The sequence below is a fragment of the Mauremys reevesii genome, linkage group 5 (assembly GCF_016161935.1).
Source record: "Mauremys reevesii isolate NIE-2019 linkage group 5, ASM1616193v1, whole genome shotgun sequence".
NCBI classification, from domain to species: Eukaryota; Metazoa; Chordata; order Testudines; family Geoemydidae; genus Mauremys; species Mauremys reevesii.
In genome coordinates, this window is record NC_052627.1 from 118,931,738 (window position 1) to 119,137,504 (window position 205,767).

The 205,767-nt window shown below is 41.3% G+C and overlaps 4 protein-coding genes across 24 annotated transcripts in view; 2 read left to right on the plus strand and 2 right to left on the minus strand.

The window, feature by feature from the left end:
* Positions 1 to 2,178: 2,178 nt before the first annotated feature.
* On the minus strand, positions 2,179 to 81,323 carry GRK4 (G protein-coupled receptor kinase 4). 4 transcript variants are annotated; one of them, XM_039539906.1, is made up of 16 exons: positions 81,199 to 81,323; positions 57,590 to 57,685; positions 55,050 to 55,162; positions 45,763 to 45,840; positions 42,330 to 42,430; positions 38,353 to 38,445; positions 37,139 to 37,202; positions 36,608 to 36,748; positions 27,155 to 27,345; positions 17,957 to 17,994; positions 15,759 to 15,848; positions 14,222 to 14,430; positions 13,086 to 13,223; positions 12,190 to 12,327; positions 10,623 to 10,754; positions 2,179 to 8,888 (listed from the first exon to the last, which is right to left on the minus strand). In XM_039539906.1, exons 2-16 carry the CDS (start codon positions 57,639 to 57,641, stop codon positions 8,835 to 8,837), a joined length of 1,632 nt encoding a protein of 543 aa, XP_039395840.1. In that variant the 5' UTR covers positions 57,642 to 57,685; positions 81,199 to 81,323; the 3' UTR covers positions 2,179 to 8,834. The 4 variants fall into 4 exon arrangements, with proteins under 4 accessions (XP_039395840.1, XP_039395839.1, XP_039395837.1 ...); XM_039539905.1 differs by having other exon boundaries at positions 81,148 to 81,258; XM_039539903.1 differs by lacking the exon at positions 81,199 to 81,323 and adding an exon at positions 80,687 to 80,989.
* On the plus strand, positions 81,268 to 124,686 carry NOP14 (NOP14 nucleolar protein). Its single transcript, XM_039539902.1, has 18 exons — positions 81,268 to 81,785; positions 87,383 to 87,517; positions 89,060 to 89,201; positions 91,302 to 91,447; positions 93,180 to 93,317; positions 94,702 to 94,824; positions 96,162 to 96,293; positions 98,888 to 99,191; positions 102,130 to 102,260; positions 102,541 to 102,626; positions 104,468 to 104,603; positions 106,293 to 106,394; positions 116,104 to 116,257; positions 117,873 to 118,032; positions 120,512 to 120,659; positions 122,338 to 122,456; positions 123,804 to 123,959; positions 124,373 to 124,686. The coding sequence occupies exons 1-18, from the start codon at positions 81,588 to 81,590 to the stop codon at positions 124,470 to 124,472; spliced, it is 2,610 nt and encodes an 869-aa protein (XP_039395836.1). The 5' UTR covers positions 81,268 to 81,587; the 3' UTR covers positions 124,473 to 124,686.
* A 10,589-nt stretch (positions 124,687 to 135,275) lies between these two features.
* Positions 135,276 to 166,553, plus strand: MFSD10 (major facilitator superfamily domain containing 10). Of its 2 annotated transcripts, XM_039541705.1 has the most exons (13): positions 135,276 to 135,474; positions 141,129 to 141,321; positions 142,887 to 142,983; positions 145,116 to 145,219; positions 146,769 to 146,927; positions 148,158 to 148,346; positions 151,230 to 151,338; positions 153,043 to 153,154; positions 154,708 to 154,816; positions 156,434 to 156,524; positions 158,176 to 158,223; positions 161,535 to 161,624; positions 165,629 to 166,553. In XM_039541705.1, exons 1-13 carry the CDS (start codon positions 135,461 to 135,463, stop codon positions 165,733 to 165,735), a joined length of 1,422 nt encoding a protein of 473 aa, XP_039397639.1. In that variant the 5' UTR covers positions 135,276 to 135,460; the 3' UTR covers positions 165,736 to 166,553. The 2 variants fall into 2 exon arrangements, with proteins under 2 accessions (XP_039397639.1, XP_039397640.1); XM_039541706.1 differs by lacking the exon at positions 135,276 to 135,474 and having other exon boundaries at positions 141,186 to 141,321; positions 145,148 to 145,219.
* A 3,249-nt stretch (positions 166,554 to 169,802) lies between these two features.
* ADD1 (adducin 1) overlaps positions 169,803 to 205,767 on the minus strand; it is a 125,086-nt gene continuing 89,121 nt past the window's right edge. For 5 of the 17 annotated variants that reach the window (XM_039540033.1, XM_039540031.1, XM_039540035.1 and 2 more), the window contains 7 exons: positions 203,765 to 203,866; positions 196,755 to 196,844; positions 195,788 to 195,880; positions 186,454 to 186,610; positions 183,703 to 184,089; positions 182,745 to 182,840; positions 169,803 to 172,400 (listed from right to left, as the gene is read on the minus strand). In XM_039540033.1, coding sequence (XP_039395967.1) covers positions 172,042 to 172,400; positions 182,745 to 182,840; positions 183,703 to 184,089; positions 186,454 to 186,610; positions 195,788 to 195,880; positions 196,755 to 196,844; positions 203,765 to 203,866 — 1,284 coding nt within the window. In that variant the 3' untranslated portion in view covers positions 169,803 to 172,041. Of the gene's footprint in view, positions 172,401 to 181,934; positions 181,970 to 182,744; positions 182,841 to 183,702; positions 184,090 to 186,453; positions 186,611 to 195,787; positions 195,881 to 196,754; positions 196,845 to 203,764; positions 203,867 to 205,767 lie in introns of those variants that run through there. The other 12 variants (XM_039540036.1, XM_039540034.1, XM_039540040.1 and 9 more) reach the window with 7 other exon arrangements.

The following is a 205,767-nucleotide window of genomic DNA, read 5'->3' on the forward strand; positions in this document are numbered from 1 at the left end:
CTGCCAGCACCAGCCCGTACACAGCCCATGTTAAAGCGCTTTAACGTCACTGCCCCTCCCCCCCCGGCCACCGATGGGGGGGGAGGACAAAAGGGGCAGCTGCCCTGGGGCCTGGCGATTTAAAAGGGCCCAGAGCTCCCAGCTGCTGCTTCCACGGCAGCAGCTGGAGCCCTGGGTGGCACAGGCCAGGCAGCGTGGAAGGGCTGGCTGTGGGAGACCAACACCCAGCCCTGCCCCTTCTGCCTGAGGCCCCGCCCCTTCTGGGGGCCCAGAGCCAGGCCCCTGTACCGGTAAGTATTTTATCTTACTTTCACCCATCCTTTAACCTTGTCTTTGTTAAGCTAAATAGATTGAGCTCTTTGAGGCTATTATAAGGCATGTTTTCTAATCCTTTAATCATTCCTGCGGCTCTTCTCTGAAGTTTGTGACAATCTTGAATGAAGAAACCTTACTTTTTTCAATTAAGTGTTCACCAACTTATTGCTCTGACAGGCTTGGCTTTAATTGTTTACTGTATTTCACTAAAACAGAAAATATTTTGTGATGGTTGAAACACTGTGTAATTTATTGTACGGCTATGACATTAACAAAATACTAGTTTCATTGTAAAGTTGTATGTAATCCTTAAAACTTAATTGAGTTTATTTAAGAATTAAAGAAAAAAGGTTCCAAATCATGCCAAAATCTTCACCTTTTCCTTCAAAGAAAAAGGTGTCTTTCCTAGTATTCCTTTAACATAATCCCAGCATGTATAGAGAAAGTCATTTCCAGAACATATGGACCATTGTGAATTTTGTACCTAGAAAGTGATGAAAACATGAGTTTGGCTGGAATATAATACATGCTATGTAATGATTACGTATACCACTCAATATATACAAAGTGTAAATTAAAATAGCATGATTTCCTATAATTAATTTAAATCAGATTTGTAAAACTAAATGTGAAATTTAGGTTAAAATGTATAATGTACTAAATTATAAATGCAGGGGCAGGGGGGAAATGTTCTATTGGTAGAGAAACACATCTGAAATATACAAGACTGCTATAGACAAAAATAAAAAAAAATAATGAAAAGTAACACTTAAGTAGGTATGTAACTTCACTCACATGAATATTCCCATTGACTTCAATGGAACTATCCATGTGCTTAAAGTTAAGCATATAAAGAAGTGTTTGCAGCATCAGGTGGTAAAGTTGTATTTTCATGGGGGAAAAAGCTTCTCAAAGAGTATGTCTACACCACAAATTAAGGTATGATTGTAGCACAGGAAGTCATGTTAGCTTTGATCTAGCTAGCATAGTGAAGATGTGATGGCACAGATTTTTCTGAACAGGCTAGCAACCCAAGTTCATACACAGGGTCACTGGCCAGCTTTTACTGGGGTGGCTAGCCGACACTGAAGTATGTGCCACCATGTTTTCAATACTATTGTTATCCCCACTAGCTAGATTAAAGGTACAAGTATGCCTACTTGCATTATAATCACACCTTAATTTGCAGTTTAGCCACACCCACCGTGACATAAAAAATTTGTCACTTCAGACCAACACTGCATAATTTTTAACAAAAAAGTTATTTACACTTTCAATCTATTAACAAAATTATTAACATGCTTATACATTGGCCAAATTTTTCAAAATTAGGCTTCTATGCCCATATTTCCAAGAGCACATAAATAATTTGGGAGCAAGATGTATCCCACTGACTTCAAACTATAAACCCTGCTGGAGCAGCAAAGCAAGTTTGAAGAATTTTGGCTTTCTTGACTTGGGGAAGTTCAATATATTGGGTGATATTGGTTGTAAATATAGCAACGGCTATTTGCTTATCCGTTTTGTGTTTGAGTATGTAGTATTATCACAGTAAGGCTTTTTTTTTTCTTTTTTTTTAGTATAAATGAGCATTTTAAGTGTGAAATTTCCTCAGTAAAAAAAAAAAGTCTATGTAAAATCTGAAATTCTACTAACAATTGGAAACCAAACAAGTACACAACACTCACTTTCTTCCCAATTTGATATCTTAAATTGCTAAAGAACTACCAATATGTAAATAAAAATCTAATTATATTAATATTGATTTAAATAAAAATTGATTTAAAATTATTATTTTATCCACCCTGCTTCCCATGGAAGACTCATTACATAGACCGAAAGACGAGACTGCAGAACATATGATCTATTTGTGGCAGTGTTTTGCTTTTATTTCAGTAATAAAAAATGCTTGATAGAACATAAAGCTGCTGATACAAGAACACTTTAGTGGTTGGAAGACACTTTTATAACTTATGTTGCTCACATTTAGCAATGAAAATGGTTATACTTTGAACAATAATTCTGATATATTGACATCATTATACAAAGAAGAAAGGCGAGCTACCTACACGTGCTCAAAAATTAGTAAATTTCTCCATGTGGACAATACAATAAATATGGACATTGTGCAGACATTCATAAGAGATAACATTACCATCAGAAAGCATCCAGATCATTCAAGTCAGATAGAACTAGAATTCAGTTTAATGCTGCTTCTATTAATGTATTAGAAGAAGCTGTTGTGCTGATAGGTCAACTGTGTAACGAAAGAAAGTTACTCGAGTTTTTCTGGAAACAAATGAATACAGCTCTTCAAACAGTTGCTCACTTAATATTAAGTTCATGTTACAGAACTAAAACAAAGATCTAATGTCTCTGTTGACATGTTTCTAGAATCGTGTGAACAGTACTTTTTGATTTCATTATTGACACAATGAGAAATTTCTCTACACTGTGCAAAGTTGGATTCAGCATTTATAATACAGTCACAACAAATACCACATTGGAACCAATTGGCAAAGTTTAATTAGTTTCATCCTTTAAGAATCACCATCAGTATGTATTATTTTCTGGAAAGTCTATGCCTGGTTTCTCAAAGTAGTCAAATTTTCCACTGAACTAAAGCAATTCTCTTTCATATATGGGAATAGGGCTGCATAACTAAAGCTTATAACTAACTTGAGGAAAATACGCAGCATTCACCAATAGATACTACATTATGTTACCTGAGATACCACAATTTTTTCATATACTGTGGTGCAGTAATTTTAAGTGCTGACTTTTTAAATGGAGACTTTTATATAGGTATTGTGAACACAGACATATAGTGCTATATCATCAACTAACAACAAAGAAGCAGAAGAACTCTTTATAGAAACAAAAACAGCCTGAGACATAAAGACTCTATTTTGTTGGTCACAGGATAGGATAATGAAAACTTTTGAGTTACTAGCATATTATTTCACTGCTTTGAAAATACAAGCTAAATATGTATATTTATGTATGGACATTAAGAAATTAAGGACATACAGGGACAAACACTAGAGAACACAAAACAAAGACAAAGGCAGGGGCGGCTCTAGATATTTCGCCGCCCCAAGCACGGCGGCATGCCGCAGGGGGCGCTCTTCCAGTCGCTGGTCCCGCAGCTCCGGTGGACCTCCCGCAGTCCACCGGAGCCCTGCCTGCCACCCTCCCAGCGACCGGCAGAGTGCCCCCCGCGGCATGCTGCCCCAAGCACGTGCTTGGCGTGCTGGGGCCTGGAGCCGCCCCTGGACAAAGGGAACTGATTATGTTCTCACACTAGTGTAACTCTGCTGAAATCAATTACACAATATAAGAGCACAATCAGGCCCAATATTTTAGATCCATAGCTTGCCATTATTATAGCCTTGTGAGTAACACAGGGGTTTTGAATCTGATCTCATGTATACCAGCTTTACATGGAAGTAACTCACTCATTGACTACAATGGAATTACTCCTAATCTACAACAGTGTAAGATTGGAATTTGCTTTGGCTTTTGTACAACTTCACGGTAAAAGCTAAAGGGACATGTTCATATACACAAACAGAACTCTTCAGTCCTTCCCTCCTTTATTTGTCACGAAGTTCTACATACTGCATGAGCTATGAATCAAGGCAAAGTTCACAGCAAAAAATTGTAATTTACCACACCATGAATATTCTGCCTTCAGTGCTTTTCAAAATTTACCTCCAAGAAGTGTTAAAACAAGCGATTCAATGAGAACATTAATCAATATTACTACCTCATGATAACAGAGGAAGGTGATAATATCAATGTACCATATGTAAATGGGTTACATTTATACTTATGGTTTGTGGCTTTCTAATTCATGAATGGAATCACATTAGGCAATGTCTGTTCACTAGTATTTGGTCATGTTTTATGTCTTAGTTACTTTTACTATCATAGATGTTTGCAATGGTGACAGTTTAGTTTACTGATTCCTTATATAAAGTGCTGAGGCTAGTGCTCTGCCATGGTGAATGACACAAAAGTCAGACTGCTCACTGAATAAGAGGCAAAAAGACAAATTCACGTATTTTGTCATAAAATATCAATTTAAACTCACTGAAACGTGACTTAGGCCCTAATCTTGGCAACACTTATGCATACGTTTAACTTTACTACTTTGAGCAGTCCCAATGGGGAAACTCGGAGTAATGAAGCTTAGCATAAGTGTTTATAGAAACAGGACATAAAAGGAAAACTAGAACCATTTTCCCTTGCTTGCCCACTACAGCCCCAACCCTGCTCCGACTGACGTCATCAATAAAACTTCTTCTGACTTAAATAGCACAAGATCAGTCCCTCAGTGGACAGAAAGTAGCATGGGAAGATGGGCAGGCAAGAGACTCTAAATGCTGCCTTTATGGCACAATTTGCTTGTCTCCGCAAAGGCAGCAAAGACAGCAGCACTGTACAGATCCCTCTATAGTACTGGATTTCCATCTGTCTCTATCTCCCTTTGCAGATTAAGTTTTAAATTTGATGACTCAAAGTTCTTAGTAAAATTGATTCAACTGTTCGTTGTTACATCCACCTATCCACAACCCAAAGTCTCAGAAATCATGGATATAATGTTAAAAATCTATGACTCCCTCATGGCAAAAAATGCAGCCTTCACTATAGGCGAAATTCATTAGTACGATCGTGCCATTGTATGCCACTCTGGTGATGCAAAGCAGCTGCAAACCCAATTTAAGTGGTCAGTTACACCATATTTTCAGCTGCTTTGTATTGCTTGAATGGCATAAAGTAGCCAGAATGCACTAGTGAATTTGGCCCTATAAATACATATTTTAAAATGTACTTTGCAAACAATAAGAGTGCAATAACGCACAAGTTAAACAAATTTAATGAATGTTCAAATAAATTTAATTTACTGCTTTGGCAAGTGAAAGAGATGTTCATTTGGAAAGCTATGAAAATTTGACAATTTCTCTGACAAGACACAGCAGGCTTTGGGGTAAGGAAAAAAAGATGCTACTTCTCACTTCAGATAAAATGAGATATAGCATCTTCCATCCACAATTCTCACAAGCATTACAATGTTAGACCTCAACATTCCTTTACAGTAGATAGCATGCACATTTTAGAGATGTTCATACACATTAGTGATTTGCTAAAGGTCAGATGCTGACATAGCTAGGAATAAAACCCAGGAATCTTTACAGCTAGACCCTTGGTCAATACATTAGACTTTAGATAAAACTCCCATTTATAAAAACAATATGCTGTTGCTTGTAAAGAATGCCCCTTTACCAGTGGCCTAAAATTTCGACAGGTGGCAAAGGTTTAAACAATTGAGATTAAAAACTAAATTTTCCTTGTTTGCCCATATCTGAACAATATTTCCTTTTTTGAGCAAATTTACAGTACGTATGTGTTGGTCCATATGAAGAATTAAGAATGAGCACATCAATGGGTGGGAGTGCAGTAGGAAGTAGCAGTAACTTTTATCTGATTGAGATGTTAAAAACTAGAACAGGACAGGACAGTCAATTTTTTTTTGCAAGGTTACTTGTAAACATAGCCTCTCTCTGAGGGAGGCCCAAGACTGGACAGGGCATCCTCCCAGCCAACTGGGGTCATGAATTGTCAGTCCGAGTAAGGAACTGCAATCTTTTTTTTCTTAATTGGTGGAACTGAGAGAACAGAAATATGGTTTAGGTTACAATTGCCCTAATTTTGTAACTTTGTTCATACAGATACTTTTTTAGTTACACCACAAGGTCCAAATTCTGCAGGGTGCATGAGCACAGGTCCCACTGAAGTCAATAGAAGCCTTGCATGCATCTTGCATTGTTTTCCATACTTAGGTGAGTAATGACTAAGAACTCCGATTATTGAGAAGGGTTGATATCACTTGCTATTTATTGTGAATTATTTATAAGAAGTCACTGTTGTACTTTCTGCAAATCTTTCAGTTCTCTAACATTTTTAGCACTCATTTCCTTAGCTGCTGTCCTGTGTTATGGAAATAGAACTTTCTGTTTAGATTAGATAGAATAAGGGTGTTATAATAGTTGATTTCCTAATTAAGGTATTGTCTATATAAAAAAAGAGAATATCCTTGACATGCATGGCAAATATAAATATACTAATTTCTTTAATCTGTTTAAAGCTGATACCTGTGGTCTCATCATTTAAAACCACTCAGGCTGGGGCCATGGTATTCTTGCCCAAATTGCTCTAAGCTGCTATTAAGTCCATATGTCACTCCATATGTCCACTGTTGTTACTGTTACCTTTGTATCACTATACTAAACACCAGATGTTGTAACATAAAATTTATATTAATCAAATTAGAGAAGCAATATCACTGTTCTCTATCTGGTAAATGTCCCAAATTCTCCAGTGGTTATGCCCTTACTCCTATACCTCTAGCCTCTCTGTCTCCCTCTGCTTTTTCTATCCAACCTCCCATCCCCTGGCTCCTGTCCCCCCTCCTCCTCTGCTTTGCCAAGCCTCTGGTTCCTGCAACCCCCTAGCATTCTTTCTTGCCCCCATTTCCCACTTCTGTGCATTCCAATGCAGCCATTTCCTCCTTCTCCATACTACCTGGGTGCCAGCAATTGGAATATTGAGAGCACAGGAGAGTCTCCCCGATCTCAGTTCACATGCCCATGGGTTACAACTACCTCCCACAGCCAGGAGCAGCATTTGCAGGAAAAGTCCTGTTCTGAGCCTTGGGTTGAAGCATGCTCAGTTGCTCTGTGCAAATGGCATAAATGCAGTGCAATTGTCACACAGGAGCTGTGAGGGGAATGGAGCATGCTCAATACAGTGGAATCTTCAGAAAAATTTAGCTGTCAAGCAAGTCTCTGCGCATGCACAAACTTCAAAGGCTTATCACTTGGTCAAATTTGGAGAGGTTTTTCTGGGGATGGCAAAGGCACACCCCTGACTCTGGGGTAAACTCCCCTGCCCAAATTTCAAGTTCCTGATCCAACGTGTGGAAGCACTACAGCCTCTTAATTAAATAGTTGTAAGAATATTATTAACATTGGCAAAATGTGTTGTTTGGACTTTAATATAATCTTAGAAACAATTTTAGTAGGTAGGTAGAAAGAGTCAGGCAGACATCTGGATGGATAGCTTCAGCCAAGAAGGTTAAAATTTGGCAAAGTTATAAGGAATAAAAAACTGGGTCTTATAATGGGAAGTCTTGAGCAATCATTTCTACAGGCAGCAGTACCAGTTCCACCTTTAAGAAAGAATATCAGTGAGGCTTGGGGTTTAGGGAATTATTCTTTTTTTGATGTGTTTAAGAGTTCCTACAGAAAGATTCTTAATTATTAGTTTTATTTTTACTCAGTAGTCATGATCACAGTCAATACTGTAACCAAAATGTAAGAATCTACAATAGCAGTAAGCAAGGAGTTATTGTGTGGTAGATCAGATCATACCATTTTTCAAGATTCCAACTTACCAATCCTTGCTATAAATGAAAGCCTATATAGCATGGAGTTGGCTAACAATCTCAGGGGAAAAAGTTCTGTCCACAGTGCCTAAGGAAATCCTGTTAGCAATAACCATGAAACATTCAAAACATAGTCAAGTTGTATAGCTGGCAAGGTTCTGATTCCAGTGTAGACAAAGGCCTTACTCAAATAAGCTATAGCTAGAGTGGGGAAGCGGAAAGCTATGGACTAAAAGCATAAATTACTACTTCTAAAAAATCTGGAATTCCTGTTGTGTTCACTCCTGACAAAGATATGAATAGAAAGGCAATTATTCTAAAAACATACAGAGAAACCATTTATCTTTCTGATAAATGGGGGAGAATATATATACTTAGTCAGAAATCTATTACTGTCTCCTGATATCAACATTTGGAGAAATTAAGTTTGTTTCAAAAATAAGGCATTACATATTACACACAATATACAAACCAAGAACAACTAGTCTTTAAATCCAAACTTGTAAAAAGTATTTTACAGAAACTGGTCACAGTGCACTGAACTCATTCCTTCTTTTCCTAGCAGTTTCATTTTAAATGACTTGGGAACTACATTAGAGTGCAATCTGACAGCAAACAGAAATGAAGTGCTATTAACACCAGAAATATTAATACTAATCAGTATAACAGTTAGTCTACTGTTGAGAACAAACCTAAATAATATTCTGAGGAATAAGAAACATAGTGCCTTTCAGTGGAGTTGCCAGGAACAACAACAACCACCCCCAAAGCCAAGTAACATCCATATCACAGATAGCGTAAGTTTCTGTACTTTAAAACCCTTAAGTATTTCCAGCTTCATACTAAAATACATAATATATCACACATACATGCTTACACTTAAGTGGCACTCATGGCTTTTGTACAATAAAGATTTAGTGAAAATATACATCTTAACACTTAAAACTAAGTACAAATATACAATATCTGTAAGCCCATACATAATTTTTTACATTTATAATACACTTTACATAGATAAAAACATTCAGAGTTCACTCATCCTTTTATTTTTTGGCTACAATTCTCTGATTTAGAGTCTAGAGAACTCCTCTTCATCATCAATATAACCAGATTTAAAACAGACCTGAGAAAGAGACAAGACAAAATGGCTGCATTTAGTTAAATAAGTAGCACAGCTGGTGTTTTGTGGCTTGTGTTTTTTTTTTAAATAAAGTCCATACATATTCTTTTATAGAGTTCATATAATATTTCTACTAAATAAGTAGTTTTGTGGATATCAAAAGGAAGCAGCAGCAGCCGCCTCAAACCATTGTCACTTCATCTAACCTTATTTTAATTCTTTCCTTGTGAAGTCAGTAACAGAAGACAAGATTTATAGACAGTATTTCATAGCCAATTGAAGGACCTCAACCCATAAAATATTTGCAAACATTCTTCATCAATACAAAGCCCAGTTTTTGAGGACACCTTAGGCAGAAGAAAAATTATAATCAGCAATACAAGTGCAAAGCAAAACTGTGGTCAAAAGACCAACATTTTGACTGCAGCCATGCTAGCCTAGGAACTATTGGTACATTTGCAAATTATTTTTCATTCTCCAGCTGGGATAGCACAGTGCCTGCAAAAGCTGAAAACAGTATTTTGTTATGTAGCCTCCTGTACATCAGCCAGAGATAACTGTACTGGATCAATCAGTAACAAAACGTCATATTACTGTATAAATTAACCTACATATTTTGGTTCTATGTTTCAAGGCCTTAGTGAATTTCCTGATACTCGGACAGTGTAGGGATTAAAATATTTCTTCTTTTATATTTCTCAAACGAATAATTGAATGACCACATTAAATATAAACAGTTTCAAATCAAAATAATGCAGATGTCTAGTTTTCCCTCAGTGTAGATCTCGAGCTCTCAATAACTTAAATGGGAATCATTCATAGGCATCCAAAGAAGACTAGATTCCTGAATAATGTATAGGCTGGTAACACATAATTCCGATGTTAACAACAAACTGGAAATTTTCTTATAGGTATAGATCAAATATATTTTCTAAAAATGTTACTCTGTTGTTTTTCCTTGTTTAAAAAGAGTCTTTTTTATTGTAATCAAAAGGTCAGTTCACACCAACATTCAAATGCCCAATCGATGACAAAAATGTTTAATGTGCTATTATAATGCACAGCTATAATGTGGATGCTTCATGATTTGTTCCTAGCAATTTAAAATAACTAAATCTCTGTTGAAAGCCAACATTATTTCTATGGTTCTTTACTGGGATGAACTCATCCTTCCCAAAATAATTTCACTCTGAATTTGTATGTGCAGAGCAAACAAAATGTATATGCTGGTCTGCATGTGGAACACACTAGTAAACAGCCTATTTTGGTCAAATATATATGCAAGTAGATTATATTAAAACAACCTATATTTCTCGTGTCTTTTATGGTAAATATTTTGGGGTGCGATTCCAAAAGATTGCTCAATTTTAAGATATTTATTAAACATTAGGTCTTAGAAGTGGAGTCAACTTGCTCATTAGGGAACTCATGTATATCTACACCATTTCCCAAACAACAATAACTTATCTCAAAATATACACCCCCCCCTAAAATATCCTGATGTTTGTCTCCTATCATTTCTTCTTCAGGGTCACTGTCCATTCAGTGATCAATCAGACATCTACATTTAGTCCAATCTACAGTTTTGATGATTTCTTTCCATTATAAGCCTTTTTTATAAATAGTGAGAGACTGTCATTTGATAAACATTTTAAATTAATTTAAAAAGCAAAGGCAAAAAGGTATTATATATTTGTATCGTATAAGAAAAAACAAAAAGCCATAGGCAGTACTTACCCCTCTCATGAGGAGTCTGTGAAAGAAGCCTCTCTTTGGTCTAGGAGTATCTTTACTCATATCTAGGTCTGGTGACAAAGTGACATCAGTTTCATACATATTGAGCTCTTGAAAGCATTCTGTTTCAATCATCTACATGGAAAGAGAAGAAGAGATACAAATGAAAAACTCAGTCATATAAAGACCCCCAGACATTATTCCAGTTCATGCAAGAGGCATAACTGGATTCTTTGCTGAACCAGGGCCACATAGAAGATACAAAATAGCTTTAACCACCTTTGGGCAACCTAAAAGGTATTTTATTTTATAATTAGCTACTCTCAGTCCCGGAAAGAGAACACAGCTGACAAGGATCAGCAGGACACAGCTGCTTCTCTAGCCACACCCTCTCTATTGCACACGCTGGTCCACTAGATTTATGGCTGCTTTGTGACAGCGATCAGGCAAAAAAGCAGACACAGCATAGCCATAAATCTGGGCCCTTATGTGAAGAAACTATGACCAGCTTTCTATAATTCTTGCTTGAACCATAACATAAAAGCACTCATATAAGCATGCCCCACATCCCCGTGCCCCAACACACACACACACACACACTTTGCGGCTGAATTTCCATTGCCCAAACTGCAACATGCACAACTTCTTGAACTGGATTTAATCCATGCCAGATACATAAACATAGATATCTCTTTCTCCCATCTTCTGTTTCAGGGCAGCCTAACCTGGAGTAGGTGAAGCTGGATATGCAATCTCATTAATTACAATCACCAGCCACATTGGTAGGGGGAATTAACTCTATACATAGTCCTAAATGAATTCATTCATTAGTCAGTTTGGAATACTTATTTAGGAAGCAATATCTAGTAATGTTTGACTAAAGTAATAACAGCTTGTTCTGAAAACCTAGAGCAAGGAGAGTCCACAGAGTTCTGCACTGTGGCTCCTGGCTGCTCTCAGCATGAATACACAAGTATGATGTATTTGAGACCCCTGTAATAACAGCTAACGTTGAGTAAATTTATTTTTTTGTACTTTGAATGGCACTCCTTCAGGTCCCACTGCTTTGAATGATAATACACTGCTACCTTGATATAGCGTCACCCGATATAACACAAATTTGGATATAACGTGGGGGAGCGGAGCTGCGCACTCCGGTGGATCAAAGCAAGTTCAATATAATGCAGTTTCACCTATAACGCGGTAAGATTTTTGGCTCCCAAGGACAGCATTATATCGAGGTAGAGGTGTATTAGAAATCTTTCAGAAACAGGATAAAAACCAAGAAGTGTGTGCACTGTAGCGGATGCTATTGTTTTCTGGGCAGCATTCACTAAAGCATAGAGTGGTGCGGCTTCCATCTGTTCAATTTTATGCAAGTTAAGTATGGTCCTTGGGCTCCTATCAAATCGTCAATGGGGCTGTTAGTTGGGAACATTCTGGAGCAAATGCCTGAAGTAAAAAGGAAGTTTCATCATAAAGCCTGGTTAAGGAAGTTAAACAGTTTTGTATCTTTTAATGTTCATTATTGTTACACTAACATAAACAGGACTTGTTCAAAGTACAGTACCTCATTTTGCCAAGGGATTGAGACGCAACCTGTAACAAATTTGGAATAGAAGTCATCATCTGTAGTATCCAGGTTCACTCCTTTTACTGTGGAGAATTGCTCTATATCCAAGACATCCTTACAATACACCGCACGTGGCTGCAATATGAAACAACGATTGCTTCTTTGAGAGAATTTTTAATTTTCAGAGAAAATTGGGCAATTAAAAAAAATACATCTTAGGTTCACATTGTTGCCTATTCACTATTTATTTACCTGAACAGCAAAAGGATACTACTACACTCTCTAAACTAGTACTGCTTAACAAGTGGTATGAGACCTGTAGGGAGTCATGAAATGCATGCAACCCAGAGCAGCAAAATAATGGTCACTAGGACCCAGAGGAAGCCCTGACAGAGAAAGGAAGTACTATAGCAGCCTGCTTCCTCTTACCTCCTGAGGCTGTGGCAGTTGACTCCTGCTCTGCCTCCTAACTCCCCAGGAACTTTCTCAGTTCCCAACTTTCATTTGTCATGGCAGGGGAAGTAGTGATTTAAAGAGCTGGGGAACCAACTTCACAGCCCCTGGGAGATGTACTTGGACATGGGTCTCAAAACCCTTTACAAAAGGAAGTACCATATAAACAGCTAAATATCATCATTAGACAACACTGAATTACATTTGCATTGTGTTGCCCATTTAAATAGTTTTGTCAGGACTATCTGGAGATAGGGCTCTGTCTTTGCACAAAATTCAGGTCAATCATCTACAAATAATGCCACCTCCCTATTCAACCCCTTTTGCAGATAATAACTAGCTTCTGCACCCTTCCTATTTTCCAGTGCAAATTGATTTAATTAGCATAGAAGTATATAGTGTTTATTTAAGTACTAGACACATCTGTCTCGTCTACTTACATCTGGTAAAAATGGAGGTTCTAACATGTTTGCTTCCAGTCTCTTGAAGTTAATATTCTTGAAAATGGGATGCTGCTTTACAGCAGCAGCCCCATCTCCAGTGCACCCCAATCTTTCCTTTGGATCTTTGGCAAGTAACTGCACAGAAATAGTAAATATATCACTGAATTAGTCTTTTATACATGCCCTTTTAAAAATTATCTTTACAGTATTTTTCAATAGAAAAATATATATAGGGGTTTTTTTTTGGCTCCTTTGCTTACTGAGATCTGCAACTGAATGCTGTACCAAAATGTTAACTTTTAAAGAACTGGAAATCTGAAATATGTGGCTTAAGAGCATTAAAGTATTTTCATTAGACCAGTTTAAATTACAAACATTCTGCTTTTTAATTATTGTAGGTTCTACCCATAGTTTAATGAGCTGCTAAGTTATCTCTATGTTTATATACTTGGTGATCATATATGCTTTGCCACATATCTTGCTTTCCTCAAATGCAGATCTAAAATTGTTTTAGTATCTTAGTAACTCTAGACAAGATATTTTTGTAAATCAACCATAAGAAACATATATATTATAAATATTTTTCTAAAAAAACTCTTCAACTGTGTAAATGCATGTTATCTACCAAATTTAACTGGATTTTACTTCAGTCAATAAAGGTAAAAAAAAAAAATCAAGCTATCCTATTACATGGTCTTTTTCTTTACACAAAAGAGAACTAATATGCTGCTTTTCTACCACATCTTTCCCATATTAAATCCCAGTTTTTTTCTGTTGAGATGGCTTAACTATGCCCTTGGTTATGCTACGTTCAAACTGTGGTTTAGCTTGAGGATATGGACTACGACATCTATAAAGTACACCATTTTGTAAGATACAATGCAACAAACATGATGAAGAGAAGTCCTCAGTTCCTAAGTCTGACAACAACAGCATGGAACTGTTTATGGACTTCTATCATATCAATAGTTGAATCACAAAAAGAGATGAAAACAACCTATGCAGGTCACCTAAGCCATGTCACCTGAATTATGAAAAATTTCCAACAAAATAAAGACACTAAAATTTAAAATTTCAGCTCTTTAAAGAGTGTTAGAAATTTAATTTCCAAACCTCTACGTCTCTTCACCCACCATCCTGCAAATGGATTTTGCCTCTTCTGAGAATTTGTCCGAGTACACTTCCTGGTCTTCCTTCACTCTTCGGTCTATCTCATTCAGTTTGACCTTTTCCTTACGCTTCCTGAATGGTGATTGTCCCTGAATCATTTCATAAATTAGGCAGCCAAGACCCCACCAGTCAGGGCTGAATGTATAGCTTTCATTGTTGAGGATTTCTGGAGCTACCAAAAATAAAAAAATAGAAAGATTCATGTGTTTTAATTTTTTTCCATTATTTGATCAGTAAAACAAATCCACTAAGCTAACACTGCACTCTCCTAAAAACAGACTGTACAGCAATAGTGGATGTCAAGAGTTACAGAAAGTCCTCATTCCCATATTAAGGACTCTTTTGCTCAGCTAACTGTAGGTCCTTAATTGATTCTTTTCTATATCAATATGATCCTTAAGCCATTTTTAAAATGAAGGTAAAATTTTCACAAGCTAAGCACCTAAGTGACTTAGGAGTCCAAGCCACATTTTCAAAAGTGACTTGTGCATTTAGGAGCTCAGAGTCAAACAATGTCAATGAGATTTAGGTGTTCTTGAAAATTTTACCCAGAGTAATTAACTTTCTGAGATGGCGACATCTAAAATTTAATTTTGTAATTTTATCAAACATGACCTTGTGAAGCTGGCAGACCAGGTACCAACTCATGCCAAGGTCTCTAGGCCTCATTGAATACTTAAAAATGCATCGCTGGAAACCACTCTTGCTTACTTGTGTGTTAGCATTATCAAAATAAATATTAGAGTTATAACAATGTGTTTAGACTTTATGGAATGCTTGTGGGATACTGCATGTATTAATCCTACTTATATCTATATCTCATGTTATAAGGTAATATTTAAACATTTTCTCTGTAACTATAAAAATGTTAGGAGACAAGCATTACCATGTGTGAAATATTAATTTACCCCAAGAGGTGTTATTTCCTGGCCAACTGAAAGGACTACTGACAGGGACGGCTCTAGCTTTTTTGCTGCCCCAAGCACAGCAGCCTTCAGCGGCATGCCTGCGGAGGTCCCCGGTCCCGCGGATTCGTCAGCTTGCCCGCGGGAGGTCTGCCAGTCCCACAGCTTCAGCATACCTGCCGCCGAATTGCTGCCGAATCCACAGACCTCCCGCAGGCAAGCCACAGAAGGCTGCCTGACTGCCGCCCTCGCAGGGACCAGCAGGGCGCCCCCGCGGCTTGCCGCCCCAGGCACACGCTTGGAGCACTGGTGCCTGGAGCTGCCGCTGATTACTGAGTCCAAATGGGCCACTGCAGAACAAAGACTTTGTCTATTGTTCTCCCCACCCACCATGAAGAGGTTATGTGCAGGAGCACTTATCCTATCAGCTTGGATTCGGAGTGGGGGGGAGGGGAAGAAATGGATAAAAATCCCTGACAAGGAGAAACTGGATTTTTTATGGTGTCTGGATTCTGTATTCTAGAGTCACCTATACTTAAGCAAGTGTAATAGACCTCACTAGTATGGTTTAGCTAGCTACAGGCATTTTACATACCCATATATCCAACTGTTCCAACCCGCCCTCGGACTGTTTCTCCTTCTGGGATCTGCACAGCTAATCCAAGATCTGAAATCCTGATGTGTCCTGTTTACATTGAAATTAATTACACAAATTGAACAAGGAATGAAGTATTAGCATTTTCAAATATATGGGATTTCTATAGTATCCGTCACCCTCCATCCCACCAAATCACTTATTAGGCCTAAGACATTGCCTACACCGACAGAAGGGCTTCTCCCATGGGCACAGGTAGTGTATCTCCCTGAGAGGCGGTATTTAGTTCAACCGAAGAATTCTTCAGTCTACCTAGCGCTGGTCTATAAAGGGGGTTAGGTTAGTATGGCTACATCTCTGAGGGGTATGGATTTTTCACACCCCTGACAGACTTAGTTATCCTGAAGCAAATTCCACACCCCTGAGAGACATAGCCATAAGCTCTTTAATCAATTTAATCAAAAAATACCTTTGTGTGGTCTTATCCTTCCATTTTACAAATTGGAAAAAATGAGGCACAGAACTGATATGCTCAAGTTCACACAAGAACTTTGTGGCTGAGCATGGTACAGAATACTTCCCCTGAAAACATGACTGTAGGCTGAATAGGCTTTATGAGTTTCCATTTCAACTCCTATGTTTATTCAGCAGCCACAGGAACAGCAATATAGTATCATATTTAAGTCTTTATTATACTGTAATAAGCTTCTTGACTTCTTAGTAGAACATTGGAGCTTGCTCCATTTAATTCTTTACATGAGAAAGATTATGCAAAATTATTAGTTTCCTCTCAAAGACACTGTAATAAGTAGAACAAAGTAGAAAGCAGAATATCCATCCCACAGGAAATTCTGATATTTCAACATTTGTTTCACATACTAAATCAAAATGTTTCAAAGAACAAGTTCCAAATAAATTTTTTTTGAAAGTGTAAAATTAAATTAAATTAAATATTTTCAAGTCAGTTCAACATTAAACTGCATCAGCCAATAGTTCTGCAATGCCTCAAGGAGTTGTAATTCAGATGTGTCGTGCCCTTATTCCTCTGCATAGGCCAGGCTCCCTAATCAGATTACGTCTACTATGATACACTACACTCATTTAAACTCCCATAAGGCACCATGTTGCTTGGTGAGAGGGGAGACCCCAGTGCATCAGTGGAGAGAGTCCACCCAGGGAGCCCATTCTATAGGGAAAAATGGGAGCAACACAAATTACCCAAACTACAACTTTCATGAGGTACTGTGTCACCACAGGCAGTTACAATTTAATGTTGAACTGATTCAAAATTAAATATTTTGATTCAGTTCAACAAACCAAAATATTTTGATTTGGGTTGGATCTATTCTCAACAAACTAATTGATTTTTATACTGTGGGGAAAAAAATCAAAATAATCAGGCAAAAATCTAAATTTTCCCATGCAAAAAAAAAAATCAGTTCGGTAGAAACTGTATTTTCCATTGGAAAAATCATTTAAATGGAAAATTTCCAACCAGCTTTAGTAATAAGATAAAAAAACAACACCACATTTTGATAGCTTTTAGGACAGGGGCAGTGTCTTCATACATGTTTGTACAGTGCCTCGAATAGTAGGGCAATCTCAGTGGGGTCTCTAAGCATAACTGTAGTATGAATATTACATAATTTTGCATAGAGCATTTAGAAGCAACTGATAAAAATGAAGAATATCAAATATAAATTAGCACACAAGTGGAAGATCCTAGACACAAACTAGACTTTTCACAAAAAATTCTTGTAAATGGGAAGACAGTGATAAAAATAGATTTTACATAAATGATGATGCCCCATTTTGTAATTGTCTCAGACTAAGTCTTTTACTCTTGGGGGAATTCTGTACTACTGTGCATGCCTGTATGAATTCTTGTTTGCAGAATTCAGGTAAAATTGTCTTCCAGTCAACCCCGTGAAGACCTCAAATAGCCACATTAGATCCAGTGCTAAAAGCTGTCTGAAAGAATCAAGGAATGAAATTGCAGTGTGTTCTATTACTTTTGGTAAAGCAAGAGCAGCCAATCTTTTTTCCACTCATATAACCACACTTGCATGCTAATATTTTATTAATTATGTTTCTAGTATTGTAGCAAAATTGCTAAATCACCTTAAATATCTTTGCACTTATTCAGAATACATGTATACATTTTTAGTGTACGTGCCAAAAAATTTATGTTTATTTACCACAGTCATCAAGGAGAATATTTTCAGGCTTCAAGTCTCTACAAAGCAAACAAAACAAAAGCCAGTTATCTAAAAGGGAAAATTATAGCCACTATCAAGTGTGGGTTTTGCAGAAACCACAAAATTGCTTTCCTTAGAAAAGCGTGACTTAAGTGTGAAGAGACTATAAGAATCTCAAGTTTGCAACTTTATCATTTATAATACATATTTAAACAACAACCTGATGAACTATAGATTAAGAAGTTTTACAGTAGAAATTGTCAAACTGATCTCCTTCTCTCCCTGCAGAAGACTGATGAATCCATAACAAAATTTCCCTGGAAAATGTTGACTTCGGGGGATGGGGGAAATCTAAACCCATACACAAAGATTTTAGGAATTTATGTAGTTCTCTTTTAAACCCTGTTATAGTTCTAGCCTTCACAACCTCCTCAGGCAAGGAGTTCCACAGGTTGACTGTGTGCTGTGTGAAGAAGAACTTCCTTTTATTTGTTTTAAACCTGCTGCCCATTAATTTCATTTGGTGGCCCCTAGTTCTCATATTATGGGAACAAGTAAATAACTTTTCCTTATTCACTTTCTCCACACTACCCATGATTTTATATATTTCTATCATATCCACCCTAGTCTCCTCTTTTCCAAGCTGAAAAGTCCTAGCCTCTTTAATCTCTCCTCATATGGGACCCGTTCCAAACTCCTAATCATTTTAGTTGCCCTTCTCTGAACCTTTTCTAGTGCCAGTATATCTTTCTTGAGATGAGGAGATCACATCTATACACAGTATTCAAGATCTGGGAGTACCATGGATTTATATAAGGGCAATAAGATATTCTCCATCTTATTCTCTATCCCTTTTTTAATGATTCCTAACATCCTGTTTGTTTTTTTGACTGCTACTGCACACTGAGTGGCTGTCTTCAGAGAACTATCCACGATGACTCCAAGATCTCTTTCCTGATTAGTTGTAGCTAAATTAGCCCCCATCATATTGTATGTATATTTGGGGTTATTTTTTCCAGTGTGCATTACTTTACACATTTATCTACATTACATTTCATTTGTCATTTTGTTGCCCAATCACTTAGTTTTGTGAGATCTTTTTGAAGTTCTTTACAGTCTGGTCTTAACTATCTTGAGTAGTTTAGTATCGTCTGCAAATTTTGCCACCTCACTGTTTACACCTTTCTCCAAATCATTTATGAATAAGTTGAATAGGATTGGTCCTAGAACTGACCCTTGGGGAACACCACTAGTTACCCCTCTCCATTCTGAAAATTGGTGTTTTCTACATTTTCAAATATACTATTTATGAGATCAACAAAATGGTGTAATCAGTGCAATATTTTTCTCCAAGCAAATGAAGATTCAAAACAAACACGTGGCAAAGGATTAAAACTATGTGATTTAAAACCATGGTTTTCAGCCTATGGTCCGTGGACACCTAGGGTTCCACAGACGATGTCTAAGGCATCCGTTAAAGGTAACGGTGAAAATAAAGTTTCAAATTCCAGAAAAGACATTCCATTTTTCTGATCAATCAAAAGTATGTGAATACCCCCTGTCAAAACCCAGAAGTGTTGTCCTTACCATAGAAGCCCACAGTTTAATGCCTTTTCTCACACTGTGTCAAATGCCATGCCTAGCACATGCAACATTTATAATTATATTTGGTTCAGTCAGTTTTAAGTCTAAGACTTCTGTGGTAGAGGCCCGTGCACCACGGGTTGAATTTCCAAAGGGGTCCTCAATTTGGAATTTTTTTAGAGGTCCGCAAATGAAAAAAGGGTTGAAAACCAGGGATTTAAGAGACTACAAAGATAATGGTAGTCAGAAGGTAGTGATTTGGAAGATAGTGATCTGTTTCACATAGAGGAAGTAAGAATATTTTAAAAGACTGCATAAATTTTAAGCTGAAAAATCAAATCTACTTTAAGAATTCAGACCTGTTTGGGTAAACTATGGCATGTAAATTCTAAACACAATACTCTCTCCCTAATTGGGACAACTCCCAGGGAACTGATTAAAACCTAACCATACTTAATAGCAATGACTGTTGCTTAATGGGGACAGTAATTAATATCTGGCCTGATTTTGATAGCCATTAGCTCAAGAACTACTGGAGTTACAATCCAGCAGTTAAATGGTGCCTAAGATGAGTTTCCAGGCCTGGTGGTTTGCAACATATTGGACTTTGGAACTGTCAATGGTCCCTTGGCCTGATGGTGCTTTTTCTTCTTATGCTGCTGTTATTTGAGGCAGCAGCTTTTTCTTTCTGCAGTGGCAACAGTCACCATCCTTGCTGGAAACTCAGACCCCAATCCTGCATTGTGATCCCTAAGTATGTAACACTGTACTTGAATGGACCACAATACAGGATCAGGGCCACGGTAGGCAACTTTAACATTGGGAATGGAGGCATCATGACTGGACTTTTTTCTGAAGCCAGGGAAACGTGAGAAGATTGAGAAAGGCATTGTTCTAAAACTGGATTTAAAAAAAATAAATATTAGAAATTAGACAAGGGCTGGTTCTGTGGCCATCATGTTCTACATGGAAGCACACATATAAAAACTCAAACCATCATAAGACTACACAGAAACCCAGCTGCACCTTAATGTTTGAGAAGTGTATTAAAATCCCTGGATGAAAGGTGATGTAAGTACAGAATATTGTTAATATTCATGCTTAATGAGGGCACATTTCAGTGATTTAGTGATATGCAAAATGCAAAGAACAGACAGAACTCGCATGAGACACATGATAAGGATATAAGCATCACTAAAAGCAGTTTTCATTCCCTCCTTTGCTGTAATACATGTACAGAGTGATCCCATGTCCTGGAAAACCAGGAATGTCCTTGTTTTCAGGGCCTGTGCATGTATGTTTTTCAAAACAGTGTTCTGTCCCAGTTTTTGTAACCCCTTAAAGACTCTGGCCAGCTGCAGGAGCTGCTAGCCAGCAAGGCTGGACACTAGGTTATCAAGTGCAGGGACCAGCTACCAACAGGCTGGTCACATACTGCCATGTTTCCTTCCTCTTCCATGAGCATGACAGACAGATACTCTTGAAAACCTAGACTCTGAGGTCTAGTGCAGCTTCCTGGTCTTGTTTACAAAAGCTCTCTCCCCGCTCCTTCCCAGGCACATAATCCTACTTCAAAGATGCTCATAACCCTACTATGCTACACCAGGAAAGGGACAGTAGGAGAGAAAGGGAGGAAAGTTGTAACCCTCTCTTCCATAAGATCCAGATAAAACAAAACATTTTGTTCAACCCAAAACATTTCAATTTTCACCATTTAACATATTTTGTTTTAAAATATAAAGTTATTTGGAAATTGAATACAATAAATTGAAGTGTTCATTTGGAAATTTTGAAATGAAAACAACTGGATTAAATCAACACAAATTTGCTGTGTTTCAGTGTTACTGAATCTGCCTTTTTTTTGCCAAAAACAAACATGACTTTCAGTAAAAAAAAATTCATTCTGTCATTGGTGATGAGCAAGGTGTCCTAATAAAGAAAATTATATTGGTTCAAGTTAATTCTGCTACTTTAGAGATTAAGAAACTAACAGAACACCACAATGTTTTCAGCTCCTCCTGAAGGAATTGCAATAGCAACTGAAGTTAAAATCATTCCCAGAGGCGTGTAGACATTGACTCTGGACAAACAACAATGAAATTTTGGCACTGCAAGTTGCTGTATGGGTCTGAGAGCAATTTTGGTTAAGCAAAATGTGTTAAGATCAGTTCAGTTTTCTTCCATTGCACACTATAGGCCCATCTACACCGAGGAACTCAATTTTAAGAGTGTTGAGCACTCTCTCTGAACTCCATTTAAAGTGAACAGAAGCTACAAGAGTTCACATGCTTTGGAAAGTCAGGCCTGAGATAATTATACTAGATAAACAGCAATAAAACCAGTCTGGACTATAACATAACATTACTATTATTCGTATTATTGGAGTGCCTAGGAGTCCCAGTCATGGATCAGGCCCCATTGTGCTAGGCACTGGAGGAACACAGAACAAAATGTCAATCCCTGTCCCAAAGAGATTACAGTTTTGATCCTGTTCCAGTTTTCAAGATCAGTTCTTGAAAAGTTTTTAAAGTGAAAAATGTTGCAGTTTTATTGTGTGTTAAGAATGGAGCTGAAGTTAATAGTTAATGGCCACCACAATGCTTTCCAAGTAGCTAAAGGTGGTGCATACTGTTTAATAAATCTATTGATGAACATTCCTCCTGTCCCAATCAAGTACAAGCCATCACTTGGAAATTCTTGTGATAGATTATTTCAATAAAGTGGACACAGTCCACTATGTAAAAAGAGGATAATTTTTTTTCAATTTAGGTATGTATTCCTAAACAAGGCAATGCTACTGATTTCAATTTGATTCATTTCAGGGATTACTCACTTGTAGAGAGTGGCAATACACAAGAAGATTCAAGCTCTCTCAAATGGTCAGCATAATGCTAGATGACAAATGAGTGAAGTAAAATATTTATGAATTAATGGTCCAGTTCTACAAGGTGTTGAGCATCCTGAAATACCAATTAAATCCATGGCAGTTGAGGGTACTCAATTTCTTTCAGGGTCAAGATCATGGTTTGTAAAGAGTTGTGGGATCTTTAAGGCAGAAAAAAGCATTAAGAAAGAAATAATTGTATGAAATTGGACTACTGATGTCTTTGTGTATAATAATCAATGTAAGCAGAAGATTTTAAGTTCAAATATGTAAGAAAGTTGTGTCACCATTCAAACTTTCCCTCTGAACTTGGCCTAAGGAAAATGAAAGCCTCTTTCAAAACATGTTGGAGTTACGTCAACATAATGATAATCCAACAGATCTACTCTCAGATATTATTCAAAAAGCTTTAAAAGCTAACAGGAATAGAGAACCTTCTGTGCTGGAAGAAAGTGTAGAGAGGTAGAGCATGTTAATTATTGCAGTTAGAGAAGAAAACAAATTTGTAAAAAACAAACTGGACTCAACTGAAAACCAAATCAAGTTGCATTAGGATGATTATGGATTTGTCCACCAAATCCTATGTGGAGGAAGTCAAATTATCTGTATAAATTTCTTTAAACTGACTGCCTTAAGTTTTAGGCTTCACCATTTCCACATAGATACATTCCTATTAAGAAATCAGAAAGCTCAAGAATTAACACAGGATTTTAATCATCACAAAATGCAAGTGACTTATGTTCTGAACATAACTGTGTAAACTGATTTTTTCTACATGATTTCTATAATCAGATATTACAATTACTATATTCCTGATTCTATAAAGAAAACCATTTGAAAACACTAATTAATTAACATTTTTTAGTGGCAGGTTCTTCCCTGACAGGTACAATATATCAAAACAAAAAACCTCTTTCTGCTTTAGATGAAACTGACCATTTTATATTGAAGAGGGAGAGAGAGATTTGACAGAGTCCACATAGCAGCCATAAAATCATCCAGATATTTTCTAGTTTTATTCCTCAGGGATCACTTGAATCTCAGACCTTATTTCCAAATGCCTACTCTGTTGGCCATTTACATATTAGGCAGGGACTGCTTTACAAAGGTCTTACATTGTGCTGCATAGATGGTATAAGTATTAGGGCTAAACATAAGTCTTTTTCCTGAATGTGTGCAAATTATCCAATATATGTATGTGTACTTATCTCTGCTCATTGGTCCTCTTATGTATGAAGAAATGCAGAAAGCAATAACAGAATAGTTTTGGTTTCTGACCGGGATGTAACTTTATCCTGGGTTATTTGCAGTGATATTCTGGAGGTACTGCACAAGAATGAAATCGTTGTTGAATTTCAGACAGCTTTGTGAGACTGATGTCTCTAAGAAGCACTTAGTTCATCAATTTGTATCTCATCATTTATTAAATTGCATAAGGAGAGGGCTCAGACTCAAGCAAGAACATACAAGATTCTAGAATTTTAACAGAAAATAAAAAACTGGAATCCAACAAGCAGGTAGGGCTTAATCTCTTTTAGGTTATTTTAATATTTAACAAACTAGGTTCAAACAAGTCTCCACAGCTTTTTATTTAGCCCTAATTTAAAGGATCCAGCCACAGGCCTTGTTGAGGTGGCAGCACTACAGAAATGCGTTTGGCAGTCTCAGCCTAGTTCGCTTCTTATGGTAATCTCAGAAATCACTACACAATTTGGCACAATTAACAGTGCCCGATCTATGACTCAAAGAGTGCTGCAGATTAGGATTAATATGTACCTGCAGATTTGGGTGGAAAGGACATCAGAACGGCCTTACTGGGTCAGGCCATTACTTCATCTAGTTTAGTATCCTCCTTTCTGACAGCTGCCAGTAATAAAAGCTTCAGAGGGAATGAACAGAATAGGGCAATTTATAGAGTGATCTCTGTCTTTCAGTCCCAGATTCTGGCAGTTAAAGATGTAGGAACATCCAGAGCAGGGGTTGCATCCCTGACCATCTTGGCTAAATGCCATTGATGGACCTTTCTTTTTCAACTCTGTTATACTTTTGGCCTTCGCAACTTGCCCAGCAATGAGTTCCATGGGTTGCCTGTGCATTGTGTGAAGTACTTCATTTTGTTTCTTTTAAATCTGCTGTCTATTAATTTTATTAGGTGACCCCGATTCTTGTGTTATGTTATTCACTTTCTCCACATCATTGATGATTTTATGTACCTCTACCATATCCCCCTTAGTCATCTCTTTTCTAAACTAAATATAAAATCATAGAATATCAGGGTTGAAAGGCACCTCAGGAGGTCATCTAGTCCAACCCCTGCTCAAAGCAGGGCCAATCCCCAACTAAATCATCAACAGTCCAAGTCTTTATCTCTCCTCATATGGAAGTTGATCCATACTCCTAATAATTTTTGTTGCCTTTCTCTGTACTTTTTCCATTTCTAATGTATCTTTGAGATGAGGTGACCAGAACTGTATGTAATATTCAAGGTATGGGCATACCATGGATTTATATAGTGGCATTATGATATTTTCAGTCTTATTATCTATCCCTTTCCTAATGGTTCCTAACATTCTGTTTGCTTTTTTGACTACTGCAGCACATAGAGCAGATGTTTTCAGAGAGCTATCCACAATGACTTCAAGATCCCTTTCTTGAGCAGTAACAATTTATACCCCATCGCTTTGTATATATAGTTGGGATTATGTTTTCCAATGTGCATTACTTTGCATTTATCAACATTGAATTTCATCTGCCATTTTGTTGCCCAGTCACCCAGTTTTGTGAGATCTTATTGTAACTCTTAGTTCACTCAAAGCTGACCAATCTTGAGTAATTTGGTATCATCTGCAAATTTGCCACCTCACTGTTTATCCCCTTTTCCAGAGCATTTATGAATATGTTGAACAGCCCTGGTCTCAGTACAGATCCTTGGGGCATCCTGCTATTTACCAATCTCCATTGTGAAAACTGACCATTTATTCCTTCATTTTACCAAACATTTGTTTTAACCCTAACTTTTAATCAGTTACTGATCCATGAGAGAAACTTTCCTTTTATCCATGATTGCTTATTTTGCTTAAGAGCCTTTGATGTGGGACCTTGTCAAAGGCCTTCTGAAAGTCCAATTACACTACATCAACTGGATCACCCTGACCACATGTTTATTGATACCCTGAAAGAATTCTAGTAAACTTGTGAGGCATGATTTCTCTTTACATGCCTCTTCCCCAAAATATCACATTAATATGTGTCTGATAATTATGTTCCTTACTATCATTTCAACCAATTTGTCTGGCAATGAGGTTAGGTTTACCAGCCTGTAATTGCCAGGATTGTGTCTCAACCCTTTTTAAAAAAATCAGTGTTACATTAGTTACCCTCCAGTCATCTGGTACAGAAAGCCAATTTAAGTAATAGGGTACGTACCACAGTCAGTAGTTCTTCGATTACATACATGAGTTCCTTCAGAACTCTTCGGAGAATACAATTTGGCCTGGTGACTTATTACCATTTAATGTAAAACTTGCTCAGCAACTAGTGAAAGCTACTGCAACTGTCATCCACTTCTATAAACGCTCATTTCACTCAAACCATTTAAAAAAGGAAAAGGGATCAAATGCTGTTTATGAATAATTGGCATATTGCTTCTTAATTAACTGAGAAACACACTAATACAGATATAGACAGTAGAAAAGCCTGTTCATTATTGTTATGATTAACTACTAACCCAGTATGGAAGAAACATCAATAGTTATATACTATTAAAGAAAGGTTTCAGAGTAGCAGCTGTGTTAGTCTGTATCCGCAAAATTGAAGTACTTTCAGATTAAAAGATTAAGAGAAGAAGGATGATTTTGTATTGAAGCCACAAGTCTGAAAGACCTGGACTTTATCTCTGACTTTGCCATTGATTTCCTGTAATACCTTGGGCAAGTAATTTGACCTTTGCATGTCAATGTCTTCCCCTTTCCCAACATTTTATCTGTGAGGAAAAGAGCCCCAATTTTTTATAATTTTATGCACACACTCACAAGCCCAGGTTATACTAGGTGCTTTATAGAACAAATAAAGAGGCAAGATCCTTTACCCAAAGTGTTTACAATTGAGTTGATCCTCACTCATTTCAGCACATTTAATGTACAGTAGAGGTTAATGACAGACGCAGACCATAGCAATAAAGTCACATGGTTATTCAGTTATGCTATGTGCACATCTTGATGGTTCAGTTAATTTAATAACAAAATTCTTGCGGGAGACAGAGCCTGGGCTAGGGAGGCTGCCATAGATTATGAGACATATATTTCAGATGGGTGCCATAGCAAGGGGCCTTCCCTCATTGTACAGCATTCCCCACCAGTGAATTTGTACTTGCAGGGATCTCCTCTCTTCACATCTGAATATTGCTATGCCCCTGACACTCAACATTTTCCAGGGAGAATTCTTCTGTTATTTTATAGTCAACCATGGATTGATGCTTATTTTAAGTGTATACAGACTTTTTGGATAAGAATTTTAACAGAACAGGGACTAGGAAACAGCATTTCCAATATACAGTGAGAAGAAAAAAAAAAAGCCGCACAATTCAATGGAACGAATAGATCATTAGCACACAGAAATAGGTATACAAAATAACCTAACAGCTTTGAAGCAAGAAAAGTCAATTTAATCCTATATGCAAACATGCAGAGTTGACAAGTTTCAAGGTATGCATTACTGCAGTTAATACTTACCTGTAAACAATTCTCTCTCTGTGTAAGTCCTCTAAGCCGCAGCAGAGCTCTGCAGCATAGAAAACAGCCCTTTCTTCATCAAAGCCAGGATTTCCCATGTTGTAAATGTGAAACTTCAAATCGCCTCCATTCATAATGGTTAATACTAAACATAGGGCATCTTTAGTCTCATAGGTGTAGGATAAACTAACCTAAAGACAAAAAATACTTGTTGGTTCATTCATGACCCCCAGTTTCATCCCTTCTTTCTAATTCAACCAGTAGATAGTACTTTTATAATCAGCCAATTAAGCAATAGGTAACTCTGCTAAAGTTATGTTTTGGATAACCAGCCATTTTAATTTCCCAGAGAGTACGGGGAAAACCCACAAACAATCACCATTGTTAACTTTGGGGCAAAACAGTCCAAACTGATTATCAGCCAAGACCAAGACCACAGTATGATGAAAACTTGTACAGGAAAATGGCTTATGCCCCCTGGAACACCATCCAGATATTGGATCTCTTATTGGCTGTGCCCTTCCGTTTTCAGTCCATATGGATGAAGATAATAACTAGTACACAGAGTACCTTTCCATGAACACTCAGAAATGCGTAATCACTGTTTGTAAAAAGTGAGACTTAGAGAAGCACACAGAGAGGCTGTAAATTGCCAAGTCAGACAGTCAATGACACACCAAGACAAATAACCTAGAATGCCCAACTTCAAGTCCCTAACTCTAGCCACTAAAATAGTCATTTCCTTTCTTGATAACAGCACTCTCTAACAGTGAAATGAAGAGCTGCATGAAGCCAAGCACAGTATCTCCTCTCATTGGTTGGCTGGAGGCACAGTATTCAGAATGAGGCATCAGCAGGGCAGACAGAGAAGTGAAAAAGCCATAGGGGGAGGAGGAGACAAACAAAATAAAAATACGAAGTGGAAAAAAGCTGCATCAGAACAGCCACAGGAGTCTGTATAGCATCCTGCATACAAAATACATCTCAAAATGTTTGATTAAAATTCAATACAAACAGAAACACAGACCATACATTGTCCAAGAAGTGAAGTATGGACAGTATGGTAAATAAAAGTGAAACACTCAGTTATAAAGCCAATACCCAGACACTTAAGGTATGTCTACACTGCAATTAAAAACCTGCAGCACATGGGGGTTGCGCTGCAGGGCTGTTTCATTGCAGTGTAGACTTACGGGTTCAGGCTGGAGCCCAGGCTCTAGGACCATGAAAGGTGGGAAGAGTCCTAGAGCCTGGGCTCCAACCTGAACACAGAAGTCTACGCTACAATGAAACTGCCCTGCAGCTCGAGCCCTGCCAGCCTGAGTCACCTGGCACAGGCCAGTTGCAGGTGTCTAACTGCAGTGTAGACATACCCTAAGAGCCACAAACAAGAAGAAATTATGTGCTTTCAGAGATCTTTCAAGACATAAAAAGTTGATGAGATGAAGAAATATAGGGATGCTGTTCCAAACCACAGAGCTGAAGAAGGAAGCCTAGTACCTGTGGCAGGATTGTGTGAAAAGAGGTAGGACTAGAGAGACACCTTGTGGCTATTTATAGACTAGAATTCTTGCTGAGGCAGTATTCAAGTTAACTGGCAATTAAATGACTTAACACCACAAACGTCTATTCTAGGAAACGAAACATTGTGGCTTACCCTAGAATTCAGTGGGTCTTAATTAGAATTTACGAAGGTGTTAAGCAACTTGAGTTAACTGGCAGTTGATTAACTTGCAGTAAAATCTCTAGCCTAGACATATCCTGTATGTGAAGCAAAACTGGAAATATTTAAAAATGCAGAAGGCAGTTTTAAACTGGATCCTATTCAATGTACCCGGGCAATGGCAATTTTCCTATCAAAACTGTCTCATTCATATTCCTCATCCTATACAATGTGCTATACAATGGCCTGGTCTACACTGGGGGAAAAGGGGGGCGTAATCGATCTAAGTTACACAACTTCAGCTACGTAAATAATCTAGCTGAAGCCGATGTACTTAGATCGACTTACCGTGGTGTCTTCACCACGGTGAGTCGACTGCTGCCGCTCCCCCGTTGACTCTGCCTGCACCTCTCGCCGAGCTGGAGTACAGGAGTCAACGGCAGAGTGCTCGGGGATCGATTTATCGCGTCTAGACTAGATGCGATAAAATCGACCCCTGCTGGATCAATCACTGTCTGCCGATCCGGCGGCTAGTGTAGACATACCCAATGTGTTGATGTCTGTGCATGTTTGGGGAACTCAGCTATTCCTTATTTCCTTAAGGTGCAGCAAGACAGAAGATTGTTTTGCACATAAAGCAAATAAACTTTGAGATATCTTCCTACACAAAATCTTGGGCAATAAGGTGACTGGCTAACAGAGGTACAGATGGTTAGGCTGATGCATCTATGCAACAGAAAAACTAGGTTAGAACCAAGTTGCAGCCTGATAATCCCATTCCAGCCCTGACTGTATGTAGGGTTGACACGTGATACACCCACAGTATTAGAAATAGTGTGTCAAATAGGGGCAAAAGTCAAATGCAGTCAGTCGTGTTATAACCTTTTATCTGCAATGTAGACAGGTCTTTAAGGTGCTCTGCTATTCCCACTAGACAAATGCAACTCCCAAGTGAAATGAAGTCTGAACTACCCTCTAGGTAGGGAGATTCAATATTACATATTTTATTTCTCAGAGACAGACAGAATGATGGCCACCCTTATCAATTTTTCAGCAGATTCTATATTGACAAATTATGTGATGCATGAGTTAGTCCTTAACGCTAACTGGCCTTCATTTTTTAATTTGACCATTTTTGCTTTGAAAACTAGCTATATGCTCATTACCATGAACAGATGGGATTAGCATTGGTCACAGAACCGGAAGAGAGTCAATATTATTAATAGATTAAAGCCAGAGGGAACATTATGATTATCTAGTCTGCTCTCTGGCATAAAAAAAACCATCATAGAATTTTTCTCTGTGATTCCTGTATCAAACCCAATAACATCTGTTTGAGAAAGAGCATATATTTTAGAAAGACATTTATTCCTATCAAAAGATGGAGAATCTATCACACCCCTAGGCAAATTGTTCAAACAGTAAATTATGCTCACTTAAAAATGTGCACCTTATTTCTAGTCTGAAGTTGTCTAGCTTCAGTTTCCAACCATTATATTATACCTGGTCTACTAAATTAAAGAGCAATTGTCCAGTGTCCAATTAGCTGATAAACCAGAGGGGATTTAAGAGAAGGTCTCCTGTAAAGAAGCTTGGGGCTCCTAAAGTCTGATACAGTGGGGAAACAACCCCCTCCTTTCCCGAGCCTCCCTTAACTTTCATATGAGGGGCAGGCAACAGGGTCCCAGCAATGGCCTGGGACCAGATTGGGAAAGGGGAGTCCCAAATACATGGAAATAGAGGAAAGAATGAAGACCTGAACTGTATTCATAGATTCATAGCTTCTAGGACTGGAAGGGACCTCGAGAGGTCATCGAGTCCAGTCCCCTGCCCTCATGGCAGGACCAATACTGTCTAGACCATCCCTGATAGACATTTATCTAATCTAATTTTAAATATCTCCAGAGATGGAGATTCCACAACCTCTCTAGGCAATTTATTCCAGTGTTTAACCACCCTGACAGTTAGGAACTTTTTCCTAACGTCCAACCTAAACCTCCCTTGCTGCAGTTTAAGCCCATTGCTTCTTGTTCTATCCTTAGAGGCTAAGATGAACAAGTTTTCTCCCTCCTCCTTATGACACCCTTTTAGATGCCTGAAAACTGCTATCATGTCCCCTCTCAGTCTTCTCTTTTCTAAACTAAACAAACCCAATTCTTTCAGCCTTTCTTCATAGGTCATGTTCTCTACACCTTTAATCATTATTGTTGCTCTTCTCTGGACCGTCTCCAATTTCTCCACATCTTTCTTGAAATGTGGTGCCCAGAACTGGACACAATACTCCAGTTGAGGCCTAACCAGCGCAGAGTAGAGCGGGAGAGTGACTTCTTGTGTCTTGCTCACAACACACCTGTTAATGCATCCCAGAATCATGTTTGCTTTTTTTTGCAACAGCAACGCACTGTTGACTCATATTTAGCTTGTGGTCCACTATAACCCCTAGATTCCTTTCTGCTGTACTCCTTCCTAGACAGTCTCTTTCCATTCTGTATGTGTGAAAAGTGATTGTTCCTTCCTAAGTGGAGCACTTTGCATTTGTCTTTATTAAACTTCATCCTGTTTACCTCAGACCATTTCTCCAATTTGTCCAGATCATTTTGAATTATGAATCTATCCTCCAAAGCAGAATGATTTGTTGCTGGGTAATCCCAGATAAGTTAATATCACCAGCTGCCACCTAATTAAGCTACATCCATTGCATACTCATCCTGAGCATCCAGGATAAAGAGGAAGTTGTCTTCCTAAAGAAAGTTCAAAATAGTACAAATGCAAAACAAGATTTAAATCAATGAATTAAAATAAGGTTTCTTGCTTTCTAATTAAAATCATGATTAAAATTGATGATTTAAAATCAAAGTGATTTAAATCAATCTACCCTGCCTGTAATGGTCTCAGTCATGCCACATAACATGGTAATATTGCCTCCCTATTTCAACTTGATATATCCCTACCTAGAGATCCAAGGATCACATCTGCTCTTTTAGCAACCACATCACACAAGGAGAGTTAGAGTAAGATTACTTTTATTCTTTTGAAGTGATGTTACACAATTGGAATCTCCATCATTGGAGATTTTTAAGAGCAGGTTAGACAAACACCTCTCAGGGATGGTCATGACTTTGGAAAGTCATGGAAGATGGGAGAAATTCCAGAAGACTGGAAAAGGGCAAATCTAATGCCAATCTATAAAAAGGGAACATAAGGACAACCCGGGGAATTACAGACCAGTCACCTTAATTTCTGTATCCGGGAAGATAATGGAACAAATAGTTAAGCAATCAATTTGCAAACATCTAGAAGATAATAAGGTGATAAGTAACAGTCAGCATGGATTTGTCGAGAACAAATCATGTCAAACCAACCTGATAGCTTTCTTTGACAGGGTAACAAGCCTTGTGGATGTGGGGGAAAGCGGTAGATGTGGTATATCTTGACTTTAGTAAAGCTTTTGATAATGTCCCACATGACCGTCTCATAAACAAACTAGGGAAATGCAACCTCGATGGAGCTACTATAAGGTGGGTGCATTACTCTCTATGAATGGTTTTCCAACCAGTTGTTATCAGTGGTTCACAGTCATGCTGGAAGGGCATAATGAGTGGGGTCCTGCAGGGATCAGTTCTGGGTCTGTTTCTATTCAATATCTTCATCAACAATTTAGATAATGGCATAGAGAATACTTATAAAGTTTGCAGACAATACCAAGCTTGGAGGAGTTGCAAGTGCTTTGGAGAAGAGGATTATAATTCAAAATGATCTTAAGTAAATAGGAGAAAATTCAATAAGGACAAATGCAAAGTACTCCATTTAGGAAAGAACAATCAGTTGCACACATACAAAATGGGAAATGACTGTGTAGGAAGGAGTGCTGCAGAAAGGGATCTGGGAGTCATAGTGGACCACAAGCTGGGTCAACAGTGTAACAAAACAGTGTAACAAAACAGTGCAACAACACTGTTGCAAAAAAAGCGAACATCATTCTGGGATGTATTAGCAGGAGTGTTGTAAGTAAGACACAAGAAGTAATTCTTCCACTCTACTCCACACTGATTAGGCCTCAACTGGAGTATTGTGTCCCATTCTGGGCAACACATTTCAGGAAAGATGTGTACAAATTGGAGAAGAGAAACAAAAATGATTAAAGGTCTAGAGAACATGACCTATGAAGAAAGGCTGAAAGAATTGGGTTTGTTTAGTCTGGAAAAGAGAAGACTGAGAGGGGACATAACAGTTTTCAAGTACATTAAAAGTTGTTACAAGGAGGGAGAAAAATTGTTCTTAACCGATAAGGATAGGACAAGAAGCAATGAGCTTAAATTGTAGTAAGGGAGGTTCAGGTTGGACATTAGGAAAAACTTCTTTACTGACAGGGTGGCTGAGCACTGGAATAAATTGCCTAGGGAAGTTGTGGAATCTCCATCACTGGAGATTTTAAGAGCAGGTTAGACAAACACCTGTCAGGGATGGTCTAGATAATACTTAGTCCTGCCATGAGTGCAGAGGTCTGGACTAGATGACCTCTTGAGGTCTCTTCCAGTCCTATGATTATACGAATTAAAGTCACATTAGCATTTTAAAACTTTTATACAGGGAAGAGTGTTACTGTATAGGTAGATGTAGCAAGATCAAATAAAGTTTCAGTTTTAATATCCAATGCAGCCTTATAACTTATACTTCTGGGAAAATGACTGTGGATTGTGAGCTTTGTCACAGGTGGAAAAATATTATCCTTTATAAAAGAATCTATTTATGCACGGCTTAAGATGCTAATGAGATTTCTCTGGACAGCATGGTTTCCCTTCTTTAAGATACCAGAATTCTATGTTTGTTTAGAATAATGTATAAAAGCAAAAACTTAGAAGCTCAAGCGCTTTAGAACTCTCTCTGAAACGTAAAACAAAATACATCTGTTAATGGATTTTAACTAGACATTTACCTATAGCTAATCTTTAAACAATAGCAGTTCACTGATAAAGATAGATGATCCTAGCTGGAAAAACAGTTTTCTTAACATATGTATTCCTTGAGTATTTTAGACCATCACATCTGTTGTTTAGTGATCAGGGCTGTGAGTTGGTCATAATTTATTGGGAAATGTCATGATGAAAGAGTTGAGACATGGAAATGATGTTGAGTTAAAAATCATCAGCACTTATACTTTTTATTTTATACCCAACATAGCTTTTCAATCCACCTCCCTTTCAACTTTATTGCATAGGCAGTAGCAATTTCGATGTCAGAAAGTTCTCATAGAGCAACTACTTTTCATGATTCTCCTAGCATGTATATGGCATTATTGTGATGAATGTGACTGAAATATCTACAGATATAAGAAACAAATATCACAGAATCAGAGGATCATAGACGTTAAGGTCAGACGGGACCATTATGATCATCTAGTCTGACCTCCTGCACAATGCAAGCCACAGAATCTCACTCACCCACTCCTGTATCAAACCTGTGTCTGAGCCATTGGAGTCCTCAAATCATGGTTTAAAGACTTCAAGGTGCAGAGAATCTTCCAGAAAGTGACCCGTGCCCCATGCTGCAGAGGAAGGCAAAAAACCCCAGGGCTTCTGCCAGTCTGCTCTGGAGCAAAATTCCTTCCCGACCCCAGATATGGCGATCAGCTAAACCCTGAGCATGTGGGCAAGACTCACCAGTCAGACACCCAGAAAAGAATTCTCTGTATTAACTCAGATCCCACCCCATCTAACATCCCATGCTTACCCTGCTCCTGCCCTGAAGGGCTTAAAACAGCCCTGGGAGAAGATTGTGGCTGGGAGCTACTAAGCTGGGCTGATTAGGGAAAGTAGGCTCAGCTGTGGCCATGCCCCAATCAGGCCCAGCTGGCCCCTAAAAGAGGCTGTGAGCCAGACACCCAGTCTCTCTCTAGCTGTAGAGTGAGATGGGCCTGGCTGCAGGGAGCTAGAGACAGGGTACCTGAGTGAAGCAGGGCTCAGGAAAGGCTGAGGTGCTGGGGAGCTCCAGCCTGGAAAGCCCCAGGCTGTGGCCTAGCACAAGGCCAACAAGTACTGGGGGTTGCAGAGGGCAGCCCAGGGGTAGGCCAAGGCAGCAGGTCCAAACCCAACCTTGCCAGTGATGAGTAGGCTGATATACTGCAGTCTGCCCCAGGGCGTGGGGCTAGACAATGACTGGCAGTAGCCATATACTGAGGCAAAGTGGGGATAGAGGGTGGAGGTTCCCCGAGGAGGGGAGACCCTGAGAGAAAGGGGGTTACTGCCAGGGGGCAGCACCCCAGGTAAAAGGGCACCGGGTCCAGGGAGGGACACGGGGGCCAGAGGACAGGCGGATCACCAGCCTGCAGAGGGTGCTTCGGGGCTGAATCAAGCTAATTCCCAGGAGTCACCAGCAGGAGGCGCCGCAGGGGTGAGTCCGCTCCTCTACATAGTCAAAGATGAATTAATTGCCAAAATTAGGCTACCCCATTATACCATCCCCTCCATAAACTTATCAAGCTTAGGGCTTGGCTACACTTACAAATTTGCAGCGCTGCAGCAGGGTGTGAAAACACACCCTCTCCAGCGCTGCAAATTGCGGCGCTGCAAAGCGCCAGTGTGGTCAAAGCCCCAGCGCTGGGAGCACGGCTCCCAGCGCTGTCCGTTATTCCCCACAGGGAGGTGGAGTACGGACAGCGCTGGGAGAGCTCTCTCCCAGCGCTGGCGCTTTGACTACACTTAGCGCTTCAAAGCGCTGCCGCGGCAGCGCTTTGAAGTGCTAAGTGTAGCCACAGCCTTAGTCTTGAAACCAGGTATGTCTTTTGCCCCCACTACTCCCCTTGGAAGGCTGTTGCAGAACTTCACTCCTCTGTTGGTTAGAAACCTTTGTCTAATTTCAAGTCTAAACTTCCTGATAGCCAGTTTATATCCATTTGTTCCTGTGTCCAGCTTGGTACTGAGCTTAAATAATTCCTCTCCCTCCCTGGTATTTATTCCTCTGATATATTTATAGAGAGCAATCATATCTACATTTAAAAACATCAGAAAAATAGGTGATCTTATAGACCTTCGGGGAATTATTGTTCTCACTAGTCTACTATATTGTACCACCACTGTGTTGTCATTGACCTCCTGGTTCCCATGAAGTCCATGGTTGAACTCTGCAGCTCTCCATTATTACCTCTCAATATTCATCCACTTACCATACGATTCACCCAAGAAGTTAAAAGTTGGGTATTTTTGTTGGGGAAAAAACTGATATAATGGAAACCATGATTCCAATGTAAGTCAAAATAAAGGTCCAACCTCCCAAGGAGCTGATATGCATTGAAGTTAGCCCTACTGTAAATACACTTTAATTTAAATGAATATTTCCTCTCATGAAAGTAGGAGGTAGAAGAAGCAAGTATAGATTTGGGGAGAGATGTGGGACAATAAGACTAAGAAGAACATTACTAAATTGAGTGGCCATATTAGCAACCATTGGCTGCAGCAAAACTAGGATCACATTCATCATTCAGATCAGTCTAGCCCCCTTTTAAACAAGGAGAAATTTACCAGAATGATATACATTAACATAAGACAAAGCACCTTGATCATAGACTAGACAAAACTGATAGGCCAGAGATAACACACACATCCCATGCAGACCTAAAATGTACAGGGTAACATTGCAAAGATAAAGGTGTAACTGAACTATTAAGCACAGTTGAGCCGATTTTAATAATGAAATTATTATGCTGCCCAGCTGCCACTGGAAGAGACAGGAATAAAGAAAGGCCCATGGGAGACAAACTTGTATATTGCACAAGGCCAGAAATATATACTTACTACAAATCTACTGTTCACTTTTTCTAAAATTCTTTTTTCATTTAATGCCATCGATTCTCCTTTTCTCTTCTTTATTCTCTTTTTTTCTAGCTTTTTACAAGCATACATTTTTCCTGTTGCCCGCACTTGGCAAGCGCATACCTAATTGAAAGAGGAAAGATATGTCAGATGTACCAGGTTTTACACTGGAACAAAAACAGTTCTCTCTTTTCTAACCCCCTTGGGAGCCCTGAAGACAAGTAAAATACAGGAGAACCAATTAAAACTGTTTAATGGGTGGACACACTGGGTTGTTTGGTTTTGGGGTTTTTTTTTGTAACAGTGGAAAAGAATTGTTACACAAACCAACTGTCTTGTTAGATGCAAGTGTTTAAAAGTAAAAATGCTGCCTTTTCAATTTAGATCAATTGTAATTCACCAATTTACCAATCAAATCTGTTATTTATTCAAGGAACGAAGAGTGTAAGTTACCTTTTCCCCATGTTCCCTTTAAGGAGTTGCAAACACAAGTAGAGATCTCACAGTACTCACCTCCCCAAATCCTCCTTTGCCTAGTACTCGGTAATGTCTAAATGTGTTCTTGGTTACTGGTTGCCTAATAGACAGAATGGAATAATTACTGGTCTAATTTCCAATTATATTTTTTATTTTTCTTTCAGAGCCCTGTTTGTTTCTGTTTCTTTCCTCTTGTCCTATATAACTTCCATGACCACCAGACTACACAATGCCTTTCCTTCACCTGAGTGGATGAAAGGATTAGTATACAAACTGAATACCAAAGGAAAGGTGCTTTTGTTCATGTCCACTGGCTCCCCCTTGTGGGCAGCAAGCAGTCGCTACAAGCAGAATGAACAAAAAATTAGGGTCTATGCCACCGCCATGCATGTTGGTTGTTCTTCTCATGCATGGTTTGTGAAGAGACAATGTTTCAAGCTGGGATTTTCAAGTGTTCACCACTGACTCAATTCTTTTCCCACTGAAGCCAGTACAAGTTTTACCACCTTGCTTGTTCTATGTTTCAGAAGTATTTGGTCTAGAGGTCTGAATATAAGTTTCCTAGTTTTCCTCTTGCACCTACCTCTAGCTTGCTTAAACAAAAGATTTTTCCACTAATAGAAGCCTACAGTGAAAATCATGGTTAGGAAACTAGGAGCCTAAAGGAGCAGGCTTGATTGTCAAGAGTACTGAACATCCAGCAACTGCCACCGACCTCCATGGAGCTTCTAGGTGACAGCTCTTCTGAAAAAATCAGGCCACTTATTTAATGGCTTAAAATATGGATTTAGGACCCTTAACATAGGCCCCTATTTTAAAAATCTTGGTCTCTATGGTTGGGCAAGTCACTTAACCTGTGCCTCAGTTAACCCACCTATAAAACCAGTTAATTACCTTACCATACAGTGGGCTTAATGATTAATATAATTGTATTATAATAGCACTCAAGGCCCCAATCAAGTTCAGAACCCCATTGGGAGCTATGCACTATACAAACACACAGAAAGATTTTTAAGTTTAGAGTAGTTAAATGTAAAATGCTTTGAGGTCATTAAACAGATGCTTTCATTATTAATACACATCTACCACAGCTCCACTTGTTTGACATCTCATCAGCCCATTTCATCTTGTCTTTTAGACTGTACGTTCTTTGAGGCAGGGAATGTCATTTACTATATTTGTACAATGGGGCCCCATGTTGGATGGCTTATGTACTACTGCAGTAAGTGTTAAATATAAAAATACCTTACCTTTCCAACCATTTCCACTGTAAAAAACGAGAGAAATAGATGCTTTTTTGATAAGTCTCAAAAGGTGCTCCACTTAAATAATCCTGGACAACCCTGCAAAAACAATCCACGTTTATGCTGGTAGACTGGCGCTATCAGGGATGAGAAGCTAACCACTTCATTAGACACCAATTTAGATGTATCAATTAATCTGTCAGGAGATGGAGTGAACATATTACTGCACTACACAATGAGTTTATCATACTGCACTACACAATGAGTTTACTGTGCCTGCCTCAGAAAGAGTGAGCAGCTAGTACAATTCCGTTGAGAACTGCGCCTGTAGGGTCACTAGTGAGTGCAGAAGTAACATATCGTGCTTATTTTAGCGGGTTGGAAGTTTTAAAATAATTCTTGAGGAATTAGAGCTCAAAATGACTAACCCACCAACAGAGCTAATTTTAAGGTGGCATGGGAGGTGAGACATCCCCCGCATAAGCATGGCCTGTTTGGGGATTGCATGTAGAGGTCTGCACTCCCTTCCCCTGTCGATCATAAGGAGATCCAATTTTGGGACAAGAGGTGAGGGTTTCAGGTGTGGAGACAAAAACAGAAGCACTTCTCAGCAGCTTTCCAAGGACAGCCTGATCAGAGGATGTGGCTCACCTTGAGAGCTGGTATCACTGTCCTATCATGAGTATAGATGCAGCCATTTAAAAAGATATCTGTACATCAACAGCATGGTACTATTGAAAGAGGGATAAGATGGCAATTTAACTAGATCAAAAATCCTTGAAGTGCTCCTACTTCGCTTTTATTTTTTACTCACAAGCATTCCTTTCCCAGAAAGTCTCCATCACCTATACCTTTCCCAGAGATAGCATCAACATAAAGTTACTTTGGCTGCAGTTTCTAACCTCTGCCCATAATTGCTTTTAGAAGCATTACTGAACAGTGCAATCTCCAGCTTCCCAACTACTCCTAAAATCTTGGTATCTGTGTAGTCAGGGGAATGAGTTATCAGACCCAGCTCAGCAGGATACTATGCATCAGCTGCTATTTTACAACTGGAATAATTGACTGTTACAGTTTCACTTACACAAAAACATCTCAACCAACTGGGACATAGTCTATCAGGGTACATTACAACTGCCAAAAAACTTCATAGTAAAGTTAGACCGCTGAAGACTCACAAGACAACTGACAAACACATTTTAAATCAGAGTTATAAGCAGCACAGTTAACAAGACCTTTGAATTCCCAGATGCAGATCAATGACACAAACAGAATAAAAATATTTTGTGCCTTGAGATGAAAAAACTCTTTAAAGCACAGACTCTGGTTTGACATAGTTAACCTGTTCAAAACAAGTACACTTAAAGGACTAATTGTTAATAGTTTATACATGGATTTAAGGCAAAATTCTCCTTTTAAGATCAGTTTGGCACATTACAGAGAGACAGTGTCTTTAAAATGTGATTGAGTACTCGATGATTTTTCCTGAATTCTTTTTAAGAATAATCCAGCTAGACAGTGGGTGTGTTGAGAATGTTACTTATTAATACTAGACAATCATTTCAGATGGGTTTTATCAAAACTGTTAAAGTGGTTTTGGAATACAAGTTCCATTGCTAAGGTGACAGGGTTGTGATGCACAATTTTGCATCCACATCTTTCATTTACAGAATGCATGTAATTGTGCCCACTGAAATAAATGCCTTGTTTGGCGGGGAAAAAATAAAAGCCTCTCTGTGTCTATGCAGAGCAGACAGGGCCTCATTTTTAAAAGACCAATACAAAGTAATTGCCTAGCATACAAATTATCTGCCTCAGAAGAATATAGAGGTGAGCGGACCCTTTCCCGGGATTTGAACTTCAATCATTAAAACCACCCTTCCAAACCTGATGGTTAGGCCTGTACACCACTTCCCTCAAACTAAGCAACAAAATGCAAGACAAGATAAAAAATGGGAAGACCTCATCCTGCTGAACACAGACATTCACTGGAAGTCCAAAAAAAAGGAGGTAATCTGTTTAACTTTTTAGTAGTGTGTATTCTGTGCATCTTTTATCTCTTATTCTCAAATTATGCATAGTATTTAGTTTTCAATTGATGAGGCGGTGACCCAAGCTGTGACTCAAATGTTGCAGGCTTTTCGGCAGACATGATCAAGCATGCCTAGAAGAACCAGTAATATTAGAAGTGTAAGCGCTCTAGAAGACTGAACATTTGTAAATATGTACCATCCTTTTGAGAAGAGTCCTTTGCCTGGTGTAGTTATCTGAAATTTATGATTTTACACTTTCCTTTTTATAAAAAGGAAAAATACTTTCTCTCCTTTACTGAAGTAAAAAAATAGGCTCCTACAAACGAGAGGGGGGAAAAACAATGAAACTATACATAAAGTAAAATTGGAATAAAGAGAAATATTTCTCTAATTTATTTCAGCTAGAAAAATCTTAGTTCTTACCATTAATAATGGGTACAAAAAAAATTCAGGAAGTAGTGTGATTTTTTTCTTAATCTGATGTTTTTTAAATGCAGTAAATCAGAATATTTCCCTATCAACTTCATTGGTTCACAAGAACAAAAGAATTAAGAGAAATGGAAAGGCAGGTTAACAAAACCATGCAGGCAGACTCTGCTGCCCATGAACAGCCCTAAAGACTTCAGTTGGACATTGTTCAACCAGAATGCTCTGCCTCCATAGATCACTTTGAAGAACAGGAGCCTTTATCCCTTCCCACCTTTTCCACAAATATATGGGATTCATACAGCTAAAATCCAGAAAGTTAGTTATTCATCCCCTGAAGTTCAAAGAAATTTGTCCTAAACCACATTTAAATGCTTAGGATTTTTTTATTTTAAATGATGAGTACTCCATGCCCTCCGAACTCCCCTTCCACCAGCAACTCAGATCCCCAGTCATGATGCACAGTGAGGAGGCCTTCAATCCTCATCAAGTGTGTCTGCAAAAGGAACATTTGCCTAGGTGAAGGTCTTCTAGCTTCCACCAGCCAATTTATTCTGATATGCTACTTTGTTTCAGTAGAGGTATAAGTTGCCACCATCTCTCAGAGGCAGTCACTAGTGGGTTCTTAAGAAGCAGTAGTTTTTACTGTCCTTGAAGTGACAATCTCAGCTTCCAGAATCATACCTTGTCCTATTTGTCTGCTATCTTGAGATCAGAGCGCTTCAAGGACAACATAATGCCTCTTGAGCTAGCAATGTAATTAGTGTTGCCATCTGTCCTGAAAATTGTATGACTGTCCTGCTGTGTAAGCATTAGGCCTGCAATCCTTTTATAAACAGGCTGCTCCAATAAACGATTTCCTAGCACAGTCTAAAAACAAGACAAGGAAACTATCCTCAACACATCTCTGTACATCTAAAATCCTGACCTGTAAGAGGAAGACGAAAAATATACAGTTCTCTCATACTCAGTTTTTTGAACTTGTGAAAATACTTGCCTGATAACGTGTAGTGCGCTATCTACTAAGTCAGTATGGAGGCTCCAAAAAATCATTTAAAATAACAGAGGGGATTTAACTGTTTTTAAATGCAAATTTCATCAATTTTAAAAGTGGAATCATTACTAAATCCTCTATAAATACTAAAAGGGGGCTGCAAACAATAACAGTTGCAGAACTTCCTGAAACCAAAAAAACCTAGTTTTAGCTTGATAAACATGTTTTTGGTCTGTATGTATTCTGCTCTTGTATTGTATTAGTGTCCCAGATTCTTCTGTCTTTGGACACATTTTCCCAACTCCTACTAAAGTCAAAGGCACAATAATAATGTCACTTCTGTTACAGCACAGAAGTAACTCTAAGAACAACGTGAGTGCTGAATACACTACACAGGAAAACAAAGAGCACTAGATTCTTAGTTGTGTCCTCACCAGAATTTCATCTGATAGTGTCCCTTTAAACTTTCCCTGTAACCTCCCTGGAAATACAAATTTTCAGTATACTTTTAGCCAACATTCATCACGTACCTAGTGCAGTCATTAAAAAGATCTTTGCAAGGGTTCTGTTCCAGTCTTGTTTTACATTCATTCACTGTATCTTGAGGTATTTCCGGTAAGTGGGCTGCAGACTTTACATGATACAAACCAAAAACAATAATAAAAACAATTAGTAATCTAACAAATATAAAGAATCATAAAAATGTAGGGCTGTAAGAGACCCTCAAGAGGTCAACTAGTCCATCCACCTGCACCCAGGCAGGATCAAGTATATACAGTATATGAGAGGTCTTTGTCCAACCTGTTCTTAAAACCCTTCAGTGATGGGGATTCCACAATCTCCCTTGGTAACCTAGTCCAGTAGGTAATTAGCCTTTATAATGAGAGTTTTTCCTGATATCTAACCTAATATCTCCTTTGCTTCAGATTAAGCCCATTACTTCTTGGCCTATCTCCAGTGGACATGGAGAACAATGGATCACCATCCTCTTTATAACAGGCCTTACAATACTTGAAGGCTTATCAGGTTCCCCCCCCGCCCAATCAGTCTTCTTTCCTTAAGACTAAAGCATGCCCAGTTTTTTTAAACCTTTCCTCATAGGCCTGTTTTTAATAATATCATTTTTGTTGCTCTGGCCTATCTCCAATTTGTCCACATCTTTCCTAAAGTTTGGGACCCAAAACTGGACACAGTACTCCAGTGAAGGTCTCACTAGTGCTGAGGACAGCCAGGACAGTTACCGCCCATGTCTTACATATGACACTCCTATGATATTGTTTGTTTGTTTTCTTTTTCTCCCCCCTCCCTCTTCCCCCCAGCTGCATCACATTGTTGGCTCATGTTTTATTTGTAATACACTATACTCCCCAGATCTTTTTCAGTAGTACTACAGTAAAAGCTGTTTAATCTGGCATGTTGAGGAAATGGTGCCAGTAAGTGAAAAATGCCAGTTAACAAAAAGAGGGAGAGTGTTTGGGTGTGGGAGGGGGTGCAGAGCTGGAGCACCCCCATTCTTTGCAGTTCATCCTAATTGAGTGACTTCAGTTGGCTCCCTTTGGAATCCAGTCACATCGGTTTAGAGAGCTTTCTGGTTGGTGAAGTGTCAGATAAAACAGCTTTTACTGTACTACCTAGCCAATTATTCCCCATTTTCTATCTGTGCATTTGATTTTTGTTTCCTAAGGCTATGTCTCTATTTACAACAGTGTATAGAGTACATACACTGCATGCCCTTGAGCACAGGTACAAATAGCAGTGTAGAAAGTGAGGCACTGCTTAGACGATTTGAGTACAAACATGATGCCAGAGCAGTATGGTCTTTCAACCAATTTTGAGCCCACCTTATAGTTATTTCATCCAGACCTCATTTCCCCAGTTTGCTTATGAGTATGTCATGTTGGACTGTGTCAAAGTGTGATATAAAAATCAATATATATGTCAGGTTTGTTTGGCATGATTTGTTCTTGACAAATTCATGTTGGCTATTACTTATCCTCTATGTATTAAAAATTAAACAATCATTTTGTAGGTAATTTGTTCAATTCCTGGAAAGATAGTGGAAGTTAAGTTGACTGGCCCATAATTCCCCAAGTTCTCTTGTTCCCCTTTTTAAAAATATGTGCTTTGTTTGCCTTTCTCCAGTCCTCCGGACCTCACCCATCCTCCACATGTTCTCAAAGATAATTGCTAACAGTTACAAGACCGCTGCAATTGGTTTCCCAAGTACCCTAGAGTGAACTTCATCATGCCCTGCCAACTTGACTACATCTAAATATTCTTTAACTTTATCTTTCCCTAATCTGGCTGGTTTTCTTCCCCTTTGATGTTAATATTGTGTTATGCATCTGGTCACAATTAACCTTTTAGAGAAGACTGAAGCAAAATAGGCATTAAAACACCTCAGTCTTCCTGACAAGCAGAGGACCTACACTTTCCTTCATCTTTCTACCACTCCTAATGTATTTAAAGAACCTCTTATTGGCTTTTTATATCCCTTGCCAGGAGCAACTCATTTTGTGCCTTAGTTTTTCTGAATTTTGTCTCTTCACGCTTATGCTATTTTTTCTATATTACTTATCAGTTTGCCCATATTTCTACTTTTGTAGGATCATTTTTTACTTTCAGGTCATTAAAGAGCTCCTGATGCAGCCATATTGGCTTCTAACTATTCTTCCTATCTTTTCTTTGCATCGGGATAGATTGCAGTTCTTCCTTTAATATTCTCTCTTTGAGAAACTGCCAGCTTTCCTGATCTACTTTATCCCTTAGATTTTCTTCCCATGGGACCTTACCTATCAGTGCTCTGAGTTTGTTAAAGTATGTTTTCTGAAGTCCATTGTGCTTATTCTGCTGTTCTCACTCCTTCCTCTCCTTAGAGTTCATTAAATCTATCATTTCATGATCATTGTCAACCAAATTGCCTTTCACCTTCAGATTCACAACAAATTCTGCTCTCTTCATCAGAGGAAGTTTTCTAACTGGTTTAAAAAACAAATAACTTCAGCTAAACACATTTTAAAACCAGTTCGGGATATGATGGTTAGGTGGCTTAAGAGTCCTGACCAGTTTTCACTGGTTTTTAAAGACCATGCCAGCTGTTAAATAAGCTTCCAGAGAAGATGAGACTAATCCAGAGCCTGAGCATTTTTAGGACACCCACAAAATCCATATCTTCCTCAAGATAAAGCTTCCTCAACATAACCAGAACAATTGGAGGGGAGAAGGAGAAAAAAGAGGATGGAAGTTATATCCCTGGCAGAACTTCTGACAGACAGAATAGGGAGAAGAACAAAGACTCCTTGAATTCTACCAGGGACATCTCTAGGCAGACCTAATTTACCAGGGCAGTAATCAGATATTAATAAACTCAGTAAGAGCTGTGGGTGCTCAGCATCTTCTGAAAAATCAACTCCTGTTTTTCTCAAGCTGGGGAGCCTGAAACACTTTTGAAAATTTAAACCTAATTTCTCAAGTCCACACATGTCAGCTGCAAAGCCAGATCTGGAACTCAAGAGTTCCTTGCATTCCGATGATTCTCATGTCTCTAAACCACACAACTTTAAAGTAATATGCTAAAACAGCAATTTAGCTACTTTTTGACAGTTAGATGTCAATAGGTTTTAACCCATCTCACAACATTCTGCTTGCCCAGCACTAGTAATTTAAAAAAAAAATTACCATAGATAAAAGTTAAATGTCATAGTGCTAATGAAAAAATAATGGTAGAGAGCAGTCAAGCTTTGTGCTTGAGTTAATGAAGTTTCACAATAATCTTGAAAGGAAGGGCTCGTCCACATTCCAGAATGACTTGCAAAATTTTATTAGAGTTTCTCATTTTGAGAGCAATTTACTTAGTATTTTGAAAACTAAAACACCATCTGAAATTGTTGCTGTTTTGAGCTCTAATTTGGTCAGCTCTTACAATGCAGTTTGACAAAGTATTTTGCAACAGGATATACTTACCCCGTTAGCGAAGTATGTGTCTAAAACTTTCAGACCACAATCTTTACGCTTTTCATCTGAAGACACTTCATACTTGGCCTAGGGAAAAGGAATGAAAATTAAATTAGATCCGTTGTTATCTCATATTGCAATAGTAACTGTGATGCAATGTGATTTCTATCACAAATATTGGGAGGCATCTCACCTATGGATTATAAACTGTTCTCATCTATGGCGTTCAAGAATTTAGGGATTTTTTAGGATGCATACCGAAACAGATAATTATCCACACCATCTTAAAAAAAAAAGTTAAGTATGCCAAAACTGTACCTCTCCTAAGACATATTGAAACTGGAGATTTGATTTGTAAAATCCCAGAAACAGGGCCGGCTCCAGGCACCAGCTTATAAAGCAGGTGCTTGGGGCAGCCACTCCGGAGTGGGGCGGCACTTTCAGCTATTCGGCGGAGGGTCCCTCACTCCTGCTCGGAGCGAAGGACCTCCCGCTGAATTGCCGCAGATCGCGATCGCGGCTTTTTTTTTTTTTTTTTTGGCTGCTTGGGGCAGCAAAACCCCTGGAGCCGGCCCTGCCCAGAAGCTATGCCTTAGAAGTATGCATAATTACACTGAAATTATATTTCACATAATAGGAAGCATTAACACAGCAGGATGATGTGCCTAATCTTAGGCTGGTTAGTCTGACATCACTTCTAGGCAAAATAATGGAAAAGCTGATATGAGATTCAATTAAGAAAGACTTAAAGGATGGGACTATAATCAACACCAGTCAACACTGTTTTATGGATAATAGGTTTTCAACCTGATTTCACTTTTTGAGATTACAAATTTGGTTGATAAAAGGTAACTGCATACAGATAATAGACTATGTATGGCATTTGACTTAGTACTACACAAAAACATTCTGACTGAAAATTAGCACTATACAATATCAACCAAGCACATGTTAAATGGAATAAAAACTGGCTAAGTGATGGATCTAAAAAGGTAGTCATCAACCTAATTGAATGGAGGTGTTTCTAGTGAGATTCTGCAAGATTGGTCCTAGGCCCAACATTTTTTATCAGCAACCAAGAAGCAAACATAAGAATCACTGCCAATAAAATGTGTGGTTGACACAAAGATTGGTGGAGTGGTATTAGCTAGGACAAGGCAATCATACAGAGTAATCAGGATTGCATGGTAAACTAGGTCCATTCAAACAAAGTGTATTGTAAAACAGACAAATGCAAGATCACACACATAGGAACAAAAAAAATGTAGGACAAAACTACAGAATGGTTCATTCTATTCTGGAAAACAATAACTCTGATTACACTGGTCTACAATTTTTGAGAAGTCGTCTGCTTCAGAGATAAAATGTGCTATTATGTATTTTGATGTGCTGAATTCAAATATGACAATTAAAACAACTGATTGGCTACTGTTTCTAAGATATTTAAGTTTTTACATTTGATGTCTATGTATATTGTGTAGATAGTAGAGTTTTAATCATAAATTGTAAACCTAGGTCTTTTCATGTGTTTATGGTTGCTTTACATGATAATATTTCACCTGTCCTGTTTATGTAACACTTTAAAAATCAGCAAAAGGGTTAACTAAAATTTATTATGAAACAAAAGGCAAAAAACTATTATGTACATAGTTTAGTCCTATTCAGTGTCTACTCGATGCTTCTTGGCTTGTCTCTTGTATTCATTAAATGGAGCATCTCTTGTCACTGTCCAGCAATAGTCTGCAAGCATTGATGGGCTCCATTTGCCCTGATAGTGTTTCTCCATTGTTGCAATGTCCTGGTGAAATCGCTCGCCGTGCTCGTCGCTCACTGCTCTGCAGTTCGGTGGAAAAAAAATCTAGATGAGAGTGCAAAAAATGTATCTTTAGTGACATGTTGCAACCAAGGCTTTTGTATGCCTTGAGGAGGTTTTCCACCAACAACCTGTAGTTGTCTGCATTCTTGTTGCCGAGAAAATTTATTGCCATTAACTGGAAGGCTTTCCATGCCATCTTTTCCTTGCCACGCAGTGCATGGTCAAATGCATCATCTCGAAAAAATTCACAAATCTGAGGACCAACAAAGACACCTTCCTTTATCTTAGCTTCACTTAACCTTGGAAATTTTCCACGGAAGTACTTGAAAGCTGCTTGTGTTTTGTCAATGGCCTTGACAAAGTTCTTCATCAGACCCAGCTTGATGTGTAAGGGTGGTAACAAAATCTTCCTTGATTCAACAAGTGGCGGATGCTGAACACTTTTCCTTCCAGGCTCCAATGACTGTCGGAGTGGCCAATCTTTCTTGATGTAGTGGGAATCTCTTGCACGACTATCCCATTCACAGAGAAAACAGCAGTACTTTGTGTATCCAGTCTGCAGACCAAGCAAGAGAGCAACAATCTTCAAATCGCCACAAAGCTGCTACTGATGTTGGTCATAGTTTATGCACCTCAAAAGTTGTTTCATGTTGTCATAGGTTTCCTTCATATGGACTGCATGACCAACTGCGCTTTTGTGATGCAAAAGTCACTTTACCACAAACATAGCAGAAGTTATCTGCACTGTTCACACAAGTACGAGGCATCTCTGCTCACTTTGGCTAAACAGAAATGTGTCCCTTTGCAAAATCAAACACTGACAAATAAAAGAGCACAACACTGTATGATTTCCAGAGCTGATATAGGGCAATTTGTTCAGCAGAGTGATGTAAGCTTCGTTATGATTGCATCATCCATGACTTCAAGGAATAACACGATGCAATTCATATCATGTATGATGCAATACCAGCTTCAGATTGCATCATTCATTGTTTTGCCTAAAAAGCAAGTACTGTCCAAACCCAGTCATAGATTTATTCATAGATCCAGTCAAAGATGTATTAGTAATTTCTGGTTTAAACTGAGATCCCTTCCCTTTATAACTCACTTATCCTCCGCCATTCCCAAGTCAAGGGTCGTATATACTGACCCAATAGCATATCTTGAAAACTAGAGCCAATCAACAATTTTAAGCATCATTTTCATTCTCAGTGACCCAGAATTAGTAAAGTTTGACTACATTTATTTCAGAAGCATTTTGGCTGTAGAGCAGTGTTACGGGTCACAATGGACAAGCAACTGAACATGAGCTCCCAGAGCGATGCTGTGGCAAAAAGAGCTAAGGCAATCCTTGGATGTATAAACAGGAGAATAATGAGTAGGTATAGAGAGGTGACTTTACCTCTGTATACAGCACTGAGGACACAGATACTGGAATAATGCATGCAGGTCTGGTGTCCCCATTTTTAAAAGGATGGGGAAAAATTAGAGAGAGTGCAGAAAAGAGCCACAAAATTGATTCAGGGGCTAGAGAAAATGTCTTACACATTGAGAAATTTAAGCTCCCAATCTGTTCAGTTTATCAAAAAGAAGAGGAGAAGTGACTTCATTACAATACCTTCCTGGGGAGAAATTATCAGGTAATAAAGGAGTCTTTAATCTAGCAGAGAAAAGCCTAACAAAAACCAGTAGCTGAAAGTTGATGCCAGATACTAGGCACAATTTTATAAAAAATGAGTATGATTTCTCATTGGAACCAACTACCAAGGAAACTTGTAGATTCCCCTTCTTTTGATGTCTGCAAATCTAGACTGGATATCTTTCTGGAAGGTATGCTTTAGTCAAACAAGTTACTGGAGTAACTTGGAGAAATGTAATGGCATGTGATACACAGAAGGTCAGACTAGAGGAGCTAATGGTCCTTTTTGACATTTAAACCCCTCCTCCTCCAAATTATGAATACAGAGCTTCATCAGTTCAAAGATAACTGTACAGTACAAACGTAACTGTTATCACTCCCCTGTGAGACAAGAAGGTATTATCCCTACCGAATACACACACAGACTGCTCAAGATAAAAGTAAAAGGGACACAACAGGAATCTTGTTAAACTGACTCATGATAGAGAAACAAGGTGAGTGAGGTAGTATCTTTTATTGGACCAACTTCTTGTCTCTCTCACCAACAAAAGTTGGTCCAGTAAAAGAGACTACCTGACCCACCTCGTCTCTTTAATATCTTGGGACTGATATGGCTACAACAATAGAGAATTCAGATTTCTGATACAGCACCCACTAAATAGTAGACCTTGAATTTAAAAACAAATTAATATCTAAATAAATGTCTTTGAAATAATTTTCTCCTCTCCTGTTGACATTTATGAGGGTCTATTCAGCAAAAAAGAAACAGTGAATGAGTGAGGGAAACATCAAGACTACATATAAAATGCCGTTAAAAGCACAAGGTAAAACATGGAAAGAAAAAATTGCTAACAATATAGTTACTGAAAGCTTAGATGTTAATAACTACAGCAGGTACATTTTCAAACAAGTGTTATTTCATGTTCAATGGTATCTCTAAGGGTCACATTTTCAAAGGGAGTTTGAATTGTGTGTACTTAACTTGAAATATCTAGGGGGTTCATTTTCAGAAGTACTAATACCTATAACATCAAATGAAGTCAATGTGTACAGGCACTACACTTCTCTGGAATGAATAAATATCAGGCTCTTCAGTGTCTCAAGTTGAGCACCCAAATATAAAGACAACCAAAATTAGAAGCTATTTTTGAAATTTTGGTTCTAAATGACTTATCTAAAGTCACAGTCAGCGGCACAGCTAGGACTGGAAATCCAGACTTCCTAGAATCCAGTCCCATGATCAACCTAGTAAATTATCCTCAAGACATAGTTTTTCTGCTTGAACATTTTGATCTTGATCACTTCAAAAAAATTCAACCATTAAACAATTAAGTCAGTACTTTTGCTATCATGAAATTAAAGTAATACCTATAGTGGAAATACAAATTCTGCAGCAATGATTGATCAACTGCAGCAGCCCATTGGGTGTCTTAACATTTTTATACTATGTCAAAGAAGTTAGTCATCTAATATAAACTTTTAGCCTTATGGTTTTATTTCCACTAATCAGGGGACAAGCATTTCATCTAATTTAGAGGAAGTTAAAGAACACTTGCTTCAATGTAATCTAATTTCAAATATTCTATGTAACAAAAAAATTGAGAAGGAAGTTTGAGTCACTACCTCAAAGTGCAATTTCTTCACACTTTAGTAACCCCCACTCCAGATATTGGAATGGATTTATGGTAAGATGAGGACTGTTTTTGAGGTCACTAAAACCTATTCAATCATTTTCTCAACTCTTCCTTTTCTAAAGCCATTCAACTGCCATAGGTGCTGGAACTACGGATGCGGGGGGGTGCTGTAGCGCCCCCTGGCTTGAAGTGGTTTCCATTATATGCAGGGTTTACAGTTTGGTTCAATGGCTCTCAACATCTCCACTATAAAAACTGTCCCAGCACCCTTGCAACTGCCTGAAGATTTTTCAGACTATTATCCATCTTAAAACTAACAATACATAACTATGTAGCATGGCTTAACTCTACCTTGAACTTGCCATTTCAGACTCTCAACATCTTTATGTTGTAGAAATCAAGTTGTCCCTAGGATAACAACAGAAAATACACTAAATTGAGAGATGCACTAGGCTCGTAGAATTGTTTTTTTTACGGATCCTCCTTCCCTGACTCTATACTGTATTTCTGTGTCTCAAATATAGTTCCTGCCTGAATATGTGGAAAAATTTAAATCCTATGCTGAACTGCATATGCTGAAAAACTTTGAAACAGCTTGTGTTCTCAGGACTCTGTGTAATTATGATAGGCCAAAGGAGAAAGTTTATAGAAAATTAGGTCATTATTTGACTACAAGAAAACTGGCTTGTTCACTTCACACCATTACTTTTGTCTGTTTTAAGAACTTGAGTTAGCTGGCTGAAGCTCAATCCAGAAAAGAAAGAGGGGATCCTGGTTGGTTGAGGACCTATCTGGAAGAGATGGCAGATATTATAACTGACCCCTTTAACTAAGAGGGTATGCCTGCCCTTAGACTGTAAGATTGACAACTTGGGGTTATATTAGATCCTGGGATGCTTCTGGTTTTATCTGGCAACAGCAATTCTCAAGGAAGCTTCCTCTCCAAAACTTTTCAATTGGGGGGAAAAAAATGCAAACTCTCTCCTCAGATCTGAGGCTCACAACAGCAATTTATGCCTTTGTGAGATCCAGGCTAATTTAATAGGAACAATATATACAAAGCTATACAAATATACTTTGAGGCCACTCAGAAGATACAGCTAGTGCTGAAAATGGCTGGTGCTTAATTAGCAGCATGGGTCTCCCATGAAGGATGACATGCGTGGCAAAGACAACATTGCCTTAGTGTTAGTTTCTAGGAATTGGTTTTGTTCCTGTTATCTTAGGTATATCTATACTACAAAGTTAGGTCAAAATAAACTGCCTTGAATCGATGTGTCTACACTTAAAATTTGTCTCCCATTGATGTAAGTTCTCTATTACATAGACATAGTAACACCACCTCCCCATGCAGCACTGAGTCATGGTCAACCTATTGAGGTCAACACAGCCCAAATGCAGACACTGCATTACCTATGTCAACCCTAGCAGTCCTCCAGCAGCTTTCCTACAACGCTCGACACTGACCACTCTAGTCACAGTTGTGAACTCCACTGTGCAGGGGACACGGAGACTGAAAGTCCAACTCACCCTCTTTAAAAGCCTGCACATTTTTGAAATGCCCTTTCCTGATTGTCCATCTTGATTAACACAACTGGCAGCTCTCCATTGTTATGTGCAACTGCCTGTCTGACTATGCCCGCTACATGCTCCAGATGCGCTCCAGCCTGGAGTAGACTGGAGATATTGGCTCTCGGCCTGTGGGGAGAAAAGGCTGTCGCAGGCATAGCTATGGATCAGATATAGAAACATGTACAACTATGAGCAGATTGCACATGGGATGTAGGAGAAGGGGTAAGACAGCAATCAGCAGCAGTGCCATGTGAATGCAAAGGAACTATAGCAGGCATATCAGGAGGCCAACAATTGATCTGGTGCCAAGCTGCAGACCTGCCACATTTACAAAGAACTGCATGCCATACTTAGAAACCTCCCGCACTGCCCCACACACCCCTCTGGATACCTCCGAGGAGTCTGAGTCACAAGCCCCTGGCACGAACAGCAAGGAGGAGATAAAGGAGGAGGATGTGGGACATGTGACCAAGGGGGGTGAGGACCCAGCTATGCCCCGAGCCAAGGTCTGTTTGAGACTCCACCACAGTCCAGTCAGTCCCAGCAGTTGAACATAGGTGAGCCCAATGCAAGGGAAGAAACCTCAGGAAAACATGTAAATTTATTTCCCGTTAGTGATAGTGCCCCCCAATTTATCAGGAAACAGCTACTGATTTTTTGTTAATTTACTCATACTAGAAGAGGCAGAGTAGCGATCTACTTTTCACTCCCTTGTAGAGTTAAGCAGAGGGGGCATAAGGAGCAGTTTCATTATGTACACAGGGATGGCCATTGAAGCCTCCTGAGATATCTTGATGAAACTTTCATGGTGGTACACTGCAATCCTCTCCCAAAGGTTTCTAGGGATGGCACCCTTCTTTCTTTCTCCTCAGCAGGACACTTTTCCACACCGGTTGGAGAACTTTGGCTTGCACCATTACAATAAGTAGGTAATAGCATACAGGCCCCAGGTGGCTCCAGGATGTCAGCAGCAGCTGTGTTCTCTGTGCCTTTGTTACCCTCAGGAGTGAGATATCAGCTAAAATTACCACTGCCTGTGTAAAATGGTGCCAGTTTTCAGTGCCATTGCCCTGTACTCAGTTTCATGCAACTGAGCAATTCCCACCTCACTTCCCTCACCTGTGGCAGGCCATGCTCACCATGGCTGGCGCTATTAGTGGCATCATGCACAAGCACTCCAAAGTAGAAGTGTCAATAAGCATGTCTTGTTTAAACCTTTAGGGGAACAAGGGAAGGGAGTTCTGAAACTTAACTTTTGTTTTCTGTAGCAACTATACTGACAATGATACCTCTGCGTGTTTTATCCATAGCTGCTGCCATTGCAGCCTTGAGGTGTTTCCCCTCCACACCTGTGGAATGCCTGAACCAGATAAGGAGAAGAAAGAAGAGGACTTGGGAAGACATAGTCGGTGAGATTCTGCAAGTCAGTGATGCATCAGATCATGACCAGAGGGCCCGGAGGATGAATACTGCAGATCCATATGGGATCAGGGGCTACATTCCTACCCCTGCCATGGTGAGCTGAACACTGGGCTACCTAACCATGGTGCATTGCACTGTGCATCAACACAAATCATTCCTGGGGAGTACATGCAGTACCAATGCAAGAAGCCAAGTACACATGCGCACAAGCAACATACTAACTGTGAAAGCTTTATGTCAAGGTAACGGGTTGGCAAAAATTTGTAGTGTAGACATACCCTTAGGCCAGTGGTTCTTAACCTTTACTGCAGCCTGCACCCCTTTGGTTCTCAAAATATGTTCTCGCACCCCTTAAACCTAGATATATTTTTTGTTTGAATATTACAGTAATCATTAAATGTATAATGTTAATAAATACATAGGTTTGATGAAACAAAATAGTTGTACTTATGTGCCTGTGCTTAATTTGTGTTTTTGATGATTTACCTTCTAAAAAAAACTGGCATGTCTCCCACCCCCAGAAAGGGCATCTTACACCCAGGAGTGCGTGCACCGCAGGTTAAGAACCACTGCCTTAGGCTATGTCTACACATACAGCTGTGCAATTGTAGTGCTACACTGTAGACACGACAGCATTCTCCTATCACAGTTAATCCATCTTCCTGAGAGGCAGTAGCTAGGTCACCGGAAGAATTCTTCCATTGACCTAGCACTGTCTATGCTGGGGATTAGGTCAGCAAAAATATGTCTCTCAGAGGTGTGGACTTTTCACACTCCTTAGAGAAGCATATGTCAATGTAAGTTTTCAGTGTAAACCAGCTCTTAGAGAGCACCTAACTAAACTGATATCAAGTGAGATACTGAAACCTAGATCTATACATAAGCAGGAAGAGCATTTTCAGTGAACTAAGGTTTCCCCCTATGGAGCCCAAATTTATTGACCTCTAAGGCACACTACAAGACGTACAAATTTACTCCAGATTTTGTCAGAAGTTGTAGCCCTTAAGGGCATTGAATTTCTTTTGCTGAGCTCTCTTTAGTTGACACTGAATCAGTTTTGCTACATTTTAATAGTTGTGGTATTAGTATGCATTTGGAGCTAAAGAATGTGGCAGGCACATTTTATAAAACTTTAAAATAGGCTATTTGCGCCAGTTCCTAATTCCTCAGAAGAACAAGGCTGGAGAACTTCTAGGAGGAGTCTACTACTTACCACTGCATCCAGGAATTCAATGCATGTCTTCAAATCTGGCCTAGTGTCACAGAACTGTCTGAAGAGAAGTCTCCCTATTGGCTGCTTGTCACAGAGCTGGTTATAGTTTTTTTCTGGGAAAAAGAAGAGATTAAACAGATGAAATCATTACAAGCCAGAGTGCCGTTCCTCACACCCCTTACTATACCAATTTAAGACTGCAACAGAAAAATCAACATTTAGAGCAAGAGTTCTCAAACTGGGGGTTGGGACCCCTCAGGGGGTCAATGAGGTTATTACTGGGGGGTTACGAGATGTCAGCCTCCACCCCAAACCGCGCTTTGTCTCCAGCATTTATAATGGTGTTATAAATTAAAAACACTTTGTAATATATTTATATAAGGGGGGAGGTAGCACTCAGAGCCTTGCTATGTAAAAGGGGTCACCAGTACAAAAGTTTGAGAAACACTGATTCAGAGCATTTATATTGCAGATTCCCATTCAGATAGGACCACCAAGATTTCATGCAATCATTAACATGTCAAAGGAGCAGGGCTAAACCAGCTGTAAAGGTCACAAAGGAAAGTGACAGAGACTTGCTTACCACCACTGCTGCCTCCAACATCCCACCCCACACATACACAAAACTTTTATATTAAATACATAGAATCATAGAATCTCAGGGTTGGAAGGGACCTCAGGAGGTCATCTAGTCCAACCCCCTGCTCAAAGCAGGACCAAACCCAACTAAATCATCCCAGCCAGGACTTTGTCAAGCCTGACCTTAAAAACCTCTAAGGAAGGAGATTCCACTACCTCCCTAGGTAACCCATTCCAGTTCTTCACCACCCTACTAGTGAAAAAGTTTTTCCTAATGCCCAACCTAAACCTCCCCCTCTGCAACTTGAGACCATTACTCCTTGTTCTGTCATCTGCTACCACTGAGAACAGTCTAGATCCATCCTCTTTGGAACCCCCTTTCAGGTAGCTGAAAGCAGCTATCAAATCCCCCCTCACTCTTCTCTTCTGCAGACTAAATAACCCCAGTTCCCTCAGCCTCTCCTCATAAGTCATGTGCTCCAGCCCCCTAATCATTTTTGTTGCCCTCCGCTGGACTCTCTCCAATTTGTCCACACCAAATTAGCTGCTAATTGCTAATATATTAAGGAAAAACACTTGCTAAGGTCCTGCATATTACATAGTGGAGTGCCGGCCCCAATGCAAACAAAAGCAAGCTGATTCTGTAGACCTTACTAACATGAAGAGTCTCATTACCATAAAATCAGCTTCCCTATTTGAATTCCGCTATAATCATTTGACCAAAATACCTGTGGTCCATATATTCAACATCAGACAGGGTTAGTAAAATATTAATTATTTGTATTGTTGTAGCAGCTAGAAACCCTAGCCATGGACCAGGGCCCCGTTGTGCAAGGTGCTGTACAATCAGTGAACAGAAAGACTATCTCTGTCAAAATAGTCTTACACGCTAAGTAATGCTTGGAGGAAAGTGTAAAAATCCTCATAAAGAACTATTATGCAATAACAAGTTCATCGGAAAGCTTCTTCCTAAACCAAGCAGTTGGCCAACATCCTGGAACAAATATGAAATCAACATCTTTACCCTTCCTTCAGACAGTATGCACATTAATGATGCACATTAAGGAAAAGGGTGTGTTTTTTTAAAATAGGTGTGTCCAAGGACAACTGGATCTTGAATTTGGGAGCCTGCCAAGGTGGGTTTGGGATGTTTTTCTGGTGGGCAAGGGAATAAAGGCCAAAAGAGAGAAAAGGGGGGCAGGGAGGACAAGAGAGAGAAAGAGAGGGAGAGAGAGAGACCAAAAGCGGAACAAGAAAAAAAAATGTGGATTACAGTATTAAACAGTATAGTCAAATTTTGGGGGTTGGGAAATAAAGCTGATAGTTCCTGTTTGTCTTACAGATGCCAAAGCTGATTAAGAAGTTTTATCTTGGTAGTTTTATTTGCAACATCTCTGTCCAAAGTAAGAATTAATGCACTTTCATGGTAGCTTGGTGCTTACACAGAAGCTTTCTGGTTCAAAAGGTTTCCCACTGAAAGGGGTTTACATTTTGATTTCAGTTCTTCCGAGCTAATTTAAAACGGCTTTAAAAACAAACAAAAGAACTATCCAATTTGAGGCAATTATAGATCATTGCTTCACAAAGGCATGTTATCACAGTCACAGCAGTATACCCAGATTTCCTTGAACAGGCCACTCTAACATTGTTGCTAGTAACTTGTTAGCATCTGCAATTTTAAACAGTCTGATGAGGATGCTTAGTTTTTGAGACCCAAACCAGAACATAATGATGTCTTTAAATCACAAGTTAATGAGATTTCAGGAGCAGTTTTCTTGGACACAATCAACAGTAGCTGTGATGATTGCTTTCCCCTCAGGAATTCTCAATTAAATTAGAGGACTTGAGGTAGGATTACAAACTAGCAAACTATCTAGTCAGAAGCAAGAAGAAATACCTTCACTGGATAATGGCATACTCCCACAAGAAATTAGACTTGCGTATTATACACACACACCTACCGATTGAATGTCTAAGGTCTTCACAATAACTGAGATGTGGTAACCTTAGCATCTCCTTCCATTTCTTACTGCGTCCATTCCGTTTGCCACACCCTCCTAAAAGGAAAACAAAGCCCTATGTAAACAAGAGTAGTCTACAAGTCAATCCAATGTTACAATATGCTCTCTCTCCTCTGAGAGCATATATTGTAGCCTTAGGTCATTCTCATTTCTACAGAGAGGTGCCAGGTATTTTGCAAGTGGACTGGACTATTTTTTCCTGCAAGCAAGGGAATCTAAACAAGCAAATGTGAGTCTCCTAACAATTCCCTCATTGTCTTTAATATCTCTTGTGTATTCCAATTTTCTACCATGTGCAAAAATGTTTAGCCTCCAGGCACTTTGTACTTCCATGCAGAACATCATCCTTTCGAACCCATAATTCAAATTAACTCTTAAAATTAGACATAGGATTGTGACCCATCCACAAGATCAGAAAAACTTTCATCTATCCAGATGTGCATATTTTATAAGAAAATTCACAGCTTTGGAGAATCTGAAAATATCTAGGTATATTCAAGTAGGTTTAGGATAGGCCAGAAGTCTATAGTAAATTTCCTTCCTTTATTAGCATTACAATTTCAGTATCATATTAACAAGTGTGTTTCTATCATTAATCTTTAAAGAAAATAAATACAATCCCACATGTATATTGTGATGCCATACAGAGTTCAATCAATATCTTGAAGGTTCAGTTTCAAAGGGTTCTCAAATGCATCTGGCTTCCTTTACCTCCCAAATGGTTTTTATTTTAAAAAAGCAAAAAAGTGACAGAACCAAGAAACAACGCAAGACTGAAGTCAAGATATCATGACCATTACAGTTAAGGAATTAAGCACTTGAAACTCAGGTTTTACAGCAATGTTAAAAAAACAAATTGTACATAAATAGCCTTTTCTATTCTATTTTCCATGTAAGAATAAGCATTAATACACCTCTACCCCGATATAACGCTGTCCTCAGAAGCCAAAAAAATCTTACCGAGTTATAGGTGAAACCGTGTTATATCGAACTTGCTTTGATCCACCAGAGTGTGCAGCCCTGACCACCCAGAGCACTGCTTTACCACATTATATCCGAATTCGTGTTATATCGGGTCGCGTTATATCGGGGTAGAGGTGTACTACCACTATTATGACAGCACGTAGGGGCCCAAATCATGGACCAGAACCTCGCTGACCACTGTACAAATACATACTGTATGTTTTATGGTACAGACTACATAATATACAGGACAATCAACATGACAGAATTAATCGCTGTAGAAACTGAACCTTTTGAAGGCTATCAACTTTGATGTTATATCAAGAGTATTTTTTCACATTTCATAACTACAGACAGGATTTCGTTATTAATTATCTCATGAAGGTATATTTAATTCACTTATTGTAAGATGAAGGTAACAATATAAGAGACTTTAACCTCTCTACACTTATCAGACCTTAAGAGCTCTATTTTCTTAACACAGTGAAGATGTGTATATGTATACATTTTGTGGAGAGGCTAAGTGATCAATAGATATGATCATTTTAAAAGAGATTGTTATGAAATGTATCAGTCTAAGCATATCAAAATATTTCAGTTATGTAAACTTCATGCTTCACAGAGGTTTTTAAAAGCATTTAATTTTACATACTGAACCAATACAAACATGTATCTGCATGACAGACCGGAAGCAGACAATGAGACATTTTCGAAGCCCTACTCTTTAGCAATGAAAATATCTCAGGATATTGTTAACCACACTTGGGAGGGGACAGGAAGGGTACTTGTGCACAACATGGTTACAGGATGCATGAGATTTACCTCAGTGTTCTGTTTTTCTCTAGCTCTACCCAGCCTCAAAATTCACCACAAAGGTGCAATATTACAATATCTTCACAACCAACAATCCCAGTTTAGGAGGATATCTTCAATGCTCCAGTAAAAAAAAGTTTAACATGTCTGTCTGTGTGTGTAGTCTGATCTTTCAAAGAGACCCATCTCTGGTGGGATAAGTGGGGGGCCTGTGAATCCAGGAGAGGTCAACTTTGAAGAAAAAAATGCCAAGTCGGGCAAGACTATGTATGGTAATATGCCTAGGAACCCTAACAGGCATGTGCTAGATTCCCAAATGCCCCATTGGTCTTGGGTCCTGCTGAACTAGGTCGTTGTTGGCATTCTATTGTTACTTTTCTAAAGTGGGGCTGACAAGACAAAGACACTGCAATTGCAGCTTTGAACAGGCAATGTTGTATAAGGTATCAAACAACCCAGTTAGCGTGTTTGATGGCACACTATAGCAGATGGGGAGGACACATGCTTTGTGACTGCAACATTTTGTTGCAGAAAACTTCTGATCTAGGATGTATGCTAAATAAAGCTTCTAAAGACACAGAAAAAGTAAGAAACACCAATAAGACCACTGCACTGATCACCGTAGTTCAGGCCTCAATCAGGGCCGGCTCCAAGCACCAGCTTATCAAGCAGGTGCTTGGGTGGCAACTCCAGAGCAGGGCGGCACTTTCAGGTATTCGGCGGCAATTCGGCGGGGGGTCCCTCACTGCCGCTTGGAGCGAAGGACCTCCCGCTGAATTGTCGCAGATTGCGATTGCGGCTTTTTTTTTTCTTTTTTTTTGGCTGCTTGGGGCGGCAAAACCCCTGCAGTCGGCCCTGGCCTCAATACTGGTAAATAATCAAGAATGCCTACTGGTACTTTGCCCCAAATATTATGAGATATTTATAAGTCCTTTGTTCCTCAGTTTACAAAAAGGAATTTTTAAAGATCACAATCCAGTCACATTCATCCTCTTATATAAAGTTGAACATCTTGTTCATGATATACTACAGTCAACAGCTTATTTTATTCACTGCAACCAGCCTGGTTCTTTCTATGTGCATCTGGTTCCTATTATAATTAGGAACATATCTACAATATGCATGCAAAGAACAAATCAGGCTATCCAATACTGAGAAGACTGCATGCATCATTAGAGGATCCAGCAAGGTTTTTTGGTTTTGTTTTTTTAAAACCACACTCTTAAATACGTTGTTTCTGTTAAAAATTGTGCAGGAGGGCAATTTGCTTTTCAGCTAGACTCATCTTATGGTGCATCTTGTTACATTTCTGTAGCTATTCAAAACCTGCTATAACTGAGGCTGTAATGATTATGCTCTGTGACAATATCTATTGATTCCAGAGCTCCTGCTCTGAAATCTCACTGAGAGGTGTTTCAGATAAATTCTTATAGAAAGACCAGTGCTGTGCTTTGCCAAACAGAAATGATGAAACTGACAGGTTCTGAACTCTCTGCTTTATGACTGAGCAACAGGCTTCAAATGTAAGAGAGCCTGAACACATGAAGGCAAGCAACTGAATACTGACAAAATGCAGAAGTACTTATATACAAAGTCTAAATACTAAAATGGGCGACCTAGAATGCCTGGCATTAAATGAGAATATTGATATAATAGACATTAAGGAAACTTGGTGGAATGAGGATACTTAATGGTGCAAGGTAATACCAGGATACAAAATACACAGGAATGACAGAGTGGCACCATATGTGAAAGAAAGCAGAGTCAAATAAGTAAAACATCTTCAGTGAATCCAACAGTACTATAGAATTTCTATAGATAGAAATTCCATGCTTGAACAATAAGAGTATAGCAGTAGGAATATACTACTGAAGACCTGACCAGTATGCTGACAGACTGTGAAATGCTCAAGATTATTATTGCATTTTCTGCCTTTGTAGCCACTCTGATGGAGGATTTCAAAATAACCCCATATTGACTGGGTATGTGTCATCTCAGGATAGAATGCAGAAATAAAGTTTCTAGACACCATAAGTGACAGCTCCTTGGAGCAGCTTTGCCTGCAACCCACAAGGAGAGAGGCCATTCTTGATCTAGTCCTAAGTGTAGCACAGGATCTGGTACAAGAGGTGACTATGATTGCTATTACCAAGCAGTTCACCTGTAGTGTAATTTTATTTAACATCTTTGTAGGGGCAAAAAATGCCAAAGAAGCCCAGCACAGTAGCATTTAACTTCAAAAAGGAAGCTAGTTAAATGGAAATGAAAAGGAACAGTCACAAGGATGAAATGCCTGCAAACGGTATAGAGATGATTTAAAAATACTTTAGAGACTCAAATGAAATGAAACTGCATTGATCTTCATGACTAAGGATATGAGGGAGATTCCCAAACCTGAGCCATTCTTTTTAGCTGACAAATCTGAGAAACTGTCCCAGACAGAAGTGTCATTAGAGGAGGTTTTGGAAAAAAATGAGAAACTAAACAGTAATAAGTCATCAGGACCAGATGGGAGTTTTGAAGGAACTCAAATGTGAAACTGAAGAACTACTAACTGTAGTCTGTAACCCATCATTTAAATCAGCTTCTGCACCAAAATGAGTGAAGGATAGCTAATGTGATGCCAATTTTTTAAAAGGGCTCCAGAGGTGATCCCAGCAATTACAGACCAGTAAGCCTGACTTCAGGATTGGGCAAACTGGTTGAACTATAGTAAAGAACAAAATTGTCAGACACATAGATGAAAATAATTTGTTGGGGAAGAGTCAACATGGTTTTTGTAAAGGGAAATCATGCCTCAGCAATCTACTAGAGTTCTTTGAGGGGGTTAGTCAACATGCATTTGGACAAGGGTCATCCAGTGGCTATAGTGTACATAGATTTTCAGAAAGCCTTTAAAAGGTCCCTTACCAAAGGCTCATAAGCAAAGTAAGCTGTCATGGGTTAAGAGGGAAGGTCCTTTCATGGATTGGTAACTGGTTAAAAGATAGGCAACAAAGGGTAGGAACAAATGGTCAGTTTTCAGAAAGGAGAGAGGCAAATAGTGGTGTCCCCTTGGGCTCTGTATTGGGACCAGTCTTATTTAACATATTCATAAATGATCTGGAAAAAGGGGTAAACAGTGAGGTGGCAAAATTTGTAGATGATACAAAACAACTCATGATAGTTAAGTCCCAGGCAGACTGTGAAGAGCTCATAGACTCATAGACTTTAAGGTCAGAAGGGACCATTATGATCATCTAGTCTGACCTCCTGCACAAAGCAGGCCACAGAATCTTACCCATCCACTTCTATAACAAACCCCTAACCTATGTCTGAGTTATTGAAGTCTTCAAATTGTGGTTTGAAGACCTCAAGCTGCAGAGAATCCTCCAGCAAGTGACTCATGCCCCATGCTGCAGAGGAAGGCGAAAAACCTCCAGGGCCTCTGCCAATCTGCCCCGGAGGAAAATTCCTTCCCGATCCCAAATATGGCGATCAGTTAAACCCTGAGCATGTGGGCAAGACTCACCCGCCAGCACCCAGGAAAGAATTCTCTGCAGTAACTCTGGTCCCATCCCATCTAACATCCCATCACAGACCACTGGGCATACTTACCTGCTGATAATCAAAGATCAATTGCCAAAATTAGGCTATCCCATCATACCATCCCTTCCATAAACTTATCAAGCTTAGTCTTAAAGCCAGATATGTCAAAAGGATCTCTCAAAGCTAAGTGACTGGGCAACAAAATGGCAGATGAAATTAAATGTTGATAAATGCAAAGAAATGCACATTGGAAAACAAAATCCCAACTATACATATGAAATGGGGTCTAAATTTGCTGTTACCACTCAAGAAAGAGATCTTGGAGTCATTGTGGATAGTTCTCTGAAAACATCCACTCTGTGCATCGGCAGTCAACAAAGCAAACAGAATGTTGGGAATCATTAGGAAAGGGATAGATAAGACAGAAAATATCATGTTGCCTCTATATAAATCCATGGTATGCCCATAACTTGAATAACGCGTGAAGATGTGGTTGCCTCATCTCAAAAATATATATATTGGAATTGGAAAAGGTTCAGAAAAGGGCAACAAAAATGATCAGGGGTATGGAACAGCTGCCGTATGAGGAGAGATTAATAAGACTTGGACTTTTCAGCTTGGAAAAGAGACAACTAAGGTGGGGGATATGATTGAGGTCTATAAAATCATGACTGGTGTGAAGAAAGTAAATAAGGAAGTGTTATTTACTCCTTCTCATAACATAAGAACTAGGGGTCACCAAATGAAATTAATTGGCAGCAGGTTTAAAACAAACAAAAGGAAGTATTTTTTCCACACAACACACAGTCAACTTGTGGAACTCTTTGCCAGAAGATATTGCGAAGGCCAAGACTATAACAGGGTTCAAAAAAGAACTAGATAAATTCATGGAGGATAAGTCCATCAGTGGCTATTAGCCAAGATGGTCAGAGATAGTATCCATAGCCTGTTTGCCAGAAGCAGGGAATGAGCAACAGGGAATGGATCACTTGATGATTACCTGTTCTGTTCATTCCGTCTGGAGCACCTGGCATTGGCCAGTGTCAAAAGACAGGATACCAGACTAGATAGACCTTTTGGTCTGACCCAGTATGGCCGTTCTTACGTATGCCCTAATGCAGGGGTCGGCAACCTTTCAGAAGTGGTGTGCTGAGTCTTTATTTATTCACTCTAATTTAAGGTTTTGCGTGCCAGTAATACATTTTAATGTTTTTAGAAGGTCTCTTTCTATAAGTCTATAATATATAACTAAACTGTTGTTGTATATAAAGTAAATAAGGTTTTTAAAATGTTTAAGAAGCTTCATTTAAAATTAAATTAAAATGCAGAGCCCCCTGACCGGTGGCCAGGACCCGGGCAGTGTGAGTGCCACTGAAAATCAGCTCGTGTGCCGCCTTCGGTGGCACACGAGCCATAGGTTCCCTACCCCTGCCCTAATGAAACAAAAACCAGAAAAACCACACACACCCACACAGACAGAGTCAGAGGACAAAAAAAAAAAGCCATAATGGTAAAACAGAGTAAAGAGATGGTTAGAAGCAAAAAGGCATCCTTTAAAAATTGGAAGTCAAATCCTAGTGAGGAAAATAGAGACGATCATAAACTCTAGCAAGTCAAGTGTAAAAAGTATAAAAAGGCAGACCAAGAAAGAATATGAAGACCAATTAGCTAAGGACACAAAAGCTAACAGCAAAACTTTTTAAATACATCAGAAATAGGAAGTGGAGAAAATGAATAAGGAAGTGTTAAGAGGAATTCACGGAGGATAGGTCCATCAATGGCTATTAACCAAGATGGTCAGGGACGCAACCCCACACTCTGTGTGTCCCTAAACCTCCAACTGCTACAAGGTGAGACTGGATGACGGGAATTTTTCACTCAATAGTTGCCCTGTTCTTTTCATTGCCTCAGAAGCATCTGGCATTGGCCACTCTCATAAGACAGGATACTGGGCTATATGGACCATTGCTTTGACCCAGTATGTCCGTTCTTATGTTCTGATGAGCCACTAGTTTAGCCTCCTTCAGATATATCTATGGGCTAGATAGGTCTCCAATGGCAAGTGATACATCTTCATATGAAGGGGGGAGAAAGAGGGGAGGGAAAACAGTTGTGAGACTGACACTATGGTTATGACTGAAGAGGCACTTTAATAAGAACATGTTTTCAAGCACTTACAAAGAGTTTCCCAAAAAACATTACACCATGGGATGAAATTTCTCATGTTTACATAAGAACGGCCGTACTGGCTCAGACCAAAGGTCCATCTAGCCCAGTATCCTGTCTACTGACAGTGGCCAATGCCAGGTGCCCCAGAGGGAGTGAACCTAACAGGTAATGATCAAGTGATCTCTCTCCTGCCATCCATCTCCATCCTCTGACAAACAGAGTCGAGGGACACCATTCCTTACCCATCGTGGCTAATAGCCATTAATGGACTTCACCTCCATTAATTTATCCAGTTCTCTTTTAAACGCTGTTATAGTCCTAGCCTTCACAACCTCCTCAGGTAAGGAGTTCCACAAGTTGACTGTGCGCTGTGTGAAGAAGAACTTCCTTTTATTTGTTTAAACCATTTATTTTCCGTGTAAAGAGGCAGCGTTTTTCTTCTAGGAAAGTTCAGTGAGATTCCATTAGATCAGGAGTGGGCCAACTTTTTGGCCCAAGGGCCACATCTGGGTATGGAAATTGTATGGTGGGCCATGAATGCTCACAAAATTGGGGGCTGGGGTGCGGGAAGGGGTGAGAGCTCCATCTGGGGGTGCAGGCTCTGGGTGGGGCCAGAAATGAGGAGTTCAGGGTGCGGGAGGGGGCTCCAGGCTGGGGCAGGGGTTGGGGTGCGGGAGGGTGGGGCTGCGGATGAAGGGTTGTGGGTGCAGGAAGTTGCTTCGAGCTGGGACCGAGGGCATTTGAGGGGATCAGGGCTTGGACAGGGGGCATGGGGTGCAGGCTCCAGGCGGTGCTTAACTCAAGCAGCTCCCAGAAGCAGTGGCATGTCCCCCCTCTAGCTCCTACACAGAGGCGTGGCCAGGCAGCTTTGCGCGCTGCCCTGTCCGCGGGCGCCACCCCTGCAGCTCCCATTGGCCATGGTTCCCGGCCAATGGGAGCTGCATGGGCGGCGCTTGGGGTGGGGGCAGCATGCAGATCCCCTTGACTGCCCCCCTACACATAGGAGCCAGAGGGGGGACATGCCACTGCTTCTGGGAGCATATTTTTCAAAGTAGCAGATGATTTTCCTCTACATAGTCAGCCAGAATGTGGTCACATTACTATCCACATTAATGTGCATTTATTTCAGTGATTACACTACTCCTGGTCTTTCTGGTGAGGGGCAGAAGAAGAGAAATTGGTCTCTACTATATGATCAAAGTCTTTATTAGCAAAGTAATGGTAAGATGCTCCTAAATAAATCCATAAGATCTATGCAATAAGATCCAGTGGTTAGAGCACTAGAAGACTGGGCAAGTCATGACATCTTTTTGTGCCTTAGTTTAACCACCTCTATATTGCAGATAAAGATCCTATCCGCCTTTGCAAAATACTTTGAACTCTATGGTTGAAGAGCACTCAGGAAGTGCAATACTATAGGTTCATGTTTGCTTCCACACAAATACTTGCAGGACTAACTCCAAAAGCCAAACAATCAGATAACATTAGATGAGAAAGCCAAGTCAGCCCCACCCAGCAGAATTCTGAAAGCACACAACTGTATCGGAAACACACTACATGCCTTTATCGGAATATGTGATCAAAGGGTTGGTCTTCATCATTTTGTTTTTTATTTTTGGAAAAGAAAAAAAAAAGTTCAGTGACAGGAGATATAAGGAGAACACAGATACAGAGTTGCAATTCCCCTCCATCAGCCATAAACTCGATGAACAGGCACAAACCCAACGGTATATAGTAATATACAGTATCATTTATGCACAAGGGGTCTAAATCAGGGTTTCTTAAACTGGGGTGACCACTGGTGTAGGGAAAGCCCCTGGCAGGCCAGGCCGGTTTGTTTACCTGCCCCATCTGCGGGTCCGGCCGATCGTGACTCCCACTAGCCACAGATCGCTGCTCCGGGCCAATGGGAGCTGCTGGAAGCGGTGGCCAGTATGCCCCTCGACCCGTGCTGCTTCCAGCAGTCCCCATTGGCCCGGAGCAGCGATCCATGGCCAGTGGGAGCCGTGATCGGACGGACCTGCAGACAGGGCAGGTAAATAAACCGGCCTGGCCCCCCAGGGGCTTTCCCTACACAAGCGGCGACCCCAGTTTGAGAAACCCTGGTCTAAATAAAGCTGAGGGAATCACAATTTTTAATTTTCTGACAATTCTGTGTTTACATTTTTAATCATAACATATCAATATAAGGGGACTTCTTCCTTTATTCTTTCTATTATTTAATTGAGTTGGTGCAAAGAATCAGATTATATTATATTAGAGCATGTACAGTAACTCAGTAGTCTTTAAATCGTTAGACATTTTATGCAGAAGCAGAATACACTGTACAGGGCTTAGAAAAAAAAAGTCAAATATCTAAACTATCTAGGACTCAAAGAGAAGCTATTTCTTGCCCTGACCCCCATAACTCTTTGCGGCCTTCAATTACATCATGCTGCTTCGAAGTAGAAGCAACCAAGATTTCTACCAGGATCCTGTTGCTGCACCCTTCTTGGAGGCTTTTATATTAGCCTTTGGTTTGTAGCCATCTGATAAATTGGAAGCTCCATACGCCTTCTAGTTGCTCGCAAGTCAAAGGAACTTTCCTTCTTCATTACTCTACCCCATCACACAAGCCTCCTCTCAGCAGGCTGTGCGGAATGGTTGAGTAGAGACATCCCCTTAGAAGTTGCTTGGAGGCTTTAAGAGGGAAGGGGAAGGAGCAAGAAAGACATAAAATTCTCTCCCTCTTCCAATAGTTTCATATTTATCAGACCCCCACAAACCAGAAGCTGATAGGAAAGGATCCCCCAAAAGAGTCTGGGGCTGTATCCTGGCAGAAATCACAGCAACCTCCCCTTATATTTCATGTCTACATTTGGCTGGTAAGATTGGTCTTCTGACCAAGTGGAATCTGGTAAATTTTTCCATTCATGTGTATTTATTTTTTCAAGCACTTTGTGTCATTCTGAATGAGGTGACCCGTACACATATACAAAATATAAGATCCATGGGACCTGTTTTAGAGGTTATGCTGACCAACAAACATCCACTACTTCCAACTTACTATCATCAAACATTGTGCTCCATCCAGCATTGTACTTCCCTAGCCAATCATCAGCCCTGCCTACATGATACAACTGCTCCTCTAGATCAGTGGTTTTCAAACTGCAGGTCATGATGCAGTATTGGGTTGTGGAATGTAAGGCACTGGGTCGTGGTGGCTCTGCTAAGCACTGCCGACCAGGCCAATGGGAGCTGGGATGTGCCTGCGGGCATGAGCTGCACAGAGCCGCTTGTGCGCCTCCGCCTAGGAGCTGGATCTGCTACCGGCTGCTTCCAAGGTGCAGCATGGTCCACGGTGCCAGGACAGGCAGGAAGCCTGCCTTAGCACCCCTGCTGTGCCGCTGACTAGGAGCCACCTGAGGTAAGCCTGTGCCCTAACCCTGCACCCCAATCCCCTGCCCCAGCCCTGAGTCCCTTCCTGCACCCCAAACCCCTCATCCCCATCCCCACCCAGAGCATGCACCCCCACCCCAGAGTCCTGACCCCCTCCTACAACCCAATTCCCTGCCCAAGCCCTGAGCCCCCCCAAACCCAGAGCCCCTTCCTGCACCCCAAGCCCCTTATCCCCAGCCCAGAGCCCCCAAACCCAGAGCCCCTCCTACACCCCAAGCCCCTCTTCCCCAGCCCCACAGCCCTCACCCCTGCACCCCAACCCTTTGCCCCAGCCCTGAGCCCCTTCCACACCCCAAACCCCTCATCCCCAGTTCTGTTGGATCACAGGCATCAACAATTTTCTTGAACTGGGTCACCAGAAAAAAAAGTTTGAAAACCACTGCTTTAGATTAACATTAGTTTACTCATCTCACACATCACTTCCTTATTATCCCCTCAGAACGGAGAAAAAGCTACTTCTCCCAACAATCCCTTACAAGGACAGAAAGAAGAGAGTGAAATTGCTTTTTCAAACTGATCAAAACTTTCTAACATCTTTTATCTCAGAATATTCAAAAGGTATTCATCTGCCTTGACCAGAACATTTCTGTAGGCTGTGAAGCTATAGAGATAATCCACAGTATGACCAAGACCACAATTTAAGACAGACATACAGTGCAGAATTATTTTGTTTGTAGATGTCAAGTTTGAGACTATTTGAATGTTAAGAACAGCAAGAAACTGGCAGATGTACCAGTCCCACCTGTATAAGCAAAATGTGTGCTAGACGCAGAATATGTTAAAAGCAATAATGAAACCAACACCAAAGAAACAGATGCAGGGAAGGCAAGTTAATTTCTCTCTTCCTATTTCACATTACTCAGTATGGTCTTTGATGAACTGACAGGATGGAATAGTTGTGTGAATCGGATACGTCCTTACAAAAGCCAGAAGGAAAAAAAAATCAGGAAGTGACCCTTTTAGGCTCAAACTTTTTGGGACAGCCTGTAGAAAAACTGCTGTATTTTGATCTTCTTTGTTTAAAAAAATAAAAAGATCTAGAAAGAATTTCAGATCTGGATGTTAGCGACTTAGTGCATTAGATTTTTAAAATAATTCATATAACATTATGTGCACATTTGTGCGGCTAGTTTATGTGCACAATAACTCACAAAACCCACAGCTGAAGCCATTAGAACAAGTAATTAGTCCTTTATATCGACTGAATGTCCAATCTCAGTGAACAGTTAGAAATGCTAATGCATAAACATTTTAGTTTGTGCAACCAGTATCCATAACCTACAAGTCTCCCATATTCCCTCAAGCCTGCTCATCCAGTAAATTTACCTCAGTTTAAACTAGGTTTAGCTAATCTGACCTAGAATTTAGTATTGTTATTTTTCAATAGAATATAAACTAATGTAACTGTAGACCACATTCTATTGTAAAGCATCCAGTAGAGATATTTAATTAACAGGATGAAGTGGAACAAAACAGACATAACTTCAACTTTATATACATAATCCCAATTATTTTAAAAAAGTGTTTTAACATCCCAGATCTGATTCTTACTTATGGTCTCAGGCATTTATAATCATTTATATTATGCTAGCATTGCAGGCCCCAAGCAGGCTTAGAGCCAGTAATGTAGAGCAGTGGCTCTCAACCTTTCTAGGCTACTGTACCCCTTTCAGGAGTCTGATGTGTCTTGCATACCCCAAGTTTCACCTCACTTAAGAACTACTTGCTTAAAAAAAAATCAAACATAAAAATACAAAAGTGTCACAGCACACTATTACTGAAAAATTGCTTATTTCCTCATTTTTACCATATATTTATAAAATAAATCAATTGGAATATAAATATTGTACTTACATTTCAGTGTATAGTATATAGAACAGTATAAACAAGTATGAAATTTTAGTTTATAGTAACTTCACTAGTGCTTTTTATGCAGCCTGTTGTAAAACTAGGCAAATATCTAGATGAATGATTGTACCCCCGGAAGGCCTCTGCAAACCCCTGGTTAAAGACCACTGATTTAGAGAATAAGGTAGTATCTCTTTAAATAGATTGGGAGACCTCTAGCGTGCTCACTGTGCTATATGTTTCAGAGAACGCCCAGAGCAGCAATGTGCATAGATAACTAGGCCTTGTATATCGTGTATATTTAGTAAACATATTTATTTGGACCCCACCATGCCCACATCATTTCTTCTTACTCTTTTTGTCATAAAAAAGGGCAAAAGTCAAGACAGCCCCATTGTGCATAGTGCTATACAAACACAGGAAGACAGATTCTCTGCCACAAAGAACTTAAAGTCTATTTTAAAACAAGATGCAAATGAGTACAACAAGCTATTATTATTAGATGCTCTTATGCCTTGTGACACAAAGCAACCCAGTCTTTGCGCCTCCTTCTGTCTAATGCCACGTTTCTTACTCAGTTATAGACAGCTCCATCTTATTCAATGGTTTTCTTATACATCATCTGTTGTCCTTTCCCTGGCTATCTCTAGTGGAAGATGGGGGAGGCAATCAAGTACTTGTCTAGGAAGACAGTTTTCTGACATTTGTACATGTCCAAACCACTTCAGCTTCTTTCTTGAATCATCTCTACAGTCTAATGGCCAGTCCTTTATAACACATCAGTATTGGTTACTTTATCCCACCAGCTGACACCAAATTTTCTTCACAAGCATCTCAGATAGAATGCATTAAGTTTTCTGTTGTGGGTTTCCTAGCATTTGCCAAGTTTCAGAAATATAACAATGTGGGTATCACAATAGCTTGCTCTTGTAAATTGTGAGTCAACTTGTTCCCATTCTTGTACAGCTTGTGTTGCCTTTTTGTTGAGGAGTACTCTAACCTCCTCCATGAGAGTATAATCTTCCTGAATAGAGTACTGAGATACCATCTGAAAGGAGTCTTCCACACCCAGCCCATCTCACAATTATTTCTGTAACTGACACATATATATTTTTTTAAATACGTGTGTATGTGTCGGTTATGGAAATAACCCTGAGATGAGCAGGCTGTGGAAGACACCTTTCAGATGGTATCTCAGTACTCTATTCAAGAAGATTATACTCTCATAGAAGAAGTTATATATATAAAACATGGACATGTAATATATATATGGAGAGGAAGTTTGCCTGACTCACAACCATGGGACAACAGGTCCTTATTCAATATATTCAGAGCAGCCCATGTTATGTATGGGGTACCCTCATCTGTCACCTGAGGGATGCACTTGGTAGCTTAGGATGCCCCAAACTATAGAGGGAAAGGGAAAAGGTAGCAGTATTTACAAAAGCTAAAAATGTCTTTTTTAAATGAAAGCTTAGATTCTGCAGAAACTGATGACATTTACCACTGATGAGTGGATTTTCAAGACCTGTATGTTTTTATAATACAGATGATCAGAGAGTATGGATCTTTATTTACAGTACCTAAAAGCACAAGTTTGTGTATACCCCAGTATCACTTGCCCACATGCTCTCAAGAAATAATCTGAAAGGTTTTGTTCATGTTTCTGTCAGTTACAGAGGCTTAGAAGAAACCATCCCCACTGGAACTTGTTTCCTACTTGCAAGGTCTAGTAGTGTGTACATGTCAGAAGATGTCTGCCCAGGTATCACTGTGATGGTGGCTTTATGGAAATATGCTTATGAATGTATATATGACATAACTGGAATATGTTTTATGCTACATATGGCATGTAACATATCTCTATAAAGGTTATGATCTACTGAATCTACTAATCCTATTTATATGCATGTATCATTTTTGTGTTCAAAGTTATGAATATTAGCTGTGTACTTGCTTTATTTTTAAGTAGCCTTTGTAAAGCATTTGGTCAGCTTCTTGAGAAAGGAATGTGCAAATTAAGTGCCAAATCAAGAAGCAGTTAAGGGACAATGGATCTTGGAAGGCTCCAGTCCACATAAGAAGTCTACATGAGGGTGTTCAAGGTAGCATGTGAGCAATGGCTGCTGCCTGTAAAAACTGAGTCATGCATGGACATGTAACTTGCCCAGGTGACTCCAAAACTCCATCTTGGAGCTAGACTTTACATAGGAGAGAGGAGGGGGTCCCCACCCACAAGATAAATCTCTTTAAGCCCGTGGGAGACTCCTCCATTTTGTCTTCAACTGGCTAAAGAGAGAGCCTCTCCACCCCCAAGGAACAAAGGACAGTAACTACAGGGGGTGTGAGTGATTGCTGGACCCAGACTAGAAGGAGACTAGCCTGTAAAAGGGAGCTTACTGAAATTCCTCTGAAGGTGAGGTTTTATCTGTATTCAGTTTTCTTAGACATGGACTTGCGTGTTCTATTTTATTTTGCTTGGTAATTCACTTTGTTCTGTCTGTTACTACTCGGAACCACTTAAATCCTACTTTCTGTATTTAATCAAATCACTTTTTATTTATTAACTCAGAGTATGTATGAATACCAGGGCGGGGGACACAGCTGTGCATATCTCTCCATCAGTGTTATAGAGGCGAACAATTTATGAGTTTACCCTGTGTAAGCTTTATACAGGGTAAAATGGATTTATTTGGGGTTTGGACCCTATTGGGAGTTGGGCATCTGAGTGTTAAAGACAGGAACACTTCTTCAGTTGCTTTCAGCTAAATCTGCAGCTTTGGGGCATGTGGTTCAGACCCTGGGTCTGTGTTGGAGCAGAGTTTGGCTCAACAAGACAGGGTGCTGGAGTCTCAAGCTGGCAGGGAAGGCAGGGGTAGAAGTAGTCTTGGCACATCAGTTGGCAGTTCCCAAGGGGGTTTCTGTGATCCAACCCGTCACAATCACCACCTATAGTATTTCAAGATAATAAGAAATACCTGCTTACCTGAGGCAAAATCCTGCTTGCCTTAAAAACAGGAGTAATCCAATTGACTTCAAAGACACTCTTTGCATGGGAGATAAAATGTATACTCTGAGGCAGGGGAGGGAGGAAGGTAATGTTATTTAGTCTTCAGAAATAGAGCACTTAAACTGGTAGAATTCCAACATAAAAACAAGAAAATGCACAGCCTTTAACCTCTTCCTACATTAATACTTTCCTAACAATTGGCCTGATGTTCAGTCAGACTTAGAGCTGGTCAATACTTAGATTGACCAGCTATGTTGTTCAAGATGGGTGTGAAAAATTCACATTTCTGAATGACATAGTTAAGCCAACTAGGTCTTCCATCAACCTAGCTACTGCCTCTTGGGGAGGTGAATAACCTCCCATCGGCGAAGGTAATGTCTACACTGAAGCGCTACAGCTGCAACACTGCTGCCAGGCCGGTGAGTTATATGGGCCCATGGTGCCTGTGCCCCAGGAATATTCAGGGCCCAGGGGCATGACTCCACTAATGTTTGGGGCCAGGTCTCCTCCCCAGCCCTGCCTGCCGTCCCCACCTGCCTCCCCTGGAGCATCTCCTGGCCCTGCCTGCTGCCCCCGGGCAATTTAAAAGGGCCAGGGGGCCCCCAGCCACTGCCACCACCACTAGCGGCACAGTAGGGCTAAGGCAGCTTCCTGCCCACCCTCGCTGCACGCCACTCCCAGAAGTGGCCAGCAAGTCCCTGCAGTCACGGGAGGGGTGTATGTCTCGGTGTGCTGCCCCTGCCCCAAGTGCTGACTCCGCAGCTTCCATTGGCAGGGAATTGCAGTCAATGGGAGCTGCGGGGGCAGTGCCTACAGGAAGTGGCATGCAGAGATCCCCCGCCCCCCTCTCCTAGGAGCTGCTGCCAGAAGGGTGTGCAGATCCCTTTTGGGAGCTGCCCAAGGTAAGTGCCACCCCCCTCACCCTCTCCCACACCCCAACCCCCTGCCCCAGCCAAGAGCCCGTACCCCAAACTCCCTCCCACACCCAAACTCCCTCCCAAAGCCTGCACCCCACACCGCCTCCAGCACCCCAACTCCATGCCCCAGCCCAGAGCTCACACCTAAACTCCCTCCCAGAGCCTTAGGCAGGTGGGGGGGGGGGAAGAGGGGAGAGGGCAGGACTTGACCTGTTCTGGGAACCACCAAAAATTATACAAACCTGCTGCCCCTGGCTGCTGCTTCTGTGCCACTGTAGTGTTTCAAGTGTAGACAACACCTTAGACATCTAAATTTTCTTTATACTGCTTTGGCTGTATAAACTGAGTGTAAATGGGCCCAATGCATTTAAGAGGTGCTTCCTCTGGAGCATTTATACACCAGATTACTTTAAGCAATGAAAAAAAGGAGCAAGATAAAGCAAGATAAAGATATACATTAGTGTTATGAAGGAAAGCAATTTATCACAAGCTACACTACATTTCTTTTTATTTGCCTTATAGAAGATTGAAATGAATATGAGGCCTACATATTTATATTAAAAAATGTAGCAAGCTAGTGAATGATGCATAAAACTAACAAATTATTGATACAAAACAGTAACAGAACAAGAACTAAATGGCTTTTCTGAACTCTTACAAAATTATTTCAGAATAATCAGTTCATATTTGATAAATTATTCCTCCCCCCCATGGATTTCCTCTTCATGTTTTCCAGGAAACCTAATATTACATCCGAAGAAGTGGGTATTCACCCACGAAAGCTCATGCTGCAAAACGTCTGTTAGTCTATAAGGTGCCACAGGATTCTTTGCTAATATTACATGAAACATTTTTCCTAGAAAAAGCAAGTGTAAGTATAAGTATTAATTTCCCCACTTTATTGTAAACATAGAAGTAATCCAAATATTTTTTTCTTTTAAATATAAAAATCCATGCACAGGAAAGTTATGTATAAAAATGTACAATTTTTTCATGCAGTTACAAGCATTCTGGCTTTTCTCTCATAGCTCCCATAATTGCTTTTACACTTGTACAGCCTTTTACCTCAGTTGCTTATATAGTACATAATGTAGTGCCCACTGCATTCAAAGCAGCTTTCCAGCTTTCTTTAGAATGTCTCTCTTTGCAATAATAGCTCATCGCTTCTGCAAACAAGGGTTTTTTTCAGATGAAACTTTCCATACTTGAGCTATCTTGAATTCCTCTCCCCCTGCCTCCCCGCCCGCCACACCTATCTTAAAAAATAAATAAATAAACCCCTAAATATCTTAAGTGTTATTTCCATTTCTTCTGAGGATTTTTTAATTATTCTTTTTTATTATTATTTTTTAATTATTCTTAGGGGGGGAGGGGAAGAAGGGGGGAAGGAAAGAGGTCTCCTTACCCTGATAGCTCAGTGGTTTGAGCATTAGCTTGCTAAACCCAGGGTTGTGAGCTCAATCCTTAAGGGGGCCACTTAGGGATCTAGGGCAAAGTCAGTACTTGGTCCTGCTAGTGAAGGTAGGGGGCTGGACTCGATGGCCTTTCGAGGTCCCTTCCAGTTCTAGGAAATTGGTATATCTCCAATTATTATTTATTTATCCCAGTTTGATTTTTAAAATAAATAAATAAAAGCATCACTAACCTAGATATAAGCCAGGCAGATTTCTACAAGAATGTGAGGTAGGACCAAGGAGTAATAGGAAGTCCTGTCTTTGAACATAATGGCCAGACATACAAGATGAGCTATTGCCTAGCTGCTAAGTTATGTAAAAAGACATTAAAAACTACAGTGAATATTTCCCCATACAAGGAATTGCTGTAGTTGCTACACGGATGGTATGTGATGTTGTTCCAAGGTACTAGTTCTCAATGAGAAGTATATAGGACAAATTTAGAGTTTCTAGACTCAGCTGTTTTTGGATATAATGTGAAAACATGAAGGTGCTAGAGGGAAAATTGGACTAATGGATTAATAAAGACTGGCATCATTGTGAAGCAAATTGAAATATAAATTTAGCGACACAAGTAAAGGCATATTATGCAAAGATCTTAGGAGACAATCAAAGTCTTTGGCTATTCAATGACTGGGCTAATTGAGAGTTTAACTAAAATTCAGTTAATTTGATTTTATATTTTAAATTATTCCTTCTGATTCATTAAAGCAAACCATACTTTAAGCAGCAAGTGTTTCCATACCCACACATCTCTTCTAGATTGTCAACATAGCAGCAGAAACACTTTACACTTATTTGGCAAACAGTTGGCAGTACTTTTGTACTATCAACTGCCAACATCATTAGGGCCAACCAAACAAAAAAGAGGAAAAGAACTGGGAAGTTATTTTGTTTGAAGTCATTCTTAGAGATTACCAGATCTGATAGTTTCAAGCCAGCACGAAGCATGGTCTAGTGATCTGATTTAGCATCTAAGGCTACGTCTATGCAGGGGCGGCTCTAGGCACCAGCAAACCAAGCTGTTGCCTAGGGCGGCCAAATCCAGGGGGCGGCAGGCTGGGCCGGTGGACCTGCCGCAGTCATGCCTGCGGGAGGTCCACCGGAGCCGCGGACGACCGGACCTGCCGCAGGCATGACTGCGGAGGGGGGCTCGTCCCGCAGCTCGGCTGGACCTCCCGGAGGCATGACTGCGGCAGCTCAAGCGGAGCCGCCGGACGCGAACCGTCCGCAGCCGTGCCCGCGGGAGGTTCGCTGTTCCCGCGGCTCGGTGGAGCTCCCGCAGTCATGCCTGCGGAGGTCCGCTGTCCCGGGCCCGTGGACCTGCCACGGGAGCTCAACCGGAGCCGCGGGAAGAGGGGACCCGCCGCGGGACCGAGGAAGGGCGGCGCAGCACACCGCGCTGCCTGGGGCAGCCTATTTTCTAGAGCTGCCCCTGCGTCTATGCTATGGACCCTACAGCGGCACAGCTGTACCGCTGCAGCTGCACTGCTGTAGGGTCTCCTGTGTAGCCGCTCTATGGGGGCGGGAGAGATCGTTCCCACCAGCATTACTGAACCATCCCTAACAAGCAGCGGTAGCTATATCAGCAGGAGATGCTCTCTCACTGATATAATGATGTCCACACCAGCGCTTTTGCGGATGAAACTTGTGTCAGTCAGGGGTGTGTGTTTTTTTCCAAATCCTTGACTAACAAAAGTGCTAGTGTAAACAACGCCTGAGAGTCAGGAACTCCTCAATTTTAACGAACGCTTTGAAGTAGACCTTTTCTATGGATCTGAGCAAGGCACGCAACATCTCTGTTTCAATTTCCTTATCTGTGAAATGCAGTTAACAGCCATCTACCTCAGAAGGATGTGAAGGATTAGTGTCTGTAAAGTGCTTTTAAGATTAATATTTTGCCTACCCCCATCTGTGTCATGAGAAAGTCTCGATTAGAAGAGCTGTGTAGTCCATAATTGAGAACATAGTCCTTTTTCCTCTGTCATGGCTTTGGGAAGTGGAAATGGGTTTAACTTTTCACAAGAGCACAGTAGAGTAGGAAAAATAATTAGCAAATTCAAGTGAAATATTTATGCTCTAATAGAAGTAATGTAACCTGCTCCTATCGAACCTCATGCAATTTCCCCATTTCATAGGATGAATTATTGATGTACTCCAACATTATCTGCAAGATCCTTGGACCTATGCCGCTTCACACCAACTGAGGATTTGACCCTTTATGTAAGGAGCAGCAACTATGCACTTCTCTAGTCTCTCCTGCCCCTTCATACCATGCAATGAGAGATGAGAAAAATGGCAGCAGGGAAGGAGAGGCTGTCTCAGAGATCTGGATGGTCTTTGCCTCACCTGTCCAGCTCTCTTCAAGTGAAGATTTACTTTATTTCTTATGCATCCATCACCACAGCATATGAGTCAGTTTCATGCACTCACAGCCCTCACACCAACTCAGGATAAAGGGGACAGCAACTAAGCTGATGTGGGGTGTTCCTAATCAGGGCCGGCTCTACCATTTTTGCCACCCCACAAAAAAAAAAAAAAAAAAAAGGCTGCCGGACTGTGCCGCCCCAAGAATGGACAGAATGCCGCCCCAGGCACATGCTTCCTCCGCTGGTGCCCGGAGACGGCCCTGTTCCTGGTTAAAGTAGTGAAAGATCTTTCCAGGACCAATGAGTGCACTCCACATGTGGCAAAAACATTACTGTTTGAGCAGCACTTTGAAAAATGCAAGACACATCAGGATGCCTCCAGGATAGAGACCTAAAACACTGAAGATAAGACACTCCTTACTGATCAAGGGATCAGGATTCCAAGCCAAAATAGATAGATATGAGCAAGTACAACATAAGGGGGAAAGGGAGAAAAATAGAAACAATGTTTATGCACTGTCATTACTACTCGCAATACATTTAATCTTGAGTACGACTGGTCATATCAACCTAGCTGCTGTCAAGCTATACATCTGAGGCTTCAATAAAGACTGGGAGTGGATGGGTCATTACACAAAGTAAAAACTATTTCCCCATGCTAATTTTTCCCCTACTATTACTCACACCTTCTTGTCAAATGTTTGAAATGGGCTATCCTGATTATCACTACAAAAGGTTTTTTTCTCCTGATGATAATAGCCCACCTTAATTGATTAGTCTCATTAGAGTTGGTATGGCAACACTCATTTTTTCATGTTCTCTGTTTATATACATCTTCCTACTGTATTTTCCACTACATGCATCTGATGAAGTGGGTTTTAGCCCATGAAAGCTTATGCCCAAATAAATTTGTTAGTCTCTAAGGTGCCACAAGTATTCCTCGATCTTTTTGCTTATACATCTGAGAGTACAGTAAAAACTCTCTTTTGGTCAGTCATACCCTCGTAATTTATTTTATATATAGTGGAATCTAAACTAAGGAGGCAACCCTATGTTAAGCAGCCACTTGAAAGTATTTCCAGTTACCACTCTATCCTTAGTGGGACCTGGCTCCAAGCTCTACTATGCCCATGTGGTGCCCACACTCTCCCCATTTCTTAGATCATTCCAATGCAAACTCCAAACCCAGGCTGCAACACCACAGATGTATATTGTCAGTGGAACTAAATCACTCATCTAGGCTGAGGCAGTCTTTTTAACTAACATTGGGAGATGTATCAACATTGTGATCATTATTCTACTTTCTAAGCCCAATTTCAAAGCTGAAGACTGGTTTGTTTGTTTTTGGTTTTTTTTTTTTTTGGTTCAGGCAGCTTAAGACAGATTTCACCGGATACACATACAGTATACATGCCAAACCTATTCAGAGTGGGAGTGACTTGCAAAACTTATAGGGCCAGATTCCTCCACCCTTACTCACTTTGAGTCATCCCACTGAAATCAGTGGAACTACTCAGTAAGCTACCCAATGCAATTAAAAGTAGGAAGATCAGGTCCAAAGAGAAGAACAGTGGAGCTCAGAGCAAGGATCTGCTAAGAGCAAAGGGTAGTATGAAAGCTTTTATGCAGCCACTTATGCAAGTCTGGGGAGGCTTTCATGTAGCCACTTATGCAACTGTGCATTCAGAAAAAAAAAACTATTTGAGAGAACAAGATTTCAGACTTATTTAAAATATGGTTGCTCATTGGAGAAGCCCTCTCAAAGTTAGGAGACTCTCTGCAGTTATACAGTCAGACACTTTCATACCAAGCAATGTAAAACACTCAACCTGAAACTGCAGACGGCATTCATCAGGTACTTTTTACGTTGCCAGGGATTTTGAGGACAAGGCAAACGTTTCTTAAAGTTTTTGACAAAGTTAGAGCCTATTTCAGTTGAACAGGGAGTGTCCTCCTGCTAGTAACCCACCTTCCCATAATCACTTTTTGAGTTAAAGAATACGGTTAAAATATCTCTCGGAAACATCTGGCAAAGTCATTTGCACCCAGGGAAGTGGGAGAGCAAAGAAACATTAAAAACTGTTTACAATTAATCCTAAACAAGGGAGCTTTGGCAGGCGCCTTTATTATATGGCTGTTTACACCCTACCTTGGCGAAGTTGAGGAACAAGCTCTCCTCTCCGCTCACGACGCTCCCTAGCTCTGACAGCGACCCGCGTCACCCCCACATCTTACCTTCACCCCCCTTATCCACTCGCTGGTTCCTTTCCCCACCCTCATTTCCATGCCATTGCTCCTCGCCCAGCCCCCCTTTAAAACTCCTCCGCTCCCTGTCCCCTTCCAGTGTCCCCTTCCCCAAACCCTCTCGCCCCCTCCCCTAGCACTGCCGCCTCCCTCTCTTCTCACCCTAAGTCCTCCCCCCTTGCCCCAGTCGTTTCCCAGCGCCCCCTCCTCCCCCAGCACCCCGTCCCCTCAGAGCCCCTCCCCGGCACGCACACATCCCTTCTTCGCCCCCTCCCTGCGCTCACCTTCCCTGGCTTTCAGCAGCACCGTGTTGGCCACGATGTTCTCGATCTCCATGATCAGGGCTCCAACCAAGTCCCCTGTCCCCTCAGAACCACCACCTCCTTCGCCCCCTCCTCCTGCCCCGCCACCGCCGGGACACCCGGGCTCCACTCATCCGCCCCGAGGGCTAGTGCTGGGCTCTCCTCTCCCCCATCACCCGCTCCTCACTCACTCACTCACCGCCCCCTCCCGCCTGTGCCCAGGGGGGCGGAGAACGGGGACGGGCGGGGCGGGGCCTGCCCACACTGGGCCGGACTATGCCGCACTCCCCCGCCTCTCGCCCCTTACAGCTCCGCCCCGAAGACTACAGCTCCCAGCAGGCAACGCGCTCCCCCGGCCCGGCGGCCTCTTGCGTCAAAGCTGGCTCATTGGTAGCTAAGAGTAGTAAGCACGCGCGCTCGGTGGGGTGTTCCTCGCCTCTCACCCGCAAGGGTGGAGTATTGCATGCCGGGATATATAGTCATGTAGTTCATACCGCTCCGATCTCTTCTCCTACAAGCCTAGCCGCTACTACCACTAAGTCTCGCGGGATGTCGAGGTCACCTCTCGCGAGAAGTGTGGCCGCGTTGCTGCTTAGCTTGCTCTGTAGGTAATGTGAGCGGTAGTCAGTAGAGACGCTGGACAGGCTGATTAGGGACTCTGGTCGCGCCTTTATGTCTCACGATACTTAGAAGCTCTCGCGCGAGGTGGTGCGTTCAGAGTGCGGGGGGCTGCTTGGGGCAGTTTAAGGTCGCCCCCCGTCGCCATTTTGTTTAGCGTGGCTCGCTCCACAGGCTCATTCCCTCTACCTCAGGAGCCTGTACAAGACCGTAGTCCTGGTTCTTTATGCTGCTGAGTGAGTATTGACCCCAGCCACACACGACAATGGGGAAGCCAACTAAGCAGAGGAGAAAGGGCCAAGTGGCTGCCAGGGCCAAGGGCCCAAGTGGGGCAGGGACAGCGTTGGTCAAGAACAACCCTTTCGAGGTGAAGGTCAACAAGCAGAAGTTTAATATCTTGGGGAGGAGAACCAAACACGACGTGGGGCTGCCGGGTGTCTCGCGGTCCAAGGCTGTCAAGAAGGTAAGGCTGGGGGGAGGGCACTCAAATGAGGACAAGGTGTGGATCCCACCACTCTGGAGCAAGCCCTTGCTGCCAGATGGGGGCAGTGGTGGTGCACACCCACAGACTGTGCAAATGATGGTACACAAACTGTTTGAACACAGGATTCTATAGCAGGGGTCGGCAACCTTTCATAAGTGGTGTGCCGAGTCTTCATTTATTCACTCTAATGTAAGGTTTCGCGTGCCAGTAATACATTTTAACATTTTTAGGTTTCTTTCTATAAGTCTATAATATATAACTAAACTATTGTTGTATGTAAAGTAAATAAGGTTTTAAAAATGTTTAAGAAGCTTCATTTTAAAATTAAATTAATAAATTAAGTGTGAGTGACACTGAAAATCAGTGCGCGTGCCATAGGTTGCTTTCCTCTGTTCTATGGCATGGCTCAGAGAGGTTGATGGCACAAACCTCACCAGGGCTGCCCTTATGTCATGTTGGGGTAAGCCCCATTCTCAAACTCTATAGCCCTGGAATAGAGTATAGGCCAGTGAGTAGGGATTTTTTTCCAGCCTTTGTTATTTACTTGCCCTGTGACTTTTGGTAAGCCACTTTATTCTTCTACTTGTTGATGGTGGTGGTAACAATGAACATTTGTATTGCAGTATTGTCTAAGGGGCCCGGAGAGGACTGGAGCCCCATTTTAGTTAGTGCTGTATAAATGTTGATAAACCATCCCTACTCTGGAAAATTGTCAAGCAAAAAGATTGCTCTATGCCTTGATTTCTCTGACTTGAAAATGACATTTACCTCACTCAAGGATTGTGAGACTTAATGTTATAAAGCCTTTTGGGACCCCCAGATGAAAAATACTATAGTCTAAAGAACTATGCATCCTATATATTCACATCTTGAATGCTAGGTGTGGATCTGGTGTCCCTCCCGTCACCCCCAACCCATCTGAAAAAAGGATATTTGGAATTGGAAAACGTACAGAGAAAAATGATTAGAGGGTATGGAACAGCTTCCGTATGAGGAGAGAGTAAAGAGACTGGGACTGTTCAGCTTGGAAGAGATGACTAGGGGGGATATGATAAAGGTCTATAAAATCTTGACTGGTGTGGAGAAAGTGAATAAGGAATTTTATTCCTTCACAAACACAAGAAATTGGCAGCATTCAGATTAATAGGTGGCAGGTTTAAAACAAACAGAAGTTCTTCACACAATGCACAGTCAACCTGTGGAACTTCATGCCAGGGGATGTTGTGAAGGCCAAAACTATAACAGGGTTCACAAAGAATGACATGAGTTCCTGGAGGATAAGTCTGTCAATGGCTATTAGCCAGGATGGGCAGAGATGCAACACAATGCACTGAGCGTCCCTAGCCTCTTCCAGAAGCTGGGAGTGAACGACGAGATGGATCACTTGATGATTGCTTGTTTTGTTCATTCCTGCTGAAGAACCTGGCATTAGCCACTGTCTGAAGACAGGATACTGGGCAAGATGGACCATTGGTCTGACCCAGTATGGCCGTTCTTAACTACAGAAACCTTTTTTGTGATTATTATGTTGATCCAAGCTACACTGGTCGAACTGGTGTTGTGGAGTAGACAAAGTAAGGCTACAATGTGATGATGCCTCAAAATGCCCCTTTAAGGGTGTTCATGAATGTCTCTGTGTGTGCTATATGTCCCACACCCTAAGACCATCTCTAAAACTGGCTCCTACGCTGTTAGTGACTGTCCCTGCTGTTGATATCAAGGTCAGAGCTCTGTCTTCAGGATGTAGTGACTTATTAATCGCTGAAAACTACAGACACGTTAGCTGAATGGTGAAAATACATAAGCCTTCATTTACTTTCACCTTGCTAAGGCTCAGAGTCAACATATAAAAGTGTAGGAAACCTGACATAAATGCTCCCAAACTGCCTCATAAGTGATTCAGGCTTACTGTCCAAGAAAGGTAATATTGTAGCTTGCTGGACTTACAGATGAGGGTATGTCTGTGCTACTGTGCCACAGCTACAGCTGTGCCAGTGTAGTGTAGACACTACAGTGACGGGAGGAGTTTTTCCATTGCTATGGTAAATCCACCTTCTCAAGAGACAGTAAATCCACCTTCTCAAAAGACCGAGACAGATGGAAGAATTCTTTCATCAAGCTAGCTGCATCTACAGTGGGGATTAGGTCAACCTAACTATGATGCATGAGGCAATACATTTTTTACAGCCCTGAGCAATGTGTGTAGGATGACCTAAATCTTAGGTATAGACCAGCTTCAGACAAGATTCAAACTTCCCCAAATGGTCTATACCAATGTTTCTCAGTGACCGGTCCACATCAGCCTCCTTGCCAGGCCTCAGATTTCTCTGATACAGTTTAGGAAGGCAGCAAGCCAGTCCCTGGTATCAAAAAGGTTGAGAAATACTGTTTTATATCGCAGTGGGAGTTTAGGCCCCAAGCCTGTCAAATGTTAACTTCATTAATATTTATAGTCTCTTTGATTTCAATGTAAGGATGTGCTTAAGTCTTTGCACTATGGAGCCTTAGACATTTTTTACTTTATGGGAAACACATTTATCTGAGAAGACCAAGAAGAATAAGTCTGGATTGCGAAGGACCTGTACCCAACATTGATTAAAAAAAATAAAATACTAGTTTAAAGTTTCCCCTCATTGGAAAGGAAATAGTTAGGCAAGTGTTGAGATAAGACTTCTGCTTTTCTTTTAAACTCTGTTATCTTATCTATCAAACTACCTTTACCCAATTTGTTTATTTCATCAGTCAGTTGCATCCTGCACTCTCTGTATCCTAGATTGTGAGCTCTGGGGGAAGGGACTGTCTTCTTTGTTTCTTCTTTGTTACTTCTTTGTATAGTGCCTGTTCCTTGATTAAGATTAATTGATGCTACTGTAATATAAATAATAGGCCACAGACAGCAAAATCAGAGTGGTTACTCTGACTTGACACCAAGTCCATAGCCAAAAGTACCACCACATTAGAGAGCATCTTGACTACATACATACTATATGTCTGGGAGCCCAGTAATCTGATGCATCCCTTACTGAAGGCACCAGAAGTACTTCCCTATCTGCAAGTGTGATGGAAATGCAGTACTGGATTGTATTAAATCTCTGTTAAAAATAAATTTATTTTCCTTCACTTTCTCACTGCTGTGTATACCAGGGGTAGCCAAACTGCAGCTCATGAGCCACATGTGGCTCTTTTATAGTTAAAGTGTGGCTCGCAGAGCCCACATGCCCTCCCCCATTCTCCACCTACCAGACTAGGGGAGCTCAGGGCTTCTGCCCTGCAGTGGGAGGTGGTGAGGCTTGTGGCTTCTTCTGCCCAATAGGGATGGGGGTGGTCTCAGGGCTTCAGCCCTGTAGGAGGCGCCTGCCGGAGCTTGGGGCTTCAGCGGGAGAAGCGCTGAAGCCCTGTGCCCAAGCAGGTGCACCCCAGCTCTTGAACTTCTGAAGATTGTTGTATGCAGCTCAAAGGGTCAGTAAGTTTGGTCACCCCTGGTATATACCATCCATCAGCAAACAGACTTGAGAGAGCTCCTTCAAAAGAAAAACAAATCTGTCTGAGAGATACTACAGCACAGAGGACACCGTTGTTTAATTTATCATCATGTATACTTTGAAAACCCTTGAGAAGCCCTGTATGAGATAAAGTTACTGTGAATAAAGTTAATCAATGAAAGGGTCTCCGTAATGTGTGTCAAGATGGAGAAGTTTGTTTGTTTGTTTTTTTCCAAAAATATTACAAAGAGAAACTGCATCTTGTTAAAAATTCCTTGAAAATTATATACAGGGATGTAAAATAAACGGATGTAAAGGGAACATAAATTCTGCAGTGTCTCATCTGAAGTAAGACTTCCATTATTTAGTAATCCTGACATTTGCAGATTCTGCATCTGTGACATGGGCGTAAAAGGCTATAGCTAGAACAGGGGTCGGCAACCTTTCAGAAGTGGTGTGCCGAGTCTTTATGTATTCACTCTAATTTAAGGTTTCGCGTGCTGGTAATACATTTTAATGTTTTTTAGAAGGTCTCTCTCTATAGGTCTGTATATTATATAATGAAACTATTGTTGTACTGTAAAATAAACAAGGTTTTCAAAATGTTTAAGAAGCTGCATTTAAAATTAAATAAAAATGTTGATCTTACACCGCCGGCCCGCTCAGCCCGCTGCTGGTCTGGGTTTCTGTTCACCTAGGCCAGCAGCGGGCTGAGCAGGGCTGGTGGCTGGAACCCCAGCCTGCAAGGATCTGGCAGCCAGAACCCCAGACGAGCAGCAGGCTGTGCAGGGCTGGCGGCCGGGACCCCAGACCGGCAGTTGGCTGAGCCGCTCAGCCCACTGCTGCCCATGGGTTCCATCCGCCGGCTCCTGCCAGCCGGAATCCCGGCTGCCGGACCCGCTCAGCCCGCTGCTGGTCTGGGATCCCAGCCCTGCCCACATACAGTGGGTACCTACCTTCTCCCTGGTTCTGGCCCATTCTCTTCCTCTCTCTGCACTGCGCTGAGGGTGGGAGTGCACTGAGCACAGGGCTGGAGGTGAAGGGTCTGGCCAGGAGCTAGAATGACGGGGGGGGGGCTCAGGGTTGGGGCAGGAGGTTTGAGTGTGGGGCACTTACCTGGGCAGCTCCCATTTGGTGCAAGGGGTGCAGGTGGGAATGGGTGGGAGGGGTGCAAGAGTCAGGATGTGGGGGGTGGTGGGGTGTGACTGGGCTGGGTATGTGGGGGGTGCAAGAGTCAGGGCTGGGGTCGTGGGGGAGTGAAGGAGTCAAGCAGAGGGCTGGGTGTGTATGAGGGGGGTACAGGGCTCAGGGCAGGGGTCTGGGGGGGGTGCGGAGCTCAGGGCACGGGTCTGGGGGGTGTGCGGGGCTCAGGGCAGAGGGCTGGGGTGTGTGTGAGGGGGGTCAGGGCAGGGGGCTGGAGGGGATATGCCCCTATTCCACCCCCCCCTTCCCCAAGGCCCTGCCCCCGCTTCTTCTCCGCCTCAGCTGAGCAGCAAGCACGCTGACTCTGCTCCTTCCCGACCCCCTCCCTCGCAAGGGTCATCAGCTGATCGGCAGGGAGGGAGCACACTATGGGAAGAGGCAGGGGAGCCTGCAGGACCAAGCTTCTGCCCCTTGCCCCCTGCCCTTGTGGGGGGAGGGGAGGGCAGGGGGAGCGGAGGGCGGAGAACTGGGGGCCGGGCCGGACAGGATTTTTAATGGCATGCTGCTGCCTGCCGGGACTCCGCCATTAAAAATTGGCTCGCATGCCGTCTTTGGCACGCATGTCATAGGTTGCCGACCCCTGATATAGATAGATAGATTCTTTCTTGTACACAAGGAGCTGGACTGAGATGACAGTTCTTCATTGTCATTGTTTATAGTTGTTTTAGGAGTGTAATAAAGTATAATCATTGAATGAAATAAAGGTAAAAACATAATTTTTTATAATTTTATAATAAAAATAAATTTAAATAAATTTATTGATTAGAATTGGTCTTTTTATATTCCACTGTAGTGTTCATATTCAGTGTGTATATGTTTGAATAAATTAGGCCTTAATTCATTGGCTTCAGGTGTGCTTTTGTTAAGTTAATGTATTGATCTGTTTTTCAGCGTACACAAACTTTGCTGAAAGAATACAAAGAACGGGAAAAGTCCAATGTATTTAAAGATAAGCGTTTTGGTGAATATAATACCAAAATAAGCCCAGAGGAGAAGATGATGAAGAGGTTTGCATTGGAACGACAGGTAAAGTATAGGAATGAAAAATAATTTAAAAAAAAAATAGATGTAGAAATTTTTCATTTGCCAAATAAAGCTCTCTGTAAATAATACGTTGCTTTGCCCCTAAGGATTCTACCAAAACCTATAACATGGCAACCATACCTAACTTTCATTTTTTTTTACTCCCACGCATTCTGTTTTCTGAAAGCCTATCTGCATCTTTTATTTGATGTAAATGAATTCCAGAATTAGAGCTCATAAAAATATATATATATATAGAAAATTTCAGAATTTTTGGTGGAAATAAGAAAACCAAAACATTTTGGCCAAAAACTGAAATAGTTTGGTTGTCAGGGATTTGAAGATTTTTATGAAAAATCAAAATTTTCTATGTAAAGGAGACATTTTTTATGAAAATTTTTTGTCAAAAATCAATTTTTCTATTGAACAAGTTTTTTGCACCGAAAATTTTTGACCAGCCCAATCCAAAAGAAAAAATTTAAAACTGAATTACTTTAACATTACAAAGTTGTGATTTTGGGGGTTATACTGGACAGAATTAAATTTAATTCCCACAAAATGTAAATCCTTTACCTGTCATTAAACACTATTTTACGTTCTTACTGACACTCCTGAAAAAGGCCGTTTCCCTCGATGGCCCATGAAGCTCATTTTTGGGTCTTACCACTCTAAGACAGTGATCCCCAAACTTTTTACCTCGTGTTCCCCCCCTTACCCTTCCCAGGAGTGGGGCTGTGGCTCTGGGAGGGGAGGATATGAAGAGAGGGTAAGAGGGCTAAGTTTGGGGCCACAGCTGAGGGCGGGGCCGGCAGCAGAGCCAAGGCCAGCAGCTGGGTACAGGAGCAAAGCTCGGTGGTGTTCCCTCCCCACCCCCTGTAGGGGCTGGCCCAGGCCCCAGTCACACCCCCTGAACATTCCTTGGTGCCCCCCAAGAGGGGCGCACCCCACAGTTCCGGACCTCTGCTCTAAGAAATGGAATCAGTTTTGAATACTACTTCCATCTACATCATGTTTGGACTCCTGAGTTAAGCAGCATAATTGCATGTGCAGAAAATTCTAGGAATAAGATTAAGTTATTGGAATGGTTAACTAATTTTTTTAGTGGTTATTAAGCTTGAAATATTTTATTTTAAAAAAATTATTATTTTACTTTTTACATATACAAAATCCAAGCTTGCTTTTTTAGTAATTTTACCAGTCATTTTTTAACTAATAAAAAACGCCCTTCCCCAGAATACTGTGCCTGATTCACCACTCACTTAATTAAACCAGTGTTGTGAGTCTGTAGTTTCTACAATGGATTTAACGGAGAGTAAAAACTGTTGTGAGACGCTCACCGTTTCTCGCTTTAATGTATCTGAATGAAATTGTAGGCTTGTTAATGCTGTTAAAATAACCGAGAAGTGAAATAGGGCTCTCCTGGGCTAAACTGAAAATATGATCTTTTTGGGGGGAAAAAAATCTTTGTTGACCAGCTGTCATTAACTGGTATTAATCTGAAAAATGTCTCATTACTAAATTGGTTGGTTTGATTATTTTTCACAGCAAAATCATGAAAAGAAAAGTATCTATAATCTCAATGAAGATGATGAATTGACCCATTTTGGCCAATCTTTAGCAGATATTGAAAAACTTAATGATGTTATTGATAGTGACAGTGATACTGAAGAAAGAGGAATATTGTCAGGTAAGAAAAATCAAACTGATACCTTAATACATTTTTATCCAATGTAATTTTCATTGTTAATATAGCTCTGTGAATTGTTGCGTAGCCTGCTTTCATTGAAAAATAATGTAAAGAAAATGTTCAGATTTAAATCTCTGTTCTCTTTAGTCTGATAGAAAGTGGTGATTAGAACTGGATATGGGCCAATATCATGCTGTAATTTTTAACCATTCACAATTTTAATAAATATGTATAATATTTCATCACATCATAATTGACTTTTCACATATGGATTATCGTTAAAGTAAGTGCATTCAATATTACAATGAACTCTGGTTTAAAATCAACTATTTAGAGATGCCAGGATGCTTGCAAGTATGGTACATTATAGGTGGCACCAAAGGGAACACCTGTAATTGAGGCTGCCTGCTACATTCCATTATAAGACACTATTTTCAGTTGCTTTATAATTTTACCATACTTCAACTATATGGGCTGAAATTTTCCGTGTGTGTGGTTTTGTTTTGTTTTGTTTTTGGGGGGGGGGGGGAGTTCAGCACAAACAGGGCAGTCGTTTCTCAGAACAAGTTAGGGGAAAATACATTGTTTTGTTCATGTTAAAACAAATAACTTTAAATTTTGTGTGTGTTTTGCATTTCTTTGGACCAGATTATGAACCCTCTACTTACAATAGTGAGCAGTTACTCATGCAAATAGTCTCATTGAAGTCAGTGGGATTCCTTGTGTCAATAAGTGCTCGCTAATGTGAGAAAGGGGTTTGCAGTCTGGCCATTTTGGGTATAGCTGTTCATAGGAGATGTAAATTAAAATTCTTTCCATACTGATTTTTATCTTTTCTATTTGGCAAATCTGGAGCTAGTTTCTGCAACCCTTAGTCATGTGAGTAATCTGTATTTATGCAAATATCTCCCTTGACTTGGAGAGGTCTACATATATAAATAAATATTGCTCACTGAATAAAGGTTGTTTTGCATGATGTTTGGCTAGGTAGCTAGGTAAAAGCCAACCTGGCTGATTTTGTTTACTTCCTTTAGTTTATCTATGTCTTTAGTGTCAATAGAAATGTGCACACCTCTTACAATAGTGTTTGTGAATGTTTTGCTAATGAGTTAAGTGGTAGGAGTTCATGCAGCGTAGGCCCTATTGGACTACTGCACCTGAGCAAAGCAAATTGCAGGATCATGGCCTTAGTTATGTTAAAACAATAGCTGATTTCTTTTTAACTTGATGAAAGATAGCATTAAAGAAAAAATAGATATTTAATTCTGTAGTCCATTAGATTATAAACACTTTACATAAAAATTTTGTTTTAAACAGGTTTTCAGGTTATTTTGTTTTGGGGGTACTCATTGAATAAAAGCACTGAACACACAAATTGTGTCTTACATGAAAGTTAGGACAGTGAACACAAGCAAAAAAATCCATTGTTGAGGCTAACATATTATCCTAGGTTCCTCTCATGAGGCATATGTCTTTGTGATGTCTGAAGCCCTAGTCCTGGAAACCCTTCTGCATGTTTGTAGTCCAGTGGGACTACTCATGTTCTTAAAATTAATTGTTTCTAAATATCTGTGGGATCAGGGCCTAAGTTTATGTGCTCTTATAAATTAAATACAGTCAATGTCTGGTGATTAAAGCACATTCTGTTCCTGGCATAGACCTTTTCTGGAATGTTGGTCAAGTCACTTGACTTCTCAGTGCTCTGACTGTAAAATAGGAATAATAATGGTTATCTTCATATTAGTGTTGTAAGGCTTAATTAATATATTAAAGTGCTTTGAGGCCATCAGATAAAAAGTGCTATATTCCTGTCTTAAATCAAAAAGTATCTTTTGCTTGTGTGTATATGAAAGAAAATTTAACAAAGTTTGGAAATCCAAGGTCATGGTGGGAATCTTTTTCTGAAAAGTCTTAACTTAGGCCAAGCATCAATCTTTATCTGCAGAAATGGGGTTTAAACCTTGGTTAACTAGCTATTTTATTCTTTCATGGAATCCATCAGTTGCTCCTGTGCCCTAATAATAGGGAAATAGGACCCAACAGCTTAAGGGGAGAATAAATCTAGAGATTCATTAATTCTTTCAATTCTCTTTTTTTCAGCTGAGCTAACTGCTGCTCACTTTGGAGGGGGTGGAGGTCTCCTTCGTAGGAAAGCACTCACTGGAGAACAAGATGAAGAGGAGGAAAAACCTAAATCTCGCAAGGAGCTCATTGAAGAGCTGATTGCCAAATCCAAAAAAGAGAAGGTGAGTTTATAGCTTTTGAATAAAAAAACTGAACAGACAACATTAAGTACCACATCATTTTCCATGTGAAAACTTACAGAAGCAGAAAACATTCAATAAAACCATTATCAGCTTTAGGACATGGAAACAAACAAATCCTCTCTCTTCACAGGAGAAGAAATATTGGTGGCACAGTAAGCAGAGGGGAGATGGCTTTCTAAATATAGAGCCAAAAATCATATATCTGACTCTGTTTACCTTGGGAAAACTGTATAGAGTGTCTGCCTTTCTGTAGGTTCCCAAACCCTCCACCTATGAACTCTGTTAGCATGGCTGACTTGTTTGCCATGCTCTGCCCTGGAGTCACCCATTGCAGGTTTGTGCTACTTCTTCTGCCAAGGGTGCTTAACGCTGCAAAATAGGAGTTGATATGAACTAATTTTTTATTACATATTTGGTTTTGACTACATATGGACCTCATTTGCTCTTGATGCTGCAGGTGACTTCCTTTACTTCTGGGAGAATTCTGTGCCACTGCGCATGCGCAAAATTATGTCCCCTGCAGATTTCTTTGCTTCCCTGCAGAAAAATGACTTTCTGACAGGGAAGCAAAGGGAAACCACAAGAGCGGTCATGCAGCCCTTCCCAGCAGAATGTTTCGGGTGCCCAGGCCAGCCAGCAGAGGGGTAAATCACTGTGGGGATGGGGTGGGACTGGGGAAGACCCCTACCCTGCACCGGGCTCACCTGCTGGGCTCGGGAGGACAGGAATTCCTCTTCCCCTGCACAGCATCTGGGGCCATGTCAGACCCACCCCCAGATTTCTACTCTGGCTGTAGGAAACTCTCTTTCCCTCCATTCCTCCCCTGCGCTTCCTGCTCCCATCGCTCTTCACCTGCAGGGGGATCACTGCATAGGGAGCTGCTCTCCCATACGCCCAACCCCCATGCATCCAGACCCCCTCATATTCAGACCCTCCTGCCAAGCCTCACCCCGTACCCAGAACCCCCCCCAACGAGCCTCATTCCTCCGGCACCTGGACCACCCTGGCTAGCCACCCGCACCTGGATCCACACACTACCGAGCCCCAGCTGCACCTGGATCTCCACCCCACTGAGCCCCACTTCCCCAGCATCTGGATCCCCCCACCAAAGCCTCCCTGCTGAGGTCTATCTTCCCACACTCAGGACCCCCCCCCCCACTGAACCCCAACCACCTTCACTTGGACCCCCCTGCAGAGTCCAATTACCATTGCACCCAGAAACCCTCCATCAAGCCTTTGTGCATCCAGATCCTGCCTGTACCCAGATTGCCCCATATAGAACCCTCTCAAACCCACACCTGGATACCCCCACACTAAGCCCCTCCACACTTGGATCCTGCCTTGCTGAGCCTGCCTGCCCGCCCACACCTGGTGCACCTGGCACGGAGGGGCAGGGCCCTGGGGTGTTTCTGGGGCAAGCCCTGTTCTTGCGCTGTCAGGGTTGGGTGCAGCCTCATCGCTGAGTCCATGTCCCAGAGGGGAGCTGAACAGTGATCTCCCACCTCTGTGCAGCCAGTGGCCTGTGCTCCCCAGTCCCATGCTGGAGTCTTCACATATATTTGACAAATAAAAATTCTGCGCACAATATTTTAAAATTCTGCACATTTTAATTATTTTGGCACAGAATGCTCTCAGAAGTATTCCTTGTTCAGTTACATACATTACTGGCCAATTGAAAAATAATGTTATATGCATATTTTTATCTTTCTAGAGAGAGAGACAGACTCAGAGAGAGAATGCCTTGGAACTCACAGAAAAACTTGACACTGACTGGAAAGAAATCCAAACCCTTCTGTCCCACAAAACCCCCAAGTCAGAGAGGAAAGATAAAGAAGAGGAGAAACCCAAGGTAAGGTTCTGGCAATACAGCTTTGTTTTGTTGCAACTGATATGACTCCATTACTGGAACCAAAGTAGAGATGCAAGTTAAGGGGGAAGTTGATCACTAGTGATTTGTAGCTGATCATTTCTAATTAAAATATTAAAAATAACCCCCCTGTGTGTTAGTTAAATTGAAAGAATTCTACAGTTTTTGAGGAGTTTCATGTCAGAATTGTGAAGTTGGAAGGATCTCAAGTAGACACTAATTTTAGAGAAATAAAAGGATTCATATTAAGTATTTTAAGACTTGTACTCCCAGTAAGTCATAATTATGGCTACTCTTCGTTCTTTTTCATTAGCTGTTGAATTTGAGAGAGATTCCTCGTTGGATAAAAATTTTAACAATATTCTGGTTTATTTTCAAGACAAACATTTTCCTGACGAGTTGGCATTTGCTTGAAAAGGATATTGACTGACTTTGTAAATGCTTTTGAAATGTCTTTTGTACACAAATTCTCTAACTTAGCAATAGCTTTCTGTGGCAGTAACTTCACTTCTGCGTCACCTGACCTATGAAATCTCTCTTGAGACTTAAACAAAAAAGGGTGGAAATACTAGTGATTTGGATAGATTCATTGTGAAAATGAACCCAGAAATTCTAACAGGTAGACAAATCTATTGTGCCATGAATAACTGATCAGATTTTTTGCTAGGGATCGGCATAATGGGTGTTAAATTGAGATGTGAGACCCCTATGGATTTTGTTTTGAGATCTGTTGATTACAGAGAAAATGGGAATCAGTAATGTTCTGTTGCATTCGTATGCAGTTTGGGAGATAATTCATAATCTGGTTAAGTATAAGAGGAAAATTAGAGAGAGAAATCTGACAAAAATTTTTTAGACAAGTGGCGTGGTCTAGGGAATTCCATGCGTGACTGGGAACTAGGAATTTCTGAATTCCAGTTTCATCTCTACCACTGATTTTGCAGTGTGGCTTTGGGCATGTTGAGTAACTGTACCTCAGTTTCCCTATCTGTAAAAAGAGGATAATGCCTTCATAACAGAGATGTCACTCATGTTTTGTACAGTGCTTTGAAGATATAAAGTGCTATGTAAGTTATAATTTTATTAAATATCTTGTCTGTATTTTTGAAGGGATATATTTTCTTATGACTTCATATTTACAAATGTATGTATGCTTTGTAGAATGAGAATTTTCCTGGAGGGGGAAGTCTTCATGAATTTCAATTTCCACCCATTAGTCTCTCCCTTGACCTTGTATTGTGTTGGCCTTCCTTCCCGCCTTCTCCAGAGCCAATCATAGTCATTCCTGAACGAGCCAGAGGGCTTCCTGTGGAGGAGCACAGAAAAGTAATATATTTATTAATTATGAAATTGTGTATTTCTTTAGCCTGATGAGTATGATATGATTGTTAGAGAACTTGGGTTTGAGATGAAGGCGCAACCCTCTGACAGGATGAAGACTGAGGAAGAGTTGGCGAAAGAGGAGCAAGAAAGACTCCAGAAATTAGAGGTACCAGACTGTTTCAGATTGTGTTGTAGCCCTCTCACCGGTAGTGACCTCTTACAGTTTTTTGACATTTCTTAACCTCAGTTTGAAAGCAGTCACACTAAAAATTACAGGAGATGAATCTGAGAATAAGTCCCCTGTCCTGTTCTAATGCCACTATTTGCATCACTACACTGATTTTGTGATTTACCTTTTTTTTTCATGGATTTTTAGTTTGACCATTAAAAAAATATGCTGAATACTTGGCTTGTGAGATTACATAGCAAGAGAACATTTTTTTTTTTTTTTTCAGTTAAAAACAAGTAGCTCGTTGGCTATGTTTTATATATCATTCAGACCTAAGATGTGCTTAAACTTTGTTAGATGAGCCTGTTTGGTGCACAGGAGCTGAATTAACATCTGGGCAAATCCTGCACCGCTTCCCTCCTGTAGCTGCAAAGGGTTCCCTGGCAATTGCGCTAATGTGATTCTGCTCTGTGAAGGGGTAGGATTTGCCTGGGAAGGTTTGTATGTTCCCTACACAATTTGGAGCTCAGTGCTCCCTGTGCATCAGTGCACAAAGAGTGGGTCTAGGTAGGGTCAAAAGCCTTCTGTTAAATTGATCTTCCCCACATAGAAGGGTCAAATTAGGACTGCAGGGCTACCTCAGCATCAAGCCTTCTATAGTGACCACAGAGCTGCTCAGTAACTACTCATCAAAGTGCGGGGGAAGGATTTGTTTCCCCTTCTCCATACTGTGCATCTCTCTAGTGTCTAGTCCAACTAATTGCTGGGGGAGGGGGGAATGCCCCACAATAAGTAATGGCTCAGTTACAGCCTGATGAGTCAGTTGACAGATTCCCATAGAGTTAAAATTATTTTCAAAGCCTTGTATTTTGTTCAAACCCATTTTAAATATAGGAAATATACATACACATTGCAGAACCATAAAACTCTAAAGAAGCTACTACTTTCTGGTAAATAATATGTTTATCAAAATATGTATTTAAGATAATATGTATATAAATAAATATTTCATTACCAAAGATGCACAAGGCTTTCGATAAATGATATATTTCAATATCTTCCAAATAAGATTTAAAATATATACAGTCAGACTAATTTACCAGTCCCACCCACCAAAACAAAGAAAATCAAGAGTTCAGGCTAATATGTTATCATGTCTCTGCTTTGTATTGTTCCTTCTTCCCCTCTGCTAGGTGAATAATGCTAGTTAATAATTTATTTTCTCTTTGATTTTCTTTTCTTAATTATCTGTATTTTCTCCAAAATTTTCATACAAAGTAATTTAGGTCATGTGTACTATATTGTCCCTCTCCTGAATTTATTTTAAATCACAGGCCGACCGACTGCGTCGAATGCATGGAAAAGATGAACAGGAGAACAAAAAGAAACCCAAGCATATGTCAGCTGATGATTTAGCAGATGGCTTCATCCTGGATAAAGATGATAGACGTTTACTTTCTTATAAAGTAAGAATTTGATTGTTTTATAGTGACTTTCAAAGTCACTGAAATGAAGAAAAAATCATTTCAAATTAAACAGAACTCTTTTCTGTTCACTTTATTATTTTTATCTAGCTGCTGTACTTTCCACCTGAACTTCATTCCCTGTATTAGGGCAGCTTTGGCCATGCTTGCAATGTAAAGCAGCGTAAAGCCATCATAGAAAACCACCCCAGTGTAGGGAGATCACTTGGTGGTGTAATCAGCATAGTAGCTCCTACATCATCCACTTCTATGCAACCAGCATAGGGGCTATTGCTGTGGTTTCCCTCCACCCAGAAGGACCTGACTGGTACACAACAGTCATAAACTGGGAGATCATAAAAGTGACTTAAAGTAAACTTTTTTATTAAATGCCTCCTCCTCCTGCCCCTGGATTGTGCTGTGTATCTCTTAGCTGCAGTGGAGGATCAGAGCTCTCATAAAGTCACCTTTGTCCTTCATATGGAGGGATCACTCTGTTTTGAATGCATTGGCTTAGCTGAATGATTATACTCTGAAAAATTACCCTGTAAAAACAGCATAGTGGGATTTCATGTTTGTCTTTCATTTTCTCAATGTCAAATATACTTGGTTAATAAGAAAAACAAGAGTTCGGTTGCTGCAAATTGTACGTGGCATCTGTGTACAACACCCTCATGCATAATCACCAGTAATAAAGATCCTGTAACTAGGTATGGTGTATGAGGCAGACTATAAATAGTCTCCTCTCCGAGGTCAGTATTAGTTCTACACTGCCAACAGGAATAAAAGGGAGTAAAACTTTATTCTGGGGGCAAAGTTTTTCTTGCCTTACATCCTTATCATGTCTCTGCTTTGTATTGTTCCTTCCTCCCCTCTGCTAGGTGAATAATGCTAGTTAATAATTTATTTTCTCTTTGATTTTCTTTTCTTAATTATCTGTATTTTCTCCAAAATTTTCATACAAAGTAATTTAGGTCATGTGTACTATATTGTCCCTCTCCTGAATTTATTTTAAATCACAGGCCGACCGACTGCGTCGAATGCATGGAAAAGATGAACAGGAGAACAAAAAGAAACCCAAGCATATGTCAGCTGATGATTTAGCAGATGGCTTCATCCTGGATAAAGATGATAGACGTTTACTTTCTTATAAAGTAAGAATTTGATTGTTTTATAGTGACTTTCAAAGTCACTGAAATGAAGAAAAAATCATTTCAAATTAAACAGAACTCTTTTCTGTTCACTTTATTATTTTTATCTAGCTGCTGTACTTTCCACCTGAACTTCATTCCCTGTATTAGGGCAGCTTTGGCCATGCTTGCAATGTAAAGCAGCGTAAAGCCATCATAGAAAACCACCCCAGTGTAGGGAGATCACTTGGTGGTGTAATCAGCATAGTAGCTCCTACATCATCCACTTCTATGCAACCAGCATAAGGGCTATAGCTGTGGTTTCCCTCCACCCAGAAGGACCTGACTGGTACACAACAGTCATAAACTGGGAGATCATAAAAGTGACTTAAAGTAAACTTTTTTATTAAATGCCTCCTCCTCCTGCCCCTGGATTGTGCTGTGTATCTCTTAGCTGCAGTGGAGGATCAGAGCTCTCATAAAGTCACCTTTGTCCTTCATATGGAGGGATCACTCTGTTTTGAATGCATTGGCTTAGCTGAATGATTATACTCTCTGAAAAATTACCCTGTAAAAACAGCATAGTGGGATTTCATGTTTGTCTTTCATTTTCTCAATGTCAAATATACTTGGTTAACAAGAAAAACAAGAGTTCGGTTGCTGCAAATTGTACGTGGCATCTGTGTACAACACCCTCATGCATAATCACCAGTAATAAAGATCCTGTAACTAGGTATGGTGTATGAGGCAGACTATAAATAGTCTCCTCTCCGAGGTCAGTATTAGTTCTACACTGCCAACAGGAATAAAAGGGAGTAAAACTTTATTCTGAGGGCAAAGTTTTTCTTGTCTTACATCCTTTGTAATCTCATTGAGAACAGTTGAGTTACAAAATGTGCAAGTCAGAACAGAATTTGGCCCACCCTCAGCTCTTATTCAGGTCAAGTTGTTGGGGCTTCTGACATTTTGGGATCAAGCCCATATTAAGGGCCAAATCTTCTTTGTCCTATTTGTACAAAAGTCCCATAGATGGCACTTTTTAAATAGAGTTGAAGTCTTCTTTTTGTGGTGCAACTCTCCAGCTACACACACTGCTCCCGGCTGCCCATCTTCCAACTTTTCCATCCCCAGCACTGCTTTTCCTGCATGTCACCTGACTGCCTGTTGTTCAACCGCTTCCAATCCATCTCAGCTTTCTTCCTCTTGGTTTCTACTTCTCCATCTTCCCTCTACGACTGATATCCTGTCTTCTGTGTATTGTCTGAACCAAACTTTCATCTATAACCAGCTGATCCACCTGATACACCACTGGATTTTAAATAAGATTCAATATGTATCAGATTCAGAGATGAGAGGGTCATAATCTGATGTTTCTAGTAACACAAGTAGGGACGTTACTTTAAATTATAATTTTAAACCCAGAAGTATTCCTGTAAGATATTGTAGGTTTCTTTTCTCTATTAATAGGGTGGAAAACTCAATGTTGGAAATGACAAGGAAGAAGGTGGGAATGAAGAAGAGGAGGGAGAGAGTGAAGAAGAGAGTGAGGGAGAGCCTGGTGGAGAAGATGAGGAAGAAGCAATTGTTGAAGAAGATGATGCTACAGATAGTCCCTCTGACCTTGAATCTGACATGGGGAGTGAGGAAGAGGTCACTGCAAATGAAGAACAGAAGGAGAAACACAAAGGAAATGAAGAGAGATTGCAAAGTGAGGAAGAACAGAATGCTAAAATAGAAGCTGCCAGATCTGAGCTTCCCTACACATTTACTGGTAAGATTCCTAATGACTGAATAGATAGGGGAGGGGTTGTCTGTTTGTTGGAGCCCTATATATCTGAGGCTCCACATCATAATTGCACTCCTTCTGGACAATGAGTACTGGACATGACTCTTCAGATCTTGAAAACGCGACTTGTTGTCAGCAAGCAGAATTTCTCTGAGTAGCATGAGAAAATCCCTTTCTGTCCAGGAGCTAAGTACGCTATTTCTACTGCCCCTTTCAGCCCTAGAAGTGAAAGACAAAAAGCCTTGATTGAAATCAAGTTTCATGTAAGATTGTGCCCAGTGTTGCCTCAAGACCAAACGTACAGCTTGCACAGAATAGTGTTGTCTTGCAGAAAATAATACATAATAATTTTCTAGTATGTATTGAAAACTAGGAACAGGTATGCATTGTGTCTGAAATAAAGGCAGCTTGCCTTAGAAGAAGCTCACAAAAGTGGTATGCTGCCCCTTCTTAACATATAGTCTCTGTAATAGAACACTGTGTGGCTTCCCAAACCTGAGCCGGCTTTTGTAGGTGACAAATCTGAGAAACTGTCATAGATTGAAGTGTCAGTAGAGGAGGTTTTAGAATTAATTGATAAACTTAACATTAACAAGTCACCGGGACCAGATGGCATTCACCCAAGAGTTCTGAAAGAACTCAAATGTGAAGTTGCAGAACTATTAACTAAGGTTTGTAACCTGTCCTTTAAATCGACTTCTGTACCCAATGACTGGAAGTTAGCTAATGTAACACCAATATTTAAAAAGGGCTCTAGAGGTGATCCCGGCAATTACAGACCGGTAAGTCTTACATCAGTACCGGGCAAATTAGTCGAAATAATAGTTAAAAATAGAATTGTCAGACATATAGAAAACCATAAATTGTTGAGCAATAGTCAACATGGTTTCTGTAAAGGGAAATCGTGTCTTACTAATCTATTAGAGTTCTTTGAAGGGGTCAACAAACATGTGGACAAGGGGGATCCAGTGGACATAGTATACTTAGATTTCTAGAACGCCTTTGACAAGGCCCCTTACTAAAGGCTCTTGCATAAATTAAGTTGTCATGGGATAAAAGGGAAGATCCTTTTATGGATTGAGAACTGGTTAAAAAACAGGGAACAAAGGGTAGGAATAAATGGTAAATTTTCAGAATGTAGAGGGGTAACTAGTGGTGTTCCCCAAGGGTCATGATTTGGAGAAAGGGGTAAACAGTGAGGTGGCAAAGTTTGCAGATGATACTAAACTGCTCAAGATAGTTAAGACCAAAGCAGACTGTGAAGAACTTCAAAAAGATCTCACAAAACTAAATGATTTGGCAACAAAATAGCAAATGAAATTTAATGTGGATAAATATAAAGTAATGCACATTGGAAAAAATAACCCCAACTATACATACAATATGATGGGGGGCTAATTTAGCTACAACTAATCAGGAAAGAGATCTTGGAGTCATCATGGATAGTTTTCCGAAGATGTCCACGCAGTGTGCAGAGGCGGTCAAAAAAGCAAACAGGATGTTAGGAATCATTAAAAAGGGATAGAGAATAAGACGGAGAATATCTTATTGCCCTTATATAAATCCATGGTGCTCCCACATCTCAAATACTGTGTACAGATGTGGTCTCCTCATCTCAAAAAAGATATACTGGCATTAGATAAGGTTCAGAAAAGGGCAACTAAAATGATTAGGGATTTGGAACAGGTCCCATATGAGGAGAGATTAAAGAGGCTAGGACTCTTCAGCTTGGAAAAGAGGAGATTAAGGGGGGGATAGAGGTATATAAAATCATGAGTGATGTGGAGAAAGTGGATAAGGAAAAGTTATTTACTTATTCCCATAATACAAGAACAAGGGGTCACCAAATGAAATTAATAGGCAGCAGGTTTAAAACAAATGCAAGGAAGTTCTTCACGCAGCGCACAGTCAACTTGTGGAACTCCTTACCTGAGGAGGTTGTGAAGGCTAGGACTATAACAGCGTTTAAAAGAGAACTGGATAAATTCATGGTGGTTAAGTCCATTAATGGCTATTAGCCAGGATGGGTAAGGAATGGTGTCCTAGCCTCTGTTTGTCAGAGGATGGAGATGGATGGCAGGAGAGAGATCACTTGATCATTGCCTGTTAGATCCACTCCCTCTGGGGCACCTGGCATTGGTCACTGTCAGTAAACAGGATACTGGGCTAGATGGACCTTTGGTCTGACCCGGAACGGCCGTTCTTATGTTCTTAGTATCTCTAGAATAGATCTGTGGTTGTGGAGAAAGAAACTATTCTGCATGTGTACAGGATATTCATTCTTGTTAACTGAATATTTCACCAAACCAGTATGCCAGTAGGGAATACTGAAGTACAGTATTTAAACAAGCTATGCTGAAATTAGACAACCATTCAAACCACTTGCCAGAGTGTTGCAGTTTCCATTTGATGGCAGGTGATAAAATAACGTACATTGCATAAAATAGTTTAAATTGAATCCAGCAAAGAACTCTAAGGAAATATAATGGTTAAGGTTTTATAAAACATGTTGGCTGGCATATATGCATTTTTTTCCCATTAGTGGGTAGGCTCTTACATTTCTTATATATTCCATACAGAATGCTAAGTTAGTGTGACTTTAAAATTACACAGTTAGTGTTACTATAAAAACAAGTCAGAAAATATAAAATTATGGGTAAATTGACCCTGAGCTTTAGCTCTGCGCGTGTGTGTGTGTGGCAATCAAGTCTTTATATGATTGCATACTGTGTCTGATAACACAATGTTAATGTTTTTATTAATGTTTAAAATATGTTAACTTAAAAATGTTTCCAGCAGTTTTATTGTTTTGTTCTGATTTGAAATAGTTATTTTCCAGAAGTTTGTTAACATAGTAAAATATTTTCTAATTTATGTTTGTTCAACTGGGTATGCTTGATTTTTGTTTTTATTTTTATAATAGTTCCAGAATCCTATGAGAAACTTAAGTCTTTACTATTTGGAAGAATAATAGAAGAACAGCTAGTTATCCTAGAGAGGATTCAGAAGTGCAATCATCCAAGCCTTGCAGTGGGAAACAAAGCAAAGTTAGAAGTACGTTTATTAGTTTTTAAATGAACTTTGAATGCTAAAGTGAGTTTGCTAAGTATTCAAGGAGCAGTTTGAAATATATTGGTTTTTTATTCACATTACTTGAAGAAAACTTTATCCAAAATGTACATATGGGAGAACCTAGGCAGTGTTCATTTGCCATGTGCTGTCTCATTATTTTTCTATGCTTTTAAAAATATCTATATTTAAGTACATATATATACACACACACACATACAAAGAACAAAACTGTAATGGTTTTAACATGGTATGCTTCTTGCAGAAACTGTTTGGCTTCCTTCTGGAGTACATTGGGGAATTAGCAACTGTGGAGCCACCAGAGCTCAAAACAATTGACAAATTGGTCCTGTAAGTAATAAAACATGTTGTCTGTGGCCCCTTCGTGGTGGTTGGAAGGGAAAAGATAGTTGCATGGTAATAAAACACATAGTGCGTTGCTTAATTTAAATTCTCCTACTAACATTGAAAGCTACTGGTTTTCTATTTACTTTATTGTGTTTTAACATTGTTTCTTTTAGTGCCTTAGTCATTAATTGTATTAAAAAGCTTTCAACATTCCAGAAGGAAATTAATAGAATTCTCAGTATGCATTAGACCTCCCATAGGTGTTAGAGCTATAGAAATATGTAATCTCTCTCTCACTCACACTCTCTCACACACACACACACACACACACACACTTGTAAAGGAAAGTTATTTAGATTACTAAGTCAAGAATTTGAAAGTTAGGCAATGCCAGATTTATGGTTGCCCATGCAATATTAATTGTGGCCATCCTGGGCACTAAATGAGGCAGGGGACCAAGGGCAAAAAGTGATCAGGTAATTAGAGACTGTGTTGTAATGCATACATGTAAGTGTGGCATTACCTAACTTTCGAGTGGTTGACTTTTCAACCTGAATAATTTTCTTTCAACATAGAGGGGGGTTTTGTGTATGTAATTTCCTTTTTATTTTATTTTTATTTTATTTTATTTTTTAAGGAAAGAGTAAAAATTGTATTATATGCAACTGAAACAATCTCCCCATCATGCATCATAAACAGGATTTGAACCTTGAACTGTCAGCATTGCAGTGCAGACTTGAGATACAGGACTATCTGTATTAGCTTGCAGCAGGGGAAGGTTGTTATCCTAGAGGGGAGGATGGACCTCTAACACCATGTGCAAGTCCAGGCAGTGGTGTTGGAATGCTGGCCTGGTCTAGCACTCTTCTCCCTGAGAGATGGAGGGCTCCTGCCCCCTAGAAGATAGAGCTGGGAAGCTAGACCCATGTTCTCGGTCTTGGGTTTGTGGTTAGGGAAGGGGGAGCCTGGCTCTACTCTCCTGTCACCTCACCACTACAGTTGATCTGAGCACTCCCAGATGCTTCCTGTGCAGAATATATGTTGCTTGCATCACTTTGGTGGTGGCATGGGCTAGACTGTTTAGAATGTTTAATGTTGTTGTTTTGGCATGCTACAAATTTTTCCTGAGGCATGCCAGCAAGAGAGAGGAAATGGTGATTTTTAACAGTTTACATCTCAGCTTAACCTGAATGGAATTTCATGGGACAAAAAAATCACTTCTCTAGCCCGAAGACTTTGTCCCTACTCAGTTCCAAAACCCTGCTGCAAACAATGGAGAAGTTAAAGCTTTTTTGGGGGGGGAAATAAATCTTTTGTAATGGAAGATGTAAGGCAACCTAAATACAAGGGTTGTTACCACCGTCTCCTTATAACAATATTACCTTAAAATGCCACATCTGGGAAAACACGAATAGATAACGAAACTATGTCTCATTGCATATTGAGCAGAATCTAAGCATCAGGGCATTCTGAACACATATTCCATTTACTTCAATACCTAGTCACAATAACTCTAACGGTCATGAAATTCAGAAAGAAGTCTTCAGATCATGCTACCTTACCATGGTTTTTGAGTACAATACTATATTTATGCATTAGAAATTCATATTCAAATTTAAAAAACCCACAAACCTATAAGTGAGGTTGTATTTCACAAGCCCTAATGAAAACCAAAAGCATAGCAGCCATATGTGTGCACCAGTTAATTATCTTCTGCAGAAATAATTTTATTCAAAGTATGTGTTTAGCCTAGCACAAATAACATTTCCAAAGGTGCTTAAAAATTGTAGTTCTTTATTAATATAAATGGTGTAACTTCATGGTGACTTGTTTCTTGTTAATAGGCCGTTGTACAGTCTTTGCCAGATGTTTCCTGAAGCTGCAAGTAACAGCGTTAAGTTTGTCCTCCAAGATGCTGCACATGACATGGAAGAAATGATTGAAGTCAAAGGCCGTGCAACATTTCCAGGGCTAGACATGGTAATTAACACATTTTGTTTAGAAAAGTGTGTTGCCTTTTCCTTTAGTGTAAAATACCAGGGTGACATTAAATCTTGTTTTGCATTTCACAGCTTATCGTTCAAAATATGACACATTGCAGCTTCTGTGGGTTTTCTATGCCCTGAATCGCCTTCTTGGAATAAATTAATATTACAGAACAGAAGCATGGCAGCAAAAATGTTAATTGAGAGAAGAAAACCCTGTCTGATTCTAAATTAACTGATTTGCAGGTTTTTTATTCAGTCTTAGGCAAAACAATGTTCAGTTATTTTGAGACTTGAGTGTAGGATTCTGTGTGTTTCCTGCAACACTTAATAACATTGCTAAAATTACTGCCACGTAGAGCAAGGCAATGTTGTCCTTCCTATCCTTGATCAAATGAAAAAAAAATTCAGTTAAATAAACTGTTCTAAAATAGTCTCCACAGAGATTTAGTATTCTACAGTGCAGAAACTTTTCTGCATCATTAACAAACAGAACTGTGGAGGTAATACAATTTTTTTTTTTTTTAAGACGTAGATATGATAGACAATAAATTAGGGACCTTGGAATGAAATAGTTGAGCGTCGCTCTTTATTAGTGCTTCACAGTTCTTTGGCTATCCTAAATCTATGAATAGACTCTTCTTCCAAACTATAGGCAATTGGCTATTTGAGAATTCAGGATGGGATGATTTTAAAATAGTGACAACTTATTGTTTGATAACATGCTTAAAGGACAAGCTAAAAGTCGGTGTTTGATTCAAAGGGAACTGCTTGCCTCATCTCTCCAGGCTTAATGAAGTAGTACAAGAGTGAAGACTGTGATTAGTGTATTGGAGTAATACAGACTAAGAGGAGAGGAGACAATTAGCAGGTTTAAGAGATTTTTTTAAGATTGGGTAGGTTGGTTTTTCTTGAGTTGTTATTCCAACATGGTTTGGGCAGTACTTGTGGATGCATCATGGAAGACTGTGTGTTCTCTTCTAGCTTCTACATTTACTATGTCACTGTCACAGTTACCAGGTTAACTGAACCTCTGACCTCTTCTGATCTTTTGGGATGGAATTCTTAGACTGGGCCATAGGTTGAAGTCCCCTCTGATCAACCATGATTGCCTGGTTTATCTTCAGTGCTTGCAGTTCATTTTGCTCTGAGATCCAGTACCCAAACAGCCTTCTTAGAGCAAAGTATTATTTATTTAGAACAAAAGCATTATAGAGAAAACTATCCATCTTCCATATAGGAATCCTGGTAGGTCTGAGCTTCCGAACCTTCCAAGACCAACAAGGTGTGGGTCTCTTCTCTTAACACACCAAACAGTTCTTTGTCCAGCTTCAAGGAGAGTGCTCTTTAAAAGCTGTTTAGTCCTTTTGATCACCCACATAGTCTTTCAAATTTGTGCCATGATGTCCTTATCTGGGGAGCCATTGTATTGCCTGTTTGTTCTTATAACAGCTCCCATTGAATTACAGCAATATAAATACATAATAAATATTCCACTGCTCCAATATGTTGTACAGACTATCTCAGTAACTAGGTTACATATCAATTATTACTTCTCCGTATTCTTGAGAGTACTACGTAGCAGTTCCACGTCAAGAGTCACATTATATGTAAAACCAATTACGATACTCAGAAAGTTATTTACTGTATTCTAACTTCTTAATCTGTTTTATTCTTTTTTCAGCTCATTTATTTGAAAATTACTGCAATACTATTTCCTACCTCTGACTTCTGGCACCCAGTAGTAACACCTGCATTGGTATATATGAGTCAGTTACTTAATAAGGTATGTCTGTAATATTTTACTTCAGTATAAGGCTTCAATCCTTCCATTTCTTTCTTGTACTCCAATTTAAAATGGCAATGAGATTAAGATATATATTTAGAACTTTTTTGAAAGAATAGCTAGGAATATGTTTTGGTATGTTATATCAATATATAATAGTATGTTATATCAGTTATTGTCAGGAAAATATTTTTGGTTGAGGAGTAAAGTCCCACTTAGTAAAGCCTTACTCTTACAAGATCACATCCACCGAGCTGTCGTACAAAAACTCCACACTTGAACTTGAGTGCCTAGTATTAAATGAGGATGTTGCTATAACAGGCATCATAGAAACTTGGTAGAACAATGATAATCAATGGGACACGGTAATGCTAGGGAACAAAATATATATGACAGAATAGTTCGTGCTATTGGGGGAGTGGCATTGTGTGTGAAAGAAAGTAGAATAAAATATAGAAAAATCACAATTGAATCAAACTGGACCATAGAATCTCTTATGTCTAGAAATTCCATACTTAAATAATAAGAGCATAGCAGTATGAATATACAATCAACCAGTTGACCAGGATGGTGATTATGAAATGCTCAGGAAGATTAGGGAGGCTACAGAAACAAAAAATTCTAATAATAATGGGGGATTTCTACTATCCCCATATTGACTGGGACAGACGGATGCAGAGATAAAATTTCTAGACGCCACTAATGACTGCTTCTTGGAGCAGCTTGTCTTGGAACCCACAAGGAGAGAGGCAATCCTTGATTTAGTCCTAAGTGTAGCACAGGATCTGTCCATGGTGAATATAGCTGAACCACTTGGTAATAGCGACCATAATGTAATTAAATTGAAGATCTTTGTATGGGGGAAAATACCAAAGAAACCCACCAAAATAACATTTAATTTAAAAAAGGTAACCATACAAAAATGAGGAAGCTAGTTAAATGGAAATTAAAAGAAACAATCATAGGAGTGAAATGTCTGCAAGCTGAATGGAAACCATTTAAGAACATCATAATAGACTAGAAGCTCGGACTAAATGTATACCCCTATGACATTTCAGGGTACAATCCAGACCAGTGGGAGGTTGTGTCACCACCTGCCCTGCAACCTGGGATGCGTCACAGTGATTTGCTGTTGTAGCTTTCAACCTGGGCCCCTCACAAACATCTAAACAGTTTGTAGGTCACACCCTAAGTGCCTGTGTATAGCTGCAGCATGCCAGCATGCTCCAGTTACACTGTGGCTTCCGCCAATCTTGATTATCATTTACACTTCCAGTCCTGAATTTTCCCCCAAAACATGTGTTGTGCTTTGTCCAGCTCTTTCCTGGACAATTCAGAAATTTTAGGTCTGTTGCCCCAGTAACAGAACAATATCCAACAGTTTGCTACTTTAAATGGAGTTACCTAAACAATTCAGTTTAAATGCAACACTGGATTAGTTAGATAAACTTGTTTTATTCTTTAATCAAAGTGCAAAGAGAGAGTTTGTGAGTACAAGTATAAGGCATTAAGTCAGAAATGCATACAAGACAAATAAAGATAAAATGCTTTCTAGTACTAAAACTTAACAAACTAGACTTGGTTCAAGGTGGAATCGTTACCACATGCTTCCAGCAACAGGGCTGACCAAATTTCAGGTCAGGATCACTCCCAAAGTCAAATGGCTATTTCTTTTGCCTTAGGTGAAAGAGATGGACAGGGAGAGATACCATGGGGTGTTTTTGTCCCTCATTTTTATAGTTCAGTTCCTTTTTGAAATGCATTTTCTGTGGCCTACCCCTAAATCGGGTCGGCAACCTTCGACAGGCAGTCCATCAGGGTAATCCGCTGGTGGGCTGCGAGACATATTATTTACGTTGACCGTCTGCAGGCATGGCCCCCCGCAGCTCCAAGTGACCGCAGTTCGCCATTCCCAGCCAATGGGAGCTGCAGCAGGCTGTGCCTGTGGACAGTTAACATAAACAAAATGTCTCATGGTGCGCCAGCAGATTACCTTGATGGGCCGCGTGCCGAAGATTGCTGACTCCTGCCCTAGATAAACTTTATTTCCGTTGTGAGGATGGAGACAGGGAGGCACATGGTAGATTCCATGCTGCCATTTGCAAAAACGCAGATCTGTTTGTTCCGGTCACCCTTCCTTACCAAAGAATGGCCACTTGGCAGGTGATTGCTCATCAACTTTGATCACACCTGGCTAGAGGTGTCTGCTTGTCTTTTGTCTGTGAGGAACCAGTTTATCCACTCCCCAGATTTGTCTGGTAACCACATTTGTTATTACACCTCTACCTCAATATAACGCTGTCCTTGGGAGCCAAAAAATCTTACCGTGTTATAGGTGAAACCGTGTTATATTGAACTTGCTTTGATCCACCGGAGTGTGCAGCCCTGCCCCCCCCCCCTCCCCCGGAGCACTGCTTTACCACGTTATATCCAAATTCGTGTTATATCGGGTGGCGTTATATCGAGGTTGCGGTGTATTTCAGATTATATTCATAGCTTTACATATAGTGTTGCTACATACATTTCACTGTGCTATTACTGACCGATGAGTTTAGTTTTCAAATGATACCTCACAAAGCATAATTTGTACATATTATTACAATAGTGTGTAGGCTCTGAATACTGGGGTGAATTTGGTCACAACCCCAAATTAAAAAACAACAGAGGACAAAAAAAAAGCCACCATCGCTAAACCACTGAGTAAAAGCGGTGTTTAGAGGCAAAAAGGCATCGTTTAAAAATTGGAAGTCCAATCCTACTGAGGAAAATAGAAAGGAGCATAAACTCTGGAAAGTCAAGTGTAAAAGTATAATTAGGCAGGCCAAAAAATAATTAGAAGAGCTATTTCCAACTATAGCAAAAGACACAAAAACTAACAGCAAATATATTTAAGTACATCAGAAGCAGGAAGTCTGCCAAACTATCAGTGGGTTCACTGGACAATCAAGGTGCTAAAGGAGTTTTCAAGGAGAAAAAAGGCCATTGCAGAGAAACTAAATGAATTCTTGGCATCGTTTTTTCTTTGGAGAGGATGTGGGTGAGATCCCCACAGCCGGGCCATTTTTCTTAGGTGACACGTCTGAGAAACTGTCCAGGACAGAGGTGTCAGTAGAAAACATTGTGGAACAAATTGATAAATTAAACAGTAATAAGTCACCAGGACCAGATGGTATTCACCCAAGAGTTCTGTGAAGGAACTCAAATATGAAATTGCAGAGCTGCTAACTATGATAGGTTATTATCTTATCAGGTTTCAGAGTGGTAGCCGGGTTAGTCCTTGTGGCTGACACATTTATCTGGGCATAAGCTTTCATGGGCTAAAACCACTTCATCAGATGCATGGAGTGGAAAATACAGTAGGGAGGTATAAATACACAGTATATGAAAAGATGGGAGTTGCCTTACCAAGTTGCCTTACCTTAATTGAATTGGCTTGTTAGCACTGACCCCCCCGCTTGGTAAGGCAACTCCAATCTTTTCATGTGCTGTGTATTTATACCTCCCTACTGTATTTTCCACTCCATGCATCTGATGAAGTGAGTTTTCTACTGACACTTCCGTCCTGAACAGTACATCAGAAGCAGGAAGCCTGCTAAACAACCAGTGGGGCCCCTGGACAATCGAGATAAAAAAGGAGCACTTAAAGATGATAGTCATTGCGGAGAAACTAAATGAATTATTTGCTTCAGTCTTCACGGCTGAGGATGTTAGGGAGATTCCCAAACCTGAGCCATCCTTTGTAGGTGACAAATCTGAGGGATTGTCACAGATTGAAGTGTCATAGAGGAGGTTCTGGAATTAATTGATAAACTTAACAGTAACAAGTCACCGGGACCAGATGATATTCACCCAAGAGTTCTGAAAGAACTCAAATGTGAAATTGCAGAACTATTAACTATGGTTTGTAACCTGTCCTTTAAATCAGCTTCTGTACCCAATGACTGGAAGATAGCTAATGTAACACAAATATTTTAAAAGGGCTGTAGAGGTGATCCTGGCAATTACAGACTGGTAACTCTAACGTCCATACTGGGCAAATTAGTTGAAATAGTAATAAAGAATAAAATTGTCAGACACATAGAAGAACATAACATGTTGGGCAAAAGTCAACATGGTTTCTGTAAAGGGAAATCATGCCTTACTAATCAATTAGAGATCTTTGAAGGGGTCAACAAACGTGGACAAGGGGGATCCAGTGGACATAGGGTGCTTAGATTTCCAGAAAGCCTTTGACAAGGTCCCTCACCAAAGACTCTTGCATAAATTAAGTTGTCATGGGATAAGAGGGAAGATCCTTTCATGAATTGAGAACTGGTTAAAAGACAGGGAACGAAGGATAGGAATAAATGGTAAATTTTCAGAATGGAGAGGGGTAACTAGTGGTGTTCCCCAAGGGTCAGTCCTAGGACCAATCCTATTCAACTTATTCATAAATGATTTGGAGAAAGGGGTAAACAGTGAGGTGGCAAAGTTTGCAGATGATACTAAACTGCTCAGGATAGTTAAGACCAAAGCAGACTGTGAAGAACTTCAAAAAGATCTCACAAAACTAAATGATTTGGCAACAAAATAGCAAATCAAATTTAATGTGGATAAATGTAGAGTAATACACATTGGAAAAAATAACCCCAACTGTACATACAATATGATGGGGGCTAATTTAGCTACAACTAATCAGGAAAGAGATCTTGGAGTCATCTTGGATAGTTCTCTGAAGACGTCCATGCGGTGTGCAGTAGCAGTCAAAAAAGCAAACAGGATGTTAGGAATCATTAAAAAAAGGGATAGAGAATATCTTATTGCCCTTATATAAATCCATGGTACGCCCACATCTTGAATACTGCGTACAGATGTGGTTTCCTCATCTCAAAAAAGATATACTGGCATTAGGAAAGGTTCAGAGAAGGGCAACTAAAATGATTAGGGGTTTGGAACGGGTCCCATATGAGAAGAGAATAAAGAGGCTAGGACTTTTCAGCTTGGAAAAGAGGAGACTAAGGGGGGATATGATAGAGGTATATACAATCATGGGTGGTGTGGAGAAAGTGAATAAGGAAAAGTTATTTACTTGTTCCCATAATATAAGAACCAAGGGGCCACCAAATGAAATTAATAGGCAGCAGGTTTTAAACAAATAAAAGGAAGTTCTTCTTCACACAGCGCACAGTCAACCTGTGGAACTCGTTGCCTGAGAGGTTGTGAAGGCTAGAACTATAACAGGGTTTAAAAGAGAACTACATAAATTCATGGAGGTTAAATCCATCAATGGCTATTAGCCAGGATGGGTAAGGAATGGAGTCCCTAGCCTCTGTTTGTCAGAGGGTGGATATGGATGGCAGGAGAGATCACTTGATCATCACCTGTTAGGTTCACTCCCTCTGGGGCATCTGGCATTGGCCACTTTCGGCAGACAGGATACTGGGCTGGATGGACCTTTGCTCTGACCCAGTATGGTCATTTTTATGTTCTAATGAATAGTTTTCACAATGGAAAGTGGTAAACAGAGGGGGCCCCCCAAGGATCTGTACTGGGACTTGTGCTGTTCAACATATTCATAAATAATCTGGAAAAAAGAGTGAACCGTGAGGTGTCAAAAGTTTGTAGATAATACAAAATTACTCAAGATAGTTAAGTCCAAAACAGACTGCAAAGAGTTACAAAGGGATCTCTTAAAACTAGCTGACTGGGCAAGAAAATGGCAGATAAAATTCAGTGTTGATAAATGCAGAGTAATGCACCTTGGAAAACATAATCCAATACATACAAAATGATGGGTTCTAAATTAGCTGTTACTTCTCAAGAAAGAGATCTTGAAGTCATGGATAGTTCTCTGAAAACATCTGCTCAATGTGCAGCAGCAGTCAAAAAAGCTAACAGTGTTGGCAACCATTAGGAAAGTTACAGATAATAAGGCAGAAAATATCATCAGGCCACTATATAAATCGCTGATATGCGCAAATCTTGACTACTGTATGCAGATCTGGTCGCCCCATTCCAAAAGCGATATATTAGGATTGGAAAGGGTAAAGAGAGAGGCAACAGAGCCAATTAGAGGGGAGATTAAAAAGAGAGACTGTTCAGCTTAGAAAGAGACAACTAAGGGGGAGATATGGTAAGAGGTCTATAAAATTATGAGTGGTGTGGAGAAAGTGAATAGGGATGTGTTATTTATCCCTTCACATAACAAAAGAACCAGGGGTGCTCAATGAAATTAATAGGGAGTAGGTGTAAAACAAACATAAGGAAGTACTTCTTCACACAACATACAGTCAACGTATGGCACTTGTTGCCAGGAGTTGTGAAGGCCAAAAGTATAAGTAGGTTCAAAAAAGAATTAGATAATTTGTTGGAGGATAGGTGCATCAGTGATTATTACCTAAGATGGTCAGGGATGGAACCCTATGCTCTGGGTGTCCCTAAATGTCTAATTTCCAGAAGCTGGGACTAGACAACAGAAAATGGATCACCTGATAATATCCCTGTTCTGTTCATTCCCACTGAAGCATCTGGCATTGGTTGCTGTCAGAAGACTGGGTTAGATGGACCATTGGTCTGACCCAGTATAGCCATTCTTTTGTTAGTATATAAAGTCTGTGAGAGTCATGAAATTCAGGATTAATGAATCCTATTAATTAGTGATGCTATCTTCCATATATGCTAATAGCTCTTATTTAAGAGGGACAGTTGATTTTATAAATAAAATATCTATTCTGTCCCTCCAGAACTTGCCTAACTACATTGAAATATATTGAACAAAAGTGACTCATTTTTCAATCCTAAAGCCCTATTTATATAATTGAAATGTCCAGATTCAGTTGCTCCTATCTCATTTGAGGTGCAGAGTTTCTTTGAAATCTGGTTGTTCTTTAGTTCCTTTCTAAAAGTGGATATCACACCATCGCGATGCAAACTGTAGGACCTAAATTTAACAGACGAGCAAATAATAGAATAAGTACACCTCTACCTCGATATAATGCGATCCGATATAACACTAATTCGGATATAATGCGGTAAAGCAGCACTCCAGGGGGGCAGGGCTGCGCGCTCTGGTGGATCAAAGCAAGTTCGATATAACACGGTTTCACCTATAATGCGGTAAGATTTTTTTTGGCTCCCAAAGATAGCATTATATCGGGGTAGAGGTGTATATCAGAAGCCTGGTCTACACTAGGCGTTTAAATCGGTTTTAGGAGCGTAAAACCGATTTAACGCCAAAACCGTCCACACTAGGAGGCACCTTATATCGATTTTAATGGCTCTTTAAACCGGTTTCTGTACTCCTCCCTAACGAGAGGAGTAACGCTAGTATCGGTATTAACATATCGGATTAGGGTTAGTGTGGACGCTGATCGACGGTATTGGCCTCCGGGAGCTATCCCACAGTGCATCACTGACCGCTCTGGACCGCAATCTGAACTCGGATGCAGTGGTCAGGTAAACAGGAAAAGCCCCGCGAACTTTTGAATATTTCCTGTTTGCCCAGCGTGGAGCTCCGATCAGCACGGGTGGCGATGCAGTCCGAAATCAAAATAAAAAAAGAGCTCCCGCATGGACCATGCGGATGTGATCGCTGTAAGGGCAGGCAAATCCGTTCTATCAGCGCTCCGTTACAGAAGATGAAATTCAGAATCCTTTTTTAAAAATCTCCAGACAGACGCCATAGCAGGGACTCAGCGCACTGCAGCGTGACAAGCGTAATGGAAAGCCAAAGAATCAAATGGATGCTCATGGACTGGAGGACTGAAGCTATCCCACAGTTCCTGCAGCCTCCGAAAATTATTTGCATTCTTGGCTGAGCTCCAAATGCTTCTAGGGTCAAACACAGTGTCCGCGGGTCAGGGCATAGCTTGGCAATCTACTCACCCACCCCCAGAAGCGAAAGGTAAAACAATCCTCTGACTCTTTTACATGTCACCCTATCTTTACTGAATGCTGCAGATAGACGCGATAGTGCAGCACTCAACACCAACATCCGTGCTCCCGCCATGGGCGGCTGATGGTACAATACGCTGGAAATCCATCCTCATCATCAGCATCAGCTGATCGTGCAAACAGATGGAGCTCCAGCCTCATCATCAGCCTCAGCTGATGGTACAAAAGGACTGGTAACCGTCCTCGTCATCAGCCTATTGGCCCTAATTTTTTCTGGTGGATGGATGGTGCAATATGGCTGGTAACCATCCTCATCATAGCAACAGGGGGCTGAGCTCCATCAGCCCCACCCTTCATGTGTAAAGAAAAGATTCAGTTGCCCTGAACTAGCAGTGGGATGCTGGGCTTCTCTCCTACACACTGCTTAATGTCCTGTCTGGACTAATAGCAGCTGGAGGCTGCCTTCCACTCATTTCTCACTAACAAGTCAGTGTGTCTTATTCCTGCATTCTTTATTAATTCATCACACAAGTGGGGACAATGCTACGGTAGCCAAGAAAGGCTGGGGAAGAACGGAATCAACAGGTGGGGTTGTTACAGGAGCACCCCTGTGAATAGCATACAGATAATAATTTCTGCAGGCTCTGACACAGAGCAGCTGTGCTCTCTGGTTCTATGATACGGTGGTTCTCTAGCACACTTGCCTATATTAGGCAGCACTGATTCTATTTTTAGATACCAAAAGGAGGGATTGACTCAGGAGTCATTCCCAATTTTTGCTAGCCCCTGGCTGATTGGCCAGGGGCACTTATGACAGCAGCTAATGGTACAAAGCGATGGAAGGTGCAATATGGCTAGTAACCAATCTTGGCTTTGCGCCCTGGCTGATTGGCCGGGCACTAGCAGCAAATGGTACAAAAGGACTGGTAGCCATGATCATCCTCAGTTCCAATTTATGGAAGGGTTTGGATGGTGCAATATGGCTAGTAACCATCTCTGCTGTCATGCAAAAGCAAAAGCATGCTTCTGTGTAGCGCTGCTGAATCGCCTCTGTGAGCGGCATCTAGTACACATACGGTGAGAGTCACAAACGGCAAAACAAGCTCCATGATTGCCATGCTATGGCATCTGCCAGGGCAATCCAGGGGAAAAAGGCGCGAAATGCTTGTCTGCAGTTGCTTTCCCAGACGAAGGAGTGACTGACGACATTTACCCAGAACCACCCGCGACAATGATTTTTGCCCCATCAGGCACTGGGATCTCAACCCGGAAGTTCCAAGGGGCGGGGGAGGCTGCGGGAACTATGGGATAGCTAGGGAATAGCTACCCACAGTGCAACGCTCCAGAAATCGACGCTAGCCACGGACCATGGACGCACACCACCGATTTAATGTGCTTAGTATGGCCGCGCTCCACCCGATTTTATAAATTCTGTTTTACAAAACCGGTTTATGCAAATTTGGAATAATCCCGTAGTGTAGACGTACCCAGAAACAAGGCAAGATATAAAAAGGAAGTAATTCTTGTGCTTTAGTGCCCTCTAGTGGTTAAAGTATTTTTGGCAAGGTTTCTGCTGAATGCTGCACATCCTCCCTTCAATGAGATAAGGTGTCAAATTTTACTAGGGAGCAGCAACATGTATTAAAAATGACCCCAGCAAAAAATGTATTAGCTAATTTTTTAAAAGCTGCTAAAAGTGACCAGTTGTTTAGATCATACATTTTTGTGAAACTTATTAAAATCTCTTTATCAGAGGTTATTATTTTTGCTCATGGCATAAAGCCTTAAATTTCATACTAATATGTTAATGCAGGGTTTTTTTTTTATTTTTTGTTAGTGCCAAGTCATGACACTACAAGATGTTGTTAAAGGATTGTTTGTGTGCTGTTTGTTCCTGGAATATGTATCACTATCTCAACGATTCATACCAGAACTTATCAATTTCCTCGTTGGAGTACTTCACTTATCTATACCTCAGAAACGACCACAAGGTAAGTTTGCTTGGAGTGATAAATATGAATGTGCATTGTTTTTATACCTCAAGCTTCCTTGCAATTAAAAATTCCGCCTTGAGAGCTTTATGTTCCAAATGAAAGACCAAGTCATCTCCTAGATAGATCTCCTGAGCTAACCAGGAAACTAAGCTCTCAAATGCTGCAGTTCCCAGGAGATCCACCAGACACAAGCGCCATCTGCATTAAAGCCGCTGTCTTCCACACTGCTTCCCAGCCCCCACGGAAAAACAGCTCCTTCCCCTTTGGGCACCATGGTATAGTGAGGAAACCAGTGTGAGTTAATGCTGATAAAGTTAATGTCTGTGGAGTTGTTGGGGTAGCAATTGATGCTGCAGACTGCAGCTGATGCTACCCACTCTTCACCTGTTAACCAAAATGCCAGAAGAACTGCAGTGGGGCTTCCATGCAATCAGGATACAAGGGAGGTGTATGCCACAAAGCTGATACTCTTCCTCCTTACATACCTGTCTGGATTTACCTAACCCTTGCACCCATATTAACAGAGGGGACAATCTGTCCTGTAACATAGAGCAATCTTCATATTTAGCACTTTTCAACAACATCATCTAATGAATACCATGTAGACTAAGGGTGCTGGTAAATACTGGCTTAAAGCCAGTTTAAACCAGGAAACTGGGGGAAATTATTGCATCATTATCCAGCAAGTTCAGCAAGTATAGAACACATTTTTTCAAACTTTGGATACATTCATTCAGAACTGAGGAACAGTTTTGGTCTAACCACTGTGTCAAAGTTGGATTTCTGCTACAGAACGCTGCATGATCAAATGGCCCTGGACTGGTAGACTGCAACTCTGCAGGCTTCTGATTGCTTAATGCTTCAAGCCCACAACGCTGCATTATTGTCATTTTCATATAATGAAATATCTTTGACTTTTGTTTATATAATATTGAAAACTGAAATATGAGTCATGACAGATATAACTTCCTTGAGAAAACACCAAATCAAAATGCATAGACATTCCGATGTGCGTATTATAATTACATATCTTCTTATTACACCCATTGCAGTTTTACTTTAATTTAGGGTTGTACAAATAAAATCTATGAATTTCTGCTTAATTTGACTGTGTACCTAAAACTAAGTGTAGTGCTGTATGCATTAATTAAACAGATTTTAACATAGAAAATTCCTTAAACTGGGGCTAATTAGTTTTTCACTGGGCGGCAAAAACTGTGATTTAACCTGGTAAAAACCACCTCTGGTAAATACCATGCCATCGCGGTTTTTAGATAACCACATCAAACTAACCTTCCTGATTCTCCCCTAGCTGTGAAACTTTTCCTGACACCACTATCCCTACTGCTTTGCAAGTTCCCTCTTCCAGCTGATCTCTTATTCTAGTCCCTACAGGTGCCACCGTCTTTCTCCCCTACCCCCGCTGACTTTACTACTGGCCTAATGTTTCTGTAAAGAGATTAGCATTGTGTATATTTGAAATAGCCTAATTTGAATAAAGGATCTTTATAAACTATACATTTTCTATAAATTAGCTTTTTTCCTGTTTTAAGACTAAGTTTTTTAATTTTGAGAACTAATCTGTATATAACTGTTGTAACTGGTTTTTTAGGCTATATTCTAGTACATCCTTTCAGACCAGCAGGAAAAAATTCAGAATTACTCTTGGTCTGTGATAAGAAGGATATGGAGACCTGGAAAAAGCAAAATCTGCCACTCAGTATTGTGACTAGATTAAAGGAAAGCAGCACAACAGAAATGAATCATTTCAGGTATGTGAAGAATATGTAAGGGGAAACTCCAAGTTATTTCTTGTGTAACTTCGGTGTCAGTGTTCTGTCAAGCATGTTACCTTCTAGAACAAAAGCTGAGGGTGGACAACTGTCATAAATTATTTTCATCATATGGTTCTTGTAACATATTAAATAAAATATACCATTCTTTGGGTCTGATGTTGCAAAGTGCAAAGCACTTTCTGTGAGTGCTAAGCACTGCCAACTCTTTTTGGCCTTCTTGAGATTTGAGGATGCTCAGCACCCCACAGGAGTTGCTAAACATTTTGAAGAGTCAGACCCTTAAGCAAGAAATAAATCTTGATTACATGCAAAAATAACCACATCGAAAGAACATTATTAAGATCGCAAAGTCAAGCGCTCAGAAGTTGTGGATATGCATTGTGATTCAGTGTTCAGTTACATGATCACATTCTGTTTTTCCACAGAGTCTGAGCCTCATTCGATGCACAGAATGGATTATGTTTATTTAATGAGCAGCTACTGAATAGTTTATCCTCGTTGTTCCTTGTGTGGCCATAGGCCTTATTTACTGCACACTATTCAAATCCTACTCTGAAGACAGAATTATTAATTTCTTCCTGGGCTTTTCGGTGGCACTCATCACTATAATATCTGAGTGCTTCACAAACATCAATGAATGTATCTTCACAAAATCCTTGTGAAGTGAGGGAGTGATATTACCCCATTTTACAGGCAGGGAACTAAGGCATGGAGATTAAGGTCAAAAGTTTCCACTAATTTTCGATGCCAATTTGAGATTCCTGGGACCTGATTTTTTTTGAAGTATAGCACTTTATATGTTCAAAGCATAGCTCCTACTGACTTCAGTTGCAGCTGTGAGGGCTCAGTATAGTTGCAGATCTGTTCTCAGGGTGGGGGCAGTGCCCAGAGCCCCATGCAGCCCCCTTTCCCCCCAGAGAGGGGGGTGTGGCGCGGTGTCAGAACAGGTAGGGACTAGCCTGCCTTAGCCGGGCAGCACCACTGATGGGACTTTTTAATGGTCCAGTTGGCGATGCTGACCAGAGCTGCCGTGACCCAGTGCCTTACACTCCACGACCCAGTACTGAGTCGCGACCCACAGTTTGAAAAACCACTGATCTAGTCTGACCTGCACTGTAATAGAGCCCTAACCTCTGGCTGAGTTACTAAAGTTCTCAAATAGTGATTTAAAGACTTCATTACAGAAAATCCACCATACACTAGTTTAAACCTGCAAGTAGTCTGTGCCCAGTGCTGCAGAGGAAGGCGAAAAACCCACAAGGTCTCTGCCAATCTGACCTGGGGTGAAATTCCTTCCCAACCCCAAATATGGCAATCAGTTAGACCCTGAGGATGTGGGTCAGACCTACTAGGCAGATACCTGGGAAATAATTCTCTGTAGTAACTCAGAGCCCTCCCCATCTAGTATCCCATCAAACCATCCCCTTGCCCATGTCTCCCCACTCTCTGTCTCCCTGTCCCAGTCACTTTGCACAGCAAGTCTTAATTCTTCCCCTGCACCCTGGCTCCTGGTTGGATCTGTCTCCCTTCCTCCCCCATCCTTACCCAATTGCCCATATATATGCTCTGGTTCCTAGTCCCAAGCACACACACCCCGTCTCCTCCCCACCCCAGCCAACTGTCTGTCATCCCCCGCTGCCATTTTCTTCTCTGACTTCGAATCCCACTCTTCTTGCCCAACCAGTTCCAGCTTCCCCCATCTCTCCAGTCCTTGTATCACCAGACCTCTTGTCCCCTATCTAGTCCTTCCCTTCCCCTCAGTCCTGCTGTTGTTCCCTCTGCCTTTAAATTAGACAGCTTTCTCTTCCATGCTGCCTGAGTGCCAGGGAACGTTGAGAGTTTAGGAGAGTTTCACTTCCAGCCCTTAACATCCCTCTGGTTGGGAGCAGTCACTGTAGGGAAAGCTGGGCTTTGCCACGTATAGCCCCAAGCTGGAGCATGCTCATTCACTCTGTGGGGATGGCACATGTGGAGTCCTGTCATCATTAGAAGATGTGAGGGGATGGAGCCTGCTCAGTTGCTCTTTGTGAGGATGGTATATGCATAGTATAGTCAGCACTAGGAGTTCTGGGAAGCTTGAGCCATGCTCAGTCAAGATGGAATCTTCAGAAATTTAGCTTCTAAAATTGAAGTCTCTACTGAGCATGTGCAAACTGAAATTTTTCAGAGGCTTTTAACTTGGCCAGTTTTGGGTGAATTTTCACAAAGATGGCAAAGGGCACAACCCTGACACAAAAGGCAACCTATGCCAAATTTTAAGTGCCTCCTCCAAAACATGAGGACAGAGATCTTATTAAGGTTGCCTGACGCTTCTCATTAAAATAGGTGGCACTATCAGCCCTGCCTATAATTCGTTTAGTTTGAAGCTCTTGAAACTTTCATCTGCATATTCTAATTATGCAGTAAAATTATTGCAGATAACATTTTAACGTGACTATGTACATCTCTCTAACAGGTTATCATGTCTAGCCGTATGTTTGGATCTCATTAAGAAATGTGCAGCTTTGTATGAATCTTTGTCATCCTTCCATGAAATAATGCAACCCATCAGAGTACTTCTTACAGAACATATACCAGTGAGTGAATACCCTGAACCACTGCAGGTAAATGTTCCCCAAAAAACTAATTGCTCATGTAGAAGTTAGTAAATTCTGGGGTCACAATATGTGCTAACAAAAAACATAAAGCTAATTAAAAATAAAAACAAAGTGAAATATTTTTTCAAAGGTCAAGCATGTTATCTTGTTAGGATTTGATGTGCAGATACCTGGGGTATGAATCTCTGTGATGCGCTAGCCTGCCACACTCTAAGTGCCCATGTGGTCCCTGCTGCTGCACACTAAAAATTCTGTAAGGCACATTGATCTACGACTGTTATACTGTAAAGTCACACCCCAGCTTGCTGTGCACTAAGTTGGTCTATAGACAAGCCCTTAGACAATTTGAAGACTAAATCAGTGTTTCTGTGGAAAAGTTGGAGTGTGTACATAACGTTTTGCATGGATATTTTTCCATGGTGCAGCCAAACCCGCCTTTTTGCAATGTTCCCTCTAATTTTTTACATCCATGTGTAGAATGAATTTTGTTACGTGCACCAATATGGAGGTGATGTGTGGCAGGGGTGGGGTTGAGGGGTTTGGAGAGTGGAAGGGGGCTCAGGGCTGGGCTCTGGGGTGGGGCCAGGGATAAGGGGGGTTCGAGGTGTGGGTGGGGGTTCAGGGCCGGGGTCAGAGGGTTGGGGTGTGCTGGGGGTGAGGGCTTAGGCTCTGGTGTGGGGATGGAGATGAGGGGTTTCTGGTGCGGGCTGCAGCAAGAGGAGAAGACTCCCCCCAGTTCCCTCTCGCCGCAGCAGCCTGGGGCTGGGAGAGCGGTGCCTCTCCCCGGCTGCGGCAGCTCCAGGTCTGGGGCCGGGGGAGAGACGCCTTTCCCCACCTACACAGTCCTTGATAGCCTGCTGCACAGTCACGCAAGCTTAGAGGGAACTTAAGTGGAGAAGGTAACATTTAAGGCATCTCCATTGTGGTAACTCTTTAAGTAGCTCCTTTTTATAGGACTAGCATTCTGACAGTGCTGTTCCTTAGGATCTTGTATGAATCTGTAAGTCACTGGTACAGTCAAACAAATTTATCAAATAAAGTAATAGATATCATGGACATGGGTGCCTTAATAAAACCAGTATAAATATGTATTGTCAGCTTCACCAGTTAGTTAGTTCTTTTCCAGAGATGGAAGGATAAGATGATCTGAATGTAGCCTGACTCTCTTCTGCGTTCAGTGACGATGGACCGTCTTACTTAGCAGTAGCATGCGTCCTCTCTAGCAGAAGAGGCAGCATGAAATATGTTAGAGAATTTGATGTAATGTCGATGGCATGGATAGGCTATGTTAGAGTCACAAAATTTAACCCTTAGAGCAATGAATATTCAGCCTTAGAGTTTTTAAGCTGAGAAACAGGACCTGAGTTAAACTAGGTTTAGTCTGTTGTCAGTCATGCCAACCTGGCCTCTTTTCTCTTTGGCCACAGACCCTTCTTGCTGTCCATCACAGCACCCCCTGTAGACCTTGGAAAGCCTTTTGAAACCAGCCAGACCTAAAGGTTTAAAACTCTTCAGGACTAGCAAATATCCTAAAGGTTAATTGTGATCTTACTAAGAGAGAAGATAGTTTGTTGAGGATGCCTTAGCCAGGAAAACATTATTCCTGAGACAGCCAATAACTGGTTTGTAAAATGTGAAATCTTTGATTAGCTTTTAAAATCCTAACCTCATTTTGCATTTTCAGGAGTTGCATCAAAATGCTCTGAAAGAGCTAGAGGACAAAGGAAAACACTATACCCCGTTGGTGTGTGAGAAAAAGAAGCCTGTGCCATTGAAACTGTACATGCCCAAAATTGTGAAAGTGTAAGTACAGTAATCCTTAGAGAAGTGAAGAAAGCAAAACTGCAGGTTAGGCATTGAGGAGCATGGAGATAGGCTTCAGCTAAAGGCTGTTTGTCATTCTTTTCTAAATTTCCAAGCAGAGTAGGATTCTGAAAAGTAGGAAAAACAAGGGGAATGGAGTTGCGTCTCCTACATTAGGTGTGCATGCTGCCAAAGATGGACAACCCTAAAAAAGGGAAGGAGGAATCCTGAGAAATGGAGGACGGATTGTCTTGTTTTATGGCTAGAGTATAGGACTGGAAATCAGGAGATCTGGAGACTATTCCTAGCTCTTATTCATTTCTCCCTCAATAATAGATTCATAGATCTTTAACGCCAGGAGGACCATTATGAGCATTTGATCTGACCTCCAACACAACATAAAATACAATCTGGGTATCTACTTTACACTGGTTCTTAATTTTGGGGGTCTGTCTAGACTTCTCAGCTTTCCTGGATTCCCAGATTGCCACAATGGCCAGAAACACATTTTTTTTTTTTGTTTGTCTGACCAAGAAATTTCACCCCTTCCTGTCAGATATAGACCTTTCCACATACACATCATATGTATCTTTTTGTGTTCTGGGTTAGATTATAGCAACATCCTGATTGTAGTGGGCATTAACTTTGAAAGATATTTGGGAGCTTTTACTAATACCAAATGCAGTTGCACTCTGACTCAGGTAGACTGGCAAGGGCATATTACACCAATACTCTTCACTGGCTGCTGATTCATTTCCAGACAGAGGCACTAGTGACTATCATAAATTATCTTACGTGTTGGTCTCCGTTAAAAGACTGCATCTGCCCTACTATTTGCATTCATCCTAAACTCCCTCTGGCTATTTGCCGAAAGGGTGAAACAGATCAGGTATCCGCCATTCCCCCAAACACACAGACACATTTTGCCCCTCCTATAATTTATTATGAGAAATATTAACCTTAGAACACATTGTGAGACTCTATTTTTGTCCAGGTTTTCCACTAACTGCAGAGGCTGACATTCTGGATTTAGTCAGCTGGTATGGTTCTCTCCGCCTCTATACTTCTGAATGTAGTGCTACATGTGGAAGATTGCTGTGTATTGGCGCTCTGGAAAATCTGCTCTTTATCTAAATTATATAACGTAGTCAGATATTTTTGTTATGGTATCCTATAAATATGTAATTATAAGTGAGACTGTTAAGCCCTTGGTATTGAGAGTTGCCATAGGCGTGTGCAAAGACGTAGACTATAAAAAAGTAGCATCTATATAAAAGCTAGTTCCTGTGAAATATAAAAGAGTATACTTGATATAATATTTTATGCATACATGCATTCTAATTTCAGCCTCGAGTTTGGGAGGAAACAGGGAGGCAGCAAGGAGGAGCAGGAAAGAAAGAGGCTGATTCACAAACACAGACGTGAATTTAAAGGAGCTGTTCGGGAGATCCGGAAAGATAACCAATTCCTGGCTAGAATGCAGCTTTCAGAAATTATGGAAAGGTAATATATGGTTACTGGCAGTGGCAATTATGGTAGTGGAGTTACACTGTATGCTGGCCAGTGTTCACTCTTGGTCCCTGTCAGGACCGACATGTTGGTCAACCATATGTTGAGGTCAAAACAGTTGTCTGACAACTTGGCAGCAACCACTACAAGACTTGCAATCAGAGTTACCTGATGTTTATTGCTCATCAACCTCTATATATTTTGAATGTGTTGGAATTTTGCGGTTTCATTTATATAGTCACATAATGTGTATTTCTAAGTAACATATATATAATATGTGTAATTTAAATTGTAGCAGAAGGCGGTGTTTCAAAAATGTAGCTTTTTATAAATATTAAAATACATATTGTTTTGCCTATTTTATCTGATGTCAGAATAAAGATTTAAACATATGTTTGTTTTTATAGGGATTCTGACAGAAAAAGAAAAGTGAAAAATCTTTTCAATAGCCTTGCTACACAGGAAGGTGAATGGAAGGCAATGAAGCGGAAGAAGTTTAAAAATTAGACATTGACATTCTACAACAGGAAACCATGGGACATTATATTTTTACTTTCAGGTAAAATATATAAACTGATGGATTTTGAGGAGACTTTATATCTTGGTGCATTCCTTTTGTGGAAAACAGGTTCCTTCAAGAACAGTCTGAAAAAGGATTCTGATAAATTGGTTAGCTGGCTGTATTTTTTCATGTGAAAAATAAAGATAACATCCTTTTGTATTTGTTGTACTTACTATCATATTAATGAGAAATATTTTGGTGAATAGGTGTTCAGAAAACTGTACGTTCTTGACAGGAACTTCAGACCAATTCTGAGAGTCCATATTATGATGCATTGTATGGGTATTCTAAAAAGAATCAAGTAACAGGCATAGACGTTTTTGTGTATTTTTTATATAGATGCTCCCCGGGTTATGGAAGACCCAACTTGCACAAATTCACACTTACGGAAAAAGTTCCATAAGACAGAAATGGGATTTTCAAGTTGTGGAAATTTTTGCATAATGTACGGGTATATGTTTCCAACTTGTGCAAAATCCGAGTTACACAAGGCTTTCCGGAATGGAACGATTGTGTAAATCGGGGCGTCTGTATTGCAAAATTGCTGACATTAAATTAGCATCACAAGTATATAATACTTGGAGTTCAAGCAGTAATGTTTTAAATAGCATTTAGCTTTAGGAAAGTAGGATTCCTGTACTCTAGGGCCTAATGGAACTAGTTTGTTGACAGTTGGTGTATGGTTAAAGCCCAACATCCATTTATCAGTTCAATAACTTGACATTTGCTCCATATGTATTGAATCTTAATGTTGATCTCAACGTACAGTCCTAACACTGTGTAACATGGGTCAGTTAAACAGACTAGCTCAGCACCTTCATAACTATCTGATTGGTTCACAGCTTTAAATCATTTTTACATATTTCATAACACAACAAGTTAAGTTACTTGGGTACCTGAATGACAGTTGGAAAACATTTGTACTCTATCAGCTACATTTGTGCAGAAACAAGAAGTATTTCACCCCTACTTCACCATGTAAAGTTGGTCGCTTGAATTGGATCACCATCCCAAGATTCATCACAATCTGCCTATATCCTAAATCCATCCATGGCTAATTATATGTGCAGTGAAGAAATCTATAATTACTTTCCAGTTTCAAAATGCTAAAGTTGTTCTAAAGAAGAGGCTAAGGGTTCTAAAGAACCTCTGCAAAATGAAACCATTTTTACTTCACAGCTGCACAAACATGAAACCCTTAAAGTGCAGCTTTAAACTTACTGTTAGCCCTACAGAGCCAGCAGAGCAGTGGGAGAGTGAGTTGGATTCTTTTCTATGTATCATTCATTTGTTCCCCTAGAACCACTCGTGTATGAAGTTACTCAAATGCTCAATGCTTTGCTGGATCAGGGCTTAAATTCCAGTAGGAAGGCCAGATTCTTGCCTCAGATCCCTTTATGCAATCCAGTTATTTTCTGTCTACATATTTATACCATGCTTTTCACAATGGCATCTAGAATCCAGGATGGATCTCCCTACACATAAACATCTTCTCCCCTTTTAAAAACCTGAAAACTAATTTTTTCCAAGATTCTGCACTCAGCTATACCTGTACATAAGCACAATGTTGCACAGGTGATGTCAACATTGGTCCTGCAGGATTTTTATCAATAGTGACGTCTATGAGCTAGAAAAAATACAGCATTATCCTTTAAATGCCAAGTTGAGTTTGCCACGCTAGTGGTTAGAATAAACATCTTTTTACTTTTAAAGTAAGATAATTTGATTTGATATATATAAACAGAGAACTTCACAATGCCATATTTAAAGTCCCGTTTCAAAGTTGAATACGTAGTTTTCTGAACTGTGTCAAAACAGTCAAAACAAGAGCGTGCAGTTTTAATATGCATGTGTATTTACCATGATTGTGCATCTATATGGCTCCTAACTTCACTTCTGTGATTGTGTAGGTGTATAATGTACATTCAAATTAGAAATGGAATCACATGTTCATTTTTAAACAGAGTTCCGGAGAGCTGTCATTTTATAGTTTGGCCAATCTGTGAATTTAAAATGGTGGATTTGACTTTTTAACTTTTTCTTGAAAAATAATGCAACTCCAATCAATCCAGATGCAAAATTTGTACTAAGCTGCCTCAAACTAGCCACAGTGTATGCTTCTTACCTTCTCAAATTTGCTTTACAATGAAAGCACCAATAGACCCTGAAATTTGAGGGTACAAATGAAAAACTGTGCTGATATTTAAATTTCCCCTTTAAGGCCAAGAAAACCGTATTTCATTTTTGCAAAATTACACAAAAAAGTCTATCAAGATTTCTGATACAAAAGAGATGTCACCTTATTTGGGAAAGTTAATTTTTACTAAATCTCAAAATTAATGTTGCAATATAACTGATAAATAGCATAATGATGTATCAATTTCTCTGCTTTTAAAATCAGTTTTATTTGGTGTTAAAAAGCCAGTGCATAATATGTACATGCACTCATGCTGCATAAAAGATGAAGATTTCCTGATCTGAAATAGTTTTGCACTTTTTTTCCAACGACAAATGTTTAGTTAGCCATTCCAAGAGTCAACGAGGATGGCTGCAGTCTTCAAAGACATTTTGAGCGGTTGATGTACATGTTTGTGTTTCCACCAGATGCATCATGGAAATTCTCCTTTTTTGTATCCTGATCTTAGAAACTGTCTTGTTTTTAATAAGACAGCAAAAAATTAAAAATGAACAATATTTTCATACTAACTTGCTATTCTGTTATTACTAGGCTTTCTTATTACAGGGTGCACCACTCACTGCTGGTCTGGCACTTCCTCCTGGTCACTCTTGAGGATTAGCTCTTGAGATCAAGGTCCCCACGCTCCCGTCTTTGGAATGCCGAAAGATGACATTCAGATACATTCAGATACGGTGCTTGTAACCTAGTAACTATTGTTGTTGGAGCAGCCCACTATCAGGAGCTGTGCAGGAAGTGCTGTTTCAGCAGCATGCAGACAATGCTGAGAAACCCCCAATGAGAGACACCTTGGACTGATCCTTTCCAGGAAACCTGAAGGTTACCTACTTCTTTTTAATAGGACTGGAGTGGGAACCCTAGCCTAAACCTGGGTAGTCTATTACATTAGGACCAGGGCCAGATTTTGATCGTGATTACTGTGGAATATATAGAAAACTTCTACAGACATTGATGGAATTATTCAGTGTTTGGACCCCTTTATTCCACTTAAATACAAGGAATCAAAGGTGTTAACATGACCCTGAAATTGTCTAACATTAAACAGTAGATGTCAATAGAGTCCAATCCCATTTTCGAGAAAACAAAACAGATCAAACACACACAAAAGGAAAGAACAGCAAAGGTAGAAAATGCAGTTTCTGTCTCTGGTGTTGACTCTTGCAACCTTGCTGCTGGAGACACAGGCACAGCATAGTCTTATCAGCCACTGTGGGTCCATTCACATAGCCCCCCCCCAAAAAAAAGGCAAAACCCAGAACCATTCTCAGAGCCCCAGTCAACTGACGGGCTCATAGGGCTCACACTGTGAGGCTAAAAATAGCCATGTAGGTATCTGGGCTCTGGCCAGAGTCTAGTTTCAGCAAACACCTACACAGCTATTTTTAGCCCCATAGTGTAGGCCCAAATCAGTTGACCTGTGCTCTGAGACTTGCTACCCCAGGTCTTTTTGTTTTGTTTTATTGGCAAACTTGTACCAAGATCAAGTGTGGAGATGTGAGGAAAGAAGGCAGAAATATAGGAAGTAAGTGTGGGGGAGAGAGAAGTTACTAAAGGGAAGCAGGAGGAGCTGCTGAGAGACAGTGAGAAAATAAAAGGTTTCTGAGGAAAAGCAGGAGGGGCTGTTCATAGAGTTGGAGGAACTGCTGGGGGAGGACTTTTATGAGTCAGAGTTTGGCAGCCTCACTGGATTCCGTTGTGAAGCATGTAAATATTCATTCAGCAGGGACTACATTTGGATTAGGTTAGTGGCTAGAGCTGTGGCAGAAAGCAATTCCATCACAGTATGAACAGTGCTGAGAACTGCAAATTAAACCAGAGTTAAGACTGAGGCAGCAAACAATAGAAGGAAGGAAGCGCACAGTTAGAGGGGACACACTTGCAGAACCAGAACATTTCTATGAAGAGCAGTTTACTGGGACAGACATTTTGTGTGGTGCCTTTGATATTACAATAACTCTGGGTGAATAAGAGATTTCTCCTCTCCCATCCAGCGTCTCCTTTTGCCTGATTCTACAGAAAACGCCTAAGATTTTGTGACCTCATCTTGTCACCATGCGAATGCTGGATGTTTCTGGCCAGATTCTGAATTTGAATGCATTCATTTCAATGGCAGCCCCATGCACAGAGGAAATAATGCACTTTGGTGATGACTTCACTTTAGGATCAATGAGGAAGCAAAAATGGGATGAATGGCTCAAGTCCTTTTTAAAAATCAAATATATTTGATGAGTGGGGAAAAATCACATTGGATAGCTATGAAATGTGTGCAAGTAGAATATATGTTAACATGCTCCATGTTCTGAAACCTGCTGCCCTATGTAATTTTTGTGCTTTATGCTTAGCAGAGGTTAGAGAAGGACAAATATTCCCCTCCCACACACCACATAAGCTATGGAGCAACAGAAGAATTGTTCTGTGGTCATTATTGCAAACTGACAGTACAACAGGACCCACAGACCCTGCACTCCTTTGCTTACATTTGAACAGAAATAGATGAAACCGCGGTCAAAATGCCTACTCCTGATCTACAGCAGAGCTTATATTATTAGTAGCACTGATGCAGCTACTCTTTTGTTTAAAAAAAAATGGGAAAGGGATTACCCACTGTACATCAATCCTCTGCCTACTCTTTTGGGTTGGGGGGGTGGTTGTGCTGTAGCCAATGCAGAGAGTTTCATATTCAACTGTGAACTGCCTTGTTTTTCTTATTTTCTGTTGCAAGATTAATGTTCCCCCAGTGTAGTTCATTTTGAGTGATTATTTGCATACATGTCAGTGAAGTCCTTCAGTGAGATTCCTCTGTTGGCTGCCAGAATCTGACTCACCACAATCACACTTAATTCTCTCATTCTAAGGTCTCAGAGCTTTTTTAACTAAAAAGTTTAATTCTTAGAACAGCCTCTTGCTAGCAAGTGTGTGACAGGAATAGAACCCTGGAGTCCTAACCTCTATCCAAGAGTGTAAACGCTATTGTATTATCAGAGATCAGCAAACATGGGCAGAAATTGAAACAACCAATGTGTATCTAGGGATTTTTTTAGAATACAATTCTGTTCTATCTAGGTTTTTATACCGAATTATCATCATAGTGTCTGAATACCTGTGGCACTGAGGCCAGGTTTTGTGCTAGTGAAGCTATTTATTTAATATTTATTTATATTTTGTGTTTTTTTAAAAAAAAAAATCCTTCCAAAAATTAACATTTGAGTTGTTAGAGTAGATGGTAGGCAATTCTCATGCGCTTGTTCTGGAGTTACTCTGAAATAATGAAATATTCAAGGAGAGTGTTGAATGGAGTGGTCAGGACTTAAGAAAAGCCACTGTAGGATATAGGGTGGGTTGGTTCTGAACAAGGTCTGGAGTTCCAGGACTGTAGGAACAGAGGCAGTGGTGAGAGCAGCAGACCAGGACTGCAGATTAGATAGGTTTGGAGGTTTATTAAGCCAATAGCAAACGGGGTTTCAGGTAGGATCATGTCTCCTTACCTTGCTACCCCAGGCAACACACTTGCAATGATACAGAATTCAAATTCCACTGAATCACTTGGATTCTGATTAGATTTCCGTGAAGAGGGTCTTTGAACTGGATTAGTTCAAACTGAACATTCTGTTGAAATGAATAGGGGAAATTCATGTCTTGGGGCTTGGTTCTGAAATCAGCTGCCAGGCTCCCATTTGACTTGAAACCATTGGTCATCAGTTTATATTTTCAAGGCTCATTGCAGCTAGAAAGGCTATAAATATATTTTAAATTAAAGTTAATTTTATTCTGTAGAATAATTCTACACAATACCCCTAATTCTCTAATAACCTTGAAGGACCTTGTTTCCTTGTGCTCCCCATTTACCTGTCTGTAACCATTTGTCTCTTGTCTTTAAGTGTCAGCTTTTTGGGTCAGGGACCATCTTTTTGTTCTGCATCTGTACATTGCCTGGTACAATGGAGTACCGCTTAGTGACGGGGTCCTAGGAGCTAACTCACTACAAATAATAAACAACAATAATAAGGAACCATATCCATGATCAGTAACTGGTGTGCAAGTCCACTCCTTTTTCTTTCACACACTCGACTGGGTAATGAACCACTCATCTAAACAACTGAATCTCAAGATGCTGTGTGAGATCCTGATATCCTGACAGAGATTAATCCTGATGTTTAGACCAACTCCTCCAAAGCTAATCTGCTGGGGAATAAATGCCAGGCATATGGTTGTTGGGAGAATGTAAAGTACTTGCCAGAGTTCTGATGGGCATAAATCCAGACCACAGATGGTATTATATTGCCTTTGAAGAGAACAAAAATCCTTTCAAAGGCTATACAGCTAGACTTGATTTAGATTTAGACTTCCACTTTGTGCCTGGGTCCCTTCTTATTTAAAATCGGCCATGCTATGAGAAAGCATTATTAGCCTATTCATAATTGCACACTTACAGTTTGATTTTGGCAGGCCAAATACTATAGATGGATTTTATAAAGCTGGTGTAGATATCAGCCTATTCAAACCCTCTCAGTCGGAAATGGAGCAATAACTCAACATTTTCAAAGAAGGGAGCATATGACAGGTGCTTACTGGTCTTTCACAAGGACCTTTTTACGTTTTTACTGGTGTCCGTCAGCCTCTGAGAGAGATTGGTTTATCAAAGCCACAACTAACTGCTGCTATGTAGCAAATTCATAGCACAGCAAGTTGTGTGGCAATCAGTGATCCATAGTTCCTTTCTTCTCAAAGGAAACTGTCAATCATAAACATTTCTGTTTGCTATCAGAGGGGTAGCCGTGTTAGTCTGGATCTGTAAAAGCAGCAAAGAGTCCTGTGGCACCTTATAGACTAAAAGATGTATTGGAGCATGAGCTTTCGCGGGTGAATACCGCATGCATCCGACGAAGTGGGTATTCACCCGCGAAAGTTCATGCTCCAATACGTCTGTTAGTCTATAAGGTGCCACAGGACTCCTTGCTGCATTTCTGTTTGCGTCCTTTACTACTACTGCTGCATTGGGTGGGATGGGGTAAAATGGGGCCTAGCTGGGGCTGCCCTCTGATCCAGCACTCTTCAGACCCAGAACTGTGTAGGGGAGACCAGAAACCATATGATATACCACCTTTTCCCCTGCCATGTGGCCTTTTGGAAAGACACTGCCTGAAGCTGGCACGGCAGGTGAAGAAAGCAGTGCAAGCAGGTTCCAATGGACACTGGTGATATCATAAAAGTGCTTTCTGCAGCGATAACTCAGAACATTCTCTCACACCTGTGCTGCTTGGCAGTTTACTCCAGTCCTTCCTGTCTCCTCCTTTCCTTCCCCCTTTCTAGCTAATCCCCTCCTGACGTAACCACACTGAAAGAATTTAAATAACCAAACCAACCAACATGACATTTGGAGCTTAGTCCTGGATTTATGAGCCTATTGAGCCATCACATTGTTCATATTGCTTGTATGGTCTATCCATTTCTCCTACCTTGTATCCATCTTCTCTAGTTAGAAGGTAACATTTGGGGGCAGAGGCTGTCTCTTATTGTCCCTAGCACAATGAGGTTCTATTCTTGGTTGACCCCTAAGCTCTACTGTAATAAGTATGACGAACAATGAAAAATAATTGATGTCCACAGGCATTTAAAATATAATTTATCTTTTACCTTACAGGCCACAACTTCCCTCCTTTTGTTGAGGATTTTGGCAAACTTTGGAGAACCAGGATGCTGACAACATAACTTGAGGCTGAAACCTGAACTACAGCTCTCCAAATGCCCAGCTAATGGGCAGAGGGGATGCTGTGTGGGGAAGGTGTTTGTCTAAAACTTAGCATTCTCTTCATATCATTTAGGGCAGTGATATGCAGACCTCACTGGTTCAGGAGCCAAATTGGCAATCAGCATCACCCAAAAGAGCCACAGTTGTGCGACTTTATTGTTTCATTTACTGTAATACTATTCATATTTAAACCGTATAACGGGAAATAATTAGTTTATAATATATATTATTCTCACAGCACATATGTTAATAACGTAGTATAAATAGATAATTGGGTAATAACATAGTAAAAGCATCCTGATCGGTTAATAATGTTAATATGTGCTGCAAAGAGTTGCAGGAGACACATTAAAGAGGCACTTGTGGTTCAGGTGCCTCAGTCTGAGTATCACTGATTTAGGGGGTAGGAAATACAATTGCAAGTTATGATGTCTCCATTCAAATACAGATAAACAGAATGCAACTCAGGATCTACTTCACTGTGCTGCTGTTATTGCTGCTTTCTTTAAAATAAATCGTGTTAAAACTTGTCAAAAATAATAATTAAAAAAATCTTTAAGAAAATGCTAAATTTACATTACTATCAAATCAAAATTTCTTGCTGCTGATTTTTCACGTTGCTAACTTACACTTATTTTCTTTTCTTATTTTTAAACAAGTTGCATTTCTGCAAGATTTGTGCTGTGTAACTTTCCTGTGTCCTATAGGCTGAGTGATGAACCAGTACAATTTTCATTTACTTGTGAAAAACTCAGTTTGATATGGAGGTACAAAAGTGCTTCTGAAAAGAGAATGGGGAATTCTGAAACCTCTGTTGAGAAACAAAAGCAGAAACTAATCTGGAGTGGGGCAGAAAGCCCAATTTTTCTTGGTCTGAGGATCACAAAGTGTTTTACCAATATTAATTAATTGAATTTTATAGCATCCTAAGGTAGGTAGGTATCCTCATTTTGCAAATAGGAGATACTGAGCCACACAGAGAGTAAGTGACTTGCCGAAGGTCACACAGGAAGTCTGAGGCAGAATTGAAAATAGAATCCAGAAGTCCTGACTTTCAGTCTTGTGCTTTAACCACATGACCATCCATAATCTAATTTTACAAGCCACTATTCATACAAATACCAAATGAGACACAGCATTTATATGAATGGGCAAGGGGGCAAGATGTTAGGTCAGAAGATAAACTAGCACAGTCGACCACTGCAGTGGTGCCAAAGTTTGGTAACAATATGTACGGATAGGGAACAGGCTGAGTGAACTGGCTGTGGCAGTATAGATATGAAAAATTATGTTCCAAAATTTTCTCACTTTCCTAGACATTAATTATATGTAAATATATGTAACCCTGAAATAGACACTGGGCCAGATCTTCAGCTGCTGTAAACCAGCACAGCTCCAGTGAGTGAAGTCAATTCAGCTATGCTGTATTACACCAGCTGAGGATCTGCCCTAAGTCAGCCACCTTAATTTTATTTCTTTTTCCTTGTGATTTTCTGTCAGAAGAATCCACACATTTCAACATCCAGAGTTTATTTGTAAGAGATTAAACATTTTCTTAATAAAAATAAGCATGTGCGCACACTAAAAAGTCACATTCTGTTAGCCTTGACTACACTAGGGAAATTTTGAAAATATTTCCTGCTGAAGCTAACACTGGTGGTAGCAACAGAAGGGTTTGTGTAGGCAGGAGGCTGCTATTTTATGTACTGTGTCTTAACCACTAACAACAGCATCAGCCAGTGACCCATTCAGACCAGGGCTTCCAAGATTGCTACTGGTGTTGGAGCTGAACTGCTGGGCAACAAAGGGAAATGTTTGCAAACTTTCCCTAATGTAGACAAGACTACTGCAAGAGAGAAATGTGCCTGAGCACAGAATTAGGAGTCAGAAACTTCTGTTTGTATTCCAGCTCTAATACTAACTCTATGGCCTTAAGGATACTAACATCTGCCTAAATTTTTCCTGCTGTAAAAAGGAGATAATATAAAATCCCTGTGAGATCATCATTTTATCAGTGGTTTTCATAGGATTTGCATTACATTTGGCATCTATAACGCAGATGTTTGTACAGTTGATGTTATATGACAACCCTAATACTCTCAGTGAGTCATAGGTGAAAAATCAAAACATTTCCTTTTAGATATGGATGTAATCTCAACATTTTTAACCAAAAGCAGCAGAGAGTTCTGTGGCACCTTATAGACTAGCAGACGTTTTGGAGCATGAGCTTTTGTGGGTGAATACCCACCTCGTCGGATGCATGGGATTCACCCACGAAAGCTCATGCTCCAATACATCTGTTAGTCTATAAGGTACCACAGGACTCTTCGCTGCTTTTACAGATCCAGACTAACACGGCTACCCCTCTGATTTTTAACCAAGACCTTTATATGTTCTTTGCTGGATGTTGAAATGTTTGGCCAACATTAACCTTAGATTGGAGCTAAAGTGTCACGCTTAAGGTAGGGCAGTTTACCTGGCTGTCTCAGGGGAGGAGCAGTTAACAGGCTGAAGCAGTTTGTGGGACTGTCTTGAGTTCGGGGGCCAGTTTGGGGGATGTGTTGAGTTTGGCTGGTCAGTTAACAGGCTGGGGCAGTTTGTGGGGCGTCTCAGATTTTTTTGTTGGGGGAGGGATTATCTGAATGAGGCGGGGGCTCTAAAAAGAGCTGCTGAGGGGGACTTTACACACTGCCAACTCGTTCCTCAGCAGAGCGGGCAGCTCTCCCTGGAAATGAATTCTGCTCTGAGGGCGTTTCCCTGCCGGGGAGTGAGGCTGGGGGCACAGTGGCTCCCACACAAGATGTTCTCTTCCCCCTTAGCAGGGCTCAGCCCAGCAGCAGCAGCCCGGAAGAGGAAGCGCCGCGGCCGTGTGGAGCAGCTGCTGGGGAGCAGAGGGGGAGCCGGTCCCTGTGCACTGGGCAGCATCGCGCGGGGCCGGCCCGGCGAGGGGGAGGAGCGCGCCGGGGCGGGGTGAGCTCAGGGTGCAGATGGACGCGGACAGGTGAGGGCTTTGTGCCGGGTGGGTGACCGGGGCGGGGGCAGGATCTGTGCTGGGCACAGTGAGCAGGATGCGGGGCTGTCTCCGATGGGGCGGGGGGCAGTTTGCAGGGGATATGGGTGGGGGTGTGTCCCGGACGTGGGGGTGGCTACAGCTCACACCTGGGGATAGGGGTCGGTCTCCAGCACCCCAAGCCAGAATAATGTCCCCCTAAGTGATGCTTTGGTCTCTGCGTCTCATTCAAACTCTCCCCCCCCCACTTCGATCGTGTGTCTCTATTCACTCTGTAAAAAGCAACAAAAGAGGCCCGTGGCACCTTAAAGACTAACAGATGTATTGGAGCATAAGCTTTCCTGGGTGAATGCCCACTTCGTCAGATGCCTTTTTTTCTATTCGCTCTGGGGCTCAGAGGAGGTTAAGTAGTTTGTGAAACTGGCCCTGCTGCTCTTTCTCTTTCCAGAATCAAACCCAGTCTCTTAATGAGTCACAAAAGCCTTCTGCAGACTGGCAGAAAAATCCCAAGGTGGGAAATACGGGTTTCCTCCTCCAGCAGAAGCCCAGAAAGGCAAGGAGCTGTGAGGTTGAGGCTGGCTGCCGCTGACAAATGACTAAGGCCCTAGGTGTGAGTTATGGACTGGGTCAGCTTCCAAGTCAGTTTTTTTATTGGAACCTGGAGGCTGGCGTCCCTGGCCAGGGACTGAATAGGTGTAATGAGGTCTGGAAAGGGAAGGTGGAAGCAAGCAACAAAGAGGGGATTTGTGAAGGAAACTCAAAGAGGGAGAGGTTATAGTGTCTGGACACGAACTGGTTCCAGTAAGTGAAGAGATTTCTGTCACAGTTCTTGAGGGAATTGCACCTCTGATCCCTTCATGGGGGCTGCCCTCTGAACTCTCAGACCTCTAGCCATCACCTTTCTTTGGGCAGCATCCTGAAATCTGTTCTCTCCAGACAGGGGACTCAAGCTGCAGTCCCTCCTGCTTCACTGTGAGTCTCAGCAGGTCTGACTTCAGTTCAGCACCCACACTTCTGTTCTCTCAGGGGACGATAACAGAGTTAACCAGTGACCAGCCTACTCTCATAAAGCAAAGTATTGTTTATTTAGAACAATGGCATTATAGAGGAAGCATATCTTAAAGAAAAGAAAAAGTTTATAGGCATGCCTAGCTCATCAGGTGTCACCCATCTTCCCCATGGAGACCCTGGCAGGTTCCAAAGTACTTCAGGTCCTGTACAGGATCTATGCCTCTTGGTCACAATCTCATGTCCATTTGTGGATCAAGGGTGACTGACTCTCTCCCGGGTGGGAGTTGTTTCTTTATACAGTTTTCAGTGTGTTGTTTGGCAGGCCTCTTGAACCAGGTCAAACCACTATATGCACTTTCCCCAGGGGGTGAAAACTTCCACAGACTTCTTACCTGCATAAGAGATTTGCATTAATTACCCCCAGAGCTGTAACTAAGCATAGAGGCGCCCAGGGTGAGCAAGTATATTTGCGTCCTCTACCATTTTTTTCATTTTTCCACCCAGAGGTGACACGTGGGGGGAGGAGAGAAAGGGAAATGCAAGGTCACATGCCCCTCCCCCCCAAGATTTTTTGGTTGCGCCCCCCCCACACCCAGACAGGCTGGGTGGTCTGCTGAGGTGAGTCAGAGGGTGGAGGTGGTGTCTCTCTCTCTTTCCCCCCGCTCTCCCCCACGACCAAGCCCTCGCCACGCCTTTATTTGCACCTTGGGAAGCTGCCCTGGTTGCTTCACCCAGGTTATGGCTCTGATTATCCCTCAGTGATTTGAGTTCCTGCATTGAGCCAGAAATGCAATCACTAGCTAGCCCATAAAGATACATATAACATTTATAAAGCTGATACAATTGTCTTTGACTATTCCATGTGTTCATAGTGTCTGTCATATCTCAGCATAATAGTCTTTAAATGTTCCATGCTTCCAGAGCATTGCATCCGTCACTATTTCCTTGAACTAAAATATTCCCTACTATAGAATGGCCATTGCAGGAAGCAGGGTGGGCTGACGTGGTGTTGCTTGTATTGAATGAAGAAGGGTGGTTATGTATTATGAAGTGCAGTTTGGCTTGCTTGCTGAAGAAGAAGGCAAAGGCCTGCACAACAACCTCTCCTGACCACTAACCAGAGAAGAATGAGAACAAAAAATTCCTGGCCCAAGTGTCAAGGCCAAAACTAAGCTCACAGTTGACTTCAGCTACCTAGATATCTTTTAGATAAATAAATAATCAGGGCTCCTGATTTTTGGTTTTATGTGATAAACATCCCTGATTTATAAAAAAAATTGAATCTGGCATTTATCCAGTAAACATGAGAAATGGTTACTTGTATATAAGGGCTTATCTTCGCAGAGTAGTATGTGGACTGCAAGGGTATGATTTCTAAAGTACGCTAATGAGGCACATTAATTGGTCCATGTAAACACTGCTGGTGTTCCCTAAAGTGTAGTAGTATTTGAAACAATGCTACATTAAAGTGCACTAAAGAACATTACAAAGAGGTTACTCATTACAGTATCTACTTTATTTGTTACAATATATTCAAAGAGCCATAAATCCTATGATTTTTTGAACCTCTACACAAAACTCAAAAGTTGCTAATAAAAAAATGGGAAAAACAGATGCCCTACAACTAATGCTAAATATTTATAATTAGAGTGACTTGCAATTTAAAAAAAAGTGTCATACTCTTATACAAAAAGAAATAAACTGTTACATGCAGTAGTAGGTTCGGCTGCATTATGGCAACAATTGTTGTTAATAAATGGATTGTAAATGTCCTCCTCTTTTGTTTACTGGAAAATGTTAGTTCTTTAATAGTTTAGCTGCAATAATCAATAACACAATACTAAAGAATTGTAGTGAAAATATCTATCTGTGAACACAAATAGTTTTAAGATCTCCAGTGAGTGTTACTTGGTTTAGCACAATTTTATATCCCCAGTGGTCTGTACCTGGAATACAGAGTATCTCTTTAATATAGAACTTATGCCAGAAATTATTCGGTGGGCCTGATCCTGAGCAATGGAAATCAATAGTAGTTTAGCTATTAATTGAAGGAGGATAAAGAGGTAGTTTTTCCCGTTTTTACTGCTTGATCCAGTAAACGCAGAATCAGAATTTAAATTTGTTTTGTTTTTTTGGGGGGGTTGTCGGGACCTTGGGAGGGAAGATTGTTATGTGAGTGTAGATAAATTGTGCTGCAGTGTTTTGACAACATCATGGATTAAAATATATATTTTTAAAAGTATATATTAATTTAACATTTTTCTTATTTAAAGTAAATACATGTTTTGTTTAAAAAATTAACCTGTTTTAAAATTAAATTTTAAATTGTGACAGCCTATGGTAAGGCATAAACATAATCTATTAAACTCACTAAAATAAAAATAATAAAATGCTGCATCAATGAGGCCTCCTTTAAAATTTTAGATGTTAAAAGGGGCTGCATTTTTACCTATGTACAGAATTAAGAGGAATATCTTTAACTTTACAGAATCAGAGGAAGCATATTTAATTTTTCAGGTCAACTCAGGCTTTATAAATGTGTCACAATGTCATGAACTGTATTAAATGTCTATGTTATTTTCAGCCTTTACAATTGAATGAATGATGGTATTTGCATTTTCACAAATGTGAGTACTTTCAATTTTTGTTGTGCAGAAAAGCTTCTGCCTTAATTGTCTTTGATTTCAATTTAGCTAGCAGGTGCAGAGAGAATATTTTCTTAATTTGGATCAATTTAGTGAAAGTTGAAAACCTGTTTCGGAGTTGAAAAAGCTGGAAAGCTTGTTTTCCTCTTCTAACCTATGAAGAAAACCAGGTGGGAGAGGATGAGATCTATTAATTCTAATATCTTGAAGGACATGCAGTCGGATATTCAAAGGTATCTAGGTGTCTAAAGATGCCAATAGGTATCTAGTGCTTTGGTACTCTTGAAAATCCTAGTTGGGACCTGTCTGCATCTTTATGCATCTAAATACCCTTTTTAAATTTGTCCATAGTTACCAGAAACAATCTGTTAATTCACTAACTTCAATTAATACTATCTTTATTTAATAAATAATTTAAAATGCAAAACATGTTATGATACATTTTAATTTTGTATGTATTCAGCACATTTAAGCACGTGTAATTTAACTACACGTTAGAGGGAGGGATAGCTCAGTGGTTTGAGCATTGGCCTGCTAAACCCAGGGTTGTGAGTTTGACCTTTCAAGGTCCCTTCCAGTTCTAGGAGATTGGTATATCTCCAATTATTACCTTTAACTAATAAAAACCATTTTGAAATGCTGTTGTACATTTTTATTGAATCCCAATTTTCATCCAAATGCGGCTTGACACAAATCACAAATAAAAAATTATCATCTAGTAAATAAGAAATGCATTAGTCACCATTTCTGAATATTAAAAAAGTAAAAATTAAAACTCTGAATAAATGTCAATATTAAGACTAGGAATAAATGTAAGAGAAACTATATAATTGCTTAAATTAATGTATATAGATGCATGATATCTTCCTGGTTACCAAAAAGAAGTGCCAAATTTAGTGTAAAGACTATATTTGTTTGCAAATTAACATATTTAAATAGTTATACCAGCCAATGAGAATGAAACTTTCTTTAGGGAAATAACTAAAGTACAAATACAAAACAAGTTTAAAAACAGTTATTTAAATTAATGTTTCATGCTTGCTGATTTAAAACACTTTAATTTAAATCATGCCATCTTGTTTGACAAACTGCTAACTTTTTGTAATATATCACAGCCAGACATATAGACAGATTGTAAACTCATTAGGACATGGACAGTCTTCTGTGTTTGTATAGTAGCAAGCATAATGGGGCCCCAATCCTGGCTGGGGTCTTTAGGTGCTCCTAGAATACAAATAATAAAAATATTTTGCTGACAGTTATGCTAGCAGTACGAGAAATTAAAATAAGATCCTTGTAAAGAGTCAGCTGCCTTACAGTTATGCCCCTCCTATGGTTTTGTATAGATTTAAAGACATATTAGTAATTCCAAATTGAGCTTTGTTTTACAGTGTTTCTTGAGTTGCCATTGCTGAGCAAAACACCCTCCCTGAAGTGGTCAGCGAGTCACACTGTAGTAGGTGTTTATACAGCACTAATCACTGTAGTATCTACTGTAGACATAAACATTGTTAGATACCTGCCTGAGGAGACAGTTCCATTCCATGATTATACTTTAATGCTGGATTGAAAACATTTTTACAAAATAAGTAAGTCCAGAAAAATTGTTTGTATTTAAACATGAAAGAGGTATAGTTAGTGATATTATGACTTATCACTTATATCCTGTTAAGACACAGATTCATTTATCTGGGACTGATTGTACTGAGTGCTTGAAGTTTTCCTTTGAACAGTGGTTCTTGCCATCATGCCCCACTTTTACCAGAACAAATGAGCTGAGTGACTAAGGTCCAGGAATTGTGAGGCCTGGGGCCTTTTCTGTTTTGCAAAACAGCCCTCTCCCTAGTGAACCAGGATTCTAATCTAGCAATTGCTATAGGGTTGCAGTGAGGGAAGTGGAGTAAAAATGAGTCAGCAAGTTCTTCCCCTTTGGTGAAATAACCTCAATGACTGAAATGCTTCAGAGTGAGTGCTGTTATGCTGTTTCAGAAGTGCGACGCCTGACAACATGGCCATGAGAATGGGGGAAAGTAGCTGCCCCACCAAAGGCAAGTCAGAGGCCGAAGATGGCTCTGGTCAGGTGATCACTACTGTCTTCCTGGCACTCCTTATAGACCTGCTGGGATTCACTCTTATTTTGCCACTCCTTCCTTCAATCCTTGAGTATTACAGCAAGAATGATGTAAGTAAGAACTAAACTGTACCTGCTGAAAATACAGTCTGGGCATGAGGTGATCTGAACAAATGGGATGCATAGGGAGGGGGGATGTGAGGGGCGCCCATTCCCCTGATACAGCTGAAAGTGACATGCAGAATAAAACCCACCCACAAGTCTGTAGTGTATTTAGATTGTTCTTATGGATTTGATTGATTTGTTTTGCTCCGCCTAGTAAGACTTTCTCACCTTTGCCACTGAGTCGGGGTCAGGTGTCTATGTTTGGGAAAATCCAGAGATTACTGAGTAGCTACTTCTTGTAATTGTCCTGAATTTGCCCTCCGCCTTGCTGTTCTTTTGCTCACATATGGCTGTGGCTGCCTGGTCTCCAGTGATGAGTAGTCAGATGAGAGGTTTCCTCTAATGCACACACACCCATGTCTCTTAATCTGCCCTGAGAACAAACTTTATCCCTTTTCCCTCTATTGGGTAGCAATGCAAATTATGGGAGAAACTGAGACACACATAAGCCTCATAGAAATATTACAAAAAGTTCCCATTTTGTCACCAACATGTTCCTCACGCAAGTAAAATGTGAGGAGTTTGGGCTGGGCTGGTGGCCTAGTGCTTTGAATAGCGAAGTGTAAACCTTGGGTCTCCTTCCTAGTCCCAGTCCATTGCTCCCTGAGTTCTAGGAGGTGGGAAGGAGACTCAGAGCCTTGTGTTGTTCATCGGCATCCCCCCTGGTTAATTGAGTAATTTTAATGAGGAGCTGTGAAGCTCTTCATAGCCCCTTCCTCTTGGGTAGGAGGCTGCTGATGGAAACACATGGTTTCTACGGTGGGTGTGCAACGTGGAGGACAAACAGGGAGAGTCTCAGGACTCTAACAGGAATGTAGAAGACCTGGCTAGGATGATATGAGTTTGTAACTCAAATTGTGTCTCTGTTATGTATAAAATCCAGACTTAGCAAGTGTAGGAGTTAGTGCCTAGCTCTGTAGCATTTATTCACCATCTTCTGCTCTGTGTTCCGGTCATATGTTTCTGTAGGGCATGATGGGGGAAATTTCTATCCTTGCTGTATGGTTGCTGAGGACTCTATCTGCTGTGGAACCAGCCTAGCTCTGCTGTGTAGGGAGGGGCTAGATGCTAGGAGCCAGCACATGGGCTTTGCATCCCATTCGTGCTTCAGAACCCAGCACTAGTCTGTGCGAGTCTGTCTGTGCCACTATGGAAGAGATTTTGAGAGAGAGAGGATAGGTCAAGGGGAGGGTAAATATATCTGGGACTACACTGATCCATCAGGCATATACCCCATACATACACTTGGGGAAGGAAGTTGTCTCAAGTGGCGTCTTTGGGATACAAAGCAATGCTACATTTTTGCAAATAAAGTCAGAGCCTGCAAGAGAGAATTTGTTCCCTAAATAGGGTGACCAGATGTCCCAATTTTATAGGGACAGTCCCGATTTTTGAGTTTTTTTTCAATAGGCACCTATTACCCCCCACGTCCTGTCCCAGTTTTTGACACTTGCTACCTGGTCAGCCTATCCCTAAGTGCCATTAACTATGACATATGACTCTCTTTGTAGGATGGTTTCTATCTATCACTGCAGCATGGCGTGGACTGGTTTGCTGCAGTGTTTGGGGTACCTCTGGAGAGGAAGTACAACACTGTCTTGTTTGGAGGTATGAATGAACCTGCAATCTAGTGTCATTTTCAGGTTCTCTTCTATGGTAATGTTTTTATTTATGAACAACTTTTAAACATCTGGCACCATTATTAAATTGGGGCTTCAGTACCACAGTAAAAGATGCCCTAGAAGTACCCAAGAGAAGCAGATTATAAATATTTGGTAAATGGTAGTGCTTACATGGAACTGATAGTTCTGACTAGTCAGGCAAGCAGTTCAACCTATTCCTCAGTAATGCTTCCTAGGCCAGGCCTGCTGTGCTTTACTACTTTAGCACTGAGCTTCTCAGGAATGGAGGCAGATCGCCAGGGGGTGTCGAGTGACTAGAGGCTCACCATTTATACCTCAGCCAGCAGCCACACTATGGTGTCTATGGAAGGGGCGTGGCAACTGTTCTGCAGTGTGCAGTACCATTTGTTGCCACCAGGGCACTTGTGTTGTGACTGAGTCTTCTCCAGCTCCTCTATGAGTCATTGCAGGCAGCAAAGCAGTGAATCAAGGCCTCTGAAAGGCTAATTCAGATTTGTTAATAGTGAGCAAGGGAAGGTAAGAGACCTGTGTGTTGGGCCAGGTGTGTAAACAAGCAAGTTCACATTCTTGGCACAGGTTGTGGTTTAAACTGTACCATCTGCATTACACTACCCTTCACTGGTGCTTCACACTTCATACATCCAAGAGACATGAGTGAAAATTTCAGGATTCTGGCTGAGAATGGGGAGTAACTGTTTTCTCCTGCCTTCTTCCTCCTTTCCCTCTATGAGACAGAGGTAGTGAGGAAGGGGCATACATACTTGTAGGCGCACCAATGATTTTGGGCACCAGCCACCACAGCAAATGAGTACCTGATGTTGGCAGCCATCTGTGGTGACTGCTGCTTATCATTGCAAATGTAATCATCTCTTTGTTACTTCGTCCTTCCAACCTCCATCCTTCCATCCTGCCTGTACCCACCTGTTGTCTCTTGTGTCATACTTGGACTGTAAATCTCATCAGGATAGAAACCAACTTTATGTTATATGTTTGTACAGCACTTAGCATAATGGATTTGAAGCTCAGTGGCTCCTTTAATGCTAATAATAATAATAATAATAATAATTAATGTCCATTCAAATAAGAAAGAACCTTGCTGCCTTCACTTGTGAGCTAAAGCTGTAAGTGAGTGTATGGCTTTTGTTTTGTTTTGTTTTTTGTTTAATTTTTTTACTTTTTTGTTGTTGAGAAACCACAAAGAAATTATTCTCCCACAGATACCCAAATACTTAAGGTTAAATCCTGACTCCTTTAAAGTCAAGGAGAGTTTTACCGTTTTACCATTCAGTGGTGCAAAATTTAACCCTTGGCCTCTGTGTGTATTTTCAACCTTGATAGGTGGTCTAAGTAAGACATATAAGCCAGCTCTCTCCTTTAAAGAAAAAAAAACTATGGCAACAAAGCATTTTCTTGGCAGTTTGTCACAAAGGTATTGCAAATTAATGAGGGCACTGAGTTAGAGATGGCAAGAGAGGAGAGGAACCAAAGATCACAGGGACAGAATGTAGGTTTCAAGGAACCTCTTCAGATATGTAGACTCACTGCCATTTATTCGAGAGTGTCACATACCCCGATGTGTCTCACTGCTGCCTTTGATACCAAGGGGAGAAAATATAAGCTAATTAAATGTGACCGATCCAAGTTCAGTTAATCAATAAACTACTTAAAAGAATTGTGTGTTACACTGACTGGCTGTTAAATCCTACATTATCCTCTCTCCGTGAGCAGGAAGTGTTTGCAGTCAGAGTTAGCAAATATCACAGAATTTGCATTTTACTGACACACCCCATCCTTCCCCCATAAGTCCCATCTTGTTCTGGTTTGTCTGCATTTCCCTTTCCCTTGAAAACCCAGTTAAATTCAGTTAAATAACAACTTAGCCATAATATTTTGGGGCTCTTTGCATTCGAGGGAGATAAGTGCTGTTCATGGCCACAGTCTGACATTATAATTGTATATCTTTTTATATGTGTTTGAGTTGTTTTTTTTTTTAAGGGCCACAGTGAAGTGATAGGCCTTACCTTTAAACACCTGCCTTTGTGTTTAAAACTAAGGCAGCATGTCTAATGATTAAGTCTAATGATCAATCTTTTCTAGGTCTGATTGGCTCCATCTTTTCCATCCTGCAGTTTTTTTCCTCTCCGCTCACGGGCGCTGCATCTGACTGCTTGGGGAGAAGGCCGATCATGTTGTTGACAGTGGTATGTCTGGCAGCCTGACTAGAATCAGCATAAATCAAATGTACAGAGGGAGGCCAGTGTGTTTAGGGCACAGCACTAGTCCTGACCTTTGCTGCCTCCCCTGGCCAAGTCACTTGATCAAGCATGGGGGTCTAATGTTAGGTACTTAGGGCCAGATTTTAAAAGGTATTTAGGTGCCTAAAGGTGCAGATAGGCACCTAGTGGGATTTTCAGAAGCGCTTATTTGTATCTTTTAGGCAACTCAATACCATTGATCAGAGGGGTAGCCGTGTTAGTCTGGTTCTGTAAAAGCAGCAAAGAATCCTGTGGCACCTTATAGACTAACAGACGTTTTGCAGCATGAGCTTTCGTCGGTGAATACCCACTTTGCATCCGAAGAAGTGGGTATTCACCCACGAAAGCTCATGCTGCAAAACGTCTGTTAGTCTATAAGGTGCCACAGGATTCTTTGCTGCTTTTTCAATACCATTGACATTCTAACATGTAAGATCACACCACCTGTACAAAGAACAGGAGTACTTGTGGCACCTTAGAGACTAACAAATTTATTTCAGCATGAGCTTTCGTGAGCTACAGCTCACTTCTTCGGATGCATAGAATGGAACACACAGACAGGAGATATTTATACATACAGAGAACATGAAAAGGTGGAAGTATGCATACCAACAGGAAGAGTCTAATCAATTGAGATGAGCTATCATCAGCAGGAGAAAAAAAACTTTTGAAGTGATAATTAAGATGAGAGTATTTGTGGCACCTTAGAGACTAACAAATTTATTTCAGCATGAGCTTTAAGTTTTTTTTCTTCTGATGATGATACCTTGGGATCTTTGATTGGAAAGCACTTGACAGAAGTGCAACATATCTTTTATTTATTAATGAATATTCACCAAACAGTTTCTCTCTTTGGTAGTTGTTATGAGTTTAAATTTAGGGCTCTGATTATAGGTATAATACAGTGCAAGTATGAACATGCATAAGGGATCTTGGCAACAAATTACATACCCAACCCATCATCCAATAAAGTCTTTGCAGATTAATACATTAAGCATGTGTGAGTTCAATTATTATTCACCAAAACTGAAGGCTAAAATTGACTTTCAGGTCAGTGGCTTTTTTCTCTTTTTTTGTCTTAGAATTTTTCTGGGTTGCAGATTTTATTTAAACATTTTAATTATATTGGAAACCATTTCCTGGCTGTCTTGTAAGCAAAATGGAGCAAGTTGTACAAAGGTGTTCTAAACATCTTTCAGTGCATTAACAGGATAGATTTTGCATCAGACAAACTTCCTCCTAACAGAACGTACAATAGTGGGATTGTGTGAGATGATTACAGATGGGTTCTCCTTATTGGATTTTTACTGTCTGACATTCAGTGTAGTATATGTCTGGTGAAATGCCAGTTTATTCAAGAAAGCATTTGTTGTTTCATGATTAATGGAGCAGACATTTATTTTGCTTTTCAAACATTAGTCTAGCTAGAAAACGATCCTAAAATGATGCTGATTTTACTGTATCATGTAAGAGAAATTTCCTCTTCTCTCTGCAGGTGGGGTTGATAGCATCATATGCACTCTGGGCTATCTCTAGGAGTTTTGGTATTTTTCTTCTCTCCAGAGTCCTAGGTGGAATAAGTAAAGGGAATGTCAGCCTGTCTACTGCTATAATTGCTGACCTGCACTCTCCAAAAGCTAGGAGCAAGGGCATGGTGAGTTACAAATGCTGGCAACAATAATATCAAGTGCCGATACAGTACTTTTCATTTTCAAAGCACTTTCCACACAATAATCCTCGCTATACTCCTGTGTGGTAGGCAAGCCAGTAGTACTATTCTTATTTTACAGATTGCAAATTTGAGGCAGAAAGAGTAAGAGGCTGTTCTCAGGCCCAAGGGGGATTCAGTTGCAAACAGGGTTAGAACTTTGGGTGTCCTGTTTCAGTCCTGTACTCAGACAGCAAGTGGTCAGCCCTAGATTGATTTTTTTTTAATGTCTCCTCTTAAAGACACTGGACTAAATTCTGTGCTAAATTCCATTGAAGCCAGCGTGTGTCCACAGGGTATAAATCGGCACAGTATTTAGCCTCCTTCCTCTCCAGCATTATAGCCCTGTTCTGGTGCACTGATTTAATGCTGAACTGGAGGGAAGACAGCTACCTAATGAGGCACCTTTACTATTTCCTGCACCATCATAGGTTTTTCTTAGACTCCACCAATCCTAATTCTGCCCTGGCCAAAGCCTGCTCACCTTTATCTAACTTGTATCAATAGGGCAGTAGCTAGGAATTGCAAAAGAACCATGGGGGATGAGAAACAACATCATTGCCACCAAGGTGGTACACATGATGCACTGACACCATCCTACACTAAGCAGCTTTACAATCTAAAAGCACATCCCAGGGCTTTATGGTTTTAGACACGTTTTGTCTAAAATCCTGAACTGAATGAGTACATTTCACCTTTCCCCCCCCATTTTTTTTCTCCACTTTCTTTATTTCAAAGGAGCCTTAGTAGTGGAAATGATTTCTGGGTGCCCCTTTACCATGCTGAATAGTGTCACGGCCATTTATTGAATGGTAGCTCATTTTATTTTCTGCCCAGTCATGAAAGCTTCAGCTCTGTTGCAGTTATCTCTGCCTTGTCATTCATTGCTGTTTTGCCACACACTTGCCCCTTCCCTCGAGGTGGATGTGGATTTTTTTTTGGCATTTGCTTCATGGATGTTTAGCAAGAGACAGAATAGCTTTAGAACTGACTCTCTGAATTGGATCAAAAGGTGTTTAATTCCATTACCTGCATAATTGATCACGCTTGATGTTGTGTTAGCATTTGGCACAACAATTTAGCTTCTATCAGAGTATGACAGACCTAACAGTTATCAAGTTTTACCAAAAAAAAAATTTCTTCATCATTAACTTCAAGTTTACTATATCTCAACAGGCAATGATTGGTGTTGCTTTCTCACTTGGATTTACCGTGGGTCCTATGATTGGAGCTTACCTTGCCATGGAAACAGGGAAAGGAGAAGTCTTCTATCTTCGGTCAGCTTTGCTTGCGCTTATGTTTGCTGTTGCTGACTTCATTTTCATCTTCTTCCTGCTTCCGGAGACACTCCCCAAAGAAAAACGGGTAAAATATGCTGAGAGTGGCTCTGAAAATCCATATTTCATATAGGCAAGGGCAGGACTTGAAAATGATTGAAACAGTAGAAATGTATGGGAAGGGACAGAAACTCTCCAGAACCTGATGGCTCAGGGATTTGGTTCAGTCCTTAGACCAGAAGTTAAACCCACCTAAATTGGTGATGACAGAAAGTAGCAATTGTGATTAGCAGTCATGTCCTAGGTACTGCAGTGCATCAGAAATGCTTAGATAGTTACCACTGAATTTCTGTTGGGTTTGCTAAACTTCAAATTCTTCAGAAACTGATAGGGCCAATAGACAAACCCAAGAATACTGTGTCACCCTGAGCTGGCCCAATCTAATTTGAGAATTTCAGACAATATTCTAACTCAATCATGAAAATACAGTGAAATTTGTTTAAAACATGATTTCTCCCATTAGCCAAAGCAGGCCATAAATTGGTTGTCTAGCCTAAACTAATCAGGATACAGCTGTCAGTAACAGTCTGGGAATCTTTTTCTAATTGTCTGTCAATATTTATAATGCGCTCGTCATTGTAGTGCCTAAGCACTGTATGAGACTAAAAATACCATGAATGCTCTACTTGGAGCGGGAAGGATGGAGATTTCTGTGTCTTACTCGGATGAACAAGAACTCCAGCTTTGAGTGCATTATTAATTCTCCATTATTGCTGTGCCAACATCTGATAGACACTGGGTCAAATTGTCAAAAGCACCTAAATCCCATTTTCAGAAGTGATTTAGGAGCCTGAGTTCTGTAAAGTCTTATTGCAAGTTAGAAATTTAAGGGCTCAGTTTTTGGTTAAAGGTAATTAGGAGCCTAAAGGGGAGTTAGACATCTAGGTGTTTCTGAAAATCCCACTATGTGTCTATCTGTGTCTTTAGGCACCTAAATACCTTCTGAAAATCTGCCCCCCCAAGTGCCTAAACCACTTCTAAAATGAGTCTTAGGCTTTCAAAAAACAATACCTTATTCTGTGGTATAGGTACAGTACTTTTGAAAATTTTACCCAGACTTAGTAATTAGTAATTCCTGCCTCATTCTTTGGCCCAGAAGAGGATTATTATAACTGGCAAGATGAGAAGTCAGCACTTATGGTCCCAGTTGTGCCTCAAATTTTTGGGTGTCCTAAGCAGCCGCGTATACCTGAGGATGGCCCTGAAACAGGTTCCTCTGTAAGCCCCTGGAGACAGAAACTTGTAGCATTGGACCAAATTCAGCCCTGGGTGTAAGTAGGTAAAACGCCATTGATTTTAGGGATTGCAGCAGGGCTTGATCAGTGTCATTGTCTCTGTCCCTCCTTTCTAAGCAGCACCCAGCCCTTTAAACATACCCTCCATTTACAAGGCACTTGTGGAATGGAGAACCCTCTGTCTCCATATTTGGGCATTTAGAATAGCACAGGAAAGTTTGCCTGTGCTATTCCAGACATGGCAAAAACTTTAGACCTTCCCTAAGTGATGCCAGCTGGGTGTGTCGTGTGCAATGGCTGTTCCTTTATTCCCCCACTATGATTTTTTTATGCCTCTTTCATACATCATGTGGTCTGAAATCCTAGCTAAGGACTTTGATGCTTTTTTCCTGCGTACTTTTAAAAATTCAAACTATTCCTTTTGTATGTTTATGGCAGTCTGTTAGGGCTATGGACGCTCTTTGTAGACAGAGGTGATGTGAGAGTTCATTAGCTCAGGTCTGGACAGGGCTTTGAAGATATAAAGTGCATCCGTATTATTATGCAGGGCTCTTCAATCCACCTTGTGGCTCCCCATGCCTGCCTCATGAAATTATGATTTAGTCCTGCCTTAATGTCTTAAAGAAACCACTCCATTTAGCAATGGTGATTTCGCATATTTAATAGTTTTCTCTAATTCTCCCCACTTTGATTTTTAAATCCAAATCCTTTGATGGTGAGACAGTAATTGACTACACAGAACAATCTATTGTGGGATCACAGAAGGCTGCGGCTAAGGTGAGGCATAAGCAGCAAGGATAGATGAAGTCTTAAAAAGCAGAGATTCCCCTCAGTGAAAAATTAGCCAATAAAAAATACAGACCATATTAGCACAATGTTTCTAGAAAGGATTTTTTTTCCCTCATGGTTTCCCAGTAGGTGTCAGTGGCTGGTTAAAAGGGCTGCAAATGCAAACAATAGAGCAGTCACTTATATGCTACACCTTGGGTTGTTTGTGTGATACAGATCATGTATCTGATTGCACATGTTGCATGTATTTCAATAGCTCTAGGGGACCTGATCTTTGGGGCTTCTAGGTGCTAGTGTAATGCAAACAAATAATAATATATGCCTTATAAATATGCAAGGCCAGTGGAGCCCCTCTGGACAACAGGGAAGTGAAGATTGGTGAATGGAACAGAGGCAAACTTGTCCATTCTTAATTACAAAACTAACAGGTAAAGTAAAAGAGGAGAAATGCTGTTATCTGCTGGTTATTTTTCTTTGGGCCCTGACACTTATCCTGGCTTCAGGGTGAAATGGGTATAAGTTAATCAATAGCCAAAATCAGTCTAGAGGTGCTTGGGATAAAATTGTGCACACCAACCCCTTGTTTGTATGTGTGTATCTGGTAGACATGCCATTAGCTGATTGCAGTTTGTGTATGCACCTGTGTATGGAGAACATTTGCTCATGTGGCCTATGCTGTCAAGTCTGATTAGAGGTAAAACCTTGTATTCTGTTCTCTGTGAAAGGTTTGGGTATTTTTTGTTTTTTTGTTTTTTGTTAGAAATGTTCCGCCTTTTGGCTACCAAGGGCCAGTTTTGAAGCACATTTACATGCATTCCAAACATTAGGATTGTTGGCATCCTGCTCCAGTTCATACAAGTTAGCCCCAGTTGTCTCTCTCTTCTTAGGTATCCTCCGTGATGTGTGGATTTCAGGCAGGGAGTGACTTGCTTAGTCCGTTGGCTTTGTTTCAGTTCTCTGCCGTCACCAGAGGAAAGGACTCACCTTCGAGGGAGAGTAAGTGCTGCTTGTTTTTCCACATTATGCCATACGTGTTCCCTTGATGTGGTGGTGATTTCTAAATACACTTTTTCTCCCTTTATTTTGACCATTTCAGAAGCAACCCCCCCACCCTCGATCTTTCAGGCCCACGTTAACTATTCACAAAATGGGAGTTGCAAGCTGCACTGGGTGTTGACCAGGGCTTTGTTATCTCCAAGGAATGGCTTTGAGGTTTTATGTCAGGGGGCTGGAGCCAGTCTCCTTTCCATCGTTCCTTCTCTGTTCTGCGTGGGCATTAGCTGCAGCTGTAGGTACATCACAGCAAATTAACTGACCTAAAGAGACAGAGCAAGCCGTGAGTTGGATAACCTTGATTCCACAGTGTCAGGTTGGAAACCAGGAATGCCAGATCCTGAGGCATAGGCGCAGACTCAGCTGGCCATGGGGAAAAAAATAGTGGATGCTCAGCACCCACTAGCCACCGCTCTTCGGCCACACTGCCAAACAGCTATTTGGCAGCTCAGGGAGGGGCTTGGGGGAGAGCGGTGGGCAGGGGCCTCAAGGAGGGGATAGAGCAGGGGCAGGGGTGTGTGTGGCAAGGGCAGGAAGAGGTGGGTGAGGGCGGGGCCTTGGGGGGAAGAGGCAGAGTGGGGGTGGAGTGTCCCTAGGAAAAAACTAGAAGACAGCACTTATGTCCTGAGGCATTTTTCTCTAACTTCAGATGGAATTTTGATTTCAAACTTCCCCTCTCAAAGTTTGGGGATGTTCAGACACAGGGCTTTGGCTGGGCCTTTCTCTGAGTAAAGGTGTTTGGAATTTGCCGGTCATACCAGTGAGTTAATCTGTCCTTCCAACTACTGTAATGGTGCTAAGGAATATTGTTAGAACTGTGAAACACATCTTATTCTTAACTGTGTAGCATAAAACCATATAAACCATCTCCATCTACTTCTGTAAAGCACAGGACACTTCCTTTTTCAAGGCCAATTACAAACCACCTACACTCTATAATTGACCACTTCCACTAATGCTCAAGAGATAGACCAACAACATTAGCATCCATATTGGTCCTATAAAACAAAGGTATTAAATTAAAGAAAACATTGAGGGCTAAATGTTGGGGGTAGTGGAGGTAAAGTCTTTACCCATTGGCTTCCTTCCAGTAGGAAGAGAACTTTAATGATATGACTGAGTGTTCACATCCTTGGAAGTTATTGCTCTTATTTTTCACTTTAATCCCTAAGGACTGATCTACACTACCACTTAAATTGATGTAATTTATATGTTGCTCAGGGGTGTGAAAACAACACCCCCATGAGCAATGTAGGTTACATTGACTTAAAGCGGTGTCCACACAGTGTGATGTCAGTGGGAGGCGCTCTCCTGCTGACATAGCTTCTGCCTCACGCAGAGGTGGAGTAATTATGCCGACTGGGGAGCACTCTCTCGTTGGCATAGCGCGTCTTCACCAGACACGCTACAGCAGTGCAGCTGCACCGATGTAGCACAGTAGTGTAGACTTGCCCTTATACTCTAGTCACAGAAATGGGGCCAGAGTCTAATCTGTGGTGTGTGGCATGTGGATATTTAATATGAGCATCGGAAATAAGTCTCCGACCTTTTTTATTTAAGTGGTACTGAATGTTGCTTTTATCTTTTTTTTAAATGGTACTTATGGTGTAGTGTCTCCTTCTCTCTCTCTTTTTTTTTTTTATTTAGACCTTCAGAATCTCAAGGTCCTGGGCCTAGTTTATTTCCTTTATCTCTTCCTGTTTTCTGGTCTTGAATACACATTGAGTTTTCTCACCCATCAGCGATTCCAGTTCAGCAGGTACAGTGTGCTTAGAAGAGATGTGCTGTGTACTCTTTAGCGTTTCTTTGTTCATTGTTTTCTCAAGAGACCCTCGTAAGGCTTCTCCTAATTTTCAAGGGTGCCTTTTAATGATCAGCGTTAACATGCTAGAAGACTTCATTCTGTTACAAATTGATTTCTAATGCTCCAAGTTTTCTCTTTATAAGCCAGGAAGAATAGTTGAAATACAGACACATCTATCAGGAAAGCAAATACCCTGAAATTATAATTAAAAATTTAAAGAAAAATTGATGTGCAGAGATGGAATCAGAACAAATGGAAAACGTACATTGAATTTGTGCTTAACTGGCCTGGCTGTATTGATTCATGTAAAGCTACCCACAGAGCTTTTCTGTGTCAGCATGTATCTTGAGGCTTAAATAAAGCAGAATGGATATAGGGTTTAGCTATGTGATTATATTTGCTCAGCAGAGTTCTGTATTATATACAGTCTGCAAACCCTTATGTAATGCAACTTCTGGCTGGCTGAATTCCTTTAATCAAACCTTGTTGTACTCTTTCATATTATTATTCTCTTCTTGAAAGCAGTTTAATTGCTGGCTTGTAGAGAGAGTCCCAACTTGGGGCCAAATCTTGTAGCATTTATTCCTGTGAGTAGTCCTTGTCCCTGGTTGGTTTTGTTTCTGGATATTATTTCTATTCCTGTCTTTCCCTCATCATAATATGATTTACGAAGATCTTTGTATGTCACTGGAAGCCTTTTCCTTTGTGATAATCCTGCTGCTTCTGCGCAATTCATTCATTGATATAATAACTATCCGCTGTTTGGATATGTCACTCTTATGACCATGATCATGACTGTGTTATGACGTCCTTGAATGAACTGGGCAGGAGGACAAGCTAGGTATGTAGGTAAGAGTTGATACAATCCAAATACTTTGGTAGCCAATAGTGATGAGAGAGGACCGACCCAGGAATTCTGTTTTGCCCAAACTTGTATCTTTTTAATTTAAAATTTGTCAGTGGTTTATTAAAGATGCTGTATTTTCTAGAGAGGAGGAACAGCATGGGCAATGGCAGTACAAGCTTCGCCACCAATGTACCTTTACCCTCACCTCCAGGGGCCACTGCCAGGGTTAATTGTCCAGTTTCCTTCCCCTCTCTGCTGAGGCTGCCGATGGGGGTGTTGGTTTCTAGGGTGTGAAACACGTTGTCCACTGGAAACCAACAACTCATTTCACATAGCTTACTGTCTGGCGGCTTTCTGGTGACCTATTTTGGTCAGTAAAGTCCTGGAATGCCTACCCTTGGGCTGCCCTAGGAATGCCTTAGATAGCAGCAGGCTAAAGTGAAGAGCTCTATATCTCTGAGCAATCCAGTCTACCTTTATTTTTTTATTTTGATTGGTGGTGGTGTCTAATGCTGTCTGAATGTTAAGACCCCACGTGGGCACCTAAAGTATAGATCGCTTTCATTTAGGAAATAGTAATCTAGATCCAAGAGGAAGACTTTGTGTGTGAGTGGTAGCCGTGTATAATTTGTGCTTCCCCCCTCTCTCCAACCCCTTCTAGTATGCAGCAAGGCAAGATGTTTTTCTTTATTGGGATGACAATGGCTGTGATCCAGGGAGGCTACACTCGCCGAATCAGGCCAGGATGTGAAATCAAAGCCGTAAAAAGGGTATATTTCTCTTTTAAACATATATTATTTGTATTTATTCCATTTCCTCTCGACTCTGACATGCTACTTTTTAATTAATAAAGCAACCAGAAGGCATTTTATGGCTGTAACTGTACTAGGGATTAAAATCAGAGGGATGGAGTGAGCTTTGTTTTGACTTCATCAGTACATCTAAGGGTAGGTTTACACTTACCTTCCTGGTCGACGCGGTAAGTTCGACTTCTCGGAGTTCGAACTATCGCGTCTGATCTAGACGCGATAGTTCGAACTCCGGAAGCGCTGCAGTCGACTCCGGTACTCTACCACTGCAAACGGCGGTGGCGGAGTCGACGGGGGAGCCGCGGAGTTCGACCCCGCCGCATCTGGACAGGTGAGTAGGTCGAACTAGGGTACTTCGAATTCAGCTACGCTATTCACGTAGCTGAATTTGCGTACCCTAGTTCGACCCCCCTTCTTAGTGTAGACCAGGCCCAAGTGACTTCTTTAGGACATTTGCTAATGCTTCTAACTGAATGGGCATATTTTGTCTATTAACACTGTAGTGACATTCTTCAAGCAGACAAAACATTAAAACATACAAATCATCTCCCACAGTACTGTAGCTTCTTTCCCTCTAATATATTATTTAAAATATCTGTAATCTAAGTTCTTTATAGCTGCTGACACTTCCGAGAGTTAGCCCAGTTCACGCACACAGGTTCAAGTCTATGTGATATGAGGAGTATATTTTCCAGTGATTTCTGGTGTGGTTTAGTGGTGGAACACAGGACTAAGAGGCAAGAACTCCTGAATTGTAATCCCATCTCTGACTGCCTTTCTGGCACTGGGTAAATCATTCTAAGGGATGCTATCAATTTTGAAATCTAGTCAGTTTCCTTCAGTCACGGTTAACTCTAGTAACTCAGAGGTGAATCTGGGTCAGTGCTGAGGGTGTGGTTCCTCTTTAGCAGAGTGAAAACAGCAATTCAGCTATGCTTGAATTGTAAAATGTGTAAATGTGAGAGAGTTGGGGAAAAATTAAAGCTCTCTTTTGTGAATCACATGGTGGAACCTGGCTCTGATATTGTGCTTTCAAATAGGAAGGGGGAAAGCACAACATGGGAGCAGAGATCTACTGCACAGCAGGAAGAGGAGAATCTTGTCCTGTTTCTTTTTACCTTGGGGTGGTTCGTGTTCTTTGAACTCTAAGGATCTTCTTCCCCTGCACCATGGTGACTAACCCTCCAGCTGATGAGGGGCGGATGCAGCATCTCCTAGCATCCATCAGCACTACCAGGAGAAAGGGGACAAAATGCTCCTATTGCTCTATTCTACACAAGTTTCTTTCCCAGTTCTGCCAATCTGGTCTGGGCATTCTCTACCTTTGCATCATCAGTGACACAATCTCCACTTCCCCAACACCTAACAGGAAATAAATCTCCCATGAATAAAAACAACAGACCAATCTAGAGAGGGAAACTTAGCAACATGGGAACTGTCTCTTTAACTTAAATATATCCCCTCTCAGCAGCAGCAGTGCAGTGCCAAGAAACCTAGGATTAGGCTTTTATGATGCATATGGCTTTAGATGTAATAGAAACACACTCATTTTGCATTTTTTTTTATTTTTATTTTTAGGCTATAATGCTGTTGATTCCAGCTTTCTTGTTAATTGGATGGGCTGGTAATGTGACGGTGCTGAGTGCTGGACTGTTGCTCTATTCTTTCGGTGAGCTATTCAAATTGTTCCCAATAGACATTGAAGCCGAAGCATGGCAAATCAACTTCATAGATTTCCTCACCCTGTTTAATAAAGATGTACTTCAGGCTTCATGGAATAGGCAATAAAAGTTGACTTTCTTGCTTATAAAACCTGGAAGGAATCACAGCTCTGGGTTATTCTGATGCTAATTGTATCCCTAGAAGTTGTCATGGTGATGTTTGTAAATGTCACCAGCACTCATCTTGTCTCAGCTGACTGGGGAGCATTTCAGATTCTTTTTCTCTCCCCGACCTAGAGACAACTTGTACATTAAATAAAAATACTCCAGCTTAGTAAAAGAGAGGCAGCTCTGCTTTTCAGAACTGTGACAACTGCTTTATTCATTACACTTTGGAGGCTGGGCAGAGGAGAGCTGCATAACTCTCTGTCAGAGCAGGAATGAGAAGTGCTGTATATAAACACTCTGGTTTATGCTACAACACAGTCAAGGGAGGACTTAGTCAACAGTATAATTTTCTGCTCTCCTGCCTCACTAACCACAGGCGGGGAAGGGTGGGACAACTCAATCTGTCATTTATGAAGCAGAGTGCAGAAGTGTGTGTGCATGGACATATGTATGTTTAAAAGGAAGAAATTTTTGCAGATTTAGGCCTCCATTCAGGAAAGCCATTAAGCATGAGTTTAGGTCCGTCCCTATTTGGAAAAGCACGTTAGTGCACGCTTGACTTCAGTGGGACTTAAGCACCTTAAATCTTTTCTCAGACAGGCACCATAAGATGTTTCCAAAAGAGTTAACATTATTACAACAACAGGATATTCTCTTTTGAATGGCAGAGATACATTTTATAATCGGTACAAAATTTTAAACTCCTGAATTAAAAACAAAGGTTTCTTGTTTTAGGAAGTCTGTTTGACAGCTTGCTTGTCTAGGGACAAGTGTATGTGAAAAATTAACAAATCATTCAGACTCACTGGAGGATGCCTAGCTCCTGCCATCTGATTGTCCTTTCCTTGCTGGGAAGTATTTTGTATGCTACAGCTCTTCCTTACTGGGAGAAACACAGTCTGTTTCAGCAAGAGGGCAGTTCTCATTGTTAGATCTTGGCTGTTGTGTTTGGTTTGGACTCTGTGAGCTAGCGTATTTTCTCATTAGACTTGGCATCTGCATACTGCATTGTAGAACAATATGGTTGCTTTTATCCACTTTATTCATAAGTACTGTACACTTATGTGTCTCCGAGGACTCTTCATGATTCCACACATGGCCATCTCACCGAGCATGTGATGTATGAAAGATTCCTTCTCCCATTACACCTGACAAGATGATAGAGATCTGGAAAACTACTAGTTAGCTGAATAGAATGTAACTGTGACCCTTATGCCCTTCCCTCTAGGGCTCTCAAGAAGAAAGGCTGTAATGTAAAACAGCTGCTGGCTGAATCCTCATAGCCTTTATGGCTGCAAGAGTTGTTTGTGGAGGTTGGCTTTGTGGGGGTGTTTTTGTTATTAAACTGAATGAAACCTTATGATTCATTGTTGGTATAATGCCCTAGGGCTCCACATTTTTCTGTGCAGTAGTAACCAGTGTGGCTGCATTTCTGGCTACAGCTATCCTTGCTGCTAACCCTATTCTAACCTACTCTTACATCTTTTCTAGCTGCTGCCATTGTTGTTCCTTGTTTGTCAGCAGTGGTGTCAGGCTATGGTAAGTGGCTCTTTACTTGTTGGAGGGGCAGCACTTGTCTATACAACGCTAACTTTAACTGAAACTGCAAATACAAAATCCAGTTCCACTTAACACCCGTTTGCTGCTACAGCAATATGCATTTAGTGCTGGAACCTGGACTTTCAGAGCTGACATGGGGTTACACGAGTTAGATTTATAACGTACCAAAAGCCTGTCCTCAGCTCTAAGTGCATTTGACAAAAGCTAAAAATACTGTCAGTTAAAAGTAAAGGCATTAGCTAATCCAGGGGTCGGCAACCTTTCAGCAGCGGTGTGCCGAGTCTTCATTTATTCACTTTAATTTAAGGTTTTGCGTGCCGATAATACATTTTAATATTTTTAGAAGGTCTCTCTCTATAAGTCTATATATTATATAACTAAACTATTGTTGTATTGTAAAATAAACAAGGTTTTCAAAATGTTTAAGAAGCTTCATTTAAAATTAAATTAAAATGTTGATCTTACACTGCTGGCCCGCTCAGCCCACTGCTGGTCTGGGGTTCTGTTCACCTAAGCCAGCAGCGGGCTGAGCGGGGCCGGCGGCTGAGACTCGGGCTGGCAAGGGGCCGGCAGCCAGAACCCCAGACGAGCAGCAGGCTGTGCGAGGCCGGCGGCCGGGACCCCAGACCGGCAGTGGGCTGAGCCGCTCAGCCCACTGCTGCTCAGGGGTTCCATCCGCCGGCTCCTGCCAGCTGGGATCCTGGCTGCCGGACCCGCGGTTCCGGCCCACCCCACATACAGTGGGTACCTACCTTCTCCCTGGTTCTGGCCCATTCTCTTCCTCTCTCTGCACTGCGCTGAGGGTGGGAGTGCACTGAGCACAGGGCTGAGGGTGAAGGGTCTGGCCAGGAGCTAGAATGAGGGAGGGGGCTCAGGAGGTTTGGGTGTGGGGCATTTACCTGGGCAGCTCCCATTTGGTGTATGGGGTGCAGGTGCTCCCATTTGGTGCTCAAGGTGGGGTGGGGATGTGGGGGTGCAAGAGTCGGGATGTGGGGGTGCATGGAGTGTGAGGGGGCTGGGTATGTGGTGGGGTGCAAGAGTCAGGGCAGAGGCGAGGGGCATGTGAGGGGTGCAGGTGTCAGGGCAGGGGGACTGGGTATGTGTGGGGTGCCAGAGTCAGGGCTGGGGTCGTGGTGGTGGTGGTGAAGGAGTCAAGCAGAGGGCTCGGTGTGTATGAGGGGGGTACAGGGCTCAGGGCAGCGTCCTGGGGTGTGTGCGGGGCTGCAGGACTCAGGGCAGAGGGCTGGGTGTGTGTGAAGGGGGGTCAGGGCAGAGGGCTGGGGTATGTGTGAAGGGGGGTCAGGGTCAGGGCAGGGGCTGGAGGGGATATGCCCCTCTTCCAACCCCAGGCCCTGCCCCCGCTTCTTCTCTGCTTCCGCTGGGAGCAGCGAGCACGCTGACTCTGCTCCTTCCCTCGCAAGGGCCATCAGCTGATCTGCCAGCAGGGAGGGCGGGACGGAGAGGTGCAGTAGGGGCAGGAACCCAGCACGCTATAGGAAGAGGCAGGGGAGCCGGCAGGACCAAGCTTCAGCCTCTTGCCCCCTTCCCCCACGGGGTTGGGGGCAAGGGAGTGGAGGGCGGAGAAGAGTGGGCCGGGCCAGGCCGGATTTTTAATGGCACGCTGCTGCCTGCCGGGACTCCTTGGCACGCATGCCATAGGTTGCTGACCCCTGAGCTAATCCATCCCCACAAGCCATACTGCTCTCATCTACTCGAAGTGACAAAGGCATGAATAGCAGCAGCAAGGTTACAAACTCCTGGGGGGGAGGGGGAGGAGCCTTTCTAGACACTGATGCTCTGTGACACTTGCAGCTGAGGATTCAACAATCCGGGTACCCTCAAATGCAGTAACAGGTGGGACAATCAAGTAAGGAGGACTGCATATCTTCTGGTTGCTTCCTTCAACCTGCCAGCATTGTCTTGGTCTTATCAGGCTTGAACAGCAGCTAGCTAGCTCTCATCCATGTCCTGTTCCCTCTCGGACACTAGTGCGGGTGTTTGACAGCCCTGGTTTGGTCAGGTGAGATAGAGATACAAACCTAGCTATCAAATGGCATGCTGGAAGTGCCTCTGCCCGTACCACCCTGCAGGCCCCACATACTCATTGCATAGAGAGGATACTAGATGGAACACTATGGAACGCCACATGGCAGAACCCTCAAGCAGGAAGAGAAAATGCCCAACACTGGGAACTCTGGAAACAGTCATCAAGGAAGGAACAAAGTCACCTGAGAGCAAGTCGTGAGCAGTGCTGTCAGATCTAACATTCCTGGCATCTTCATCCATTGCAAGGAGATCATCTACCAACATCACTATTGCAGTCTCTTCTGAGTACCCAGGCTTGTACCCAAATGGTTAGGGTTAAAGAAACCTGAGGCATCTAGGTTCCCACAGAGTTCACTCACCACCACCTTCTCTCTAACCCGAACCCAAAATAGAAGATCAAGAAGAGGACAATTGATTGTTGGTTTCTTGAACTAAGGCTGCACAAAAGCCTCCTTAAGGCGGGCAGGTGACTGATCTCTCTACAGAGAAGCACTGACCATCTCTGCTAGCAGTGGATCCAGTTCCTTCACACTGGTTTGATCAGCAAGGAAAAACCTGGGTCCAAAGCAGTGGTGGTTACATAATACCCTTGCACAAAATACACAAAGAAACCATAGCTGCTGTATCATGCACTGAAGACTGACCCCTTCGTTCCATTACAGCCTCCAGTATTAGTAATGGTTGCTTAGGGATAATAATAAGACAGAAAATGCTGTTTCTTCTTATAATGACTTGATGCTGTTTATACTCATATCTGTGTATCTACATATTGACATGTGCATGTATCATTAACCTTTCTTTTTAAAACCTATAGTTTCTCTACCTAAATCTGGTCAAATCAAAGATGTAAAAATTCATTCTCTAACAAGAAGAATGTGAAGCCCTCCTGCAAGTCAGTGAAGAGCAGTAGTTGCACAGAGAACCTCACAGAAGCTATGTAATGCTGTTTTGGCATTGAGCTGCAGCATGTGAAAGCTGATGAACAAGCACTCACAGCAAGCGCTATTAATTACATTTTCCCAACGAAGAAGTCATGTTCAGCAACCACTGTCACCTCCTCAGTGGAGAGGAAAAACTACTCAGGAAGCAGCGTGCTCAGTGGATAGGGAGTGAGTGAGCTGTGAGTGGTATAAAACAGCAAATTGGACATGCACAGAAACCAGGATTCAAGTGCGGGGGGGGGGGGGGGGAAAGGGTCTTGTTCAAAGAACTAACTAATTGGTGCGGCACTTTTCCTTGCACAGGCTCAGCCAGCCAGAAGGGAACCGTAATGGGAATTCTGAGGAGCCTGGGGGCCCTCGCAAGAGCTCTGGGACCAATCTTGTCAGCAGCAGGTAAGCGGTGCATGCTCCTGCACCACCCTGGCAATATAAAATGTCATTCTCTGGCTCCTTCAGCCTGGCAGCCGCTAGAAAGTTCCAGGGAAGGGGCCATAGGGAGAAACAGGTGGGACGTAGCAATGAGAATGTAGACGTGATTGAGTAGTAAATTGCATGTCTTTGCCGAACATTCCTAACTGTTGCAAGCTAAGGGACAAGTTATACCCTCATGGGGGGGTCTCCCATTGACTTCAACAGGAATCGCTCACACATGGGTCAAGATACTCAAGACGGACTTTTAACGGCACTGCTGACCGGAGCTGCCAGGATCCCTTTTCGACTTGGCATTCCGGTTGAAAAACCAGATGCCTGGCCACCCTACGCTCAGCTGACTAAAGGTCGGGCTGTGCAGTGCAGACCCTTGAGGTGGAGCCTGGGCTCTGAAGCCCAATGAAGGGAGAGGGTCGTAGAGTTCCCATATTTCAGGTTCCCAAAAAGAAACCCAGACGTATGGTAACCTTAGTCGCAGAGCCCTGGGTCCTGCCCGAGCAAGACTGTCAACACTGCTACTCCTAGCCCCACCGAGCAAGCCGCATGAGCCAGAGTCAGTTGAGCTGTGGTTTGAGTCTCGCTGCTGTGGATTTTTTTGTTTCTTTGCTTACAGCTGCAGTGTCAGTGTCCAGGGAGGTCTAAGAGGCCCAGAGTAGGAGGCAGAGGCACCTTGGGTCTAAGCCTGGCTCCGACAGATTCTGCCCATCCAGTGTTTAAATGCACAGAAAAGTTTTTTTATGTAAAGTATGTCCTGAGGCCTATTAGTATGTTGCAGAACTGAACCCTGCGCTGTAGTGGATCTAGCAAAGTAAACCAGGGACTAAACCTGGAGTCAGAAACGGACTTGGGCACCCAAGTGTAAGTCCCAGTTTTAGGCTCCACTGTGATTCACAAAACTGCTGCTGCTGCACCTTGTAGGCACCTAAGTTTGTGCAGTAAAAAGTTCCCTCAGTTCTTGTGCTTTTGCTGCTGGGCCTGCACAATCACTGCTCCCTTCTGGGCATAGACTGGGGCCACATCTGGGAATAGAAATTATATGGCGGGCCATGAATGCTCAAAAAATTGGGGTTGGGGGTGTGGGCTCCAGGATGGGGCCAGAAATGAGGAATTCAGGGTGCAGGAGAGGGGTTCCAGGCTGGCGGGGGGTGAGGGCTCTAGGGCTGGGGCTGGAGCTGAGGGGTTTGGGGTGCAGGCAGGTGCTTCAGGCTGGGATCAAGGGGTTCAGAGGGTGGGAGGATCAGGGCTGGGGTGTGAGGGAGAGGCTCAGGGCGGCACTTACCTCAAGTGGCTAACTGAAGCAGCGTCATGTCCCTTCTCCGGCTCCTACGTGGAGGCGTGCCCCGTCCGCAGGTGCAGCTCCTCCAGCTTCCATTGGCTGCGGTTTCTGGCCAATGCAAGCTGCGGGGGTGGCGCTTGGGGCGGGGGTAGCGTGCAGTCCCCTGGCTGCCCCTATGCGTAGGAGCCGGATGGGAACCCTGCTGCTGTTTCCGGGACCTGCGTGGAGTGGCTCCCGCCCCTGCTCCCCAATGGGAGCTCGAGGGCTGGATTAAACCAGCTGGCAGGCCAGATCCGGCCCACAGGCGGTAGTTTGCCCATCCCTGGCCTAGCACCTGCCTAAACCCCAGAGCCAGTCAGGCATTGGCTACGTGTTCCTCTGCCTAACACACTGACAAGGTCAAGTTGGGTAGGTGTTCTCTGAGCAGGTGCCTTCGCATGAATCAGCCAGGGAAGGTGGGGAGTAGGCAGGCTGTCCTCATAACATTTAGCTCATCTGGGATGTTGGAGACCCCGTACTAGTTCAATTCCCCCTTTTACTTGATTTGAACAGGGCTCTGCCACCTCTCAGGTGAGTGTTCTAACCACGGGGCTATGGGATTGTCTGATACAGGTCTCGCTCACCCTTGCCTGTTGAAGCCATTGCACTGTGGATAAATAACTACATTAATTGAGCATGCAAGAGAGAGCGAGCATATGAGCATGCAAGCGTAAGAATGATTAGAGTCCACCCAGGCTCTGGCCTCTTTTATTATATGTACACAGTGGAACTGCTTCAGCAGGAGAGAATCGGAGCACACATCCTAAGCACTGGGCTAAAAGTTATGAGGTCTCTTTCCCCCCTCACCGCCACTCCAGCTTCTTGCAGAAAACACCTGAGGGAGAAGAGGGTTCACAGCTGAGAATCACAAACAGACATAGACACCTAGGTCCCTCAGAGAGGTGGAGTTTAGCTTCTCCGCCTCGCCAATCGGCATCTCCTATTGGCTAGCTTAGGCAGCTCCCTACCTGGCATGCTGGTGCAAGCGAATCAGAGGCTGTAGTGCCTGTCTCTTCCCAGTCATTGTACAGGGAGCCTGAGGGCCTAACTCAGCTTTGTGGAATGACAGGTGATTTTCTACCTGCCTCAACTTTAGGCCTTGTGACATTTAATACTTAGTCCTTCCATGAGTGCCAGGGTCTGACCTCTCGAGGGCTAAAAGAATAAGATATGGAAAAGCAGTGAGGCCACAGATATCGATTACTATTAGTAATTAGGCTGGTGCTTGACTAAGAAAGCATCCTGTATAGAGCACCTCAGTTGACAGCAGCACTTAGCAAGTAGCAGACAGGCTAATTATTTGAATGGTACGGCTCCAAATTTCTTAAGTGTCTCAACTGCGTACTTCTATTTTCTTCCACTGAGAAACATTGCGTCATATCTGTCAAAGCCCGAAGGGAAGGGCTGAGATGTGACTGGGGCAAGGATAGCTGTGCTAGGCTCCTAATCGGGCAGTTTTCACCCCCTCCTGCCAGGTTCAGGTTTTGCCTTGGGAGAGTAGGGAGGAGGAAATCAGTCAGTTCTGGCTAGATCCATATTTACCATTTGATACCAGGAAGGTAGAAGATTTAATACGTACTTGATCTCAGCTTAAAACGTAGGTAGTATTGTAAAGGCTTGAAGTGGAGGCACGTGAGGGTCAGTTGCTGTGGTGAGAAGGGGATAGCAGGAACAAGTGGTGGAGGATGGGATTCGGATGCAGGTACAAATATGGACTGTGTATAGTGAAGGGAAGAAACAAGTTTAGGAGCAGATGCTCATTAGGGAAAAGCTGACAGCAGCAACTTGCATGTGTGGATCCTGCTTCTCTCACATGGGCCCCCTGCTCCTGCCGTTGCCGTCATTCTGCACCCCTCTCACGCTCTTGCTGATGTGTTCCTTCTGGCTTTGCACTGCTGGCTGTCTGCCAGCCCCAAGTCCTGCTAAGTGCAGCAGGAACAGCTGTGGAATTAAACAGTTTGGAACTGAGTTAACTAATTGGCTTCCAGTGAAATCTCAACAAGGCAAAGTAAGGGAGGGTGGGTATCGTAACAGCAGAAAAATTGTCTGTGGCTGTAGAAAGTGAAAAGAATCTACCTAATTTTAAAACTTGCCTTTTGAAAACCATTGTTTGTCTAGCTAGTGTAATGTAGTTACATAAGAACGACCACCTAGGGTCAGACCATCTAGCCCAATCGTCTGACAGGGGCCAGTACAGTGTGTACAGAACAGGGCAGTTGAAATGATCCATCCCTGTCTTTCCCTTCAGGTTCCTGCCAGTCAGAGATTTAGAGTTGCCCTAAGCATGGGGTTGCATCTGTGACCATCTTGTGCATTGATGAACCTATCCTCCATGAACTTACCTAACTTGGTTTTGAACCCAGTTATGCTTTTGGCCATCACAGCATTCCATGGCAATGAGTTCCACAGGTTAATTTAATAATAAGGGGACGACTTTCAGCCAGGGTGTTAGCCAGATGCTACTTACAGCCACTCTTCGGTCAGGGGGAAGGAATCATAGGTGCAAATCCAAATCGTTACACCTCTAATTACCTATAACATGCAACTACTCAAATTTGTACCAAGGCTGCCCAGGAAGTCACTTTGAAAAACCTTGGTAATGTGTACAATGAAGATAGCCCCCTAAGAACTAAATATCTTATTTCTTTTGCAGTTTATTGGCTGGCAGGAGCTGAGGTTTGCTTCACAGTTAGTGCAGTTTTGTTCCTGCTTCCCCTCGTTCTTCTTGGTTACATAAAGCAGCAAACAAAGGAGGAATAACCGAAGAGAGGAGCAACATTATGACTAGTACAGAACTACTCATTTTCCAAGGGACTGCTAAAGTGGTGGAGAGTCAGCTGTCAAGAAGCGATTTAAAATGGAACAATACTGTGTTTTGATTTACTGGAAGGCCAACTCAAATTCCACTCGCCAGTATACACACCATTGACACACAATTTTTTTCTTACACACACCCAACCCTTAAGGAGATGGAAACCCAGCTACAGTTATTCTCTCCAGCATTGCCTGTGAGCCAGTTTGACTAGCGCTGAGATAAGTATCTGATTCAAGTGTGTGTCATTCAGCAAGTTGTATTCCTGCTACATAAACTGGTGACATCATGCCAGCTACATGGGCAGAAAAAGGTTGAATTCAACAAACTGAGACTCACTCCACAACAGAATTTCATGCTTAAATTAACTACAGTTCCCAACCAGATGCAGTATGTAAAATGCCATCATTTCTCACAGAATCATGTGCACAGTAGGGTTTTTGCATATCCTTCCTGTGCCCATTTCATTTTAATCACGGGCTGCTCTTAGAGAACATGGATTAGCAGAGTTTTCAGGCAGCTACATAGTGGGGAAATTGATCAAGACCCAGCCACCTCAATTGATTCATGGTGAGAAAATACAACCCCTCCCCCATTTTGTGATCATATTGAGATTATTTTGTATACCCTTTGCACAGCCCCCCTCAGTTAGTGGAATTTGTTAGGGGCAGGTCTCTTTGGTAAAATGTATATCTAGTGCCTTAAGCTGGTGGTTTTTTTTTTCTGGGTGGGGGTTGGTGCCCTGAGTTTTGTATGACCTGTGAGAGAGCCTTCTATCAATCTTGACTCCATTTATGATCCCTTGGCTGAACAAACAAGTGACCTAAGTGTTATATACACCTCTACCCCACTATAACCCGACCTGATATAACACTGGTTCACATATAACGCGGTAGCAGCGGGGCTCCGGCTGCTGCAGGGAGCGCTGGGCCCTTTAAGTCACTGCCAGGGCCCTGCTGCCGCTACCCCAGGGCTCAGGCTCCCCACAGCAGCCGGAGCCCAGAGCTCTTTAAATCACCGCTGCAGCCCTGCCACCGCTACCCCAATATAATGGCATTTCACTTATATCACAGTAGGGATTTTTGGCTCCCAATGACCGCGTTATAGCGGGGTAGCAGTGTACAATATAGTTGGAAAAGTGTTTTAACTACATTTTATACTCCTAATATTTTGTGTAACAGGTTTTTCAATACTGAGCGTTTAGCAAATATTTGTATTTTGCACTACAAACAGTTAATTGCAAACTGGTCTACTGCAGTGAGTGAGGTTAGTAAGATGCCCTGTAATAACATGCATATTTTCAGATTGTCCTTTTGTTAGTCAATCATTGGCCTACATAAAGGTCTAGCTGACTGCACTTCTGCTTAGGAATGCAGGGGGGGAGCCTTTAATAAAGGAGCAGTGAGACCATTTTGTTTCGGTCCGTGTCTTCTTAATGAACAGGTCATAGTCTGTCACTTAGGTGACCCCAAAAGGTTTAATTAGGGCTTGTTTCCACTGCAAAATTATACTCTTTGACCCCCTATTGTAAAGAACCTGATTAACTGGCACACTGTTGACCATAATTTGCCCTCGTCTACATGAGCTTCTGTGTTGAGGTGAGCAGCATCTTTGTTCAAACGAGGAAAAACTTAGTATAGACCAACCCCATCCATTTAGAAAAGTAATCAGAGGTTCAAAAAGTTTGTCTTCCTCCCTTCTTGGTTTCTCCATGTGCCGTCTCTCACTCCCTGCAATCAGAGCCATCCACTAATAGTTCTTTGTCATCTGCTTGTCTTGCACTGCAGAAAATTTTTTTTAAACACTCCTAGGGAGATGGGATCAATGATAGAAAAGAGACCTAATGGATCACTCTGTCCAAGTACAATCACTTCCGAGGTGGTTTCCTAACCCTACTTCCCCATCGGATACTTTAGTCTTACCATATATCCTGGGCTCTCAAAGGGTTTAACAAAAACTGTGATCTTAAACTGTTGTAGGCAATGAAGGTTTCCCTGTGTCTGACGTTCACAGATGAGCCCAGGATACACTCTACCTCAGAAGTCTACTGTCAAGCTTAGGGAGCTGTGGAGAAGCTCACTCCTAAGGATATCAAAGTAGAAGTGCCTGGGTGGAGGTGGTGTACTTATTTGTACCTTAAAGATTTGGGCTCGTTTCACCTCACCCTCATAAACAACTCCTGGGAACAGTGGGATTGCTTCCAGCATGGGAGTGGGACAGTAAAGACCTAATTCTGTATCAGTGGAGTAGTTTCTACTCCCTCTTGCACATCACTGTGCAGTCTGCTTGGCTTTAACACATATTAGTGAAAAACATTATGGTAGACAGTTGATCTCCCTGTAATTAACATAACATGTATCTTTTATTGTGAAAGAAACTGAAGCACTTCAGACAGCATATAGAAGGATCCCTGGTCTACAGCCATGAGGGAGAAAACTGCCAGCTAGTCTACTTCCTTAGCACTACATAACCATTTTTAGTAGGGGAATGTGAAGACTAGCTTGGCCAGTGGAAGCAAGGGAAGATGTAGATTGTTACCCACATTCTCACTTGGGTAACATAGCAGAACTAACATCCCTACTCATTAGAAGTGTTATGGAAATTTTGACTACCATAAGCAGTGAAGGCCAGTCTTTCTTTAATAAGAGTATCTTCAGAAACACACTGCCCCGTAGCAGAGCACTGGTTCAATACAGTTTCAGAGGAAAGAATGCCACCTACACTACAACCTAACACACTTGAGTTTTCCTCAACGCTCTCCCATCCAAGGCCTGACAGTGCTTAGCTTGACTTCTGACAAGATCATAGCCTGACATGGTACTATTGGAGACATAAAACTTGAACCTGTAAATGAATAATATGTGAACCCAAACCTATATAATAAAGGCCTCAAACACATTACACCTGCTCAAGGAACAGAACTCCGGGTACCAAAATGAATCTTTTGGTAGGTTTTACACTCTTATGTAATACAGGAAACCAAAGTAATCCAGAGAGTTCATATAAGTGTTTTAAGACTCACTTTTATTAAATGTCTCAATTTGAGCTTTTTTATCATTTCCTATTATGCAGGTTTTATTCCTTTTTTTTTTTTTTAAAACAGCCACGGAAAAAAGTTTCTGCAGCTTCTTGTTTGTCCCAAAATTGTATTTTGTATTCCTAGAGCCTTGGTTAAAGACAGAATTAGTGACTTTACCTGGAATACTATTTTAGTGAAAGCCTAACGAATGATTGATAAAGGCAGAGCATTTTCCCCCTGCCTTGGAAATAAACAAATTCTAAAGGATATGAGGATATTATGTTGCTTGTGACTCTATTCAGAAAATAGAAGATGTAAATTTACAAGAGTGAAAAGCAGCTGTGCCCTCCCCATGGTATTTCAGCAAACTATGTGGCATTTGTTCAGAGATTTCAAATCTCTAAACTACTGCATATAGCCTGAGCGTGAACTTAATATAAAGAATGAACCAAACAGTGATCCCGTTTAATGAATTAGACTTCAAATTAGAATTCTAAGCTTTTTCACCTGAGCACATATTCCACCCTAGCTTTATCACTTTAAGGACGACAGTTTAATGAACAAGGTTAATCTAGTAGGTTGTTAGAGAAGGCAGAATTATTTATGTCAACCTGGAAGTGACTAGTGATCCTCCTGTTGCTCTCTCAGCTACAGCAAATCCTCCAGAAGGACACTGACTGCAACATGAAGGCAGCTTTTTGTATTCTGTCTACATGTTCCCTCAATTAAAGTTCAGACACTGATCCCTTTTAATGCCTGTCTCCGCTGCTTACTGTTACATACCCCATTCAGGGTCTCTGGCCAGAACATTAGACATCACAGTCGGGTCTGGAACTTTAACAGCAACCAACCAGTTTACTATAAACAAAATCCTAGGTACTTTTCTCAAGAATTTTTTTTTACCCATTCAATTACAATGGTTTGGGCACTATTCCCTAAGAGATTCTGGAAACTAAATCTGTACAACAGCTTTCAAAACAGAGGAAAAAACCTTACTCTTTTAAAGAAGAATTTTATTTGTGAGTAAAACTTAATGATACAACAAAGAAAGAAAAATACATGACTGTTTTCCCCCCCACCGTGTGTAACCATACCGTACACAGCTAGATTTCATAGTGTAATACAAAGAATTGAAAGAACAAACTACAAAATTAGAATCAAAATCATTGCATATGTGGTCAAAGATAAAAGGGAGGACTCCATTATTAACTGAAACATGTAGCAATGGCTTAGTAACGTAATTATGACCCTGGCAATAAAACACAATTTAGCAAAGTAAGATAAGTACTGTATGCTCCCTAGTATACAGAGGACATAGGTTAGAATATAAGCTCAAAGCCATTAGCGCCATGCAGTCCTTACTAGACATCATTGTTTAGGTGTCACTCTTAAGCAGTGATTTGCTGTTGCATCTAATTCCACCCTACCTCTATGTGTTCCAAAAGAGAAGTCAGATTTCTGGTGTGTTAATTACTGCCACTAAACCTTTTCCTCCTCACCCAACAGTGCTATTGTCATATCTTGTAAATTTGTTTTCCTTTTACCACTTGAATTTGGTCCAAGTTTTCAACGCATCTGAGGCCTAATATAGGCTTTATTTTTGCACTATAGCTGAATCTGTTCTACTACTCAATGCTTTCACACTGCACCAATCGCAAGGGATTCACTGTCTGCTATTTTTCTCACTATAAAACAGGTATTTCATGTAATCTCATATGATACATCCATTACTGAACTTCATTTTAGTTATAGTCAGTGCATGTAAGCCAATTTTTTTCCCCCAAGGAGAAATCTTTGAATGTTTTCTGCTGTTACAAATAGAAATGTGTCATTTTGAACACACACATTTGGAGCATCTCGGTTTATAGCTGGGGTGAATTCATTAAGGTTTCTGGAAAGTTCACGTTGGTAACAAATGAAGATGTTTTGGCTTTCAAAAAGATAATTTGAAGGTGGATCTCTGTGTGCTCAATGAAGAAAGAGAATCATGATCGTAACTAGAAGAGGATGGCAAATAAAAGGCAAAAGTGATTTTCCTGACTTTGCTACGTGCTAAATGCTTATGGAAAACCGGTAGTAAATGCACCTCTAAGGACTCTGGGAGGGATTTCTGTTCCCAACTTAACTACTACTGGCAACACAAAGCAAGAAACACGAGCTACAGTAAGTGAAAAGAAAAAGAGTTAATATAAAAACATATGTTAAGTGTTCAGTGTAATGTGTTTACATTTTTATTAGGGGAGGGAGTGAAGATACCAGCCTGCAAATGTGGCTTATATGTAACAGATTTGCATCTGCACCCAGGGAAGTTTTATCAAAACAATGAAATGTGCACTGAAGACCCAATCCAGAACTGTCCATGCTCTAGATCACCAATTAAAAGTGTCCCAAAAGTCTAACATACAATTGTTTTCAACCTGTATCTAAAGACCAAACTGCTATGCAAGTGACGTCTGATGGTCTCTGATTTTGGTTGGGGAGGACAGATTTCACAATATTGCATTTATTAGAAAAGTTGAATGCACAGTATCAGCAGGAAACACCATCACCAGTTCAGTCCTCAGACATCACAAGGTTAAGTTCAAGTTCCAGCTATATCACAAAACAGAATATGGGTTAAAGGCAGCTTTTATTGTTGTTATTGGGGGCTGGGGGCGGCAGGGAGAAGACAGGAGGTGTAAGGTATGGATAGTCTCAAAGCCTTACTATAACATGATCTGTAATCACAGATTGCAGAAGCATACAGCTCAGTTCAAGAATGTGCCCCCTCTAAAATGCAAACAAACAAGCACCCTCTCTAAAATGCAATATTTAAAAAAGAATCCACTTGTGACTGGTGAATACAACATTGGAAAAGAGCACGTTCTGGAGTGAGCAGATACTGCACTGTGAACGTGGCCTGGTCAAAAATACTTGTGTTCATACATAAAGCAGTGTGGGCTTTAAATTAAAAACAGTGGTTCAATGTCTTCCACATGGAAGCCATTTAACTTTGTTTACAAATTAAGGACCAAATTTGTGGTTTGCTGCTGAGAACAGAGGTTTAGCACCTTTCTGCACGTTAATTTCTTGTTATAACCTTAAACAATCAAGCTATAACTTGAGGGGTTGGTTGGTTTATTTGTTGCATTCCTTTACATAAGACGACAAAACACTCAGTACAATCCGGTACATTCTAGTGGTTAATGAATTTAGATTTTAAAATACAACAGTGTTTCTGCAGTGCATCAGGCCTTCAGGAGTCACTCTTCTTTTTGTTCTTCTTCAGGAAGGAAGGAGTGCGGAACTTCTTTTTCTTTTTGGATGGGGATTTTCCTGGAGATTCATCACTACCTGGATCAGCTGCTGTCCCCTCCTCAGCTGTTGGCGTTGTTGCCTCTTCAGCAGGTTGGGACTGGGGCTCTTGATTTTCTGTTGCAGGTGACTCACTCTGACTTTTGGTCAGATCTTCGCTGCACCTACCTTCCTCCTCCTCCTTTCCGAAGGTTGGGAAGCCGAGTGCTTCTGAAGGCTCATCAGGGGTGAGGTCTGGGAGGGTTTGCTTGAAAGTTGCAGCATCACTGTCATCTTTGTAAGTCTGGTCCTGCAGTGTCTCTAATGGATGGATTGATATGAAATACTTAGTGTGCTGGTCTCTAAAATACATTAAGGTGAAGCTATTGTATAGCGAGTGCTCTGTGAGAAAATCTAGCTCGTTTAACTTACGTAATGCTTTTGGAATCTGTCTATTCTACTTTATCTTTGGGCACAGAGATGTAGGTGGAATGTTCAAAACATTATTTTCAATTTCCTGCCAGGCAGCAGATAAAGTTGAATCCAACCATAATGGTCTAAAGTGCCAAGAGAGTAAATATCAAGGCTTTATAAATAAAACATAGTAATGTAACTACATTTGAAAATGATGCTGAGGATTTTTAGCACAGTGAGCAGGGAATTAAACCTACAATTTTCACTGGCATTAATGAGATATTGTCATTAGGCTCCCAATTTTTAAAATGTTTTAATTTGTTGGGATGGAGCAAATTACACAAACATCAGACCTATGGCTTGATGTATGAGAATCTCACTAATTCTCATTTTGCCAGGCCTTATAATAATCCCAGTATCTCCTTGGAGCTTCTCAGAGAAGATTTAACAAGAGACAGCTTCATAGTGAGGTCTGCTATTGTAATGGTTTCATTATCTTGACCAGATTTATTAGTGCATTATGAGGTCTTATAAATAAAATCAATATAGCCTGTCGAATTTCATTAGCTAAGCATGTTTTGTGATGCAGCCTTTTATATCACATGGGTTCCCTTAGCGTGGCTTCATCCCTGTGCAAAGCATAAGCCATAGCTTAAATGGGGCTAAAGTGGTACATAGGCCTTGCTAGCACATTACTCACTAATCTACAGTGGACCTCACAGGCATCGGTGAGATTTAGTGACACTCTCCTTTTAAATATACCAGGTTATTGTAAAGCAATCCTGTCTGCACTGAGCACTTCCTTAGAACTCACTGCACTTGTTTCCTGCCTGCATGGAAAGCACAAATTCGTAAGTGGCCAGCTAGCTGTGTCAACTCCACCCATGACAGTAGAGCATAAAGAGGAAAGTGGATGAAAGCTGGGCCAGAGAGGTTTGCGAGCTGCAAGAAAAATAGGGGCAACAATTTTCATTTTAAAAATTCAAAAATTAAAGATCTGCTGCAGTCACGAGAACAGTTTGGGTCAGAGCATTAGTTTTATGTTCAAGGCTTTGAGAGGTGATTACAACAGTCTACAGAAAGTATGAGAGTGTCTCTAATGAAATTGTGTCCTTTATTCCTGCAGGATTGTACTGAAAATTCCTCACGCTGTGTCTTAGAAGACACTGTTCTGTGAATGTGTGGTATGTATTTGCCTGGAATAGTGTGAACTTCTGTTATGTTAGACCCACAATAACCACTTAATACTCGGTATCAAGCCAAATGCTCAGAATGGTTAGAAGTCTGAAATTGTGTTATGATGCAGACAGGATTTAAAGCAGGGTAAAGGAGAAAGCCATTATGTATGTTATGAGCTGCCTCATGAGGCATTAGTCTGATTAACCCTTTATGACCATTATACAGCAATTCATTTACAGTCTATCACCAGCACTGCTCTTTTCATCATTACCACCTTTCTAGTCATGATTTTTCTTTCTTCAGGAATTAAAGTGGACTAATCAGACTAATTTCTTAGTACACGTACCGCACCTGGTTTTCATGTAGTTAGACTTTATTTTATTTTAATTTTTTTTAAATAAAAGGAAGGACCATCAATAGTTTGGATTACTCCTGAAATAAAAGTATAGGAAGCTACTGGCATTTAAAACAGACTTTGCCACTCTACGAAGCATTACAGCTATATAAAAATAATTTTAACTTGTCTGTCCATGACAGTTATCGCACCCAGCCTCTGAAATTGTCACTACAGCATTTAGTGAGATGGAATCACTGTACACTGGAATGAAACATGGATCCCTGAATTTAGCTTAAGGATGGGCAACTTTTTAATCAGAATAGAGAAATCCTCAAATTCTACATCAGATAAAGGAGAACACCACACAACGTGTATGAGATTTGTTATTTCGCTCTGTGATTTTAGTACATCCATCAGTGCGGTTTTCCAAATTATATCTTCTAACAAAAACAATTTCAGAGACAACAACATGACGACACTTAGAAATTTAAAGATATATTCTAGAACTAATAGCACAAACACATACTAAGTGCACACTGTGCTGCAGTAATACCATTAAAACTTCTGTCTGCAGCTTTGGCCTTAATGGAGGTAAAGTGGTGTTTTTCATACACACACAGATGCTAGAGTTTTATCACAATGGAAATACACTTTTCAAAATTATATTCTTTATGTACGGTTGTAGTCAGAAAACTGACTACATAAAAAAGACAGTTACCTTTTCCATAACTGGTGTTCTTTGAGATGTGTTGCTCATTTCTATTCCATATTAGGTGTGTGTGCTCGTCATATGCACTGGTGCCGGAAGTTTTTCCCTCAGCTGTATAAGTAGGGGACTGGCTCTGGTGCTCCCTGGAGTTGCACCAGCATGGCGCGGTATAAGGGGCGCCGCTGGCTCCCCTTGCCCTCAGTTCCTTCTTGCCGGAAACCCAACAGTGGGGAAGGAGGGCAGGCCATGGTATGGACATGAGCAACACATCTCGAAGAACCCCAGTTACGGAACAGGTAACTGTCTTTTGTTCTTCGAGTGCTTGCTCATGTCCATTCCATATTAGGTGACTCCAAAGCAGTATACCTGGAGGTGGGTAGGAGTTCACGGACATGTAGATTGCAGCACAGCTCTGCCGAATCCAACGTCGTCTCTGGCCTGCTGAGTGATGGTGTAATGAGCAGTAAACGTGTGGACCGAGGACCACGTTGCGGCTCTACAGATGTCCTGGATAGGGATGTGTGCCAGGAAGGCCGCCAAATACGCCTGAGCTCTCATTGAGTGGGCTCTGACAATCGGCAGCAGTGGCATAACCCCTGCCAGGTTGTAACAGGTCCTTATGCACGAGGTGATCCAATTGGAAATCCTCTGCGAGGACACCAGATGACCCTTCATTCTATCCGCTGTAGCAATGAAGAGTCGAGTGGATTTACGGAAAGGCTTGGTACATTCTAAGTAAAAAGCCAAGGCCCTCTGGATGTCCAGGACGTGAAGATGCCTCTCTTCACTGGTCTTGTGCAGTTTGGGATGAAACACCGGGAGGAAGATGTCCTGGTTCATATGGAAGGTGGAGACCACCTTTGGCAGGAAGGCTGGGTGGGGCCACAATTGAACCTTGTCTTTGTAGAAGACCATCTACGGTGGTTCTGAGGTCAAGGCTTTAATTTCGGAGACCCGTCTTGCCGACGTCACCGCCACCAGGAATGCAACCTTCCATGACAGATGGGAAAGGGAGCAGGAGATAAGCGGCTCAAAGGGCAGGCCAGTGAGCCTAGAGAGGACCAAGTTAACATCCCACTGCAGGACGAATCTCTCCAGCCCTCTCAAGAATCTGATCATCATGTAATGGGAGAATACTGTCTGTCCTTGGATCGGTGGGTGAAACGCAGAGATTGCCGCAAGATGCACTCTAATGGAAGAGAGTGTGCCAGGTTCTGGTTCCTCAAATGGGAGGGGGCAGACCAGGACAGCCTGTATGGAAGAATGTGAGGGAGAGATGCCCCGCTCGGACACCCAGCGGGAAAACCTCGTCCACTTGGCCAGGCAAGTCAGTCTAGTTGAGGGCTTCCTACTTTCCAGGAGGACCTGTTGGACTCCTTCCGAACAGGTCCACTCCTCCAGGTTCAGCCACAGAGCATCCATGCCGAGAGGTGGAGGAACCCAAGGTTGGGGTGTAAGAGCCAACCATGGTCCTGCAACAGCAGGTCCAGTCGGTTGGGCAAGGGCTAGGAAGGGGCCGTTGACAGGCTCATGACCATGCCGAACCAGTGCTGGTGAGGCCACGCTGATGTGATCATAACCTGCGCCTGGTCTCGATCTTTGCCAGGGTCCGGCTGATGAGCGGCCCTGCATTTCCTGTTCTCTCTCCCACTTGGGGAGTTCCCCACCTTCGGAAGATCATGCAGGCTACCTCTGTATGGAGCGACCACTCATGGTGAGAGGAGAAGTTCCTGCTGAGCTGGTCTGCCAGTGTATTCCTAACGCTGGGAAGGTGACAAGCTTCCAGGTGGATTTTGTGGCTGATGCAGAACTCCCACAGACTTGACAGAGCTGATGAGCAGGCTCCCCCTTGCCTGTTGATGTAGAACATCGAGGCTGTGTTGTCCGTCAGGTGGGGCAAGAAGACTCCGCACACCAGCCGGGCTGATCGGAGATCTTTGATGTTTATAGGTAACCATGCCTCCTCCGGGGACCACATCCCCCGTGTCTGGAGGTTGCTGAGATGTGTCCCCCCAGCCGAGGTCCGAGGTGTCCAACACCAACTTGAGTGAGGGGGGTTGTCGAACAGAACCTTTTCCAGGACTGTCCACCATCTCAGCGAGGTAAGTATCGCCTGGGGAATGGTAATGATCTTCAGGGGGTCTCAGGACTGGGAATAGACCCTCCCCAGCCTTTGTTGCAGGGGCCGCATCCAGAGCCTGGCATGGCAGACCATGTAAGTGCATGCTGCCATGTGGCCCAGCAGGTGCAGGCAGAGGCTGGCTGTAGTCAGAGGGAACGCTGAGACTTCTACGATGAGGTTTGCCATCGTGCTGAACCTTTCCAGTGGCAGGAACGCTCTGGCGCAGGCAGAGTCGAGGATCGCTCCAATGAACTCTATCCTCTGCACTGGCACTAATGTTGACTTTTCATCATTCACCAGTAGGCCCAGAGAGTGGCACGTGGCTTGAAGCACCGCAACATCCCTTTGGACTTGAGATCTGGAGCCGCCCTTGACGAGCCAGTCATCAAGGTATGGGTAGATCTGGATACACTGGTGCCTGAGGTAAGCCACTACTACTGACATGCACTTGGTAAACACCCTGCCGCCAGGCCGAATGGGAGGACTGTAAACTGGTAGTGGTGGAGCCCCACCGTAAACCGGAGGAAGTGTCCGTGCCCTCGAAAGACTGCGATGTAGAAGTATGCGTCCTTCAAGTTGAGGGCAGCATATCAGTCTCCCGGATCCAGGGAGGAGAGAAGCCAGAGAGACCATGCAGAACTTTAGCTTCTGTAGATACTTGTTGAGGTCTCACAGGTCCAGGATGGGCCGTAGACCGCCCTTGGCCTTTGGGATTAAAAAGTATCGGGAACAGAACCCCTTGTTCCTGTACTCGAGAGGAACCTCATCCACCACACCCAGCGGTAGTAACCTCTTTACCTCCTGCATAAGGAGACTCTTGTGAGAGGAGTCCCTGAAGAGGAACAGGGTAGGCGGGTGGGAAGGGGGGTAGAAAGGAACTGGAGAGGATAACCCTGTTCCACTGTGCTGAGGACACAGCGGTTGGAAGTTATAGCAGTTCATGCCGGGAGGAAAGGGGAAAGGCAGTCAGAGAATACTGGGAAAGAGGGATCCGGGGAATAGTCTGGTAGGTCACCCTCAGGCGCACCCTCAAAATGACCATTTGTCCCCCTGCTTATTATGGGTCAAGCCCGACTGGGCTGAGGGTGGAGGTGGGTGGCTCGGACAGTGATTGTAACCCTTGGCTCGTTTATGGGGCTGATCCTGCTGAGGCTGGCTCCCCTGGTCCTGAGGCTGCTGCAGTTTGAACCGCTTATGTGACGGGGCTGGGACGTAGAGACCCAGGATTTTCAGGGTGGTGGTCCTGTTACCCGGGGTTCTTTCAACCCAAAGCTCTTGGTAACTTTTACTCTGTGCGAGGTGGTGTCAGGAAATAAATCAAGGGAGACATGGCCGTCCGACCGATAGATGGCTAGCAAACAGGACAACACAAGAGTGCTTTCACGTAAAGCTAAACTTTACTAGTCTCAAGCACTTACACACGTCCGCAACAAGATTAGTAAAACACCCCCAACCCTTGATAATTACCAAAGCTGAGTGTGGCTTTCGAGTGACACAGCGGCAGGCTTCCGGTGGCCAAATCTTCCGTCTGCCAGTGGGAACCGCAAGATGTATCCAGAGGGAGGGTCCAAAGAGTCCAAAAGAGTCCCCAAACAAGTCCAACTATCTCAAGCTTTTCCCCCTTATTTATACATTAGTAATAGAATGACATGTCCCTTAAAGAAACCTTGTTAAGTAAGCAATTTCAACGATCCAGCAAGAGGTTCCTTCTGATTATTGATTAACCAGGTGTGGGTCTTTCCAAGGTTTGCAACCTCGAGACCACAATAGACATTCCTGAGCGTACCTCTGCTCTTTTAAAATGCATGCATCAGCAACTTCAACACAATTCTTATCAGGAAGGATGCGGGGGTCAAGCTGCCCTTTCTGTGGCACCCAAAACCCCCTCCCCTCCTGCCTTGGTCAAGCTGAGATTGCTGACTGGCCAATTTACAGCTTGCTTACTAGGCCGCCTTTAACAATAAGCCATAGTGGTTTTAGGCACTTTACTGGTTTGCCAAAGTCTCCCCGTACAGTGCAGGAGTCTTTGTGGCCATGCAACTTGCTGTCTGTCTTCTCTGCAAATAGGGCCCCGCTGTCAAAGGGCAGCTCCTGCAATGACTGCTGGGCCTTGGTGGACAACTCAGAGAGGAGCAGCCAAGAGACTTGCCGCATGGAGACAGCAGAAGTCATGGTGTGGGCAGTAGCATCTGATGCCACATGGAGGTTCACCCTGGCCACAGTCATGCCCTTATCGAGGATAGCTCAGAACTCCTTCTTGGAAGTTGGGGAGCAACCCTTTGAACTTGGCCACGGCTTGCCACATATCGGCCAAGGAAGGCTTGGTGATTGGTCACTCTCAGCTGAAGTCCTTGCTTCTCCTTGTGGTTAACTGCCTCAACCACAAGTGAATTAGAGGCTGGGTGGGAGTATAAATACTCGTGCCCTCTGGTCGGCACAAAGTACTTGCGTTCGGCCCTTTTAGAGATAAGGGCCAGGGAAGAGGGGGTCTGCCACAGGTCATTCGTGATTTTGGAAACCCCTTCATAAAGGGGTAGAGCCACCCTGGCAGGAGCCGAGGAGCAGAGGACATCAAACAGACAGTCTGAGGGCTCTTCCAATTCTTCTGCCTGAAGCCCCAGGTTAGAAGTGGCCCTTTTCAAAAGTTCCTGGTGCGCCTTGGCATCATCCTAAGGAACTGAGTGACGGAGCCCGTGATAACGGCATCATCGTCGCCAGACGAGGCTGCCACGGGAACCTCCATGTCCATTGGTGGTCCAGCAGCTTGCTCCCCTGGATCCTCCTGGATCTGTGGGGTCTTACCCCCCAAAGTCTCAAGTACCAAAGGGGATGGGATATCGAGGCTGCTGGCCTCTCCGAGGCTCCTGACACTGATCAGGCAGTCTGGGAAGGTTGGGTGAACCCCCAAGGGTTCCACAGATACCAGGACGCCAGCCACTGCACTTGGGGCCATGGAACAGGTTTCAGTACTGATAATGTAAACAGCACCGCCAGTACGTGGGCTTGTCCCGCCAGCAGGGAACCTCGCTCCAAGCCAGCACTACCAGCGGAGTGGTTGGTATGGGGCGACCAGGATCAGGCTGAGCAGTGGCTCTTGTCCAACCGGTGCCGGTTGCTGCGTCCCGAAGCCAACCTGTCCAAGTGAGACTGTCTTGGTCAGGCTCTTGGGAACTGATGGTGTTTGGTGGATTGGCGTTCGATACCCAGCAATCCACGCCTCATGCTACTTGACCGGTATGTTGAACAGGACCAGGAGCTACTAAGGGCTGGTTGCCGGGAGGATCGTCCTGAGTAGGGTGACCTCCTTCATTGAGACAGGAGATGATGGCCCAGCAATTGGCAGTCTCTGATCCGTCCCAGGCCCTGGGAGATGGTAGGGGCTGGTTCTGGAGTTCTTGCCAGGTGGCTCGTGCCTCAGAGGGTCTGCGCCAATCTACCGGTGAGGTACGTCTCGAGTCCCTCAATTGGTGCCCCCGGTGTGGGGACCAAAGAGGGCTCCGCTGAGCCTGCCTCTCTCATCCTGAGGCGTGACAGCTGTGAGTGGGCGAAGCTGGTGGGACGTCCCGCTCAATGGGGAATGATGCCACTGAGGCGGGGACACAGGGTTTTCCTCGAGACCAGGGTACCGTGGGAGCTGGTATAGGTGGTACCAGGAGCATCAGGATCTCTTGAGCTGCTCGAAGTGTGCCGATGGCACCTGAAGCTGGCTAGGGCCTGCACTGCTATCCATGGTCGCAGGCAAAGCATGGGATAGGCTGCACCGCTCGACTTGAGCTGGGGCCCGACTTCCTGAACGGGGTATTGAGCTGCCTGGCATGGGTCGTGGCTTGCTCCCGCCCCCTCCTTTCCCTTATTTCCCTCCCAGTCTTTTTCGGCTTCATGACCAGAGCCATGGAGGGAGACCGGTGCTGGCTCGTGGATGGCGTCGGCGGAGCATTGCGCATGGAGGCCATGGTGCTTGGTGCGCAGTCAGACCACTGCTTGGTTGCAGAGTGAGTGCCGACTCCATTAGGAGTGCTTTCAGACAGATATCGCACTCCTTCGTCCTAGATTTAAAGAACTTGCAGATACGGCACTCACGTGCCCTTTGCCTAAGCACCTTAGGCAGCTGGTATGTGGATCGCTGACGGGCATAGACCGTTTGCAGCCATCGCAGGGCTTAAAGCCTGGGGACCAGGACATGCCCTGTCCCCCGGCTGAGTCCTGTTTGGGACTAATGAAAAAAGTTAAGAACTACTACTAAGGGTAACTAAGAAACTACTAACTATATACAACTATATTACAGGTTTTTCAACATTCACAAGAACAGAAAACCTAGCCAAAGCAGCAGATATTCCAGCACCATCACTGGCGGCAAGAAAGAACTGATACCGCGCCATGCGGCACCACCCCAGCAGGTGCCAGAGCTGGTCCTCTATGGATACTGCTGAGGGAAAAACTTCCGACACACCTAATATGGAATGGACATGAACAAGCACTCAAAGAAGAATGGCACTTTCACTCAATGGATCTCTCTGTCAGTCATAGCTCTCATCGTATTCAGTCACAGCTACTTAGGTTAGGGAAATACACATATACATGAAGTTTACTTTTGTTAGCCCTGTAAGGCCAACCCAGCTTAAAGAGTGAGCTCATTCATAGTTAACTCAGGCAACACAATTTCAGACTAAGTCCCAGTCTTAGAATCCTGGTGGTATCAGAGCCACGCAGAACACAGTTCAATTTTCATGTTCTAGGAGGAATACGAACCAAGGGCTTTTGGATAAACAGCTTATTACTCATAAATTGAGGCAGCTGGGTACAGAGTCACTGAAAGACAGACGAACATGGAACCCATGACGACACTTTCAGTCCCTTTCAATAGTATAGCACACTTTAATGTAAGGTTTATGTAACTGACCTAGAATTCCAAGAAAGCAACAATGGAAGGAATTAGTGTCTGTCACTGACTGTAAAAATGCCTTTAAAAAATAAAAACAGAAACACAAACAGAAAACAAAACTCAGTAAACAACAAAGATGCAAGAGAATGAAGCAAAGCCCAGAGAACTCCGGGAAAGCAGCAGAAACAGGTCAGAGTATGGGATGATACTTACTATGGTAACAGGTACTCTTTAGCATATCCATCTCCTGTTTGTAACGCAGCCACAAGAAGAAAAAAGCACAAGTAGAGAATCTATGCATTCATCACAGCCATTGTGTTAAATTAAAAGAATGGTTGGAGCCATTCTTATAGAAAACAGAATGAGATGAAGTAGTGCGTGGAAGACTTCGTAACAGACAAGTGATATATCCCAATGAACAAGGTAAAGGAAACACAAAACAGAAATTAGATTACACCTATTTAACAGATAGACTGTTACTTTTATCTTTTTTTCCCCAAAGGGATAACGGATTTTCTTGACCCTTTTCTCATTTTTCTGATAATTTTACATCATCACGTTAACAAATCAAACTAAGATCTAAACTGGGGGAGAAAAATATTCCCAGAGGTGTAATCCAAATACAATAATGTTTAAGAAATGTGCAACCAGTGAGTAGGATTTGACAAACTATCTATTTATGTTCAGTTCAGAGAAGGTCTGCTTCATCATTAGAAACAACATTTCACTTCAAAACAGCAGCCACATCTTGCTCAGAGTGCTCAAAGGGGCGATTCAATTCAGAAACTCAACAAGATGACTAGGCAATTTTGAAATGGTGATAATCTGTCTACTGACAATGCACATTTCTTTATTATTGTGAACATAATCACTATTACATTTAGTTACACAGCTCTACAGATTGTAAAAAAATAAAAACCAAAATAATTCCTCTTTACTTCATTAAATCCTATTTTTTCATGCTTCAGTCAAGACAGGTGCAGCTACAGGAGTCTTCCCCACCCCAGCTCAATGTAACATACCTTCTTCTAGCTTAACTGGTGTGCTGGGAGGAGTACGGGCTGAAGTATGATCAGGAGCACTCTTTTCTTTCTGTTGCCTGGCATCTTCTGAAGGTTCTACAGATGAATCAGTATGGGAATTAAAAACAGCATACAAGATTCTTCTTTAGGGATGCAGGAAAACAGACATCCCGCTACACACACAAAAATCTTTGAATAGAATTTTCATTCAGAAAAAAAATTTGTCTGAATACCAAATAATTCCAAAGCAAGCAAAGGTAAGGTGCAGACCAACACTGTTGTGATCCTAGCTGTCACAGAAGTTGTGTTATCCAACTATTTCAACTCAAAACATTTCTCAGTAAAATGGACTGAAATGATTAAACAACACTAGTTTGGAGCCAAGCATTGGAAAACACTGATCTAAAGGGAGGGGAATTTGCTGGGGAAGAGCCAAAGGAAAAAATAACCATATGGAAGAAGGGCACCAAAACTAAAATTACACAAAGTTCTTTTGCTTGCTTTGAGTTTATTTGCAGAACCTTGGTGTAAACAAAATGTACATTAATCAAAGCAAAGAATGAAAAGGTGCACAGATAATCACAATGTAACATGCAATAAACTGCAATTATTCTAAACAGATTCTGCAGTGGTTTTAGATTTTTATTTCAAATTAAAAAGGATCCCCCCACACTCCCTTCCAGCTTCAACAGTAGTTGGATACTAAAGGAGCAGATGTTAATGTAAAACAAAAAAGCCACCTTAATATTTAGAACAGAGATTTCCTCAGTACCAGAGCACTGTTCTACACAGTTCATCCAGACAAGAGAAAAATCCACCAATTAAATTAAATCAGCCCCACAGGTAATAAGCCAAGCCAACGAAAGATGTCCAGAGATAGCAGAGACTCTAAGTGCAGATTAAGCAAGAGATGGCTTCCCCTTGATTGAAAACTCAGTGGTACCATATTCATTAGTACCTGAGGCCTCAGCCAAAAGGTCAGGATTGGAACTTAATGCTTTGATGACTGCTGTGTGAAATTCCTTGTGTGGAGACCTCTGCTCATCTGGCTCCTCCTGATTAAGATTTGTGATGATTTGCTGCATGGTCTGACAAGAAACTTGTGCAGCAGAGAACTCAGAATTATCTAAAGATTTAGATAGCGTTGATCCTTCATGAGTCTGCAAACTCGTCAGATCTGCTTCTTTCACTGCTCCTTGAAAGGTTTTTGACCTGCTTTGCAACTCCAGAGGTTTTTTCCCAGAAGAATTTTGCTCCCTGTAGCTGTGACTTTTAAGTAAAACATTTGGCTTCCCAGCTGGTTTCTGTCTCAATACCACAGTCTGTCCATATTTTGATAGCTTATCTACGTAGGATGTAGCAATGTTACAGAGAAAATAAAGGGGTATGCAATTACATAGATACAGTAACGTTAACACCTCAGTCCCACAAAATGCTTTAATCCCTGTACAGAGAAAATTACACATGAAAAAGACAATATATATAACAATAGTGCCTAGCATAGGCACCGATCCCTGGGTGCTCCAGGGCTGAAGCACCGATCTGTGGGTGCTCCAGGGCTGGAGCACCCATGGAAAAAGTTAGCAGGTGCCGGGACGGGGAAGCCAGAGCGCCCCCAGCCACCAGGCGGCAGTGGCACAGCCCCGTCTCCACCCAACTCTCAGCTCTGACCCCCAATACACTCCCAAGCTCCCCCATCCCCTCGCTCCTGGGCCCCGAGCTGTGCAGCCGAGCCACACTCCAGACCCCTCTTGCAGCTCCCGGCCCAGCCACTCCCGGGCTTCATTGCACCAGCCCCACAGCAGAGGCTGCTCCACTCTGCCCCGCCTGGGACACTCGCCCCGGGCAACCCCGCTCCGGCTGCAGGGAACTCGGGGACACCCCCCCTGGGCAGGGGGTGAACCAGGCAGCCGGGCCCGGCCCCTCCTGGCAGGAGCGTGTCTGCCCCACACGTGTCTCTGCCCCCTGCCTGCTCCGTGCTGCCCTGCAGGTTGCAGGGCTGGAGCAGCCTCCGTGCTGCGCTCCCAGCCCCGGCCATGGCCCGTGTGCAAACCTGGGAGGGAGGAGGAATGCCGCGTGCTTGGGGAAGAGGCGGGGCCAGGGCGGGGAGTTGGGGAGGGATCCAATAGGGCAGTGAGGGGCAGGGTTGGGGCGGGTCCAGGGCAGGGATTTGGGGAGGGGTCCAATGGGGGAGAAGGGGGATGGTCGGGGGAAGTGGGGGGTGAAAGCCCCTCCGGGCTCCGTCTATGCACCGGATCAGAGGGCAAAATTGCTTGTTTGTCCCGTGTCCCGACCGAACATCGGTCGGGACGCGGGACAAACAAGCAAATATCGGGACAGTCCCGATAAAATCGGGACGTCTGGTCACCCTATCAGCATCTGCCAGCAGCCAAGCTCCCACCCAGCGCCTCTCCCTACTGGCGGCCCCGCTGATCACTCCTCCCCCTTCATCCCAGCACCTTCTGGCCGCTGTGAACATCTGTTTCGCTGCATGCACCCGAAATCTGGGAGGAAGGGGGAGAAGTAGGGATGGGGCACGCTCAGGGGCGGAAAGAGGCGGGGCAGGGGCTTGGCGGAAGGGGTGGAGTGGGACCTGGGTGGAGGGGGGAGTCTAGCACCCCCCAAGTAGAGGGGAAGTCGGTGCCTATGCTGCCTAGAGGCCCTAACTGAGACTGGGGTCCCAATATGCTAGGTGCTGTGAAAACACATGCCCCAAAGGATTCATAATCTAAATAGATAAGACGGCCAAAGATTTAGCAGGGAATCAGAGGCACAGAAAGGGAACATGACTTGCCCAAGGTCATGCAGCAGAGTCTAAGCCAGGAATAGAACCATATCTCTCCTTAGTCCCAGTCCAGTGCTCTACCCACTGGACCAGACTCTTGTAAAGACTGGTAAAACTGTGCCACCAATATTCCAGTGTAAACAATACCATCTGCTTAGTGGATGTATCATAGGTGCTACACTGTAAAACTTAATATGATAATCACATAGAAGAGATTCTTCAAATGCCATGGTGAATTCTCCTTCATTGCAGCGTGATGCTCTCACTACATTTTCTGATAGGTTAGTGGTTCCTGGGGAGAACTCTGAGATGTGCCCTAATCATGTCTCTTCTTACCTTGTGATTCCTTTTCAACGCACCAACTGGTAATTTTTTATCTGCATTTTCCCAGCTCAAAACATTTACCAGATCTACAACTTGAAACAATGAGTAAGAAAATTTCACTCTTGTTGCCTAAAAGCAATGTCAGATTTTTACTCACTGGGCTATCCTATTAAAATGAAACAATACTGAACAATCTGTAGTATACCAAGTTCAATACAAGGTCTGTCTGAACGAAGTCTCAAGCCTCCACATGCAACTTTAAGTGACAACAAAAACTGGCCAAATTCTGTGGATGGTAATTAATCACAATTCCCTTTTGACTCCAGTGAAGTTTTGTTTGATTAAGAACCAAGACTTTGACCTAATATTGCTTAGCATTCCAATGGCGGTTTTTATCTCCAAATTGTTTTGCAAATATTGTCCCCAATTTACAGTTGTAAAAATTGAAACAAGAGGTTAAGTAACTGACCTGCGCCCATAGAAGGAATCATTATCAGAGATAGGATTAAGAATGCAGAAGATCCTGGTTCCCAGTCCTATGCTCATATCAGCTAGGCCATAGTCTTGATGTACATGGTTACAGATTAAAACCAAACCAACCTTCAGAACCTTTCTGCTTCCTTTCCACTTCTTTGCGATACTCTTCCAGTTCTCGATCAGTGAGTTTATTGAAGGGGTTTGGTCCTGCTGTGCTCACTATAACTCGTGGCTGATATTCCTTCTCAATGATTGCCTTCGATGCAGTCACCAGTTCTCCCTGGCAAAACAAACAATTAAGATGTGTGTGACAGAATTCTGACAATGGCTGAGGCTACAAGCAGCCAAAACAAAATAAAAGTTTGATTAAAAATTAATCTGAAAAAACACGAATATATTTTCGTAGGTTAAATAAGCAACAGTCCCAATTTTGGAATCTTTAAAATCTTTAATTTACAGGATATTTTACATTAAAGAAAAAACAGCCCTCATGAGTAAGTGGTTACATACATCACTGTTTTTACCAGGGCACATCCACTATTGAGCACCATATCAAATAGCAGCAACCAAACAGGCTTTATTGGAATACATTTGCTGGCAGGAAAGTAGCAAGTTTCCTTATTTCCATAGAATATTGTGACCCGATTCTGTAAATGCTCTGTGTGCAGAACTCCAGTAGAAATCCCTGGGATTATCACACAGAACACTCACAGGATCAGGTTCAATATTTATAAACCCTCAATGCTCAGGGGAAAAGCAATTTCCAGCAGTTATATACTATCTAACAGATGTTAAATTGTTTATTATACATATTATATGTACACAAGATTAAGTGTTTATCTGTTTATTATATTAAAACGCTTAATAATACAGTTTAAAAAAAAGACTTTACCATGCCTGTTTCAGATAGTGTCTTTCACACAAACTGGATCCAAAACATTATATGTAGTGAAGTATTATATTTAGCACTGCTAATATTCTGTGTCCAAAGGACAAGAACAGAACATGCTGATGTACAGGGAAGAGGCTCTCTCTCTCTCCACTAATGGCAGGTTTTCTTATCACCTTCTGGGGATTGAAGCTAATGGCTTCATATTGCCTTAGAGATGGAAGATGCTTCTCTGGGCTGTCTGTTATGGATCAGACCTTTCAGGTCATTTGTCTGTTTAAGAGTTTCTCTGTTAATTGGTCTGATGTACAGCATTAGTTTAAAAGTTACTCTGATGCCCGATCTGAACCCCTCATCAGCACAGATATCTACAAATTATTCTCTGATCCTCAAGATGATTTTACTTAAGGGTTTGTGATGTATTAACTGCCTTTGCCCTAAGTGATTCTGTATGATATGGGCTCCGTGTCCATCACGGAGATCGTGGAAGTCACGGATTCCGTGACTTTCCGCAACCTCCGCAGGGGCCAGTGTGGCTGACCCCAGAGCCACCCAATCAGCTGGCTCTGGGACCAGCCACTCAGGTGGCTCCCAGGACAGCCACACCAGCTGCTGCTCTGGTGGTCCAAGCAGCGGTTTCCGGGCGGGTGGCCGGAGGAGCCATAGTCCGTGGCCCCAGGCAGCAGTCCCTGGCGAGCTGGAGCAGCCTGCAATCTGCGGCCTCTGAGAGCTGGTGCCACTGGCCACAGATGCCACCCTCCCCAGCAGTGGTCCCCTTACCTCCTCCCAAGATTTAATCACAGGTATTTTTAGTGTAAGTCATGGACAGGTCACAAGCCATGAATTTCTGTTTATTGCCTGTGACCTGTCCATGACTTTTACTACCTGTGAATAAATCGAGAAGCCTTACGTATGATCAGAGATTCCTCACAAGAGTACACAAGTGATCCAGAAAGCACTGAAGTGGTACATTACAGCTGCATTCCATGTGAGAAGGTCATCAGATTCTGCAAGATATTAAGTGTAGTGTATGACTGGCTGTAAATGTTGGATAGTTTCTTTAACTTTTTTTCATGTTGAATTGTTATTTGTATTAATAATCAAAAGTCTAAATATAAGTAAAGTGTAGAGTGTGGAAATGATTAGTAGAACCAGAGAGAAATTAAGAGCTACAGGCAAAAAAGGTTTCTGCTGTAAATTTAAAAAAAGATGGCATAGATGAGACAGGGAAATATTGGTCTGGACAGAAGGAGCTGATGAGGAGACTACTTCAGCCAGACTGTGTTAAGGGACAGAAGGAAGCTTTCAGTAGCGGATGAGCCACTAGAGATAGAGAGGCACAGATATACAGGTGTCAAAGCACGTCAGAAAAGTTCCAGACACCTGCATAGGGGGCACAGAGTAGCTAAATGTCAAAGTCTTCACCCAGCTCAAGCAGCCAACATTAGCAGCAAGGTGGTGCCCAGGGTACATGTAGGAAAGTTGTCCTGAACTAAAACTAAACTGAAATTGTTTCAAAATGTAATCCCATTTGAATTAATGTAAGTTTGCCACAGAAATACAGCTTCATCACCAAAGGGTAGCAACAGGAAGGAAGATGACATCTGGCACTTAAAGTGAAAAGCCCTCAAAACCATTTGCATGAGCCCTTTCCCTTGTGTTAATGTAGATTTGTAGTGATTAAAATCAAAGATATTTTATTTTCAGATTAATGAAAACACACCCTTCAGGAACTTATTAGAAACTAAACATTCTAGTGTTTAGAGATGAGTTCATATCAATTGTCCTCTTTCCTGGTCATCCAGTTACCCAATGGTCAATAGAATCTGATTTTCCTAATTCAATTTAGTAGTTAAACTGCATGCTGGCCCAATGTAATGTCTCATACTTCGTGTGCACTCACTCCTGAAAATCCTGGAGAAGCATACATAGCCCCCTCACTCTGGCCCAAATGAAACACTTGCTATGAAAAAAAATACCCACTGAAATCCTTCACAAACTGCCTTAACAGATTTTGGCAAGCAAGTCCTCCTGCAGACAATTAATTCTTAAAAAAAAACCTGGAAACCTTTTAACAGAAATATTCTTGCCCCTTTCCCCTCCAAATGGAGAAAGTAGAAAAGTCCATTAAAAAGGAAAGACTAGCATCATAAAATTCAATTTGTATCTTTATATTAGAGAAAAAATGTCCACGTGAAAAATAAAACCAAGTGAAATTAATGTTGTCATTGCTGATCAGGGACTATATTAATTTTCTAGTACAGTATGTAGAAAAGTTGCTTCAGAGTTTTAATGGACAATCAGTAATTTTCCCTTAAAATTTAAAAAAACAGATTTTAAAGCTTTCTAATTATGTGTCTCTCTTTGTAATATAAAACTAGAGATATTTGCATGAAAACAAGGTATTAGTTTTTAAAAACTAATGAGCTCTGGCTTCATCTGAACCCATAATCCTCTATTTACAAGCATCACAACTGATTTATTTGGAAGTGACTCTGATAGAGGATTATAACCTTTGGTGGGGAACAAACAGCAGGAGATGAACTTTAAAAAAAACAAAAAACTAAGAAGCTGTCTTATTGTCACCAGTAAAATAACAACCCTTTTCCCAGTTGCAGAATAAATACATAGAATTATGCTATCTAAAAATGATGTTTTCTAACGTTTTCCCACAAGATATCAGCTGCTTTAACATCAGATGGCCTCAAATCTGATGTAGTTTGACATCATTTGCACTAGTTTGGCATCTAAAGGCTACAACAGAACACCACAAAAAAGGCAATTTAATAGCATTTCATACGAGCCATGACATTTTTTTTTAAAAACAGATTTGGAGCTCCCAAGTCTTATAACTTCACTAAAAAAAGATGGGCGGGGGAAAAACAATCAATGCCCAAAACTACTTTGGATTCGTCTAATAAAAAGATTACAAACTAAACATGTAGTGAATAACTGAACCATTAGCAATAAGCTGCGTGGGCTTACAAAGTAGGAAATCATGCCAGGCAAAGCTTGTGGTTTTTTATAGGATTACAAAATTAGCAGACAAAAGGGAATGCAATAGATGTAATGCATGTTGATTTCACTGAAGAGTTTGATTATGTGTATCTGACCCTTACTTGTAATTCACACTGATTTGATATGAGCACTGTCACATGAATTGAAAGTTGACTAAAATACTGTAAGCAAATGGTAGCAAAAAACAGCCAGGCATTCAGTTTGGAGGAGTGGGGTGACTAATGGATCAGTATTTTGTTTTGTCTTATTTTGGAGGACATCTTTATTCATTACCGAGAAAAGAGGGTAAGATAAGCACATCAAGTTCATGACACTCATCATCTAGCAAGTAAAACAGTGAGGCCAGGGAAATAACACAAAGGGACTTGGAAATTTGGGCAGGAAATGGAGAGAGATTTGTCATCCTAAAAAAATGCAAGTTAATATTTCTGTGGGAAAATAATCTGATACACAGATATTCAGTCTGAAGGGAAACACCTTGACTTCAATGGAGCTACAACAATAGACAGCAGCTGAAGATCTGTCCCCTGGAGAGAAGTAATGCTGAAAGAGATCACAGGCTATAGCAGAAAACAAAAGAAATATGATATGAGGTTTTGGGCTGCATAAGCAAAGGCATTCTGTCACAGAGCAGAAAGGTGATAGTCATGCTCTGCTGAAATCACACCTGGAATATTGCAACCAGTCTGGACAATATCAGAGAGATGTAAAACTGGAGGGAATTCAGAGAGAAGCAACTAAGTAATTAGGGGGTTGAAAGGATTGACTTCCTGTGTAAGGAAAGACAAAAGTAAAAGGGTTGGATAAATAATTTAGGGGACTGGGACTGTGAATCATCTAAAGGATGGAAAATCAAAGAAAAGAGGAATTGCATACCGTAGTAGAAGGGGATAAATAACTAGCAGTGATGGGGTAAAGTTAAGGAAAGGAAATTTTATTAGGCTTATCAAGAAATATTCCAATGGATTAGGCCATAGAACAGTCTCCCAGTGGAAGCCTCATGATAGACATCAACATTAGAGACATCACTAAAAATAAACAACATGGACTGGGAGGAGAACAGCAGGATACATGAAGGACTTGATGAGCTTTTACATCTTTAAACTTCCATGATCTGATGATATCACGTGGACCTCAAGAAATGCTTGTTCCTTGAGGCAGATATAGACTGGGTGAATTGTAGAGGGAGCTCTTGCCATTTGGAGGTTTGTGTGTGATTTCACTCCGTTTACCTGACAGGAAAGGTGTTCTTGGTAAGAGCCTATAGGAAGGGACTGAAGATCCCTGTAAGAGGCCTGATGCTCTGTTCCATCAAGCACTAAAGCTCTTCATTGGAGATGGAAGAAAAACTAAAAACAGAAATTTCACAAAGGTCTAAATCTCCACCAGAGCCTCCTGCTGCCTTAAAAACCTGGATGATCCCAGCATGAAATGCACCACAATTAAAGAACGGCCACTGGAAGCAGGACAGTACTGCTGACTCGATCAAGAGTTACTTTGCTTTCCTCCTCCAAAAAAGAATAGTGCAAAGTGTGTCCATTCAGACACATGTGATTTGAATTACTATGGTTATTATGAAACAAAAAATTTAAGTTTTTGGTAAATAATTAGATTTGGTGGAGACTTGCATTATCAGGACCAAAGATATGGTTGCAATGCAAAGGCAGGAATTTATAAAAATCTTCATGAGGTCTTCAAAACATGCAAGTATGAAACTATCTTGAATTCAGAGTAGGAAACAGATTTTCCAAACTGATAATAGTAGCCATATTAGAAACTGCAAATGAGTTGAAATTACTGAAGATATGCTACTAATTGCTTCATTCTGGACACACTTTAATAAACGGCACTTTCAAGAAGAAGGGTCCACCCCATTTCATCACTAAGTTTTTGATGTTTCAGAAGAAAGTCAGGGTTCTTTCACTAAACCAGATATGTGAGACCCAATTTAAAAAAACAAAAAAAAAAACCCCAACAACTTACCTTTGTTTTCTATAACATAGTTTAAAAAAGATTAGATGGCACAAAATATTTTTGAGATTATTCATCAACTCGGAATCCAGGAATTTATTGTGTCTTCATCTATAATGAGAGAGGACCTTAAGGAAGAGCTCTCTCAATATGATGATATAGAAGAAGCTGATGTTCCTTTGCCTTCATTTGGACCATTATCTGATTTTAATATTATTTTAAACTATAACAGACTATTTGAAGGTTGTCTGACTCTACGTGTGACTGCCTTGTGCATTAGGGCTGCTTTCTTTACTATTTTAACAACAGAAGAGCAGTGGGCGAGACTGGTAGCCATTAATGCAATTTCTTTCCACCCTTGAGAAGTATGAGGGGTAAGTTTCTCCCACAAAGAAGGTGAACAAGAGAAATGTCCAACTCTGGATGATGCTATACATTTCCTATATGGAAATTCTGGTAAAAAAGAACTCACTTTGTAAACTTTCTGCTGTATTTCGCTTTCATAAATGTAAATTGAGAACACATCTTAATCTTGGGGGTAAACATGAACAGTACTGGCATCTAATATGAGCATCTTTCCTCCCTTTATGAAACGCATGAAAAACAATAGATAACTGATAGCTTGAAAGCTTGTCTCTCTCACCAACAGAAGTTGGCCCAATAAAAGATATTACCTCACCCACTTTGTCTTGCTAACAGATAACCAACTCATTAAAAAGTTTAGACAGTTAATAATTCACATTAACATCTTGTGTTTATATAGTGCTTTTTATCTGAAAGGACCAGGTCTCAAGGTGTTTAACAGCCAGAGATCACCACTGAAATGGAGCCACTTACAGGGCAGAACACAGAACTTACTCAGCAAAAGCAAAGCTATGGAGCAGTTTTTAGGAAGAGACATGAATAGCTACTCCATTTCAAGAATAGGGAAATGGCCCATATCTTGTTAATTTTATTACATCACAGAATGTCAGTGAAAAAAACCCACCCAAATTCCCTATTTGGTTAGGATGCCAGCAGACACTTAGTTAATATGGTTCACAATGTGATTACAATTGTGATGCATAAGGATCTTGTGATGTGACATGGCCAGAATTTCTCAGAGCGTGAAAGCATTTGATGAGGCAAAATTGATAATTTATCAGTGCAGCTCTAGGCAAGACTGGACTCAAATGATTATATACATATTTTGTATGTAACACTGGAATTTTCTCTCTTAAACAAATGTGTTACTAATTCATGTATATCCCAATGTTAACTGAATGTTTATTTTTTTAAAATCCTATTCAGATAGCAATTTCTTGCTATTACTTTATTTGAGTGCAAATTTCTAAGACACTGACAACAGAAGAATTTCTAGTGCTCTATAAAATTCTAACAATGCAATTGATTTTTAAAAGTTAGATTGGTTGTGCATTATATTTCCTATAGGTTTTTTTTTTTTGCTCTGAAAAAATCTTACATGGAAGGGAAAATATATAATTTGTGTTTGGATTTTCAGCACAATCTACCTGCATCACTTGCTTACCCATCAATGCCATTTTTTACAATACAATCATTCCTCACTCTTCAAAATATTCCTGTTCCAAATTCCCAATTCTCATTTTATACAAAGATAATGTATAGGTAGGTAACTACTACTCTATGTGTCAAGATAGCTAATTTTACATCATTTCACTGGTAACCTAGGATTTTAATGACACCAATAAGAGGGGAAAAAACACTTCATTTGGATAGTTTGTCCTGACATTATATACTGTTAAAAACATATCACATACTTTTGCCCATACTTCTGGCCTCTGCTACCTTTAAAATCCTTATAAAGTACTTGTGAATACTTTCATTACAAGAGCACTGCAATTATTCAAACACTTTATAAGAATTGAAATGAAATCTTACATTTCCCTGGTAAAAATTATTACTGTATATTGTGATGACATTATTTAAAACCACCAATCCCTCTGCTGAAATTATGATAACTGAGCAGAGAAGATAGAAAAGTGAAGGACAGACACGGCTTTTGAAGTGTTTGATTTTGGGTTTATATTTTCTAGCCTTAAATCTGAAAAGAATAATTCATTACCCTTCTCTTTAGAATATAGCTACCTTTTGACAAGAACATGAGATTTGGCCTGAAAACCAGTGCTTACCCCACTCACAATATTATGGTATATGATGTATCTACAATACAGATTGACTGATCACTGACGGCATGTTAAAAAAAAAAATCACAGGACTTGCAACAACTATACATTTCAAATTGTTCTCAGTTCTTGACAGGATAAACATGGTGATGGAGAAAGAAGATTTGAGGCACAATTTATTTAGCTTCCAGTTGATTTGAGAATTTGATGGAGGTGGTGAGGGACAGAGAAGAAAGGGAGTGATACACATCTACCTGCTGAAGTTCCATATTGAACTCTCAAAGGGCAGACTGAAGAATTTCCATTGTGGAAATTACTCCAATTTTACTTAGCCTCCCAAGCAAACCCAAAACACATTTTAGATTTATCTTCTGCCTTAATTATACTTCATAAAATGCCATAGATATTGTTTATTCATTAATCATTTGAGAATTAGTATATTTAGGACTGAGCCCTGTGGAGTGAAGAGTAGCTCCTGCATCTCAACTCCTATTACAGGAATATAGAAGGAGGCATCCAGCATCCTTGCAGCATAGGAGCCTTAAAAAAACAAAACCAAAACACCCCCCCAAAAAACCCCCACTTTCTGATTTTAAGTCAGCTTGGTAAACCTTAGACCTGTGGTTATCTTTGGAATTACATTGACGCAATCGGGCTGAGACTAGGCTAGCTCAAAATGGATCTCAAATTAGGATTATTGAACACCAATGACATGCACAAACCAAACACCACATGCAGAACTCCTGATGATCCCCATAACTTCACACACATTTTCATGTTATTCACCAGTTTGAATATATAAAAAGAAACTCAACAACTTTAAGAAGTACTTTACAAGGGTAATTTAACTGCCTGTAGAATGGCACATACATAATTTGTACATCCATTTAGTCTGGGGGTGGCCAACCTGTGGCTCAAGAACCACATGCAGCTCTTCAGAGGTTAATATGCGGCTCCTTGTATAGGCACCGACTCCGGGGCTGGAGCTACAGGCGCCAACTTTCCAATGTGCCAGGGGGTGCTCACTGCTCAACCCTGGCTCTGCCACAGGCCCTGCCCCACTCCACCCCTTCCCAAGCCTGCCGTGCCCTCGCTCCTCCCCCTCCAAGCCTCCTGCACGCCACGAAACAGCTGATCGGAAGGTGCGGGGAAGGAGGGCGAGGTGCTGATCAGTGGGGCTGTCAGTGGGTGGGAGGCACTGGGAGTGGGGCAGAGAGGAGCTGATGGGGGGCTGCTGACATATTACTGTGGCTCTTTAGCAACATACACTGGTAAATTCTGGCTCTCTCTCCCAGGCTCAGGTTGGCCACCCCTAATCTAGTCTTTCTATTAAAGCCAACTCTTTAGCTATTACAGGTAACAGGGCAGAGTAGGGAGAGGTAGAAGTGAAGGGTGAACAACAGTATTTAGAGCAGTATGACAGGGCAGTAAGTACCTTTCTAACAGAGAGAGATTTAGCTGGACTAAAGGCCTGCTCTGTGAGATCGAGCCCTTCAATAGTTTCCGTACAGTCTGAGAGGGGAGCATCCTGCAACAGTAAATTGAGTAAACAGAGCAAACCAAGCCCAGGCTTTAACATATCAACCATGAGCATTATGTGACACTAGTTATAAACATGCAGAGAAACAGTAAATGGTAGATAAAATAGCAATGATAATGAACTGACATGCACACAAATATATCACAGACTGAAAAATGCTATGTTCATGATATGACTAGTCAAACTTCATAAAGTGCATCAGAAAATACTTATCTACTGCCAATTATATTAAAAACTTACATCTCAGTAAATGTGAGTAAGTCATTAGAGTGTGCACTTCGCTGAGCAACTGTATAGAGAGCACTTTAAACTCTTATTTTGAATAATTAAAAAAAGTCTATTTACTTAGTGCACCAAAGACAGTATTTTTAGCTTAATGATTTTATTGTTGATGTACAATACCAATAGTATTTTTCTTTTTTAATTGATCTCCAAATAAATTGTCAAGTTATCAGAATATATTCAATACACACTATTACACAAAATTGATTCGCTATTTCCAATATCTTATATTTTAAAAGTACATTAACTTGAAAAATATCCAAGTTGTCACAAAGCCTGACTAGTTTTGAGCAAGATTCTATCCCATATAAATAGCCTTTTCAAATTTTCATGCACTACGTTCAGCCATAAATCAAAGAGCATCTCTCACAGACATGCTTCAGCTGCACTAGTAAAGCCTCTTACATTTCTGACCCTGAGCACTCTCACAAAGACAATGGTGTGTTATCTCTAACACTTACCTTATAAACAGTTACTCTCTGCCAATTAAAGAATAATGTTATAGTGACATATTAGGTGACAGTAGAGGACACCAGACATTAACTTTAAGATTATATTTTATGGCACTCTGTGTTCTCACCTGTACAAGACTCCTGTCCACTACTACCCCACAAAGAACCTGTGACTGAGGACCAGCGGTTTTAATATCCTGTAAGTTTTGCTCTCGGATCTGTGAAGAAAACAGCAGGATAAATACATGTGAACAGTAGACAAACCCGTTTTATCCACTCAGTTTGTGTGTGGGGGGGGGGAGGGGCGAGAGACCAAACAAACCAAACCAAACCCTTTTTCAGCTAGGTTTTAGGGACAGATCCCGAGTTGGCATAAATTATCATAGCTCTATGGATGTCAATGGAGCTGAGACAATTTACACTAGCTGAAGATGTACCCCCAGGATTCTATTGATCTAGATTAGTTTGGTATCTAGGTACCAAAGCATGCATTTGCCTTCCTTTTACATGGTAAAAGTAGACTGATCAGGTAGCAGAGAAAGACAGTTCAGAAGGGCATCAGAGCATTCTGGATCAGTCTTTTACCATGTTCAACCTTTTAGTGTCCACACATTCCATAACCACACCACACAGAGAGTAATTCGAAAACTGACAGAAAGTGCTACTAAAGTAGAATAATAGAAATGTAGGGCCGGAAGGGACCTTGGGAGGTCATCTTGTCCAGCTGAGGCAGAACCAAGTAAACCTTGATCATCCCCTGACTGGTGTTTGTCTAACCTGTTCTTAAAACCTTCCAGTGACAGGGAATGCACAACCTCACTTGGAGGCCTATACCAGGGCTTAACTAACCTTTGTAGCTACAAAGTATGTGTGCATGCGCATATTTAATTATATACACCTCTACCTCGATATTATGCAATCCGATAAAACACTAATTCGGATATAACGCAGTAAAGCAGTGCTCCGGGGGAGCGGGGCTGCGCACTCCGGTGGATCAAAGCAAGTTCAATATAATGCAGTTTCACCTATAACGCGGTAAGATTTTTTGGCTCCCGAGGACAGCGTTATATAGAGGTAGAGGTGTGTGTGTGTTTATAAAAAACCTTAATCTCCCTTGCTGCAAATTAAGCCCATTAAACCTAAGCCTATATTCAGTGGACATGGAGCACAACTGATCACCATCCTCTTTATAACGGCCAGTAACACATTGGAAGAGTGTTTTCAGGACCCTCCTCAACCTTCTTTTCTCAAGACTAAACATTTCCTCGTATGTCAGGTTTTTTAAACCTTTTATAATTTTTGTTGCTCTCCTCAGCACTCTCTCCAGTTTATCCACATCTTTCCTAAAGCGTGGTGCCCAGAAGTGGACACACTACTCTGGCTGAGGCCTCGCCAAGGCTGAGTAGACTGGAACAATTACCTTCTGTGTCTTATATACACAATATTCCTGTTAATATTAATACCCCAGATTGATATTAGCCTTTTTCGCAACTGCATCACATTGACTCATTCAATTTCTGATCTACTATCATCCCCAGATCCTTTTCTGATGTACTAATACCTAGTCAGTTATTTCCCATTTGTAGTTGTGAAATTTATTTTTCCTTCCCAGATGTAGTACTTTATACTTGTCTTCACTGAATTTCATCTTGTTGATTTCAGACCAGTTCTAAAATTTGTCAAGGTTGTTTTGAATTTTGATCCTGTCTTCCAAAGTGCTTGCGACCAATCCCAGTTTGGTGTTATCTACAAATTCTGTAAGCACACTCTCCACTCCACTTTTCAAGTCATTAATGGAAATATTAACTAGTACCAGACCCAGAACAGACTCTTGCTGGATCCCACTAGAGATTTTTCCCCACCCCTGTTTGACAGAAAACCTTTGATAACTACTCTTTGATCTTTCAAGCAATTTTGTACTTACCTGATAGTAATTTAATCTAGACCACATTTCCCAAATTTGCTTATGAGAATGTTGTGGATTACGTCAAAAGCATTACTAAAAATCAAGATACATCACATCTATAGCTTTCCCCCATCCACTAGGCTAGTAACCCTGTCAAAGAAGGAAATTAGATTGGTTTGGCATGATTTGTTCTTGACAAATCCATGTGGCTATTACTATAATTCTACTATCCTCAAGATACGTACAAATTGATTAATTAATAACAATACTCTTTACCACCTCAATTTACAATCCAAACTTTGACAGTGGCAGCTATACTTTTGAAGTGGATGTTAATGAGTACATTCGTTCGAGAATGCAAAATCCCTCATTTGCATGTGCATGAATGGATATTTTTGAATGCAAACATCAGTTAATTGCACAAAGAAGTATCCATCTGTGTATCTAAATACAAATGCTCTCTTTTATGTCTTCAATGTCTGAAAGCTCTTTCCTTACTCCACGATGTGGGAACAGAAATAAAGTAATTCCTCAACTTGAATGTCTTGTGAGGGCAATGAAACCATAATTGCTGACCCAGCATGCAACATTTCTAAAGTAGTTTGGAGTGCTGTTTCTAAAGCTGCAGAAGAGGATGCATTTAGAGGGATTCACTTGTGATTGCATGGATGAGAAATGGATATTCATCTTAAAGTTATGTTGTAAACAAAAGAGACTATCCATCTTATCATCAACACCTAAGATTATTAAAACTGAAAAAATTGAAAATCCTATTCCCACATTTCTATTTATATTCTCGGTTTACTCCTTGCATTTATCTTGACTGGGGCAATGAAAACTCATGAAATCAGTTTTACTTCTGGTTTTGGTTGGTTTCACTTTCAGGTTTTTAGCACCACAGTGGAAATGTTCATTTAACAATTGTTTTCACTTCGTTTCTTTTTAACTGTGGAGACATTTTTATTGATTTTAGGTTTTATAAACATTAAAAAAAATTTTTAGACCAAGTTTAAGTTGACAGTTTCCGTGACAGTTTTTGCAAAAAGGTAAGAGAGTCTTATTCCACATATTCTTTCTATTGTCAGTTGCAAGTTTATTAGCAATTCTGTTTCTCCAAATATATTTTATAGTGGAAAGCAGGAACCTAGAATATAATTTGTTTTGGCACTGCACTTCTAGTTACTTGAACCTTATGCTGACAGTTCTTTGTATTATTTAGTAGAACTGGGACTATTACAGAGCAGATACTTCAGAAGAGTCAGGGTATTCGAGCTCCTTATATAAAGTTTTGTCTATGCAATCTAGTCTACCTCTGACCTTTACCTCTGTCTGAAATACTGCTTCCAAAACCAGGGTTTCCATAAATTATTTGTTTTGGACAAGACCAACAAATCTACCATCTACGTTGCTACACAAAAATGTTTAATATTGTTCTTAGAGTACAATTTTTTGATGACTGGATTGCTGCCAAATACCAAACCCAATAAAACCCACACAGCTCCCACAGGAAGAGCAGATTATAAAAACTTGAAACCTAAGTATGTGAAGGACTCTACGTGACAAGTTCAACTATCATTTAACAAGCCAAGGGCTTTCAAAAGAAGGCATGTTCACACAGAAAATAATGTACCATTAGCATGAGAAACTCAACATAACGAGTATCAACATCTGCCTACTTGAATATTTCACATGTATAGATTTCGGTTTCAAGATTTATGCCTTTGAGATTGGTTAAATTGCACTGGACTTTCCATATTAAACAGTGACCATTCCACAACGCTGCTGGGACAAAGATGATAGCTCTATCCTTAACCCTAAACAGACTCTCCTTTAGCACTAAACAGTGTTTATGCCAGTAACCTTTTACAAGATTTTACCTGCACAAACTCCCTTTTCCAATAGTGGCATCAACTAACAGCACCAGCAACAGCAATTAGAGGCAAGTTAGCCCATTACTAATTTTTGCTAACAGATTGCCAACATATGTTTATACTTTTGCAAGAATGGAAGCTAAATAGGATGATCCAAACCCCTTCCTCATAGAAGACCAGTAGTAACATTTAAAGTTAATTTCACACAGGGACTGGAATTCAAACCACTAGACCATTTTAAAATGGTTAATATCTGGCTCAACTGATCTGGGAGGAGGGGGAGAACCACACCTTGCCTAATCACAGCCCAATTATAAAGCAACGTCCAAAGACTGGCGGATCTATATTTCTGTGCTTTAGTTTTAAATTGACAAAGGTTTGGAAATATTTTGCAAATAATTTTAATATGAGCAGAAGCCTTTTTAGAATACATATTTAGCTAATCCCATCCCTAAAAAGCCCCCCAAACAAAAAACAAACAAAAAAATCACAGCACTACCATGATGACTGATCATTTTCCCCTACTCTTTTTCTGTCTTGTCTATTTAAATTGTGAACGCTTCAGGGCAGGGACTGTACATTGCTTAGCTCATGTTCTTGGTTGGCCCCCAGGCTCTATCACAATTAACAATAAACAGCCACATCATGTATGTGGCTCAATTCTGGACCCTACCTTCTGAAAAAGAGTCTGCCTGGAATTTTATAACTTAATAGCAGACACAGAAGCTGGCCAAACAGTAATAAGTTTGTCATGGAGGTCACCGATTCCGTGACTTCCCGTGACTTCTACAGAGGCTGGCGCGCCTGACCTGGAGGCTGCCAGAGCAGCTCAGGTAGCCCCTACGCCATGTGCACCAGCCGCTGCTGCAGCAGTCTCAGGCCCTCCTGCTCCCCAGGGCTCAGGGCTGGGGGTGCAGGGAGGTGCTTACCTGGGGGGAGGGTTCCCTGGAAGGGCGACAGAAACTCCCCTCCCTCAACTCCTAGCTCCATATGCTGCTGCCGCCGTCTCAGGCACTGCCCCCGTGACTTCCACTGGCCGCAGTTCCCAGCCAATGAAAGCTGCAGAACCAGGGCTTGGGGCGAGGCGTAGCGGAGGCAGCACGTGGAGCTAAGAGCTGGGGTTGCCACTTCCCTGGAGCCAGGCAGGGAGCCTGCCCTAGGCCCCCCTTCACCACCACCGAGCAATGCTGGCTATTCCTAATAACCCTATTCTAACTCCAGGTGCTTACACACTGATTATTTAATAATTTGTTCCAGTTCCTTTCCAGGTATTGAAGTTAGGCTGATTAGTTTATAATTCCCCATGGCCTCTTTTTCTCCCTTCTTAAATATAGGTACTATGTTTACCCTTCTCCAGTCCTCTGGGAACCCAGCCATCCTCCAGGAGTTCTCAAAGATAATTGCTGATGGTTCCAAGATTGCTTCAGCTAGTTTCACATGTAACCTGGGATGAATTTAATCAGGTCCTATCGACTTGAACACATCTAACTTATCTAAATATTCTTTAACCTTTCCCTATTTTGGCTTGCGTTCCTCCCCGTCTTGTTCTTAATATTAACTGTACTGAGCATCTAGTCACCATTAATTTTCTTAGCAAAGACTGAAGCAAACAGGCATTAAACACCTCATTTTTCTTGATGTCATAAGTTATTAGCTCTCCTTCCCCGCTGAGTAGAAGAGATACACTTTGTTTCATCTTTCTCTTGCTCCTAGTGTACTTAAAGAACCTCTTCTTAATTGCCTTTTATGTCCCTTTCTAGTTGTACCTCATTTTGTGCCTTAGCCTTTCTGATCTTGTTCCTACATGCTAGTACTATACTTTTGTACTCCTACACAAAGTGGAAACATGGACAAATTGATGAGAATTCCTTTTTGGATTTTTAGGTCATTGAAGAGCTCCTGGTGGAGTCGTATTGGATTCTTATTACCCTTCCTATCTTTCCTTCACATTGGAACAGTTTGCAGTTGCATGTTTAATGTTGTCTCGAGGAAGTGCCAGCTCTCCTGAACTCCTTTTTCTATTAGATTTTCTTCTCATGGGACCTTACCTACCATTTATCTGAATTTGTTAAAAGAAAAAAAAAAGTAGCCTTTAAGTCCCCTGTCCTTATTCTGCTGTTCTCACTCCTTCCTTTCTCTAGGACTATGAAAGCTATCATTTAATGATCACTTTCACCCAAACTGCCTTCCACCTTCAGATTCACCACCAAATCCTCCCTGTTGATCAGAATCAAGTCTAAAATGTTTATCTCCCTGGTTAAGTCCGTTCTGGAACAAGAAGTTGTTCCCCACTGCATTCCAAGAACTTACTGGAAATTTTATCTTTTGCCATATTACTTTTCTAACAAATGTCAGGGCAGTTACAGTCTCCCATTAGTATCAGCTTTTGTATTTTGGATATTTCTGTTGTTTGTTCTAGAAATCCCTCATCCACTTCCTCTTCCTGATCTTGTGGTCTATGGCAGACCCCTACCAGAATGTTACCTCTATTTTTAACCCTCTTTATCTTAACCAAGAAGCTTTCAGCTTGTCTGCCTTCCACCTCCTTCTGGACCGCAGAAGGAGCTTATTATATATTTTTGATGTATAATGCAATGCCGCCTCCCTTTTTACTCTGCCTGTCCTTCCTGATCAAGCTATACCCCTTTATACCAATATTCCAGTCATTAAACTTATCATACCAAGTTCCTGTGATGCCAATTAAGTCATATTTTAGCTTATGTACTAATACTTCCTGTTCATTCCCCATACTTTTTACATTTGAGTACAGACGACCCCCAGGTTACGCAAACCTGACTTACTTATCCGCACTTAACAGAAAAAGTTCATAAGCTAGCAATAGGGGTTGGGTTTTTTTTTTGTTTTTGTTTTTTGTTTTTTTTCAAATAATGGTCGAATATACGTTTCCGACTTACGCAAAATTCAAGTTACACAAGGTGTTCCGGAATGGAATGCTTGCGTAAGTCGGGGAGCATCTGTACAGACATCTAAGATGTTGGGCAGATTCCCCCACTAATTTCTCTCTTGTAATTTTCCATGTTCTCCCCACCCCCGCACATCTAACCCTCTGGTATGATCATTTTTTTTGTATACTTACCTGTGGGCTTTTATCACATGCCCCCTTTGAACCTAGTTTAAAGCCCTCCTTGGCTCAAAGGGAGCAGGTGACAAAAGACTACTGAGCTTAGTTCAAGAATATATAGTGACTGTTTCTGCCTCTAGTTATCATGGTGAGGACAATGCAGAAGCCATGCTTTTGATTTCTGCAAGACCTTATGACAACAAAAATTATTAGCTGTTTACAAGTATGCAATTTAAATAAAATGATGGCAAATTAAATTATTTAACAGCAGTTACAAACCTTGTTCCTCATTTCTTGGACCTCCTTTGGGTTAGTGTTCAATGGAACAAACAGGTTAGGGACAGCAGAGGTGGCAGTTCTATGTCCATCCTCTTTAGTCCACTGCAATGCCAAGAACAGTTCAATAGTCAGAATTGCTGTAATGGCAAGGAATATTAATAGCAGCAAATTTATATAACAACTGATCATGCGTTCTATATAAATGCAGAAAACTGAATCAATGGTTACATTCTATTCCTTTATAAGAGCACTTAACTCATACACTTCTTCAGTGGTAACAGAGTCAGAAAAGGAATTAAAATAAATGTCTACAGAGACACTATCAACTAGAATATCATTTCCATCTCCAAACCTTTGCACTTATTGTTACATGTAACACCAGTGATTACTGAAGCGCAAGTAAGTTTATTAGCAGTTCATTTTTCTGTGAATTTGACAGCACCACATAACTAGACAGGTTCAACATTTTCCCTGTGTACTTTGTTTCTCCCTTGCTGAAGAGACCCTTAGCAATAAAGGAGACAAAAATCCCTTAATACTTATTTTTAAAAGGAAAAATTAAAGAAAAAGGCATTTCAAGATATGCTATGCAAAGGGTTGTCTCAATTTTTTTTTAAATTAGGTAATTTTTTCTAAAATTGAGTTGACAGTGTCCCTTTAAATCACAGGGGAAAAAAATCGACCTAGATAAAGTTAAGATAAAGCTATAAGTGTTTTTAAATCCTAGTATGGTCATATTCACCTTCACATTTTCTCTTTGAATACTAAAATGAGAGCGAAATCATTGATTCAATCCTCTGATACTCAACAAACATCAAAGCAAACTGAAAGCATAAGATGACAGGAGTGTGAAAAGCAATGTGATGTCACTAACCAGGTTTAGTGAATGATTTTGTACTGTGAAGCAAGAGTGGGCATCACCAAAGTTTTGCATTAAAACAAACTACTGCATTAGAATATACTGTGTTTTCAGAATTGTTTCTGTACAGATAAATAGCTGTATCAATACAGCAGCCTAGGGGAACAGTTTGGTGATGTCGAATATTTTATATAACTTATATAGCTCAAAAGATTACAAAAATATCCCAAACACAAACTTAAAGCGCTTCATGGGCTCTTCACAGAAGGTTGTTTTACATGGTCATTGCATCTAGTATGTTGACAGGGTTTCTGTGCCACAACACTAAAGCTTTTTCTCTTTACCTCTGATTCATCAAATGCAATATCTCAACAATTCTCAATTGTTATTGCATAGAAAATGCATTGAACATTTAAAACAAACCTGTTTTAGAGAGCAAATGCTATGCATTTTTCTGAGTAATTTTGAGAGACAATAAGATAGCCAGAAATTGTAAAACTTTAAAAAGCAAACAGAATTTAAAAATGTTTTGCACTGTAAAGAAAAAAATGGAATGAACATGGAGCTGTGGAATACTCACTGATGATTATCTTCTTAGATAAAAATTAATCCAGCTTTTTATTAAAGATAATTTTAGTCAAAAACATTAAAATATGAAAACAACCTCAGTACAGCAAACTGTTTTCTTTTTAAATTAAGAAAAAGCATTAAAAAATTAAGTACACAAACCTGGGACATTGTAAGAATTTTCTATTGCTCCAGCACAATAGCTAAACAATATTAATTTTTGAGTCAGGATTTTACTTCAAATGTCTACTGATTATTTCAGATATTAAATAATTTGATTATGTTGTATGTGAACGAAGATTAAAAAATTAAGAGTATTGCTCTAAATATGTATGTATGTATGTGGAATTTTTTTTTCCATGGCAGTACTGCTTAATATAGAGCTGAAGGTAGCAAGTATGTATTGACTACTTATTTCTGTAAACAAACTTTTAAAAACCAAACAACAAAAAGCCATCACACATACACAGAACCTCTTCTCTGTTTTCTTCAGGGCTTTCTAGATGATACACTATACTCTTGCTTAAGAGTACATACATTCCCTGATTAATAAGTCTGTAAGAGAAAAATACCAACC

Excerpts from the sequence above, each read along its gene's own strand:
- GRK4 (XM_039539903.1), bottom strand. The coding sequence starts at position 80,738 with ATGGAGATCGAGAACATCGTGGCCAACACGGTGCTGCTGAAAGCCAGG. Across the intron at positions 57,686-80,686 it reads GCTGCTGAAAGCCAGGGAAG|GAGGGTGTGGCAAACGGAAT; the intron begins GTGAGCGCAGGG and ends TTTTCCTTTTAG. Across the intron at positions 45,841-55,049 it reads TTGAATTCCTGGATGCAGTG|GCCAAGTATGAAGTGTCTTC; the intron begins GTAAGTAGTAGA and ends CCTTTTCCCTAG.
- NOP14 (XM_039539902.1), top strand. The coding sequence starts at position 81,588 with ATGGGGAAGCCAACTAAGCAGAGGAGAAAGGGCCAAGTGGCTGCCAGG. Across the intron at positions 87,518-89,059 it reads GGTTTGCATTGGAACGACAG|CAAAATCATGAAAAGAAAAG; the intron begins GTAAAGTATAGG and ends TATTTTTCACAG. Across the intron at positions 118,033-120,511 it reads ACAGAAATGAATCATTTCAG|GTTATCATGTCTAGCCGTAT; the intron begins GTATGTGAAGAA and ends TCTCTCTAACAG.
- MFSD10 (XM_039541705.1), top strand. Across the intron at positions 148,347-151,229 it reads CACTCCCCAAAGAAAAACGG|GTATCCTCCGTGATGTGTGG; the intron begins GTAAAATATGCT and ends CTCTCTTCTTAG. Across the intron at positions 156,525-158,175 it reads ACTGTTGCTCTATTCTTTCG|CTGCTGCCATTGTTGTTCCT; the intron begins GTGAGCTATTCA and ends CATCTTTTCTAG.